The sequence below is a fragment of the Lycorma delicatula genome, chromosome 1, assembly GCF_047948215.1.
Source record: "Lycorma delicatula isolate Av1 chromosome 1, ASM4794821v1, whole genome shotgun sequence".
NCBI classification, from domain to species: domain Eukaryota; kingdom Metazoa; phylum Arthropoda; class Insecta; order Hemiptera; family Fulgoridae; genus Lycorma; species Lycorma delicatula.
The window spans coordinates 371,204,069-371,440,607 of NC_134455.1; the positions used below are offsets into that span (position 1 = coordinate 371,204,069).

General features: G+C 34.7%; 1 protein-coding gene and 2 non-coding genes across 6 annotated transcripts; 1 reads left to right on the forward strand and 2 right to left on the reverse strand.

The window, feature by feature from the left end:
* Positions 1-5,418: 5,418 nt before the first annotated feature.
* Positions 5,419-5,580, reverse strand: LOC142318676 (U1 spliceosomal RNA). Its single transcript, XR_012755035.1, has one exon. It is a non-coding gene; the product is annotated as a U1 spliceosomal RNA (small nuclear RNA).
* An 18,394-nt stretch (positions 5,581-23,974) lies between these two features.
* On the reverse strand, positions 23,975-24,137 carry LOC142318561 (U1 spliceosomal RNA). Its single transcript, XR_012754957.1, has one exon. It is a non-coding gene; the product is annotated as a U1 spliceosomal RNA (small nuclear RNA).
* A 59,436-nt stretch (positions 24,138-83,573) lies between these two features.
* LOC142317270 (uncharacterized) lies at positions 83,574-218,053 on the forward strand. 4 transcript variants are annotated; one of them, XM_075353679.1, is made up of 17 exons: positions 83,574-83,730; positions 87,486-87,542; positions 90,576-90,623; positions 94,890-94,937; positions 102,522-102,542; positions 130,604-130,699; positions 133,731-133,754; positions 137,810-137,851; positions 153,404-153,454; positions 153,881-153,919; positions 158,309-158,347; positions 169,850-169,885; positions 181,504-181,539; positions 192,917-192,961; positions 202,213-202,348; positions 209,691-209,846; positions 217,828-218,053. In XM_075353679.1, exons 1-17 carry the CDS (start codon positions 83,669-83,671, stop codon positions 217,843-217,845), a joined length of 954 nt encoding a protein of 317 aa, XP_075209794.1. In that variant the 5' UTR covers positions 83,574-83,668; the 3' UTR covers positions 217,846-218,053. The 4 variants fall into 4 exon arrangements, with proteins under 4 accessions (XP_075209794.1, XP_075209795.1, XP_075209797.1 ...); XM_075353680.1 differs by lacking the exon at positions 217,828-218,053 and adding an exon at positions 216,697-216,726; XM_075353682.1 differs by lacking the exon at positions 130,604-130,699.
* Positions 218,054-236,539: the final 18,486 nt, after the last annotated feature.

A 236,539-nucleotide genomic window follows, 5' to 3' on the forward strand; every position in this document is an offset into this window, starting at 1 on the left:
ATCATCCCAACCCAGTAGGGCGAAGATACCCTCATTGTGACGTTACTAGTAATCACACCACCCCCTCCGTTCCAAGCCCTAAGGCGCTTTGCCGGAGGTCGTTTTTAGACTTCCGGTAATTGATTACATCTGACAGCCATCAGCCAGGCCTCGGTCGGGATGCCACCGATGTAATGTAACCTAATTCCGGTCAGGAGCCGGGGACAAACCCCGCACCCCCACCAGGTCCCATCATGGTGTCTCGCGTGGCATTACTAAGCCATGATCAGGACCGCCACCGGCGGAGGGAAGCCGCGCCCCCGGTCTCACGGCCTACCATACCCCGGCAGCGCAGCCAATCCCACCAGCGAGAGCCCCAAATCGAATCACAAGCAATACCAATATAACCAATCCAATGCCTAAGCCAGTACCCTAGCCACCCGAGATCCTACCACGATCGAATACCTCGATCAAACTTGATCAGTTTTTTTATCAAATTCGATCAAACTTTTCTTTAATCAGTTTTCATTATTCAAAACAAAACATTTTTACATAACCGGTAATCAATTTTGGACACCTAATAATACGATTCTGAGACGCCGCCTGCCAGGTCAACCCGCCCAATGGGTCTAGTGCTATACTGAATATATGTTATCGTAACATTATGATTATCAATTGTGATGCTGAAGTCGTTAGTAAAAACAAATAGGTTTTCATCGAATTTTTATATGAAATATTTGGTTTTATGTAAAACAATCAATACAGTATAACCATTTTTACAAAACCAGTTTTCTGAAATTTTATGGTTTGTTAATTTTAATAGGAATGTCTTTGACTGTAGACTGAATGTCTTAAAATTTCAATTCCATTTACTAATGTACATATTTTAGAGACTGATTGAAATAAATTTATAATCGTTTTCATCAATAAATATGAATTGTGAAATTCTATCATAAGTGTTAATGGATGAATGTCGATATCATCAGCATATTATTAAAATTCCAATTGGCTGACAGGGGAAATTGTAGTAATTACGAGGGAAAAGAATGGAAATGCCTTATAATTAACTGAAGCATACTGAAGAATGTTTATAGTATTATATTACATCTCTGAGTATTTCTTATAGTAATGGTTATATTTATATTTACAGTTATACGTGAGTGAATTATTAAATTTAAAACTCAGGATAAGGAATATAGGATGGGTTATTTTTAATGTGGGAAAATGAAAAGGTGACAATATTGACTCCTGAACTTTCCACTCAAACATTTGAAATATGATAACTATTTTGGCAGGAGTATTTATGATTTTCATTTTAATTAAAAATTATTTACATAATTTTGGGAAACTTACCTTCATGTATGCCTTATTATACAATTAACAGGTGAATTACTTTCTTGTATGATGTATTATTGTAGTTGTAAATAATATTTTTTTCATTATGAATCTCTAATGTTTATTTATCGTAAACAGGTATATAAATTTATAAAAATTTCATTTTTCTCTGTAATGATGGTTTTAATATCATTTTATTACTATATAACATAAAAGATAGTGATTTTCTTACAATTTGTTGCTGAATAATTTAGATATTAATGATACTAAGTATTATTTCTTATACTTTGTACATTTTGTTACATTTGTACATTTTGAAAATTTTAAATAAATAGTTTAGAATTCCAAGTAATATTTTCTGTTTATTTACGTGTCCTCAGCTGTGTACCTCAAATAATGTGCCTACCAATACTGGTCATTTACAATTTTTTAAAAAGTGTTACCATGGTTTCCCTTTGGTTTTGCCAGTCATTGAATCTATTGTCCTCAGTACTGAAATCTGTTATGCGGTTTCAGTCTGTACAATACATTTTCAGCCATATGATTAATATGAATTATACAGAGATTGTTTTTATCACTGAGGAGGTTTATGGCGGCTTGTTCAGCTGGTTAAAATATTCATTTAGGAGCACAAGCATGAGTTTATCGTGACTGACAAATGCCAGATAATGTCATAAAAAGAAGTCAGTGGCTGCAGATTCAGTGATAAATATGCCTATGTCGTTGCTACAAGTTTCATGGTGGCTGCAGATTTAGTGATAAATAGTGCCTGTGATGGGTGCTCCTGATTCATGGATGTTATAGATTGAGGGTGAAACATACAGAAAAATTGTTTCTTACTAGATGTAAGATTGAATAATGGTCACGCAAAAGAGGCTTTAACATCCATAGATGTTTCATCCTATACCTTACTAGACATTAAATCATTTAATAGAAAAAGTAAATACCTGTTTAGTCCCATTCTTTTTTTGTAGTCTTAGTACCCGAGTTCTTTTGGCAGCACGATGTCACACGTTGAATTATTGGTATTAATGATTTCAGAAGTATTCCACTCATCATTAGAATAGGTCTCTACCAATCCGAGTTCTTAAATTTTCTTGAACTCTTATTGGCGTAATAAGTTATGAATGTTTTTCTTTCATTTTACTAAAATTAAAATCAATTTAAATGAACTTATTAATATAAAACAAGGTGACATTACAAACATTAATACACCATATAAATACATATTTCATTAGAAACAACTGCAGTATAAATAATAATTATAATTATTTAACCAACAAGCACATGATATTTTATTAGGATTCTCAAACATTGAAATATTAATACCCATTCAAAAATAAAGATTAATTTTAAAAAAACCTTTAATAACAAGTTTAGCAAAAAACGTGTAATTAAACTCAAGGATTAATTGATTTTTTGTTATCTGAATTCAATTCCTGACGCTACATTCAAAGTTTTTCTAGAATTTTAATGAAAATTAAACACTAATTATTAAAATCATAATCTTAAATAGATTTGCAAAGTGTAGAACAAAATGCAATAAAATTATCAAATTTCTTATGATGAAATAAATTTCTGAAAATTATTACATTGTAGCTCCTAAACAGAATAAAATATTATTAAAAATAGATTTATTGCAACAGTAACAAAATTAATCGCCAGTGAAATGTATGACTTATCTAATGAACAGGTTATGAATTTAGGAAATTTATAGTTACTAGAATCACTAAGTTAATTTAATTAAATATTACTTTTTACCTATTTTAATAGTTGCTTGAAGTAATATATAATCATTAACATTAACCCATTTTATACAAAAATAATAAGTAAATAACTAGGAAATACACAGAGATTACAGAATTTAATCCATAATTACCTAATTATAATTTCTTATGTGAAATTAACCTTATGAATTTTAAAGATATTTTAGAATTTTTCACAAAGATAATGACTAGTGTTAAAACCACTGCTGTAAAAACCCCTTGAGAAGTACTATATTTTGAACATGTATAACATTTTTTACGTAAAACATTGATCCTATATTAGTAATCGTTAATGCAAAGAAAAAAATGAACTATACAAAGTATTTGCTGAGAATGCATAACATAATAATTAAAAAAAATCCCTTTCGGCACGCCGGAAGGCGGAGGTAGATTTCACTGGTGCCAAGTAGAGGATAAAAAATATTTCCACGTTAAAGTTAATAAAAATTTCAAATTTACTCAATCCATCTTCTTAAAATTCCAGCAAAATTTTGGTCATATAAAAAATTGTTTAGACAAAAGTTTTAGGTAATGTTTAGAGGACTAACGGCCACTTTAAACCGACTCGATACTGTGCCTATTAAGGGAGGTATGATTTTTTTTTTGTCTTCGAAACCCCATTTTTTCCACCCCCCCTGGGCAATGGTTGGTGATATCCAAAAACTTTACTTAGATAGGTTTTAGGCACTTGTCTAAATAATAGTAGGAATTTAAACCAATTTTATACTTTAATTAATAAGAAAGTTAAGCGACATTTTTTTCGAAAAAGTCCCCTCATGATCCGATTTTGTCCATTAACAAACTTGAATGAAATTTTGGGTCGTTATATTTTATGTATCAATTTGAAATGATTGGCGCATAATTACGGCAGCCTGTCGCCAAGAAAGTGAATATATATATATATATATATATATTCACTTAATAATAATATATATATATATAATATAAATATATAATTAACTTTTGAACTGATGGTATTTTGGGGTCTGGGAAATGTGAAACGCGAAGATATGTCGAAATTTTTCGGAAGTAGAATCATGGTACCCATTACCATGGTAGCTTTCTTATGAAATCTCTCTAAAAGGATAGTAACCTATTTCTTCAGCGTCGGTCAGTAATCCTTTTAGAAAGAAATACTTGGGCTGGTATAATGATTTAGAAAATATGTATGTTACTGAACCTCAACCCGCTAGGATCGAACAAAAGGTTAAAGAACGCATTAGTCTTGCCTGAATTTAAAGGCCACCAAACATTTGATAAGTTGCCTAGAAGAAAAGGGCTGTGCCTTGTTTTTCGAATGGAGTCAATTACATCGCCTATCAATCTGTCAAAATTAACTAGTGTTAGCTTACGGTCTTGTTCTTCGGCATCCATCTTCGCTAATAAAAATTGTTTACTTTAAAAGATCCCTCTTTCTGTTCACGAAGCATGTTTTTATCAAACTCCAACATCGAACGAACAGTTTACAATTTTTTTTTAATAACTTTTTCTACACAGTTAACGTTACCGTACTTGATTTTACTTAGTTCTTTCAGCATAGAAACTCCCTTTACTACTTCCCCCTTTCCATCTTTAAGAATATATGTTATATATAGGTTTTGTCATTTTTAATCTTACAAGCAGTAAAAACTTCATTCGTCAAATATGCACACCGTCAGACACGAGGCACCTTTTAAAAGTAGTTAGTTGCGCGCGCAATTTTTTTGTAACCTTAATTTTTTTTTATTTTGGTGGTCGTGTTACTACAGTTGAGGAATAACGTCAGAGGGGGAGAGGTAGACGTCAAAAAGCTCAAGATTTCCCTAGCAGCAGCCCCAGAAAATTTAGAGCTAATAATTATATATATTTGTTCTAGTAAAGAATATAAACATACGTATAGGATGGATGATTTCAAGTTGCCAATAAAATCAAACACTTAAACCAATAAAAGTCTTCCAAGATGGTATGAAACTTAAAAAAACAGATCACACACACACATGTGAACATTTCAATATTAGTAAAAATAATACTACCGATAAAAAAAAATTATTTAGCAAATTCGCATTTGATCTAGCCAAAAGAAATTTACGTAATTTTTTATTGATACAAATATCAACTTTTAATTTTACATGTCACCTGAATTCAGTACCATTTTGCGATGCTCAGATACGTTAATAAAAATTCCTATACTACCCGTTGCTTTAAGAACAATTGAATGAAGCCTTTTTTTTAGTTCTGCGGGAGAATAATATAAACCCTCGAGCTGCGAGATGCGATTAGTCTGACAACAGTCAATTCTAACTAACTACTTGTGCAACCCAGTTGCAGATAAATTTAGACTACCTTAATTTAAATTATTATGGGACAGCGCGAACGCAGTCCCAACTCTCAAAAATTACGCGCCCGAGATATCCACATTTGGGATATTCGCAGAGGTCAGCCAGTCCGATGTACAATGGACAAGCCTCACCCTGGAGAAACCGCCTTTATGATCACGGTAACCTCCACGCCAGGTAAGTATGATTGCAACAGTTTGAAAAGTTTGGCCGACACAAAATGAAACTATCCGGCCATCGAGAAGTTACAGCATTAACGTGTAAAAATTCCAGTTTATACCAACTAAAACGTTCAATTAGAATTAATTCTATATAAGAAGTTAATAATAAAGAATTCATGCTTATTTTTGTTAATATCCAAACAAGCAATAATAAATATTTTGCTGTCAAATCTGATAAAATATATCGGCTGGTAGTATTTAGTTTTATTACTCACCGCTAGGGTGAATGTACGCACTAACAACAGAAAGATTATTTTTAAATGCTGCAATACGTCTGAAATATGTATTACAATTTTAATAATAGATTTCTTGATTAAATGAATAAGTAAATGTGTATCACATTTTATAGAAACTAAAAATGTAATAAAAAAACTATGTCGATATTTTTTGAATAACTATTGGATGTTTATATGATAAAAAGTTTTTTAAATAGATTAAAAATGGTGGAGGACTTTTAGATCTTAACTGTGATTATTCAACAAAACAACCAAATACGCTCCTTTATTCTAGTTTTTTTTTTTATTAGTTTTCTCTGCATACTATGATCATTGGCTTTACAAACCAACCTGTAAATGCCCTATCATTCAACAGATATTGATTTTTTTTAAATAGTTTGTTATTTGCCACAATCTGAATCAATACGCAGTCCAATCTTTTTGCTTATTATTCTGAACCAAAATAATTTATTACTTTATTTGCAAATGGGTTTACTTCCTTTCTTTATGTTGCCCGTGTTATGAGTCGGATGTCATTTTGAGCATACGCAAGAACCCGAACCTTTCTTATCTCTAACCATTCTTATATAGTTTTATCACTCATGATAAATGATATATTAGTGAGCTATCTTGTGGGACTCTCTGTTTTAATAATACTAGTTTACTTGCCATTGTTTCTTGCACAATTTGTTTCTGTCAATTTATTAAAATGTTGAATAATTGCAATGTCATAAATCAGTATTGTCACGTAACAAATTAATGCAATGACTGTAAACAGTGTTGCACCTTACTTGTGTCAACATGACTAAGGAGGAATTGCAATAAATTTCAACTGAAATCAAATCTGGTTCTGCCTGCCTGGCACTACATCTAGATGATAGATTATGCAAGGTACTAAAGATGCATAGGAAGGAATACAATATATCTTAGGTTATATTTGTGCTAAAAGAAGATAGATGACAAATGGAGAAAGAAATGAACATGTCCTTTGAATAATTGCAGGATGTAGTAAATGATCAAAAGAAACTTTTGGGCGACAAAGCTCAGCAGATAAAATGTTTTACAATGCTGATTGAAAATCTTAAGGAGGAAAATCTTAAAAATAAAATCAAAATATTTGAGGCTAAAATCCAATGAAAACTATCAATATTCAATATCCAACACCATTAGGATTTACGGATTGCCTAAAACAGTCATGGAAGATGTGTAGAAGATGATAACAGACATTGCTGCTGCTTTGTGCATGGAAATCACAAGAAATTCAATCTATGTTTGTCACAGACTGAAAAGGGCCAATTCCAACTTTCCAGCAAGGATTATTGGTGATACTTTTGAGACAAGAGGACAAACAACACATTTTGGACAAGCAAAGAGAGATACGTAAATTTAACACAAACTTGTGTATGACGCAGGCAGCAGTTTCAACCTACGTGAACGAGTCTCTATCCATGAAGAAGGAAATTATATGAGGTAGCTTGGCAGGCTAAGAAAAAATATACCTACCTGTGTATTTGATATGAAAAAACTCTGATACGAAAGGAACCCTAAGCTTCTCTGAAGGTAATTACTACAATGGATATTTTGTAAATTATAAGCTTATTGTTAGTCTGTCAAGGAGACTGATAATAAATAGGCCATGATTAAACTTATTTTTATTAGTACATATTTCTTTACTATATTCTGAATGGCAGTAAATTTTAATAATTCATTTTCATTTGCTACTGGTTTTTGTGTTGACAACAATAAATTTGTATGAATGTTCTAAAATATAAATAGTTCAAGAGAAAACTTTTCCATTTATGATTTATATCAATTCATTAAATAAGTTGCCTGATGCTATAATACTATAGAAATATGGATAAAAGAATATGAATTTAATAGATTAAATTAAAAAGGTACTCTCTCAATTGGCTAAAACCAATGAAAATTATTGATCCAGTGGAATATTAGTTTTTGTGTCTAAAATCTTCTGTAGCAGAGCTGGTTGTTATGAATACAAGAGAGGCAATCAAGGAGATGCAATATCTCCTTATCTCAAATCCTCTTTCTCTGTTATCGTTATCTATGGATTATATTCCTTGGCGCTGACTACTTTCCTTCCAGAATTAAGTAATGTATTTTTATGATCACATGAGAATAATTTACTAGTTTTATGCAATTTAAATATTTGCTTTTTAAAAATTCATCTCAGGCTTTAGAATATCAAACTATTATGGCTAGCTTTGGATTGAATGAATTAATAATTATTCCAACCCAAGTATTTGGAAATAGTTCAAGCTGTTTGGACCACAAGTACTTTAGTACAAAAGGAAGTAGCTTTTGTTCCTAACTGTGTTTTATTTCTTAAGGACATAGTGAACGTGACACAATTATTGGAAATTTAGAAATATGACATTCATTTACTCTAGGTCAAATGATACTAGATACGCACTAAAGAGAATAGATTATGAGTTGTTAAAGATGAACTTAAGCATACTTGATTGGAATTATATTTATAGTTCAGACTATATAGATTTTCCTTTTCAGTTTTTTGGTAATATTCTTAAAATATCATTAGAAGAGGGTACAAAAATTAATCACTTTGTTAAAAAACAAAACATGTTGAAACCAACTGACAGACAACTTGTGTATGCAGGCAACAATGCAGAAATAAAATGTACAAGATAGTTAAAAAAAGGTTTAAACATTAAAAACAGTATACAAAGTTATTTTAAAACTTATAGTGAATGTCTATAACTTATTCAAAAAACAAAAATCATGTAAAGAAATAATAGTAAACAATTAATAAATTTGAAAAGGAAAAAATATATTAAAATTTGGTAGGGCAAGTTTAGTTGATTGCTTAGTGATTATAGAGGAATCAAACATGATTGCAGAAGAATTCAATAACTTCATAAATATTACAAATGATTTTAATACTGGATGAAAATATGTATAAACTACTTTTCCAAAAAATCATACACGTAATTAACTATATTTTTCTCCTATATGTGCAGAAGAAGTAGCTTTGGTTAGAAAAGGGTTGAAGTTAATTAAAGCCCCGGGGATCATTGGTATTTCTGCATTTACTATATAAAATAAGTTATGGATATTTTATCTCCAATTTTGACCTTTTTAATCAACCTGAGTTTTGAAAAAGAAAAATTTCTACTAGTCATAAAATCTGCAGTAGTCGTTCATTTGTTCAAAAAGGTGAATTCTTTAGATTTAAGCAATTATAGACAGATATCCTAGCTTTCAGTTTTCTCAAAGATAGTTAAGAAAACACTGAAAAGTATGTTTAAGTTTCTTAATAATAATAATAAAGTTTTTTCACTAAATCAATTTGGCTTTATTGAAGGCAGATCAATAGATGTTGTGTTAATTAAAAGTCTGGCGTATATAAAGATTAAATGAGAAACATTCTCTATGTCATATATTTGGAGGTATCATGAAAGCATCTGATGCTGCAGACATTACCATTTTACTGTCTTATTTGTCAAAAACAAGTTTTAGAGGAATAACTTGGAGATTATTTAGAAATTACTTCACTGAAGGAGTTTAATGTGTAAAAATCAAAGATCAGTACAGTGGTTTTAGATCAGTAACTTGTAGATTCTCCTAGAATCTGCCCCTGGACCTGTTCTATTTCTTGTATTTATTAATTATTTCAAGCTTCTAGTACATAATTCTTTCTAATTTATTTTAATTTCTAGTTTCATCTTGTATTCATTAATAATTTATGCTCCTGTTGTTTCAAGGGTTTTCTAACTTGTTTTCCTGATGATGTGGTACTGTCCTATAACTCTACAAGTTGTGAATAATTAAAACAAGACATGGAACATGATCTTAACTCATTAAAAATATGGTTTACAATAAATTAATTCTGACCTTGAAACTTAATACATTAATTTTTCTTTAAAAGATTGATCTTTATATGTTTAGGAATTGTATTTTAAGTATATCAATTGTCCCCATTAGTAAATGTTATATGTAGTAAATGTATAGTTATTGAGCGCACTGATAATGCTTAGGTTTGTACACTGATAAAAATTGTTGCTGGAAATTATATATAAAAATCTGAACAATTGCATGATTTCAGTTTTAAGGAATTTCTATTATTTGAAAAGAACTATTTCTATCATTTGTGTTAAGAACGTTATACTTTTCAATTGTTCACTCAAAACTTCAGTATGGAATTTGCTGCTGGGAAGCAACTTATTACTTCAATGTCAAATAATTACCATTGCTAAAAAATGGTAGTGCAGTTAATAGTTGGTGATGAAAATTTGAACAAATATTCCAATTTTTTACAATTTAATGTTGTTTCTTTCATGCATTTATAGGTGTATAAATTACTGAGAACATTTTATATCATGAGTGGGCATTTTTGGGTAATTTAAATGTACATTATACTGGATTAAGGTTACAAAACTGTGTCACTCAAATTCAAGCTAATAATGAAGCATTCAGACGTTTTTAAATGTTTTGTGTACCAAAAATGCTCAATCAATCACTATCTTATTAAAAAGTGATAAGATTTTTTAAAAGTAATAAGCTCTTAAAGACTGGTTGCTTCCATTTGAAAGTATTGAGTTTCTTTTGATTAATTTAAAATAATTTCTTTAGAATATTTTAAATTAAGAATAGGCTAATTTTAAAAACATTTTAACAATGCTCTAATGGCTACGAATTGTATTAAATTGATATGTTGTAATGTGTGTAATTTAGTTTAAATCATTAAGCCTAAGCACTGGCACAATGTCTGTTCCGTTATTTTTTGTGACAGTATCTCAATCCAATGATTCATGAGAATGTAATAATTATCTCATAAAGAGATATAACCTAACCACCATTTATTGAATAAAATTTTCATTTCTCTTATTTTACATTTATTTAATATTTTTACTATTTGTTATTGTAACATAGTATGTCAAATTTGTATTTTACTATTGTAATTATATTGAACATATATACTTTACTATTGTATACTTAAATATTTAACTCTTATTTTACATTTGTTTACTTCACTTATATATTACAACATTTGTACTATTTCTTATTACACCATTGTACTTCTAATTTTTACTTTACTACTATAATTATATTGTGACATTTGTAATTTCTATGTGGAACAGAGGAAAAAATTGAATTAAATTGTTTTCTGGTTGGTTTATTATTTAGATAATTAAATGATTTAATGCAGAAATAGGTTACTGTTAGTAAAATTTTGATAGAAACATTAGTACAAAATACATAATAAACCAACGTTATTAATCATTGAAAATTTACATAACTTTAAATGTAAGAGCACATCTTCGAACATAATATGGATGCACTTCCTTTACTGGAATTGAATGAAGGCCTCAGCTTATCAGTAGAATGAGTTTCTCCTAGAATATTTAACTCTCCCTTTATTCTTGTAATTGATCTCTTCAATTGTAACCCTCTTAAACTTAAATTTTGATAAAGCTATTGCATTTTGCATCTCAGGTAGACATAAATTTGAACTGCCTTAATGAAACACGTATATTGTGGTTTCAAAACCAAAAGTGGCCTGCCAGATCACTGTTCAATTTTCTATCTTCATTTGCAAAAACATTATTATTATGTAAAAAAAACTTTTAAATACGTTTTTAAAAAACTTAAATTTTCTGCAATTATTCAAGATGTCAACTCATAAATGAAAGCTGAAATATTTTTCATTACAACCTTCTGAACTGTGATTATTCTGTAGTTTAATATTTACTAACTACACTAAATAATTTTAAAAGGTTGTTATGGTTTGTCATTCTGTATAAAAAAGTAAAATTACTACTTTTTTATTTTCATCTTATAAAAGTTTATGAACATGATAGTTCATTACAAAGAAAGAAACTGAGTGAAAAAAGATGCTTTAATTTTAAAAATAGCATAGCTAATGATTAAAACTGTGCTACTCAGATAAATTCAAACAACTGGCAATTCAAACAGGTCTGCCAACTTAGCATTCTAAAAAGAAAAAGAAAATACATACATGCAAACTTGATAATTTTGAAAAATTATTCAAAAATGAAAAATTAACATCAATTGTTTTATTATTATTTAATATTAAATTTTATTACGATAAAATTATTACTTAGTTTGATACTAATTTACAATACTAGAATTAATAATAAATAAGAACAATTAATATTTAATCGAATTGAACGTAAAGTGGAGGACAAAAAAACAAACAAAAAATTACAACATCGATTTTTTGCCATAACTCGGCTATTTGTTAAACGTTTTTAAAAAATACAATTTCATTTTGTTTAAAATAAAATGCTTAATATTTTAGCAACATTAATTTTGATAAAACTAATGTTAACGGAGATATAAAGTAGTAAAAAATAAACATGGCCGCCATTTTGTAATTTGCGAAGGTATTCAATTCCTGATTTCTTACTAATTTCAAAACTTTATTATCAAGCGCTTACAAAATATTAATGTGATTCCTCTATCCATACTTGAGCGATTACTCCATATAAATTTTTATATAAAAATAACAAAATGGCGGACAGTGGAAGAACGAAGGAGAAATTGCCATTTTTCCAAAGAATACCTTATGTTTAATTTTACAAGTAAAATCCGAAAAAAGATAGCCAACCCACCATTTAAAAACAATCTGCATATGTTATAACAAAATTATGATTGTCAATTTGTATTATTTAGTGAAAACAAATAAATTTTCATCCATTATGTACAACAATCAGTACAGTATAATCAATTTTACAAACCAATTTTCTGAAATTTTATTGTTTGTTAATTTTAATGTCTTTGTTTGACTGTAGATGAATGTTTCAAATCTTCAATTTAAATTTATTAATTTACATATTTTAGAGACTGATTGCAATAAATTTGTAACTGTTTTCATCAATTAATATAAACTATGGAATTCTACTACAAGTTTTAGTGAATGAATGAATGTCAATACCATCAGCCTATTGGTAAAATTCCAGTTGGCTGACAGAGGAAATTGTAATAATTACAGTGAAGAAGATTGGAAATGCCTCATAATTAACTGCAACGCATTGAAGAATGTTTATAATATTACATTATATCTCTGTGTATTGTTATAGTAATGGTTATATTTTATTTTTACAGGATGTGAATTATTAAATTTAAAACTCAGTATAGAGTATATATTTAATGCAGGAAAATGCAAAGGTGACAGTATTAACTCCTGAAGTTTCCACTCAGAAAGGTGAAATATTACATTTGCAGGAGTATTTATGATTTTAATTTTAATTAAAAATTATACTTACGTAATTTTTGAGAAACTTACCTTTGTGCATACCTTATCATACATTTAACAGGTGAATTACTTTCTTATATGTTATACTATTGTTATTGTAAATAATATTTTTTCATTAAGAATCACTAATGTTTATATGATTGTAAACATAATTTTCTAAAAATTTCATTTTTCTCTGTAATGATGATTTTAATATCATTTTATTATTGTATAACATTAAAAAATAATAATTTGCTTATAATTTAGATATTAATGATATTATTTCTTGATTACATGTAATATTCATTAGTACATTTTGAAAATAAATTATTTAGAATTCCCAGTAATATTTTCTGGAAAAATATTTTCTGTTTATTTATTTGTCTTCAGCTGTATACCTCAAATAAGGCATTCCAATATTGATCTTTTACCATTTTTTCAAAGGTTTCCCATGTTTCAAGGTTACCATGCTCCCTTTGGTTTTGCCTGTCATTGAATCTATTTTTCCCAATACTGATATCTGTTAAGTGGTTTCAGTATGTCCAGTGTAGTTTTAGCCACATCATGTAATATGGATGACATAAAGCTTCTTTTTATCACTGAGAAGGTTTAGGGTGGCTTGTTAGGCTGGTTGAACAATTCATTGTGGACATAAGCATGGGTTTATCGTACTTGACAAATGCCAGGTAATGTTATGAAGAGATATCTGTGGCTGCAGATTGAGAGATAAATGGTGCCTATGATGGGTGCTCCTGGTTTCATGGCAGTTATGGATCTAGGTAAAACAAACAGTTAGCTTGGTTTCTTGCAGAATATGGGATTTAATAATGGTCATGCGAGAGAGGCTTTAACATCCATAGACGTTACATTCTATACCTTACTAGATCTATCTGTCTTACTAGATAATCTCACTAAATCATTTACATCGCAAATGAGACTGTTTGGTTTATGGGCAAATGGTCCAATTGTGTCACAGTTTTAGTATACAAGACCTTCTTTTGGCATCTACTCCAATCTTAATATTGTTATCCTCAATCATGTCATATGAGTACGTTGAATTATTGGCATTAATAATTTCAGAAGTATTCCACTCATCATTAGAATAGGTATCCATCAATCTGAGTTCTGTTTAATTCTGATTAGAGTAATGTGCTATAAATGTTTTTCTTCCATTTTGCAAAAATTATAATCAAGCATTTAAATGAACTTATTAATGTCATGCAAAATGGAATCACAATTAAAGAGTAATGTACATAAGTTTATTGCATAATCATAAATATTAATACACTTTAATAAATATATATTTCATTAGTAATGATTATAATATTGATAAATCATTTAATCCACAAGCATATATTTTATTTGGATTCTCAGTCATTGAAATATTAATGTCCATTCAAAAATAAAAATTACTAATTTAAAAAAAAAAAAAAAACATTAATAACAAATTTACCAAATAACATGTAATTAAACACAAGGATTAATTGATTATTTGTTACCTGAATCTATCTCTTAACTCTATTTAGAATTTTATTTAAAATTAAACACTTATTATTAAAATCATAAACTTAAGTAAACTTCTAAAGTGCAGAACAAAATGCAATAAAATTATCAAATTCCTTAAGTTATAATGTATTTCTGAGAATTACAACAATAAAGATTCTAAACAGAATAAAATATTACTTAAAAATAGATCTATTACAAAAAGATTTAACCAATGAGCAAGCTAATATTTTGAATCATACATAAAAATTTTTCTATGAAATACTGATCTTTCATTAGTAATCCTTAATGGCAGAATGGAAGACAGTGGCAGTGGTCATGGTTGGCAGAAAAAGGCTTCACTCCATCGTTTTTTGAGTCAGTGAAACTGATATTGCGACCTCCACAAAGGCTAAGTACCTTGGTGTTAAGTTGGACAGGCTTTTCTTGAGTACATACAGGAGGTGGTTAGAAAGATTAGGAGGACAGTTAGTGCCCTCAAGCTAATGAGGAATCGTGGCAGCCCATCTACCAGCAAGAGGAGACTTCTTGCCTCTGTGGCATGGTCAGTCTGTATAGGGCTCCGGTATGGATTAGAGCCCTTACCATCAGGTGAGCCAGGGAGCTCCTAGATGGGTTGCAGAAAATGCTTGCCCTGCAAATTGCTTATGTGTACAGGACTGTATCCAGTGAGGTGGTGTTTGTCATTGCCGAAGTGCCACCCTTGAGTCTCATGGCGGAGGAGCGGGCTATGAGACAGCGGGTACAGTGACCAGTGACATGCATACATGGCTATCAACCAGTGACTGGAGAGAGTTGAGGAGGAGTGAATGGAACAGATTCCTCATCCCAGAAATGGATGAGGAGTCTGGATGAGGAGGAAGTTCAGAAACCTGTCTTATGCACTGACACAGTTTTTGAGTGGTCATGACTGCTTTGGGGCATATCTTCATAGGATTGGGAAGAGGGCTTCTCCCCTATGCCAGTATAGTGAAGTTGTTGACTCCACAGAACATGTTGTGGGCAGTGGCATGATGTAAGCTTCCCAGTAGTGGATGAGTTTGGGGAGTTAAGGGTCAGGAATGTAGTCCCTAAGATGCTTGGCTCAGAAGCAGCGTGGTAGAATATAACTGCCATGGTTGAAGCTATTGTGAGTAAAAGAGAGGCAGAGGATGGCAGTAGGAGTACCTCACTCAGGTCGTAGTAGATGTGCTCTTTTTCAGTCGGGGTTTGTGTTTTATTGTTGTGTAGTTCATTATTATTCATCATATTGTATATATGTAGATTAATTCATGTATGTATTAAGTGTATTGATTTTTATGTATATAGGTGATATTGCATCATTGGTATTTATCATGTATTATGTAGGAGAATATTTGGGTCAGGGCTTATGTTGTGAATTTTATTGTTTTATTGTTGCATATTATGCATTTTTCATAGTAGTTTTCAGTAATGTTATGTACAATTCCCTAAAAGGGTATTACTAGTCTTTATATGTAAGAAATTACTTTTGGGAGTAAGTTAAGTAGTTAACCCATGCAAGGGAAAAAAGTGTGAAGTATAACATTGTTCAGTACATGAAAATCGTACTAAACAATTATTTTCAACTGTGTGGCCAAAGATTATTCGGGGTGGCCATTTTTGAAGAGGTGGTGAGCTCTTGCAGGGTGGGTACTGAGTTAAGTTTAAAAAGTGGGCCCAGTCTCCACCTGGTAAAATTGCAAAAAAAAAAAAAATAATACTTAATGCAAAAAAAAATTAACTAATACAACCTTAATTTTTCTTTGATGCATAACATATAATTGAAATAATTTTGTGTTGGTTTATGTACATAAAATAAGAATATACCTTTCAGTTCTTGCTTGATAAATTTTATGATTGACTTTCTGCCATTTCAGAAAAAAAAAAGTATAATCAACCACTTTATTGAGCATGAAAATATAGCACAAAATGGAACCAAATTTAGCATTTAAATCCCATACTTTAATCGTTATTATTACATTACTAAGACTAAAAAACCTACAGTAAAGAATGAAACAAGGAAATAGACTACTAAATTAAACAAATTGTTTTTTAATAATTATTTACCTTTATTGAACACCCACAAGTTGCGTTTATTAGACGACTGATTTATTTCAATTTTACTGAAAAGATATTTAAATCTATCATGTAAATGACCCTGAAAAAATATACTATAGAATGAAATAAACGTTTTAGAGTTTTGCTGTAAAAAATTTGAAAGATTAAATTTAAAGTACAAAATGTATAAAGTATAAATATAATGAATAAATAGATTTTTATTCAAATAAATATTATCTAGATTATGATAGTCCCATCAGCCAATAAATTATTTAATAAACAACTTTACTAAGCATTATTTGTCGTTTATATTTCTTGAACTTTTACAAATAGTAACGATTAAAATGTATTTTAATCACAAAAGAACTAATGTGTGTAATTCTTACAACAAAATTGTAAAAATTAAAAAAAGTAATAATAACTTATTGAATTCTAATAATTTTATGAAATTAAATTTCTCTCAAATAAATTATCCAGGCAAAAAGTACATGAAGCAAATTAAACAGAAAATATTTCTTGGAATAATTCAAAACAAGCAATTATCAAAATACATTAACTAGTACTTAATATCATAAATGTCTAAATTATTCAGAGAAAGTTGTAAGGAGATTAATAAATTACAACAGATTATTATCATGGAAATAGATCACTAAATTAAAAATATAGTTAAAACTCATTTAAAACTATTAATACTCATTTATACTATTAACTTAAATAAATTTTGACATGGCGTATCTGACAAATTCTTTAATTTCATATAGTAATAATGTCATATTAAACCATCATTACAGAATAAAATGAAATTTAGAATTTTATATACCTGATTACGATCATATAAATATGAACAATTGATAATGAATTGTAATTCCCTGTTGTAGCTTATTTACACAGCTTATTTGTTTGTGGCCCTTTTTAGCTTACTATCCTGTTATAGCTTATTTGTTGCAAGTACGTTGTTTACATTTTATAGTATTCTTTTTCAAAACAATGTTTGTAATTCTAATTTTAACTTTTAATAATGGAAAAACATATGGGTTCGAGTAATATTCGTGAAATTTCACAATTAAATAGTGAAAGTGAACATGAGATTTCTGATACTGAAAGTGATATTTCAGTTTTAGATTTTCTCGACAATGTTTTATTAGATGTACTTTCAGTGGAAAATGATAGTGATTTTGAAAGTGATAATTCAGATAAAGAAAATAATCGGCCACATGTCCAATCTAAATGGATTCACATGTATCACCAGAGCCTATTCTTGAAATATCTCAAAAATTTACTATGAGTAACCCATGGGTTCAGAATTGCCCATCCAGAAACAGTTAGCCAATTAATTATTTTTATTTATTTTTTACTAATTTATTATGGAATTTATTGGTAAAAAAAAAGTAATTCTTATGCCCACAAAATAATTGAAAATAAAAGTGTCTGGTAATTTGAAAAAATTTTCTCATCAGAATTGAATTGACTGTTCTGTCCAAGAAATGAAAAAAATTATGTTTAATTATTAATAAGTCAAATGTAGATTTGACTTTTTAGTGAGTGTTGTAGAAGATTTAGTGGAAGTAACTGAGCCTGAATTGATTCAAACTCTGATCCCACAATGTAGCAAAGAGGAGCATGTATCTGGTCTGAAGGAACATCTTTGTAAAGTTTGTGTAAGTGATGGTAGTAAAAAGGAAAAGCAGTTATTACTGGTACCAAGACTGTAATTGTAGAGGTCATCCCACATACTATTATAAACCTAATTCTAACTGTGATTCTGAATAAAAGGTGAAAATGTTTACTACTAGTATATAAGAAGAATTTTTTTAAAATATTTTGTTTTTTGTAAATAAGTTGTAAGGTGTTTATTATATTTATGTTCAGAATGTATTCGTGTATCTCAGTTTTTTATTTAATTTTTTTTTCTTTAGTTTTTTTACTGATAAATTATTAAAATAATATTGAAAATCCAAAAAATAGACTTTTATCAGGAGGTAATGATTTAAGAGTAAAGGTAAGCAATTTTCATATATTTTTATAAACTACACAATTTTCTGAATAAAACAATATATAATGATTATTTATTAAAACAAATTTAAAGAAATTTTTTTTTTATTTAAAGGTTGCAAACTGTACAAATAGTATCCAGCATTGAAGAAAATTATAATGCAGTTCTAGGGTTAAAATGTATGATAAAGCAAATACAAATGTATCAAATAAAGTTTATTATTTGAATAATTTAGATATTAATGATATTAAGTGTTATTGGTTGATTACATGTAGTATTCATAAGTGCATTTTGAAAATAAATTGCTTAGAATTTCCAAGTAATATGTTCTGTTTATTTCCTTGTCTTTAGCTGTGTACCTCAAATAAAGCTCCTATCAATATTGGTGATGTATACATTCGCCTACCAATTTTTCAAGGCAATATCTTTGCTTCCCTTTAGTCTGCTGTCATTGCATCTATTATCCCTAGTATTGAAATCAGTTAAGTGTTTTGGTTTTCAGATGGTCTAATATAGTTTCAGCAGATACCATGTATTATGGATTATAATAGAGCATTTTTTATCACTGAGGAGGTTTATGGCAGCTTGTTAGGCTGGTTGAACAATTCAATGTGGACATAAGCATGGGTTTATATTGATTGACAAATGCCAGACAATGCCATGTAAAGGTGTCAGAGACTGCAGTTTTAGTGATAAATATTGCCTATAGGAGGTGCTCCTGGTTTCATGGCAGTGATGGATCAAGGTAAAACGTGCAGAAACCTTAGTTTGTTACAAGACGTAGGATTGAATGGTGGTCATGCTAGAGAGGCTTAACAACCATTGATGTTTCATCCTATACCTTACTAGACACTAAATCATTTAATAGAAAATGTAAATACCTGTTTAGTCCCATTCTTGTGTAGCAATCTCAGTACACAAGTTCTTCTTTTGGCAGCACGATGTCATACATTGAATTATTGGTGTTGATGATTTCAGAAGTATTCCATTCATCATTAGGATAAGTCTCTAACAATCCAAGTTCTTAAATTTTCTTGAAATCTTATTGGAGTAATAAGTTATGAATGTTTTTCTTTCATTTTACTAAAACTAAAATCAATTTAAATGAACTTATTATTATAAAATAAAGTGACATTACAAACATTAATACACTATGTAAATATATATTCGATTAGAAACAGCTACAATACTAATAATTAAATTATTTAACCCACAAGCACATGATATTTTCTTAGGATTCTCAAACATTGAAATATTAATACCCATTCAAAAATAAAGATTATTAATTTAAAAATATAAATAACAAGTTCAGTAAATAACTTGTAATTAAACTCAAGGATTAATTGATTTTTTGTTACTTGAATCCAATTCCTGATGCTACATTCAACGTTTTTCCAGAATTTTATTAAAAAATAAACGCTTATTATTAGAATCATAATCTTAAATAAACTTCCAAGGTATAGAACAAAATACAATAAAATTATCAAGTTCCTTAAGTTGAAATAAATTTCTGAAAATTATTACAAGATCCTAAACAGAATAAAATATTATTAAAAATAGATTTACACTGTAACAAAACTGAACGCCAATGAATTATATGATTTAGCCAATGAGCAAGTTATGGTGTTAGGAAATTTATAGTTATTAGAATCATTAAACTCTCATTACTTTTTAACTATTTTAATAGTTGCTTGATGAAACGTATAATTATATATATATTAATCCATTTTATACAAAAGTAATAAGTACATAACTAGGAAATATATAAAGATTACAGAATTTAATCCATAATTACCTAATTATTATTCGTTATATGAAATTAACCTTATGAATTATAAAAACATTTTAGAATTTTACACAAAGATAATGAACAGTATTAAAACCATTGCTGTAAAAAAAAACCTTGAGAAGTACCATATTTTGAACCATGTATAACATTTTTTACATAAAACATTGATCCTTTATTAGTAATCATTAATGCAGAAAAAAATTAACTAATACAACTTATGTACCTAGAATGCATAACATAATAATTAAAAAAAGGAGAGTATATGTTGGTTTTTTACAAACACTAAGAATATACCTTAAGCTCTTGCTTGATAAATTATATGATTAATTTCCTGTCATTTCAGAAAAAAAAAATCATTGTATAATTTACTACCTTATTGAACATGCAAATATAGCACAAAATGGGATCAAATTTAGCATTTAAATCCCATTACTTTAAATGTAATACGAGTATACCTAATTGTTATATAAGTGATTACTATCATATAAATATTAGAGATTCTTAATGAAAAATTATTGTATACAATAACAATAATACAACATTTAAGAAAGTGAAATTGGCTTTAAAATGTATAATAAAGCAAATACAAAGGTAACAAAGAAGTTACATTGACTGGTATCAAAGCCTATGAAGCTTTATAATTAACAATAAAGGTAAAATAACATATAAGGCATTTGCCTAAAGTGTAAAAATAACATATAAGGTATTTGCCTATAAGTAGGAATTTTCAGTTGTTTTAAACAATAAAAATATAATTTACCTTAATATTCATAATCTGAATTCAACTACAGCTTAATGCATTGTACAATGAAAATAACAAAAATATTAATTAAAATTGTCACTTCAATGTAATCACTACAAGTATTTAATATAGATTCATTATATAACTGTTTAAGCTTTCAAGGAACTTGATGAAAATACACAATAGTTACATTATTATTTTACTATTTTATTTTAAGTTTTTTATTTATAATTTTTTCTTTACTTTATAAACTAAAATAAGGAGCCATATTTAATATTTAAAAAAAAACTAATTAAAATCAAATCATTTCTTATTTCTTAGGATAATCCTGTAGCAATAACACCAAACCAAGGCAAAAAAACATATGATTTAGCAAATAAAAATTGCATAATTACTACATATAACACATAGTTTAACAAATTATTTGTTTCATGAAGTGAACTACTTTATCTATTTGAATTTCAATGACTGGTTTTGTTAGATTTCATACAAAAATAAGACACAAATGATTGAAAACAATCTCAGTGTAGCCCCCCAAAAAAATCAGATTGGTAATTTGCATTGGTGGATATTATACAAAAAATAATTAATTTAAGAAGTATACACATGCAAATTAAACAAACAATGTCAGTACTGAGAAATTTGCAATTACAATCAATGGAAACTTATTTTTGCAACTATTTTATACAGTTCAATTTTGTCATATATATATATATATGTTATTATATATTATTTTCTCATATTATGTATAAAAACTTTTGATCAATATTCTTATGTGGTATGGCACAATATGTTTTTGGTGTGCAAGACTGGTGAAATGGTGATGCAAATAATTTTTATTTCTTGATGATGCTGATGTATTGATGGGGTGAAAAATATATTCGTATGACGAAGATACGATAATAATTATACCAAAAAGATATGAAAAAGGGAACATACAAAAGGGTATGACAAAAAGGTTAAACAAAGGTATGATGATAGTAATCAAAAGTAATGAAATGTAGTAGAAATAACAAAGATGGACCACTGAATGTGAAAATAGGAGGAGAAAAAATTATGGAGGTAGAAGAATTTTGTTATTTGGGAAGTAGAATTACTAAAGATGGACGAAGCAGGAGCGATATAAAATGCAGAATAGCATAAGCTAAACGAGCCTTCAGTAAGAAATATAATTTGTTTACATCAAAAATTAATTTAAACGTCAGGAAAAGATTTTTGAAAGTGTATGTTTGGAGTGTCGCTTTATATGGAAGTTAAACTTGGACGATCGGAGTATCTGAAAAGAAAAGATTAGAAGCTTTTGAAATGTGGTGCTATAGGAGAATGTTAAAAATCTGATGGGTGGATAAAGTGACAAATGAAGAGGTATTGCGGCAAATAGATGAAGAAAGAAGCATTTGGAAAAATTTAGTTAAAAGAGAGACAGACTTATAGGCCACATACTAAGGCATCCTGGAATAATCGCTTTAATATTGGAAGGACAGGTAGAAGGGAAAAATTGTGTAGGCAGGCCACGTTTGGAGTACGTAAAACAAATTGTTGGGGATGTAGGATGTAGAGGGTATACTGAAATGAAACGACTAGCACTAGATAGGGAATCTTGGAGAGCTGCATCAAACCAGTCAAATGACTGAAGACAAAAAAAAAATGATGATAGTAATTGTATATTTGTTTTTAGTAAAAAATAAAAAAAATATAAGATGATTAGTACCCTTCCAAGTTACCAATAAAATAATAAAACCAAACAAACCATAAAAATCTTTCAAGATGGTATGAAACTTAAACAGATCATACACTGTGAACATTAATATTAAAAACAATTATACTGGCAATAAAATAAATTATTTAGCAAATTGCATTTGATTTAGTCAAAAGAATTTTATGTAATTTGTTATTGACACAGATAGCACCTTTTAATTTACCTGTTACATGTCACCTGAATTCAGTACATCCTTGTTTGATTTTGCAATAATTGTATGTTATACAAAAATTCCTAGCTCATCATAGTCTTTAACAGTTTTTTTGTACTTTGGGTGACTGGGATAACCTCAAGCTGTGTGTGACATTCTGAGTGTGGTTTTGTAATGGGGGTCATGAATTGTATAACATCACCAATTCTATTTTTATGCATGCAACCCACCCAACTTTAACGTAAAAATTGTTTTCAGAAAAATAAACGTTAGATTCATGAAATTATTAGTATATTTATTTCCTAAAATATCTAATGTGAAGCCACATAAGTTCCTTGTACGCCTATTAAATTACACATTCACATATGAGAAGTACTTAAATTTTAACCAATTTTATTTAACCAATGAAAAAAATAAGTATCACTTCTTTAATTGAAAAGCTCCAATGATGGGATGGCAGTTGAGAAAAAATTCCAAAATCAAAATTTTCTTGGATTTTGTAAATTTTTGTTCCACACTCAATTGTAAGCAAAAGGAAGGGGTGATGATGTTTACAAGAATCCTAAATCCAAAAATTCAACATCCGACGGGCTGACCGTTTTTGAGTTATGCGAGAGATCTCGTCACGCCTAACTAATGAATGAAAAGGATTCAGGGATAGTCAAGAAGGATATTATTTTCGCGATTACAATACTTAAGCAGAAAATCAATATTTCCCGATCCTAGATAATAATCAAAGTTTCAGATACTAGAGAAAAACAGTAAGTGTAGTATGATGAAATATTTCACTATCATCATTTCCGGGAAAAAATTATCACAGTAGACCAAGTTACTATGTCCACTTACAGGTAGTTTTGTTAATGTAATGATGTATTCCATCTTTGGCAAGATACTCATGTTTGCTTATGAATTATACGGGACAGCGCGAACGCAGTCCCGACAAACAAAAATTACGCGCCCGAGATATCCACATTTGAGATATTCGCAGAGGTCAACCCAGTCCGATGTGCAATAGACAAGCCTCACCCTGGAGGAACCGCCTTCATGATCACGGTAATCTCCACGCCAGGTAAGTATGATGGTATAAGTTTATTATAAGCAGCCCACATAAAATTCAACTACCCCAGTATTGAGAAGTTACAGCATTAACGTGTAAAAATTGTAATTTATACGAACTAAAAGGTTAAATTGGAATTAATTCTATATAAAAAAAATATTAGTAAATAATTATTAGTTATTTTTCCAATATCTAATAATTAATAATAATTATTTGGTTGTCAAATCTGATCAAATATGTCAACTAGGGTAATTTAATTCTACTACTCACCGCTAGGGTGAATGTACGTACTAAAACCAGAAAGATATATTTTTTTTAATACTGTAATACGTCTGAAATGTGGATTGCATTTTTATTAATAGACTTCTTGATTAAATGTATAAGTAAATGTGTATTATGTTTTATAGAAATTAAAAAAAGAAAAAAACCTGTTTAATATTTTATGAATAACTATTTCATGTTTGTATGATAAAAAAGTTTTTAAAATATATTGAAAATAGTAGATGACTTTCAGATGTTAGTAATTGTCATTATTTAATAACACAACCAAATATGTTCTTTTTTTCTAGTTTTATTTCATTTATTTTCCCTGTGTACTCAAGTTATGATTATTGGCTTTACAAACCAACCTATAAATGCTCTATCATTCAATAGATTCTGTTTTTTTTAAAAAATAATTTGTAATTTGCCACATAATGACAGTAATACACATTCTTCTTCTTCTTAATTATTCTGAAGCATAGTTTATTACTTTATTTTCAAATGGGGTTAATTACTTTATATTGCCAGTGTTATGAGTCAGATGTCGTTTTGAGAGTACGCAAGTACCTGAACCATTCTTATTTATCACTTCACGATAAATTATATATTAGTGAGCTATCTTGTGGGACTCTCTCTTTTAATAATTCCAGTTTATTTGCCATTGTTTTTTGCACAATTTATTTCTATTAATTTATTAAGATGTCTAATAATTGCAATGTAATAAATCGGTATTGACATGCGATAGATTCATGCAATAACTATAAACAGTCTTGCACTTCACTTGTGTCAACATGACTAAGGAGGAGTTGGATTATATTTCTACTGAGAATCTAATCTGTTGCTGTCCACCTTGCACTACATCTAGACAACAGATTATGCAACCTACTAGTGAACCTGAGAAAGGGAAAGCCAATCACTCTTAGGTTATTTTCATGCTAAAAGAAGGTAAAGAAGTTAGACAATGAATGGAGAATGAAATGAACATGTCCTTTGAATACTCGCAGGATGTGTTAATGATCAAAAGAAACTTTTGTACAACGAAGCTCAGCAGATAAAATTTTTTACAATGCTTATTGAAAAACTCAAGCAGGAAAATGTGCATCTAAAAAATAAAATCAAAGTATTGGGGGTTAAAGTTGATGAAAACAATCAATATTCAAGATCCAACACCATTGGGATTCACGGGTTGTCTAAAATAGGCATGGAAGATGTTTACGAAGTATTAACAGACATTGCTGTTGCTTTGGGCGGAAATCACAAGAAATTCAATTGACATTTATAGTAGGCTGGGGAAGAGGGCCAATTCCAAATCTCCAACAGGGATCATTGCGAAAATTATGAAATTGTGAGATACAAGCGCAAACAAAGATTTTGGACAAACGAAGAGATACATAAATTAAACACAAATAACTTGTAAATGACACAAGCAACAGTTCCAATCTACTTGAACATTAACAATGTTAATGTTCAAGCTTGAAAATTAACAATTCATTTTTCTTTGAAAGATTGATCTTTACTTGTTTAGGAATTGTATTTTAAGTGTGTCAGTTGGCTCCCATTAGTAAATGCTATGTGTAGTAAATGTATAGTTACTGAGGGCACTGATAATACTTAGGTTTGTACATTGATAAAAATTGCTCCTGGAAATTAAATATAAAAAATCTGAACAATTGCATGATTTCAGCTTTAAGGAATTTACACTATTTGAAAAATATCTGTCCTCCTTCTGTGTTAAGAACTTTGTACCTTTCAATTGTTCACTCAGAACTTCAGTATGGGATTTGCTGCTGGGAAACGACTTATTACTTCAATGTCAAATCAATTACTATTACTAAACAAAGGTAGTAATAGTTGGTGTTGGAAATCTGAACTAGTATTTGAATTCTTTTTACAATTTAATGTTCTTCCTTTTAGGCATTTAAATGTCTATAAGGTACTAAGAACTTTTTATACCAAGAGTGGGTAATTTAAATGTACATTATAATTAAGGTTACAAAACTGTGTCACTCAAATTCAAGCCAATAATGAAGCATTCAGGTGTTTTTATAGAGGTTATGTACCCAAAATCCTTAATCAATCACCTGCCCATGTTACAACATCCTATTAAAAAGTAATAAAATTTTTGAAAGGTCTTGAAGGTTCGTTTTCTCATTTGAAAGTATTGAGTTTCTTTTAAAAAAATTTAACAAAGCTTTAAAAATGATGGCTTCAAATTGTATTAAATTGATATATTGTAATATAATCTATGTAATTTAGTTCAAATCATTAAGCCTAAGCACTGGCACAATGTCTGTTCCTTTATTTTTTGTGACAGTATCTCAATGCGATGATTTAAATTCTTTATGAGATGTAACCTAACCACCATATATTAAATAAAATGTTCATTTCTATTATTTTACATTTATTTACTATATATATTATACTTGTACTTTACATTTAATATTTTTACTATTTGTTATTGTAACATAGTAAGTCAAATTTGTAATTTACTATTGTAATTATATTGAACATTTATACTTTACTATTGTATATTAAATATTTAACTCTTATTTTACATTTGTTTACTTCACTTATATATTACAACATTTGTACTATTTCTTATTACACTACTGTACTTCTAATTTTTTCTTTACTACTGTAATTATATTGTAACATTTGTAATTTATTATTGTATACTTAAACATTTGTAATTTCTATGTCGAACAGTGGAAAAATTCAATTGTATTGTTTTTTGGTTGTTTTATTATTTTGATAACACTGATAAACATATTTTTTGTTTCCTAACATGCAGTAAATGATTTTAATCTGTTTTTGATGCTAAAAACAAATATGAATTCAGAATCTTTCTATCATCTATCATTTCTGACAAATTTTAAAATTTTAATTAAAGGATTTTTTCATTTTTCAATGAATAGTTAGCATTTTAAGCTCCTGTATTGTATTTTGTTAGCTCATTTTTTATTTCTTAACTTTGTTAACATAATTTATAAGCTGTAAATAAGCAATACTAGACAAATAATTAAACTGTATCATAGCACATATTATGACATCATATCTAATACTGAAGAGTGAGCCTTCATGGACAATATTAATCATGTCTGCGCAGGTCAAAACATGTTGCTGAAAGTGCAGCTGTGTTGTTTTTATTAAGCACTGGATTTTGGAATGAATTAATTTTGTCTAGTTTTATTGCTGTCTTAAGTTTGTTAACAGTGCAGTCTTATAATGCCTCGAAATTGTGTAAATGATGTGGATGGCTTTTGTTATGTATGCGGTGAGTTTACTGTAAAATCAAATAGAAAAAACATTACACATTTAATTAAAAAGGCATATCATTTGTAGTTTCAGTGTAAAATTGGTGATCAGGATGAGACATGGGCTCCTCTTATAGTATGCACTAATTGTTCTGTAAATTTAAGAGGATGGCTTAAAGGTACACGGAAGGCTTTGCCATTTGGTGTACCTATGGTTTGGCATTAACAAAATCATCATGTAACTAAGTTTTAGTTTGTTTAACAAGAGTGTCTGGAATTTCTAAAAAGTCTAAACATACTGTAAAATATCCTTCATTGCAATCTGCAATCATGCCTGTATCTCACAGTGAAATTATTCCAGTTCCTGAACCACCTGTGAATGTATGTTTTGAAAGCAGCAATGAAGAATCAGGTAGTATTGAAAAAGACAACAATGATTTTGATTTTGAATTATCTTCCAATAAGCCTCATCTTATATCACAAGGTGAATTAAATGACTAGGGATTTAAATTTATCAAAAAATCAAGCTGAACTGTTAGGATCAAGAGTGCAATGTAGCAATTTACTTAAAAAAAAATACAAAATTTCGAGCTTTTGAAGCTGACAAAGAGAACTTTCTCAGTACTTTATAGATGAAAATAATTTGGTTTATTACACAAATATTAATGAGGTTATGTTACACTTAGAACAAGTTCATAAACCTGAGAACTTGCACCTTTTCATATATTCATCCAAGTATAGTTAAAAGTGGTTCTACTACACAATGGTAACAAATATCCTTCAGTACCAATCGCTTATGGTATTAATTTGAAAGAGACATACGATGTGATGAAAGACATTCTTTTAAAAAAAAAATTATAAAAAACATAGCTGGAATATATGCAGTGATTTGAAAGTTCTATTTTGTTAGGCATGCAGTTAGTCTATACTAAGTACATGTGTTTTCTTTGCGAATGTGATAACTGAACTAGGAATAAACATTATGTTACCAAAGAGTGGAAGAAACGAGACAACTTAACTACAAATGGGAAAAATAGTATTCATGAGCCCTTAGTTGAACCCAAAAAAATATTTTTACTCCCTCTCCATACCAAACTAGGACTAACGAAAAATTTTGTAAAAACAATGAAGAAGGATAGTCCCAGATTTTTGAACATGAGGCAGACATTTCCGAAGGAAAAATTAAAGAAGGAATCTTTGTTGGTCTTCAAATAAGAGAGTTGGTAAAAGATGATGGATGAGTTTAACTCAATGGTAAATAATGTAGAAAGTGCAGCTTAGGCTTCATTTAAAGATGTTTGCAAAACTTTTCTCAGCAAAAAAAAAAATTACCACAATATTGTCAATCAACTTCTTACTTCATACAGAGCTGTGGGATGTAATATGTCGCTGAAAATACATTTCCTTCACTCACGTCTAGATTTTTTCCTGGACAATCTTGAAGATGAAAGTGACGAAAATGGTGAATGTTTCCACCAAGACATTTCAGTGATGGAAAGCCAGTGTAAAGGAAAATGGAATACTAACATGCTAGCCGATTACTGTTGGTTATTAATTCAGGATGTGCCTGAGGCTATTTATAAAAGAAAAGCATCAGCAAAATCATTCTAACACAGATATGTCCATGCAAAATTATAAATTTTACAGATTTTAACTATATTTTCCCTTAATTTTTTTTGGTGCATAATTTATTTAAAAGTAGGGTGATAAAAAAATTGTATTTACAGATCTGTAATGAACGCAAAAAAGCAATTCAAGAAATGGTATCACATTTAGAGAAACATTAAAAATTTATTTTTTGTCAATCAGTGTAATTAAATGTCTTGATTTAATGCAAAAATAGCTTACTGGTAGGAAAATTTTGATAGAAACATTAGTACAAAATACATAATAAACCAATGCTATTTATCATTGAAAATTTACATAACTTTAAGTGTAAGAGCACATCTTCGAATATAATATGGATGGACTTCATTTACAGGAATTGAATGAGGAACTCAGCTTATCAGTACACTGGGTTTCTCCAGGAATATTTAACTCTCCTTTATTCTTGGAGTGGATCTCTGTGATTGTAACCCTCTTAACTTTTTATCTGGATAAAGCTGTTGCATTGTGTGTCTTTAGGTAGATATAGCTTTGAAGTGCCTTAATAAAACATGTATATTTTGGTTTTCAAAAACAAAAGTGAGCTATCAGTTCAATATCGCCTTCTGAACTGTGATTATTTTGTAGTTTAATTTTTACTAAGTATGCTAAATAATTTTAAAGGGTTGTTATGGTTTGTCATTCTGTTCAAAAAAGTAATATTATTATCTTTGCATTTTCATCCTGACCCCATAGGGGAAGACACCCTCTGCCACCCCCTCCGTTCCAAACCCTTATGGGCTTTAATGGAAGTCATCTTTTCAAAACCTTGGCGTTTGACATATTCCAGTCCGCTTCAGCAAGGATGCCACCGATGCGAATGGCATGAGTGACATTCCCGTCAGTGTACTACTAATTAATGAACTCAAAACAATCTCACACAGCTCACCAAGTCTTAAACAAGACTAAAAATACCTAACTAACACACAGAATAATAACAACACAGTATCACTGAAACAAAACAAAACAAGGACAAGAACAACAAAAACATAATTTATAAAACAAAAAATCAACAAAAATAGAATAAAAGAGAAATCCAAGCAGAGCTCTAGATCCCTTCAGCAATCCTTTCCTTTGGTAAGTACACTACAAAACTCTCCACTATTGCCCATTTGGCCTGGCTCTTCCAGTTTACACGGAGATCCAACGCCGAACTGACAAGATCAAGCCGATGGATAGTCTCCATATGCATTAACTCGTATTTCGAGCACTCATAAAGAACATGGTAGGTGTCATCCAATTGTCCTCACTAAGAACACACTCCAGAATCTACCAGGCTGAATTTCTGCAGTTTGTCCCTAAAATACCATGCATTTTCAGCTTATAAAGGTTTAAGAATATGATAGTTCATTATAAGGAAAGAATTGAGTGAAAAAAAATTCTTTAATTTTAAAAGTAATGTAGCCAATGAATAAAACTGCGCTACTCAGATAAATTCAAACAAATGGTAATTTGAAAAATTCTGCCACCTTAGCGTTGTGCAAAGTGAATGAAAATATATACGTGCAGACCATTGTGAATTAAGATACAATTTAAACCATTGTAAATTAATTTAGCCAATGATTAAATGCTCTACTCAAATAAATTCAATCAGTTCTGCCAGCCTTAGCATTCTAAAAAGTGAAAGAAAATACAAATTTTGAACCATTCTAAATTAGGATATTTTAGTAGTTTAGGATTCATAACTGTGCTAATTAAAAATTGTTCTATGTGTTTCCAACTCATTCTGTAATGTAAATTAAATGAATTAATAATATTATTTTCATTTATTTTTTTTTGTGAATCACAATAACAGGAATTATCAACTAATTCGGTCATCAGTAGTTTAATTCAGGCAAAAAATAATATGGTAATGCATGAACTTAAACTGTAAATTCAATGTTACATGTATTTATATATAAGTATTATGCTACTGTATCTACTGATTATCTTAATTATTATTGATAGAAGTATTATAGATACTTGTTCCAAATTAACATTCATGGTTGCACAAATAATCTAATTCTATTAATCTGATTGTTTTTTGTGTTTATATTCTCATTTATGTCTAGTTAATATATATTATTAAATCAAAGAAAGTTATCCATCAAACTAACACACTATGCATGTGGGAAATTAACTAACAAATATTGATTGTGATAAGTGTACAGTGCTGCCAACTATTATATTGGTAATGAACCAATTAAAAAATGAATTACCTAGCTTAACAACAGTGACAGTAGTGATGTTGACAGTTATTAGTTGCTGTTGTCAATAATTGTCATTGTTAATATAAATAAAGCTATTATCTGAATAAAAGAAATTAGTACAGAGCATCATTGTAAAAAATTATCTCTGTGTTTGCTCTGACATTTGAAGATGTAATTTTCAAGTTGTAGTTTGATAATACACACATGATATGATGACTATCTCATTGCTACAAAAACAAGGATGATGGGTAGCTGTCATTAAACATACTAAGAATAATAAGTACACTTGGATGTGAATAAAAATTTAACTCTATGTATAATTAATTACAGAGTGATGATGCAATAAGCCTAAATTTCACAATTGAAGGTGTAAATACAATAAGGTGTTTTTATAAAATTTAAATTTCCTCTCTCTCCTCCGGCAGTAGGCATGGCAAACTGGAAAAGTTCTCTGGAAAAGAATCTCTGAGAAATTTTTGTAGCATTAATTAAAATTATCAAAATAAAAAGTAATTCTGAATTTTAATAATCAGAATTTCATGTTTTATCATTTCTCATCATTGTGTATACTGCTTGCCAATATTTGACTGATCAGTCAAAATGAAGAAAAAACTAATTTAATGTGAGCAAAAAAATAATTTTATCTTTTCAATTTCTTAATAAAAATGATAAAAAGCATTATCATCACAATTGAAAATGAATAATTTTTTATATTTATTAATTTATTATAGGTATTCCCAGCTTTCATGCATAACATTATGATTGAAGCATAATATTATGTTTCAGACAGCCAAACAGCACATGATGTAGCAAATAAAACAGAAAATATTACTTGGCATTCTAAACAAGCAATTATTAAGATACTTTACCTAGTAAAACTAGGTAATGTATTTTTTCATTTTTAAATTATCATTCATTATTAAAATCAGCTTCAAAATGCATTCTGATTCAAGATGGTGCTCTAAAGCAAATGCAGTCAAGGCAGTTTTTGACCAATTTGAGGATGTTGTTTCAGTCTTGAGAAATATGAAAGATGACAATTCTTTTACTGACTCGCATTTGCTTGCCTAATCGCTGTTAATAAGGATCAAGTTTAGATTTTATTAATTTTTGTTCTTCAGTAAAATAATTGAATTTCTTTTCCAACTAAATTGAACCATACTGTGATATTAATTGAATTACTTTCATTCACATATTATTATTATTTTTTTTTTTTTACTGTTTTATTCTTATTTGAGACATATTATTTTAATCCATAGAATGACCTAATTATTGTACATTAAATGAAGCTCTATCTTTTACTTTCTAAACCTTCTTTTTTCATGTGTACTTTATTTTTTATGTTCCAAGTGAGAAGGCTGACTTTACATTAATTTATTTTACTATTAACATTAATGCTTGATAACAATAAAATCAAAAGCAGCTTCAGAAACTCTTTTTAGGGGGTTGATTCATTGAATGTTGTTTGGAGAGAAAGAGGTCAGCTCAAGCCCTTAAAAGAAAAAAGTAAATAATATTTAATTATAGAAGATGTGTATTATTAAAAACGAAATGAAATAAAAATTGGTAACCTTAAAATTTTTATTGGAAACATTTTTTAGTTTCCAGTTCTAATGATGACCCAACAAATTTTCAATTTAAAGAAATGAAAATTAGATTTTCTTTAAGGCTGAAAATATTTATATCGAGAAATTTGAATAATTTTAAAACCTACTTATCTCCATATTTAAAAATTTTGTTAGAAAAGATAGAGTGAGTAAAAATATTTCCTCACTTTTATTATATTACCTTAATATTTCTTCATTTTAGTGATATAGTGTCATAAAGAGAATAGGAGTGATTTACTGTTGACTATAAATTTAGGCTCATGGCTCACTTAAGTGATTATTTACATCTCTTACATTACACATCAAATTATCAGTTAAGAGAAAAAATGTCCTTGCAGCACAGACTGGGAGATTTAGCTTAATCATTATTCATAACCAACCAGCTGTCTTTGTAATAACACATCGAGTAGATTCTATTATGAAACTTTATTATTAACAAGAAAAAAGCATAGAAGACATTTCTGAATAAAAATTTATTGACATAATTATAAGTATTTAGGCTAATAACAACTCATAATTATTTTCTGATTTTTTCTCAGGTAGTAAATCATGTTTATCTTGTAACTTTATAATTGAGATGAAATTAAATAACAAAATATTTAAATTTTAGTCTCTACAATTATGTTTTGTTATGTTTAATAATAAAGTGGCAGTAACAATTATTAATTTGAAGATATTTAATAAAACTTTGAAGAGCATGCTTGTGCACATACATACAATAATCAACATGCTAAGGATCCACCTTCAGTAATCACCTAATAAAAACTAAACTTTCACATCATAAATTATGTGACACTAATAGCATTATGAATGTATAACAAATGATAAGAACATAAAATTCATCAACTCAATTTACCAGATATAAAATATATTAAAACATATAAATAACATAATCAACATATTTAATGGACAAAAAATATGTATTACATTTGGTCTCAGACGCATGTTTAAGAGTATTTCTAAATCTGCAGAATTTCTTAAAAAAAATCTATTCTATAAATTTTAAAACAATTTAAGTACTAGTAGTTTTTAAGTGGTAACTCTATATTGATCACTAGCTCACTGATGCGAGGTCCGTAAATAAAGTAATGGGACTAGCTATTTTGGCAGCCAAATTGGCAATACTGTAAAATTACTAGAAAACATATGGTTATATGAACAGCTGAATTTTATTAGGTATTAATATTTTTAGTCTATTGTCACGTGAGACATAAACAAACTTTTTGTGAAATGATTTTTTGTTGTGTGTTACAAAAATGAGTGATACTAATTATGAGCAATGTTGTACAATCAAGTTTTGTGTTAAACTTGGTCAGAATGCTACTGAAACTTTTTCAAAATTGAAAAGGGCGTATGGAAATGATGCTTTATCATGAGTCCAAGTTTTTACGTGGTTTAAAGCATTTCCAGATGGGCGGGAATCAATTGTGAATGATCCACGCTCTGGAAGACCATTAATGTCAAAAGGTGATGACAATGTTGAGCAAATAAAAGACTTGATGCGATATGACTGGAAATTAACTATTAGAATGATTTCAGAGCAAATAAATTTGAACCATACCACAGTCAATCAAATTTTGACATACAAATTAGACATGAAAAACATTTGTGTAAAATTGGTCTCAAAGTACCTCGCTGTTGTCAGAAAAACAACAGGGTGGAAGTGTGTCATGATCTTCTAGGGCAAATTGAAACTGATCTGGATTTTCTAAAAAAAATGTTATTACTAGTGATGAATCTTGGATATTTGAGTGCGACCCAGAAACAAAACACCAGAGCAAGAAGTGGCACACTTCAAACTCACCATGTCCCAAAAACGCAAAAATGAGCAAATGAAAACCATACTAATTTGTTTCTTCGATAGTAACGGCATTGTCCATAAGTAGTTTTTGCCTACAGGACAGACTGTAAATCAATACGTTTACCGAGAAATTCTTGAAAGTCTGTGGAAAAGAGTTGCTCGCTTGAGACCAGCCATGAAAGACAACTAAATGCTGCAACATGACAATGCATAATGTCACACTGCACACTCAATTAACGAGTTTTTGGCTAACAAAAACATTCCTGTAGTTGCTCAACTACCTTACTCACCTGACTTGCGTTCCTGCGATTTTTTCCTGTTCCCGACTTTAAAAAACACCTCAAAGAGTACCATTTTGGATCAGTAGAAAACATTAAAAAAAAAATGTAACTGCCATCTGAAGGATATTCCAGTTTCTGAATTTCAGCACTGCTCAATTTTCCCAGTTTGAAGCATTGCATGGCTTCCCAAGGGAACTACTTCAAAGGTGGTAGAATTCATGTATAATTAGATTGTAAATAAAAAGGTTTTCTAAACCAGTCTCATTACTTTATTTACTGACCTCATACACAATTGGCATTACAGACTAGTACTTTGAGATCCTAAGTCCAATTCAAAGTATAAAGTGAAATTTAAATAAATCTGTTATATATGAACTACCAACAAGTGATGAAATCTACATAGAATGTTAGTAACTATTGTGTGTCGTACAAAAGAAAATATCAGAGTTTGGGAAATTATTTGTTTGTAATAGACTGTTTTTTATGTAGTTATACATATACAGAATATGTAGGTTTTAGTATTGTACAAAATACAAAATTAAAGTCTGTTCTGTTCTACATTAGTTATTTTAGATAAGAAATATGTAATGTTTTTGATCATAATCATCAATAGTGAAAATTAAGGAAAAGTACAAATTTTTTTATTAGAAAAAAAAACAAAAAACAAATTATATTAAACTAAATCTATCTTAACACAATACTTTTAAAACTTATTCACAATAATACCAGCCATTTCTTTGTCTACCTTTGGCATCTGGTACATCAACTTGTGATCAGAGAAAGTACATCTATAACAACATAAGTCAACATTTGCCAACGTCTCCATAGAAAAGCTTTACCTGCATTTAAATCAACCTTGACATTCAAGACATACATTAAAAAGGAGTTCTGTTAATAACACACTAAGATATTTATTATTTTGTCTCTTATCTATAACTGTAGCAATGAAACACAGCAAGATGAAATGATATCAAAAGATACTAGAGAATAATTTCAAAGTTTAGAAAAATACATGAAAACGGTCAATTTAACAAAACATGCTTACAACTGTGTGCACAAAAGTACTTATTAAAAACACATTCCATGAAACGCAATTAGTTAAGAAAAAAAGTGAAATCATACACATCAACAAATTATTAAATAATTAGCTGACAAAAATCACTTTTATTCATGAACTACACCTTGAATTTACAAGGTGCCAAATTATACCAAATTATTATATATTCTAAAACAAGTATTTCACATAACCTGATGAGTTCCATTTCTATGTGCTCCATTATTTGCAGCAGCCCAACAAAAATATTTCTGTTGCACGTAGAACAAACACATATACTCACATAAACAGATAAACACATAAACAGTGAACATGTTTATAAAATAACATCCAAGCACCATCTTATACTAGGCAACACAAGTTACATACTTGTACTAGACAATTTGAACAACTGTATACACAGATAATCAAAATAAACAAAAATAATACTTTGCAGCTGAATACAAACATACAAATAAATCATTTTTATTGATCCTAACATTATAAAAAAGCAACTGACAAAAACACACTTCTAAAATGCACAGAAAACCACAATGATAGATAATCTTATTCACAGCATCTCAAACCACCAACTTTATTCAGATAATATGAAACTACCTTTTTTCAGAACTATGATACATAGGATATTCAGTACATCCATGTCACCAGAAGATTGTGTTGAACATAGTACAATAAAATATGAGTAGATTAGCATGTTTAACCCACCGGGTTGGTCTAGTGGTGAACCCATCTTCCCAAATCAGCTGATTTGGAGGTCGAGAATTCCAGCATTCAAGTCCTAATAAAGGCAGTTACTTTTATACAGATTTGAATACTAGATTGTGGATACTGGTGTTCTTTGGTGGTTGGGTTTCAATTAACCACACATCTCAGGAATGGTCGAACTGAGACTGTACTAGACTACGTTTCATTTACACTCATACATATCATCCTCAGTCCTCCTCTGAAGTAATACCTGAATGGTAATTCTCAGAGGCTAAACAAGAAAAGAAAGAAAGAAAAATTAACACATACTTCATCCCTGAAGTAAAACCTTATGGTGGTTCCGGAGGCTAAACAGAAAAAAAAAGAAAAGATTAGCATGTAGAGACTGTTATAAAAGCAAACTCATTAACACATTTATAAACAAAATAAAAAGAAAGATAAAAAAAAAAAAAAGAAAATATATAATTATATTATTTAAAAATATTTTTAAAAATTGGTAGAAGATATAAAAAGCCATGGTACAAAATGGCATCCAGAACGATAATAATTGAAATAAAATAAATCTTCAAACACAAAACACAATTCCCATGGATTATATAAATTAAATTGTTCTTATATAATGTTCTACATTGATTAAACAAGATGCAGCTTCAAAGATACAATGATATTTTAAAAGCTCTGTAGCAACATAGAGTCAACATTTGCCAACCATCTCATAAATACAAACAACAGTCAAACTTGACATTCCACATAAGTTAAATTTGTGTCATGTTAAATCTAATTCGTAATGCTTAGATTAAAACTACTGAGTAACCGATCATATCAGAATTATTTAACAGTAATTTCTTCATTTTGAATAACTACAACTCTATGTACTTCGTTATTAGATAGCTAATTATACTTAAGGAAATATATTATTCTTCATGGTTTCGGTAGGTTAATCCTACTTTTCGAAAGGATCATGTGTGATTTTTTTAACTTAGAAAAGTTTTTTTTAGACAATTCCAGTTTATACATAATTCGCAAAATAAATTATTTATTGTAAAAATATTTAAAATAGTTTTGCCTATAATGAAAACAGAATCGACAAAATTGCTTAAACTAAATAATAAAATTCCGATCTTAAATGAACTTATAAAATAATTGTTATGTAGTAGTATAAAAGACATGCCTACACTAAGACTACCGAATTTGATTTCAATCATTAACGGATTTAACGCAGCTCTCCAAGATTCCCTATCTAGTGCCAGTTGTTTCATTTCGGTGTACTTCCTACAACCCTAACAATTTGTTTTGCATATTCCAGACGTCTCCTACCTGCACAAAATTTTCCCTTTTCCTATCCCTCCAGTATCAAAGCAACTATTCCAGGATGTCTTAACATTGTGGCCTATAATTTGTTTCTTCTTTTAACTATGTTTTCCAAATGCTTCTTTCCTCAACAAACTGCCGCAACAACTCTTCATTTGTCACTTTATCCACCATCTGATTTTTAACATTCTCCTATAGCACCGCATTTCTAAAGCTTCTAATCTTTTCTTCTCAGGTATTTCGATCGTCCAATGTTCACTTCCATATAAGCTGCGCTCAAGACATATACTTTAAAAAGTGTTTTCCTGACGTTTAAATTAATTTTTGATGTAAGCAAATTATATTTCTGTCTGAAAGCTCATTTCGCCTGTGCTATTCGGCATTTTATATCGCTCCAGCTTCGTCCATCTTTAGTAATTCTACTTTCCAAACAAAAGAAGTCTTCTACCTCAATAATCTTTTCCCTTTCTATTTTTATATTCAATGTCCATGTACATTATTTTTATTACATTTCATTACTTTCGTTTTGTCTCTTTTTTTTTATGTGGTCGTTCTTGTGTAGGACTTCATTCATACCACTCATTATTTCTTCAAAATCTTTTTTACTCTCGGCTAGAATTACTAGCAAATCTTTTTTACTATTACTAGCAAATCGTAGCATCTTTTTCTTTTCAACTTGCACTGTTACTCTGGATCTAAATTGTTCTTTTACATCATTAACTACTAGTTGTACATAAAGATTAAAAAGTGATGGGGATAGGGAACATCCTTAACGAACTCCTTTTTTATTACTGCTTCTTTCTTATGCTCTTCCGTATTACTGTTGCAGTTTAATTCCTGTAAATGATAGCAATTGTTCTTTCTCTATACTTGAACCCTACATTTTTTTAAATGCTGTACAATTTATTACAGTCTACGTTATCAAGTGCCTTTTCTAAATTTATAAATGGTAAGTATGTCGGTTTGTTTTTCATTAATCTTTCTTCTACTATAAATCTGAGCACTTAATTTGCTGGCCTTATCCCTAAACTTTTCCTGAAACCAAACTGGTGTTCTCCTACCACTTCTTTCACCTCCTCTCAACTATTCTGTACAGAATTCTAGTTAAGAGTATCGATACACGAATAGTTAAGCTAACTGTTGTGTATTCACATATATCTGCTCCTGCTTTCTTTGGTATCATGACAATACAAAGCACTCTTTTTGAAATCTGACAGAACTTCCCTTTTTCGTAAATCTTACACACCAGTTTATATAATCTATCTATTGCTTCCTCACCTGAACTGTGCAGTAATTCTGCAGATATCCCGTCTATCCTACGACACTTTCTGCCATTCAAATCTTTTAATTCTTTATGAAATTCAGAGTATTTACCTCCCTTTTCATCTTTTTCGACTCCATAACACCTGGATCTAATTCATTTCCTCCGTGTAACTCTTCAATATATTCCACCCAGGTGGGTGGAATATGACCTTTTCTTTCGTATTAAAAATCGATGTACCATCATTATTTAAAACATATTTAGATTTTAATTTATGTACCACCAAATTCTCCTTAACTTTCATGTATGCTCCGTCTATTTTATCAATGATCATCTTTCTTTCCAGTTTTGAGCATTTTACATTATCCACTCCTCTTTCGCTAATTTCCACTTACTGTTTATAGTATTTCTTTATTTTTGATAGTTCCTTTTACTTTCTTCATCGCTAGCTTGTTATACTTTCTATGTTCATCCATCAGCTGCAATATATCCTCTGATATTCAAGATTTTATACCAGTTCTCTTTGTTCCGGCTAATTTCGATTCTGCTGATTTAAGAATTTCCTTTTTAATATCCTACCATTTTTCTTCTTTTTTTCTAACTTACATTTTTTATTCAGAACTTTTGCGATTCCTCCTCCAAAACCTTCTTTACCTCCTCTTTCTCAAGCTTAATTCCACCAATTCATCGGACACCTTTTCTTCAGGAATTTAAACCCCAATTACACTAAATTATTCATCACCAAATTATTATCGCTATCAATGTCTGCTCCAGTCTATGATTTGCAGTCGAGGCGTTGATTTCTAAATCTTTGTTTAACCACGATATAATCTATCTGATATCTTGCAGTATCACGAAATTAATTCCATGTGTATATTCTTCTATTATGAAAATTATTTTTAAACTGGGTGTTGGCAATTACTAAATTATACTTCGTGCAAAACTCAATACGTCGGTCTCCTCTTTCATTCCTTTTGCCGAGCTCGTATTCACCCACAATATTTCCTTCCTTGCTTTTTCCATTCCAATCTTCAATTAGTATTACATTTTCATCCCCTTTTATGTGTTTAATTGCTTAGTCTATTTCTTCGTTTGCAAACTCTACCTCATCATCATCATGGGCACTTATAGACATATAGTCATTCAATTGTTGTCGACTTACGTTTTGATTTTATCCTTATTACAATAATTCTATCTCTAAGCTTTTTGAAATACTCTACTCTCTTCCGTATTTTCTTGTTAATTACGAAACCTACTTCCTGCCTGTCCTTTATTTGACGCTGAGTTAATTATTTTACATTACTTGACCAAAAGTCGTTTTCCTCTTCCCACCGAACCTCGCTAATTCCTATTACATCACAATTAACCTATCCATTTTCTCTTTTTCTCTATACCCTTGCATTGGATGAGGAATTAAGCATGGCTCAATGCAGGGGTGTCTCCTTGAAACTCAAACGGAAATTCAAACAGGCAGGGCCGCTGGCTGGTCTTTTGTGTTTTATTGCCCACTCAAACAAGGGATACCATTACTGGCCCCCCTACCCGCGTTTTTTCAGAGCCCTATCTAACAGGGGTTACCATTTATGGCCCCCTGGCGGTACAGGTCTTTTTATTTTTATACAAGGTGTTATTTTCTGCGAAGTTTTAGGATGCAAGAAGAATCAGAATCCCGTCACTTACTCGCCACCGCCCATCTAAGCAAGCTCAGACGGATGACGACTCCATAAGAAGCTATCCCTCACCCCCTCGCCACCACACCATTTCTCTGAAGTACCTCGACATGTATTTGGCTATTGCTTGGAACTCTTTTTCAACGGTCAACATCCAATCCACAATATTGTCTGCATCTATTTTCCTCTTCCAGTTTTTCTCTTTAAATTTTCTAACCTACCAACACTTTTAGACTTCTAACTTTCAACATTCCGATTAAATGTTATTTTTTAATTTTCTGGTGACCCCTTTGTTAGAAGTCCCCATATGTACGAGGGACTAGTTTACCTCCGGACTATTTTACCAAGGAACGAGTCTCCATCTTTGTTGAAAATGCAGAGAGCTACATATTTTGGGAAAAAAATCGTTGTTTTTCATTGCATTCAGCTGCACATTACTCAGAAGATTGAGTAATGATATGAACGTTTAAGTTTAAGTTCTCCTTACCTACGCACTTAATAACTACTGGAAGAATTGATCCCCTCTCTTTCAGGAATCATTTCTTAGTCTTGCTCTCAACAGATACCTCTCCGATATGGTTGTACCTTTGGTCCAGCTACTCTGTATCACTGAACACTTAAGTCCCCTCTCCATCGGCAAGGTCTCATGATTCATAGTGGGTATATTATTCTATAGAAATAATAATTAAGCTTAATTCGATGTTATAGTATGTTCAAATTTCCTTAATTGCTAAATCTATACTCGGCCAAAGATTATAAAAATTCTTATTACTTTTGTTTAACGCGATTGATACTTATCACCAAAATTTTTTTTTATCATGCAAAATATTTCTAAATGTTAAAGAAATCTGTAATTGTTGAATGTGCAGTGCTTTTTTTCTATTTCTTAGTATTGTTACCTTTTTATTTTTTTTACTTATGAATCACAACATGACGAACGTTAACACCTGCAGTTCTTTTTTTCATATTTAAAAGGAGGTGAAGCAGACAAGTTTTTACCACCAAATAAATATGAAATGAAATTATACTACAGGGCAGATTTAATAAGAAAATATTTGATTTTGCAGGAGACATGGAAAACGAAATGGAAGTTGTAGAAAATCCGGTTAACGTTTGCATAAATAACGAAAAAAACCCATATAGAAGGCAGTAAAGAATAACGCGCTTCAATAGAAACAACAAAAAATGGTTGTAAAAAATTCGAAAATTTAATTAACAGTAACGTTGTATATACATAGTTTGTATGTTTTTTCTTTAAGCGCTTAATCCATTCAAACATTTATTCAATTTTGGTACATATTACAAAAATTAATTCCACCAAATTTGTTATAAATAGACATTTTTTTGTTTAAATTTTTGTCATAATATAATATAATCAAGAAAATACTCGTATGACAGATTGCCACATTTTTTCAGATCTTTATTATTTTTTTATAGAAGGCCGACTGAATGTATCACTAAATGACTGGATTCTCATTAATTAAATTGGTTTCCTATTATGCACAAATTTCAAATAATAGCTTGTTCACAATAGCAATGTGATTCTTTTTTTTTTATTAAATTCTTAATCGGCTAGGAATTCAGCGGAAATTGAAACATGTACAACAATTTTAAAGAAACGTTTTTGCTTATTTTTTAATCGTGCTTAATCAGATATACATTTTTTTTTTGTAATATTGAAACAATAATTTTACATTTGAAGTAAATTTAAGATGGATTAGGTTTGATATTTATAGTTGATGGGATAGACTGAATGTATAAACTTTCTGACTGTCAACTGCGGACAAAAAATTAAACCGCTTTGATAAAACTAGGAATATTTTTCCTTTTTCTGATAAAGAACTTTGAAATTATTTACTGAAATATCACTGACAACGATATCGTTATCATGATGAGCGATAAAGTTTTCACGGAAATAAAATGTGAGATCAGAAATCATCATGATGAAAATTAAACTAATATCATTAATAGGGAAAATCGAGACCAAGCTTAGAATTATGATTTATTTAAAGGGAATAACAATTATGCTAACTTGGTTGACAAGCAGTATTATAAGCGTCTGCTTAACTTAACAAAATTCAGAAGTATAATGACGAGTCGAATAAGATCTTAAATGAGAGGGATGAAGTGTAATAGCCGATCATATTATATTACATCACATTATTACTATGTTAATGACAGTAATCATTGTCATTGAGAAAGTATATTATACACACCTATTAGTATAATTCTATAAAGTTAAGTAGTATTCCCGTTGCAGGATTTGCAGTTATAATAAATTATTTATGTAAACCGATTTTTCTTCTTTTCCACCCACTTCTATTCTGTATATTTAAAACTTCTGTATATATAATCGAACTTCTGTAAGTCGAACTTGAAGTTTCCCGGAAAAATATCGATATATAGAATTTTCGATATGCAGAAATACAAACTACAAATTTTTCATCGTTTTCTTATTACAACAATTAAGTATAGTTATTTTTTTCGATTTGGAGAAGAACAAACTGTTAATTATCAAAGAAATCTTTTTTAAATATGTACATAATTTGTAAATTTGCTTAAAATGCAGTTCGTACACAAAAAACGAAACGAAATTTCTATTTATTTACGGGTTCTAATTTAGCAACGTATTAGGTAGGATAATAACGAGCTTAATGTTAGTCAATTTTCGTTCAAATGAAATATTATGAGCCGGGCAATAGTAACAAAAAGAAGGACTTTTCTTGTTTGTTTGATCATCCGTTTATTAAAGTTTATGACCTGCTTTTCCAGGATTTCTCCTGTCATCCATGATTTTTTTTTTAAACTCAAGCCAACTTAGGTTTGAAATAACTTAAAGTTTTTTCACGCCTGTGAAAAAAAACGTGGCTGTTTACTTTTTCTTAAAACAAGAAATTTAATGCTTCTACCAGTCATGCTCGCAGAAAACGACGGTGATTAAGTCCTGACTATGGTTTGCTCCAAAACATTTATCGTATTTAAAAGTAAGTTTTATTGGACTAACGCTTGAAAAAAAATTACCATTCTCATCCAGATTTAATACTTTCTCGGGGTCATATTCTTTTAAAATGGTTTTCAAAAATGTGTCTTCCCACTGAAAATATTGCGCGGCCGAAACACAAGTTCTTTCACCGGATATTATCTTTTCTTGAGTTCCATTCTATATTTGAAATTAACCAGCCATCTAGAGCTGACTCGGAAATTGGACATTTCCAAATTTTCAGGACATTCAGTGGTTTAATTCTTAATAATCGACCCAGTCAGGCATGTTTTTGACTCGTATCATTTTTAACCATTACAATACTGCTTCATCGATCTTTTCAAATTTTAAGAATTTAAATAGTTTGTGTCTTTCTCCTACACTTTCAAAAAATTTAAAAACCGAATCACGATTTTTAAACATTGTTGATGCAGTACCGGTCAAAATTTCAGACGTTTTTATCACGTCTTTATTTTTCTTTCCGCTTTCTATCTTTTATTAAGCTGAATTTGTGTTCCTTCTTATAGATTTCCGTTTAGGGATCATTTTGACCTTTTTGTTATCGATGTAAAACGTGGTGGGAACTTATCATTAAACAAACTTAAATGTCTGATATTTATTTATACAACGTGAAAAATATATTTAAACAAATTAAGTACTGAAATATTACGTATTGTTGTTGTCTGATAGTTGATTGATCAACTATCAAACAACAACAGATACTGACTTATCGTTCAGTAAATAAATTCTGCATAACGATTTTTAGTTCTTTATTTTCATACTTTTTTCTCTTTTTAGTTCAATTTCTTTTTATAATTTTGCATTCTTGTTTGATTTTCAGTCATTCCAGAGTTTGAGAAAAACATAGTATTTAATTTTTTGAGTAATGAAGGGTGAATAAAATAAACTGTATACATGTTAATAGCAATGACAAAGAAAAATCTTCTTTTTTTTCATGTTTATGAATATTAAAATGTAACTCTGGTGTTAAAGAAAACATTTTTTTTCATATTACGTGCTTAACAATATGTAATGATTATAATATAAGAATATGTAAAATATTTTTTTCTTTTTCTTTAAACACGTGTAAAGTAAAATTTGAATATACGTTTCAACAATTTTGTTTTTTATTATCGATACCTTTTTTCATTTACTATTTACATTATTTCTTTAAAAAGTTGAAAAAGTATAAAAAAATTGTGATTATGTTTAATATATCCGAATTTATTATATCCGTACTTAGCACTCACGTATTTGCACTTGCTTTGAAATTTTTTTTTAATGTTGTTATATTGTCAGTTACCCAAACTGAGTAATCTGCAATCATATTAGCCGCAAATTTCTATTCAATGAAAGAACTTAGTATAAACTACTTCAATTCAGTTAATGCAATCTTTAAATTTGTATTTTTCTAACGTTTCATATAACCTTGTTTGCAAATTCTTTTTTCACCATTGTATATTTTTTGTCTCGTGAATAGATGAAATTTTCACATACAAACAATCTCACATACATAATAAAAGGTAAACTTACTATCTATGTCTAAAAGTTAATTACTATACATACATACATATATATATATATATATATATATATATATATATATATATATATATATATATATATGTAGAGGGAGAGAAAGAGAGAGTTTGAGAGAGAGATGAATCAATTAATCACTGGTAAAACGGAATTTTATTATTTTCATTGAAAAAATTCTTAGCTGTGTCCTACAATGAATCTCAAACATTTCTACTGCACTACTTTCTATTTACAGCACCCTCCAAAATTTGCTTTGGAAAATCTCCAAAGTAGCATATTTTCCATAATTCCATAAAAAATAGTTAAGGCAAATTAGTTAAAATTAAAACTTAGCAGAACCGTACTACATGTGCACTATTATAAATTTATTTAATTTTTAATAATACAAATTATATTTTGGAGATTGACTGCACGTCATTTCAATGTATTTACCATATTAACCTGTTCATTAAAAAGTCACACTAGTAAATCTATATTCAAATGTATTTTTGTTTTGTATAAACATTTTTATTGTTTATTCAGTTTCATTTCACGCCATTAGCTATAATCATAATTGATAAGTTTTAGCCTTTTCAAAAAATGTAGTTCTCTATTCTGTATGAAAAAGTTAAGTTTCTATCTCCAATTATTATAACCAAATTCATATTTAACTGGTTCCCTTACTTATTGTAAAGAATCTAACGTTTACTTTACTGAAATAATAAAATACAATAACAATCTGGTAATAAATGGATAGTTGTTATAGCTGTGAATCAAAATTCACAACAATGAGATCATTCGATAAATTTTTCCACTGTTATTTTACGAATTGATGTAAGTTTTCATCCCTAAGGTTTTTTTTTAAGGTGGCCAATCGGAAAAATTATCAGATTAATACCTATGCAGGAAACTAAGTTAACTTCTTCAGCAAAGTACTAATCTTTATGTTGTTTTAAAAACAAATAATATATGTTTTTCTTTGAAATAACTTCAACCTTGCAATCTTTATCTCAGAAGTTCAATTTGATTTTCTTTTTAAAAGCTTAATAACTTATAATGACTTAATCATTTATCCTACTTTATGATAATTGATTCCTCTCCTTTAATTTGAGTTTAATTTGAAACCAGAAGTCGTTATCATCTATTTTCTTTTGAAAATCTTTGGAGTTGCTTCTTCATCAATATTTAGAATACACAATATTTCAGCAATCCTGCAAACTGTAAGATTTTCAAGTGGTCAGTGGAGAAGCTCAGATTTCGTGGAGGAAAATAACTCGAGAGAATGACAGAGTAGCTTAGTTACTCATTATGCACTAATAAAAGAAATATATTAAATAAAAACACGTCATAAAATGTGTTGTGACTGGAAAAATATTCAAGTATTCCTTTAATGTGTGTTCAAGCATACCTTCAAAAAATTTAGAATTCGGCTTTTATTTTATCTTAAAATAGTATAGGAAATATATATAATTTTTCCAGCAAAGGAAAATTTAATTGAATAAAATTTCAATTATTCTCCATTTGAATGAATTTTAATAAGTGATTTGTAGCTCTATTCACAAAACACGGCCTTTTTATGTTTATGCGCCGTATTGGTTAAACAAAATCTTTAAACAGAAAACCTTCTAAAAGAATACAAATTACATGGATATAAAGATTGGATGAATTCGAAAGTAAGTTGGAAGAAGGTAAAGTCAGCAAACTGTCCACATTCTTTAAAAATAGACTTATTGTGAAATGCAAAACAAGGAAGTAAAATTAATAAGATTGAGAAAAATTTGATAATTGGAAAGGTAGGCAAAGACATAGCGAGTAGAATAATCAAAGGAAAGTAGTAAGAAAACTACCACTTGGTGAAAAGACAGCATTACCAGGTAGAGGAATATATAGGTAACATAGAGGTACTACTCAATGCCCAAAATTATCAGGTGACATCCTAAAGGAGGAAAGGAATCGGTGTTAATCTCGTAAGATAGTATATTTTGGAATTAGAATTTGCTACAGATTTAACGAATTTAAACAGAAGTAAAACGAATTTAAACAGTAGTATGTGGATGACATGCTGTCAAAATTATTATCAAAAGTATTTATTTATTTTTAAACGTTCATGAATCATTTTTTACAAAACATTTATTTTCTTTTAAAAGGAAGTGTTACATTACATATTTATTTCCACTGATACAATATTCGAGGAGACTAAAAATTCTGTGAGAAAAGTGGTCCTACATTTTTTAAACTAGTGAAGAGATATATGGTTCAATTGAACTAATTATAAGACAAAGTTTCGGTTAAGGTTCAATTTATTACAAATTTATTTTTTACCGCAAGAAATCGAGTTTCACAAAGATATGTGGTAGAAAATAGAATTAAAAATAACAATGCTTTTATGGACAGCAGTGGATATTCATTTTAATCTTTAACTAAAATTCATCTAAATCTAATTTAGTAAATTCCATTTCAAAATTTTCATCACAAGATAGTTCTATTAACGATTCTGTTTCGTAGTTAGGGTTTAAAAAAGAAAGTTTCCATTGTGAAAGTGTTTTGTATCTATAGGAATTCCGAATTGTCTTCTTTAAAACATTCTTCATAAGTTTTACAATTAGGCGATGGCATTTTATATTATTGATGATAATATCTTTCATTTCATTTTCTGTATTATCAAAAATGTTGGAAATTTGTAAAATACTGAAGTTTTCATTTGAAACGCTATTATTTATCATTAGACATTTTTTTGTAAATGTCTATTTTGTCGTCAATTGAAAATCGATTTGTTGTTTCACCTACCAAACTTAATTTAATTCATTGAGGCGTTTAAAAACATTTGATATGTAATGTAGTGCTGTAATTGACAGGTCATCTGTCAATCGATCACGCAGTTCAAAATCAGTATTCATTAGGAACTAAAGCGCATCTGAATGTAGCTCAAATAACCTGCTTAAAATTTTTCTTAATGAAATCCATTTCACCTCCGTGTAACTGAATGGGGTCATTGTCCATTTCAGAACAAAGTTTAGAAAATAAATAGAGTTCAGATTTCGAGATTTCATAAAGTTGATCACTTTGGTGGCCTCCTGGGAACATGTTTTTTTATACAAGTATCCACATACCCTGTCATCACTGCAGTTAATGAGAATATAATTTTCTGTAACGATTTTACTTTGGTGTGAACACCTCTATATTTTCCTGTCATAGGTCGACCACAATCAGAACAGAAGCTAATCCACTGCTTTTTCTATTTTATGCATAGAAGACATCCAGCTTCTGAAAATTTAATTATAGGTAGTTCGCATTGAATAAATATTCAACAGGAAAAAATTGTATTTTTACTTAAGATATTCAGATCTGTTTAACGTTTGCCATCTGCAATTCTGCGGTTCATGGTATCATTTGATTATGGTATTCTATTTAGCTGTTTAACTGATAATTCACTCAACATATGTCACCATGTTTATGTCAATGCAAATTCTGATTCTACAGTAGAACTTAATGGTTCAGGGTTTTTAAGTGGCGATGTTATCCATCGTTGCTCTGTTAAACAATTTATCCACGTCCACTAATATTTCATGTCGTCTAAACTGACTAAAGTAAACGAAATTAATTAACAATTAAATTAACTAATTCATGCAACATACGTATGGAAGAATGTACAAAAGTAAAAGTCCCTATAAAAGAATCGATACGTATGCCCACACAATCATTCATTTTTTTTTTAACCTTCGGGACCACCGTTAGGTACTGCTATATAGGATGAGGTGAATAACAATTTTTATAGCGTGTGTAAATGCCATACCTGACCGGGATTCGCACCCGGGACCTCCGTATGAAAGGCCGAAACGGTACCATTCGCGCCACGGTGGGCTGCAGCAATTCAATTTTGTTAAACGATAAAGTAAAACAATAACATTTTCGAAACAATCGCAAAATATGTAGATCACCGAATCCGTTGAACTGTAGAATAACCATTACGTTTAACTACTGGAGAAAAGTTGGCAATCCTTTTTTGGACCATTAAAAAATTGATGTGATGCGATTCATGCATGAATCAGACAAGTCTCTACATGTACGTTAAGGCATAAGAACCCGTCGGAGATGAATGTTCAGTTTTTCTAGGTAAATAACTGGTATTCTTATTGTTGCTGTACACAAATAATTTCCTCAAATTAAGAGAAAATTAAATGCACGATAAAATACTTGTATTATATCAAAAAATTTGAGAACCGCTCTATTATTAATAATAATAGACTTTATACAAATAATTCTGTGGTTCACTAATTACAAAACAAAATTGTTTTACTTTTTATTCTGCAGCAGTTTTTAAGTAAATGCATGATAAAATATTTTGTACTGTATTTTATCAGTAGGTTTGAGAGCCCGTGACTGATATTTTAATAAAAGTAAAAATAGCTATTTTGCTAATAATTTTGTATTATAATTGTAATACAAAATTGCAAGAGAGTTTTTGTATTGTGCAGTCGGTCTGCGTTACACAAGTGGTACGCGCAGTTGTTTAAAACCCGCTAAATTAGAGTAATATTTATTTACGACATAGCCAGTTCCTGAAAGGAATACACGATCTTTACATCGGCATATTTTTTTTCATAAACAAAAAATGCCACGACAAAGCGTCTTTCAAAAAATTCTAGAAATGCCATACCAATGTCGTCTGTGCGAAATATAGTAGTCATTTTGAAAGCACGGGATCGGCACTTGTTTCTACGTCCTGGTATCTCTCAGTTTTCGAATATGAACTCTTTCCATTCTCTGGTGTCTGAGGGTAATATATAGGTTAGTATCCCGGTTGACTCAGATTATGCCTGGGCAGTTTAATTGCACGGAGGTAAGCGTCCTTTGCATTGTGCTCCGGTTAGAGTAGTTCAAGTATCAATGTAGGTAGTGCCGGGAGTGTGATTTTCATTATCCCGGGTACTGTTTACTGACTTAGCCCGTAAATAAATATCTGGGGATTACGGTGGGTTATAGAATGAGATGAACTGACTACGAACGACAAACTACTTATTTAACAAATTGTTAAATGATGTCTGTCTTTCGTAAACCAAAAATCGAGAAACGTGATAAATAAGAATTTGGGATGAAATATTTATCGCAATATTGGCCAATTCTTCTAGAAAATATTATTATCTGGTGGATGAATCTGATTCGGGATTAGTGCGTAAAACATATCGCAGAATATTTTTAGAAACAAAATATAAGTCATTAATATTCAACAGAATTGTTCTATATGCTGTTTAATTCAGTATGCCTCATAGAAGTTATTATTAGGGAAATGTCGGACATATATGTAGAAGGTATTTAATAAACCGATTTCATATAGCGCACGCTATACGAGTATTCTGGTTTTGTAAATTCATTATTTTCATATGATTTTACAATCATTCAGTTTTCCAACACCGATACCGTAGCAATGAAATATTAAAAATAGAGGTTTTCAATAAAAAAGTAAATGAATCATATAAGAGGTAGATGGAAAATTAACACTAACAGTCCATAACATTTTATTTTTTATTTTTTTGTTTTACTTTATCTTTTTTTTTATTTTGTAATGTATTTTAAAAAAATATTCCTCAACTCGTACATTAATCAAGTAGCTAACTATTTAGATAAAGAAAGGAAGTGATATTTAATCTAAATCGAATTAATAATTTAAAATTCCGTGTCCGGGTTAAAAACTTTGTCCCGCCATATTTATTTAATATGTAGTTGGCAAATGTTTACTATTTGTCCGAACCCTTACTTGGAATAGGAGACGTCAGTGTTCAGCGATTTAGATTAAAAATTTTTGCGTGTGTGATTCAAAGGATATTTAATTTTAGTGCGGCATTTTATGTGTATAATGTTTAAGATGACGAATCTTGCACAGCTGAACAGTGAGTACATTAGTTCCGGAGATACAGAATGTCCTTCTTTCGAAAACACGATCAAAGTTCTTGGATGCTGCAATTGTTATTGAAATATTAGAACCGGTACGGAATACGGTAAGGTAAAATATATGATTAATTGAAGGATAAAACTAGCTTGCAGAAAAATTTAAACTTGGAAAAATTTGTGGTAGTATCAGCGCTTTCAATGAGAATCTGTTACTAGGTTGAGCTGTAGGAACACGCAGACTACAGGAATATATACGAGTAAATATTATACAAAGAGAAAGAAAATTATCGGATAAAGTGGTGATGATTTCAATTTGACACTACGTTACGGTATGAATCTGAAGATTTATGAAAATTGTATTTTAATTTTAGATAAAGTAGAAAAAATTTATATTTGATATTAAATCTAGTGAAATTAAAATGTATACACTGTTCTGCTTTTCGTTTTACTCAGTCTATTTGTTCTTATCTTAAAATTTTGTTTAGGAGTAGTCTGTTATTTTTACTTCCTTGTAAGAAGTAAAGAAAGTATTGTGATCGCGAAAAATTTCGGTTTCTAGATTTCAACGGAAGTATCCATTTTGACCATCCCTGAATCCATTTTGACTTGTTTCGGCGTGACGTCTGTACGTGGATTTTTGACTTTTTTTTAAATGCAATAATTAGCCTTAATTGAGAGCTTTTCAACCATATATCATGTTGTACTTATTTTTATCGGTTCCAGAGTTATAGCCAAATAAAATTTTAATTAATGAAACGTTTGGATCTTACAAGGGAATGACACATCGGTTCGAATGAGATTTCATTCACTTTTTTTACCTTTTTTTTTATTTAAATATATCGATTTATTAATAATTATCAACCTCTGATTGTAAAAAAAACTTCTACAATAAATAATACTGGTCAACATGATTTTTGTCTCACGAGTACCAATAAATGTACTTAATGCAGTTTTTTATCTCGTTTTCAAATGTGTATTTGGAATTTCTCCATCGCCCACAGTTTTTTTTTGGTATTTTAATTTTTTTAAATATTTTAAAATGTTTTTTCGTTCCTTTCGTCCATTTTCAAGAAAAAGCTCCTAGAGCATTGTGAATTTGATGGAACCAAATGAGTTAATTCAAAGGAGATAGCGCTGCTACTGATGTGCAGGTTGAGACGTGCATAAACATGGACACACATGATCTCGTGTAGCACACAGTCATCAGAACGATGCCAGTTGTGAGGATTGTAGCGAACCAGTAAACACGTCATTGTGAGTGCTTTGTGTGTCAGAATTATCGTGTATTAAATATTTACAAATTTATTTCTTTTAATTAGTCGTTAGTTACCAAATGCCTAGTTTGTTTAAATCATCCTAACAATTTTTGTTATGTATGTGGTGAACTGACGCTGAAATTCCAAAGGCAAAACCTTATTCCGTTAGTAAAAAAGTGTTATGATCTTTATTTTGGGTGTATCGTCGGGGACGAAAGACGGGCATGGGCCCAACGTATCTGTTGTTTTGTCGTGTAATAGACTTCTCATTGCATGGGAAAATGGCACACGCCAAATACCATTTGCTATTCCTATGATTTGCAGGGAACCCAAAGATCACTCTTTTGACTATTATTTCTGCTTAACAAACATTAAGTGTATTACTTCAAAATCAAAACATACGTGGTCTACTCTATTTTGCAATCTGCAATGAGAGCAGTTACACACTGCTAAGAATTGACCATACCAAAGCCTCCAGAATAGGTGACATTAGATGAAGAGAGCTCAGAGTCTGATGGAAGTAAGGAAGAAAAAGAAACAGATTCTGGTGATACATCTTTTGAATAAAAAATTTCATCTGAGACTCATTTATTGATTCAAAAATATTTTAACAATCTTATAGGAGATTTAAAGTTATCTAAAAAACAGTCTGAAATGCTTGCTTTCCGGCAAAAAGGATGGAATCTTCTTCAAAGGAATACAAAGAAACGTAGCACTTATCGTAATCATTCTGAATTTAAAGACTATTTTTCTATGAAAATGGCTTAGTGTTTTGTAATGACATTACTTCTCTTATGGAGACATTTTGTAATGAACATAACCCAACAGAATGGCGCTTGTTCATTGATTCCTCTAAAGTTAATTTAAAAGCTTTGCTTCTGCATAATGACAATAAATTTCCATCAGTAGCTGTGGCTTACGCTGCTAGTATAAAAGAAACATATGAAAACTCTAAATTTATATTAGAAAAGCTTCAAAATGCAGCATATGAATGGAATATTTGTTGTGATGTGAACGTAGTTGCACTTATGCTTGGACTGCAGCTTGGTTACAAAATGTACTATTATTTTTTGTGTGAGTGGTATAGTAGGCAGAAAAAACCCACCCATTTCATTAGAGAAGAATGGCGAATCACTCATTCCTGAACAGAAAAATATGAAACATGACCCATTGCGTACTCGTAAATATATGTATCTACCTCCATTTCATATCAATTTAGAATTAATGAAGAATTTTGTTACGGCCATAAACAATACTCCCGGTTTCGTACTTTAAAAAAATTAAAATTAAAGAAAGGATATTTGTGGGTCCACAAATACATTACTAACAATAATATGATGAAAAGTTTGAGGAACTATTGAATCCACTGGAGAAAGCAGCTTGGGAAGCATTCAAAGATGTTCCTCAGAGATTTTTGGGAAATCGAAAGGTGGAAAATTACCGTTATATTGTGAAAAATCTTATATCTTATAAAAATTTGGTTATAATATTTCCTTAAAAGTACAATTTCTGCATTCGCACATAGATTTCTTCCCAGAAAATCTTGGCCCAGTGGGCAATGAACATGGGGAACACTTTCACCAGGAGATTTCAACTATGGAAAAGAGATATCATGGGAAATGAAATCCTAAATGTTTGAAATTACAATTGCCTGTCTTTGAGAAATCTTCCGTGGTGGGGAAAAACCGATATAATATTTGAATTCAGTAGAAAAAATCCTATTAGAATCTCGTATTTTTCTTCCTGAGACGAAAAAAAAACATTTTTCCCCAGAGTAATAATTCAATAAAAATAAAAAAAAAGGTGAAAAAAGTCATAAGTTATTAGTGAAATAAAATTTTATTTACTTTAAAAACGTGTGTACAAGGAAGTCTTGTGGTGTTCACATCAAATTATTTCCTTTTTGAAACACGTTAGTTTCTTTATTTCACGATACACCACACACGATTTTATACGACATACGATTTTGAGTGGCGGCGGCGGGGAAAATTTCCCTCATAAATTAGATTTTTTAATGAAGTTTCTTTAATGCCCTAGAGCAGTAAGGAAATAGGGGTACAGGCGCCAAATCCAAGATGGTGGTGGTCGGCCATACTGAATAGTGACGTCATTGGCGCCCGTAGCCCGTCACGGCCATCTTAGAGTTTTTCCTTTTTTTCCTGTGGAATCTCAAATATCCCGCTAAGAGAAAAGGGAAATTCCCACAATATGTGGATACCAACTTGAGTAATATATTCGCTTTGAATATTATTTATAATAATTAATTCAAAGGTTGGTACCGCTGTTGAACACAGCTGTTGTATAGCGATCGGTTTGAATTAAATAATATCTGAAGTTTAAAAAAAATTAGTCGGCTAAGACTCCAACCCCGTCATGACGGGACGCGACTGACTGACGCCTTAAACCAATCGCCTGCAACGTGTGAAAAGTTTCCTTCATAAGCTGTGAATTTTAACGTCACATCAGTCTGTACACTAACACGCACACACCTACACCCATCCCCTTTAAATTTTAATTTAAATTTAATCGTTTACCAAGTATAACGTAAAAATAAAATAGAAATAGACGTATATTAGTAATACACTAAAATAACATATGCACTTATTAAGTAATATATTTGCAGGAAATTCTACTTATTAAAACACCTACAACATAGTAAAATAATATTTAATAATTAGATTTTTATTACGCTTCCCTATTCTTTTTAACTGCATAGGTTTTGAAGAAAGCTTTTAATACTCTTTGAGATTTAAATTCCTAATTTAAAATAATGACTTGTAGTTAGGTATTACAAGAGCCATATACCAAAAACGTTTCGTTATAATTAATATCCGATTACTTTTATTTAATTAAAAAATAATACGAAATTAATTTATTCAGTGAATAATTTCGATTATTCAAATGATTATTCAAGTGATTATTCGATTATTTTAAAATATGATGGCGTGAAATAAAATTATAAAACTAAAGGAAAATAAAAGAATAAATTAAAAATATTTGTTTGAAATTTTATCACGTTTTCAATAATACTTAAGTTATTCCACGTTAAGGCAGTGACATAAATTCTGTAAAATAATTTATTCAAGAAACATTTTATGGTAATTTCAGAAAAAAAGAACAGATAACAAATCGACAATTTTACATATCGTGTAAAATAAAATGAAGGAACGTTTTTTGTAAATGTAACACATTATGTTTAAATTTGATTTAAAAAAACGAATAAAGGTTAAAAGGTTACATATGTAAGGGGTGTATGTGTGTGTTTTCTTCCCATATACAAAAATGTTGATGTATGATAGAAATAACTCCTTGAAGCGGTATAGCTATTCTTAAGACAACGAAAATCCCATTCCAGGATAACTAATGAAATGGTTACTAGGAAAATAGTTTCCCTGTTATTTTCTCACAAAGCTAAACATACAGCTGCCCACCATAATAAAGGAGATGTTCAACTGCAAAAGTACTCTTTTACTCATTCATCATAGGCTGTAAAATGAACACCGATAATCTCAAAAAAAATATAGAAAGAAAGAATTTTGGGCAATTCTGTTTGTAGTTTAGGTGTTTTACATGTACCGCAGTTTAGAAAAACTGGAAAACAACAATCAGTGTACCCTTTTTGTCAAAAAATAAATAATGTACATTGCCTCTATTCAATAGGAAATTTAAAAATATTATCTTCTTTTTTATCTCAGATATGATCTGAACAAATAGTAAATAAAAAGCAAAGAATTTAAAACATGATACTACCTTTATCAAGTTCCATTTTTCTTTATATTTACATATTATAGCTTGAAATTTGGAATTCGTATAACGATGGGAAAACTGTAATACACTTAATATTTTACATAAGCGTGTTGTAAACACAGGTTTCTAAAATACAATTATCAGTTTTTTTGTACAACATCCTTCAATTTATTTATTCTATGCAGATAAATTCATTTAAGAAAGATTTATAACTGATATATTAATGTTTAAATACAATCGGAAATTAACGACGGTTTATATGTATCGTATAAAATCCGCCTTGGTGCTAAATGTTGGTTAGGTGTATTTATTCTGTGTATTATTCTTGCTGGTTCATATTTCGTGATAAATAAAACACATTGTTCAGTTATGTTTAAAGAGTATATTTACGTAAGTTACAATGATCGTTATAAAACAACATATTTCAGATTTAATTTAATGTATGTATTACGTTGTTGAAGAATATGTGTAATTTACACGTTAACTGTATTTTTCTTATGCTTTATGAATAGCCTAAAGTGTGAGGTGCAAACCCGCAGGAAAAAACATCAAATTTTTAATTTGAAGCTATGATTTTCACATAATCTTACATAACAGCACCAAAGCTTATTGAGAAATCCATTCTGAGATACCGTCCTAAAAGTATTGTGTACAGTTTAGTGCGTTTAATTTAAGAGAGGTGTATTTTACAATTTTTTTTACATTTTTTTATGTATTTCTGCGATTTTTTTCTTCATAAAATAATGAACTATAACCGTATAAGTGGGTATCGGAATGTAGAAATCAGTAGCGAAAACTCCCGATTCGTTAATATCAATTTCTAGAGAAAAATTTCTAATCTAACTTTCGTATTATCAATTTTCATTATTTCAAAAAAATATACTTTTGTAAAAGAGGTAATCAATTTTGAATACCTGAAAATACCGTTTCGAGATATCGCCCGTCAGGGCAACCCGCCCGGAGGGTGTAGCTGTGAATGCGTACCGTAGGTTCACCCTGCAGTTAGTTATAAAATACAGAAATAAATAATACATAGATCACACATTTTATAAAAGAAAAAAAAAATTACGAATATATATATAAATCTGATGTGACACTACATGACTTCCTTGTGCACATGTTAAATTACATATACACATTTTTATTTACATGAAAAGTACATAAAATTTTATTTCATTAATATTTCCTGATATTGTTTCATATTTTATTTTTTTATTGATATTGAATTATTATTTATCATAATTTTTTTTTTACAATCAGAGATTAATAATCATTAATAAATAAATATATTTAAATAAAAAAAAAAAAAAAAAAATGAAGTAGAGTCTCATTCGACGGATGTGCCTTCCTCTTGTAAGATCCAGATTTCATTAATTAAAATTTTATTTGGCTATTATTCTGGAACCAATGAAAATAAGTACATTATATTGATGAAAAGCTCTCAATTAAGGCTTATTACTGCAGTTAAGAAAAAGTCCAAAATCCAGGGTTTATTGGATTTTGTTTTTTTTTCGACACTTACGGTTAAGTCGGTTGCAACAAACAGGGGAGGTACATAACTAGATGTTGCAACAGTCCTAAATCCAAAATTTCAACATCCTACGGCTAATCGTTTTTGAGTTATAAGAGATATATACGTCCGTACATACGTACGTACAGACGTCACGCCGAAACTAATCAAAATGGATTCCGAGATGGTCAAAATAGATATTTCTGTTGAAATCTGAAAACCGAAATTTTTTGCGATTCACAATACTTCCTTTATTTCGTACAAGGAAGTAAAACACCAAAAAAAAATATTCCTTTCGGCACGTCAGAAGTCGGAGGTAGATTTCACAGGTGCTAAATAAAGGATAAAAAATATTTCCACCTTAAAGTTAAGAAAAACTTCAAGTATACTCAAGACGACAATGGTTGCATGTGAAAAAAGTTCAGGATGAATGTAAGTATAACGTGAGTAAACAAAACTAAAGGAACGGTCTCTTACATGAAAGTAGAATATCTGATAAATATTTTTATTATTTTTACAAAAAGAAAAAATGAGAACTGTTAAATTTTAATTTGTACATCTCAACAAAAAGTAGAACCTCTTTTTTACTGGGACCATAAGGAAATGACGTTATCTGCGCACGGACACAATATTATTATAATAAACAATATAAGCTAACTCTACTAAAATTAAATATTAGGAAGCCGCAATATAAAAGAAATAAAATCAACAATTAAAACAGGAAATAATAAAACGAAAAATATTTCTCATACAGATCAGAATAAATGAAAAGTGTCTACGGTGAATGCTAAAGGTGAAATAAAACCACGATGAAATGCAACATTAAAAATCTAACTTAAAACATCAGATTATCAACTGGTATATGCCGAATGGCATAAATAGATGAAACATATTATAGCAAGAATAAAATATTTGAATACAGAAGCACGGCCTTAAGAAATAGTAGACATTCCATAACATCGTCTAATTGTTCCCTAGGATATTTCGGATGTTAGCTCTTATTTAAATTTTAAAAAACAATGCCGCATAACAAACACAGTACACAAGGATGAATTTACTTTAGAGATAAGAAAACGTGACTATTTATGATGGCTAGCGAAGCAATAGGTCTTGATATGGACTAAGATGTTTGCAAAACACCGCGTCAAAGGTAGATAGATGATCTGGTTGTTTAATGCAAACTACACAGCAGATGATCATTTGGATTCGTTTGTACCAAAAAATTGGCTCATCACTGACCCCTAGGAGTGTACTACGGGTTTTGAACAAAACGCACCAGTAGTAAGATAATTAAATGAATGATGGACTACATCGTGCGGATGAAGAAGCCAAGCAACCGTAGTCCAAGCGGGAACGGACCACAGATCGAAAGAACGACAGGTGAATACTCCATTAGCTCTCAAACGAAAAATAGATAGAACTCTCAGCAGGTGTAATATTTTTAAACACTTAACCTTAAACTCCTTTAAATGTGTTACCCAAGTCAGTCGTTGGTCAAACCACAACCCTAAAAATCTAACTAGGGTACATGGTTCCACTGGTTCACCATATAAAAACAGTTGAGGATTAACATATTCCCTCAACCAGGAAAAGGACATTCAGTTTGCTTTCTACGGGAAAAAGACGAATCCAGTTTTTCTCCGAGGAGAAGGAGAAACCACTTGTTTTACATCACGATTCTAAAGAGGTTATTGTGATTTGAGCAGCATCTGAGTAGTAGCTAAAGTTCTACATAAAATCTAAATTAAAATCTAAATAAATCTAAATACAATTAGTCAACACATGAATGGTTTTGCTCGATGATTGTTATAGTTTTATTGCTACAGAAAATAAAGTAACACATAGAACACTTCCCTGCGGTATTCTGTTTTTTTAAGTAAGATATTTTCGGATACCGTCGTTCCAACTCGAATTTGAAGGGACCGAATCTTGAAGAAATATTTGATAAATAACAGGAGAATCCCTTTTATACCCATTCATTAAGTATGTTTAGGGGGTTCTTTCCTCCAAGCCATGTCGTCCGCCTTTCTTTATCGACAACTGCAAGCACGCATAGGCGAAAAAGGACGGTATTGTGAATAACAGATTCCAGGGCAACTACATAATCGAAATACGATCTACCTTAGCGGAAACCGCATTGTTGAGGAACAATTAGGTTATTTCTTTCAAGATAAGACACTAGATGATAGTTTAGCTTTTGTTACATCAAACTTGGACGGGAAACTGGTCAAGGAGATAGGACGATAAATTGAAGAAAATAATTCAGTGTGGGAATTATTAATGCTTCTGACCAAGAAACTGGAAAAACGTGGTCAGAAATTGTTTTATTGTAAAAACTAAAAGTATCGTAATGCAATATCAAGGAGGTGAGATATATACTGAAAATGATATTATCAGTTCAGGGGATGTAACACGAGAATTATTTAAGACATATCGTAACTCAAAAGAAAATGAAACACTTAATTAATTTTGCAAGTCCAAATAAAAAATGGGATATTTTTTCCTGCAACTTACACTTCATTAATGCAGGAAAATATGACGATGTATGGGAAAATGACACAAATTTATTTCATAACGTGTTCGCCAGATCAATTGGTGTAGTGTGAAGGATGCCGTTGTTTTCCAGTTAAATTGGCTTCGGAGATTATACTGATCCACTTATGACGCAAAATTTCCCGCAAACTCACAATGATGAAGACATCCGAGAAATGCTATCGACAAAATTCAATCACGATTTTGAAACACACCACGTCTTTATCCCACTGAAACACACGATGGCATACAGCTTGCAGATTCCGGTCTGTATATCTAGATTAACTTCCTACAGCAGCTCAGTAGGAGTATTTTACCCTTAGATAGACTATCGATGTTGGTTGAACAAAGCAACCGCATCGAGGAACTCCCACACGGTCCGACAATGCAGTTCTGAGTGGCCAGTTTTTCCCTTGACCTCTAGGTTCCAGTCTGGCCCCCTGAAAAGCAGGCCAGTCAAATATCATATGCTCATTTGACTGGACCTCCCCACAGACGCACACCTCATCAGCCGCCAGGCGGAAACGAAACAGATATTGGTTCAAATTGATATGGTTGGTGAGCACTTGGGCACCCGTTGCCCTTTATATCCGGTGCATTGTGATCACCGTTTCGCTCCGGTACTGGCCCGGCTCGAAACCGCAACCCAATTCCCTCGGCCTCTCGACCACTTCGCAATTTCCACATAGCTGCCCGAACTTTTAACACTAATTCGATTGGGACAGCCTTTCCCAATACGGTGGTAGCCTCGTTGGTAGCCTTGTTTTAAAAACACCAGTGCATACAATTAATGCTCTGCGCTGGGCACTTCTTAAATTTTGAATAAGTGCTCGATTTCTTGCCAACCTATGGGCCCAAACGGGCGCCGCGTAAGAGGTCATGCTTTCAAAGACACCTCGGTATACCTTGAACATTTGATGGCCTGACAACTTATAGTCTTTCCGAGCAATCCTCCTAAGTTTGTGCATAACTGAGACGGCATCCCAGGCTACTTGCTTAATGTGGTTGCTAAACAGCAACTGCAACTTCTCATCATACAAAACACCTAGGTACTTATGAACCCTAACTCGGCTGATCAGACAGCCTTTAATACTTAATGTGCTGCTTCGTCCGCACCCACCTCCGCTGCATAACTGACCAGAAGGTCCTGGGCCAGCACTGCTTGATTCAGGTACACCTGCAGTATCCTCATTGACGTGTTGAAGCGTGTCCAGTCTTCCCCTGGTTTCTACTAGGTCTTTCCGTATCAGCCTCTCCACACTCCTCTTAGCCACACCTGACGCACTTTGCAGGATTCCTGCACTTCCGCAGCACGGTGCCCCTCACCACCGCAAACAACGGAAATTTTAAGACGATACTTACAATTTACATTTGTGAAAATTTCCATTTGAGAAACAGCATTATTTTAATTTGTATGACAAAAATAATACCTTGTCTAGAAACGTGATAAGAATTTCATCAATGTAATTAGGATGATTTCTAAAAACTTTCGGGAAATTTAAACGACTTATAATTGTATTAAAAACGATTTATCCTATAAAACCCTACATTGCGAGTATATATATATATACATATATATATATATATATATATATATATATATATATATATATATACATATATATAGAAGATGTATTATATTCTATAAGCAACGTGTGTTCCCTATCGCTTGTTTCCAGGTAAACCCACAGTGTGAAAAAATGTAATGCAGCTGCAACTATTGTTTCTTTATTTTAATTGTAATAATAATTAGTTCTACTTAGACTCTCATGGGGTAAAGAAGTTTTTTACACTACTCAAGGGGTAAAATCTTGTATTGGTAGACACAATCGATATTACATCGCTCTATTATATTAAAGCCATTACCATGGACGCGAAATGACACTAACAATTAACACTAAACAATTACACGTATAATAATTGTAATGACTCTAATTGTAAAACTAAAGTTCATGTTTTTGAAAACGGAACTCTGTGAGTTTTAAACTTAACTGGCGCAGTCGGTAGGAAACCTTGAGGACGATTAGCGTATATAATCGACCTTCAGTTTTCAAACTATTAACATGGTGTACTAAATAAACGTCATCTAGACAAGTTAATAAATATAATATCTTCGATCATCCAGTCGTTTAAAAGGTGCAACGGACGACTAGAATAACAGCATTATTCAATGGAGTCCACATCAAAGGCAGCAATCGACAGTATTTAGGGGTGCTACCAGATCGATTCAATCTTCGAACTGCAGCGACGTGGAAGAGAGGACATCTCTACATAGCTGTTCCGGTCAGTAGAATTAACGAACACAAACCTGTTCGATAACCCGCTCATCGAAGGCACGATCAATCGACGACTGCAACAAACTACGAAGGCAACTCTCTATCGGACACCCAATCAACGAAGGCAACTCAATCATTGAAGGCAACCCTATCACCATGTATATGATGTTAAAAGTAATACTGTAAGAAAAACATTTAAATAGTATGTAAAACGTTTTCATAATTTTGAGTTTTATTTATATATATATATCAAAATTATATTCTTAAAATCCCAAACTTCCAAAGAGCACCTATTAAAAGACGACCTTGTAACCACAAACAGCCTTGTTATTATGAAAAAACTCCGTTCCAAAATCCTGTTCTACTTATACTATTTAAACGAACACAAGAAACGCCAATGAGTATAAATAAAATAAATTCAATAGAATCTCCGAATAAACCTTCGAAACTATATTAACTGGCGAGTAATAAGTCCAGAAACGAGAAATTAAAAGAATCTTAAAATAATATTACTAGACGTATGGTAAAATTAATTTAGGAAATAACATTAAAAATTATAGTAAAAATAAAAAATTTAACAGACGACTAAAATTAAATCAGATGACGGGAGAAAAAAAAGGAACAAAAAATCCTTAACCCTAGGAGAAATATTTTTGAAAAGTAAGTAAAATTAGCCCTGTTGTTGAAGATGAAGATAATGAAACAGAAAATTTTATTTCACCAAATGAAACCATTTTATGTTTTGATATTAGTATTTTTTTTCCAAAATTGAGAAGATGAAAATAATCAGTTAGGTATAGGCGATGAAGGTATAGGGTTTCACATTCCGTTTATTTAACAGCTAATATTTATTTCTCACGTGAATTTAATTTATAAGACGAAAATAATAAGTTAAATTGTGAATTTTTGACCGATCCTTTTTTATGGGAAATGAACCTCGGAACAGATCAATAAAAATATTTTCCCGTAATAAAACTGGAAAAGACCTTACTTAAAAATTATTAAAATTAGTACATGATACTAAACCAATAAATGATTATAATAACTAGCCAATGTATAATAATAATGATAATTATTATTATTGTTATTATTATCATTACTGCAGAAAGCAGTGATTTTAGCCACGTGCGCATTGATGAGGAAGTATATAACCTCCGAACGTGGTGGATAATGAGCCTGGAGCTCTGATGTGTGCCAAGTTGAGGTTGCCACAGAAGAACCTGTATGATTTATTGATTAGTTACGCAATAGTTGAATCATCAACAAACTCGCACCTACCTTGGCTGGCTTAATTGAGAGGATAATTGAAAACAAAATGAAGCCTCTCAGCACTAAAGAACCTGTTAAGCCAAGAATAATTGTACAGCCTCCTGAAGACATATCTCCAAAACAGAAAGACGCTCCAGTACAGAAGAAAACGGACACTAAACCTGAAATCCAAGTCCGTCTTAGTGAGATTTTAGTTGAAGATAAGAAAGTGACAGCTACAGAGTCTGTTATGGAGGATCCCAAGCCTCCTGTAACTGAAGTGGTCTCTAAGCCTCAGAGGCCACAAAAAATGTTACAGGGGGACGAGAGTCCCCCCTTCCCCAGGCAGTGACCGGTGCGACTCCCGTGTCGGGGAGCGGCCAGGTTGCCGCCTCTCAATCGGCGCCTGAAACCAGCGCCGATCCATGCCCGTCGTCGTCGGCGGCTTCGGTGGTCTCCAATTCGGAGGCCGGAAGCTACACCGGCGACGACGTTCTCCGCGAACTTGATGCCGTTCGCATAATGGAGAAGAAGAGAAAAAAAGGATGGCCGAAAGGCAAACCCAGACAATAATTTAATTAAAAATTAGCGAGTCGATTGTACAATGGAACATCAATGGATGTTTTTCAAACATCCATGAGCTCCAACGCTTGGTACATGATGTAGACCCGATTTGTATATGTCTGCAAGAAACGCATTTCCGCCGAAATGAAAATTTTAAATTAAAAGGATTCGATATATTTCGCCAAATGTAAGAGTTAGAGGTGGAGTAGCTATATTAACATCGACTAGAACTACCACCGAAGCGGTTGTTCTAAACACAAACCTACAAGCGGTCGCCGTTAGAATGAAGCGTCCGCTTCAGATCACTGTTTACAGCATATACTTGCCGTACTTTGATTGGAATAAGGATGACATAGCAAGACTAATTTCCGAGCTTCCCCCACCTGTTTTACTGGTGGGTGACTTTAACGCTCATAATTCTCTTTGGGGCTCGGATCGAGTAGATCCCCGTGGAAGAGAACTGGAAGGGTTCCTGATGAATTCAGAACTTATTATTTTAAACGACGGATCAGGAACCTTTTTCAATTCCAGAGATGGATCGACGTCCTGTATAGATCTTGCACTTATAAGCGGATCGATAGCACCGAGGTACAGCTTCCATGTCATAGACGATTTGCATGGAAGCGATCATTTCCCGGTGCAAATTGTAACTGATGTTAGAAGAACAATATATCCCTAAAAGATGGTTATTTAAAAAGGCAGACTGGACAAGCTTCACAGCTAGAACGATACTCCCAGAAACAACTGGAGTTATCAGAGACGATGTCGACCCCATAACAAATGCAATAATTGAGTCGGCATCGAGATATATTCCCAAAACATCTGGGAAATTTACAAAAAAACCCGTTCCATGGTGGAACGATGAAATAAGTGAAGCTATAAAAAGAAAGAAAAGGGCGTATAACGCCTTTAAGAAGCATCCTAGTATAGAAAATCTTGTTGCCTTTAAGAAATACAGGGCGTATGCAAAACGTCTTATGATAGACTCGAAAAAACGATCCTGGCAGCAATACGTGTCATCCATTGACAAAACTACTACTGCATCAGATGTTTGGAGGAAAGTGAAGGCGATTTGTGGGGGTAATGATTTTGCTCCCATAACTAGCCTTCAAGATAAAGATGAAATAAAAGACACTCCATATGAAATTGCAGAGCTGTTATCCAATCATTTCGAAAAGGCCAGCACAACGGCCAACTACGAAGAAGATTTTCGTACTAAAACAGAACAACTTGAAGGTCTACTAAACTTCAGAACTGAGTATAATTACTCATATAATGTACCTTTTAAAATGGAAGAATTCGCGAAAGCGTTGGAAAAATCAGGTAACAACGCTGCTGGTCCGGATGAAATCCATTATAATATGATCAGGCAGCTGAATACCACTGCAAAGCGTAGATTATTAGAACTTTATAATAAAATATGGCGGGATGGAACGTACCCGCAGCAGTGGAAAAAAGCTCATGTTGTTCCAGTACCAAAGAAAAATAAAAATTTAACAGACCCCAATAGCTATCGTCCTATTTCTTTGACGTGTGCTATGGGAAAAATACTGGAAAAAATGATTAATATACGACTCGTTTGGGTTTTAGAAAAAGAAAACCTGATATCACCGTATCAAGCAGGTTTTCCGCAATACCATTCTACCACTGATCAAATGATCAGCTTAGAGGACGTTATATATAACAGCTTCATTAAAAGGAAACATTGTGTCGGAGTCTTCTTTGATCTTCAGAAGGCTTTCGATATGACCTGGCGTCATGGTATAATGCTCCAGATACATGAATGGGGCATTTGTGGCAATCTGCCTATACTGCTCAGCAACTATATGAATGACCGTACTTTCCAAGTACGAGTCAGTAGCGAATATTCATCTGTAAGAAATTTGGAAAATGGCATACTACAAGGTTCGCCGTTGAGCGGTACCTTGTTTTACCATTGCCATTAATAAATTGATATTAGCCATTCCAGCAGAAATCAGCAAAAGCGTCTATGTTGATGATCTGGCAATTGTGTATGCCAGCAACAAGACTGCTATGGTGAGGTACAAATTGCAACGAGCGATCAATGCTCTAAATGAAGTTGCAAAGAATAACGGATTCCAATTCTCACCAGAAAAAAACGTGCTGTGTACACTTTTGCAGGAAGAGAATTTCTCATCAAAGTCCTGCGTTGACAATTGATTATAATCCAATACAATATAAAGACAATGTAAGATATTTAGGATTAGTATTGGATAAATCCCTTACATGGGGATTACATATACAGGACTTGAGTGATAGATGCAAAAGAGCCCTAAACATTATAAAATGTTTATCGAACTTAAATTGGGGCTCAGACAAAGAGACATTATTGAGATTGTATAAAGCATTGGTTCAGTCTAAACTAGACTACGGATGTATCGTATATTCATCCGCTAGAAAGTCGCATTTAAAAAAGTTAGACGTAGTTCATAATAGCGGAATAAGATACGCAACAGGCGCTTTCCGCACAAGTCCGGCGGTTAGTCTGAAGTCTGAAGCCGGAATAATGCCACTACATTATAAAAGAGAGATCCTCTTGTTAAGATATGCAGCAAATATATGCGCTTATCCTGCCCATATAAATAATAAACTTTTTAAACCATCCTATGGCTGCATTATACGAACGTCGTACTACCTATTCCAGACCAGCCGGAATTAGGTACCACGAATTAAGAAGTAAATATGAAATTGCCATTCCAGATACATTGGCAATTTCTACTAGAGAAATACCGTCATGGCTCTTGCTAGCGGTAAATACAAATTTGGATCTGTCTCAAGGAGAAATAAAAAAGAAACCAGCGGTGATCATCCAACAGGAATTTTTGGCAACCGTCAGTAGTTAAGAAGAACATATTAGAATTTATACTGACGGTTCTAAAACCGAACATGTTGTTGGATGCTCAATATATGTAAATGAAGAAGCCCACTTTTGGAAACTGCCAGATGTGGCCAGTGTCTACACGGCAGAACTCACTGCAATTCAGCAAGCTCTTCGCTACACTGAACACTATTGCGAAGAGAGAGTGCTAATATGTTCCGATTCATTAAGTGCACTTGTCGCAATTCGGAACAAGAACATTAAGGATGTCCTAATTGCAAACATCCTGTCCATTTTATACGTTCTAAAACAACGAGGACAGCAATGCGTATTTGTGTGGACTCCGGGGCATGCTGGTATTACAGGTATTGAAATCGCAGACGAAGCTGCCAGAAAGGCAACAGTCTGCGATGATTTGGATGCATTTCCTGTAAGAGTGGCAGATGTTAAAAACCGTCTAACAAACATAGTAAGAAATAAGTGGAACGCTGAATGGAACAGTTTAAATACAAAATTAAACTCGGTAAAACCTTCTCCTTATAAATGGAAAAGCGACTTTAAGTTGACTCGCCGTGAACAAGTAGCTGTGACCAGACTTAGAATCGGTCACACCTGATTAACAAATTTATATATGTTAACCGGCGAAGTGAGACCAATGTGCGCGGTGTTTGTAATAAAACACTGACAATCAAGCATCTAATAGAAAAGTGTACCATATATGAGGACCTCAGAAAGAGGTTCCGTCTTACAAATAATATTAGAGCTGATCTGGATAATGGAAATGAAGAAAATATAGTTGCATTTTTACACGCCAGCGGACTTCTTAAAAGTCTATAAAATAAATGTTTAAAGCTGTGACAAAAGAATCTCTAAGCGGCAGTTTTATATATACATATAAGGGAGTCTCGAAGCGTGGCACGTATAGTGACGGGAGGTAGCCCTCTTGCCTAGGCCATTTTGGCACACCTGCATTCAAGAGCAGTGAGTCGGGGTGTATCCGATGATGGCATGGGGGACCCTCAAGGGTGGAACCTGAGGGCGCGAGGCTATGGGTGTACGCCGTGCATGCCTATAGCCTGTTTATAAGAAGGATTCAACTGCCACGGCACCATGGCGCGACTGATATACTGCTCAACGGCGGTTCTGGTCGCCCCGAGGGTGCTTAAACAAACTATAAATGAGACTCGTAGAAGAAAGAAAGAAAGATATGGTATTGATAAGCTGAAATTTTAATTTTATGGTCCTTTGAGAACCTATCTCAAATTTTAATATTGGCGCCCTTTACATCCCATAAGTGTTTGTGATTGTCCTTGTCTTTTATGTCTTAATGTTTATTGTGAAGTTTGTGTTTTTAAATAAAATGTAAGGGCCCTTTACACCCTTACATATGACGATCCTGATGGAGATAATAATTTCTTTTAAAGAATGTGACGAGGGCTAATGACCTTAGCAGTCGATGCCCGTAAAAATTCATTTAAAAAAAAAAAAAAAAAAAAAAATAAGAATAAGACAAATATTAATTAAAATGAAATAAAGCGTAAAAGGAAAAATAGGACCGGTAGGGCCCTGAGGTAGGTAATCCCCACGTCCGGAATACAACATTTACGTTCCACGTCCAGGGCGGTAACAGCTGTACTTATGTACAATAGATATAGCTGGCTAACGGGGCTCCGAGTAAATTCCTCGGATATGCTTTTCTTTTAACCTGTTTCCACCTACAGGTCCTTACATGGTTTGGATTTCTCGGCTACCTGCAGGATATGGAATAATAAACGATTTTGGAAATGGACTAATACCACTTTTAGAGCTGGCGATGTGACGGCCAGGGTCAATGTTATTGCAGGTGTAACGGAGACCCTTCCGTTGTCCACATGCCCCCTGCGATGGCAAGCATGTAGCAATGGTGCCCATGTGTGTCGGTCCATGGGAAACTGAAAGCTTCGGTGAGTAGGAGCCTGGAGTCAGTGCAGAGATTGCGCATCCGCTCTCTGTCAGGACATACTTCCACCGGAGTATCGGATCGGACCTCCAAGGTTAGTAGCCCTGGAGTGGGGGTGTACCCCGGCGGCTAGCCTTGCTACAGAAGGGATAAACGTTCATGAATATTGAACAAACAAACGTGGCAGAAGGTGCACGTAAACACCCTCGTTTAGAAATCTCCGATTCGCCACAAGCGAAGAGGAAAAAGAGTAAGGAGTCAGACAAAATTAAGAGAGATGCTGACAAAATCAGCAAGGAATTGAGAAAGTCTTTGTTTGGAAACATTGCTCCCAAACCATGATTTTTAATTATTACCAAGGAGAATGGAAACTTCCAAAAAGTTAGTCTATTCTTGATCGCAAGAGAGATAACTAATTGTGCTGGTGGTCCTGTTAGGGAAATTCGCAAAACCTTTAACGGATTACACGTTGAAACTATCAACGCCATTCAAAGTCAAAAAATCCAGGCATTGAAGAAGATTGGTGAATTTGCGGTATCAGTGCAACCGCATAGCATCCTCAATACATCCAGAGGAGTAGTTTGCCGTGATCTTCTAAACTGTACAGAAGAGGAAATAGTACAGGAAATGTCGACTCAAGGAGTCATTCAGTGTCGCAGACTAACAATGAGAAGAAATGGCGAAATTCTTCCTTCGGCCTCTCATGTATTAACATTTAACAGGCCTACCCTTCCTGAAAAGGTGCGTGCTGGTATACATCGGCTTGATGTACGTGCGTTTATTCGGCAGCCTATGCGATGTTTCAAGTGTCAACGTTTCGGGCACACCTCAGCTACATGTGAAGCGCAGGAAATCTGCATATGTGGAATGAAGATACATGAGGGTGAACCATGTAAAGACCCTCCAATCCGTATTAATTGTAAAGGGCACCATAACTGCCGATCCAGGAATTGCCCAGTTTATAAATCTGAAACGGCTATTCAGGAAGTTAAAACGCTTCAGAAGGTTAGTTATCCTGAAGCAAAGAAAATTGTTAGTCAACGAACACCTCGACAATCGACCACTTATGCTGAAGTAGCTGCTACCCCTTCTTCATCCAAAATTAATGTGGAGCAGTTGCTTAATACAATGGCACCAAGCCTTGCAACAATGATAGAAAAAATCATTAATGCTAAGATAGAGTCGACCCAGCGTACCAGCGTACCAAACGTACCAGCGCAGCATAAAAAACTAGCTAAACCTGGGATCATAACACCATCACCTGAAGTAGAAAATGAAAATCTTGATTTGTCTAGAAAAGAGGAAAAGATCACTCCGTCGTGTAGTTACAAAACTAAGGAAATAGTCACTAGAAAATCCGAGTCTACCGAAATGGAGGTGCAAGTCGTTATTGAGAAAGGACCAGAGGTAGACGATATACAAACTGTAACAATGGGGCTCCAAAAGATCAAAGAACAGCTTCAGCGAGACCATCTATTTCAGCTGGACCCAGCACTGCTGTAGAGATAGAATCCAGCTCATCAGCCGCGGAAAGTGCATCGCTTGCTAGACTAGATTCAATAGCAACGATGTTAACAGCACCAATGAAGCTTTCATCACCTGATGTAAGCCGGCGAACGTCATCGGCATCAGAAAGAGAAGACGATGCCATGTCCGAGGCCTCAGACACACTGTCATCGGAAGTTGAGGCCGTTCGCAGAATGGAAAAACGGTGCAAGAAAGTATGGCCGAAAGGAAAGCCTAGAAAATAATTTGTTGGATCAGAAGTTATAAGAAAATGTAAAATTTTGATCATTTTTTGACACATGAAAATGTGAAAAATTGAACCCTTTTTTATTTTTTGAAGTGGGATGGGGCTAATGACTAAGGTAGTCGATGCCCCTAAAAACCTCAAAAAAAAAAAAAAAAAAGGACCGGTAGGAAAAAGACATATAATCTATGTAATAACATTGAAGAAAATAAAGAACAAGATAATACAAGTAGTAGTTATAAAAATAATTAGCATAAGGAAATACAGTAATAATGTTGTTAATAATAAATATGATGAGAAATGTGATATTAAATTTGTCAGATATATTAAGCGAAATAAACAGATGTTAAAATTAAGTTGCCAAAAATTAATAACAAAAATGATGTTATATATAAAGGAAAAAATATAAGAAAAATTAAGAAGAAAAACGTAAATAGCTGTATATTGCCAAATTTTTATAACAATAATGTAGTAATGAATCTTAGAAATAGGGTGCCAATTATTATAGACAATAAAAATAAATATATTGAAAAGAGAAAGCGTGAAATTAATAAATATAGTGAAGAAAATATTGAGAGAAATGAGTCGCCAATTACAAGTAATAATTATGATATTAATATTAATTAGCATAAAATTATAATAACAAGAAGAAGAAAGGTAGGAAAAGTAATAACAACAATAAACGTAAAATGTGGCCAAATGTTAATAATAATAACAATTGTATATTGTCGAATATTACTGACGAAGATAATAATGAATTTAATAATTATGGTAAAAGGAAATATAGAAATAGGAAAGGAAATAAAATAAATAAGTTTGAAATGTTGTCAAATGCTAATGACAGGAGTAAAATTCTCAAATATAATAAAAATAAGTGCCGAAGAATAACATTAAAGGTGTTATTGAAGTTAATAAAATAATAATAATAAGTGATTATGCTATTAATGATAATGGTTATGATAATAAGTATAATAAAGTTAATGAATGTGAAGTAATTATTGACAATGAAAGTAATGATGTTAATGAAGAAGATATTAAATATAATAAGAAGAATATTACGGATAAATCGTCGAAAATTAACAAGAAATGCAAGAATAAAATTAGTGTATGTCGTCAAATATTATTGATGAAAAAGAAAATAATAAACTGATAATTACAATAAAAGCAATTTTTGTAATAAGAAAAGAAATAGAGTTAATGATAATAAAATTTTGCCAAATAATGCGATCTTAGGAAATATAAAAGTAATAATATTATGAATAAATATAAGTGACAAAAACTATGAAAATTAAAAAAAATACCAATGATAGAAATAAAAATAATAACCATATTATGAATAAAGGTAAAGAAAGTGTTAGTAGTAGTTCTAATATGAATAATTGTATGAAGAATTTGAATACGTTAGATATTAGGACCAATCATTTATGAAAAAATTCAATTCAAGTATATGGAAAAGCATACATTAACAAAAGGGATAAAATTTTAAAAGAAATGGAAGAAGAAATAATTAAAATAAATAAACCTCGGATATTGGACTAGTAAAGAAATAAAATAATTTGGTTAACGGATTAAAGAAAATTAGAATATAAAATAATTACGAAGAACAATTATTAGTGATTAATGAATTTTTAAATAAATTTAATTGTATTGATACATTATGAAGAAAAAAATATTAATTTGAACTAATGATAATTACTTATTTCGAGTAAAAGTTGTATACATATTAAGAGGAAGTATTATGGTTACTGGATTTTTATAAATATTTAAAGGAATTAGAGATTACTAAAAGGACGAATTTTATGAATATTGAAATAAATTAATTATTTGAATAATATAAAAATAAATGTGAAAGAATTAACTTATGCATTTTATTTATTATGTTATAGTTAAAAATTAATACAATGTTAAAAAGATGATTAAAAACATGTAAGAAAGAGATACATACATTCACATCTGTATGATAAAGATTAATAGTCACGTACTGTAGTTAACAATACCAAGGCTATATTACAAAGAAAAATTATTTACAACGTATAATAAAATATAATATGTTGGAAAATAATTTTAATGCATGAATAAAAAGAAAAATATTTTATCTATTGAACCAATCCTCCTATATACAGATTTATTGAAATAATTTAACCGGCGTGTTTAATTTAGAAAAGGATAATATAACTGGCATTTAAAACCAATAGATATAACTAAGAAATAGCGTATAAAAAAGGAGAAAGAAGAATAAATTATTTCAATATCAGAATATCCAATTGATTGTAGAAAAATCAAGTAATATTAAAATTAGTTAAAAATAATTCAATAAAATTAAAAATACAAAAAGGCAAGAATAAATGTAGAAATAGTGAAAATAATTTTGTTATTAATATAATTATTTTTGTTATAGAATATTTGATAGCAATTGTAAAATATAATTTGAACTTAGAAAATGATTTTTAAGAAAAATTACAACTGCTATAGTCGAATATTTTAAGACTAGGCAACTACAATTGATTAAATGTAATTGTAAAATGTTAGATGTTAGAAATAATGAATTACGAGATTCCTAAATGATAAATTACGATATGATAAATTTATACATGATAATCGTTTGTTATTATTTAGGAAAAAAATCATCGTTGAATACAAGAAACGTTAAATGGCGTAACGTATCAACAAATAAAAACAATTACTATACCCACAGTTTAAAGCTGCACGTACAGAATTATATTAATAAATGCAAAGTGAGGGGCTGGCCGGAAGACGTTTTCCAATCCTGAACGTGGATACAGGACATTACTGACTTGGCGAAGGGTGTGGGGTCAGTTTAGATTATAGGTAGCTGGTGTCGGCCATTCGACACGTGTAAAGCTTTTTCGCAAGACCCCGCGAATCCGGGAATTAGCTCGCACGGATAAGCTGAAGGTAGGCGAAGTCCTGGTTGTACAGTCTTCTGCCCATGATTTATCAGGGAAAGATAGCGGTAGTACGATTGATCTTATCCACACGGATTAGCCTTTAGTGATTGACATGGCGGTTGGCGACCATGGGGTAGCTTTGGCTTTATGCAGATTTGTCACACGTATGTTGAAGAATGGGCTAGATCATCCGGTCTGTTTCTATGAGTCTTCGGGGTGAACCAAGCAGAGCTTAAGGCGCTCTGAAGAGAATGTGTCCAGGCAGATGGAGACGAAGCACTTAGTTTATTTATTCAGTCTGCCGTCAGCGCTGCAACAAAAGGGCAAGAAGAAACCGCCGGGTTCATCGACCACCACAGTTGTAGTTAAAGCAGAGGGGAGGACCTATGCAGATCTCCTATATTCTGTAAAAAGTGCGGTGTTGCCAAGGAAGAGCGGAGTCCTCTCCGCAAGGCAGGGTCAGGAAGAGGACTTGCATCTCCGGGTGCATACTGATGGTGTTGTTGCAGAACAACTCACATAGGCATTAAGGAGAAGGTGGAAGGTACTACAACGACACTGGCTGGAAAGGGTGGTAGGAAAGCTCATGTCATCGTTAAGGACGTAGACGTGCTGACTACGAAGGATGAGTACCTGATGGAACTCTGTAAGATAATCGAGAGACAGTGTCCTTAGAAGTTCTATCTATGCGGCCGGCCTAAGGGTTAATGCAGGTAATCGTCACCTTGGCAAAGCCACCTCTTCTTGTGGAGAAGTTACTATCAAACGGGCGTATCCGCATTGGCTGGATGGCCTGAAAGGTCGATGTACCTTTGATGGCCTTTGCTTTCGGTGTTGGATACAGCACACAGGGCCAAGTTTTGTCGTCACCCAGACCGGAGTAGTCATTGTTTTACCTGCGGTATGGCCGGCTACATAGAGAAGAGCTGCAGACAGGAACCTAGCGAGGTTCCATCCTGCAGTCCTTCGCATGGACACTTGCATTCGGGGATCGAGGATGTAAGGCGGCCACACCTGCACTAGCGCTATGAATGTATGCACAGAAACGCTGTATTATCTGCATGGGAAAGCTTCATCCGGAGGGGTGAGAGGGTCCGGCTTCTCACCGTCGATGATCGGTGGGGACTCCATTGCAGTGTCGTTGGGGGGAGAGGGAAAGTAAGACCGTAGTCCAGGAGGGGGATCCCTTTTTATTCCTCACTACAGGCGAGGCGTTAAGACTGGAGTCCCGGTGAAGGGATCCCTTCGGAGTACCCTCATTAGAGGCATGGCAAGCCAAAAGACCGGGTCCCCACTGTCTGGACGGGGCGTTGTGTCCTTCCGAGGTAGTTTGAGGCTTTGGCACCCCTCGAAGCCGAGTTTATGCTTAGTTGCGGGTCCGGCTCCGAGAGGTGGGAAATCAAAGAAGGAACACAAAAAAAGAACACACAAAGAAATAGTAAATTATATGAACATGTAAGGGAAATAAACGAAAAAAGAATACAAGAAAAAGTGAATATTAATAGGGAAAATTACTAATAATTCCACAAGAAAAGTATGTTAAGTCGGCCCAGAAGCAAAGTAAAACAAAGAATAAATTTAATAAAGTAAAATTAAGTCTATTACCGAAGAAAGAAAACAGCGGAAATTGAAGGAAGACATTATAATACAAAAAAATTCATCATATATAAAACGTCCTAGAAAAGTTAAGAAAAGTCGACGACAAAACCGATCTTCCAATGTAGAAACTAATCCCTACTTAAATCTTGTTCCAAATAGATCGTCATGTTCTTAAATTAGATAGATCCTAGTTTCCCATTGGCAGAAGCACCAGAAATAAATTCAGGAATTGTATCAGTTAATTTAGATATAGCTAAGTTGGAAAATATGTATCATAATTTTGAGCATTATTATGATTTAAATAAGTCATTCAATAATACAGAAAGCTTGAATCAAATTTATACAAATGAGTTACATATCATTAATAATGAAGAATTGTTAGGTAGTAGAATATATTTTGTTACAGAAAATAGTAATTACATAAGATTTATTAACCATACTAATATTGCAATACAAGAAAAGTTGGAAATAATATTATTAAGTAACTATAATTATAATATTATTATTATTATTATTAGATAGAATGATTATTATTACAAGTAGAGTAATAACACAACTATATACTGTATTGTTATGATAAGAAATTCTGTGGAACCTCCAAATAAACATCCTAATTAAACCAGGTGTCAGGAAATGAGAAAATAACGGAACCGTATGGAAGTCTTTCATCTTTTTCAGAAAATAGATAAAAAGAGTTAATAAAATAATAACACAATTGAAGAATTCGAAGCCGATCATTTTTTAGAATAAACGATCATAGAAATCATTTTCAATTATGATTTTATATTCAGAAATAAACGAATGTCATACAATTATCGTAATTAAAATTAAGAGTTTTATTTGACCAACACCAGTCTCATCCTGATTTAATACTTTCTCGGGCTTATATTCTTATAAAATAGTTTTCAAAAATGTGTATTCCCGTTAAATATATTGCGTGGCCGAAACACAAGTACTTTCACCGGATATTATCTTTTATTGAATTCGATTCTACATTTGAAATTAACCAGCCGTGAAAAGTTGGCTTCGAAGTTGGAAATTTCCAAATTTTCAGTATATTCAGTCGTTTAATTCTTAACGAGTGCGCCAGTCATGGATGTTCTTCACTCGTATCATTTTTACCCATTTCAATACTGCTTCATAGATCTCCTGAAATTTTAAGAATTTAAATCGTTATGCCAGAAACGATTTAAATTCCTACTACACTTTCAAAAAATCTAAAAACTGAATCACGATTTTTAAAAAAATTGTTGATAACGTACGTGTCAAAATTTCATACGTTTACACCACGTCATTATTTTTCATCCCGCTTTCTATCTTTTATTAAGCTGAACTTGTATTCCCTCTTATAGATTTCCGTTTAGGGATCATTTTGACTTTTTTTTTATCGATGTAAAACCTGGTGATCATTAAACAATCTTAAATGTCTGCTCTTTCTACAACATGAGAAATATATTTAAACAAATTAAATATTGAAATATTACATATTGTTGTTGTCTGATAATTGATTGGTCAACCATTATTTTATTTTGTCTAACCATATTTAGTCTTTTTTTATAGTTTATTTCTTTTTTTAATTCATTTATTGTAGCTTTTTTACTTCAATTTATTTTTTATATTTTTGCATCCTCGTTTGATTTTTAGTTTGAGAAAAAGTTTGAGAAAAATAAAGTACTTAATTTTATGTTTAGACAGGGGAATAAAATAAACTTTTCTTTATGATGTATAAAACTAAACAGGGTTTAGAATACCGTGAAATAATAGCACTGAAGAAACACCATCCCATTTTATGTGAAATGTAATTATTCTCCATAGAAAATTTTCATGTAGAAACTACCAGACTTCCAAAAAAAATTTGATAAATACTTATTAGAGATATATTAGAAATTTTAATACATATATAATTTACAAATTAATAAAATCCTATTTTCAAACAATTTATTTGAGGGCAAATATTGCACATTTTGGATGTTTATATGGAGGACACCACATTTTTAACACGTGTGATGCAACTGCAATTGCAATTTTATACTTTTTAAAATTAAATAATGTGTAATTAATTTCTTGTAAATCAGTATTATTTCGCTGAGATAGTGTTGCATATAAGTAAATATTTTGAGTTACAAATTTGTTTGCTTTATAGTCTACATGTTACTACAGTAATTAATTTAATAAGATTTTTCAAAACCAATTTATTTCTCATAGTACTTAAATAATATAGCGAATTTGATGAAAGAACTCAAAATTTTACCAATATTACTTCAAAACAAGAGATCTATATTAGTACAAAAACAATAATTCTTTATTGTTTATCCTTTACGCTTATTCGCAGACAATTAATTGACTTCATTTGCCAGCGTAAAAATCTTCCGTTACGAAATAAGTGCCAAGTTTTCTCTTCAGTCTTCTTCTATCAGTTTAGAATAAAATTTATGAAACTTGTAAGTTAAGGTCAGAGATTACAAGTTCCTTTACTTTATCAATAATTTATAAAAAAGAAAATTGGAGTGAAGTTAGAAATTATAAGCGTATTTCTTTGGAAATACAGTGGGAAAAATATTATCAAATCTCTTACTGAAAACTGAAAATGTTAAAATAAATGTTGGACTGCAGAATAGAGCATAATTAGAGGATATCAAGCAGTGTTCTGCAAGAAATATTGCAACTTTGATAATGTAGTTAAATTATTGAGTATGATTAATACTAAACTGAGAGTAAAGAGAAGAAAGGTTATGCTGTTTTTACTGGCTGTACGGATGTATTTTACACTATTGATAGACATACTTTGTTTTATAAAATATTAAAATCTTTGATGATGATAATCAACGGTGATATATAGTTCCTAGTTATATAAGAAAATGTAGTTAGATAACAGACTTGTTTTTAAAGTATAATCTGCAAAATTTAGGTTTTCAAATAATTTAGTTAATCTGTAAAACACGTGTTCAATCTATAACTCGCCACGTGGTCAAAGGTATTGTTTAGTTTCCGCTTTGCGCTAATCCTTTTTGAAGCCAGCTTCTCACCAAAGAGGTTGGACTTGTATATACACTAGTAACTTTTTTTGGGTAGTTCATACTACCATCCTAGATTTTTTCTTTCCAGGTACTATAAGAAATTTGAAGTCCACGGAGGATTTCTTAGGGAATTTGTAAACGGTTATAACTCGTTACACGTGTATCCAGATCCAAACCGGGTTGGGTTCTACGCGAATCAGGGGTACTACTTCATCTGACCCATTAAACCTCCCAAAAAACCTTTGACCCCAAACGTTTTATTTTTTTTTGGAATCTTCCATTTTAATTAATCCCACTCCTCTTTTTTCATCCCAAACTTACTCCAAATCTTTTCCTGTGCCCTTGACCCCATCGTATGGGGTCAAGGGCACAGGAAAGGGTCAAGGTCACATAGTTTTTGCCTCATTTCGATGTCAATGAAGAGAGCGTGACGAGCAGAGGCACAGATTCCGGGGAGCCGCATGCCTCCCACCAAGATCTGATAGATTTGCAAGGCGAAATGGACAAGCTGTTGTATCTAATAAAAGAAAATAATACCACGAAACGTGAAATTAAGGAGTCTGTGTGGCTCCTGGACAAGAAAGTAGATGCTGTTATTTAATTGGTTGAGAATCTGGCTTCATGTGGTTCGGAGGAGACAGCTACTAAAACTGAAAGGTTCGATAGATCCACAGCGTCTATGGAGGAGATATTAAGGAGGTTGGAAAATGGTATCGACCGGAGGAGATTTTGTGGCTAATATCCACAAGGTGGGACGAAGGTCTCTTCAAAACCATGGAGGAAAAGACGGGACTACCGGAATTAGCCCTGGTTATGAGGCGGAGATGGTTATGTATTTAAAATGGGACAATAAGATTCAATTCTCCAGGCGGGTTTGTGATGTGGCGCTGCGAATATGCCGCTAGTTGAATGAAGGGAAAATCGTCCCTGACATTGTATTTCAAGATACCCTGAGGGCCTCCACAAGAAAGACCTCCTTCTTGGGGCGGAGCAGAAGGTTGAGGACACAAGTGGAACCTTCGTTCTGGTCATAGACTCGGGAATGGAATGTAAAAATTAAATATTTACTTCATAACTTGCATATAGTTATATTTAAAATTCACAAACATATTAAACATGGTATTTGTCTAAAAATCAGTGAAGAAATAATATATTTACAGTCATATGTGCATTTACTTTTTCATAGTGTTGGCGGATTACAATGCGGTGTCTTAGGAGAACGTGAATTTTTATGTTACACCCTTTCTGGCTACGTTGAATGCAAATTAAAGATTACAACATAACGCTCTTCTGGTTAAAAGGTTTCTCGAATTTGAAATGTAGATCACACACCAATATTTTTTCAGAATATCTAACTCCAGTCTAAGTAGCATATCTAACTAGCAAATCAAAATTTGCTAGTTTCAGCAATATTTAAAAAGGATATATAGACAATAGACAACAAATAACAGACTAAAATAATAAGTGTTTGCTCTGTAAATAAATAATAAATTTCTGTTCGTTGTACAAGACGGTTTTAAAGATAAAAAAAAGGCAATTCTATTTATTTCTCGATTCGAGAAGTCTGTTCTTTCTTGTTTTAGATGTGGATTTCCATGATTTTAGAGTCACTTCTATATGTTTGTTGAAAGTTTTAACAGGCAGTTTTGGAGTGAAGGAGAATGTTTCATTGAAAAGCGGTGAGTAATTTTTAGATGCAAACCAAAAAGAAACATTAAGAATTTTGTTTCTCTTTATTACTTATCACTTTTAGAAGACACGATGGGTAGAAGGCTTAACACTAAAATCTTAAAAGTTCTAAACATATAATCCTTCTTATACTTTGAATTATGTGGGATTAAGGTTTTTGAAAAGGATTTTTAGATAACAGAATTTCATATATTATCAACTCAGTTTTTATTTAAAAAATTAAAATTAAAAATCTACAAAAAAGGGAAATTTTAATATACCATTGATATAAAATTTCTACAATAACATTTGGAAAACCAACAAACTAAGTTATTATACAACTTATTATATCATAATAAATTAATTTATTAATAAATAAACTTAATGTATTTTTATAAATTTAATATTTTAGAAAATAATTAAATATAAATCAATTATAACAAATCACATAAAATAGCGTCATTTTGCAATAGAATTTTAACAATAAAATGATTTTTAATGCAGCCTTTAAAAATATGTTTTAAATAGAAGTTCTATATATTAAAAATAATAATTTATAGTTTAGGAAATTCAGATTTTGTCAAGGAAAAAGGCTTTTAAAAGTATTTATCATATTATTGTTTAAGAAAAATTTGATGTAAAAGAAAATTGTATCAAATTTAGACCTTAAGGCTACTATAATTATGACACCGTTGTAGTTAGAAATAAAGATAATTCTTATTTTTACATTATTATCTATCTTTAATGTATTATTTAAATAATTTTATATACATTCCGGTTATAGATAATGAAATAGTTATATAATCTTAGCAAGAAGCGTATCTGAATTAAAATGTGATCTCAGTTATGTAAAAACCAAATAAAATTTTGATGCTTGAAAAAAAAAATTAAAAATATATCGATTGTGTTTTAAGAAAATGAATCTTTATTTATTTAAGCAAAATACGATGAAGTGGAATCAGTTTTTATGAATATATTAATTAATCGGGATCAAGATTTAATTCCCTAAGCTAAAGTCGGAAACTTCACCACTATAATGCACGTATTCTTTATGGAATCATAAGTTCCCATCAGTAGTGATGGTATAATAATTTGTGTTTAGATGTGAAAACACGTTCTGATTTGTAGAAAGTTACTGACGGCGTACTTTCAGTTTAGATGGCTGCTTAAATTCATACTGTATAACTTTATAATAATTAAAAAAACTCGGATTATATAAACATGAAAGTCAATATTAGATTTTTTGCTTTTAAATAGATAATACGGTATGAATTAAAGTAGCCATCTAATCTGAAACAATACATTAAGATTCATTTTCCAGAGATTAAAATCTTCATTCAACTACTTTAAACCAGTCAGTCTAACATAAATCAACATTTAAACAATAATATGTTTATTTGCTATGTTTATCTAATAACCATTTTGAAATCACTGGAGTTATAAATCCTGAAAAAATATTCGCTGGTACTTTACATTTCAAATTCGAGAAAACTTTTAATCGGAAGAGCGTTACGTTGTAATCTTTAATTTGCATTCAGCGTAACCAGAAAGGATGTAACAAGAAAATCCACGTTCTCCTAAGACACCGTATGGTAAACCGCCAAAACTATGAAAAAGTAAATACATATATGACTGTAAATATATTTTTTCATCTACAATTTTTAGACAAATACAATGTTTAACATATTTGTATATTTTAAATTTAGTTACATACTAGTTATGAAGTAAATATTTCATTTTTACATTACAGGAAACCTTCCCAAAACAAATAGTTCTCGAGTGCAATAGCTCATAACGTAAAATATTAATATATAATTTTAAAATCGAAATTTAGTTGTTTTTGAAGTTTAGTTTTGTTATTTAACTTACGGAATATCATACAATTTTTAACAAACATAATTCCTGGTTACCTGTTTCTTTTTTCTTATGAGATAGATCTCTGCTTTATTTCTAGGTTAGGTTGGAAGAGTCGGGATATTTCGTATTAAGTACCCAACAATTTAGAGTTGTGCTCTGTTTTAATGTATTTTTAATTTCCTAATAACATTTTCCCAATTTATTCAAATCGTATCTAAAATGTTATTACATTTTAATTTATGAATACAATTCCTTAAAAATGCTTTAAAAAATGGAAATGAAAAAATTCCCTCATATTCTGGTAAATCGCTATTTGTATGCTAATAATTTTTGGCAGGAGAAAATGTAAAATAAGAAAGCTAGTATAAAATAAACAATTGATTCCTTTGCAAAGGTTTATGAAAATTCAGCTGGTTAATATTTTAAGTTTGTTAGGGTTTATTTTTTTTTTAGAAGAGAATGTAACGGGAAAAAGTAAACGAAAGAAAAAAATGATAAATGAAAATGTTTGATGTAGGCAGTATGTTAGAACCAATAGGTATCTACCGAACTGAATGCAACAGTGCATCAAACCGGTCAAATGAGTAATAATGAAACAAAGCTTCATTGTGTTACTACAAAATTTGTATAAATCTATTATGATCCCATAATTTTGATTTAAATAAGCAGACCCATAATTTTTTTATATATCATTGAATCTTGAATTTCTGATCAAATAATATTCTGTATGAAATGATTTTGGTAATTAAAACTTAGTAAAATATTTCAAATCTATTTTCGATTTTTGAAATTACGGAAATAAATTTTAGTGTTACTACCTTTTTCTGGAAACAATTTTTCAAATTTAAAATGTCTGTTAAAACGAATTTTTTTAAATAAAGTGATATTCACTGTTGCTGATTGTGATGATGGATTATTATAGCCGAGCAAATATATATGCATTTATCTGTATTGTTTATATTTATCAGGAAGTATGCTGTGTAATTCATAAATACTAGTTTCGATTATTATTATTAAATGCAAGATCAGGATTTCAGAATGAGATAAAAATTATTTAAACACAGATTTCATTTCTCGGTTGGACCGCTCTTGCATAATGGAAAAAAAAACAAATCTTAGAATAGTGTGGGAATAACTTGTTTTATATGATGCAAAAAAAATCAACACTTTGAGTCTTTCTTTATTGGTGACAATTCAATTATTAATGTTTTTACTGAAACAACGCTTACTGACGTTTAATCTTAGTACTTACAGCGCATGACTGCTGAGCCTCTTTCCTTTGCTATTTATAATGCCGCATTATAAAACTTCACTTTATAACTGAACATCTATTCACGCAGTACAAGTACTTATAATCGAGAAAAAGACTTAAATTTTCTTAATATAGTAAACTATAAGAGAAGAAACAATTTAAAATGATGCGTGCTAAAATTTTTATTTTAAACCTAATGATCTTTAATCCGATTAATGCATTACTGTAAGTATTTATAATACATTTGTAATAAAATATTTAATCCATCTTATTTCATAGATAAATGAAAATATATCGTGGTTGATAAATCAGTTATTCAGAAAACCAATAGGGTCATACGATTTAGTCTTTAATAGGGTATGTTTTAAAATTTAATCTATAATTAATTGATATAACTTCATTATTGGTAAAAAGTAAGGTTTAACCATACAGAGTGTTGAATTTAGTGTCATTTTTTTTTGTGACGTAATATTTTGTAACAATGATTACATCACATTCTCTAAGAAGATACTAAATGATTTCCTGAAGTAAAATTTAAAAAATTAATTAAATCTTATTTTGGTATTTCATTTATCAAAATCTGGTTAACTTTTCTAAAAAATATTCGCATGTAATGAACCAGTTTCTATTATTTCATAATTTTTTCAGGTGATAAGTAATTAGTCATATAAGTAATTAGTCCAGGTTACGCGTAGAAAAATAAAATGCAAATTTTGCACAAAAATGCTAAATCCGGGATTAAATCTTAGCCACGCTTGGCATAAAATTTTCGTCTCGTTTTTCCGCGCACTAATCTTTGGCTTTTTGAATATAACCCTACTAGAAGTTGAGTTTTTTTAATGAGGAAAATTGTTAACGTGTTATGTTAGACAAAATTCATTTAATTACCTTAATAAATGATTAGCCGTTATTTATTTTATTAACTGTTAAAACAGTGAGTTCTGAATGAAACGCTTGTTACACATAAGCATCATTTTCTTATGGTTTGATATTTTAAGTCTCCTATTAAATTGCGTTCTTTTAAATAGCTGAGTTATTTCAGGGGGTAAAATTTAGAACCAGCAGTTTACATGTAAAAGAACGAGCACAATGTTTCATATTTAACCCTAAATCTACAATTAATAAACAAACAAAAAACAAACAACAATTTTTATGATTACTCTGTAAGAATGTATTTTTGTAAAAATAATTCCAAAGCTAAAAATGAAACAACAGAGAAGTCGAAACGGGTTTATGAAGAAAAATGTCTGAAATTCCAAAATATGTTCCCCCCAACTTATGAAACCTTTTTTGTGATTTAATCACTGCAAATTTATTGATATCTTTCTATATTGATTGATGTCCCCTGTCTATTACGTGTAAAATGTATATCACTGGCGTAGTGATCCGTGATCCAATCAAAATTAAATAAAACTATAATGTGTAATATATATATATATTATAAACCTTAATATTGAATTGTCTGCTCGAAGGAAAACCAGGCATTTCAAATTTCATTCTAATGTAATTTCATAAGAAATTTAATTTTATTTTATTTCATTCTAATTATTTAATTATTTACTGTATCTGTTAAAACAGGGAGTTCTGAATCAAATGTTTATTATATATAAGCATCATTTTCTTATGGTTTTAAACTGAAAAAAAATATCCATTTTGCTTCAAAAAAAATAGATATCTCTCTTCATTTTTAGTAAGGTTGAAATTTGGTAAAGAGATTATTTTATGATATATTTACGAATAGGAAAATACACGCAAAATTCTGTTCTTTAAATTACACTTTATAGACTTTCAAAAAATATTTACAGAAAGCTACTTTTATACTTGAAAAAATGAGTAAGTTTAAATAAAGCTGAAATACAAATAATATAGGCTATATCTAAGTATTCTCTAAAAACGGTTATTCTCACTTTTTAATCAATTTTTACTGTAGACTGTGGTATAGAAATGTTGTTACTGGGACAATAATTACTTTGATCCCAGGTATAATTTTGACCTGACATTGAATTTTATCCCAGGCAAACAAATAAAAAATCATTAAAAAAAATCACTTGATTCGCAAAGAGTAATCCCATGATACTAAAAATAATTATTTATTCAAAAAGCCTCAAAAAAGCCTCAAAAAAGCTTAAAAAATAATAACGTGATCCAAAAAATGCTAGTAATCAAAAAATAAAAATTTTGTATCAATTATTCTCGACCAAGTGTGGGGTTAGCGCCTTGAGACAAAGTTCATTGTGTTTAGGAGTACGTATTCTAACTATTTTAAGAAGTGTGGTAAGAGGGTTTTGGTTCGGGGCGCGCGTTTGTGACTCTGCGGCTGCAAGTAACGGGATTTCTATAAAATAGTCTTTGTTGGCAATTTTAAATTTTACTGCTACAGAATGAGTGTTATCGAAAATAAAATTTGCGCAGATCATTTTTTTAATTAACATGTATGTAGGCAAACACTTTCCTCACCGTTTGTAATGATTTTTTTTCAACGGACATTACACTACAGGTGTTAAAGCCTTTTCATCCAGCAATGAGAATAATAATAACCAATCGTAGATATACTTACATTAAAATTTGGTGGTCTAAAATGTTTTTGCTTTGTGTAATATATAGTTGTGTTGTATCTGTTTAAATGTTGTCGGTAGTCCTGAAAAGGGCAGACTGTTCGAATCACACCCGGATGGATCTGATTCAAAAAGAGAGCGACAGAAGAAACTTATTTCCAGCCTCCTATCCCTAATCTTGTTGTTTTTGACGATCTTGTCTCTTTTCTAGAAAACGTGATTCGTGATGAGTGGCAAAATTAATGGAATGATACCATCAACAGTAAACTCCTTTCAGTTAATAATACATATAATCGTGTATAACCGTGATGCTCCTCATGCAGGAATAACCGTCTAGTGGAGTTATAATTTTTCTCTTGGGTAAAGGGCTCATAAGGCTCACTATCCATGAGTGAGCCTTGTGAGCCCTTTGAATCTCATGATTCAGACTGTTGCTAACATTTTAATTCGCATCGACTGCCAACTAGATGTACACCACATCCTTGTGGACTGTGTTTGTTATGCAGCATCGGCAAACTATAATATATATATATATATATATATATATATATATATATATTACAGTGATTGTAATGCGTATGTTTATTGTTTAAAGTTATATATATATATATATATATATATATATACATATTTATTATGTTCGTGGTAATATTTATATATTGTTTTATATATATGTTTTATTGGTATTTTACAAAGTTAATTATTTAAGAGATATATCCACCACAGAGATTGCTAGTTTAAATGGGAAATATTTATTAAAAAATACTTACTCTAATAAAATAAAATTAACTACTGTGAGTCAAAAAATTATTAGTGATTCAGTATTGATGAAAATCCAACATAGATAATTAAAAATATGACCGTTGATTAAAAGCTTGAACATATTTTGTTCTTTTGGAAGAGACAATTTAAATTGAAATTTTGACATTAAACTGAAACCGCCTAATGATTTGATTCTTTTGCAATTATAAATAGAAAACGTTGCTCTATTTTACTGTACATATACAGTTAACGATGTGAAATTGCACAAAGTAACCTAAAATACAATAAAATCGTGTTAAAATACCAATATTTATATCTTGGATTCAGGTGTAAAATTCCGCCAGATAAAAATAATATAACGAAGAAAATAAAGGCGTTCTGACCACTGAGGATGTTGTCAATAGTATGGGTTTTATTTTAATGCAATTTTATTATTGGTACAATACATAAAATATTAATAGATGTACGTATATCTTTAAAAGGCATTTTCCAACTTTTGGATTTAGAAGTTGCTACATCACTTCTGAAGTTTATATCTTACAGCAGCCGGTTTCACTAATTCGTACATTTTGTAGGGGTTCCTATTTTATCACTTTTACTGTTCAAATCTATACTAATAAATTTTTCAGCAAATAATTCAGTATAATCTTGTTTAAATTTCAGGAAATTAAATCCTAGTGAATATACTGAATGTACAAAAGATACAACACTTTCATGTAGGTACGTAAGTCAGTTTATTTATTCATTTATTACTATCTGTTTTAATAAAGGTTACATTAAATGATTTTTGAAAAACATAAAAAAAAAAAATTAATCATAAAATTCTATTTCTATGAAACGAAGTAAAAAATACGAATCATAAAACTCGTTTCTTTAGTAAAAGTTCCGTAATTTGTAAGCAGTACGAGCTAAATTCTTACATTCATTTAATGCTTTACAAATATTGGGAATTGGGCTGGAAAGGTAAATACATACTGAGTTGCCTGTAACACTGTTGAATTTTGTTACAAAAGTATTCATCTCTTACGCAGGGAGCCTTTTGGAAATCTGGAAATGTTATACATCTGTAGCGATTTTTCAAAATATTGCAACTGTTCAAAGAATAGCTTATTAATTCTAGTGTGCAACTTCGTAACAAAGATTTTTGTACTGATGACTTACATAAATAGTTCTAAAATTTATTACGTTATGAAATTTTGAAACGGTGAAATAGTTTTTGATTTGTGTAAGCTCAGTTTTCTTAACCTTTATTTTCACCATTAAAAATATATCAGTTCTTGAATTTTACTCTACGTGATTTCACTCATGCTGTCTTTAATGCGTCATTAATGGATGGCAAATATTCATAGAAATGATACCTGAAAAAACAAAAACGTAGTTCACGCATATGTACTTTATATTTCTTCTAATGTTTTATCGTGTCCTCTATAAATATGAAGGTCGCAATATTCCTGTAGCTCTGCAAGCCGTGGTACGTGACGATTTGTCTAACTGTACAGAACTGTTTAACGATGCGCACCTAGTTGTGGAAAAATCCGTTACCAGGGGAATCCCGCAGGGTTCCGTTCTCGTTACCCTACTGTGGAACCTGGTAATCAACGAATTTCTGAGATTGACATTTCCAGAAGGGATCACGGACCAGGCTTTCACCGTTGTCTGCCTCCTTTTAGTTCGTGGTAATTCACGACCACAGCTAGAAGACCGGGCGCAGGCGGCTTTGTCAACCGGAGAGGACTGGATGTGCACTAAAAATTTAAAAATTTCTGCGAGAAAGACGAAGTTTATGCTTCTCAAGAGTACAGACAAATTATCGTACATTCGTAACCCCCATATTAAGTATAAAGGCTGTGTAATCAGCCGAGTTAGAGTTCATAATTTTTTTTTGATGAAAAGTTGTTGTTTAGCAACTTCATTAGGCAAGTAGCGGCGGACGCCGTCTCTGAGATGCACAAACATAGGAGGTCTGCTCGGAAGCAATCCTTGAGCACTTGTTCAAAATTTAAGGAATGCCCAGCGAAGAGCCTTAATTGTATGCGCTGGTGTTTTTAAAACAAACTCCTACAAGGCTACCACCTTATTGGGAAAGGCTCTTTCGATCAATTTAGAGGTGAAAATTCGGGCAGCCATGAGGAGATTGCGAAGAGGTCGGGATGCCGTGGTATTTGGAATACGGTTTCGAGCCGGGCCACACCCAGAGCGGAACGGTGATGACAATGCACAGGAAATTTCGTTAAGTTGCACATTTCTCGCCTGCTGAAGAGCCTCGCGATAGAAGCACGGCAGCTGGAATTAAAAACCACGACTAAGGGAAGATCGTTATAATTTTATGCAGGATCTGGGGTGATGGCATGCCTCGAGCTCTTTTTTATGAGCAATGAATGCCCGGGTGCTCACCAACCACACTAATTGAGCCCCAATATCTCTTTTGGTTCCGCCTGGCAGCTGATGAGCTTTGCGTCTGCGGGGAGGTTCAGTCAAATGAACACCCTATATTTGACTGCCCTACTCTTAGGGGGGCCAGAGACCTGGCTAACGTGAAACTTAGTGGTGAAGAGGAAAATTGGCTACTCTCAAGCGGCGAATGAATATGGGGAGAGCCGCATTGTCGTACCGTGTGGGAGTTCCTTGATGCGGTTGCTATGTTCAACCGACATCAGTAGTTTACCTAAGGGAAAAGACTCCTACCGCACTGCTGTGTGAAGCTAACCAAGAGATATATATGGCTGACCAACAGCCAATTAAGGCTCCAAGCGCTTTAATATGGTAGACAGGTACTTTCTGGTATTCAGTGACCTATTCGTGGCAGCGAATTGTTGTTTAGACAAGTAAATTTTAATTTATGGATAGCATATATATTTTTAGTAGTTGACGGGGTGCGTCTACCTATTTTAGTAAATATATGACAAGACAACGTTTGGAACACGTAAGCCGGTAGTGTATGGCACCGCGCTTAGTCGGCTCACGCTGTTAGGTAAGCTCTCGGAGCTTAACAGCGTGGACAGTTTAGCTTACCTTACAGCTTAGCCCAGCTTAGCTCCGAGAGCTTACCTTACAGCTTAGGACAGTGATCGGTAAACTGTTTGGAGGCTCAGTAGCCTTTTGTGGCACAGACATTTGGTCTTACGCTTTAGGGCGTCAGATTGGGGTGGCAGCGGGAGAAATGCCAAGCAAAGTAATCTAATGTTTTATTAAAATATAAACTATGTAATGGAATCAAGAAAAAAATTATTACAAATGAATTCATATTGTTTTTATCATATAGATTGTGATCTAAATTATGTGTTTTCTTTTTTCCTGCCATTCATTACAAGATTTATTATTGCACAGAGATTAAAGAGAATAAATCTTAACATGTGTTTTAGCTTCATTCAGTGACAAGTTACTAACGATTCATCTATTGAGCCATTGATAATTATTAAATAGTAACAATTATAAAATAAGGTACTTTAAAAAAATATTTTTTTACATAAACCGATTTTTATTTTATAACAAAAAAATTTTAAAAGAGTTCATTAAATCGGTTTTTAATGACTGGTTCAACTGTAATATTTGATAAACAATCAGGTCATACCACCATTTTCAAAGGACGGCAAATACTTAACACGATAATTTACAAAATTCTAGAGGAATACAGAAAATATAATACAAAATAAAATGTTGGTAATTTCTGAATTATCAGCACAATAATGTTTAGGTTAATTTTAGTAGTTATTGATTAGTATCCATATTGTAAATATTAATTTTTTATTACAGTTGTCTATCGATGGACGATTGTGCGATAGAGGAAACACAACCCACAATGTAAGTATTCTGTTAAAAATAGTTATTTTACCTAAAGAAGGACAGGTAAGACTTCCGCCTAAATTAAAAAAAAAACAACCAGTTGCTATTCTCTTCTACTAAAATGTAAATTAAACTTTAAACGAAAATCAGTATAAAAAAGATTTTGGATGCGGCATACAGCTGTCAATGCAAAAGAAAAAACGATGGGAAATGTGTTCATGTTTTCTTTTTATTAGGCAGTAGAAGTTGGAGATAATAAATATTGGTACGAAAATCCCATGAAAATAATCGTTCCTTGTTCAATGGGATATACCCCGTACTAGTAATTTGTGTTAAAGATAGAAAATATCATTCCCAAAACTAAGTCATGAAGAGAACGTTGGCACGATTCTTAATGAGAAATCGACTATCTCATAAAGCCACGATTAATTTCTATTTCTGTTATCAGCAACAAAACAGATAGATAGATAGATAGAAAATACTCTCTTAGTGTTAGAGATTCTTCGTTGGTACCATTTTGGACTATTCAGATTGCTCAGTAGAAAGGAAAAATTTAAAACTCCCTTGTGCTATTTACAAAAAAAATTTTCTTTTTTATTATTTAGAATTACAAAAGACTTTCTTATGTTAATAACCTATGGAAAAGTCGGAAAAAATTATGTTGTGTTTTCAGATCAACTGAAGGATGTACGGACTCGATTAGAAGTTCGATAATTGCTTTGGATAAAACCGTTATCTGTATCGATGGCGTAACGTGCTATCAATTATCAACTCATGCACTCAATTTTACGATTAGGATTGAAATTTCATCACCATAGTTAGAATAAATCTTTTTAAATAACAGACTTATATCAAGAATATTAAGATTCTCCGTATAAATATTCACGCCTAAGAAATAAACCGAATAACTTGAAATATATTTTTTAACGATTCACCGGGTTTTTCATGGTTTTTTTCTGAACACTGGCTGACCAACATAGAAGCCATTTCTGAGCAACGTAATATTAAGCTTCCTGTATCATTTTGTAGAATTGCATATAAAATCGGGGAATTTCAATTTCTGTTAAAGACGACCTTCTCAAAAAAGTTGAAAAATCCATATTTTCATGGAAGAAATAGAACTTGAATGCTACCCAATTCAATGTTCTAATCTAAAATCAATTTTATTGATCATGCATAGATTTCCTTCTGGTACTTTTAAAACCCTAATACATACACTATTGGTAATCTTTGAAATTGTCAATAAATTGAATACCATAGTGTGTCGTGATTTTAATGTGAATTATCGAGCTCTGTGACGAAGGAGTAATAATTTTAATAAGCAGGACTGAATATTTAGATCTCCCAGCCAGCTATAACAACATGTACCTCTACGACCTGCGCTGATTCTCGCCCTCCCACTATATTTAACGGCGAGGTTGTGCTTAATAACTCGATTTTTAATAATTCTAAAAACCTTACAGGTAGTTTTATTTCACAACCCATTATCTTTTTATTATTTCAAGTCGTTTGATTACATTTAACATAAAAATCCAAATCAGTCGCTATCGACTAGAATGAACCTAAATAAATGCAATGTAGTATATAATGATACGAGGTCTGTTCAAAAAATACGTAGACTAACGTCATAAAACAAAATGTACTTTATTTAGAAGTTACTTGTCTGGGCCTCCTTCAAAGTACTCTCCTCCTCTACGCACGCACTTATCCCAACGGTGTTTTCACTTTTGGAAACAGTCCTGGAACGCTTCTTTTGTGATTTTCTTCAGTTCCATCGTCGCGTTTGCCTCAATCTCGGGAATCGTCTCAAATCTTCTTCCTTTCAAAGGCCTTTTGAGTTTTGGGAACAAGAAGAAGGCGCAAGGGGCGAGGTCAAGTGAGTAGGGAGGGTGAGGAAAAACAGTAATCGAGTGTTCGGCCAAAAACACATGAGTTCTGAGGACTAAATGGGCTGGAGCTGTTGTCATGATAAAAAAATCAGTCACTACTCTTCCACATTTCTGGCTTTTTCCGCCGGTTAGCGTTCCGCAGCCGGTTGATGGTCAGCCGTCAGTTTGGGTGTTGATTTTTTCTATGTGTGAATCGTGAGTTGACCTGGAAGGACATCCAGGATGCTCATCGTCTTCATTCACTGACGACCATCTTTAAAACGTCCATGCCACTTAAAACATGTCACACGCTTCATAGCAACATCGCCGTGAGCCATCTTGGGCATATCAAAAGTTTCACTTGCAGATTTTCCGAGTTTAACACAAGATTTCACAGCAACTCTTCGCTCGTTCAAGTCATTCATTCTAAAATCCGTTAAACGAAAAAACACACTTCACAAATAATTGCGTCGCTAAGCAACCAATAATGATATTTGCAATCAAAAAACTGCGTTGTAATCAGCTGATCTGTAGGAACTTGTCGACGCCAAGCGGATTTGACTGGAACCAACTGGATTCGCGCAATTTAAACAGTCTACGTATTTTTTGAACAGACCTCGTAAATTGTTTTATAAGGCACATTAGAATTATTATAGTTTACTAAATAGAGATGTACAACACATATTTTTAATAACCAACGATTGTCTTGATTGTTGCGATATAATACATTTTGTAATACGGAAATGAAATATATATATTTTTATCACCCCGATGAAATATACATCATATGATTCAAAGCAATGGAATGAAAGGTCACTGTTAATAATTGTCAGTTTAAGAAGAGTAGAAGGAAGAGAGTTAAGACAATGATGTAACCCCATCTGTATGCACTTATATGACATAAAATGAACAAATAACACACAGTTTTTTTTTTACATAACAAGTATAGTTTTAAGTTTTTTTAGCACTCAATTCACTGTAAATTTTGAAGCAGAATTAATATTTGAAAGTGTAAAATATTTAACGGCTCAGTATTATTTTGTAGATTAACATCTCTTTTCGAAAGTGTTTTGCACGGAAAAAATATTATCGTGAATCTTTTATCCTAATTTTATAGCAGTTCTAATTTATCTGTTTATAATTATTTTTTTTAACTGTTTACAGTTTTTTCTAAACCGTTATGTTATGTTGCTTCTTAAAACTGTTATTGTGAATGAAATTCACATCGAAGTGTACGACTTATAACAGGAAAAAAATAAACAATCTCCCGAGTAACGGCAAACATCATGTTATACTAAAAAAAATACTTAAAAGAAATAGTCCGGTGAGGAATGTAATTTTTGATACCAGCTAGTGCGCAATTATTACAAGATATTGCAGACCTGCAACTTACTCCTTCAGTTGAAGACCCACGTAAAAAATAGCTTTCAATCACAAAAAAAAAATCCATTTTGTATCATAATATTTCTATTGTACCCTCAATTGTATTTTCTTACTTTTACCTGAATATTTTATGATTAATTAAATAAGTATAGTAATGTTTTACTTGAACCTATTGTTCATAATATGAAAAGTCGGGAAAAGAATTGTACATCATTTTTAAAGTCAACTAACTATCTACACGTTAAATAAATTAAAAAGTCACGAGAGTCCAATTCCTATTATTATTTGTTACCGTAAAACAACATAATACGCTTACTTTCATATCTAGATAGTATTAAATATTCGAAACAATTCTTTAGGGGTATTATATCCACGAGTAGGACTGCAGCATTTTTTTTTTCTTTATTTTATTAATTATCCAATACTTGATTATTGTTTGACAGTATTAGCTGAATTATGATTTTGTGTTTTGCATTTTCCGCGATTATATAATATTGCTCTAACGAATAGTTGAAATATATTTTCAGTGACGAGTTCATATGATCCTAAAACTTTAGTTGATGATCCGATATTTTTTTCGATGATGCTTTTAATCGTACAAAATATATATTAAATCTAGATTAGATATTTCTAATACCTCATCTTATTACTCATATTTGTTTCATTTATGCTTTGTGGATATATACATTTAATGAAATTTACCTTCATGTCGGTTAAATTCTTCCTTAATATTTCAATTAAATAAATAAGAAAATTATCCTTTTTTAAAAATAAACAATTAATAAGAGTTCAAACAAGAATAAATATGTGTTTTCTTCTTGGAAAATATGAGTGAGGAAAACTGGAAACACTAGAAAAGTACTGCAGCATTCTTTAGGACAGTATTCTAGTGAACAGGATTATAATGATGAGGATGAGCTAAGAAAGTGGAAAATTTAAGCTTTATTTTTGTATTTTACACAGAATTTTTTTTCAAATTTTGGCCAGTGAATAAATGAGTAAATTTTTTATAGCCTAAATTACTTTATTACAGGTATTTAAAAGAATCGTTCTTCGGTCTAAAAATTTTCAACTTAAAAACGTGAGTAAATATAGTTACCAATTTATTCATAATCTAATTATACAATATTTACTTTAAAAATCCTCCTCTATGAATCAGGAGACCTTGCCGTTGGTGAGGGGGGCTTGAGTACTCAGTGATACAGAGTAGCTGGACCGAAAGTGCAACCATATCGGAGAGGTATCTGTTGAGACCCAGACTAAGGAATGATTCCTGAAAGAGAGCAGCAGCTATTTCAGTAGTAGTTACGGGCGTGAGTCAGGACGACTTAAACGGCCATATCAACATCACTCAGTGCTCTGAGTACTGCGCAGCTGAAAGCAATGGAAAACTACAGCTGCTTTTTTTCCAAGAAAATGTGGCTCTCTGCATTTTCATATAGCAATGATGGAGGCGCCTTCCTTAGTAAAATATTCCGGAGGTAAACTAGTCTCCCGTTCGGATCTCCGGGTGGGGACTACTAAGGAGGGGGTCATCAGAAAATTAAAAAATAACATTCTACGAGTCGGAGCGTGGAATGTTAGAAGTTTAAAAATGGTTGGTAGGCTGGAAAATTTATAAAGAGAAATGGATAAGATAAATGTGGATGTAGTAGGAATTAGTGAGGTTCGGTGGGGAGAGGAAGGCGACTTTTGGTCAGGTGATTTTAGAATAATAAACTTAGCTTCAAATAATGGGCAGGCAGGAGTAGGGTTCATAATGAACAAGAAGATAGGGAAGAGAGTAGAATATTTCAAAACGCATAACGATAGAATCATTGTAATAAGGATAAAATCAGAACCTAAACCGACAACGATTGTTAACGTATGCCTACAAGCGCCCATGATGATGATGAGGTAGAGTGTGTATACGAAGAGATTGATGAAGCAATTAAAGACGTAAAAGGAGATGAAAATTTAATAATAGTTGGAGATTGGAATGCAAGCATTGGAAAGGGCAAGGAAGGAGATATAGTAGGTGAATACGGGCTGGGCAAAAGGAATGAAAGAGGGGACAGACTTATAGAGTTTTGCACAAAGTATAATTTAGTAATTGCCAACACCCAATTTAAAAATCATAATAGAAGAATATACACTTGGAAAAAGCCAGGCGATACTGCAAGGTATCAGATAGATTATATCATGGTTAAGCAAAGATTTAGAAATCAACTCATTGATTGCAAAACTTACACTGGAGCAGACATTGATAGCGACCATAATTTTCTGATAATGAAATATAAATTGGGGTTTAAAAACCTGAAGAAAAGGTGTCAGATGAATCGGTGGAATTTAGAGAAGCTTGATGAAGAGGAGGTAAAGAAGATTTTTGAGGAGGACATTGCAAGAGGTCTGAGTAAAAAAGATAAGGTAGAAAATGTAGAAGAAGAATGGGAGAATGTTAAAAAGGAAATTATTAAATCAGCAGAAGCGAACTTAGGCGGAACAAAGAGAACTGGTAGAAAACCTTGGGTTTCAGATGATATATTGCAGCTGGTTGATGAACGTAGAAAATATAAGAATGTTAGTGATGAAGAAAGTAACTACCAACAATTAAGAAATGCTATAAACAGGAAGTGCAAATTAGCAAAAGAAGAGTGAATTAAAGAAAAGTGTTCAGAAGTGGAAAGAGAAATGAACACTGGTAAAATAGACGAAGCATACAGGAAAGTTAAGGAAAATTTTGGGGTTCATAAATTAAAATCTGATAATGTGTTAAACAAAGATGGTACACCAATATGTAATACGAAAGGTAAAGTCGATAGATGGGTTAGAATATATTGAAGAGTTATACGGAGGAAATGAATTAGAAAATGGTGTTATAGAGGAAGAAGAGGAAGTTGAGGAGGATGAAATGGGAGAAACAATACTGAGATCTGAATTTAAGAGAGCATTAAAAGATTTAAATGGCAGAAAGGCTCTTGGAATAGACGGAATACCTGTAGAATTACTGCGCAGTGCAGGTGAGGAAGCGATTGATAGATTATACAAGCTGGTGTGTAATATTTATGAAAAAGTGGAAGTTCCGTCAGACTTCAAAAAATGTGTTATAGTCATGATACCAATGAAAGCAGGGGCAGATATATGTGAAGAATACAGAACAATTAGTTTAACTAGTCATGCATCAAAAATCTTAACTAGAATTCTATACAGAAGAATTGAGATGAGAGTGGAAGAAGTGCTAGGAGAAGACCAATTTGGTTTCAGGAAAAGTATAGGGACAAGGGAAGCAATTGTAGGCCTCAGATTAATAGTAGAAGAAAGATTAAAGAAAAACAAACCAACATACTTGGCATTTATAGACCTAGAAAAAAGCATTCGATAACGTAGACTGGAATAAAATATTCAGCATTTTATAAAAATTAGGGTTCAAATACAGAGATAGAAGAACAATTGCTAATACGTACAGGAACCAAACAGCAACAGTAATAATCGAAGAACATAAGAAAGAAGCCGTAATAAGAAAGGGAGTCCGACAAGGATGTTCCCTATCCCCGTTACTTTTTAATCTTTACATGGAACTAGCAGTTAATGATGTTAAAGAACAATTTAGATTCGGAGTAACAGTACAAGGTGAAAAGATAAAGATGCTACGATTTGCTGATGATATAGTAATTCTAGCCGAGAGTAAAAAGGATTTAGAAGAAACAATGAATGGCATAAATGAAGTCCTACGCAAGAACTATCGCATGAAAATAAACCAATACAAAACAAAAGTAATGAATTGTATTAGAAATAACAAAGATGGACCAATGAATGTGAAAATAGGAGGAGAAAAGATTATGGAGGTAGAATTTTGTTATTTGGGAAGTAGAATTACTAAAGATGGACGAAGCAGGAGCGATATAAAATGCCGAATAGTACAAGCAAAACGAGCCTTCAGTCAGGAATATAATTTGTTTACATCAAAAATTAATTTAAATGTTAGGAAAAAATTTTTGAAAGTATATGTTTGGAGTGTCGCTTTATATGGAAGTGAAGCTTGGACAATCGGAGTATCTGAGAAGGAAAGATTAGAAGCTCTTGAAATGTGGTGCTATAGGAGAATGTTAAAAATCAGATGGGTGGATAAAGTGACAAATGAAGAGGTATTACAGAAAATAGATGAAGAAAGAAGCATTTGGAAAAATATAGTTAAAAGAAGAGACAGACTTATAGGCCACATACTAAGGCATCCTGGAATAGTCGCTTTAATATTGGAAGGACAGATAGAAGGAAAAAATTGTGTAGGCAGGCCACGTTTGGAATATGTAAAACAAATTGTTAGGGATGTAGAATGTAGGGGGTATACCGAAATGAAACGACTAGCACTAGATAGGGAATCTTGGAGAGTTGCATCAAACCAGTCAAATGACTGAAGACAACAAAAAAAAAAACTTTAAATATATTTAAAGAAGAATTTTTTAATTTTATTTGTTTAAATATTAAGTGGTTTGCTAACAACTATATTACTACGTAACAAGGATTACGTAGCCCAATCTTACTAGGAAAATAACTGAGTCCCATATTGAAAATTTTTGCACCAGCACTGGAGACCAGGATTCTTTCTTAGGTTTTACGTCTTAGATGTTAAGTGTTATTGGTAAAAGACAATGTAGTAGTGGATCTTATGATATCAGAAATTGGTGAAAAAAAATTATTAGTTTGAAGTATTTCTTTTAACTTGACTTTTTATATGTTTAAGTGTGGATTTAAATATTCCAGAATTCTAAACACTAAATTAATAATAACCCTTAAATTGTATTTACATTTAACATGGTTTTTATATACAGTTTGTAGTTTACATATGTAAAATAAAAGGTGTAAATTGATAATAAATTTAACATGTGGTATTCTATTAAGTAAATAGTCACCAACATAATTCCCAGAAATATAAATTTTATCAAATTTCATACTTTTTACTTTATTTATCAATCCGAATAATTTACATGTAATAAAAACAAACCAATTTTAAATATTTTTTACGATAGACAAATATGCAAAAATTCCTGATAAAAATCTTGGAAGCCTCAAAAATAAAGAAAAACCCTTGAATAAAAAAGAAAATAAATCTAATATTTAATAGTAGAAAACTAAATAGAAAAAATCTAGTAATTGTTGCAACCAAAATTTTGTACTAAAAAAGATTAAAAATTATTAAAACCTCCTATTTAAATGATAGTACGTATCAACTGGTTTATGTGCACACAAAGATGTGCTTCCTGGTAAACATCATGGCTGATGACATTCGCGAATGTTTGCTTAAAGCCTCTTGTCAGAATTCATACTTTTGAAAAATAAGTTTAAATGGAGTACAGATTCGGTAGCTTAATTTACCTAAAACACTGGCTGGAGGCCAGTGTGAGTGATCATAGGCTTATAACCTACGAGATTGCTTACAGTGGCGGTCCAACAGCTCCAGATTCGGATCGCAATAACCTATGGGGCCTGGATCAGGACAGGCTGCGGCGCGAGTGTGCGGCTGCGTTACAGGGTTTGGAATGGCGCACGGAGCACAGGGAAGTATGTTCAACAGCTAGGCTTATATGTGTTTCGAAAGACAGGAGATCAGGTTAGGGTCCTGTCCTCCCCTCCGCAGATCGCTAATGCCCAACAAACTACGGCCACAGGGATCGAGAGGTCCACTTCGGCAGCTGGTGAAAGCCACACGATTGTATTGAAAGCGGCCGGGAAGACCTACGCCGACTTGTTGCGAAGGATAAGGAGACTGCATCGCAAGAGGAGGCCTATGAGTGTTTGTCAATAAGAAAAGGAGTTAACGGGGAGCTGTGTATCAGTGTCAGAGGGGTGTAGAAGGCAGAGGAGGAGGAATTGAAGAGCACTATGCAGAATAAAGTGGCCGGCCTCCAAGTTGATTATTAATCAAAAAGGAAGTAGGAGGGCAGTTGTTCACGTACAGGATATCAAGTTCAAGATCTCCGAACAAGAAAATCATCTACAACGGCGAAAGTAGTAGGAGAGGCAGAGGGTTTTAAGATCACGTCGGTGCGCCCGGCGTATGACCAAACTCAAAATGCCACGGTTATCAGAAGCCAACATGCGGCAAAGAGGTTGATGGACGATCAAATTTAGATAGTGTGGGTCCACTGATATTGACCGTGAGTCCACGGTGTATGATATTGACCGTAACCTTACCGATGAGGAGGTCTTTTCCACCATTTGAGAACATAACACTGATTTGGATGAAGCCGCCATCCGGAGGGACTGGAGGCGTCTCTTTAAGACGTGTTTGCGTGATACCCAGAAATATTCCGGAGTTTTTTAATTGGATTCTGGTCACTTTAAAAATTTACGTCTGCAGGCAGACTGTTTACCGATTTTTCGTCCTGCTGAGGAAAAGAGTACGTGGATGTTCAAAGATGATTCAAGTGTTGCAGATGTGATCACGGGGATAAATTTTCCAAGTTTGCCTTGCTGTGTGCGCATTGTGGTGATGAGAGCCACAAGCGTGATGACTGTTTGCATAGGTCCGAGGCTCCGGCCTATGCTAAATGATAGCACAAAAATTATGAGCAACCAATTGTTAGTGAAAAGTGTGGCTGTTACATAAAAGCCGTTGAGCTGTCCTTCGATTCCTTAATGGTTAGGTTCGGTCAACTTAATGCCCAGGGTCCTTATGTAGTTCAGGTTTAGTTAAGTGAAGTTGTAGAGACACGGAGCCATATTGAATATGGGTGCTTCTGCAGCACCCATATGTAATTAGGGGTGATCTGCTAGGCTTTCACAGCTGGAAAACGTTTTGTGTAGGGCATACCCCTGCTATTCTGTGCAGGAAGTCGCTTGATAGTGTCTTTATACGGAAGGTTTCTGACGCGCATCATATTGTGGTCAGACTTGCGATTCGCGGACAGAACCTTACAGTTGTTAGTTCATATTTCCAATACATGGATTTTACTGAGGAACATTTAGCGAGATGGGATAGAATCATTCGTATCATTTGTAGGGAAATCGCTGGCAGGATCCTTCATTAGTCTGTGGTCGGTGACTATTCTAGTGATCTTCAATTGATAATTTTTGAAATAGCGGATGAGCTACGCGATGGCCATAACGGATACTTTACTGCATAGAATGGTGGACTAGCCAAAATTCTCCTCTTTGTTAGAGTACAGACAGGAGATTTGTTCTCAAGTCCTTCACAGCCTGCCATTGGATGTCCTGGCAGAAAATTTCACTCTGCGGTAGTTACAGCAGCTGAAGCTGCCATTACAACGAGAGGGTGATCACAAGAGGGTAACATTGCAACGAGAGGGTGATCACGATTGGCGTGCGGCCCTTACCGCAGAAGGAGGGCTAGGTACTTTCATAGTATTAGATCCTGCAAGCGTAATTCCTTGCGTTCCTTCGTTCAGGAATAAGGGAGTAGAGATCCTTGGAGCATTGTGTATAGTGTCTTTAGTCATAAGCGCAGGAAAGATGTTCTCTTGCCAGCTTTGTCGACCCACGAAGGAGTGATAATTAATCAGGACCGTATCCTTAATACTTTGCTGAATGATTTGTTCCCGGATGACACTATGGTGGGTGAGATTTCATAACTTTGGCAGGTCAGAAGGGAAGTTGCGAGGCAGAGATGCGTCAGGTGATCTACAGTATGGCATTGCACATGGCCCCGAATAAGATTGTATCGCAGTGGAGCTTTTCGTTCGAGCGTTACCAGTAGTTCTTGGAACTTTAACTAGAATTTATGATAGTTTACTCTTCGCCCGCCACTTTCCCGCGTGTTGGAAGCGTGGAGACATGTTATTGTTGTTATAAGTTGGCGACAAAGATCTTACTTTTAGTTATTTTATAGACGCTTTTATAGCCGCTTTTATAGAAGCTGTTATAGACGGTTATAGAACAGTTTCGCGGGAGGCAGTCTGTGTTATAGTCGGTGTTAAACCAAGAGATATCTTGGCTAATGAGCATAAGAAACGCTACATTTCCAAAGTACATAACCTATTGACGTCAGAACGAAGAAGGAGTTTGAAGATCGGGGCTTTGCATATTGGATGGTTAGGTGGGATGAATCCCTCACAGGTCGCTACACGCATGGTATATTTCCTACAGCGCCTGACTTAGGTGTGATTAGAAGGGTTTCCCCTATCGATACAACACACAGTTTCTCAGGGCATGCTGTCTTTCGGGCATGTTTGGCTTCGTATAGTTTGATGGATTTGCCATCCATCAAAAAAAAAATGCTAGCCATGAAAAATGCTATAAATAGGTGTTTCACATAATGAGGCAATATGCGAAGATTATTTCATTTTTATAAAATAATTAATAAAAAAATATAAACTACACTGAAACTAAATCGAAATGATCTGTTATAATCTAAACCGGTTTTCTTAGAAGCCTACTTGCTTATTATTACATTTATACATAGTATTATTATATAGTTACTTTAAAATAATAACTATTTGTAATTACTAATATCAAATTTACTAAAGAGATAATTGAATATTGACCAAATGTAAGTTTCGAGGAACGTAATAGTTTCCCCTCAATAATGACAAAGTATTTCTAATGAAAGTGGTGATTAACGGTAGAAATTACTATGTGTCATATATTTTTAACTTATAAAAATCTTGATTGTATTTATTTTACTTTAACAATGTTCATGTGGATTAACATATTTCTGTTTGTTTTACAGGAATGATTTTGAACCTCATTCGTAAGTACAGAAAAGAAAGGGTGTTATTGCTATTATTATTATTATTATTAATTTTTTTTCCTGAATTTTTACGGGCATCGACTACTAAGGTCATTAGCCCTCGTCACAATCTTTAAAAGATGTTAGTATCACCACCTGGATCGTCATATGTAAGGGTGTATAGGGCCCTTACATTTTATTTAAAAATACAAACTTCATAAAAACACTAAGACACAAAACGACAAAGACAGACGCAACACATAAGGGATGTAAAGGGCCCCAACATTAAAATTTGAGTTAAAAACTCAAAGAACGTATAGTTAAAAATTGTAAATCATGCCATACCATTTCCTTCTTCTTCTACCTGTCTCGTTTATAATTTGTTTAAGCACCCTCGAGGCGACCAGAAACCGCTGTTGAGCAGTATATCAGTCGCGCCAGGGTGCCGTGGCAGTTGAATCTTCTTATAAACAGGCTACAGCCATGCATCACGCCCACCCATAGCCTGGCGCCCTCAGTCCACCCTTGAGGGTCCTCCATGCCATCATCGGAAACACCCGGACTCACTGCTCTTGAATGCAGACAAGCCCGAGTGGCCTAAGCAAGAGGGCTACCTCCCGTCACTACACGTGCCACGCTTCGAGACTCCCATACAAAGAAAATTTCCATCTTAGAGATTCTTTAACACATGGCTCTCCCTCATGCAACTCATCGCCGCACACGCATATTTGTGGTCTCTCACATCTGAGAGCGATGTGACCAAACCGTTGGCATTTGAAGTATCTCATTGGCTGTGGGACAAATGCCCGCACATCCAACAGATGTATTCCCGCTCTTACTTTTTCCGGCAAAGTAGGCCGGTTAAATGTGAGAACATGAGATGCTGAGGGAAGGACTTCGCCATTCCTTCTCATGTTCAGTCGGCGACACTCTATTACTCCTTGAGCTGCCAGTTCTTCTACAATCTCTTGCTCCGAACAATTTAAAAGATCCCGACAGACCACAACACCCCTTGAGGTGTTGAGTGTGCCATGTGGATCAACACGTACAGCCAAATCTCCTATTTTTTTCAGCCCTAGGATCTTCTGAGAATGTAGTATATCATTTACAGTCTCTACATGAAGTCCCGTGAAAGTTTTCCTAATTTCCTTAACAGGGCCTCCAGTACATTTATTTATTTCTCGAGCGATGAGGAAAGGACTCACCTTCGAGAAATTACCTTCTTCCTTAGTGATGACTAAATACTTCGGCTTTGGAATGTTACTCTTGAAAAAAGCTTTTTGCAAGCTTTTTCTAGCCTCAACTTCTATTCTTCGTGATTCTGCACTCTTTCGGCGTTTCGCCTCAGGCGAAACGGCCGATTCTAGTCGAGGGAGTTTAGGTGAACTCTCTGCTACGTCTGATTGTTCAATATTCTTGAACGGTTAATCCCTTCTATAGCAAGGCTAGCCGCCGGGGTACACCCCCACTCCAGGGCTACTAACCTTGGAGGTCCGATCCGGTACTCCGGTGGAACCGGCATATGTCCTGGCAGGATGCGCAATCTCTGCACTGACTCCAGGCTCCTACTCACCGAACCTTTCAGAGCTCCCATTCACCGACATACATGGGAACCATTGCTACATGCTTGCTATCGCAGGGGGCATGTGGACAACGGAAGGTTTTCCGTTACACCTGCAATAACATTGACCCTGGCCGCCACAGTTTGGTATGTGTCCACTTCCTAATCAATTAATTGTTCATATCCTGCAGGTAGCCGAAAAATCCAAACCATGTGTGGACCTGAAGTTGGAATCAAGTCAAAAGAAAAGAATATCCGAGGAATTTACTCGGAGCCCCGTTAGCCAGCTATATGTATTGTACTTAAGTACAGCTGTTTCCGCCCTGGACGTGGAACGTAGCTGTTGTGTTCCGGACTTGGGGATTACCTACCTCAGGGCATTATTATTATTATCTTTTTACAGCTCAAGAAAATGAAGGAAAGAAAGAAAGACCCCAGCCAGCTTAAACTAGGCATGAGATCTGGACTTTTCTTTGCTGTGGATAAGTAAATACAGGTTATTAATCAAATATTACATGACCAAAGTGACAGACGCCTTGAGAATCCTAATATGCAAATTAATCAGCAGCTCAGGACAGAAGTTATGTACTTCTCGCGTATGCGCATGTGTTCAAAATAACGTCTGCGTGAGTGTTGTCTCGGGTTCGCATGAAAAAACTAGATATACATTAATGAAGGAACTTTAACCTTTCATCCTTACTTTCAGATAAAGTCCAAGGGAGACCATATTTTTTAAACCCCTCTTTCGCCATGTATTTTTTCGGTAAATTCACTTTTTACTATATAAATTTTCCCAATAAACACATGGAAAATGCGTTTGGTTTTGCATCATAAATCGTAGTTTGTTATTTAATTTATTTTTTCAAGTTTATTCTTTAATGTAAAAAAAAATAAAACTAATTTTACGCAAAATAAAAAAAAAAATCTTTAATATATATAAACAAAATGTAATCAACTATTCTTTTTTTATTATTTTTCCGGCTAATGGTAAATTAGCGACTATAGTATTATATTAATAAGGATTATGCTGTTGCACTGGGCTTGAAAATTTTGTTCATTTATGAAATTTATTATTGCTTTTATATTTTTCACATTACAAAAATCAAATTTTAACATGTCTAACAACTTTGTCTTTTCTATTTGAAAACCTACCATAACATAATGGAATTTATCTAACTGCGATGATATTTTTACATTCCATGGTATCGAATTTGTTTGAGGAACTGTTGGATATTCCTGTAGTTCCCAATTTCTAAAATTCATAAGCAATCGTTATTTTTATCTCGCAATTTAACAATTTGGAACTGAATTTCAGATTTGCTTTTAAATATGGTACATTCAAGGGGATTTCAATTATTTCTAATTTAGACTTGTGATCTTAAATTGCAGCCAGTATCGCGTATACATCATTATTACTACGTTTCAACACTAATTGTTGTCTATAGTTTACATCGATTTTTTTAATAATATTCAGCAAAAACCCATCAACTTATAATCTTGAGCAAAATCCATTAACACTTATAATGCTATACACAAAGTAAAATTACCACCATTATCTACATAAATTTTATTATTTTCACCATAAATCCGCCTAGCACTTTCAGCTGATGAAATTAAAGAGTTTATCATTGAAAGAACATTGTTCGTGATAGTTGTTACACTAAAGATTTTCAGCACTGGCTATTTCTTATTTGTTTATAAGAAATTTAATCTCATCAAATAGAAATGCACCTGCAAAATTGACCAAATCTGACGTTGCTGATTTTTACCATTTTCGCCTACAAGGTTTCCTCTAATAAACAAAACAACTATCGCCGGTTGAGTATATATATAGTCTCACCTTGTTTTACAGCGATTCTAATTTCTGCACGATTACCGAATTCATTAAAAAACGGATAATGTTTATGGTATTGCTTATACGTCAATGAAATATCTTGACGTTTATATTTTTCAAGGCTTAAATAATTTATTATGTAATCTATATTAGAAAAAAATAATTTTTAATTTCAATTCTTTATTGCTTAATTCACTTTACAGATTTTAATTTTGAATTTACAATTTCAAGATCTAAAGATTTCAGTTTTAATCAACTCGTAATCAAATAAAGCGCGTTTCGGTATTAAATTTATTAATTTTTTTCTTTTTACTAAATTTATTCTTAATACTACCACCTTTCTTTCATTTTAATCCCACACCCTTCTTTAGTTTTAATGTGCTGCCATATAATGATTAAGTTTCATTTCGTTCGTTGCAGCGAAAGCTGCTGCTCTTCCAATTAATCTGACATCCGATGCGATTACACGTTTCCAAGCCTGTTCAACTCAACCCGCCGGGTTGGTCTAGTGACCAGTGGTCTAGGGTTGGTCTAGTCTCTGAAGTATTATCTGAACGGTAATTACCAGAGGCTAAACAGGAAACAGAAATAAAGCCTGTTTTACTCAAACTTTATCGACTGCCAATATTGTTTTCGTGTCTGAATTTTTCGAATAAATTACATCACGTAATTTGCAAGCATCATCCAATTTATTAATTCCTTTATCACCGCATTTTAATTTTTTATTTATTGTTGTACCCGGTCAGCAATAATTTTAACTCGACATATGTGCTTCAACATGTAATAAATCTACAGCTTAATTGATTACTGAACCAATAATTCCACCACATTATTTATATTTTTTTCTACATATCTATACATAAAAACAAAAACAATTTATTCAAATATATTATCGGTATAAAATTGCAAATAAGAATTAGGCCCCTTAGATTTGAAGGTGAAAATATTTCATATAAAGCAACATAATACGATAAATTTATTGATGAAATAGATCTGGCCAACCCTTGAAGATCCTTACCGGCTGGCCAGCCAATCAAATAAATGGACTTATATTACTAATTAAACTTTTTTCGAATCTCTTCAACTTTTTCCACATTATTTCGTGTTCTTTGATCGATTGTGATATCAACAATTTGACATCCTCCATTAAATTTTTTTAATCTTTTATTGAATGCTACCATTTTAGTTTCTACGTAATAAACCATGTCTGTTATATCTTTTCTATATTCTTTTTTAACATGACTTTTATTTTAACTCAATCTTTTGTGACCGTCAAAGTGTTCACTGAGACTAGATGTAATGTATTGTATTTGTTAAACATATTTTTAACCCGCTCAAAATTGACAGCGTCGCCATCTTCAGTTAGATTCGAATGATTACACAATGTACGATTTTTATATCATAATTTCCATCATAAGTGATCGATAAACCAACCCCAGAATGGCCTCTAATAATTTTCTTTTATTGTTTCTAGCGCCTAATTTTAAACAGACCTTTCTATCTATAAAAAATAAAAATTAAATCAATTACTCTATTCACATTCAACTTCTTTCAATTCGTTAATTATAATTTAATTTGATGTGTTTCCAGCATTATATTCACCCATTAAAGTGAACAATCTATCGACCAATTTCTTTGAATCATAATAATATTGGTGGATTAGATAACAATTTATTAGCGCAGGTACAAACCACTACTACTAAATGATGTCGATCGTGTTTTTTATGGTGAAATTGATTAAAATGTTTTCCGGTCGACAAAGCCGCCTGCTATTGGTCTTCTAGCTGCGGTAGTGAATTACCACGAACTAACAGGAGACAGTCATCGGCAAAATCGTCGGCCGTGACCCCTTCTGGGAATGTTAGTCCGTGAATGTCAGAAATACGTCAAATACCAGGTTCCACAGCAACGACAACGGAAGCCTGGGTAACAGACATTTCCACAGTCATGTACGTATCTCTAAACAGAGCCGTACGGTTAGACAAATAGATATGCACTGCGGCCTGCAGGGCTAAAGGAACATTGCGACGTTCAACTTATAGAGGACAGAACTCAAACACAAGGAAGGAAATACTACTGCCTCTATATCTGTAAAAATTGCCAAAACATATATACAATTGGGGGCTTTCAACTCGGCAAGAGCATTTAAGATGCAATCCTCGATGCTAACCCACTTTCATGAATCCATACTGGCCTCGATTTAGAAAACAGTTCCGGAAAAAGATCCGGCACGCTCCTCCGGGCAGGCATTTTGCCTACCTCTTTCAATTCGACCATGGTCGGAGAATTCCTGACTTAACATTATACGAACAGAAATTATCGCTATATTCCTTCTATCCAAATAGTGTTGGGCACACCCCTCCCTACCTTTGTGATAAGCAGTTCGCGCGATCCGGGCCTGTAAATTATTTTGACCTATGGCCGGGCTTCCAGCATCTAAAGCAGTAGGAGTGCGGTTTCCTTACTTTAATTCAACAGGAATTCCACCCAACCAATACTCGTCTTAAAGCCGAGAGATGACTGGCAACTTTGCCTGGTAGGATAACTGTCGCGTTCTAGCAGCTTCCGTATGCAAAACACACAGACGTTATTTTCCTTTCCACGTCTCACTTCAACATTTTCTTTATAAACTCCGCGACCTTTTTTTTTTAATATCAATGTCTAGGTCTTTAACATGCAAAATTAACCTTTTTAATCCAGGTCCCTTGTCTATTGCAGTAATGTCTGTGGCTGCGGCTAATTTTTTCTTTTAGGTTTTCATAGGCCTCCTTTTCTGTCAAATTAACCGCAAGTTCTTCGCCTCTACCCTTTTTTACGGACTTGATGACCGTAGTCTAGTAGGTACCTGCTGCTTCTTTCTCTTTTTTCAGAAGGTTCAAATACGAGATCCCCTCCTTCTTGACTACCTCCTTCTTCGTTGGGAGGGACTGGTTTATCGCATTTCTCTCCCTCCGCTGATAGGAACAAAGGAATTTGCGATCCTCGTTGCCTTGCCCAGAATTCAAGTATTTTTCTTGTTAGCGCTCTCAGCCGACCATCGGTAGTTGCAACGACTATAAGTATGGCGTCTAAAATTTCTGCCGTTTCTTTTTTCTGTATTCCTTTTATAATTTGATCAACTGTTTCCTTGGTATTACCTTAGACAAAGAGAACGTAGTAATCTCCTCCGTTTTTCAGTCACCCAATTTTTTAACGGCAACGATCATTACTTTACCTGGCAAGAGCGTGCTCGCGTTGAGGTGACTTTTCGCTTATGCAGCGGACTTACAGACATGATTCATAAATGTTGTTTTTTTTGTCACCTTTTGTATCCAAGATATTTACTTTAGCCTGTACTTCTCCTTCCCGCGAGAATCCTTTTTCTTCCATGTTTTTTCAAAAATGATATTCTGCCTTTTATCAATAACTTCGTAGAGTTCATCAACGGAACGAGAATTCATGATCTCCTGAAGAAAAAGTGTCCGCTCAGGCTGTCTGAATTTGTTTGTCTTCTTTAGGTCATACTCTGGTGACTTCGAGAACCCAAAGAGACAGAACCTTAGCATAACATTAATCCTTAGATCACAGATCCTTAGATCCATAGATCCTTAGCATAAGTCGAATCACTCAATGCGTGATCGTTTTCTGTGTAGAGGTAGTCTTGCACATGTCCAACAAAGCTTCGAACTCATTCAATAAACTTTCTAACTCTGTAGTATCTGAATCCGATCTATCCTCCCTAGTCAATTTTCTTGGAGGCAGTTTTTGTGGGGTGGGTGGTGGTTAGGTAAAATGTATCCACCAAAAAAATCTAAAAGAAAAATGAAGGGGTAAAGATTTGGGATTTTCCCAGATCAGTTTAGGACCGGAGAAGTTTGGGGTTAGGATGGAAAATAAGGGAGAAAAAGGAAACCAATGATTCCCCTTTTTAACGAATGAGGACTTTGAAAAATAAGGGTTTTGATTGTAAAATACTGCCGCCTAAACTAACTTACAAACTGCCGGGCGGGAAAACAGTCAGCTGGATTTAAATTCCTTCCTAATCTGGCGGAACATGTTAACCTCTACTAACTTCACTTAGAAAGTACGAATGAAGAAATACTGTTATTAAAAAATTTTCTAACGGAAATTTTCCAAACTCACCCGATTTTTCTCAAACACTTGGTTTACAAAAAACAAAACAATAAGATTCACAATAACACTAGACACCAGTAAATTAATGGCTTAACTTAACCTGACTTAAAATAGCAAACTTTTGGAAAAGCTTGAAAAAGCCTGAAAAATGTTCAGGCTAGCGGCACACAGGCTTTTCCAAAAGTGCAAGGTTAAGTTAGGTTATATCAGGTTTGGATAGGTTAGTCGAGTGCTGGACTTGAAGGTGGAAGGTAGCCATTTTGGAGCTCTCGGTTAACAGTATTATTGTGTGGTTTTTTTGGATGTTTGTGTGTTGTTATATATATATTATAAAAATATAGAGTAAGTTGTGTATATGTGTAAAAAATTTTTCAGATCGGTTCGAAAATAGTGTAAATATAAAACATTTAGTGCTAAATACGGTGGCCGCGTGGCGGCAAACAGCTGAGTTTTTTAATTTCTTTTTTCTTTTTAAAAAACAGTGTTTGAAGACATTTGGGTGTTTTTTGTTATTTGTTTTTGTTGTTTTAAGTTTAAAAACTCATTTTTGGCGGTTTTGGACCGTGTATTTTTTATTTTTTACTTATTTTTGTTAGTTTTGAGTTTGCCTAGGTTGCCTAGGCAACCGTAGTTTGTTTATCTTATATTAGTTGTATATACTTCTTCTTTTTTGACACTATCGATTAGTTCGACTCTACCCAGAGTACGGGAGATAGTGTCGGTAGCGCTCCCAGCGGCGTGAGGTGACGTTAGCTGGGTAATTAGTTAGTAATTTGTTTTTTTGTTGTTTTTCTGTTCTCTTACTAATTCTAATGACGAGGAAGCGGGTACGGAGTGGAAGCAGCGACGACTCCGCGGAGGAAGGAGCGCGGGTGCCCCACCCGGACCTGTTGGACCTTCGGAATGAGGTCAACAAGTTGCTGGCCCTGGTTAGGGATAACCCTAACACGAAAAGGGAGATTAAGGAGGTGGCGTGGATCCTGGACAAGCAGGTGGATGCAGTGATGGACAGGGTCGACGGCCTGCTTGCCCCGGACACCCGGGAGTTTGGTGTCCAGACGGAGGTGGAACCAGCGGCGATGGAGGTAGCTGAGGCCAACTCCGAGGAGGTGCGTAAGCAGCTCGAGGACGGAGTTACGCAGGAGCAGTTGCCGGGCCTTATCTCCCGGAAATGGCCGGCGAACTGCTTCCAGTTCACAGAGGTGAAGGACGGCGAGCCAGATGAGGATACTGGTCGCAGGATGGCGGTCATCTTGGACCTGAAGGGGAACAAGAGGGGCGACTTCGCGCGCAAGGTGTGCGATAGGGCGCCCAGGATCTGCAGGATGCTTAATGAAGGGAAGGTGGCATCAGGGAGTGTGCTCCGTGACTCCGTCGGGGCGGACGTGTTGCTTGGGGAGGCTGAAGCCCTGAGTGAGACGTTCGTTCTGGCGGTGGACTCGGAGTCCCCGAAAGAAGAGCTGGCCCGGCAGATCGTGGAGGGCCTTCAGAAGATCGAAGGTGTCGCAGGCGCGGTGATCCCCGTATGGGCACTGGCGGGGAGCACCATGAACATCGCACGGCGCCTGCAGGAGTACCTGGCCAGGAGAGACGGTTCCCGGAGGGCCATCTTTGCGACCAGGGAAGAGGGTCACAGAAGGCGGCAGGAGGCCAAGCCGACGACGCCGACCAAGACGGTCGTTGTAAGGAAGGAGGGCCTGACTTTCGCCCAGCTGCTCCGCGAGGTAAAGGCGGGGACTGGCGACGAGCTTGCGGGGGCAGTGGTCTCCGCAAGAAAAGGACGCGGGGAGGGCCTGGAAATAAAGATTTCCGACGCGACCGGAGAAGCCAAGGCCCTTTCCGAGGCTATCCAAGGTCGCCTCCAGGGGGTGACGGTTACCCCGGGAGGCAGAGGAGAGTGGCCCGTACCAGTGACGGTCAAGGGCCTTGACTGCGAGGTGACAAAGGAGGAGTTGTTGCAGGCAGTCAAGGACGCGTTGCCCGGAGAAGACCACTGGGCAACTAAGGTGACGTCGTTGAGACCAGCGTACGGGCAGTCTCAGAATGCGGTGGTGGTCCTCGCCAGGCGGGCGGCTGGGGCTCTAGTGGCCAAGGAGAAAGTGCGCATCGGGTGGCAGTCGTGCCGTGTGTTCCGGTGGGAAGCTGATCCCAGATGCTATCGCTGCTGGGAGCACGGACACAGGGCGGCTGAATGCAAGGGGCCGGACAGGTCGAAGGCCTGTTTTAATTGCGGAGGAGCGGGCCATCTGAGACGGGACTGCAGGGAGAAGCCGAACTGCGTCAAGTGCGGGCAGTCGGGACACGGCTTCGGTGATCGGAAGTGTAGAGGGGCAAACACCACGCGATGAAGCTCCTCTACATCAACGCAAATAGGAGCGGTCTCGTCCACGACCTCCTGTGGGAAGCTGCCTCCAATGACGGAGCGGACTTCGCCCTTGTGGCGGAGCCGAACGGCCGCGTGATCAGGGACAAAGGCTGGCTGATCGACCGTAGGGAAGATGCTGCATTGAAGGACCTCACGGGGAAATATGCGGTCTCCCACCAACATCGGGGAAACGGGTTTGTTAGGGCTAGGGTGGGGGAGATCTACGTGTACTGCTGTTATATCTCCCCCAACTCCACGTGGGCGAGCTAAGTGGAGTTCCTTAGCAACCTAGGAGACGATCTGAGGAGGGCTGGGGTTCCCGCCCTCGTTGTGGGGGACTTCAATGCGAAGATCGCTGAAGTAGGAGGAGGAGTCACCGACGAGCGAGGAGAGGAGTTAGCGGAGCTAACCGCCTCGCTCGGGTTAGTCAGCCTTAACGATGACACTCCCACCTTCTGGAGGGGTGTCAGAGGATCGGTCCTTGATCACGTGTACGCTACGGAAGCTGTGGCCAGAAGAGTCGAGAGGTGCGAGGTTCTGGGAGACGAACTTGGCAGTGACCACAGGGGGATACGGATCCAACTTGGTGGCCCGCGACCGACGGAGAGGCCGGCGGCATGGTTTTTCGACGAGCGTCACATACCGGGGCTCCGGAGGCGGCTTGCGGATCGCTTCTTAGCAGAATACCCGACGGAGCCAGAAGGGCTTGCGGAAGCGGTCCAGCAGGCCTGCAATGAAGAACTGGCAGCTAGAAGGAGCCCGCGGAGGAGGGTGTATTGGTGGACCGCGACGATAGGAGAGATACGGGCGAACGTGCAGCGTCTTCGGCGTCGCCTTAACAGGAGAAGAGCAAGGGAGAGGGACGACGTCGAGGAGCTGGCGCGCGGCCTGAAGGCAGAAAGGAACCGCCTGAAAAGGGAGATCCGGAAGGAGAAGGGCGAGTCGTGGAAGAGGCTTGTTGACCAGCTACAGGAGGACCCTTGGGGGCAAGCCTACAAACTTGTCACCAAGCGGTTGGGAAGACGACTGCCGATCATCGCCGGAGACATGATCGACGGTATAGTCGACTCGCTCTTCCCCAGTTTACCGGAGGTGGAGTGGAGAGTGGCGCTGATGGACGACATAAGAAGGATCTCCCTTCCAGAACTCCAGGGAGCCGCTGCGAGGGTGAACATCAAGAAGAGCCCGGGCCCAGACGGGGTGCCGGGGGCAGTGGCTCGGATGGTTGTGGAGGCGTTCCCGTGGTTGGTGCTGAACAGTGCCTTCGTGCGGGGCGTTTTTCCGGCGTGCTGGAGAGTCGCGCGTCTGGTTCTGTTGCCGAAGCCGGGCCGAGCCCTGGGCGGTCCTGGAGCGTTCAGACCGGTGTGCCTGCTTAGCACACTGGGTAAGATCTATGAAAGGATCGTCGAGGGTAGGTTGACGGCGGAAGTAGAAGCCGGGGGGGTCTATCCCCTGGCCAATACGGATTCCGGAGAGGAAGATCTACGGTCCACGCAGTACGGGAGGTGATGCGCTTCGTGGATGATGCCGCCGGTGGGACCTGGAGAACCAGGAGAATTCCGGCCCTGGTGCTACTCGATGTGCGCAACGCGTTCAATAGCCTGCCCTGGGAGATCATAGGGCAGGCTTTAGCGGAGCGAGGGATCTCCGGTCAGCTCCAACACATAATAAAGGAGTACCTGAGCGACCGGAGAGTTCTCGCTGATACTGATGCTGGACAGCGGGTGTTCCACATGCAAGCGGGAGTCCCACAAGGATCAGTTCTGGGGCCGCTGCTGTGGAACATAACGTACGACGGAGTGCTGCGGCAGCAGTATCCCGAGGGGGTGGAGGTCATAGGATTCGCGGATGACCTGGCCCTGCTGATTCAAGGAGCGACGGAGCGGGAGGTCGAGCAGAAAGGAAATGAGGCGCTGAGAGGCGTTCATAACTGGATGACCGAGCACGGGCTGTCGATAGCCCCAGAGAAATCAGAGGCGGTCGTGTTCTCAGGGAGGCGGCCTCTGAGGGAGATACATCTGGCTATCGACGGCGAGGAGATACGACGGGTGCGGACAGCGAAGTACCTTGGGGTCTGGGTGGACAAGAACCGTTCATTCGGGCCCCACGTCGAAGAGGCAGTGCTGAAGGGTGAACGCCTCTTAGCAGCGATCTCTCGCCTCATGGCAAATACAGCAGGGCCAACAGAGAAGAGGAGGAAGGTCATCGCGACGACGGTGACCTCCGTATTGCTCTACGCGGCCCCTGCATGGAGCAGGGCAGTCAGCGTGGGAAAATATCGTCGAAAGCTGGAGTCGATCCATAGGAGGCTGCTCCTGCGCACATCTTGTGCGTATCGAACAGTCTCCTACGACGCGATCTGTGTCGTCGCGGGGTCCCCACCGATTGACTTATTGGTGGAAGAGCGTTGTTTGCGATTCGGTGGGGTCTCCAAGGAAGAGGCGAGGGCGCAGATCCTGGATCGATGGCAGGAGAGATGGTCAGCGAGCCAGGTGGGCCAATGGACCAGACGCCTGATACCGGACGTGAGAGCATGGGTGGGGCGGCGACATGGCGAAGTGAACTACTTCCTCACCCAGCTGCTCACGGGCCACGGCGATTTCGGCAGTTACCTGCACAGGTTCAAATGCAGAAGATCGGCAATGTGCAGGTACTGCGACGAAGTGGACACGGTCGAACACACTTGGTTCGACTGTGTCCGGTGGGACGTCGAGAGGAGGCGTGTGACGGCGTTCTCACCCGACGATGTCATCGGGCGGATGGTCAGGTCCAGGGAGCATTGGCAGGAGATGGTAGGCCTGGCTCACGCCATCTTGGAATCAAAGGCCAACGAGGAACCCCCTCGGCTGCGAGCGCGTCTCTGAGGGAGATTGGTCGGCGTCGATTCAAAATTGTTTGTTGTTTATTGATTATTGTAATTGATTATTATTTTTGCTGTTTGTTTAGTGTGATTGGGGCATATGGGTTTTACTCCACACGCGCGCCCTTGTGGACCACAGGGCGGCGTGAGGAGTATGCTGCGGATGTATGGTGTGTTAATATTGTGTTTTGTTGTTAAATTTTTATATACTGTGTAGCGGACAGTGCTTAGGGAGCACGTGGGCCACGTGTGGTAACATCTTGTGTATCTTTTTAATTTTAATTTTGTGTATGTAATATATGTATGTATTGTATGTAATATAGTGCTGGGGAAGCACTAGGAAAAAAAAAAAAAAAAAGTAGCCTCAAAAAATCTGGAGGCTGGGGATGAATCGTGGCGACGATTAGGGACCAGGGAGGTAGCCTTATTGCCTAGGGTGTTCTGGCCCCATATAATGGAGTCGGAGCTCCCCGATGATGGCACTAAGGACCCTCAGGTATGAGAGGAACGCGTGGGGGTAGCGGTACGCGGAAGGCGTGCCGGCTACAGGTAGGATAGGGACGGGGAGGGTAGCCCCATTGAGGAGGGGGGAGTTAGCTGCCCGAACGAGGTGGTTGGCTCACCCCGAAGAGGCTTTGGGGACCCCGGCGGGAGATCCTCCGGCAGGAGGCAGATAGGGGGGGCAGAGACTGCTGCCACGACACTGCAAGGTGACCATGCTATGTCCCAACGGGCGGAGGCTGGTTGCCTTGGGGTGTTTAATAAGAATGGAAAAAAAAAAAAAAAAAAAAGGTTTGGATAGGTTATTTTTTATACGGTTTTCAATACTAGATCGTGGATGCTTGTGTTCTTTGGTGGTTAGGTTTAAATTAACTACACATCTCAGCAATAGACGAACTGATACTGTGTAAGACTACACTTCATTTACACTCACACATATCATCCTCTGAAAAAGTACCTGAACGATAATTCCCGGAAACTAAACAGTAAAAGAAAGAAAAAGAAGGTTAGATAACCATGCCTATACAGAATAAATTAGGATTACCTACCGAATTCGCCAACTACGTTTGATAAACTATATGGGAACGGCGATTGAGAGGATGCTGGCGCCCGCATAGTGGAGAAGTTGATTTGGCATTCACGCCAACCAATTTGGATTTTGGTGTAGACGGTCGGCCGTTCAAGCCATTGCTAAGGTAGTAGACTGGGCAGCAGAAGTACGGCAGGGCACATGGTGAACAAGATCTATGCTAATGTTCATAGTATTGGATATCAAGAACGCATTCGGGACGCTAGCATGGGAATCAATAAAGACAGTCGTCATGTTTAAGAGAATAACTGACTACTTACGCAGACATATTGGGAAATAATTGAAGGACCGTTGGATAACGGAAGACGCACAAGATCAGAAGCTGCAGTTTCAGATATAAGGCGTGATACTACAAGAATTTTTTGGACCCGCTGCTCTGACTCAGTTTATGATGAAGTGCTCAGGCTGTCCCTGCCAGACAGAGTTGAAATATTCGCCTCTGCCGACGATCTGGCTGTGTTTGTCAGCGGCAAGTCGGAGGATGATTTGGAGATGCGGGACAATGCATCATTAGCTGGTGTAAGCACGTAGCTGAATGAACATGGATTAGAATTGTCACCGAAGAAATGTGAGTAAACCACGTTGACTAGCAGAAAAAAGGTAGGCAGCATTGATTTGAGCGTAGATCAACCGCTTCAGTACAAGGGAAGCGTAAAATACCTAGGTGTAAAGATCGATAAGGTATGCAAATTTGGCCAGAAGGTGATTGAATGCTACGACAAGGCGGTGAGGACAACAAAGGCCCTGAAAATACTGATGACGATGAAGACGGCTCCCCGCGCTTCCAACCGAAGTCTATTATGTCTGCAGTAACGACTGCAATGCTATATGCCTCTCTGGTTTGGGGGTCTGCCATGAGAGTGAAACGCAACGTAAGCAAAGAGTAGAATGTTCACAAACGCAAGTTGTTGAGCATAATAGCAGGTTACAGGACAGTCTCTTACGAGTCAGCTTGCGTATTGACCGCGGTTCCCCTGATAGATTTAGAGATTGAGGAGGCACGGATAGACAGGATGCGGAATGTAGAACGCTCAAAATTTGGAGTGAATGATGGGTGACAGCTGACAGGTCGCAGTGTACGAAATATCTCAAATCAGACCTAAAGGCTTGAATCAAACGTTGCCATGGGGAGTTTAAATACCACATAACACAGATTTTTACCGGCCATAGTGCTTTCGAGTACTAATTACATAGAGTGAGCAGGTGCCATCCTTCCTGTTGCATGTTCTGCAGCAGGGATGATACAGTGGAACGCAAAATATTTGAGTGTAGTGACTGGGATGAGATGTGAATACAGGCGGACATAGAGTGCCTTATATCATTTGAACGAGTGCCGCATATCTTTATGTTGGGAAATAATTCAAGGATTTTCGATAAATTTGGGACGGTTGTGCTAGGCGTAAAGGATGGAGAAGTTCGCAGACGTGGTTTTTAGTTTATGATAAGGGCAGGGCGAATAGCCCCAATCACGAGGACCAGCGTGCTGGTTCAAATGAACGGATGGGGACTCCGGATAAAGATTAGGCCAGGGAAAAAAATTAAGACAAAGACCCGGCCGCCGTGTGGGGCCCGGGAACGTTATAGTTTGACCTGGTCACCTCGTGGGGATGTTAGAGGTAGGCAAATTAAATACCGAGACCCGGTCTCTGGGTGGGGTCCAGGGAACGACACAATCGGTCTCGGTTACATTCTGCTAAAGATTTGAGGCAGTCAAGTTAAAAGATCCAACCGAAATTGTGGCTGACCTACCATGCGTGACTTACTGCCGTTTAGTGGGGAGTCCTCCTTAGAGTTAAAGAATAATTCCCTGTGCTGAGCTTTTCCTAACTGCATGTCCGGCCCAGGGGAATAAGGGTAAAAATTAAGTTATATGAACCCAACAAGCACATAGTACAGAGGGGTCCCTGGTTAGTAGACCATGATGATGACGCCGAAAGAAGATCACTAACAGGAAATTATGCTGTGGTGCGATTTGTATTGAGGAAGGGCTTCGCTGCGATAGAGCTCTCCGACTACTTGTTGGTGAGTGCTTACATCTTCCCTAACTGTAGTCCAGAGGGGTTTCAGGAATTTTTTACTCATCTGGGGGCGGTAATAAGAAATACACGGAAACTTATTATCCTAGATGGGGACTTCAATGCAGAGTGCACTGAGGTGAGCGGAACATGGTCCACCATTCGTATTTATGAGATGGTGACGCTAGTTTCGGCATTACAGGTAACCAACACGCTCGTAGTCCCTGCATTTGTGGAGAGAGGCGATGGGTCAGTCTTGGATATAACAGCCGTTGGTTACGAAGGAACTGGCCCCGTTGGTTGAGAGATGGGAAATTTACAGCGATATATTTGGAAGCGACAATATGGCTATTGCTTTTGTGGTTGGTCGGCGGATGTTTCGTCTCTTAGACGGGCATCCGGAAGAGACGGCTCTGAACAAGAACTAGATGTCGAAGAAACACTCCACTTGGGCAGTTGGATTCCTTACAAGAAAATTACAAGGAAGCCCACAATCAACTTAACGCAATAAGGCTAGCCAAACAGAAAGCTTGGCGAAAGCTGGTAAATGAAATGGACGAGAACTCATGGGGAAAACCATACAAATTCGTAATAAAAAAATTTGGTTAACGCCTCTCCAGGCTGTCTCGCGGCTAGACCCTGTGGTCTAGTCGCTGTTCATAGTAACGAAGGGAGAAGAAGCGAAGATGAATCTGCGTCATGCACAGCGCTTTTTCTAGACGAGGTTAAGTGGGCGGCGTCAAAAGCCCGGGACGCCAAGAAAAGCCCGGGATCTGATGTGGTACCCGTTGCGTTGCTTAAGTGCCTGGTTTGGCAGACTCTGGGGTGGTACTGGACTCGATGAATTCCGCACTGGAGCGTAATGACTTCCACCACAGTTGGATGGAAACCAGATTAGTACTCCTACTCAAGCCGGAAAGCCAGCCTGGAGGGGAAATGAAGTAAAGGCCCATATGATTGCTTAACACGGTTAACTTCATGAGAGCCTAATAGCAGTAAGAATTAAGAGTGAACTAGAAGTTTTTTTTTAGGGTGGGGGGGAGGGGCTTTCCCAAAACCATATGGTTTCATACAGGTAAAGTCTATAATGGATGCTATACAGCATGTCTTGTTTTGTCCAGGGAATGTGCTGCGAGCACTTGGCGGCGAAGGAGAATTCCGTTAGTGGTGCTACTAGACATACAAATCGCATGCAACAGCGTCCACTGGGATGTCATACTACAAGAGCTAAGACAAAGAAGAATTAATTATAATAAAATGTCTGTGATAAACAACGTTTTCCATGACAGGAAAATATATTTGGACACGGATGATGGTACCAAAGACTGACATGCATGGGGGAATACCGCAGAGCTCAGTGTTAGGACCGCTCCTAAGGATTGTGGCGTACGACGACTTCCTGCGACTGCCACTACTATGAGATGCGCGGGTAGAAGCATTCACTGACGACGTGGACCTGCTGGTCGCCGAGCGTACAGAGGTTCTAGTTGAGGAAATCACCAACGAAATCACTCTTCTTAACGAAGTTAAGAAGAGTGAGTGTATGGTTCATGGAGAAAGACCTGCAATTGGCTCCACACAAGACGGCCATGGTGGCTCTAGTAGGTTGCAGAAGGATGACAATAAGAATCGAAGGCAATGTAGTACAAGAAGACAACAGTGTGAAGTACTTAGGCTTTCGGCTGCATTGGTCTGGCCGCTTTACCCATCACATCCAGGAAGTCTTGCAGATGGCGGAGCAGGTCCTGGCAGATTAAGAAAGGTTTCTGTCTCTGAAGGGAGGGCCGCGGGCAAGCAAAAGGAGAGTGCTTTTATCCGTGGTAACCTAGGTTCTACTGTACGCAGTGCCAGTTTGATTTGGGGGTCAAGAGAAATGTAGGAAAATTTACCTTTCCCCAGCATTGAGCAAACACAGGAATTATAGCTGCTTATAAAACCATCTCGGGAGCAGCAGCGGAATAGATAGCTGGAGTTCCACATATTCTTCTTCGTGCACTGAACTGAATAGAGCGCATGAAATCACCCCAAATGCAGATCCTCGGAGAAGTCGTAGTATGGAATGGCAGGCTGAATGGAATACGTCTTAGAAAGATAGATGGACGAAGAGGCTTATACGGTTGGAGCCGCTGGTTAGGATTGGGTTTAGTGAGGTGTACTACTTACCCTCCAGACACGGAGAATTTGGCTGATATCTATTCATGTTCGTCAGAAGAGAGACTCCAAATTGTATATATTGTGATGGAAAGGACACACCGGAACTTGTGTTATTACGGTGTAGAAAATGGGAGTGGATCAAAATGATACTAGGCCTTTACTGGATAACCACGGACACAATAGTTGATTACATGCTCCGGGGTAGACATCTGGGAAATGAGAACACGATGATGGCCTCACGGATCTTGGAGGCCAAAGAGAGGGAAGCAGCACTCTGGATCGCAGGGTAGAAGATAGAAAGAGGATATTGAAGAACTGGATGAGTAGAAATTCCAAGTCTGCCAGAGCAGAAGGGTTCCCGATATCATTTTGTGGTAATATTTATGAACTGATTTGTGAATGGATGATCTTTAATTTCATGATGATCGGTCGGGGGAGACACTCCTATTTCGTACATATATAAATTAAACGACTTTACTTAAGTGAATTTTGTAAATAATATTTTACATTATATGTATCATGCTTGTATTTATATTTTGGTCATGTATATATTGGTTTGAGTTTTTGCATATTCTGATGGTAAATTTTGAAATGATTGTATATCTAATTATAGTGAATAGTTTTGAATTGAGATCATCATTGTTATGTCTAATGAGGCAGGAATTAAATGATATCATCTTGTAAATAATAATTAATGATTAATATACTTTGGTTGTTGTTCATAGTTTGATCATGTGCTGTAATGGCTGTCATAATTGATTGATATGTTTAATGTGATAGGAGTTAACTGAGTGGCTTTTTTTGTAAATTTTTGGTTTCTTGTATCTTGATCGTATATTGCTATTTCTAATAAGGTAGGAATGAAATAATATGATAAACGTTAATTCATTTTATATATTGACTGTGTGACTAGATGGTAAATTGTGTATGATTGTCATATATGATTATGGTGAATAATATTGATCACCACTTGGCGTGCATGTGCAGAAGGAGAGAAAAGCCATTGGTTTGCTTGGCATTTCTCCCGCCACAACCCTATTCAGTCGCACTAAAGCATAAGACCGAATGTCTGTGCCACAAACATATTAGATATTGGTTCAAATTAGTGAGGTTGTTAAGCACCCGTACACGAGTTGCCCATACAAACGAGCTCGAGGCATACCATCCCCCCAAAACCTGTATAAATTTATACAATAATCTTCTCCTAGTCGTGTTGTCCCATTCCAGCTGCCATGCTTCCATCACGAGGCTCTGCAGCCAATTCTGCAGGCAGGAGATGGGCAACTGAAAGAAATTTAAATCTGATACATTGTGATCACCATTTCGATTTATTACTGGCTAGGGCGAAACCGCATCCAAAATATCTCGGCCTCCCGGCCTCTTCACTATCCAAAATTTCAACATTAAAGCGATTAGGGGAACCTTTCCCAATACGTTGGTAGCCTCATAGGAGGTTGCTTTATAAAACCCCAGTGCATACAATTAAGGCTCTGCGCTTGGCACTCCTTAGATTTTGAATGCTCTATTCATATCCAACCTATGCCCCAAACGGGCGTCGTGTCAGATATCATGATTTTGAAGACACGTCGGTACATCATGAACATTTCAAGGCCAGAGAGCCCATAGTCTTTCCGAGCAATCCTTCTTAATTTGTGCATCACTGAGGCGACGTCCGTCGCTACTTGCCTAATGTGGTTGCTAAACAGAAATTTCTCATCAAACGTAACACCTAGGTACTTTTCAACTCTAACTCGGTTGAATACAGAGCATTTATACTTAATACGGGGGTTACAACTACAGGATAATTTGATTGCTTCTTGCCGTCAGGCTCCTTGTGTTTACTACTACCGGTGGAAATATGTTGCTTCCACAAGTACAGTGTTGCTACGTTCACATCGTCCGTGCTGACAAGGATTAGTGGCTTTCAGTCAACCATCATTGCTCTTTGGTTTAGGCAACATAGTTGCGTAGTGTGTTGCAAAAGTGCCCATGTCGGCTAAACAAAGAGTTTTCTTATTTATTTCACGCGAGGTTGCGTGAGAATAGGCGGCCTTGATTAGATTAAATAAGTGGAACGCTCACCGGTCTTATGTTAAGTGTTAGGGTTCATTCAAACTGCAGCTGTAGTCGCTGGCAGTGTAAGTGTTGTATAGTATTAATAGGCTACGATGGAGCAATCTGGGGGAGATTGTCTCGAGGTCTTGGTTAGTTTATCCAAGGACTTGTTTCCAGGTGACCATTTCCTGTCGAGAAGGTCACTAGGCAGGTCCCTGTCGAGGCCACGCTTCTCTTTTAAGGAATTCACAAAGGTATCCATGACAGGGGAGGCTCTACCCTCTTGTGCACGGCCGATTGCACGAAAAATCCGGCCCGAACCTCTGCGTCGAGCTGTGCGGTAAATGCTTTCGTCGGAACGTTCAGCGAGAGCAAGGCAGTGGAGGGCGAGCCAAAGCTGGAGGCAGCTCCTTGAAAAGTCGAGGATGGCGGAGTACAGAGGTGCGGTGGTCTGGTCTATCCCGTTGGATTCCGGGGCGAAGCCTCACTTGAACGTGTCTAGCTCAGGATCAGAAGGGATAACACTGGTCGAGGCTATGCGGTCCGCATGGGCCAAAATATCCTCAAAAAAGAAGTCAAGGATTTTGGTCGAGTTTAGACAGCTGGACGACTCGTACCTTGATGAATATTCCTTGATGGTTGCTGAACTAGCGTTGAAAAATGTAAACCTTCAGGGCGAAAACCGAGCCCTTGATTCAGTTGTTTCTCGACTGTTGAGCAAGGTGAATCAGGTGGAGGAAGGATTTAGGGACTTCAAACCGGCATCGGGGATGGTCCTTGGTGAGATCCATACTTCTCTGAAATGGATAGAGGAGAAGGTAAAAATGCCTGCTCTCCTTCGCTGCGTTAAAAGCCGCTCCGAGACCTAAGCCGGATAGATCCCCGCCGCGAGTCCAGAGGAAGGGTATCAAAATTATGTGGACCACCGTCAAGGTCCCTGTGACGCCTATCAGAGGGCTTCGTCTGCGATGACGGAGCTGATCCTGAAGAAGATCCTAGACCCGTGGAAGTAACGGTTAAATTACCGGATCACAAAAACAATTGACTATGGAGTCGTCTTGGAGGTTGTTAATGAGGAGCACGCGGCAGCTGGAGGCCGACGTTCTTAGGAAGAAGAGGCAGAAGACTTAGTTGCTTGCCAAGCGGAGGCCGCTAATATTGGTCTACGATTTGCCAAGAGCAACGAGGGCAGAGGAGCTGGAAATCCTCAAGGCTACACACAGCCAAAATCCTGCGTTGGATATGGTTGTCGAGAACTTCCTCAGAGGGAACAGGGTGGTCCGGCAGTTGGGTCGGAAATGACCCCAAAGAGCCACTGGATAATTGATACCTTGCCAAAGATCCGTCAAATCTTGGTTTCCGGTGGTCGGCTGTTCCTTGGGTGAACTTCTTGCAAAGTTTTCGACCATATAGTACTTTGATGCTTCAAATGTCAAGGCTTTGGTCACACCTCTCTCCCATGTAGAGCACTCCCATGTAGAGATAGGTGGTCATTGCGCCCTTGCTGGGCACAGGGCAGTTAAATGCCATAATAATACCGTTACTAAAAGTGTTCTTCCTGTCCCTTGGTGAATCTGTGATGCCGAACGCAGGATCGGAAGCAAGTAATGCATGATACATTGCGTATCCCGGGCTAAGATCAAGAAGAATACTACGTATGGCGATGCCATTTATCATTTTATCTAAGAGGTTGCCGATATACGATGTTACAGATATTACTCTGTAACTCTTGATGTCTAAACATTTTTTCCTTGTTTCAAAACCGGCACGATCACTGCTTCTTTCCATATTAATGGATATGAGGCCGAGATCCATATTCTAATAAGTAAGTGTTATATCCACGTTTTATTACCGTTGTTAAAATTTTTGACGAACGCATATGGAACATCATCATATTCAGGTTAAGTATCACTGGAGTTTCGTAGAACGTGATTGAATTCGACGAATGTAAACGGTACATTATAAAAACCATCGTTTTCCGTTACAAAATTTAGTAATGCCTGGTTTCTTAACATGAGAATAAAATCGATGTGATAATCTTCATTGCTACATACAGTTTCAAACTGATCGGCCAACAATTCAGCTATAGCTTGTTGATCAACTACGACATCACTCAGTGATTTGTTACAAGCCAAGGCCATTGCACGTGTTGTCCAGCGTCCGGTGAGGATTAGGTGGTCGTGACCACACTTTAACATCTGTGGCGACTTACCGGGCGCTGGATACTCTGTTTCTAGATGCTCCGGAGGGTGAAGTTGACATTCCCAGAAGGGGTCACGGCCCAGGCTTACGGCGATGACTGTCTCCTTTTAGTTCGTGGTAATTCACGACCGCAGCTAGAAAGTAGAGCGCAGGCGGCTTTGTCAACCGCCGAGGGCTGGATGGACATGCAAAATTTAAATATTTCTGTGCCCAAGACGAAGTATGCATTGGTGTTTTTAAAACAACCTCCTACGAGGCTACCACCGTATTGGGAAAGGCTCTCCCAATCGATTTAGTGATGAAAGTTCGAGCAGCTATGTAGAAGTTGCTAAGAGGTCGGGAAACCGAGGTATTTGGATTGCGGTTTCGAGCCGGGCTAGAACCGGAGCGGAACGACTATCACAATGCACCGGGTCCCAAATTTCGTTCAGGTGCCCATTTCCCGCCTGCGGAAGAGGCTATGGAGCCTCGCGATGGATGCATGGCAGCATGAATGGCACACCACGAATAAGGGAAGATTCCTGTATAGATTTATACAGGATCTGGGGGGATGGTATGCCTCGAATTTATTTTTAAGGGCGTCGGGTGCCCAAGTGCTCACCAACCATGTGAATTTGATGCAATATCTGTTTAGGTTTCGCCTAGCGGCTGATGAGTTGTGTGTCTGCGGGGAGGTCCAGTCGAACGAACATCTTATGTTCGACTGCCCTGCTCGTGGGGGGGGGGGGGAGGGGCAGAGACCGGGCCACCCTGGAACTTAGAGGTCAGGGGGAAAACTGGCTGCTCGTAAACGGCGAGTCGATGTGGCGAGAGCCGCATTGTCTGACCGTGTGGGGGTTCCTCGATGAGGTTGCGATGTTCAACCGCAATCGTTAGATTTTAAATTTAAATGGGATTTATTGATTTCTATAGCGGAGCTGTGGGAAGTCCTTATCCGAAATAATGGCTGGCCACCAGCCAGTAAAAGCTCCAAGCGCTCTAAATGGTGGACAGGCACTAGCTGGCTGACAGCGACAGAGGCGTGGCGGCTTAAATTGCCGTCTTTTTACTTGTAACTTTTTTAGTTTTAATTTGTAACAAGGGGTGCGCCTCCCCGATCTAATTTTAATGTGACAAGTGAGCGGTAGGGACACGTAAGCTTAACAGCTCACGCAAGATAGGAGCTCACTAGGAGCATTAGGAATAACGAGGTCGCAAATCTGTTTTGAGGCACAGTAGCCGTTTTTTGGCACGGAACATTTGGTTTATGCTCTAGGGCGACCGAATGGGGTGGTGGCGGGAGAGATGCCAGCTAACCAAACAATACTTCGACATCACTCAGATAGATTACGGACTGTTGGGCCGTCATTTGTACAAGCTGTACCGAGGTGTCTTCGAACCTATGGCTTCTTATACTGCGTCAATTTGGGCTCAAAGGTTGGACAGCAATCAAGCACTTATTCACAATTTAAGGAGTGCAACAGCACAGACCATTAATAGTATGCACTGTTGTTTTTAAAACAACCTCCTACGAGGCTACCACGGTATTGGGAAAGGCTCTCCCATTCGATTTAGTGAAAGTTCGGACAGCCATGTGGATGTTGCGAAGAAGTCGGGAGGCCCAGGTATTTGGGATGCAGTTTCGAACTGGGCGAAACATTGATCGCGATGTAGCAGTTCTAAATTTCGTTCATTTGCCGATCTCCCGCTTGAGGAGGAGCCTTTACAGCTTTGCGATAGATGCGTGGCAGCAAGAATGGCACACCATGACTAAGGGAAGGACGTTGTATAGTTTTATACAGGACTTGGAAAGATGGTATGCCTCTCCTACGTATTTAAGGGTAACGGTTCCCAGGTTCTCTCGAACCACGCGAACATGAACCAATATTTGTTTCGGTTCCGCCCGGCAGCTGATGAGCTGCGTGTCTGCGGGGAGGCCAGTCAAACGTACAAATGATGTTCTACTGCTTAGGTCTTTGTGGGTCAGAATTCATGCCACCCTGGAACTTGGAGATCAAGGAGAAAATTGTCACTCATAAAGGGTGTTTCAGTTTGGCGTGAGCCGTATTGTCAGATCGTGTGGGTGTTTCTTGATACCGTTGCTTTGTTCAACCGGTGCCTGTACTTTATTTAAGGGAAAGACTACTACCTCGCTGCTGTGGGAAGCTACCCAAGAGGTATGGCTGGTCATAAGCCAATTAAATCTCTAAGCGCTTTAATATTAGTGGACAGGTACTCGCTGGCATTCCGCCACCTAAGCGTGGCAGCGAATGCCTGTCTTTACAAGATAAATCTATTTTATTGAATGTCAGATATATTTTATTAGTTAATGGGGTGCGCCTATCTATTTCAGAATATATGAGAAGTGTAAGCTAGGACACGAAGTAAGTTGTATGTGGCACCATGCTTAGTTCGCTCACGCAATTAGGTGCTATAGGAGCTATTTAGCCACTGATCGCTAAAGTGATTCGAGATTCCGTAGCCGATTGTGGCACAGACATTTGGTATTATCCTTTAGGGCGACCTAATGGTGGTGTGGCGGGAGAAATTCCTAGCAAATCAATCAATAATACGACGTCACCGTCTTGTTTATCCGCGTTTCTTCAACGGCTATCAAACTGGCCCGCTATAGCCTAAACTTTCTTTCGTACTTGCATAGCAGGTATTTTATTGCCGATGGAGGATATATATGCCTTTCAGGATGCATTTTTTGTTGATAATATGATGCGTCTGGCGTAGACACGTGGTTTTTTAAAAGATATTTAATTTTCCGGGGTAGGACGTTTCTTGAATAAATTGAAGGTTTTATTTTTCTCACTAATTACTATATTTATTTCGACGCTCCACCACTGTACCATGGGTTTCTTAAATATACGGTTGCTTTAGGAATGTTATCCTTCGCTGAATTTTAAATTTCCCGCGTTGGTACGTTTATGTCCTCATTGATTTTTTCAGTATAACCCAGCATAACGTCGTTGTTTGTGTAGCCAGTCCAATCGGCACGTTTAAGGCACCATCGCCGAGTAAAATTTGATGCTCTTTGCCGTACATTTGTTTTGATTATATTTGGAAAGTGTTCGATTCCATGAAGGTGTTCGTCAACGTTCCAGTACAAGGAAAACGACAATGCTGGACTGAAAATGACAAATCTATCGCCGAGGTTTCGCCGTTTGTATGTTGAAAAACGTTCTTGTATCTTTGTTTAAAAGGATTAGCTTGGTATTCGATATAAATTCTTCGACGTTGTGCCCTCTGCATTCTAATCGTTGTGAACCCCAAAGTGGGTTATACGCATTGAATTCCCCTACTAGAATTATCGGTTCAGGGAGTAGGTCATATAAGTTTTGTAGATCATCGATGTTCCATTTGCTGTCAGAAAGATATATGTTACACACGGAGACTTTAACCGGAGATAGTAGTCGTACAGCGACAGCTTTTAACCCATTTTTTTAGCTGTATTCGTCGAAAAGGCAGATGTGAACGTACAAAAGTAGTAACACCACACCACTTACTCGCCGATCAGGTTCAACTTCTGTACTTATAACAACTTATCCACGTAGATTGAAGTCATGTGCAGGTTTAAAGTAAGTTTCTTGAAGACACACGCATGTAGAGTTGTCGTATACAAGTAGTTTAAGCTCAGTCAGGTGTGAGAATATTAACGGTTAAAAAACCGTTAATATTCCATCTTATTATATTCTCTATTTCTTTTATAAGCTTTGGACTGCTTCTTATCGTTACGCTGAATCTCCTCAGCAATTCCTTGTGTATTCGACGTCGATCGTTTGTTTGAATTGACGTTGACTGCTGACTCAATCAGCAGTCAAATATCCTCATCGTCTGGTCGGCGGCATTGGTTTAACTGTAGCAAATTTCCTTTCTATATATTTGTCCAAAACTATAGTTAGAGCTGGAGTCAATTGCTTTATTAGGCTCTCAATCACTTGTGGCTAAGTTGTGTATGTGCTAGTCGCAGCTGTCCGCGCAAAGGATTCCTTACCCGGCGTTTGTGCATTAACTAATTTCTTCGCTTGTGATAACTAAATTTTCTGAGAACTTTAGTCTCTTGTATCGCGATTTCTTTTTTGAAAGCAGGTCAATTTCTAGATCTTGCTGAATGTTATCCGCAATTCACACATATAGAGATTTCTTTACACGGTTCACCTTCACGAAATTTTACGCCATATGCACAAATCACTTCACAATTACATCTGTCGGAGATATGACCAAAACTTTGGTATTTGACACATCTCATCGGCGGTGGGATGTAAGCGCGCACATCCAACCGATGGATTCCGGCTCTATTTTTTCAGGCAACGACGGCTTGTTAAAAGTAAGGACTTGTGAAGAAGAGACACCTATCCATTCATCCTCACGTTTAATTGCCTACATGCGATGACGCCTTGTGATGGCATTTCACGAGAGACTGCTACTTCTTTGGAATAGTTGAGTGTGCCGTGAGCTTTGACAGTAATATCAATGTTCGCCAAATGTTTTATCTGCAATATCGTTTAGCGCTTCAGTGAATAATCCATCTTTTGTCTTTTTAGCTTCTTTAACTGGTCCACCAGTTTTCGTCGCGAGTTTCTTTGCTATGAAGAAGGGACTGATTTTTTGAAAAATCGGTTTCCTTTCCATCGTTTCTTTTATTTACAAGGTATTTTGGACGAGAAGTTCTTTTGCTTGAACTATCAACGCATGTCGTAAATCTACACGTTTCTTCTTCTTCGACGATGAAGTCGAAGGAGGAGAGACTTCAGAACGAGGGCGTTAGCCCTCAATGTTGTCCGGCGTTACTGAAGGAGGATTTGAGGTTTTAGGATCCGTAAGATGTTTTAGAAAATTTCGTCTGACTAGCTCCCCACCCACCACAGAGACACACATTTGGGACGCCCATCCGGACGCCAGGGCTATCAGAGAGATATAGATACTAATCCACCCCAAACAGGAACCTAGTCCTGTCAAGGTTTCTCGGGCTCTCACCTGTCTACCCGTCCCGTCGGCAAGCGTAAGATTCAGTCGTAAACCAAGCCGATTGACCGGCAGTAGTTAGCAAACCGGCATCCTGTTATCCAATGAGCTGTGTTGCTACATCCAACTCTTTACATTAATTATATGCAATTTGTTTAATTTACCATCAATTTTTAGTAAACTTTTTTATTACATTTATGCTATCAACATTTTTGATGATAGAAGTTATGTTAATCAGGCAGTAACATATACCTAGTAATTAGTCTATATGTTTCACAATAATACAAAAATAAATTTTTATAAAGAGGATTTGTAGGAAACTTTTAAAGGTGAAAGTTTTTGTTGTAATTTAAAAAAATAATTTTTATACTCCACATATTAAGATTATTTCAGATGGTTTTAGAAGTAATAACACGTATCTTTATACTTATGTTTGTTGGACTGAAATTTAGAAAATATACTATCCCAAACGGTTTTTCGAACCTACCGAGCGAAGGCGTGGACGGATTTTAATTTTCTTTTCACCAAAATTCATTACTTTTTTCCGGTTGTCAAGTAATCTAATTAAATATTATCATTACCATTTAAGATTTCTGATTTGGAGTAGGTGTAGCTGGGAGAAGCTGGGTTCCACTCCTTTGAAAATAATTTTTAAAAAGTTCCCCCAAGAATGGTATGCATGCTTGCAAACAGAAGTACGATGGGTTGTTTCCTTAGCAAGCAGCTGATAGCTGTTGACTATAATAAATATGATAACTTTTCAAATGATCACCCCGTATATAATTTATATCTGCAGCAATATTTATAACGCCATATAGAAAAAAATATCTTATTGATTCACAAATGTTTTTAATAAAACTTATATCAGCTTATTTTTTTGCAGTTTTAAAATACATTTTTTTGAAGATACATCTAAAAATCATAATGACATTATACCAGTTCTACGTGAGCTTTTAAAGAAGATTCCGAAAAAAATTATGTAAGAATTCCATACAATCTTTAAACTACTCTGTGCTAAGTATTAAAAATAAATATATTTTTAAGATTCAAATTGAGTATTTCTGAGCTGGCTATGAAGTTTCTTCAGTAAATTTTGTAGAGTTTTCACATTCATTGTATCTATGATTGCTTATAAAAAGAAAAACCTAAGTTTTAATATCTGTTTAGAGAAAATTATTTCATTTATGCGCAATATTTCATAAAACTTAAATTGCAGTTAAAGATCATAAAGCTTAAATAGTCTCTAAAGATCGTAAAAATATGTGCATCCCTAATTGATTAATTACGTGTGGGGAAAAATAAGAAGGAAGCAATACAAGATAATTACTCGGATTAACAATGGAAAACCAGAACCATAAAAATAGAAAATTAAAATAATTAATTTATAAAGGAATAGGAAGCTCTAGGTTTCAAACGTCTCATTGTTTCCTAAAATATTTCGGAAGTTAGCCCGTAGTTTAGACTTCCTAAGCAACGCCGCATAACAGACGCAATTCACAAGGATGTGGTGTACAGGTAGTTTTCAGTCACAGATAATACAAATGGGTGCATCGATCTAATCATGAGATATCCATGAGTCAGTGAGCCAAATACGTAAACGGCAAATAATAATCTCGACTGTTAATCATCTATGAGGAGCTTCAGGGTGATACAGTGATCTTAATAGAACAAAGTTTAGGGTTGATGGTAACGTTCCATTCACTTTGTCACTCATCACGGACCACCTCCTTCAGAAAAAAGTCAAGTCATCAGAAACAACACGGTTGGTGAAATAAGCCTATTTTGCCGCACTATCAGCGTGCTCGTTGCCTGAAATTCCAATAACGCTGGGGATCAAGCAGAAGCTCACAGTTGTGAGCTTCATTTCAGATATAGACAGTATGTCACAGACGACAGTGTGTCCGGAGGACATGTCACTAATTGCCAGTAAGGCACTCATGAAATCTGAACAGAAAAATACGTGTCGAAATGTTTGGTTAAATATATTTAAGGCCGTATTAATAGCATACAGATCCGCAACGAAAACACTTATGACGCTGGGAAGGCCAAACGTCTATATTCTACTGCCAGTCACAAAAGAAATGCCAGCAGAATTAGCGTTTTTAGAACCGTTCGTATGAACGTCTCGTATAGAATCAGGATTCACGCTATTTGTAATATTATAAAATATTTCTTAATCGGATTTTGGGTCTTCTTATGATACTTTCAAAATCTACAGCAGTAACGATAGAAGGCCGCCAAGGAAAGTAACAACACAGAATAACAATAAGAACAGGAGGTAATTGTCTATTTTACGATTGTTTCTAAATTATTAATTTTTACAATATCAAGAGCCTTCCGTTTATATTCAGATAATTCAGTTTTCTGTATTAGATTTCAGCTCTTTATGCTCTTTGGCGTATGGCAGATGGTAAATTTAATGTTTTAATTTAGATTATTAATATAATGCTTTATAGTTATTTTATTTTAAATTAATCACGGGAGTTTTACAATTACGCTGGGTTTTTGTATTATTAAGTTTTTTTTTAATTAATTTTTTTTAGTTAATTTTTAATATAAATTTGTTTATTTTATATCGCTTCCGGTGTTTGATGACTACATTTAATTTTCTGCGCAGGAAAAAAAAAGGTATTCGGTCATTCTTATATCAAAACGTAGAGATAGAAAATATATTTTTTTGTTACACTTCATAATAAAAAGTGTTTATAACAAAAAGAACAAACTGTCAATAATAATTCATTGGTATGATTGCTCTGTTTTAACAAACTAAGGGTTTTCACATTTTTGAATAACATACTTATCAGTGTAGTAATCAAGCTGAAATCATTTCCTTTTTTTTAAATTGCTTTTTAACTGAACCACCTTACATAGTTTGATTAATAAGTTATTTTAATATAATCAAACATGCATATTGAGTAAATATTTATTTTCTTCATGAATTTTATTAATTCTATTGTAAATAGATATGAAAATTAACTGAATATTAACTACAATGTTTTTTTTCAATTAAATGTTTATCATATGTAAATATTGGAGTAAAATTTATTTGCATTTTTTAATAACTATCTCTTTATTCCTAATTTTCATAATTTTTGTTTATAAGTAACAATACAACATATATAAATGTGTATTATTACTGTAGTTATGCATTTTATTTAAAAAAAACAAAGGAAAGTGATTTATAAATGAAAATAAAAGTCAAAACACCATTTTCCTATTAAGTATAAAAAAAACTTTCTAGAATATTTTCACTCGGTATTTCGGGGGGATGTAGGGAAAAAATAATCAAAATTTATTTTACGATAATAAAAAGCCATTTTAGAAACTAATCTGTGCATATCGAAATATCTAATTATGCATTCTGTGGACTGGTCCTGCGTTTCATTCTGGTGGTTTCTACATGCCATTGTAATGTAATAGTTCATTTTTGTAATCCCTACAACAAAACTCACCTCAAGAGTACGCTTAACTTGATTTCGTTTAAATCAAGTTAAGCGAATATTATGCTAATATTTAAAAATCGCAATCAAGAATAACTGTAAGCTGACAGAAGCGCCAAACTACTTCCAGGAAAATTATCACTCGTATTAATAAGAAGAGAACTCGTTCAAATATATTAGTTATGAAGTTGTCATACTTTTAAAATTATGAAACAAATTTTTTTCTTTGAAGAATAGAAAATTAAAGAGATGTAGCCGCTTGAGTATAATTAAGCGTGATTGAGTGAATATTGTGGTAGTACAATTATTACTCTATAATGAATAAATTAAAGCAATGTTTAATTAAACTGATTTTATTTCACTTTTCGTCCCAGAAAAAAAAAGTAGATTCGGCAGCTGTAGGTTTAATATTGCGATTAAATAAAGCTACTCTCAATAATGATTCAGTAGTAAACGGAATTAACAGAATAAAATCTATTTTAGGAAATCAATTTCTTAAGTTATGTAAAATAATATAATATATAGCGAATAATTAAAAAGATGTTTAATCTTAATTCTTTATTATTTTAGGATCAAAGGAGGAATAATTCACACGTAAGCAAAAAAAAAACATAACCTATAAAGACTATTCAGTTAACGATTAGAATTTTACTAAGAATATTACCTTGATATTTCAAGCTCTTCATTTTTTACAAATCAATTTAAAACATCGTTATTCTCAACTCACAGGAAATATTTTCAGAATTTTCTTTTAATATTGCATTTTAAAATTTCTATTTTTTTTTTTTTTTTTTTTGGTCTTTTTGCGTATCTATTATCTGTGGTTTACAATGATAGTCACGACACACACACACATATATTAAATCGAACATATTATATATTAAAATCACATAATATATATTAAAATAAAACATGATTCAGGATCATTTATGATTTTGAATAATGTTTGATTTTATTATTGATATTTAATTATTTGCTAAATTCTTAAGAACCATTCACGCATATTTTCCGTAGGGTACCACAAAAATATATCAATTGTAAATATTACGTATTGTTCCATTACTGATTTACCATTCACATTAATAGTAAATAAAATTTCGACTAAAAATTAACATATCATTTAAAAAGTTAAAAATTATAATTTTGAAAGTATTTTATAAAGAAAGACTGCAAATTAGTATGATGCACTTTATTTTTATCACTCAAAGCTGTAAAAAAAAATGTCCAACTTAATTATTTTACGATAATAAAAATCCATTTTAGAAACTAATCTGTGCATACTCAAATACATACTACTCAGGATCAGTGCACTGATCCTGCGTTTATTTCTGGTGGTTTCTACATGCCATTATAATGTAATAGTTCAGTTTTGTAATCCCAGTAGTTGAGTATTTTTTTGAAGCAATAATTAATCTTCTTCAAAGGTTTTAAAAATGCTCTTCATTTCTCAGAAAGATTTTCAAATAAAAAATAAGTTATCAAAACACCACAGCAGTTGATTGACCTGCTGTGTACAATAAAATTTGGATATAGCAGTGATCACCATATTGTGAATAAGATATAATAAAAGTTGAAAATGTATTTCGCTTTTATTTCAATCACATGGCAACACACAAGGATCTTTCATCCATACGCGAAGTTAGAAATATGTTATATAGAAAAAAAAAAAGAGCTTTTGGCTGATGAAATATTTATTGTGTTCTTAATGTAACTTTTATGCAGAATTCCAAAATGGTGTCAACATTTCTCAATCACGCACAATTTTTGGGTGATAAAGTTTTAGAAGTATTGCTTGTGCGCAATACTAAGCGTGTTTTTTATTGTATTTATTTTTCATAACCTATGAAAACAAAAAAAAAATTCTAACAGAAGGTGGAATAAAAAACATAAAATTATGTTTGTAGAGGAAATGCATGAATCATCATGCATGATGATTTGTTTACGTTCAGGCCTGTTAGCAGAAGAAATCTTCTGTGTCATAAAATTAACAAAGCAGTTCTGTTCAAATGTTTGTTGAGCATGCCCGTACTGTGGTTTTGTGATGTATTATTGTCGTATCCGTTGTGTTGCATTAATGAATAGATACGAATAGAAAGTGCGTATATGATCCGTTTAGATTCTGTTACTTGTGAGGGGATTTGACGTTTGAAGAACAACGACGAAGCTTAACTTTACTAATAAACAAATTTTATGAACTATATTTTGGCTCTAACGTTAGGGATCAAGATAAGAAACTGGGCCCATCACATCTGCTTCTCGACCTGAGCGTGTCTGTGAGAGACTGGGCTAGGGACAATCGGTGCATGAGGTTAGTCATACCAATGTTGTGACGTGAAATATAAGACCATTCCTCGGACTTTATTATTATTTCGGCATGACAACGATAAAAAGAATAAATAGTAAAGCCAAACGCAATGGACTACCCGAATTCACCGTCTGCTATAAGGCGTGTCTCATGGCGAGGACACCTGTACAACTTCTTCCAACACATCTAACATTAGAAGATGAAACGGAATGTGAGATAACCACTTCGTTCCTCATGTGGAACAAGATGATCCTACTTTTGAAGCAGTCTTTTTTTCTTTAATCTCATATAATAACTAAAGGTGAATCAAAAGACCTTGTTTGAGACTTGAACCTGTCGAAGAAAAAAGCCGAGCTTTTTTATATATAGATACCTAGGTATCTAGGCTGAAAAGCTTGAATTTTTTCCAAATGCTTGAAAAAGTTATACATCCGCTATTAGTTAACTCGGAAATGATTCTTCTACCTCCACTTCGTATAAAATATAGGGAATTTTAAGGTGATGGAATAAAATGGTGCTGGGTTTCACGATTAAAATAAATATATTTTTGTGTTAGTAACGCTAAAATCAAGAAAGGAATTTTTGTGGATTCCAAAATTATAACTTTGATTAGTGATGGACAATTCGAAGAAATTTTAAGTCAAATCGTAAAGCCAACGTGGAGGTCATTTGAAAGTGTTTTGTAAAGCTCTTTTGAAAATCATAATCCTTTCATTACCATGACATTACGAGTGAATTGTTACAATCACACAAATATATGAGTGTAAAACGTCACTAAAGATTGATTTATTAGATTTACACCGGCATTTTTTCCACGAAAATCTCGGTGCTGTCAGTGATGAGCACAAGGAACGCTTCTACTAGCAAATCTCAGTATCGGGAAATACGTACCTTCGACAGCGGATTTCAAAAATGTTCACAGATTATAATGATTAACACAATTTTTGTGTTTAAAACTATGAAACACGAAAAGAGTAAAAAAATCAAGCAAAAATTTACGCTCAATGTTTACTTTGAAAAAAAAAAACTTTAAATATCCAATCTGACAGAAGGATTTTCCCAATATTTTACTGAAGAAAATTACTTAGGTTACAACGCAAATACTAAACGGCTTATGTTTCAATTAGGGTAAGTTCATGAATGTGAGGTGTAGGGCCTTTTCATTCATACCTCCAATATAGCTGAAAAGCACTTCTGTTCAACAGTTTTAATAAACATCATTCTCTACCAATGTGTTATGGAATTAATAATTCCCTTATCAAACCGAGATTACGTAAAGTAATTCTGTAAAAACTATGAAGAAGGAGAATTAAGGATTCCTGTACATAAGCTGAAATTCTCAAAAGTAACTGAAGCAAAAATTAAAGAAGGAATCTTTGTTTGCCTACAAATGAGGAACCGTTCATAAGTGAAAGGTGTAACTCAGTGTAATTTGATGTAGTACACATTGCGTTGATGTGGAACTATCAAAGGTGAAAGCGGATTAAGATATTAAAATATCGTAAGGTTAGTTCACCTATGTTTGTTTCATTTCAAACAAAGCCATTCACATTAAAGGGTTTTGTAGATGAATCAGTACTTTTATTTCATATTGGTATCCATATAGTTAAAACTTATACCGTAAAGGTTAGTGTTCAATCTTTTTAATAAAAATCAAGTAAGTATTTTAAAAGAAATGTAAGATGATATTATTTTCCTTCTTATAAATTTTATTAAAGGATCGTTCCACCGTGGAATATTTTCCAGCTAGGATTAGAAATGTTATATTAAAATACAGAGAGGTTATTCTTTCTAGAATACTCCGTCTAGTTGGGTTAGCTCAAAGAGCTATCAGATCACTTTGTCACTTAATCTACCTTAATTCTAAGCGGCGGTGAGTCATAACAGCCCATAGGGCCTTGTTTAATAAACTTGAAATGTTGCAGCAAAAACTCATTAAAGGAAATGTAAATAAATGATTCTTGATATTTTTTAAAATATCTCTAGTTGATCGCCTGCATTGTCATAGAAGGAAACGGAAATGCCTTTTTTCAAGAAGTATTTTTACATTATGAAAACGATGTTTTCTGTTATTTAATGGCCAACATTGCCTGTAACTACCTTACGTATGGAAAAAATTGATGTTAGTTTTGTATAACAAGAAATATTTTAACCTTATCATTTAAAAAATTATAGAATATCTTAATAGACTATAACAAGCCTTATAATTTGTGAAGTGCAGTTAAATAAAAAAGAATCTGCTACTGTAGACATTGAAGAACATTTTTTAGAAATTTCTGGTAATAATCTAATCTTCTATGTTTAAAATTATAGTTTCATAAAATAATGAAATCATTTTTTTCAGCAAGAAAAAGTCATTAATATCTGGAATCAACGTTAAAAACTTGTAAGTAATTGTTCTTTTATGAGTATATATTCCTTACGATGGTGCAATAATGTACTTATTATATATATTTATATATATATATGCTATGCATATACTATGCACAAATTATACATAAGTCCATTTTTCACATTTAAAAATTATTGCTATATTTAGTAATTAGTTTTCTAGTTTATCAGAATATTGTTCAATATATTGATACTTTATATTATCATTCAATAAGAAGTATTATTTACAAAAATAAATATGACAATTTTATGATATTTTCTATAGTTACATGTTATAAATACAATGTATCTGTTGATATGTGCGTACATATAACTTTAAATATATTAACCGAGTACTAATTCTGAATCGTATCTAACTATATGCGGTTCTCTTTCTGCATGCCTAAAGCCTTACTTTTAAAAAACCAAGAAAGAAATAGAGCAGTTTTCAAACTTTAAGGTGAGTATTTGGTCGACAAAACAGACTAAGCATAATTTTATTTTATTATGAGAACACAGAACCAAAGGGAATACTTCATTTAAGTAGTTCACATATCCCTTTTAAATAATGTCAAAATAAATAATTTCAAAGTAAATATTTCCAAAGTCTCAATTATCCTTGTTGGAACTCTGTGGGGATATTTAAATTGTGGCATGCAAATTAATAGATTCCATGATCAGAGAACAGGGCGAGTATTTTGTTAAGATATATGCACAATCATAATTTCGTGAAATATTAAAACAATTTTTCTATTAGAATAAATTCACTCCACTATTAAAGAAATGATCGGGATGAATACAGGTATAACCTGAGTGAACATAACCAAAGGAATGAACGATTTCTTATATTTAGGTAGAAAAAATGATAAAAATATTTCTATTATTTTAACAAAAATATTGAGGGCAGTTAAGTTTTAAATAATCCATCTTAAAAAATATTCAAAAGCTAGACTTTTTTTCTGAGCGCACAACAAAGTAAGATAATTAGCTCCGGGACAAAATATTACTACAGTAAACAGTCTAAGCTAACACTATCAAAATTAGTGAAAATTTGTCTATAAAACTACGGGGGTCAAAAGTACAAGTCATTAAGTCCACCGGGCTGGTCTAGTGGTTAACTCGTCATCGCAAATCAGCTAATTTCAAAGTCAAGAGTTCTAAGGTTCAAATCCTAGTAAAGATTGTTATTTTAATACAGATTTGAATACTAAATCGTGGGTACAGATGTTCTTTTTTGATTGAATTTCAATTAACCATACATCTCAGGAATGGTCAACTTGAGACTGAACAAGACTACAGTTCATTTACATTCATCCATATCATCCTCATTCATCCTCTGAAGTAATACTTTACTACTATAATTCCGGAGACTAAATAGAAAAAACGTGAGTGCATGTCACTAACCCACCTGGTTGGTCTTGTGGTGAACTCGTCATCGCAAATCAGCTGATTTCTAAGTAGAATGCTTTATGATTCTAATCCTAATAAAGGCAGTTACTTTTATACGGATTTGAATACCACATCATGGATACCGTTTTTATTTGGTAGTTGGGTTCCAATTAATCACACGATTCAGGAATGGTCGACCTGAGACTGTTTAAGACTACACTTTATACATATAATCCTCTGAAGTAATACCGTAAGGGGGTTCCGGAGTTTAAACTGAAAAAGAAAAAAATTTAATCTCACTAATCGCCTGCAAGGCGCTCATGGAAACTGAACAGACAAGTGTCAAAATATTGGGTTAATAATATTTAAGGCCTTATTAATAGTATTCAACTCCGCAATGAAAACACTGACAATGGTGGGAAGGCAATACATATAGTTCTATTGCCAACTTGGTTTTTTTTATCTCTCCTCCCTTGGTGTACATTTTCTACCAAGCTTAGCACCCACCAGGAGAGTTTCACTGGAACTCTAACGTGCCTCCCCACCCGCCGTCTGTACGTCCGGCACAGAAGGTCGGCTCGCCGGTTGGATCTTCTGACATCTGTCGCAAAAAACGCCCACAGAATAGTCGAGGGGAGTCCGGGCCCGGCTATGCCGTTTGTGGGCCCGGACTACCCAGGTCGTTTCATTACCTGTCCACCAAGCTCCACCTGTTGACTAGCCATCACTCAAACCCATCATCATCAAATCACTTTTGCGGAGGCCCTTTGGTCGGACTCCTTCGTCTTAAGAATAACTGTCATAAAGTCCTCCACCCGTTGTCATTCGGGTGACCCTTAAAATATGAGTGATACTAAAAAAACCGGGGTGATCCTCACAAGCCCTGCGTGGCACCTTCGTTCAGACCGTTTATCACAATCGAAAAAGTTGTGTTGGGATGTGTGAAGACAACCACAGTAATACCATTGGCAAACTCCCGCCGTCAAAATCGATGTAGGTAAACGTCAAACTCTCCGTATCCAGAAAGGAATTGAAACATATAGTAACCCAATTCTCGTGCCTCCTCTCTAACCAAGGTGGTAGGCTGGGGATCATACTCCTTGTTCACACGCCCGGCGGGAATGCCTTCAACTATTCTTGCTACACCTGGTACAATAAGGCGGAAGTATCTTTCTTCATCAAGTTTTCATATATGTACTTCCTCCTGCGGGCGTGCAGTTGCACCAGAAGGATTTCAGCTAGGACTCCAGCAGCCACAACAGAAACAGTCCTGAAGGATGATGTTATCTGCAGACTCATTCTTCGCTCCAAGGAGCTTATTTCTGTTCCCCTGGATATTAAAAGCCCGAAACAATGTTGGCGCCGCATACAAGTGGATGGACGTTGCGGCCGACAAGACCAGCCTCTCCTTCGAGCCTTGAGGCCCCACTGACGTCCTATTAGTCGACCGAAGACGCAGTAATTTTCTTTTCCGCCTTGGCCGTAATTTCTTCTACGTGCCTAATGAACGTCCCAGAACGGTGGAATCAGACACCCAGATACTTGACACATGGAGCCTTCGTAACATCATAAATGTCAACAGTGACTCGGATCGGGTGGACTCTGCGCCTGCTGACTACTACAAGCGATTGTGTTTTCCGTGGTGCAAAGTACATAATCCTGGCCGAAGCCATTCACTCATCTGACCGACAGCCCGGTCCGCCTTCTGGTCAACCTCCTCTTCTGTCAAACCCGTCACCAGAAAGATAATCTGCATAGGCAATCAAGGAATCCCTATACGGATATCCCAGTTTCAGATTGTTATTAAAAGAAAGGTTCCAGAAGTGGAGGCTCAAAATGGGCTCCTGAGGCACACCCTCCAGCATTTGGAACCGTATCCCATCATTCTCCGTGGCGGCTACCCGGTCACGTGACCGGGTAGCAGCGTCCACGTAGAAAGTCACAGATCACAGCTTGGATGTAGGTGCTAATTCTTCTCTCAGTCAGTGCTACGGATATAATAGCCCAAGACAGACTTTTGAAAGCATTCTGTACATCCAGGAGAACCCGAAATTAAATATTCCTGCTCCTCCAGATTCCAGCCAACCAACCACTCGATCCAAGCAACCACTCTGCTCAGAGCAACCACCGTTGACCTCTCATTTCACGAAGCTGTAATGCACAGGTGACAGTTCCCATGAAATAAGCACCTCGTTCCAGAATCTTTCTGCAAGCATACTCTCGTAAAGCTTAGCAATAGTCGGATAGAGACAAATAGGACGGTAAGTAGGAACTTGGTTTGCTACCTTTCGTGGAGACAAGCAGCACCCTCCCAAGCTTCCAAGAAATGGGGAAATTGCTCCGTCCCATTGCCTCGTTCAGGACCTGCAACTCAATTCCACCGCGAGGGTGAAGAATACCTGCCTTGTAACATTGCAGGTTGCCGAGCCTGAACAGGATCTCATCTCTTCCCTATCATTTGCAGCAAGCAGTGGTTCCGTATTTTGTTTTTTATTATCGGAAAAAAATCTGTTTCATCACAAGCTCTTAATCCATCAGTTGCAATACGAGAGGTGATGGTTAATCTCCTTTACTTTGCGATAAATGCGTTAACAGTGACAACATTATTTATTAGGACAAGTCGTAGTTGATCTATTTAACGTAATCGAATCCAACGCTATATTCAATGAAAGATTAATCTAAAGGCATTTACACGTTTATCATTCTCGCCTTGGAAACTAGAAAATGAGATTTCTATAATGCCAATGAGACCAGTAGAATTGTTCCCACATTCAAAGTCAAAATAAATTATTAATTTTTCATCGGATCAAAGATAATCTTTATAATTACATTATCACCGTCTTTATTAAATACATGAACACTATGATCAACAATGTATACATAACTATAATTTAAATTGAAACACATTTCTGACAAATTTTGTTTACTAACCGTAACATCTACTTGCTTAGTTAGCTCCATAATACACACAATAACAACGACGACGACGATCATGTAAACACTTCAAAGTTTACACTTGTAATGAGACAACTTGTTTAAGATTTTCTAACCGTTGTCAGTTATGGACGATCTTCAAAATGTTTGAACAAATAATTCTAAGAAACCCCTGCACACATATTTTACAAATGTTTAAATCTTCAATAATACCATCATCTTTCATACCGTAATAAGTTAGCTTCATTGGATAATGCGTACAACTTTCATTTCGTCTTCAGTAAATCTGTCTGTATAACTTCTTAGTAGATATAGCTTAAAACAATACGATTCGTTGTCCGAAGTATCAGAATCGTATAAGATGACACAAATGCAACCCTTGTCGTACTTTGTAAATACCTTTCTCATATCCAACAATATTTAGCCTATACCGATATGAAGATCGTCCAACATCTTGAACAGTAGTTTCTTGAGAAACAATCTTCAACGTTGAAAACGTTAATAAATAAAATAACGTCCATCATCATATTCGTAGAGCTGACACTCGAATGATTGACAAAAGTATCGGTGTAGATATTTATTTCATCTTCTACCCCGCCTCAAATCCTCTTGGCAATTTTACAAAATAACCGGTAGAGTTCATCGTCATTGATAACTATACAAGTGAACGGAGGACTATCCCATAGTAATTCAAGTTTGTTTTCCCACAAGAGCTCCCGAAAGGATGCACTGTTCCTTGCAGGGGCTACTAACTGATACCTTTTACTCGATGGCCGTACAATAAATTAACCTAGGTTAGCAGTGTTACCCCCACCTATTTAAACAATCCACATCAATATTTGTACTTAAAGTGGGCTGAAACGTTGGTTTAAAATTTTTATTAGATGTCACATTGTTCTTACACGACGATGCGGGTAAAATCTAACTGACCAAACCGATACGGCTATATCAACTTCCATCGTTTAACTGTGACTTCATTCAATCATTAGACACCTTTTTATGGTTGCGTTTCCAGACCATCCTGGAGATAAAAACCTCAGGGAGCTGAGATTTTTTGGCATGAGTGAAATCTCTCCCCGAGTGAGGCCTACTGTAAATCATCTTTGTTATTTTTGATCATTTTTGTCTAACATGTTTGTTTCTTTATGTTTATTTTGTCCACCGATTGCAATACTCTAACCTTATCAAATTCATATTCTTAATCGTTGTTTTGCCGATTATCTGTCCATGTTTATCTAGTACATATATATCTGTCCCGTAGGTTTAACTGCAACATGGTTTGGATGTTGGGTATACCAGACAATAACGTTTTTTCCCTTTAAATCCAATCTTTGTTATTGACAGTGTACATTGATACACCTTATTAGTTTTAATATTCACTTTTTTATAAACAATATTTTGATTTTAAATACGACTGTTTTTTCAGCTACGTGCAAAGGATATATTTTTTTAAATACCAATATTAGTATGGTGTCAAGGTTGTTTCCATTTTCTCGCACGCTACGGTCAACCTTTCACTACGTCAATGATGACATGCGGTGACCAGTGTCTATGAAACCACAATATAAAAAACGAATTTATTTAATTTACCTGTAGCAATACCCCGCTGACATTCGATTAGATTAAACATGATGCCACCTCATAGTAAATCAATCACAAATAAATTAATATATAGCTTCTGTATACAGAGCCAAATATTTTTTGTACTTCTGCAAGATTAACGGGAAAAAATATTCAAAAAATCAATTGAAAACTTATTAAAAAAAATAACTTGTTACAGAAAAGATCAGCCGTTCTCTAAGATAGTGGTGTGTTTCTTGATTCTAACCAAAAGTAATATTTGAATTACGGTTCATTATTATGTTATTTCTGCAGTTGCGTTTTGAAATTAATTCTCATTAGGAATTAAGGTTTTGTATATTTTTAGTTGAAGTATTACAATTTTTTTTTTGTTACTGCTCCAATGTTAAGGAGTGTTTTTTGTTTGTTTGCCTTTTTATGTTTACTTGTTTCTTATATTTATATTTAGTTCTTACTCGGTATGGATCAGCTACCTTCAGCATATATGACAGACGAAGAGCAATCTGATTTTGGAGGTTGTCAGATAACAATCAGAAAACGTGGTCGGCTGCCGTCGTTGAATAGAGACCCCTAGGAGGGTTGCGCCTAGAAATATTATTAGAGACGAGATAGCAAAAAATATATCGGAAAATTCGAGTGATAACAAGACCGTAACTATAGAATCCCAACCTACTTGTCAGTGGGGGACCATAGCTATGCCGAGGAAACCAACTGTGATTCCTAGTCCTAGCAATGGCGAATTACCTGTATCGAATTAATTTAGTGACCTCCCATTAAACAATTCGGATGTTGTTACCCGAACGGAACTAGTCAAGCCTCGTCTTTTTGTGCTTTACGGGATGTGCTGAGGCTGTACGAGCTGCTGTAAACGGTCGTGTGCAAGGGGGTTACAACATTTGACTGTTCGGAGGTAAACAACTAAGAATAATTTTTAGGGACATCAAAGCGGAAAAAATCTTAAATGTAGTTCGGGACATGGTTAAATAGATTATACCTTCACTAGAAACGATCAACGAGCTTTTTGTGTCGTGATTAAAAACCTGCACCACTCAATTCAACTGAAGATGATCAAGGAAGAAATCGAAGGCCACGAGCATCGGGTGAAGGACTTTGGCCTCCGATAATTACCTTTCACAAAATACTTCAGAGGATGAATGAGGATGATATGTAATAGTGTAAATGAAATGTAATCTTGTACAGTCTCAGTTCGACCATTCCTGAGATGTGTGGTTAATTGAAAAACCCAACCACCAATGAACACCGGTATCCACGATCTAGAATTCAAATCCGTGTAAAAATAACTGACTTTACTATGACTTAAACGCTAGAACTCTTGACTTCCAAATCAGTTGACTTGGGAAGACGCGTCAACCGCTAAACCAACCCGGTGGATTGGGTGAAGGACTTTCCGGATGGACTCTACTCACCCGGGTAACTAACACTAAGTAAACCCGCAATCGCCAGTGCAACATGGGAGGAGAAATAAGCCAGCCAAATAAAATTGATAAATATAACAGCAGAAACTGTCGAGAAAGTGTTCTCTGCTAGGTCTCATATATCTACTCAAACAGCATCTCAGTCGAGTCCGAAGCAATTCAGCCTAAGGAAATTTTATCAACCCATCCCTGATGCAAAAGCATCTCTGCAGACAGGTACGGAAACGCGCAGAAAATGCCGAGAGTTCATCACCGAACTCGTGCCAAAGAAGCGATTTGGCAATCGCAATAGACCTAAACCAAAAGCCTATTGCATCGAGGAATAGGAAAATCGCCACACATGTGAAGAGACCATAAAAACAGCATGACCTGGTAGATTGCCCTGCTTGTAAAGGGCGCTGCATAAATCAACCATGAGACCCAAAACAACCGTAAAACTAACACTTTAGACAGATATTAAGCATCAAAGGTAAGTTCTAACTTTCCAGATAATTGAAGTACAATTTTACTGCTCGTAAATAACAACCACAGTCCTTACTCTTGACCTAATGTCTGCACTCTTTGCGCATCCTTTTACAGTTGACGCAGGATGGAGCGTCGGAAAACCTCGGGCTGCGGCGATGCTTTTCTATTCTCTCGTTTGCCCAGCACAACTTCGGCGTAACGCCTCGGCTGAGTAGGAGCAGAAACTTTGGGTGCCTGACCACTTTGCCCTCTTTGGGCCAGGAAGCCAACTTCTCGAAATATATCATTGTTCCAACTCAAACTCGAAAGGACTGACCTTTGAAGAAACCTCTGATAAGGAAGATTCTTTTCTCTGTTTAGGATTCCTTTCTTACTAGCCGTGTCGTACGCCTTTTGCATATGAAAAATACAGAAATGAGGCACAGACAATGTAGGGAGGCGTTTTGAATAACATGTTCCTGGTCAAGTACATGATCAATATACGATATACCTTGGCGGAAACCGTATTATCCGGAAGCAATTAGGGCATTTCTCGCAAGATAACACACTAGACGACGGTTTTTATTCCTTCCATCAACTTACATAGGGCACTGGTCACGGAAATAGGAGGATAACCTGAAATACACGATTTTCCTTACCAGGTTTCAGTATGAGAATCATTAATGCTTCTGACCAAGAAACGAGAGAACCTTGTTAAGTAAATATTTTATTGTATAAAGTGAAAAGATTTCGTTATGCAATATCCGAAAGATGAGATACACACTGAGGCTGATATTATCATTTCTGTGGGAAGTATCACGGGAATTATTTAAGGCATACCGTAGCTCATCAAAAGGAAAGGGAAAATTTAATATATTTTGCGAGTTCCCACTAAAAAATAGGATACTTTCTACCTGTAACTTCAATGTCATAAATGCAGACAATATGATGATGTAAGGGAAATTTACATAAACATTGCAAAACGTGTTCGCCACATCAATTGGCGTGGTGTGCAGGAACTCGTTTTCCACTCCAATACACTACAAAAATTTTCCTTTTCCAGTTATGTCGTGAATTTTTCTCTCCACAATTGATGATGGAGTTGCCCGAGAATTGTTATCCATCTAATTCAGCCATGATTTTGAAATACACCACAATTTTCTCCTAACGGAACACTCAATGACATAAAACTCTAGCATTCCAGAAGTTACAGAGCAATTCTACATAGATTTTTGGTTGAAATTACCTAAAATCCCTTTTTGACTATCTCATAGTGCACTGTTCTACACTTCGTCCTATCAAGGAACTACTGAACGCCTTGGATTTTCATATGTTAGAAACATAAATTCTCTTGCACTCGTGAGTATCAGGTGTGGACAAATGCCAAGATGAGGGATCGCGATATCACTCTCTTCGTTTTGGCCAAAAAAAATTATTTTATCCGATCACGACGGTTTTTATTCCTTCCATCAGCTTACATAGGGTACTGGTCACGGAAATAGGAGGATAACCTGAAGGAACGATTTTCCTTACCAGGTTTCAGTATGAGAATCATTAATGCTTCTGACCAAGAAACGAGACAACCTTGTTTAGTAAATATTTTATTGGATAAAAAGATTTCGTTATGCAATATCCGGAATTACTGCAATATGCCAAATTAGTTACAACATGGAATAGTAGTTACGACATAGTAGTGTTACGACATGGAAGTAGGGTTGCTGAACAACGAAGACAGGTCGATGCACGAAAATTTACCTGATGCAGATGACATAAAACTTTACGACCCATCATGATTCAAGTTCTGCCTAAGTCAATCAATTATAGTACACTTCGATAAAAAATGTGTAAATTGTGGAATGAGTTTAGCCTACACAATTCCATAATTTACAAAACACATAACAATTGAGAAACTATTACAATACGGACGTAATCACTTAGACTTAAAACCTTTGGCGAATTTTAACAAAATGAAGATTAATTGTTATATATATATATAATTTAATTATGTAAGTTTATAGTTTTATGTATGTTAGTTTTGATTATTATCTTGAAGATGGCAGAATAGCCAAAACGCTCAAGGAAATCAAATTGAAATTTGGCGAGTTGAATTAAAATTACAGATATTAGTTACTACACCAATCGGTGCCATGTTCGAAAAGCTAAAGTTATAAATTGCAGATTTCATGAAAATTCATGAACCTCCAATTGGAACTGTTTAATGGATTACAATTGTTTACCGTAACACTTTACACAGTAAAACAATAACAAATTACATTCATATAATACATCCCTTTAAATATAATAAAATATCATGTCAAAATTATCCTAGTAGATATAGGGTAAAAACCACAACATAGGTAGAAGAATTGATATCAGTCTTCCCAGATGTACTTTTAAATATGTTAGAGATAAGAAGCAGTTAGAGACTCAGAAAATATTTAGTAAGACTGGTATAGTGGACCTGAGAAACGGATTTCTACCAATTAAGAAGAAATTAGTATAAAATATAAAAATGGGAGAATCCAGAAAGTAGGAAAAAGGAACCTTTATAGTAAAGGTAACAGATCCGTTTAACAATTGTCTTTTGTAATACTACCCACTGACACACAATAAACAGATGTTCTTCCCTGACTAGATGACCAGAACCAGGTTTCAAATGCATGGGAACGAAAGGGTTCGGTCGATCATTCTCGCGCTTCGAGTTGGGGCCGGTCCGGCAGGTAAAGAGAATAGGAGAATAAATACTCCTGGGAAGATCAGTTAAAAATCAGTTCCGCGACAGGAGTATAAGCGACACGTTAAGATGTCAGTCAGTGAGATTGTTCGGCAAGAGGTTAGTGAAGTAGCCAATTTCTAGTTTAGGTCCGACGCAATTATGTTTACGTTACAAGTAAATCCAATACAAGAAAACTATAAATGGTTCGATGGTAATACTATCAATGAAAGAGGTAATATACTAAATATCATTCATAAATTGTTAGGGTAGTTTTATTTGTGAACAGTAAAGGTATTTGCAGTGAAATAACTATATACTTCTCTTATCTATTGTACTATTGTTGTTAATACAAGACTAGTGGTTAAAAGTGTTAAGACTAGCGATCATTCTTATGTCTTTTGTCAATGAGACTGAATTCTGGTTTTCATTGTTTGTCAACCTGTGAATAAATCCTGATGATTATTTTAAATTCTGTTTTGAATGTAATCTCTGTTTATTATTATTATTGACAATTAATATTATTATAGTTTACTGTTGCCATTATCGTAATTACTATTGTGAGATGATTTTTATTGTCTGTTATTATTATTATTATTGTTGTTGTTGTTGTTGTTGTTATTCTGATTATTAGTGTGGATGTGATTACTATAATTTTTCATTATTTGTTAGTTGTTACTATTATTAATAACACTGTCATTTTTATTATAATTAATGATTTTCCTTGTTTTACTAATAAATTGTATTTCTATAAACATTTTCAATTGTCAATCTCTCAATAGCTTTCAATTCAATATTCATCAATATCTTATTTCTCTCAATATTCTTTCAATTGTCAATTTCTCAATAGTGATCGAGCCACTAACACGTGACACTATATTATATAGAATTTCCTAAGGTTGGTTGATGGAGAAATTCTCTGAGGTAATTGTGCACTTTTAGATAAGCTGACAAATTTATGACTCAGTTTACCATCTAGTCTCAAGTAATATATAAGGTGCTCTATGAGTAGTTCTTCATAATTTTAAATAACTTGTAAGATAACATTACTAGTAAAACAATTATTTTGAATATGGAAAAGTTTGATCTTTTTCTGTTTCTAACAATTTGCATTTGGCTTGTAAATTTATTAATTACAAATAATTGTTTAATAAATTCAAAGGTTATGTTAAAAATTATGTTAAAACCATAACAGTCGAGAAAAGTGTTGGCACATAAGCATTAGTTATCGAAAGCCTAGAAAACATAAAGTTTATATATCCTACATTGATTTTTACAAATGCAAGTGTTTAACAATAGATTTTATTAAATGTACTAATCCTAAATTATATGTTTTGCATATGATTTTCAATTAATTAGTTCATGTTATAGAAATTTTTAAATAATTTATTTTATACAATAAATTATAAATTTGACTTGCTGGTAATAAATGCAATAATTGTAATAAAAGGATTTATTTATTCATTTGGATGTATTGCAGCAAAATTTCCAGGTGGTAGAGCTGCTTTGGAAAATGAATTTTTGTTATACATTAGCAGCTTTGTACCTCTTTTAGATATTGTTCCTTGAATCAGATGAATGCTATTGGGGATAACGTATTAGACATTTTTTATGCTGTTAATGCATATAAATCTGGTTATTTTATGAAGGAATTTTACAACGTTATTTCCCTTACATCAAATGAATTAAATAAAAAAATTATTATCACCTTGTATAGAACTTGGATTCTATGGTAGGGGAGAGAAATGTGTTGATACTATTGGGTTCGTTTTTTGGAAGAGTAATGTCAGAGGAGATAGGAGATGTAATCGATATATTTGCAAAAGCAGAAAGACTAACTAATTATACAATTTACCATTACTATAAAAATGGTTAACATCTGAAAAGAGTGATACATCTGCTTACACACTTAGAAATCAAATAGACTATATTATATAGATGACAATTTATCCAAAATAACACATTCCATAATACTTTCACTGTAGAAAAAAAAACATTATCATTTTAAAAATCCTTAATTAGTTGGTGGTTCTGTGAAAGTAAAACAGAAGGATTTGATAGAAAAACAACATGGATAACAAGTACAACTAATAACAAAAATTAAAGTATTAACAAGTAATTAGTAACAACAAGTATAATTAAAAATTGAAATTTAAGGAAGTAAATTGAACTACTATAAGTTCTATAAAAATATGATTGTATGAATTGTTTAGAAAAAATACTCTTTCACTTGAAATAATAGCAACAGAAAAAAATTTAAACTAGTCTAAAGCATTATTATGAAAAGTAAGAAATTCATTTCTTAAATTCTATTTATGAAAAGATAGTAAACGAACAAAAAAACAAATACATGTGAAGATGAAATCATTCACTCAAGAATGGTCAATGGGAAATCAGGCAGTTTAAAATGCGTGGTCACGTAATACTTACACAAGTGTAGAGTTGGAAAAGAGGCATGACTAAACCTAGATTTAAGAGTCATCAAAATACAACTAAGGGAAGTATAAAATCAAGGTTAATACTAATGATAAAGTAGGAAACTTGGTAAGGTGATAATGCGATAGATAAGGTGTGTGATAAGGTGATAGATTTCCTAAAACTAATGAGAAGATACAGCAGAGTTCTACACCTAATTTGGATATTGAAATGCCCTTAGATCTAATGAAGCATTATTATCTTTTCAGATATTGTGTCAACAATTTAATTTGGTGGATCAGGTATATCTGCTGGTTTTACTGGTCAATCGATTTCACTAAAAAGGGCTTTTTCTCGCAAAATAAATACACTTTCTTTTTGCTTAATATTGAATCTACAGAAAAATATAGCTATTAATGTTTGTTACGGAATATAATTTATTTTATATTTTGTACTGCAGGATCTGTATCCTCAAAGACTGTCAACAAAAGAAAGTAAACAAAGAACTAAGAAAAAATTTGTAGTCACTCTTACAAGGTATCATATGCACCTGTATTATAACTTACCTATCCTACTTAAAAGGAATACGTTTTCTTTTTCACTTTTAATGTTACCACTAGGTTCATTATTTTTCAAACACTGTTAGATTCTTAATATTATTAAATAAAATTAAGGTTTGCTACACCTGTTTCATAATTAAATATTAAATATTTTTAATAATAATAATTATGAAAAATTAAAACAGGTCTGTTATATTAAATAAATAATTTTTTGATTATTTCATTGCAGTAACCATTTTTTCATTACACCTCATTACTATTATCAAATCTATATTTAGTTTCTTCTATGTGAATCTCTAGACGAAGATTGATTTCCGTTACTTTAAAATATCAAAGAGGAAACAAAGTACTTCCACTTTTCAACACCAACTGCTATCACCAAATAACTTTCAAGCTGTTGTATCATACACAAATTTTTATGCAATTGTCTGATTCTTCCAAAATAACATTTTTTACAGACTTCTTATTTAATTAAAATAATGTAAAAGCTTATAATATCCTATAATAGTATAGTTGGTGTAAGTTCATTTTACTATCAACACATATATTTAAAATATGACATTGTATTGAAAATATTCGGCAACAAGATTTTTTTATCTTTTCCTACTATCAGCTTATCATCAGATAAAGAAAAAGTGATATCTCTTGTCAAGGAAGCATACTGACCACCAGGCTCAGTCAGAGAAGAAAAAGAAGGGTAGAAAAAGCCCAGACAAATTTCTAAATGATGAAACATTTTTTAGGATCTGAGAATAGTACAATCAAACTAAATCTTATCCAATGCTATATGTTTACCATGCTTTTATAAATGGCAGCTTGGTCACTGGGTGAGATGTTAATAAATGGTTACAAAATGAATTATTTCTGATAGAGATTATGGTACTCATAAAGTGGCATTGTTTTACCATTCATTTTTTCTCTACACTTCAGAGAACGCTAATGTCATAAAACCGTTAAGGTGACTGAAATTGTAATTAGGTCGTGTACTTTGCATTATTAATAAACATTAGGAAACAATGGAATATTGAACTTGTTTGCCTCATAGAAGGTGTTTTGAATTAGTAGACTAGATAGACCTCAAATATTTTAGTTAAATTATTTCAAAACCTAGTTTGAATTGGCCACTACAGAGCTGTTTTGAACTCTTATTAATAACACCAAAATCACGCAGCTTTTGAACAGAGAGCTGTCGTAATAAAAAGACATATTTACTACTATATAATGGTCAAATGTTGTTATAAATATAACATTTACTATTATTACGTAAATCACTTTATTAAAATTGAATTAAAAAAAAAAGTTGTTTGCAAATAAAAATATATTGTATAGTTTTTAAAAATTTTTAGTAATTCTTTTCAATTTATTTCTATCGACTTTTTTCATATCTTTACAGTCATATTCCACCCAAGCATCAAATATTAAATGTACAAAAAAGGGTATAATATTTTTAAACATAATTATTCTCAAGATCTACTATTACCAAGTACGAAGCATTTTATTTCTTCAACCTTGCTTCTAGAAATTTTTGATAGGTGTAACCATTTCTCTTGTGCTTATGCTGCAACTTAAACTGAATTGCTGATCTTAAATGTTTTATATTTGTAAGTGAAAATACATTTATCAGTATTTTCTACTCATAAATAATCAGATTAGTAACAAATTAGGTTTTACCCTTACTTATCTCTAATTCCTTTACAAAATTAATGATAACTTTTTCATACATATCAACTGATAAAAATACTTCCCTGATTAATGAATAAACTGGTTTTTCTATCATTATAATTTATCATATTCTGTAAAAGTATTGGTACTTTATCCATCTTCAGTGAATGAGGGTTACAGGTAAATTGTCTTGTAAACTAGCACATGATTCAGGCAAATTCAGTGTTTTTTTAGCGAGAATTAATTTAAGAAGTTTCCTTATCTTAAAATTGACTTACATGCATAAAACTATTGCTTTATTCTATTATGATATAAACTAACTTTTGAAATCATCAGACTTCAATTATTAATTAAATTCTATTAAATGTTATTAATTTATTTAATTAGTATGTTATATATATGTAACTAAATAAATCAATATATTTAAATTTCAGATCGACTTATAACAAAAATTCTATCACACCTCCAAACTCAGTTTCTAAAATGTAAGTAGGATTTAACTTTATTTATAGTCCACATTTCAGTGTGTATATAAATATGTGTGTGTGTGTGTGTGTGTGTGTGTGTGTGTGTGTGTGTGTGTGTGTGTGTGTGTGAGCGCGCACGTAGCTACAAATTTTAAGTTTACTTCAAAATATAAACGAACAAATCTACAGTATTTCAAACACACAGATTATGTACTGCTAAAGAAAATATAAAAATAAATCAGGAGAATTCTCATCATTATAGAACAAGTACTATAGTAATAAGTAACAATACATAAGTAATTTAAAAATCGTGAAATTCGTTTTTCAAATGGTAATTCCCCTACATATCGTAGGATCTCAATCAGGAAAAAAAATTTGTGTTTTTTGATTTGCTACATCTTAAATAAAAATATTGTGTAATTTCATATGATTTTTAATTTTCAGAAACCCTTTAACGATAGCTCCACAATGCTTCCCCCAAAGGTAAGTAATAACTGTCAACTAATTTTTCTTTCTCTAAAAATAAGTCAGGTGGATTTCCAATTTCTTCTCAATCCAGTTTTTTCATCTCAATTTATCAATTAACGAAATATTAGAGCTTAGGGTTTTGGTTTGCTTGGCATTTGTCCCGCCACCACCCTAGTCAGACGCCCAAAACCATAAGACCGGATGTCTGTGCTACAAACGCAACTGGGCACACAGCGTGTACGCCAGGGGATAGCATAGCAACCGCCACAACATAGACCTCTGCTTACCCTCCGGAGCACCTAGAAACAGAATATCCAGGAACGCCTGATAAATCACCACTATGTTACAGTGTGTTCCCGACCACCAATCCCGCATCAAAAGCTAGACAGTACGTGCAATGGCTTTGGCCGTAACATGAATTTATGAGCTGAAAGGGGTTGCGTTGAAACTTGCGCATGGAGTCTTCCACAAATTTAGTCTGGCTTCCTTGATAGCATACCAATTACGGGTGCGTGAGTAGACCTGCAGACCCTCAGAGTGCACGTCATCAACGATATTCCCCGTCAGGTGGCGAATATGGTACCTTCTCCTAGCAGATCTTATTCTTGCGTGCAACACGCAAAAACCACAGGACGACCACTTTTTTCTGGTTATCCACCTGTATTTAACAGACGGGTCATGACGGTTACAGCCACTTTCCGATCCGCGAACTGGCCACTACCTAATGGTCCGTCCATTGCCGGAGGCCTCCGTAGGATCCTATCGCAGCCAGTCTAGATGGCCCGGCCGAAAAGTTCAACTATCAATAAGCTATATATATATAGAACCTACCTCTGTAACTTGGAGTTTCAATTGTATGGGATGCGTTTCGCCACCACCCCATTCGGTCCCCCTAAAGCATAAGACAGAATGTCTGTGCCACAAACAGCTACTGAGACTCGAAAGAAATTAGCGACTAGTGTCCTAACTAACTACAAGAGCAAACATATAACCGTGAACGGAATAAGCGTGGTACCATAGACCACTCGCTTGGGTGTACCACCGCCCAAAACACTAAAATATGGTAGGCACATTTCATATATCACTAAAATTGGTAGGCACATCCCGTCAAATATTAAAACATATATGACTATCAATAATTAAATTTATCTCGTCAAAGAAAGGAATTCGCTGCCACGCCTAGGCCGCTGAATGCCAGCAAGTACCTGTTCACAATTAAAGAGCTAGGAGCTTTAATCTGGCTGGTAGGCAGCCATGTTTCTCAGTTAGTTTCTCCTAAAGGCAGCGCGGTAGAGTCTTTTCCCTAAAGTATACTACTGAAGACGGTTGAATAAAGCAAATGTGGCTCCCACAACATTGAGTCGACGCTTGTGAGTGGCCCATTTCCCCCTTGACCACTAAGTTCCAGGGTAGCCTGAGTTCTGGTACTCCAAACAACAAGGTAGTCGAGCATCATGTGTTCGTCCTGCTGTATCTCCCCGTAGACGAAATGCTCATCATTTACCAGGCGGAACCGAAACAAACATCGGTTTAAATTTATATGGTTGGAGAGCACTTGGGCACCCGTTGCCCTTAAAACGATAGAGAGGCATAACATCCCCCCCAGATCCTGTATAATTCTATACAAGAACATTCCCTTAGTCGTGGCGTGCCATCCTTACTACCATGCTTCCATCGCGAGGCGGAAAAGATTTGTCCGCAGGAGGGTGCATTGAAATCACCGTTCAGATCCGGTACAGGCCCGGCTCGATACCGCATCCAAATACGTCGGCTTACCTGACTTTGCAATTTCAACATGGCCGCCCTAACTTTCACCACTAAATCGATTCGGAGATCCTTTCCCAATACAGTGGTAGCCTCGTCGGGGGTTGTTTTTAAACACCAGTGCATACAATTTAGACTCTGCGCTGGGCACTTCTTAAATGTTTAAAAACTGCTTCACCTTTCTTTCAAACATATGTACCCAAACGGATGCCGCGTAAGAGGTCGTACTTTCGAAGAAACCTCGGTACACCATGTTCAAATGACGGCCGGCAGCCCGTAATGCTTTCGAGCAGTCCTTGTAAGCTTGTGCATCAGACAGCGTCCGCCGCTACTTGCTTAATGTTGTTGCTAAACAGCAACTTCTTATCAAACTAAACTCTTAGGTACTTATGAACTTAACCTCGGCTGATTACACAGCCTTTATACTTAATACGGGGGTACCGATTGTATGATAATTTGCGTGCACCCTTGAGAAGCATAAACCTCGTCTTGGCACAGAAATCTTTAATTTTTGCTTGTCCACCCAGCACTCTGCGGTTGATAAAGCCGCCTGCACTCAATCTTCTATCCCGGTCATGAGTTACCAAGAACTAACAAGAAGTCATCGGCAAAAGCCTGGGCCGTGACTCCTTCTTTTTGGGAATGTCAGTCCCAAAAATCCGTCGAATACCAGGTTCCACAGCAAGTGACCGATAATGGAGCCCTGTGGGCTTTCCCTGGTGACGGGCGTTTCCACAACTACGTGCGCATCCTTAAACAGAGCCGTGCGATTAGACAAGTTGCCACGTACTACGGCCTGCAGGGCTACGGGAACATACCTTAGGGTATGAAATTTTGTTCGCGCACTTTTTGTCTATCTACTTTTGACTTAACACAAACGTTTACAAATATAGATAAATTGATTTAAATGTGCATAGCATCAGTTACTTATCTATTAGAAAAAGAAAAGAAATATTTGCTTAAAATCTATTATTTATCTCCTAGAAAATTATTTTTGAAACTTAAATATTAATTTTTTTTTAAATTATATTTGTGAAGTGAACTTTTTGAAAATAATAAAAAATATGTATTTATCTACATCAGTCTAAGTCGTATCATACTGGTGTTACCATCTTGATAGCCGCTGGTCGAAATCCGTCTAGAACGATAAGGGAATTTTGCAGGTGGAGCTTCTTCGGATGCTTTCGATCTTCCTTGCTACTTCCTGTCTTTGGTGATCACAGCTGTCTCTAACCAACTGTCTCGAATCAGGAGTGAGATCCTGAGGAAGATGTTGTTCCTAGCAACCTCCAAAGTGTATAATCTCGTGGTCATGTTGCCATGTAAAATGTTTTCAAAACAATTTAATAATAACTTTATAACGCGGAACCGTCCGAAACAATTTTAACCATTACCATTTCCTAATAATTGTATTCCTCCATATTTTTACTTTAATTTCTTAATTAATTAATGTTAATTGTGTCAGGATTACCATTAATTACTACAAAAATGGCATTGATAAAATTTCATTTAAGATTACTTAGTGCGGCTTTTCACCTTAAAAGCTTTTCACCTTAAATTAGTAAAGATTTGATATTTTTTTACTTTTTATAGTAATAATTAATAAAAAATAGAAAGTAAAAAATTTAATTTAGTGTCATTATCCGTATACTAGATATATGTTTTTGGAATATTAAGTGGAAAAATTATTAAAATATACCTTAATAAAACAAATAAAATTTTTTGTAAATTTGATAAATTTTATTTATCAAATAAATAAATAATTTATTAAAAATTTGTTTTGTTTTTTGGTATAAGTAAATGGTAAAATACGATTAGTGAGCTTATGAAGGAGATAATTATGATATTACAATTAAAATTAATAAAAATAAAAAAAATAATAAAATAGAAAACTTAGGGCTCTCTGCGGAAGTCAGAATACTATATAATATATATAAATGTATAATTTTGTGTAATAAAACTATTTAGTTTTCACAAAGTAGTATAAAGTGGAGGCTCAACATATTCTTTTTGTTGTCTTTGGTTTATTTAAAAAGGAAGAAAACATTACATGTAAAAAGTTAGACTATATTTTTAACATTAAAAAAAACTGCCAGCAAGAAACTAACATGATATTGATCGGAATTTAGATACATACTTCCCAGCCCTGAGCAATAAATTTTCTGAGGTAGCTGTGAAACTTTAAGATAGTTACGCTTTTGACTGAAGAAAAACAAAACATGCCACCATAATGAGGGTAACCAAATATTTTAAGATATAAGTAAAATCTAAGATAAGAAAAGTCTAAATTAAGATCCTGTTGTAAACATGTTATTTTGGTACATTACAGGTCAATTTAAATTTTACGTCTCGCAGCAAGAAATTGTTAAATAATTATAGTGTTATCTTAAAATACAAAACTCAGTGTGCATATTATTATGTGATTTCTTGTAAGGTGGTAAAATCACATTAAGCCAATTGATTTAGAGTACTTTTATACTTTACCAGGCATCCTGCACTATGTACTGTTAAAGTAAATGGCATCTCACTATTTAGAGAGGAGTATTGGGTAAATAATAGTCTCTATGTACTATAAATATTTTTTTTTTGAAATACACATGAAAGAGCATTAATATTATTACAATGAAAATTTTGTTTTAGGGAGCCGTATAATACGATACCAAGTCGTGTTTATATAACGTAAGTACAGTAATTTATTTATATGTATATATATATATATATATATATATATATATATATATATATGCAAAGATCTATTACGTAAAAAAAAAACAAAAAAAAACGGTATTGCCAAAATAGCATTACTGCATCACTAGTACTTCTTGTCACCGCTAAGAGCGCTACTGTCGCAGCCACCGTCATAGAATTTCCCTTTTTTTCTTCTGGTAGATTCCCTTTTCCATCGTCCAGTTGGAACGGGATATTTGAAATCGCAAATGGTTGCCAACCTAATTATATTTTTCCTATGAATATTAATTATTTTTGAATATTTCAAAAGTTGATGTACAGCTTGCAGTCGCCTGCTATGTCGTGTGACGTCACAGGTGAGCGTGAGAATTAAAGCGGGAGAAATAATATTTAAAGCAAAAAAAAATTAACAATTCTGGTTAGGTTTCAAATTGGTTGACTCCGGGACACAGCTTACTGACGCCTTAAAGTGATCGGATACAACGGCTGTCGGACATGTTTAGGAAGTATGTTCTACACAATTAATGCGCCCGAGAGAAATTACTTTTAGTACTAAACGCCTCTTCTAACGTCACAATCCCCCTATTTCTTTCATTCAATTTAGTGTACAAAAAATGTTCTGCTTTCCGACATTTACGTAAAATAAATTTTCACCCGTCTTTCTATCGAAAAATTAATCAGTTTTCTAAGATTTAAATACTATACCAATTTCTTTATTTTTTTTTTTTTTGTCTTGAGTCATTTGACTGGTTTGATGCAGCTCTCCAAGATTCCCTATCTAGTGCTAGTCGTTTCATTTCAGTATACCCTCTACATCCTACATCCCTAACAATTTGTTTTACATATTCCAAACGTGGCCTGCCTACACAATTTTTCCCTTCTACCTGTCCTTCCAAAATTAAAGCGACTATTCCAGGATGCCTTAGTATGTGGCCTATAAGTCTGTCTCTTCTTTTAACTATATTTTTCCAAATGCTTCTTTCTTCATCTATTTGCCGCAATACCTCCTCATTTCTCACTTTATCCACCCATCTGATTTTTAACATTCTCCTATAGCACCACATTTCAAAAGCTTCTAACCTTTTCTTCTCAGATACTCCGATTGTCCAAGTTTCACTTCCATATAAAGCGACACTCCAAACATACACTTTCAAAAATCTTTTCCTGACATTTAAATTAATTTTTGATGTAAACAACTTATATTTCTTACTGAAGGCTCGTTTAGCTTGTGCTATTCGGCATTTTATATCGCTCCTGCTTCGTCCATCTTTAGTAATTCTACTTCCCAAATAACAAAATTCTTCTACCGCCATAATCTTTTCTCCTCCTATTTTCACATTCAGTGGTCCATCTTTGTTATTTCTACTACATTTCATTACTTTTGTTTTGTTCTTGTTTATTTTCATGTGATAGTTCTTGCGTAGGACTTCATCTATGCCGTTCATTGTTTCTTCTAAATCCTTTTTATTCTCGGCTAGAATTACTATATCATCAGCAAATCGTAGCATCTTTATCTTTTCACCTTGTACTGTTACTCCGAATCTAAATTGTTCTTTAACATCATTAACTGCTAGTTCCATGTAAAGATTAAAAAGTAACGGAGATAGAGAACATCCTTGTCGGACTCCCTTTCTTATTATGGCTTCTTTCTTATGTTCTTCAATTGCTATTGTTGCTGTTTGGTTCCTGTACATGTTAGCAATTGTTCTTCTATCTCTGTATTTGAACCCTAATTTTTTTAAAATGCTGAACATTTTATTCCAGTCTACGTTATCGAATGCCTTTTCTAGGTCTATAAACGCCAAGTATGTTGGTTTGTTTTTCTTTAATCTTCCTTCTACTATTAATCTGAGGCCTAAAATTGCTTCCCTTGTCCCTATACGTTTCCTGAAACCAAATTGGTCTTCTCCTAACACTTCCTCCACTCTCCTCTCAATTCTTCTGTATAGAATTCTAGTTAAGATTTTTGATGCATGACTAGTTAAACTAATTGTTCTGTATTCTTCACATTTATCTGCCCCTGATTTCTTTGGTATCATTACTATAACACTTTTTTTGAAGTCTGACGGAAATTCCCCTTTTTCATAAATATTACACACCAGTTTGTATAATCTATCAATCGCCTCCTCCCCTGCACTGCGCAGTAATTCTACAGGTATTCCGTCTATTCCAGGAGCCTTTCTGCAATTTAAATCTTTTAATGCTCTCTTAAATTCAGATCTCAGTATTGTTTCTCCCATTTCATCCTCCTCAACTTCCTCTTCTTCCTCTATAAAACCATTTTCTAATTCATTTCCTCCGTATAACTCTTCAATATATTCCACCCATCTATCGACTTTACCTTTCGTATTATATATAGGTGTACCATCTTTGTTTAACACATTATTAGATTTTAATTTATGTACCCCAAAATTTTCCTTAACTTTCCTGTATGCTCCGTCTATTTTACCAATGTTCATTTCTCTTTCCACTTCTGAACACTTTTCTTTAATCCACTTTTCTTTCGCCAGTTTGCACTTCCTGTTTATAGCATTTCTTAATTGCCGATAGTTCCTTTTACTTTCTTCATCACTAGTATTCTTATATTTTCTACGTTCATCCATCAGCTGCAATATATCGTCTGAAACCCAAGGTTTTCTACCAGTTCTCTTTATTCCGCCTAAGTTCGCTTCTGCTGATTTAAGAATTTCCTTTTTAACATTCTGCCATTCTTCTTCTACATTTTCTATCTTATCTTTTTTACTCAGACCTCTAGCGATGTCCTCCTCAAAAATCTTCTTTACCTCCTCTTCCTCAAGCTTCTCTAAATTCCACCGATTCATCTGACACCTTTTCTTCAGGTTTTTAAACCCCAATCTACATTTCATTATCACCAAATTATGGTCGCTATCAATGTCTGCTCCAGGGTAAGTTTTGCAGTCCACGAGTTGATTTCTAAATCTTTGCTTAACCATGATATAATCTATCTGATACCTTGCAGTATCGCCTGGCTTTTTCCAAGTGTATATTCTTCTATTATGATTTTCAAAATTGGGTGTTGGCAATTACTAAATTATACTTCGTGCAAAACTCTATAAGTCGGTCCCCTCTTTCATTCCTTTTGCCCAGCCCGTATTCACCCACTATATTTCCTTCCTTGCCTTTTCCAATGCTTGCATTCCAATCTCCAACTATTATTAAATTTTCATCTCCTTTTACGTGTTTAATTGCTTCATCAATCTCTTCGTATACACATTCTACCTCATCATCATCATGGGCGCTTGTAGGCATATAGACGTTAACAATCGTTGTCGGTTTAGGTTTTGAATTTATCCTTATTACAATGACTCTATTGCTATGCGTCTTGAAATACTCCACTCTCCTCCCTATTTTCTTGTTCATCACGAAACCTACTCCTGCCTGCCCATTATTTGACGCTGAGTTAATTACTCTAAAGTCACCCGACCAAAAGTCGCCTTCCTCTTCCCACCGAACCTCACTAATTCCTACTATATCCACGTTTACCCTATCCATTTCCCTTTTTAAATTCTCTAGCCTACCAACCTTTTTTAAGCTTCTAACATTCCACGCTCCGACTCGTAGAATGTTATTTTTTACTTTTCTGGTGACCCCTTCCTTAGTAGTCCCCACCCGGAGATCCGAACGGGGGACTATTTTACCTCCGGAATATTTTACCAAGGAAGGCGCCTCCATTATTGCTTTTGAAAATGCAGAGCCACATTTTCTTGGAAAAAAAAACAGCTGTAGTTTTCCATTGCTTTCAGCTGCGCAGTACTCAGAGGACTGAGTGATGTTGATACGGCCGTTTAAGTCGTCCTGACTCACGCCCCTAACAACTACTGAAAGAGCTGCTGCCCTCTTTCAGGAATCATTCCTTAGTCTGGCTCTCAACAGATACCTCTCCGATATGGTTGCACCTTCGGTCCAGCTACTCTGTATCCCTGAGCACTCAAGCCCCCTCACCAACGGCAAGGTCTCATGATTCATAGAGGAGGATTTCTTTATTAGAAAAAATAAAATAAAAAATATTCGTAAATTTTTACAAAACCTACTACCTACGCATGCGCATCTTCCAGTCGGTTACAGCTATAAATTTTCAAATTGCCACACCCTAGTTATTAAGAAAAATACATCTACATACATCCTATAGTCATCCCATGCACCTTTTTTATTGAAAAATATTTAAGTAAAAGAGGTAGTAATAGTAATAAATGAATCTCTTAAGAATAGTACCCTAAGAGAAACATATTTGTATTAAACACTCTTTTCAAAATTTGTAACATAATCGGACAGTGAATAAATCCAATGTCAGATCATATCATGAGCCTTGGAACCACTAGTGAATAATGCTAATAACTACAATTTAAAATAAATTAAAACAATAGTCGTACATTATTGTACAGGTGTTTAAAGTGTTTTGTGTATTTATTTGGGTGTTATTTGTTTTGTATGTTTTAATGGGTTGTAGTCCTGAAAAGATTTTTTCCATTATTTTATAAACGATAGTTTATTAAAACAATACATCGTAGGGGTAGTCAGAGTATTGTCGTAATATTTTTCCAATATTACCCTTGAATACCGAGTTTAATTCCATCTCTACTACAGCCTTCATCTTTTCTACGGTCATCACTTTAGCAAACCTCTTTGGTAAAACGATGTTACATGTCCCATCATCACATTGGAGGGTATATACAACTGCCTTCCCATATTTTGTGTCCAATAGGTCCATCAGCTACGTGCAATGAGAATTTTTAAAAGATAATCTACCGATGTTAGTAAAGTTGAAAGATTGTTCCATCCTCCTGCATGCTGCGGTCAGCCTTTCACTACGTCAATGATATCATGCGGTGACCAGTATCAATGAAACCACAGTGTAAAAAACGAATTTATTTAATTTACCTGTAGCAATATTCCGCTGACATTCGAGTAGAATAAACATGATGTCAAGTCAAAGGTAAATCTATCACGAATAAATTAATATACAGCTTCTGTATACAGAGCCAAACATTTTTTGTACTTCTGTATGATTAAACGGGAATAAAATATTCAAAAAATCAATTGAAAACTTATTAAAGAAAATAACTTGTTATAGAAAAGATCAGCCGTTCTCTATGATAGAGGTGGGTTTCTTGATTCTAACAAAACGTTATATTTGAGTTATATTTCATTATATTATGTTATGTCTTCAGTTGCTTTTTGAAATTAATTGTCATTAGGTATTAAGGTTTTCTTATATTTTTAGTTGAATTATTAGAGATATTTTCGAGCTACAGCTCCAATGTTAAGGAATTTTTTTTGTTTCTTTACTTGTTTCGTATATTTAAAATTAATTCTTACTCGGTATGGATCAGCTACCTTCAGCATATATGATAGACGAAGAGAAATCTGATCCTGGATGTTGTCAGATAACATGCAAAAAACGTAGTCGGTTTTTGAATAGAAACCCGAGGAGAATTGTACGTAGAAAAATTATTAAAGACGACATAGCAAACAATTTATCGGGAAATTCGAGTGATAACGTGAGTGTAACTATGGAATCCCAACCTGCTACTAAGTGGAGTACCGTAGATTAGCTTTTGTGTCGCGATGGAGAACTACTCGATTCAACTGGTGATGATCAAGAAAAAAATCGAAGGCCACGGGCATCGGGTGAAGGACTAGAAAAATACACGCTACAAGATATCTAAAGAGCCCACTTCAGCTTTTTTCGTTTACCTGAAGCCGCAAGAAAACAAGACCATATCTGAATTGAAGTACATTGCGAATTGCAGCGTGTCATTCGTCACATCGCGGAAACCGACAGGCCTCTTGCCAATCGGTTAAAGTCGATGCCTGCTGACATGAGGTGTCAACAGTACGGGCAAAGCAAAAATAATTGTATGAGAACTTTCCGCTGTGTAAAGAGTAAGGAAAGCAAGTGGGGAGTTCAAAATCTACGTCTGGAAATTGTTTCGGGATTCCAAGCAACATACTGGACTACAGAACTGCATCTCGGATAAACTTGACGTTTTTATTACTTCAGGTATGTTATCTGGATAACAGTAGTGGTAGAAAACATCTATGATTCAACGTCCGACCGCTTCCCCGTCTTACTTATATTGAGTACGATGGTACTGAGGAGGAAAAGAAGACCTATTTTGCATACGAAACAAAACTATTTGGGTTTTTATCAGAGCTGGATCGAGGAGAAATTGACTGATTCATTTCCGCTTGACACCGCAGAGGTTATTGATTACGCGACATACCTTCTAACGCCAGTCATGCAAGAATATGGATGGCGGTCAACGCCTGAAGATGTTCATTCGGCCAGAGATAATAGCTATCCGTTGAAAGTGACAGATCTAATTGTCTCAAAGCGGTGTCTCAGCGGAATTGGCAGCGATTCAGGAGGCCAGAATATAGGATTCCGCATAATATAACGGTGTGGAGGCTGAGGATTTTGTTGAAGACTATCAGAGACGAGACACTCAAGGAGTACATCGGTAATCTTTCTCAATTGAATGGAGACGGATGTACTTTTTGGAAGGTTACGAAGGGACTACAATGTTCCCCAGGAACGCTCCCTTCCGTAGAGAGGCATACTTGATCATAGGCGAGGAATGACAGAGTGAATGCAAATCTATTTACTTCTTACCTAGAAGTAACCTTCCAAACCCACGTTGACGAGGGTCCAAATGATGTAAATTTTAAAGATTTCCTGAGAGCCCAATGCCAATCAGCTTCCTGATTGATTTTGATTTCTACAAGGATGATTCTAAAATTATTCAACTAAGGAAATCCCCAGGCTTTCACTTAGTGACGCACAAGATGCTGGTCATTCTACCCTTTAAAGGCACCGTGTATATTAAGGATCTGTTGAACGATGTGCAGAACATCTTTTAAGACGTCCGCAGAGGACGTCTTACTTCCCAGCGGAATGGAAGATATCACAGATGGTAATGGTTTTAAATCCTGGAAAACCTGCGCAGGAGATTTCTTCTTACAGACCAGTTACGCGGGTGATACACCATCCTTTAGTCTGCAGACTGTGGATCCCAGATATAGACCGAGTGGTTTCCAAATGCAATGAAGAAGGCACCGCGCATTGACTAGCTTGACCAGGATATGTTTTACCATCTGCTGCCTGTCAGGAGAATCGCTTGGCAGATTGTTCTCGGGGTACCTAAGCTTGGGCTGCTTTCCGGGTTGCTGGAAGGTGGCTTTGATGAGGGTGCTTTTAAAATCTGGAAAGTATCTTGGTAACGTCAGTAGTTATCGACCCATCAGACTCTTGCCGGTCATCGGTAAGTTGGTTGTGCCATCGAAAGGCTGGTTGTGGAACGACTCTGGGAAAGCACTGATTTAAACGTTTTTGTAAATCGAGGCCAATATGACTTCAAGAAAGAGGTTGGCACCGAGGATTGCATCTTAAATGCTCTTACTGAGGTGGAAAGCGCTGACTGCAAATATGTTTTGGCAATTTTTACTGACATAGAGGCAGCATTTCTTTCCTTGTGTTGGGGTTCTGTGCTCTATGAGTTGGAACGCCTCAATGTTCCCGTAGCCCTGCAGGCTATAGTAAGAGACTATTTGCTATTTGTCTAATCGCTCGGCTCTGTTTAACGATGCGCATCTAATTGTGAAAAAGGCCGTCACCAGGCGTAGCCCGCAGGGTTCCATACCCTAGGTTCTATGCTGTGGAATTTGATTTTTGATGGATTTCTGGGATTGACATTCGCAGAAGGGATCACGGTCCAGGCTTTCGCCGATGACTGTATCCTGATAGTTCGTGGTAATTCACGACCACAGCTGGAAAGTAGAGATCAGGTAGCTTTGTCGACCACGGATGGCTGGATGGAGATGGAAAATTTAAACATATTTGTGCCCAAGACGATGTATATGCTTCTTAAGGTTGCAGACATATTATCCTGCAGTCGTATTCCCCATAGTAAATAAAAACTCTGTGTAATCAGCCGAGTGAGGGTTCATAAGTACCTAGGAGTTTTGCTTGATGAAACGTTGTTGTTTAGTAAACACATTAGGCAAGTAGTGGCGGATGCCGGCTCAGTAATTCAGAGGCGTAGAAGGATTACTTAAAAGATTATTGGTTGTCGGGCCGTCAATTGTACATGGAGTACCGAGGTGTCTTTGAGAGCATCACCTTATACGCGGCGCCCGTTTGGGCGCGTAGGTTGGATATGAATAGAACACTGCTTCAAAATTTAAGGAGTGCCCAGCGCAGAGCCTTGAAAGTACGCACTGGTGTTTTTAAAACAACCTCCTGTGAGGCTACTACCGTATTGGGAAAGGCTCTTCCAATCGCTTGAGTGGTGAAAGTTCGGACAGTTATGTGGAAGTTGCGAAAAGGTCGGGAGGCCAAGGCGTTTCGGATACGGTTTCGGGCCGGGCCAGTACTGGAGCGGAACGGTGATCTCAATGCACCGGATATAAATTTATATTATATATTTATTTATATTATACCGGATATAAATTCGTTCAGTTGCCCATCTCCGTCTGCGGAAGAGGCTATGGAGCCTTGCGATGAATGAATGGCAACTGAAATGGCACGCTACGAATAAGGGAAAAGCCTTGTATAGGTTTATACAGGATTTGGGAGGATTGTATGCCTCAAGTTCGTTTTTAAGGGCAACGGGTGCATAGGTGCTCACCAACCATGTGAATTTAAATCAATATCTGTTTCCGTTCCGTCTGGCGGAAGATGATTTTTGCGTCTGCGGGGAGGTCCAGTCAAATGAGCATATGATATTGACTGCTATGCTCTTGAGAAAGGCTCTGCTCTACGTTAACCCTCAACTGGTCGCGTTGGGTCTCTATGACCCGAGACCGGAGACACTATTTTATATTTAAAGTTTAATATTTGCCTCAATGATATTAGGTTGGCAATCCTTTTCTTTCTTTTTCCTGTTTAGCCTCCGGTGACTACCGATTAGGTAATACTTCAGAGGATGAATGAGGATGATATGTATGAGTGTAAATCTTGTATAGTAAGTGTAGTCTTGTACATTCTCAGTTCGACCAATTCTGAAATGTGTGGGTAATTGAAAACCAACCACCAAAGAACACCGATATCCACGTACTAGTATTCAAATCCGTGTAGAAATAACTGGCTTTACTAGGACTTGAACGCTGGAACTCTCGACTTCCAAATCAGCTGATTTGGGAAGACGCATTCACCACTACACCAACTCGGTGGGTTAGGTTGGCAAGCCTGCTAATCTCCTATCGCAATCCGTTCTATCAGTCAGTATCCAAATTACCTAGGTTTGTGTAATATAAGTAACAAAAATAAGCTATTTGACCCAACGCGACCAGATGTGTTACACTATTGCCATTTACTTAAATATTTAGACCATATTTTAGTAAAAAATTTACTTGTTAAAAGGTATCTCACTTCGGGAAACCTAAAAAAACTTGAACAAAGTAAAAATACATTTTGAAGATCAAGACATTATTGTAATTTATGCTCAACAACCAGAAGAGCAAGATTTGCAAGTTAGAAGGAAACGTAAACCCTGTCACCTTTGCTCGAGCACCAAGGACAATAAATATAACATTTTGTGTAAGAAAAGTGGGCACAATATTTTTAAAATTCACACTTCTTTTATTTGTAAAGATTAATGTTAATTAAATTAATTTGAAAGTGATTAATGTTAGTGTTGGGAATAAAGAATTTCTAACTCTGAAATAAAAATACACAAATGTATTGTTCAGGACATCAAATTGACACCAGGCAAATTGTGCATTGTTTACTTGTAGATGTTCGACTCAGTTCAAATATTTTTATTTGAAAACATATTTACAGATGAATTATAAGTTTGTCTTCAATCAATCGAGAAGAATTATATTTTTACGACAACAAAGTTCAATAAAAATGAAAATCTTTCTTTATTTTTTACAAGGTTTTGAAATTAACGTTTTTCTTTGATTATTTTGTTTTAAACAAGGAGATATTTATTTTTATTTGATTAAAAAAATTACTTTTTCGAATATAAGCGTTCATTTCTTTTTAATTTGAATAATGTAATATTTATTTACGAATGTTCAGGTCATACTGACCCGACGCAACTAGTAATATTATAAAAAGGGCGTGACCTGTTAAGGGTAAAATTAGGATGATGAAAGAGCAAAATCTGATTTTGTATTAATCGTTGTTGTTTGCGGTGTTCGACTGCTAGCAATTTCCCTCGTTTCAGGATAACATAGTTTATGCAAGATTCTAACCTCCTGGATAATCATTTCCATTGTGTAAACCGGACGGTTCCTTGAACGGCAGTTGATGCAAACTGGGGAATCTTTGCATGGATGACCTTCATGATATTCAATTCCAGGAATACAGATTTCTTACCTTTCATATATAAGTGCAGTGTGTTGGAAACTCTAGCATTAAATTATTGCATAGGTTGCGGTATGCATGAACACAAATCAAAAGAACGTTACCATTTCTCTCATGTTCAACCTTCGCCTTTGTGTCACACATTGACTTGAGAATTCCTTTAATGTTTCTTCTTCAGTGTAATAAGTAAGTTCGGGACAAACAACTCCTTTCAATGAGTTAACAGTGTAATGAGATTCGAACCCAAGAAACTCACCGATCTACATTAAAGCTTGAACATTTTGGGTTTGAGAGTCATTTTCAGTTTCGACGTACAGACGGTCAAGAGTCTTACATATATCATTAATATTATAGTTAAGTTAATTTGTAATAAATAAAAGAATAGATATATTCATAAATAATTATAACAGAAAGAAATATGAGCCAACGTGTACATAATAAATAAAGAACAAACAAATGCGGTATGTATAAAGGGAAGAGAAAAAATGACGTTGAAAATAATAAAATTAATTTTTTTTTAAAATTATATTGACCACTTTTGCAGAGAATTGAAGAAACCAGTATAAGATAGAATGACCTTCTAAACACACAAATAAGAAGCAGTAAGAAACATGAGAATACAAAATATGTTGAATTGTTAAAACAGCAAAATAATTGTAACTCCTAAACTTACAGGAACTTTTCCTCCTATCCCTATTTTTTTAAATTAAAAAAAAATATATATATCTTTTAGGACCTTGATTCGGATGGGATATCATGATGAAGTTATTTAGGTTCACCGTTCAAAACAGAATTTATAAGTAAGGAATAACCTCTCGTACAAACAATGAGAGTGTAATAGTCAGGCAGAAAAAAAAGAAAACATGAAATAAGATTCTTTGTCATGATACAGATAGTATAAGTCTATTTCGAGAAATAAATTTATCATTTGTAAAGTATGAAACCTGACTAGAGTTTGAACCCAGAATATTTTGATTGATAACACATTTGCATATGGTATAAAATAAATTTAAAAACTTCTGAAACAATTATTTTATTTATAATCCGCATTTTATTTATTTATACACTTACTTAATTTAATTGTTATATATTTTATTAAATTTGTTCCACTGGATCCCTTTCAATGGTGTAATGTAATATTTAATTATTCATTGTTTCAGAATGGACTGTACATATGTTTTTGCTCGTTATCAATGGTAAAAAATTTATAACATGTGTGTTTTAATTATACTTAAAAAAATATAAATCCTTAATATTAGTTAATTAATGTGGTAATTTTTTTTTTTAAATCTAATTTGTTTAGAAAAAACTATGCAATCATTAAGAAATGTAATTTTTTCTTCATATTTTTTTTTAAAAATTAAAAGCTATTAATTAAGAAAAATTACTTTAACATTTCAGCAGCAGTTAAAACGAGCTGATTCTGAAATACTTGAAGGTCATGGTTTGTCGCGATCGAGCCGGACGTCTGGGGTATATGTCATCGGGTGGTGTGGTGGGGGACCTCGATCCGGTGTATCTGCCTAAATCAAAATCCTGCATCTTATGTAGTTCTGAGTAGATTTCTGTGATCTCTGAGATGTAGATCTCTGTGTATCAATTGTATTCAATCTCTTGGCTATAGCCGCTCATAAATGTACCCTGGAATTATTTCAATACAAAAAACTTTCCGATAATCAAGCAAAAGATATCGCATTCCACATCTACATTGGGGAAGATATAGACAGTCTGCTTAAAAATTCAATTAATAAACAGGTTCGATTACCAACATCTTTGTTCTGGAATACCAAGGTTTAGGACAGAAAACGAAGGTACTTTGAAATAAAGATGATACAGAAATCTGCATCGTGTAATGTTCGAGTAAATTAAATAGGTGAAATAGAAGGGGGATCGAAAAAGCATTTCTTATTGCTACCAAAACGGATAACAGTCGACATCTGATTAGCGTCGACAACTTGTTGCTTCGTGTAAAGATAAACTGTAAAAAGCTGCGGTTACCGGATAATAAATACAAAGTAAGATCAATCCTTGACAACGGTCCACCTCAGGAATCAAAAACAAAAAGTTCTAAGTTAGAACTGTATAAACCGTCATTATTCAACATAATCGAATGCGTATTCAATGACGACCTGGTTACATACTACCATATTAATAAAAGGATTAGCGAAGAAGATATACACAGATTCCTATTCAGCCTTAAACAGAATGTTGTAAATCTTCTTACTGAGTCGCTTAAAGAATGTAAAAAACTATAAAATTCAGTCTATTCCTAGAATGTACACGTGAAAGATGAAGAAAAATGGTAGACAGTACCGAAGAACACAAAACAAAAGATGCAAACATTGAAACAGAATTGAAACTAGTAATCAACAAAGCCGACATTGACAAAGCACTAGATAAAGCCATTAAATAAAATAATAAACAAGAGAAGGAATTTATAATTAAAGAAAGCGGGTGTTCTTTGCTGAGCATAGACCGTCTCGTAGTCCGCATAAACAGATACTTCCTCTTAAGGAATTCAACATAGGTATACCACCCTAAAGAAATCAAAGAAAAGAAAGCTGTGATAAACATCAAAATGAAGTACTGCTTCAAAACTGTGTTGTCTAAACAAATAACCGGACCGAATCCTCAGTGGTTAATTGAACAATACTACGTTTTGGAAGATAAATACGACTTCCATAGCTAAATATCCAACTGAAATAATAGACATATACAGGTTCGAGAAAGCTAATAAGTTTTCAATAAACGAATTTATACTAAAGGAAAACAATGAAATAAAACCTATAAAAGTGTGCGATGAGGAAGAATCTATTCATTATGATTTTCTATACATTAACATAGAAAAGAACAGTCCCTATAGCTACATACCAAATCTATTACATGTAGTTCGTTCACAGCTAACGAAAATTGATCATAAAATAGATGTAATTTAAATGATGTTTCACTTTGTCCGAAAAGACGTCGATTATGACAGGAAAATGCAGGTTCACCTCTGATGCTGTTTGATGAAGAAACCGGCTACAGTTAAAATGTACAACATAGGAATGTTGGCACACCGTCTACCCGTTCATGTCGTCAACAAGATGGGAGACCATTGCAAGTTTACCGGCAGGTACAGAGTAGTACTGTGAAACAGTTGCAACCAGCGCAGAACTAAGTAAACCAGCACCACTGCCTTCATCCAAAAATATTAGGCTCTAATTCTCACTTCATCATAAAAGAACTGAAATATGACATCAAAATGATGTACTTGATACCGAAAACGACTAAAAAATTCATTATGTTTACTAAGATCATCTGCGAAAATACATCGGTAAAGAATATAAACAAATTCCAGTTTATGATAAACTGCAACTTTGACAAACTGGCATCCAACGTATCGGAATATGCATTCCAGCATATCTGGAAGTATTTCAGGGAAAAAGAATTGCCACTAGCTACAAGAAAATGTGTATATCCTTACGACTACACTGACTCCAGTTCGAAGCTTGTAGAAATGACCTTCTAAAGAACATTTCCACATTGGAAAGATGAAGACGATTACAAACATGCACAAAATGTATGGAATTACTTCGGCTGAAACACGTTTGGTAAATAAAATATGATGGCTATTTGAGACGTGACGTCCTCTTACTGATAGACATATTTGAAAACTTTGAATGGCTATGCTTAAACACATACAATCTAGATGCAGTCCATTACGTATTGCCTCCAGGACTGGCTTTAGACGCTATACTGTGTATAACGCAAGTTCAGTTAGAGCTGTTCACCTACACGAAAATGTACATGTTAATCGAGTCAGACATATGAGGTGGTATAACGACTTGTGTAAAGAAAAATGATGAGGCTGATAATACATACCACAAAAACAGCTAAGATAGCCTATGTTGATAGCAATAATTTCTACGGCTAAAGTAATCTCGTCACATCCTCATTCACAATTCGAATAGACAAACTAGTATCCAACTTACCAAAATACGCATTCCAGCATATTCGAAAGTACTTCACAGAACAACACATACCAATAGTTATAAGAAAAGTTGTATATCTTTACGACTATACCGATTCCTGGTCGAAGCTCGAAGCAATGACCTTACCTTCTAAAGATCAGTTCTGCAGCGCATTAACCAACTTGAACGTAGATGAAGACGATTGCAAACATGCACAAAATGTATGGAATCACTTCGGCAGCTACACGTTCGGTGAATACTGTAATGGATACTGTTACTGATGGACACATTCGAACAAATTGGATCGCTATGCTCATACACATACAATCTAGATGCAGCCCATTACGTATTGGCTCTAAGCTGGATTTAAACACCATAATATATAAAACGCAAGTTCAATTAGAGGTGTTCACAGATCCAAACATGAACATGTTCATCGAGTCAGATATAAGAGGCGACATAATAACACGTGTAAAGAAACACGCTGAGGAAAACAATTCATATAACAAAAACAGCTGTAATGGCCTATGCTGATGCCAATAATTTGTACGGCTGGAGTATATCTCGTCACCTCATTCACAGTTCGAATAAGTAGGCGAACGACAGCACCATCACGATTTCGACAATCTAATGACGCATGCAGATGACGATGTGATCGATTACATTGTACACATTGACGTTGAATATTCTTCTCATCTCACAACTTGGATGGACATTGTGCTGGCTTTTTTGCAGACAAACAAAAGCCGCCCAGTTTTGTGAGGCCTTCGCATTGATGGCATCCTGACTGAGCCAAGATAGAATATGTTTTGTGGCATTTAAAGATGACTTCTGGTAAAACCTCTCAGAGCTAGATACAGATGGGACGGTGTGGCGTTAAATTCGTCACATGGCAGGTGTCTTCGCCTTCGGGGTTAGGACGTATAATGTACTGACAACACTATTTCTGAAAAATGCATACTTTTGCTATTAGGTTGTTCAAGGCGATCAGAAATGGCTTGCTCAGGACAAAGATACGTAAAAATTTTAAAGGTTTGCCAAAGTCCTTGGCGAAAAGGCAAGTTATTTTTTTTTTAGAGATTGTGAATGACGTAAACGTGAAATAGCCGAAAGGTTATGTCGAATGGCTTAACGTAATTAGCCGACTCGTACTGTAGAACTGAAGGTCCTCAACGACTTCTATGAAGCCACATTGAAATTAATGATTCCTTATTCTAAAAGAAACAAAGGGTGATATATTATGACTATGACATATTGCTTTTCTAAATTGAATTCGCCGTTCCGTTAAAAAGGACTACCACTGATAATGTAGTAAAGTCTTTGAGTGCCATACTAAAAACTTATAAATGAAACACTTTTAGACAGATGACGGTAAACAGTGGTAAAATCGAAAGGTCAAAGCCATTCTAAAGAAATACGTTGTCAACAACTAGTACATTCACTGAGGTAAAAGCTTCTATAGTAGAGCGATTCATTCGGACAATGAAAACTAAAATGTGGATAAAACTCAAAGAACATGGGTCGTATAAATGGCTAGACTTTCTGCCAAAACTAGTACATGAATATAACAACACGGTTCATCACGCTATAGGGATAAAGGTGAAAGATATTAATAATGGCAATGAAAAGCTGGTACTGCAAAGGATTAACTTTAGTAGGGTAAGACCCATTAACAAAAAATTTCCTAATTTCAAAGTAGATGATCGTGTACGCATAAGCATGTTCAAATGACTCCCTCCTAAATAAGCGCCTATTAGAGTAAGAGCGACGAAATCATATGTGAATCCTTTTGTTCAAATCATCACCACCCCAGAAAGCTGCTAGTGTGACACCTACACTAACTGAAAATACAGCAATGAACTGATTCAGTGAGATCACTCTTTAAAAACTTTCAACACTATTTCTAATGTAATTGTAGCGAAACAGTCCCGTCTCAGTAGTTGCTCTCATGCTCAACATAGTCGTAGTGTCTTATCAAGATTTAAACAACATTGCAAAAGGGGTCCGATACAGCAAAGTGAAAGTGATCTGTCAACATCCTTTTCCTATTGTCTTCCCATCTAGTGAAGGATATATTTCCCGTTAGCGAAATAAGAACCTGGGCCGCCATCAATTCACTCCCGTTGGAGAGCGCAGAGAAAGTAGATTGCGTACACTTAATACAGCTGGAAGACAGTTGCCTCCCCCTGTACTGTGGTTAGAAACGATACCATTATCTCTAGTCCTTCTAAGCAAACACAAGAGTCTGATGTCGACAGTGATGCATCCACTGCAGTTCAGTTTAGACAAAAGATCTCGTATCCCTGAAGGTGAGGTAGGTCGTTAGAAGCATTAATAAGTCCGTAAAAGCGGTCAAAGGCTGACGATATACGGATAATTTATACAATGAATAAAAATTCTCATGAACAAAACGATCATATTCTAACCTAGAAATTCTCAAAAACTATTATTTCATGATTATGATACAGGACCAAGTGAATCTGGACTGCTAAGACTCCATTCCAATCTGCGACATGAAATCATTTACTGGGATGATCCAAATAGATTGTTCAATCGACATCGAGATCTGTATGGTGAATATAACGCTGGTAATACGGCCGTGAACAACGAAATAGTTGACGCAGTGGAGGATGTGAAAAATCAAGGTATCGTTAAAGTGACTACACCATCACTGGCTGTCACAATAGTATATTGATTTTGGTTTTTATTTTAATTTATGTAGAATATGCTGAAATTAAAGATTGGTAGTGAGTTTGGTAATCATAGGCGATAAGGGTTCTCGCGGCTAACCAGTTCTAGGCTCTGGTTTGACTCCGATCATTGATTACCAAATGAAAGGGCTTAGTTTATGCAAGGCCGGTTATACAAAAAAAAACAGGAGGCTGCTGCAATTAACCAAACGTGGATATTATGTTTACTGAAGAATAACCGCTTTATCAAACAGTTCGGGGAAATAATCAGTGCGAAGTTAGACGGCTACAACACGTAACGAAAAAAACATTTTACCGAAGAATACATACACAAACTACCCATATTATCTGATGATATAAACCAAACTATTAATGGTTTAAGTGATATACAGTTAGAATTAAACATGAGGTTACACAAAGTGGAAAATATCAATCGTTTAAGCAAAAATATCTTTACGGAAGATTTCTTGCAAGCTGCTCTCACAACATACATGGAAAATAAAATGAATGAGAATACAGGTATACATGAATGAAATAAGTTATACGTATCGGAAGCCATCAGAACACATGTTATCAATAAGGAAAAAGCAAAATCGATTAGGGAGAAAATTAACAAGGAGAACGACATTGGGAAGAAAACGACTGGGAAGATCTTACTTGTAGGTTTTGAAATCAGACCCAATGTTTGTGATAGTTTCCAATATGGTTAATGAACAAGGCTTCACATCTTGTAATTACAAGTAGCTATGGCTAATAAATCCGTGAATAAGAAGTGAAAAACTACGACTAGGAAAACTGTTGGTGAAGTCGTGTCACCATGGTGCTGTACTTGCGAATACTAAAATACTAAAGCTTATTCTGTGTTGGTCTACGATACAGTCGTGAAGTACGCACCTTTGACCGGTAAAGTGCATCCTATAAAATAGGATCGTGCTGGTACTGGTCTAGTTAACATACGCGTGTGAACTAAACAGTCCCTATCCATAAGTGCTATTAGATATTATATTTGTGATGATGGTCGGATCAATATAGTGGATGGGATACATGCAGCCATCAATACACATGTTTTTCATAGATGTTAGTGCTAGATGCGAGTCGTCGGCAGTAGGGTGTGAATTCAAAGTTGGCATAGTGTTTAAACTGCCACCCCTCGTTAAACGCACTGACATTAACGAACTCGAAGGTGTACTTTGTATAGGCGACTATCTTATAGCCACACCACTACTGGACAACGTAGTATCGCTGGAGTTCCTATTCTATTCAGACTTTCGGTTGTCGAATATGTCGAGCCTTTTACAATATTCACCATGCATCTGCCTATAGTCAGCGCTTGACGCTATGTATCTACGGTCGTACCAACTGCTAAGCTTCAACTACACAAATATCGTGTCCGAGTTCAGCAAATATATACCGTTGACAGCCATGGTGTCTTAGGGCAAAGAATTAGATGTTTCGGGGAAACAATCAGTGCAAAGTTAGATGACTATGACACGTACATTTAAAAGAACTTAAAACAACCGAAGAATATATGAACAAACTACCCATGTTATTTGATGATATAAATCAAACGATTAATTGTTTAAGAGAGATACAGAATTAAATCAAAGATAATACGGAGGCTTTGGAGGATTACACAGAGGCTGGAGGCTTTGGCATTACCTACGGTTAGTATGACACCAATACTCCAAACGTGGGATACAGATATTATGAAAATGTTATAAATAGTGAAGCATGAACGTTTGACTTGTGAGGTTCAGCCTATGAAATAGGCCCCGCGCTGTTATGGCCTTATATGGTATTCAATTCAACAAAAAAACTTCACATAATTTATTGACTCGCTAACAATTCGATATCATATACTTCATCAATCCTCTTTTATACAGTAGTTTTACTTTTAAATCGGATATTTTATACAGCTGGGAATCAGTAAATCAAGTCGCAAAATGGTTCGCCGTAATGGTTCGGCAAAACCCTGTCGAATTCTATTTAGTTATTCTCCGCCACCGCCAGTCTGTATCTGTGTTAAATTTTCGTAATTTAACACAATATATGCCTTATTTAATTCAAGTTTGCTTAGCTTTAATGTCTGTCTATAGGATTGTTTGGCAGATTTTCTTTGCGTTTGCTACCGTTATTATGTCCAACTACCGTCGTTCTACACTTGCTAGTTGATGATACCGGCACCTAAACAGAATTGCTTTTTATAAGAGTGCAGATATGCCTTACCAACCAGCACGTAGCTGATACGGCTTGGCGACCGCTAATGCTGCACCACTCGACCAGATATTGAGAAGTAGGTCCCCTATCACAAGCAATACCTCATACCGCTTTTGATTGGTAATGTTTAAGAAGAATTACTCATCACACCTGAACAATACGATCATTTTTCGTTTAAATTTATATAACGTGAATATATGTATGGGTGGTCTGGTAGTAAATATTGGTGCTTGTTTGAAGACTCAGTAAACATAGATATTATACCAAACCGTTCCTTAAGCAACAGGTCCTTTTCTATCCTTGCACCAAATACCTGTACAATATCATGTATTAATTCACCAAACGACAGGAGCGAACTTATCTGTGCTTATGAGAAGGCTACTATGACACTGGCACGCAAGCTGATTGTATTTTCTACGTTTTAATGTACTAGGTCCTTTGAAAGCCATATTTTTCTCAGAACAATTCCATGCCATCGTTACAGACCGGTTGTAATTACCGTCGTTGTCTGGCAAATTTGAATCTATATCCTCAACACGGTATCCCATCGTTATTCATTTACATCGTTTAAATCATATCGTTTATGTATCTATAATATTTAAAACAATATTACAATTTATATATTGTATATATACCAGTGTATTAGATACCTGATCTCAAGCCCGGGCTGCTGGCGACAACTACTTTCACTTCTTATGGTCTTGAATTGCGCTTCCGTTTATGATAATACGATACTAAGATTCAGATCAGCTGCAGTCTACAGTTAGATTGAATCTAGTACAATGGATAACTTAAGATTGGCTAAGGTAGATGAAACCATCAGAACATGTAACAAAATGAGTGACGTCTCTAAACGCTTTTTCCTTTACAAGCATTGATAATATATATCGATTAAAATTCCTTCCCAACATATCTTCAGCAAGATGAAGGAATAATAAAAGAGGAAAGATGTTACGAGCATTACAACTAGCGAACTACAAATTAGACGGACATGATTGGGACGGGCCGAATCCGAATGAAAGATTTTTAACTGTGTATATCGAAAGATAATTAGCGGCAACTGCTCTGACGTCGTTTATTTACTAATTCATATTTCGCGGTGGTACTGCTTCGGTTATCAACTTTAGTTCCGTTCTAACCAACAAGCGCTAGCGTCTCAACTAGTTCGTATCTCAACCGCCGGCGCTAGTGTCTACTTAATCCCGCTCTAACCTTCGCAGCATTTCCTTTTTCATCTAGTTCACATATCAACCGCCAACCCTAATGTCTCGAGCCCCAAACCAAACCTAATAAAATATGAGATTTAGATCAGTAAATTTTACGCCGTCATCGAACCTGCACAAGATACGATACTTAGAACTCACACAACTTTGACATCACATGACCGTGAGATGTGCTATCATCGGACCTACATAAGACATACGATTTAGAACGGCTGCAGGCAACGACAACTGTTCTGACGTCACATGGCCATCAACTGTGCTAATATCAGATCTACATAAGAGATATGATTTCGATCTAGGCAGAAAGGCCGTCCAGTCATCCCGCCTGTGACGTCACATGGCCTTCAACTGTGCTCACATCAGAACCACATAAGATAAAATATTTTGATCTACGCAGATACACCGGCTCAATGTTCCCATCACACCAATCGATGATGTCACACCCGTCACGTGACCTTGAAGTGTTTAAGAATTGGCTCGAATTATCTACCTTGAAAGCTATTTAGAGTATGAAGATGAAGTCTCTTCATTAACAATTAAAATTTCAATTTAAATACGTTTTTCCATTATCTATAATGATATCTTGCTCGAATTTTAAATTTGATTATTTATGATTTGAAATATTTTTTGTAAATGCTAAAACGTGGAAGAACGTGGGGAATTAAAGTACTTACTAAATTTCAAATGACTAAGAGAATATATTTGCCGGAAGGCTTGAAAAAGACGTGTTTAAAATGATTCCAAACATAATTTGTATACAATTTAGCAGTTACCTCACATCACTATCTGTAACATTAAAACTTTTGTTTCAATCGACTTGAGATTTTCTACAACTGCTAATGGTACAATATATTAATTTTCTTAGTTTGCTGTTATAAATTGCTTTATCAGGTGAGTTAAATCAGTAATTAAACTAGTCAAGATTTATTTCATATTAACAGTCATTCGTGATCAACAGGCATCTTAAGAATACTATTACATTCATACCGTCCAATTCTTATTTCTATAATACGGGAGAGAGGCAATTATTATCCGCAATTTAATTATAAATTTTTTTCCTAAAAGGAAACGTACATGTACATAATTTTTTAACATAGTCCCCGTGAATTTCAACACACTTGGTCCATCGTTGAACAATCTTCCTGATGTTCTCATAAAAGAAGGTTATCGGTTGAGCTGTGAGCCAAGAATGCACGGCTTCTTTCACTATTTCGTCCGACGTAAATCGACGGCCCCTTAATGCCTCTTTGAGTGAACCAACCAAGTGGTAGTCAGAACGAGCAAGATCAGGATTACACTTAGGACGAGCCAGTATTCCAAAGTTGAGTTTCTGGAGCGTTTCAGCAGTGCGGATAGCAGTATGTAGATGGGCATTGTCGTGCAACAACACAACACATTTTGACAGCAGTCCTCGGCGTTTGCTTCGAATTGCAGGCTTCAGCTTGGCAGTAAGCATCTCACTGTAACTCCCACTGTTTATTGTCATGCTCCTTTTCTCATAATGTTCCAGTACTGAGCCTAGTGAGTCCCAAAAAACCGTATGCGTCAGTTTTCCTGCGGATGTTTGGGTCTTGAACGTTATTTGGCAGGACGAATTTGGATGTTTCCATTCCATACTCTGCCGTTTACTCTCCGGCTCGTAATGATGGATCGGTGTTTCGTCACCGGTGATGAATCTGTCAAAGGAGATGTCCCGTTCGTTACCATAGCGATCCAAATGTTTTTGGCAGATGTCTAAGAGCGTTTTTTTTATGCAACTGTGAGAGTTGTTTTGAGATCCATCTTGCACGTACTTTATGAAACTCAAGTTTGTTTTGGATGATTTCGTAGGCAGAACCGTGACTAATTTGCAGACGATGTGCCACTTCATCGATAGTTACTCTTCTGTCTAACAAAACCATGTCACGTGCACGCTCAATGTTTTCCTCATTTGTGGCGGTAAACGGTCGTCCGGCTCCTTCGTCTTGCGTAATACTTGTGTGATCATTTTTGAATTTTTCAATCCATTCGTAGACACTCTGTTGAGGCAAAACACTGCCCCGTACTCTACCGAAAGTCTTCGATGAATTTCCGTCCCTGATACACCTTCCAACCACCAAAAACGGATTACTGAACGTTGCTCTTCTTTGGTGCAATCAGAAAGCGGAACAACCATGGTTAACGGCAGGGCAGCGATAATGGAACTAACCTAGCAGCATCGGACCTGCACAGACATAACAATTAAACCACGCATGCGTCACCTACGCAAGACGACAATACTACCAACATAAAGAAGGATATAACTAAATTGCGGATTATAATTCACTTACCCTCGTTCTTTCCACATGTTATTAAAAAAACGATGTATTCTACTAAATTTATATTTTGTTCATTCAAGAAACGAATGTGACGAACTATTTTGAATCAAATCAATCCGTTCAAGTAATTTATCCTCATTATATTTGAGAAATGGCTGCTGTAACTTAAGCAGCTGTAAAAAGTAATAAATATTTAATCGAAATTTTTCACAAAATAATGTCAGAAAACATAATTTTTAAGTAGTAAAGTGACCAATAAAATTTAAACCAAGTTAAAAAAGTAAAGGAAGAAACAAAATATATTTTAATTTATCCTCTTTTAATGACTACTTACTTTCCAATAAAAGTGCAACTCTTTTACAAGTAGTTTACTGATAGAGGTAAAATAAATCTAACATTACCTGTATTTTAAGTTTTTTCTTTATAATTTCCAGTGATGGCGATATTTATCAAGATTACTTCTTTGTTTCGTAAGTAATTATATTAACAATACTATATTACTTAATAACATTTACTTCTCTGGTGTGTTATAGTTTTGCAGAATATAAAATATACTCATGGACATCATTTAATGTCCCGTGAGAAAATTGGCGTAAATCGTGCGTGCTAAACGGTTAAATGAAAGTGTATAAATAAATATTCTGAAAGTCTGTTTTGGGTTAGAGTGCTGAAAATCATTTTGACTATCTTTTCCAAATATAATTTAGTAAATTACTATTCCTGAGAATGTTAATTACTGTCTAAGTTTTAAAAGAATCTCAAAATTTTACCTCAATTATTATTCCACAAATTCTTTAGTCTCAATATACCTTTATCGACTCTTCATATCACATTTAACAAAATATTCAAATAAATACAAGTTCAAGAAATAACAATTTTTAAGACCTTGTGGGAATTACATGAGCACAAACTATGTTACTGATGGAATAACAGTTATGTAAAAGAAAATTTATCAGTCTCACATTATACATGGATGGGGGAATATATTTTACAAGGATCAGTTGTCTCTTAAATGTAGCAGCGGAATCATAAAAAGGCGCTTTCTCATCCGCAAAAATATTTCTCTGATTTTCGCAAAAGTAGTTCTCAAATTTCGCTTAAGGGATATAAATTTTATTTGTAATACTACTAAAAGCCTTAAGCTTTCTTTCTTATTGTAAAAAGCTTTTCAGACTCTACAGAGATAAGTAGCGTTAAACGTAATCAAATTTTTCACTGAAAATTATAAGAAAAATTGAAATTAAATTTTTTTATGTGTTATTTAATTATTTTGTAAACTGCAGAATAACTGAGCGAGTCGACAACATTTTCTTCAAATGTCTTTAAGAAATTAAAAAGTCACTTGGCATAATTTAAAAAAAATTAAATAAAAAATATATATAACACATTTAACATATCATTTTAAAAATTAAGAACAAAACTCTTCTGACCGAGAAAATTTCAACGTAAGTCTGAAAGCGATACTTACAAATTATCTTGTGAAATCCTATAATTTAGAAAGACACATTAATTTAATTTGTAAGACAAAAATAATACCTTCTCTAGAAACGCGATAGGAATTTCATCAACATAATAATTACAAGAATGATTTATAAAAATTCTCTCAAAATTCAAATGGCTTTATAAAATTCTATTAAAAAAGTTTTTAATAAATTTAAAAAAAAAATTTAATTGTACATTTTAGAGTAATATAAAATCACCAAAGCATTTGATACTCAATAGTTACCTCATTTTGGATTAAATTTTAAAATTTCATAAAAATACTGGATATTACGATACACAGCATAATCAAGCCTGATAGCTGAACGCGGATAAAATGTAAATAAATCTTGTTTACCCACCGTTTCATAAAGTTTTCAGAATTTATGAAATCATAATAACTTCCAATTGATTTATAACCTGTTTATAATGGATGTTTTTTTAGATTGATAATAATTTGAATTGAAATAAAACTCATAAAAAGGTAAGTTTGAATCCAATTTTTCAATAGATAATCACTGATCATTGATCTGTAACGAACACCATTGACAGCAACATGCGCTGCGGCCTCATTTTTAAAGAAATAATGACCGACAATGCCTCCAGCATGTAACACATACAGTGAATTTTTCAGGATGAATGGAGACTGTTAGATTTCCGAAGATAGGTCATACTCCATATACGTTAATTGTGCTTGTTGACATAACCATTTAAACAGAAATGAGCTTCGTCGCTAAACAAAATTTTTCAACAAAAAATTGGGTCAGATTCCAATTGATTTAGGCGCCATACTCCAAAAAAAAGTTATTATTGTATTGCGGCTTCAGTTCTTGTACCAATGCATATTGCATCTTGTATGGGTGTCGATAAAGATCTTTACGTAATATTTTTCATGTAATTAATGGACAAAGTACATGATGTTGACAACAACGACGAATAGACACATTCGGATCTTCTTCAAACTATCACTAACCGCCCCGATATTTTCGTCTGTACGAACGGATCTTATTGATACAAATCTTATCTTATTGATGGTTTTCATTGACTAGATTGGTTTGCTTGGCATTTTTCATTGGAACCAACACATTCGGTCCTCCTAAAGCATAAGACCGAATGCCTGTGCCACAAACGACTACTACGCCTCGAAACGGTTTAGAGATCAGTGTCCTAACGAGCTAACCTAAAAGCGTAAGTGAAATAAGCGTGATAGCATACACCACTCGCCTGCGTGTCCCACCATCCACTTTTCATATATCTCTGAAATGGGTAGGCGCATCCCTTCAACTACTAAAACATATATAATTATCAATAATTAAATTTATCCTGTCAAAGGCAGCAATTCGCTGCCACGCCTAGGCCGCTTAATTCCAGCAAGTACCTATGCGCCATTACAGCGCTTGGAGCCTTAATCTGGCTGGTAGCAAGCCATATCTCCCGTTCAGCTTCCTACAGCAGCGTGGTAGTGTCTTCTCCCTTAGGCAAACTACTTCTATTCATACTCTTTTTCAATTGAACAAAACAACAGCATCAAGAAACTCCCACACGTCCGACAATGCGGCTCTCGCCACATTGACTCACCGTTTGTGAGTGGCCAATTTTCCCTTTGACCTCTAAGTTCCAGGGTGGTCTGAGTTCTGGCCACCCCAAGAGCTGGGCAGTCGAACATCACGTTTCGTTTGACTGGACCTCCCAGCAGACGTACTACTCATCAGCTGTCAGGCAGAACCGAAACAAATATTGGTTTAAATTTACATGGTTGGAAAGCACTCGTGTTCCCGTAGCTCTTAAAAACAATGGACAGGCATAACATCCCCCCCAGATCCTGTAAAAATATATATACAAAAACCTTCCCTTAGTCGTGGCGTAGCATTCTTGCTGCCATGATTCCATCGCGAGGCTGTAAAGCCTCCTCCGCAGGCGAGAGATGGTCAACTGTTCGAAATTTAGAACCGGGGCATTGCTATCACCGTTCCGCTCCGGTACCGGCTTGAAACCACATCCCAAATACCTCGGCCTCCCTGCCTCTTCACAATTTTCACATGGCTGCCCGAACTTTCACCACTAAATCGATTGGGAGATCCTTTCTCAATACAGTGGTAGCCTCGTAGAAAGCTGTTGTAAAAAATAATAGTGCATATAATTAAGCCTTTGCGCTAGGCACTCCTTTAATTTTGAATAAGTGCTCGATTTCTTTCATTTTATGCGTCCAAACGGACGCCGTGTGAAGACACCTTGACACACCGTTTACAAATGACGGCCCGACGGCCTGTAATCCTTTCGAGCAATCCTACTAAACTTGTGCATCACAGAGATGGCGTCCGCCGCTACTTGCTTAACGTGGTTGCTAAAGAGAAACTTCTTATGAAACAAATCACGTAGGTACTTCATTGAGTAGAGTAAAAGTTTTTCGAAATTTATCAATAGTTGGACGAGTAAGTTGCTGTGATGGACGATTATGTGCACCATAAAAATTTACTAAGTGCTCTATACGTCTGGCGAATAGAACATTGATTTTGGAAATATATTTCCACAATTTTTAAAACTGACGCCTGTTGCGGCGTCAGTTTTTCCATGATCATTTGTCATTGCTTACTGATCTGAAATGACAAAAAAAAATGTCATGAAAACAAAACAAATGACAGGTATCTTTATCAAAAGTTCTATCATTGTAAACAAAAACACCCGTTAAAGACATCTAATCCTGTATTACCTCCACCTGGCCAGTAAAATTGTGGCTCGGTCTCCTTTTTCTTCAGGTACAAAAATATATGGTCCGATTATATCTCTCCGACAATGTTTCTTTTGCATCATTAGAAAACAAAATATAAGTTTCTTCTAAATATATAATGACATGGTTCTCAATGTGTAGCTATTAATAGCTACAGAAATAAACCATCCAAAAAAAATAATTAACTAATCATGAATAAATTGCCCTTCTTTCCGTTATTAATTCTTTTATCAGGAAATTATTGTTATTTCTGGCCACTGACCATTCGAAATCCTACAAATTTCAAAATTTTTCTGATGCTACATTCACAACACTGAAAATGAATTTCCGCTTCTAAATTTTATCACAAATACACTTAGCGGTTAAAATTACTTCATCTCGTTAATAAAATTCACAAACCTAACTACATATTTATTGAATCCGTCTAAATTAATAATCCTAAATTCCCAATTATATTTTTGTGGAATTTGAATGAAAGATTTTTTAACCGTTTGAAACCTACCTTTCCATGATCTGCATAACCTTTCATGCAACTTCCCTAGCTTTAGTAAGAAGGGCTTTCTTGCTTAAATTTTGTCTTAAAACCTTCCATAAATATTAGATTACGCTAAGTTTATCTGATAAAATAATGAAATAAATAAATGAAATAGATAAACTTAATAACAATAGATTAGGTGAAATAACAATTGAACATGCATTCAAGCCATGTATGAACAAGGCAAGCTTTTTTTATACAAATAACAACACATTTTGACAGCAGTCCTCGGCGTTTACTTCGAATTGCAGGCTTCAGCTTGGCAGTAACCATCTTACTGTAACTCGCACTGTTTATTGTCGTGCCCCTTTTCTCATAATGTTCCAGTACTGAGCCTAGTGGGCCCCAAAAAACCGTATAAGTCAATTTTCCTGCGGATGTTTGGGTCTTGAACGTTACTTTGCAGGACAAATTTAGATGTTTCCATTCCATACTCTGCCGTTTACTCTCCGGCTCGTAATGATGGATCCGTGTTTCGTCACCGGTGATGAATCTGTAAAGGAGATGTCCCGTTCGTTACCATAGCGATCCAAATGTTTTTGGCAGACGTCTAAGCGCGTTTTTTTATGCAACTGTGCGAGTTGTTTTGAGACCCATCTTGCACAGACTTTATGAAACTCAAGTTTGTTTTGGATGATTTCGCAGGCATAACCGTGACTAATTTGCCACTTCATCGATAGTTACTCGTCTGTCTAAGAAAACGCTGTAACGTGCACGTTCATTTATGGCGGTAAACGGTCGTCCGGCCATACTTGTCGTGCGTAATACTTGTGCGATCATTTTTGAATTTTCCAATCCATTTGTAGACATTCTGTTGCAGCAACACGCTGCCCCGTAATGTACCGAAATTCTGCGATGAATTTCGGTCCCTGATATATCTTCGAACCACAAAAAACCGATCACTGAACATTGCCTTTTTTGGTACAAACAGAAAGTGGAGCAACCATGGTTAACGGCAGGGCAGCAATAACGGAAGTAACCTAGAAGCATCAGACCTGTACAGACATAACAACAATTAAACAAGGCATCCGTCATCTATGCAACACGACAGTACTACCAACATAAACAAAAATATAACTAAATTGCTGATAATAATTGACTTACTCTCGTATGATCGTCAGGTATATAAAGTTGAAAATAAAAATTGTGTGTGATAGAACAAGAACTTATGAAGAACGAGAAATCTGAATATCAGCTACGACAGTATAATACAATTTTTCTGAAGGTATGCTTTCTCTTCTAAACCAATTGTTAGTTTAATTATCAAGATCAACTAAATTCTTTCAAGTCATTTTTAAAAATCAAAGTACTTTTAATATACATATAATTCATAAATACATATATACGAGTATATAGCATCGATTGTCAGGGGGAAACTCCTATTTGTAGTGCTACTTTACTGGTACTAAACGAGTAGTACAAAACTCAATAATGTATTTAATTTAATAATCTGTCATGGGCAGAGCAGAAAGTTATGTAATTCTTGACGAGATGGTTATTAATGAAAAACAGAACCATATTTTATTATTATAGTATTATTTGAACCAAATTTTATTTGTTCAAATTAACATGACATTGCTTACAGTCCTATTTTAGCCATCATCAGTGATTGGTTCAATCACTTATAGGATACGGTTGAAAAATGAATTTTAATTCAATTATTCCAGAATTTCGTAGTTCTATATAGTATTACTTAACAAAGTTTATAAAAGCTCTATTGACATTAAAGGTAGGAATGACTTGCTGGACCAGGTGATTCCTTTTGTTTTACAGCGTATACGACGTCTTTCTCTACACATTTCATATGCGTTTTTATGATCAGTGCCAACTTCCGACACATCACGTAAAATTTGCGCATTTAGTTTATGATTTTTAAACTTTGACGAGTAATATATTTCGTAAATTTCAAATGCGTTAAAGCATCGTCTTTTCTTGATACGAATAGAATACCAGCTTGTAGATACACTATGCAGTTTCTTCTTATTTTTTTAAATGTTGATTTTCATTCTGGTTTAGCTCTAACAAGCTCTGTGGAAACTGAGCATTCTTTGCAATCTATGAATATGTAAATTTTTTATTCTGACACAAGCATAATTTAGATCGCATCAGGAATGAGTAGATATGCTGTTCAACAAAAAAATAAAAAAACAATTAAGAATCCAACATGTAACAGTTTTAATGAATTTTAAATTTATGAAAAACTTTTTTCTGAAAATTTTCAATCATAGCATTTAACTTTTATCTCCTCCCTTTACTTTTGTACATGAGTGGAGTTAACTTTATGAGTGATTAAGGCCTTTATCGGTCTTTTAAATAAATACTAACTAGTAATACCTTTCCAACCTTAATTAGGGCTTGAATTAGAACGAGTTTTTAATCTCAGTTGAAAATTTCACTGGTTTAGATGTTTTTAATCTAAATATGCGCTTTGTATCAGAATTGGCTAGAAAAAGAATGTTATTTATAATTTTTTGGTCTCATTCTATAAATACTGATCAAAAAATTGTTAACTGATCAATTAATATTTATTATTATTTTTGTGTTCCTTTTTCATTTGTCTATTTCGACTTATTTATTTACTTGTTTTCTTTTAAAATCTATGCGAAATTCAAACCTCTAAATTAATTTAATTATTCCCATTAATTAAGTTATGTGTTACGAAAGTGTCGGATCTGAGTTATGTTTTTATGGTTTCTTGGCGTTTCTTCACCCACCACCCCATTCGGTCGCCCAAAAGTATAAGACCGAACGTCTGTGCCACAAACGGCTACTGAGGCTCGAAACAGTTTAGCGACCAGGGTCTTAAATAGCTCCTAGAGCTTACCTAACAGCGTGAGCAGACTAAGCGCGGTATCATATACCACCGGCTTACGTGTCCAAACAGCTCACTTGTCATATATTTACGAAAATGGGTAGACGCACCCCGATAACAAATAAAAATATGTATGACAACAATAAATTAAAATTTACGTCATCTAGACAGTAATTCGCTGACACACCTAGCTCACTGAATGCCAGCAAGTAACTGTCCAACATATTAAAGCGCTTGGAGCCTTAATTGGCTGTTGGTCAGCCATATATATCTCTAGGTTAGCTTCCTACAGCAGTGCGGTAGGAGTCGTTCCCTTAAGCAAATTACTGATGTCGGTTTAACAAACCAACCGCATCAAGGAACTCCAACACGGTCTGATAATGCGGCTCTCGCCATATTGACTTGCCGCTTGTGAATGGCCAATTTCCCCCATGACCTCCAAAGTTCCAAGGTGGCACGGTCTCTGCCCCTGCCAAGAGCAGGGCAGTCAAACATCAGGTGTTGATTTAACTGGACCTCACCGTCGCCGCATAGCTCATCAGCGGCCAAGCGGAACTGAAACAGATATTGGTTCAAATTAATATGGTTGGTGAGCACTTGGGAATTGTGATTACCTGCATTATGATTACCGTTCCGTTTCGGTACTGGCCCGGCCCGAGTCCGCATTCCAAAACCTCGGCTTCCCGGCCTCTTAGCAATTTCCACATGGTTGCCTGACCTATCATCACTAAATCGATTGGGAGGGCCTAACCCAATGCCGTGGTAGTTTCGTAGGAGTTTTTTTAAAAAATACCACTGCATAAAATTAAGGCTCTACGCTCGGTACTCCTTAAATTTTAACAAGTGCTCTAGTCATATCAGAACTATGCGCCCAAACCTGCGCGCATAAGAGATCATGCTTAAGAAGACACCTCGATACACGATTTACATTTCACGGCCAGACAACCCGTAGTCCTATCGACGAATCCTCCTACGTTTATGCATTACTGAGATGACATCCGCCGCTACTTGACTAATGTGGTTGCTAAAGAGCAACTTCTTGTCAAAAAACAAAACACAACACATTTGTCTGCGCCCTTCCGAAGCAAAACCTTTGTCTTGGGCACAGCAATATTTAAATTTTGAATGTCCATCCAGCCCTCTGCGGTTGACAAGGCCGCCTGCACCGGTCTTCTAGCTGTGATCGTGAATTACAAAGAACTAAAAGTAGACAGTCATCGGCGGAAGCCAGCGACTTGACCCATTTCGGAAATATCCCAGAAATTCGTTGAATACCAGGTTCAACAGCAGGGGATCGAGAACGGAACCCAGCGGTCTTCTTCTGGTAACGGATTTTTCCACAGCTTGGTGCGCATCTTTAATTAGAGCTGTACGGTTAGGCAAATAGTCTGCAGGGCTACGGAACACTTCGGCGTTTCAAATTACAGAGGTCTGAACTCCAACATAAGAGGATGGAAACAAATTCGGCGATTTCCACCTTGGCAAGAGCGTTTAAGATGCAATCATCAATGCCAACCACTTTGTGAAGCTATACTTGCCTCGATATAGAAAAGAGTTCACCTCAATGCTTTGCCAGAGCCGTTCCACCACTAGCCTTTAAAGCAACTTTCCAATTACCGGCAAGAAGCTGATTGATCGATAACTGTCGATCTCACTAGGATCTTTTCCTGGTTTAAAGAGAACCCTCATCAAAGTCACTTTCCAACAAGTCGGGAAGCAGCCCCAGATTAGACACTCCGAGAACAGCATGCCAAGCGGCTCTCTTATGATAAGCAACAGATGGAATAATATATCCGGTTCAAGTTGGTCAATTCCCGATGCTTTTTTTCAGTGCCTTCGAGAAACCACTCGGTGTATATCAAGAAGATTTACAGCCCGTCCGCCAGGAAAGGGCATAGCACCCGTCCTAACGCCGACCACTGCTTCACCCTCCGGAGCATCTTGAAACAGTGTTTTCAGGAACGCCTGGTAAGTCGCCACAGATGATACCGTGTGGTCACAACTATTAAATACGCAACGAACACTGGACAGCACGTGCAATGGCGTTGGCTGATAACATGATTTTGCGAGCTGCCAGGGGTTTCGCTGCATCTCGCACATGGAGTCTTGCCATAACTTGCGTCTGGCTTCCTTGATGGCATGATCATATTCATTAAGAGCGCGCCGTTCGATTCGCAGACCCTGAGCGCACACGTCATCAACGATAATGACCGTTAGGGGGTGACGCTGGTATCTTCTCCTAGCCGAAATAACTCTTGCGCGCAGAACGCTAAGTTCAGAGGACCACCACTTTTCCCGCCTCCGTTAAACAGATGGCTGAATCGGAAGCAGCGGTTATAACGGCTCAAGGCACTCCCCGATCACCGCACTGACCGCTACTTAAGGGTCTGTCCATTGGCCGAAGCCGCCGTAGGACCCTACCGTAACCAGTCTTGATGGCCCGGCCGAATTGTTCAACTAACATTTCTACCTCTTCCCTGTGCTCCATGCGTGTAGACCTCGTGATTCGCCCGATGGTGAGTTGCTTACCAGACGATTGAGGCATCCAGATGACACCCAACGAATCTGATACAACCGTCCTCCTCAAAGGATCCGTCCTCAAAGGCTTCCTCTAATTCAGGCGTCGCCATAAGCTGTATTCTTTACAGCTCTCGCCCCTGCAATCTCATACGCTCTACACTTCCTACCCCCGACATGATGTCCAGCAACGCTGCCTTTCACCAAATTATAGACGGCGTACTTGGAAGGCGTAGACTTGGCTGGGTAATTGGCTACTCTGTGTCCCGGAAGAGCACAGGGTCCACACATCTCCAACTGCGCTTTGCAGAGGGGAGGGGTGTGACCAAATCCTTGATATTTGAAGCACCGGGCGTCTTCTATATGGTCGAAAAACCTACATGAGGTCCATCCGAACACCGGGCCAATGACGTCCACCGGCCACCAAGCCCTGCCGAATCTTAGGCTAGGTCTAAAACTCAATGACTCTTAAAGCTTTCTTCTTCCCCAGCTGCCAAACCAATTTGTTTTCTCTAATGAATTCGGGCTTCTAAGGAATTCTGAGGATTTCGGGCTCCTCTACTATTATGGCTCTTGGCATATCATATACCAATATCTGCGGCCTCCGCTCGGCCAGCAATTGAGCCTTTAACCCGGCCTCCAGCAGCTGCTTCGCCTGCCACTCACTAACAACTTCCAAGATGATGGAATGATCCGCTACGAGCTGTGCGATATTTCCGCACAGCTTGTAGCGGTGACTTCGGCAGGATTTTTAGTGCAGTCCGCTGGTACACTTGGGGGCAGTACTGCCTTCATGGAGAACTCTGAGACCTCCTTATCGGAGGACCGTGGTCTTAGCGGAGACCTACCGAGCGACCTTCTCGACTGGAAGGGGTCGCCAGCAACCAGGTCCTTGGCTATGAAAACAATACAAGGTCCTCTAAGCAATCTCCCCCGGACTTCGCCATAGCGTCTGAAAAACAAAAACAACGACTATACTGCCAGGCAATACAATAACAGTCTGAACGTACATATCACCTAACACAAGGTAAGGTGAGCGTCTAGCAGTGAACTATCCAGAGCAAGGTCCCATAAGAACGGCGACATGATGCAACACAAAGGAAACGTCCTTACTTAGCCGACAGTGGGACTCCTGCAACACACTACGCAGCTGTGTAACCTAAACTCCATAACAACGCAAGTTTACCGACCGCCACTGATCGTTGTCAGCCTCGACGACGTGAACGCAAAACCACTGCACTTATAGAAGCAAATCGCTATCGGTAGCAGTAAACACAAGTTATACACCACGGCACCAGAGGTCGAGAAGTGAAAGTTAAAGAATGTTCTTTTGTGGGTTTAAATAATTTTGTTATCATTTCCTATCTAACGTTTACATTTATAGAATATATCTTAATTACCTCTCCTTCGCATTATAATAATCGATAAAGAACTTTATCAGATCATGAATTTCTTAGAATATTAATAGTTAAATATAAATTACTAATTGGATAGATTTCATTCTACCGTCTTATTTAAGATTTTCTCTTAGAATAGATTAATATCCTTTTAGTCTGTCCTGTAATAGTTTGTATTTTTTACTTGTATTTTTTTCTATTAAATACATCTATTGGTTCTTGCTTTTAACAATTGGTTTTCATTTTTTTTTTCAATTTTCGTTTTAAATTGCTATTACGTAAAACAAACAGTACGTCAGAAAGGTGTGTCAGTACCATAATAAGTCGAATAGTAAAATTAGATAAATATTTACTCATCAATTTTTTGTGTGTGTTTCAGAGATAAATACAATCTAGAGAATACTGTTGAAAAGAATGATATGAGGTAAGTATTAATTTACTCGGTAACTGAGTTTGATGTGCTTATAGCATAATTTTTTAGATAATATCCATTAATATTCTGTTTACAGTTACATGATTATTTTTATTGTTTTCATTGGCTAAGAGAAACACGAAATGGCTTAAACAAAATAAAGATTTGTTTGTACCATAATACGCTAGGTGAAAGACAATTAGTTCTGGTGAATGTTTGTTTGTTCCTCTGGCACTCTCGAAAAAGAGTACATGTTTTCGACTGATTTAAATCAAACAATTTCCCTAAACTTTGTAAGGAGTAAAAAATTGATGAAACAAAGTGATGATCGGTGAATGAATTTTCCCTGATTCTAAATATCAACTATTTTTTATGCCAACAAATGTAATGAATAATAAAATTGATTTAGGAAGGGATGTTAGGTGTTGCCACGATAGACAGCTTCTGTTCGAATTTTTACTTCTTTTATTGACTTTAAGTATTTAATTTACAGATGTTGCAGATACTTCAAATCCCTTTCTTGCTATCTACAAATACACATTATAACAAATTACTTTTATTGCTGCTTGCAAAAACTATTTGAACTTTCAAATTGAAACCCTCGTTTTTTTAAATTTTACCCTAGTATTTATTGCATTAATATCTGTGACTCAGATTATTAAAAAAACGATCATTGGTGCTATACTTACAAAAAGTAGTAAACCTATATTTTACTCTTGTACGAAAATAAAGATTTACGAAGTAATGGTATTCGATGAATTAAAACTGAAGAGTTGAACTCGCATTTTAATATTTTGAATTTTTCAAAAAGAGTAAGATAGTATATTTACCTATGAAGGTATAGATACTTCATTAGAGACATTATTCAAACTTTGCTACGAGAAAAACCATGTAATAAAAAAAAAATTATTCCAGATATGGAAAAAACCGTGTCTATTTCATTAACCACACTGAAATATAGAAATACTGGAATGTGCACTTGCGTTAGAAATCCATGCCAACAAAGATAGCTGATTTATAGGTATACCTCTCTTTGTCTACAGTCCGCTCAAAAAGTTTTTTTTTACGATCTCTCTCATCACAAATCGCAAGTTATCTTTCATAATTCAAGTTATTGTAGAAAGTTTTTATAAAAAGATTTATATGATAAAATGATTAACTCAACATTTATTTAATATTCATAAGCATTGAAATTTATCTATTAATTAAATAGAATTATGAGATTTTATCACTTAATATTAACTACAATTAGGTTTTTAAGGAATTACTTTCTGAAGGGACGGTACGTTAGGTACAATGCGCATGCACTGCACTGTGCGACAATGACAACTACACCTCTAAATCTATCTGTCTCACGTTCGTTTTCCGCTCACGTTGGACATAGGCAGTCCCCATTCCAGTATTTCTATATTTCAGTGATTAACCAGATTCGTTAGGAAAACCTATCTTGTTGGTCTAGTGGTGAACGCGTCTTCCCAAATCGGCTTATTTGGCAGTCGAGAGTTCCAGCGTTCAAGTCCTAGTAAAGGCAGTTACTTTTATACGGATTTGAATACTAAATCTTGGATAACGGTGTTCTTTAGCGGTTGGGTTTCAGTTAACCACACATCTCAGATATGATCGAACTGAGACTGTGCAAGACTACACTTCATTTACACTCAAGTATATCATCCTCTGAAATAATACCTAAACGGTGATTCCCGGGGACTATACAAGAATAAGAAAAAGAAAGATTCGTTAAGAAAATTCCATTGACATGGTTACACAAAAATTAATTATGAAAGGTGGCAAAACGAATTTCTTAATTATAATGTTTCCTTGGTATTTTTGAAAAGGATTAGTTGACTTCTCACCTTAATGAAGTTAATGAATCTGGTTATGTTTCATGCTTCATTTTGTTTCATGTTTTTCGATGATTGTATAAAGGTTTTCTTATTTGCAAATGTTGTGTGTTGTTCTTTAATTTTGGTTTAATATATCCAACAAAGACTAATCATTAAATATGATTGTTTTGAGAATTTCATACAATACAAAATTATAAATGAAAGGAAAAGTACTTTCTTATGTAAAGTAACAAAAAATAGCTCTAAATTTTTACATATTTTGTTAAATATACAGTAATTACAATGTTTTAAATTTGATGAATTTTAATAGGTAGGCCTATATTTTTTTTGTCTTCAGTCATTTGAGTGGTTTGATGCAGTTGTCCGAGATCCACTATCTAGTGCTAGTCGTATTATTTCAGTAACCGCTACATCCTACATCCTACATTCCTAAAAATTTGTTTTACATATTCCAAACGTTGTCTGCTTGCACGATTTATTCCTTCTGCCTGTCCCTCCAATATTAAAGCTACTATTCCAGGATGCTTTAATATGTGGCCTATAAGTCTGTCTCTTCTTTTAACTATATTTTTTCAAATGTTTCTTTCTTCATCAATTTGCCGCAGCACCTCTTCATTTGTCATTTTACCCACCCATCTTATTTTTAAAATTCTTCTGTTGCGCCATATTTCTAAAGCTTCTAATACTTTCTTCTCAGGTACTCCGATCGTCCAAGTTTCATTTCCATATAAAGATACACTCCAAATATATACTTTGAAAAATCTTTTTCTGAACTTTAAATTAATTTTTGATGTAAATAAATTATATTTCTGACTGAACGCCCGTTTCACCTGTGCTATTCGGCATTTTATATCCCTCCTGCTTCGTTCATCTTTAGTATTTTTATTTCCCAAATATCAAAATTCTTCTACCTCCATAAACTTTTCTCTTCCTATTTTTACATTCAGTGGTCCATCTTTGTTATTTCTACTAAATTTCATTACTTTCGTTTTGTTTCATTCGGTAGTTCATGTCCAGAAATTCATCCATGCCATTCATTGTTTCTTCTAAATCTTTTTTACTCACAGCTAGAATTACTATATCATAGGCAAATCGTAGCTTCTTTTTCTTTTCACCTTGTACGTTTACTCCGAATCTAAATTGTTCTTTAACATTATTAACTGCTAATTCTACGTATAGATTAAAAGTAATGGGAAGAGGAAATATGCTTGTTGGACTCCCTTTTTTATTAGTGCTTCTTTCTTATGTTCTTCAATTATTACTGCTACTGTTTCGTTCCTGTAAATTTTAGCAATTAGTCTTGTATCTCTAAACATGAACCCAATTTCATTAAAATGTTGAACATTTTTTCCAGTCCACGATGTCGCATGCCTTTTCTAGGTTTATAAATGCCAAGAATGTTGGTTTGCTTTTCTTTAATTTTCCTTGTACTATTAATATGAGCGCTAAAATTTCTTCCCTTGTCCCTATACTTTTCCTGAAATCAGATTGGTCTTTCATAACACTTCTTCCACTCTCCTCTCAATTATTCTGTACAGAATTATAGTTAAGATTTTTGTTTAAGCTAATTGTTATGTATCTTTCACATTTATCTGCTCCTGCTTTCTTTGATATCATGGCAATTACACTCTTTTTGAAGTCTGACGGAACTTCCCCTTCTTCGTAATTATTACACACCAGTTTGTATAATCTATCTACTGCTTCCTCACCTGCACTGCGAAGTAATTCTGGAGATATTCCGTTTATTGCAGGACCCTTTCTGCCATTCAAATCTTTTAATGAACTGTTTTATTCAGATCTCTGTATTGCTTCTCCCCTTTCAATCCTCTCGACTTCCTCTTCTTTCTCTATAACACCAGTTTCTAATTCATTTCCTCCGTAATACTCTTCAATATATTCCACCCACCTATCGGCTTTTCCCTTTGTATTATAAACCGGTGTACCACTTTGTTTAACAAGTTATTAGATTTTAATTTATGTACCCCAAAATTTTTTTTGTCTTTCCTGTATGCTCCGTCTATTTTACCAATGTTTATTTATCTTTCCACTTCTGAACACTTTTCTTTAATCTATTCTTCTTTCGCTAGTTTGCACTTCCTGTTTATAGTATTTCTTATTGTCAATACTTCCTTTACAATCTCCATTACTAGCATTCTTATATTTTCTATGTTCATCCATGAGCTGCATTATATCCTCTGAAATGTCTGCTCCAGGGTAAGCTTTGCAGTCGACGAGTTGATTTTTAAGTCTTTGCTTAAACGTGATATAATCTATCTCATACCTTGAAGTATCACCTAGATTTTTCAATGTGTATATTCTTCAATTATGATTTGCAAACTGGGTAATGGGCAATTACTAAATTATACTTCGTGTAAAGTTCAATGAAGTGGTCCGCTCTTTTATTCCTTTTGCCCAGCCCGTATTCACCCACTATATTTCCTTCCGTGCCTTTTCCAGTGCTTGAATTTCAATCTTCAACTATTATTAAATTTTCGTCCCCTTTTATGTGTTTAATTGCTTCGTCTATTTCCTCGTATTCACACTCTACCTCATCATCATGGGCGCTTGTACGCACATAGTCGTTAACAATAGTTGTCGGTTTAGGTTTTGATTTTATCCTTGTTACAATAATTCTATCCTTATGCATTTTGAAGTGCTCTACTCTCTGCCCTATCTTCTTGCCTTTTATTCATAGAAAATCTATTCCTGCCTGCTTTGTATTTGAGGCTGAGTTAATTATTTGAAAATCCTCTGACCTAAAGTCGTTTTCTTCTTCGCACCGAACCTTGCTAATTCCTAGTACATCTACATTTATCCTATCCATTTCCATCATTATTTTTGTAATCTACCAACCTTTTTTAGACTTCTAAAATTCCACTTTCCGACTCGTAGAATGTTATTTTTTAATTTTCTGGTGATCCCTTCCTTAGTAGTCCCCACCCGGAGATCCAAACGGGTGACTAGTTTACCTGTGGAATATTTTACCAAGGAAGACGCCTCCATGTTTGTTATATGAAAATGCAGAAAGCTACATTTTCTTGAAAAAAAACCAGTTGCAGTTTTCTATTCCTTTCAGCTCGCAGTACTCAGAAGACTGAGTGATGTTGATATGGCCGTTTAAATCGTCCTGAACTACTCCGTTAACAACTACCGAAGAGCTGGCCTCTCTGGTCTCTTTCAGAGGCCAGTCCGCCAGGGAGGGGGACTGACCGAAATTCTCCTCTTTGTTGGAGTCCAGACTGGAGATTTTTTCTCGTGACCTTGACCGACATTAGATGTCCTGGTAGAAAATTTCACTTCTACGATGGTGGCAGCGGCTGAAGCCGCCATTCCTAGAGTCACTGTCTTGGAACATATATCTGGTTGTTGGTCTCGGTATTTGACAGCAATGAAGCAGTCTGTGAACCGACTCAGAAAGGCTGCGTAACGAGAGGATGAACCCGATCGGCGTGCAGCCCTAACAGTAGGTATAATTTATGTACCCAAAAATATTTCTTAATTTTCTTGTATGCTCCGTCTATTTTACCAATGTTTATTTATCTTTCCACTTCTGAAGACTTTTGTTTAATCTATTCTTCTTTCGCTAGTTTGCAATTCCTGTTTATAGTATTTCTTAATTGCTGATAGTTCCTTTACGATCTCTATTACTAGCATTCTTATATTTTCAACGTTCATCATGAGCTGCAATATATCCATGATATAATCATCATGATTATATAATGGTTGCCGTGTCATCGCTCAGAGCGAGGGCTAGGTACTTTCATAGCATTATTTCCTCCAAGCGTAACTCCTAGCGCTCCTCCCTTCAAGAGCAAGGGAATGGAGTTTCTTGGGGCGTTGTATATAGAGCCCTTGGATATACGCGCAGGAAAGATGTCCTCCTGTCAGCTTTGTCAACCCGAGAGGGTGTGGTAATTGATAAGGAGCGTGTCCTTAATATTTTTCCGAATGATTTGCTCCCGGAAAAAAGTACGGTGGATGAGGTTTCCTACTACTGGCGTGTCAGGCGGGTGTTCGCGATTTTCGAAACCGACATACAATCTTCTGAGATCACTGAGGCGGAAGTGCGCCAGGTGATCTGTTGCATAGCACGGCACAAGATCCCCAGATATGATTGTATAACTGTGCAGCTTCTCATCCGAGCACTTCCAGTTGTCCTTAGTCCTCTACCATAATAGATTGCTCTTCGCAGGCCACTTTCTGGCGTGTTGGAAGCATGGTGTTGTGGTTCAAAGTTGGCGACAAAGATCTTACTGTTAGGTCTTCTGGCCGTCCACTAACGCTCTTACCCGCAATTGGCAAGGTTTTTGAGAAGGTCCAATATTTGAGTATTAATGTTAAATTGGCCACTGATCATTTGTTAATAGCCAATATCAACAGCCAATATCGTTTCCAACTGGGCAAGAGCACTGAGGACGCCGTACTAAAGGTGATGGATATAGCTTCCTCTAGTCCATGCAAATATGTATTACGGATTTTTTTTGGACATATCCCGAGCATTTAACAACTTATGGTAGCCCTCTTCTCTGTTTAACTTGCAGAAACGTAAGTGTACACGAAATGAACTAGAAGTGCTCTAAAGTTATTTCAACCATCAACCGTTGCTCTGCGTGATGGTGATGGCGGCTTGAAGGTTCTTAAGACCTTAACTAAAGCATGCCCTCAGGGCAGTGTTCGTAGTCCCCTTCATTGGATTATAGAATTTGATTCGATGATGCGTTTAAGGATGCCATGTGGTTGTCGTGTCATCGCTTGTGCTGACGACTCGCTGTTACTGATTGAAGGGGATTCGCTAACGAGGTAGAATTCCGAGCTGCTCGTGCTTGTGAGCCACTCCGACTGTGGGATCTCCAACATAAGATGATTTTCAGCCCAGAGAAAAACACAAAAATGTTGCTTAAGGGCCGATTGGCTGTGCTTCGCGGCGAATCCGGGTTCGGATGGATGGTCTCCCCATTCGGTACGTTATACTAAAAAGGGTGCTGATACTTTTTATGGAATCCGTAGAGTCATACATCCGCATTGGAGGTTGAATTATTGTACTAAGCGTATCCTTTACAAAGGTGTCAGCGAAGCTATTATGCTATATGCTGCGCCAGTTTGGGCTCACCCTGTGGTTTTTAGGTATTGCGCGAACATTTTGCCACGGGCCCAACGACTCCTTTTGCTGGCTGTTATAGCCGGTTACAGAACAGTCTCGCAGGTGGCAGTTTGTGTTATAGCCGGAGTCAAACCAGTACATAACTTGGCTAATGTGTGTAAGGAACGCTACATTTCCAAGGTAAATAAACCTATTGACGTCAGAACGAAAACAGGAGATTGAAGACCGGGTCCTTACGTCTTGCAGGTCAGGTGGGCTAATCCTCCACAGGTTCCTGGTATAATTCCTATAGTGTATAATTTAGGTGCGATTAGATGGGTCTCCTCCAATCGGTATATCACACAGATTCTCTCCGAACATAGTGCCTTTCGGGCGAGTTTGGCTAGGTTTCGTTTGGTGGATTCGAGTCAATGGCCGGATTGCGGGACTGATGATACAGTGGACCATGTCCTGTACGTCTATCCCTGATACGAGGTTGAACGTTCACGAGCTGTTAGGGAACTTAATAGATTACTTTCTGGATGTCGGTATCAACTGGTTGATCTGCGAAGAATGGGCTATAGTGGCTGTTTTCTTCGCGCCCTTGCGATTTATAGGTCTGCAGAGGGAGTTTGATCGAGGTACTCGGTCGTGGTAGGATCCTGGGTGGCTAGAATTTCGGCTTAGGCATTGGATTGGTTGGAGGTATGCACGTTGGCATCGTGCCATGGTTATATTGGTTCTGTTTGTGATTCGATTTGGGGTTCCCGCTGGTGGGGGTGGCTAGCTGCCTGGGTGTGGTAGCCCGTGCGACCGGGACCGCGACTTTCCTCCGCCGGTATGGTCTTGATCGTGACTTGATAATGCCTCGTGAGACACCATGATGAGACCAGACGGGGGTGCGGAGTGTTTCCCCGCCACCTACGCGGACCGGAATGAGGTTGCATCCCCTTGTTAGGTAACCTAAACTGGTTGACTTATTTGGGTATAGGTATGAATTTCTATGTTGCGTAAAAAAATTTTAATTTTTATGATTGTAGCACTGATTTAACTTGAAACTCGTTCGTTTTCTGAAGCATTTACAGTCACGATCGGTGTTGTCAAATCTGTACTGGGTGATGGGTTCGCGTTTTCCAACCTAACATGGTTGGATGTGAAGATGTCCGTTTCAGGTCTACGTGAAGGCGAAATTTGATATATATTTACTGATGCAAATTTCTGCCGTGTCATTTACATCGGTGGCCTCCAGACCGAGACCTGGCTGATGACTGTGAGATACAATCAGTTATTGGGTCTAAAGACGACCTCCGGTAAAGTGGAAAGTGAGGGGATTGTGTGGCGTCCGGTAACGTCACAAGGATGTGTCTTCTCCCCACGGGGTTGGGATGGCCTCTTTCAAGAATTATTCCTTAGTCTGGCTCTCAACAGATACCTCTCTGATTTGGTTGCACCTTCGGTCCAGATACTGTGTATCACTGAGAACACAAGCCCCCTCACCATCGGCAAAGTCTTATGATTCATTGAGGGAGTAGCCTATATTTTATAAACAATAAAGATATTTCATGTTTTTTATTAGGTTTTGAGAAGTTTCATACAGCGGAAGATAATAAAATAAAATAAAACTGTAGCTCAAAGTATACTAAATTTTTATTAAATACACATTAATCACAATAGTTTTAAATTTTATAAATTGTAATAAAATATTTGTTCAATAATAACTTTTGGTATTTTTTATTTTATTTTAAGCTCCTTCAAAGGTAATGTTTGTACTCTCCTTAAAATTATATAGGAAATTAAAAATAACAGGGAATTAATTTAAAACTATGACCAGGTTTTCCCGAAAACAACTGTATCCTAGCTGAACCGGTAAGACAAGTTGGCTGTAGATCGACGCAAACAAAACATAGTTGGCATTGTCCGACAAGACCTGAAAGACAGGTGACGTACGTATGAAAAAAAATGAGTAGAAGGGGATTATAGTGACTAGTGTGACTACCCTAAAGATCGCAAAGGATTAATTAATTTTGTGTCTGTTAATTAAGTTTTCTTTAATCTTAAAATGTTACTTCCAATTTGCTTTACTTTTTCTAAACTTGACTTCCATATCAAAAAAAATATTAAATGATTTGAACAGTTAAATTTATAATGAATTTTTTTTCTCTTTATACAATACTAACATTGTAGCTGGGAGAAATTAAATTTTTTTTTATTTTTTAAAAATATTACAAATTATAGTATTCAATTTGTATGAAGCCAAAATTGAATTTAAAATAATTTTGTAAAAAATTCTAATTCACATTAATATTTTAACTCATCTTCATTATTTTTTTATTTTTTAGTTGCTTCCTACAATCAAATACACCTAATAAAACGGATAACTTTAATTACACACATAAGATGACGGGAAAAGAAGAAATATTTAGCGGATTACATTTTGAACTATATTTTTCCTACATCTGTAAATTATTTGTTGGAGTAAGTAGATGTGTTTGTGTGTGTGCGCGCGCGCTCGAGTTACCAGTGTGTGTCTATAATACACCACTTACACACGCTAAAGCGCGCGCGCAGAGGGAGAGAGAATAATTTTTCTGACTTTTATTCTTTTAAATAAGTGAATGATATTAGCATAATGAAATGTTTTTTTTAATATTAACTCTAATTTTGGATTACAGTTTTAACATGGATACATTTAAACTATTTTTTATTTTATAATTTTTTTTCTATAAAATATTTCTTTAAGACCAAAATTGATCGAGGTTTAAAACCTTTCTTAACTGAGTACACATTTTCAGTATGTTTGTTCTTATATTTCACATGATTTAATTGTAATAAAATATCACCTACAAAGTTTAATATTTATTAAAATTTTAACGTTTAATATTTTTTTTTTTTTATTTACTTTTTAAATTGCGATATAAATCATGATTACTTTAATGAATTTGATGGAACGTATGGGTTAACTAGAATCAATTTTCCGGCTTTCAACTGCAATCAATTTTTTTCTACTTATCTATTTTTATTTATTTTACGTTTCATTGCAAAATACTACATGTTTTCGCTGTTTTTCAGTTATTTTAATTGTAGATAATATTTCTATCAAAACGTAACATCATTTACTTGTAATTAATTTTCCTTAAATTTTGAATGAATTAGCAAATAAATTACGCTAATGTTAATGTTTCTGATATCAGACCGAGATACTGATCTTGATTTCTAGTGTATGTCATAAAGGAGGCTATCCTTTATGTAGTTTTAATTTTATATATATATATATATTCAATATTACGATTATATTTTTAGTGCTCAACCATAATTTACCTATTCTCTTCATGTAACAAGACCGAGAAAGAAAATTGTTATCACTTAACGTGTCAGGCTACTGATTTTATCAATTTAGTCAATCTAACTTGATTTTATTTAAAACACGATTGGTTGTGATAATTTTCATTGGTTGGCAAACCGATGTACGATTTGCAAAATTTTCATGTGACTCATGCATCATTCTGTTTTTATTTTGACTCGAGGGAGGAAACCTTTGTTAGCAATGGTTTCATTGCAATAAACAGAAAGAGGAAAGCAGGGAAAGACAGCTTGTAAAGGCTTTTTGGTTGATGATAGTCATGACACGGCCTATTACATTTGTAATAGGCTGTATAATAGGTCTAGCAATACGTATTAGAGTAGTTCAAGTTTCAATGGGGGTCGTGCTCGGGAGTGTGGTTGGTTTTCATTTTCCAAGGTATGAATTTTTTTTTTTGGAGTTTGTGGAAGTTTTTGTTGCGGTCGGACGTATTGTTGTGCGCTCTGTCTTATACTGGTCTTTTTCAGATCAACGGTTTTGATATCTGTTTTTCGAATTGGGAATCGTCGGTGGAAAATTTTCGGGATGGTTTTAATATAATTTGGTGATTTTTGGTTGCGGACTGACTTTTTTTTATTGAATTTTTTATTTGAATGGCCTTATTGCTATTGGCAATAAGGTTCATAGTTTGACTGCTGGTCGCAGTGCTTAGTGTGAGTTAGTAGTGGTTATCTTGAGTTGTTTTCAATTCGGGTTCAAACCGGGCTGCATGTATTTTCGGATAGAAGATAGTACCGAACACACCTTTTTTGAGTGTGAAAATGGAGAACACTCAGGGCCACCTCAGGAATTGATGGGAAAAGCCCCATAGAAGTATTTAGATATATGATGGTCAACGAGAATAATTGAAGGAAGGTGGCGGACTTCGCGAGGGGGGTTATATCACAGAAGGATGCGGATGAGAGGACACTAGGTTTTTAGGGATAGTGATAGGGAAGGACGGACAGCCCCAGTAGTGAGTGTCGGCATGCTGAGGTATGCCGGCTTCAATGATCCACTCGGGACTCCATGGGAAATTAGGTTAGGGGAATAATTGCAAAATTAAATTAAATAAAAGAGAAAAGACCCGATACTACGTCAAGACAAATCATGGTATGGCGTATTGTCAGAAAAGAGGGCAAAAATAATTACTCAAAAGATCTGACCGGCGAGCCTACCTGTCATGCCGGACATACAGCCGGTAGGCGGGAAGGCTCGTTAGAGTATAGCAGACACTCCCCTGGGAGGCGTAATACCAACCTGTCCGACCGGCCCAGGAGAGTAGAGCGTCAAAAAAAAAAAAAAAAGGCTTAGTTTATCAATCTATCATTTATATATATATATATATATATATATATTTTTTTTTTTTTTTTTGGCCCCTACACCGTTGGACTTGGGTCGGTCACTGAGTCCGGGAATACATGATGCGTAGAAGAGGGTCTCTTCCACTAGAGGGTACATCATCACAAAGTACCAGATCTCAGAAGATGGCAGGTAAAAGACTGAGGCAAAAGGTAAGAAGAGGGCCCAGCAGGGGTCCTCTGAAAAAGAAGACGTCTCACCAGTCACTCTGGGGAGTCTTATTTACCACCTTGGTATAGCTATGCTCTCCTTAAAACAACATATGGGGCCAGGTTTGGCCAAGTATATAGGAACTCATGAGCAAGAGTTGAAAAAGATCTATGAGGGGATAAATGCTCTTACTGAGCTGTCATCCCCTCTTGAAAAATTCACACAGGCTACACAGACAGACATAGTGGTCGTGGAGAGTGATTTAGAGCAAATACTGGCCAAAGAGTTAGAAGAGCACGAATTATTAGAGTTGTTACCAAGAAAATGGCCTAACTTCTTGAGAGAAAAACTGAAATCTGTTACAGAGTTGCCCTCAGAGGTGGGTGACACATGTAGTATTAGCTATATAAATAAAATGAATACAGGAGAAAATACTGAAACACGGAGGCCAAGATATAAAGCTGGCGAAATTCTTCGTGATGAATTAACAATTATTGGTGACAATTCGTCCGATGTAAGGAAATGTAAATATATAATTTTTTACGATTCATCAGACTCACAATGGGTGTTGTTTTAAGAGCCATAAAGGAGATTATGGCACAATCAAACAATGTGTCATTTATATTGTCTAATAATAATATAGGCAATTATGCTAAAAAGATAATTTCTTACTTAGCAAGGGACAGACAAGAACCGGTTAAAGTACTGACTATGCACACGGTTAGCAGGGAGGCACAAACTAGGCTCGGCCAAAGTCAAATTAAAAGGGCTACTCCTCCGGCGGAAGACAGCCGAACAATTGTGGTTAAGGCTGCTGGAAAGTCTTATGCAGAATTATTAAGAACTATGAATTCTGCTGCAGACATTGATGAGGCGAAGGACGTCATATCATTAAGAAAAGGTAGAAACGAAGAACTATTTGTGAGGATTCAGGGCGCACAAAAGGTAGTAGACTTCACTAATATTCTTCGTGACAAGGCGGCGGATCTGCAGGTTGATATCAGGACACGTGCATGCAGACGCAATGTGGTTCACATTAGAGACACAGAACATGACACGTCTGAAGATGAGATATTGGGTGCGGTTATGGCCAGAGTTGAAGATAAAGATCAGACGAGGATCTCATCTGTTAGGTCAGGTTATGCGGAAACGCAAAATGTTACAGTTGTGACAACGCATAGGTCTGCCTGCAAACTAGTTGAACAAAGAATACGTATTGGCTGGGTCAACTGCAGAGCCTTTATTAGGGAAGAAGAAGATAACTTTTACGATGCTGGGGTTCAGGCAATTGCAGGCAAGACTGTAAGGGCCCTGATAATATGGATCACGGTTTTAACTGGTGGGGGGGGGGGAGGGGTCACAAAATAGTGGACTTTCGGGAACCCAAAAACTGCCTGAACTGTGGCAGTCAAGACCAGAGAACGGGAGCCTGGTCATGCACTAGTAACAGTAATGCTTAAAGTACTTCTAGCAAACACAAACAGGAACTCGTTGTCCCTTGACTTGATAAATGAACTGGCTATAGAACAAAATATAGATATAATAATAATTCGGAATTACAAAAAGCTAGAAGGAAAAAACAAAGGCTTAGAATTAGAGGTGGTCAGGAATATGACATGGCAGTCCACTCATATGTTCAAACGAGAAGAGTGCTAAACAGTTCAATCAAAAAGTCGAAGAGGGATCATTGGATGAGATTGTTGGAGGACTTGGACAAGGATACCTGGGGCCAAGCCTACAAAATAGTAACGAAGAAATTCGGCAGGCGTCTACCAACACTCAGTAAACGTCAAGCAGAGGTTCAGTTTAAAGAACTTTTTCCATGTGAAGAAGAAATTGGAGTTATTTTGCCAGAGTTTGAACCTAGACGATTTACGCCTGCCGAGTTGGCTTGTGCAATTGGATAGCTAGGTAATAAGAAGAGCCCTGGCATAAATGGCATACCAGCAGCCATACTGAAAGGCTTAATAAAGAAGTTGCCTTAGGAAATGACGGACTTGGCCAGTTATGGGCTTGAAAGGGATTCTTTTCCCAGATGTTGGTGGGAGGCCAGAGTGGTCTTCCTCCCAAAAAGTAATGATGAACAAGGTCAAGTGAAGTATAGACCACTTAGTCTATTGAACAATCTGGGAAAGGCGATTGAAAAAATGTAGGCCGCCAGAATTATTAGAGAAGTTGAAGAAGGTGAAGGGATTAGACCAAATCAATTTGGTTTTTGGAGGGGACGCTCCACCGTATTAGCTGCCAACAAGGTAATAAATTGGTACATGAAGTAAAAAGTGGTACATGAAGAACTAGAAGAATTCCGATTCTTGTCTCCTTAGATGTTAGAAATGCTTTCGGCACAGTAAAGTGGAGTCAGATTCATAGGGCATTACAGGCAAAAAACATCAGCTCGTACTTGAGGAGCCAGGTGGCGAAATACCTTTCAGAAAGGACGTACAGTGAATTCACAAGAAGGAGAATTGATATTCAATATATACGGTAGAGTTCCCCAAGGTTCGGTTTTGGGTCCTAAGATGATGTTCTACAATTGGACTATCCGCATGGTGTGGAAACAATAGCCTATGCGGATAATTTGGCAGTCCTTGTACAGGGCAATACGGGATTGGTGGTGCAGGAAAAGGCCAATATGGCGCTTGCAAAGATACATGAATGGTTGCAATAAAAGCGACTTACGTTATCAATTAATAAATGTAAGTTCATCACGTTTACTGGTAGCAGAGTTATAGAACGTCTGAAGATTGTGGTGAATGGACAGGAAATAATGGAGACAAGCTGCCTGAAATATCTGAGAATTCCCTTTCAGAGAAATTGCGCCTTTTCTGAACATATTTATATTATATGCAATAAAGCGGATAATATGATAAAAGGGTTAAATATGATCATATCAACAAAGAAGGCTCCTAGAGCGTCCAAAAGAAAGGTGACAGCATCGGCAGTTGTATCATCATTATTGTATGCAGTGCCTGTATGGTGGACATCATAACGAATCAAGAAAAACAAAAATATACTTGTGAGAACGCATAGGATGCTGTTGCTGGGAGTGGTTTCCGCTTACAGAACAGTCTCCTGTGAGGCACTTTGCGTCTTGGCAGCAGTACCTCCAATCGACCTAATGGCCCATTACAAGGTACAGATATCGCAAGGACTGGAAACTCAGGAGGCTAAGCATAGGCTGATAACTAGGTGGAAAGAAAGTGGAGAGCGGTAGGACCTGCTAGCAGGACAAAACAGCTAATCCCTGACCTTGAGAGTTGGATCAATAGGAAACACGGGAAGGTGGACTTCTTTTTGCCGCAGTACTATGCGGGCCACGGTAATTTTAATTATTACCTTCACAGAGTTGGGAGAAGACAAACGCTGGCCTGTATGTGCTGCAGCATTGAGGACGATGCAGACCATACCTTCAAGGAATGCATCAGATGGATACAAAATAGACGGGACACAAATTTATCACCGATGAGACCTGAGGAGATTACGAGTAACATGCTACATAGTGAGGACAATTGGATTAGAATTGAAGGAACTATCAGGAATATCTTAACAGTAAAAAACGAAGACGAGAGGAAACTGGGCTTCTGAGTGAATAGATTAGGGTAGGGTGGATAGCCCCAGTGGTGAGGGCTGGCATGCTTAGGTGTGTCAGTTCCAAGGATCCATTGGGGACTCGGAGGGAGAATAGGTCTACACAAGTGTAAAAGACCCATCGATGCGTCACGACTTTCCAATATATGGCGTAGCGATACAGAAGGGCAAATGAGACTCAAAAGACCTGACCGGTGGGCCGACCTGCCTTGCCGGACATACAGCCGGTAGGTGGGGAGGCCCATTAGAGTATAACAGGCACTTCCCTGGGTGGCGTAATACCAACCATTCGGACCGGCCCAGGGGAGCAGTCAGTAATAAAAAAAAATGTATGAATTTACTGACTTAGCATGGCGCTTTGTTGAATTGGAATGCACAATATGAAGCAAATAAGTAAATGTTGGCTGCGATCAACCTAGCTGCAAATAGAAGGTCCTTATAGTTGGAGCTAAAAAGCAAGACTGGAGGTTATATTCAGCTCCCGAACAGACTAGACCTGAGGTTCTCTGCGACATTTTTCCTCACTGGGAGCACTCCAATCACTAAATTAATATGTTGTCGTGGCATGAATTTTAACTGAATTATTAATATGCGATTGTAGCCTGAAATTTATTGAAATGGTTTTTATAATGGGTACATACGGTTTAGATGATGATAGAATATGTAGATTTAGGCGCGGGGTCTTTGATCTTCCGTGGGTTTAGCAGTTCTTGAGGGCTACGTGGTAGAGTTAGGTGTCTGATGTCTTCTTCGAAGGCAAAACTTTACCAGGGCGGAATTTACCGATGTGGATGACACTCGAGACTACTGCATCGGTGGCATCTCATGTGGCCAGACTGATGACTATAGAATATAATCAGTTTGAAGCAAGAAGACGTCCTCCGATTAAGCCACTCATGGATAGGAACGGAGGGGGTGATGTGGCAATCAGACAGGTGATGGCCGGAGATGAATATCCGGATGACAAGAGAACAACAGGTGGGTGTTCTTCTCCCTAGGGTGGGAATTGAAAGTTCACTGCTAGTTCGTATACACTGGATTCCTGACGAAGCAGCAGCTCCAGCAAAATTATTTAATAAAGTTCATCGTCATTATTGTGGTCATCCAGTTTTCATTCTTCAGTCGTCAGTCTGAGTTAATTAATTGTAACGTACGCGAGATCTATATATATATATATATATATATATATATATATATACTAGAGAGATATAGTGGGAGTGAGAGAGAGAGTGAGTGAGTGGTGAGAGAGTATATTAATTACAAACTTTTTAAATTTTAATTTTTTTATTAATATTTGCACAAATATTCCTTAATTAAATTAATTTGTTATTATCCTTTAATTACTTATTTTTAATATAAAAATTTGTTCATTTCCAGGTACCCAGATATGACAGTAGCTTAAGTGATGTCAGAAGTATACCTCTCTATCAATCATACAAGTTCACTGTCAGTGGTTATCATTTAAAAAACCAACAGAATAATCACATTACTGGTTTGAGGTATTTAGTGACTCAGAAACCAGTTAATAATAAGGTAAATAATTTTTTTTCTGATAGATTGTACTTTATTCGCTTTTTTTTAATTTTTATAATTATTTATATTCTTAAAGATTTAGTTATTTAATACTCATTAAATCTCAAAAAACTCCACCAATTCGTAAATTATTATGTGTAATAAATTAGCGTATATTTCTGGATTACACAACCAAATCAAAGTTTAATTTCTTTGAAGAATATGCATTATTTCCACCGGTTTTTCATTAATATTTAATGGGTCTTCTAATTTATTCGGTTATGAAGGTTATCAATAAATACATTATATTTAACAAATGCAGCCATTTCATTGATAATTACTATGTAGAGATTATTTTTTTAGGATAAGTCAATGAAAATGTTTTAAAATTTTGAGATAAGAAATTTCTTAAGGCTCACCAGTTGATTTTTACGTTTTAAAAATTATCATTTACAATTTTTAAGAACTTGTAAATAAATAGATTTTGGAATAAGTGTTGCTATCCTTCTCCAATGTCTTTCACATAGGCAACAACAAAGACGATAAAAGTTAGCCAAAAATCCTATTCGCCCAATATCTCTATGAAATACTTACAGAAATAATTTTTACATGAAATTTTAACAAATAAAATTATTTAATTTCTGATTTCATACAATCGATTTATATAATTTTATTTTTATATCGTGCTTTTCTCTTGGTACGAATATTTACCTATTTTTGTAATAATTTTACGCAGTACTGTGTAAACTGTTACATTAATCTTTAGATAAATTAATTTCTTTTTCTGATCTTCAATCATTTGGCTGGTTTGATGCAACTCTCCAAGATTCCCTATCTAGTGCCAGTCATTTCATTTCGATATACGCCTTGTATCCTACATCCCTATCAATTTGTTTTACATATTCCAAACGTTGCGTACCTGCACAATTTTTTCCATTTACATGTCCCTCCAATATTAAGGCCAAGATGCCCTATATTACTGCCCAAGATGCCTTAGTATGGGGCTATAAGTTTATCTATTCATTTACTTACATTTTTCCAAACGCTTCCCTCTTCATCAATTTGCTGCAACACCTCTTCATTTGTCACTATGTCCACTATCTGTTTTTTAACATTCTTCAACAGCTCCACATTTCAAAAGCTTCTAATATTTTTTTTCTCAGGTACGCCAATCCTCCAAGTTTCACTTCCATATAAAGCTACAATCCAAACATATACCTTCAAAAATATTTTTCTGACGTTTAAATTAATTTTTGAGGAAACAGAATTATATTTTTCTGTGAAAGCTCGTTTTTCTTGTGCTATGCGGCATTTTATATCGCTCCTGCTGCTTCGTCCGTCTTTAGTAATTTTACTTCCCGAATAACAATATTCTTCTACTTCAGTAATCTTTTCTTCTCCTATTATTATGTTCAATGATCTATCTGTATTATTTCTACTACATATCATTACTTTCGTTTTGTTCTTGTTTATTTTCAAGCGGTAGTTCATGCGTAGGTCTTCATTCATGCCATTTACTCTTTCTTCTAAATCTTTTTTAATCTCGGCCAGAATTACCATATCATTAGTAAATCGTAAAATATTTATCTTTTCAACTTTTACTGTTACTCCGGATCTAAATTGTTCTTTAACTTCATTAACAGCTAGTTCTATATAAAAATTAAAAAGGAACGAGATTAGGGTACATCCTTGTCGGACTCCCTTTTTCATTTCAGCTTCTTTCTTATGTTCTTCGTCTATTACAGTTTGGTTTTTACATTATTGCAGTTTGGTTCCTGTAAATGTTAGCAATTGTTCTTCTATCTCTTTATTTGAAACCTAATTTTTTTAAAATTATGAACATTTTATTCAAGTCTACGTTATGAAATGCCTTTTCTAAATCTGTAAATGCCAAGTATGTTGGCTGGTCTTTCTTTAATTTTTCATTCTACCATTAATCTGAATGATAAAATTGCTTCCCTTGTTACTATATTTTTCCTAAATTCAAATTAAGATTTTTTACGCATGAAAAGTTTAGCTAATAGTTCTGTATTCTTTACACTTATCTGCTACTGCTTTCTTTGGTATCATGAAAATAGCACTCTTTTTGAAGGCTACCGGTACTTCCCTTTTCCCGTAAATATAACACACCAGTTTGTATAATCTATCTATCCCTTCCTCACCTGCACTGCACATTAATCTGCAGATATCGCGTCCCGTCTATTCCAAGTCCTTTTCTGCCATTCAAATCTGTTAATGCTCTCTTAAATTCAAATCTCATTGTTGTATTTCCCTTCTCATAAACTTCGATCTCCTCTTCTTCCTCTTTAACTCCAGTTTCTAATTCATTTCCTCCGGCTAACTCTTCAATATATTCCACCCACCTATCGACTTTTCTTTTCGTACTAAATTGGTGTATTATTTTTTTAAACTAGTTATTAGATTTTAATTTATGTATACCCAAATTTTCCTGGACTTTCCTATATGCTCTGTTTATTTTGCAAATGCTCATTTATCTTTCCACTTCTGAACAGTTTTCTTTAATCCACTCTTCTTTCGCTAGTTTGCAATTCTTGTTTACAGTATTTCTTAATTGTCGATAGTTCTTTTACGTTCTTGATTACCAGCATTCTTATATTTTCTACGTCATGAGCTGCAATATATCCTCTGAAATCCAAAGTTTGCCACCAGTTCTTCTTGTTCTGCCTAAGGTAGCTTCTGCTGATTTAAGAATTTCCTTTTTAACATTCTCTCATTCTTTTTCTACATTTCTACCTTATCTTTTTTATTCAGACCTCTTGCGATATCCTCCTATAAAATCTTCTTTACTTCTTCATCCTGAAGCTTCTCTAATTTTCACTGATTCATCTAATATCTTTTCTTTAGGATTTTAAACCCCAATCTACATTTCATTATCAATTAATTATGGTCGCTGTCAATGTCTGCTCCAGGGTAAACTTTGCAGTCGACAAGTTGATTTCTAAATCTTTGCTTAACCATAATATAATCTATCTCATACCTTGAAGTATCACCTAGATTTTTCCATGTGTATATTCTTCTATTATGATTTGCAAACTGGATGATGGGAATTACTAAATTATACTTCTTGTAAAGCTCAATGAATCGGTCCCCTCTTTCATTCCTTTTTCCCAGCCCTTATTCACCCACAATATTTCCTTCCTTGTCTTTCCCAATGTTTGTATTCCAATCTACAAATATTATTAAATTTTCATCCCCTTTTATATGTTTAATTGCTTCGTCTATTTCTTCGTATACACATTCTATATCATCATCATCATGGGTAGTTGTAGGCATATAGACGTTAACAATTGTTTTCGGTTTAGGTCTTAGTTTTATCCTTATTATAATGATTCTATCGCTGGCATTTTGAAATACTCAACTCTCTTCCCTATTTTCTTGTTCATTACAAAACCTACTCATGCCTGCCCTTTATTTGAAGCTGAGTTAACTATTCTAAAATCTCCTGAGCAAAAGTCGTTTTCCTTTTCCCACCAAACCTCGCTAATTCCTACTACATATAAATTTAACTTATCCATTTCCTCTTTAAATTTCCCAACCCACAAACACTTTTCAGACTTCTAACATTCTACGCTCCGACGCGTAGAGTGTTATTTTTATTTTCTGGTGACCCCTTCCATAGTAGTCCCCACCCAGAGATCCGAACGGGGGCTAGTTTACCTGCCCACTGGAATATTTAGCCAAGGAAGGTGCCTCCATCTTTGTTACATGAAAATTCAGAGGGTTATATTTTCTTGGGGAAACAACTATAGTTTTCCATTTCTTCAGCTGCGCAGTACTCAGAATATTGAGTAATGTCCATATGGGCGTTTATGTCTTCCTTACCTACGCATAAAGTTTGGTCAAGGTTCAATTTATTATAAATCTATTTCTTAATGTCACAGCAGCAAGAAATTTAGTTTTACAAAGATACATGGTAAAAAGTAGAATTAAAAATATCCTATATCTAATTTAGTAAATTCCATTTCCAAATTCTCATCGCAAGATAGTTCAACCAAAGATTCTGTTTCGTATTTAGGGTTTCAGGAAGGAATGTTTCCAGTGTGAATGTGGTTTGTATCATAGAAATTTGGAATTGTTTTCTTTAAATTATTCTTCAATTTTTTTTTTAATTAGGCGAAGGCATTTTATATTATTTATGATATTATCTTTCATTTCAATTTTCTGTAGTGACAAAAATGTTTGAAATTTGTAAAAGACTGAAAATTTTCATTCGAAACACTATTATTTATTATTAAAATATTTTTTGTAAATGTCTATTTTGCCGTCAATTGAAAATCGATTTGTTGTTGTTTCACCTAACAAACTTAATTTAATTCATTAATGCGTTTAAAAGTATTTGATGAGTAGGCTAGTGTTGTAATTGACAGGTCATCTATCAATCGATTACATAGTTCATGATCAGTTTCCATTAGGAACTACAGCGCATCTGAATGTAGCTCAAATACCCTGCTTAAAATGTTTCCTAATTAAAGCCATTTCACCTCCGTGTATATCAATAACTGAATGTGGTCATTGCCCATTACATAACAAAGTTTCAAAAATAAACAGAGTTCAAACTCCGAAATTTCATAAGTTGACCACTTTGACGGCCTCCTGAGAACAGTTTTAATTATTCAGGTATCCGTATACTGTGTGGACGTTGCAATTAATGAGAATATAATTTTTCGGAACGACTTTACTTTGGTGCGAATATCACCATATTTTCCTGTCATTGGTCGAACACCCTCAAAGCAGAAGATAACGCACTGCTTTTAGTGCAGTCTATTTTCTGCACAGATGACATTCAGATTTTGATTATTTAAGCAGATGTAATTTGCATTGAATAAATATTCAACATAAAAATTTTGTGGTTTTACTTAAGGTATTAACATCTCTTTAACGTTAGATGCCATGCCTTCAATTCTGCGGGTCATTTGATAAAGAAGGTATTGTATCGAGTTGATTAGCTGACAATTGACTCAACAGATAAGTCACCAAATTTAAAGCAGCTGTGCAGTTGTAATTGTTCCGTGATTGTATGAGCTTATGAGCTCTTCCAAATTGTACCATTCTAAAATTCACTAAGAAAGACGACACAGCTGCTTTTTGTGTAATATCCCTTGTGTATTTTATGTTTGACCATTTTCGAAAAAATGATTGTTAGGTTTGTTTTCTAACGTTCAATGCTAAGTACTAAGATACAGTTTTAATAATGATGGTTGCATTCTTTGGTTTGAAAACATTTCAAAACAGATTACGCATCGAGATTATAGCTCATCCATGGACAGTAAAATCAATAAAATTGAATTCAGATTCATATCTTCTTACGACTTTTTTTTTTTTAGTAGGAAAAAGATCTTGACTCATTGCAAATTCTGATTCCAAAATAGACTTGATGGTACAGGGTTTTTAAGTGGCGATGTTACATCCATCGTTGCTCTGTTAAACCATTTATCCATCCACGTATCACAATATAAGTCGACATGGATGTCGACCATTAATCTACCATTAATCTGAATGCTAAAATTGCTTCCCTTGTTTCTATATTTTTCCTAAATTAGTATGCCCACATAATCATACAATTTTTTGTTTTTTAATCTCCATGCTGAATGACAATTTTTATAGCGTTTAAAATTGCCATGCTTGCCCGGAATTCACACCTGGGACCTCCAAATGAAATGCCGAGACGCTACCACTCGCGCCACAGACACCGGCAGCAATTTAATTTTATCAAACTACAAAGTAAAACAACAACATTTTCGAAACAATCGCAAATATGTAAATCACCTTATCCGTTTATCTGTAGAATTACCACGACGCTTAACTCCTGGAGAAAAGTTGGCAATCCTTTTATCGAGGCCATGAAAATACTTGTTCGTATATATGTGATGCGATTCATGAATGAATCAGACAACAACGCCAAGGCATGTAGGAAGCCGTCGGAGCTGAGTGTTCAGTTTTGCTAGCCGAATAACTGGTATTCATATTGTTGCAATAGACAAATAATTTCTTCAAAATTAAGGCACTATAAAATAATTTGTGTTATAATACATTAAAAAATTTGAGAACCGTTCTCTTAATAATAATCAAGAGATTTTATACTAACAATTCTGCGGAACATTATGTATAATACAAAATTGTTGTACATTTTTTCTGCAATGGTTTTTAAGGGAAAAGTAAATGCATGATAAAATACTTTGTATTATACTTTATCAAAACATTCATGATACATGAATCATGATACATGATCTGATGACTAATAAACGTAATAAAATCTATTGTGCCAATAATTTTGTATTATATAATACAAAATTGTATTTTCCTTTATTGCAAGAGTGCTTTTGTATTGTGCAGTTGGTCTGCGTTACAGAAATGGTACGCGTAGTAGTTTCAAAACCGCTGTATTAGAGTAATATTTATTCACGACAGAGTCAGTTCTTGAAATGAATACAGTGAAAAAGACACTTGTAGTATAGAATATGTTTTATTAATCGATTTTATATCAGGATATATTTTTACAAACAAAAAATGCCACGGCAAAAAGTCTTTTTACAAATTCTAGAAAAGCCACAGCAATGACATCTATGCAAAATATAGTAGTGATTTTTAAATTACGGGATCGGCATTTGTTTCTACGTCCTAGTATCTCTCGGTTTTGAAATATGAAGTCTTTTCCGTTTTTTAAAATCACCTGTGTATATGTTGCTTTTATTTCTGTCACTAAAAGTTTTTCTTGGTCTGTAAAAATTGCATTTATTTTGGGAAATGATGTAATGATAATCAAGAATGTATGTGATTTCATCTTTTTCATTTCTCTTCAATCTTTTTCTTTGTATAATTACATTTCTTTGTGGTTTTTGTGTCATTTCAGAATCTTAGAATATGAAGAGAGCTGTTTCGTTTAACTGCAAGTTGTTAGTGTAATAATAAGTAATCACTGAAATAGGATATATATATATATATATATATATATATATATATATATATATATATAATAAAATACTATAAGAAAATTATTATGTTACAGGGAAAAAATAACTATATTGCAATATATATATATATATATATATTATATATATATATATATATATAATATATATATATAATATATATATTATAATATACCTCTTTTTCTTCTTTTTGGTAGTATAATAATTAATCAATTCTATGATATAACATAAATATCTTATTAAAAACAAAATTGTTTTTTTTTGTAAGGGAATATATATTTAATAGTTTGTTTATCCCTTTATATCACAGAAAAATTAGAGCATTGACTTCATAATCTTTTTTAAGCCATCTGGTTACCTAATTTAAAAATCGCAGTCAAAAATCCGATATTTAACAGCATATTTTTATACTACACAGTGGATAACAGATGTACGTAAATGGTTGGAGTTCAATTAACGACACATTTCAGGAATGATCTTCCTGAGTCCACACGAGATTTTGTTTTATTTACAAGCAATACATATCATACTCATCTCACAGGGCCATGTAGTTGCTTACTACTTTTAAATTGTAAAATCTTTTTAACTGTTCACAGTTAAAAAAATTGTAACGTGCACATTAGGCATATAAAACAAAATACTGAGCTACTTTTTATTAAATTTCTTAGTGGGAAAAACCTCAATCGAGATATTTATGGAAACCAGTTGTTTGAATAATTTAGTTATAAGATATCAGAAAATGATTATAGACAATCTTCTCCTACATAAGAACTTTTATTAGCCATCTTTTTCTTAAGCTGTAAATTTAAGAAAATACTGTAATTGATCTTATTCATTACTATAAAAACCGACAGTTTGGCCATTACTAAACAAGATACCTTCTAAGCAATTCCGTTACAATATGAATTCAGAGATTCCTGCTTTTTAGTTTTCTCAATAATGCAGATAACTTATTCCTTTGTTCATTTAAAAAAGAGTAATATTAATGTTTTAAACATTTAATGCAGAAGAATCTATTTCTGTCCATTTTATATAATATTTCTTTATTTCAGTTTTTCCCAGAAGAATAATTATAAAAGGTAAAAATGGATAAACGAGAGAAACATACAGCAGACCGCATTGATATTTGATTATTAGCGTTTTATATGAAAAAAAAAAAAATTGTAATTGATGTATGTTTATCTGGATTGTAAATTATGAATATATATAAATTAATTTATTATAAATCAGAATTTGAATTTTAACTTTAAAAGTAATAATATAAAAAATGTTTTTTTTGAATTTATAGATTTTTTATTTATTTCCTATCAACAAATGTCTTTCAGTTGAAAAATTATCTATATACCTTGCGAATATCAAAATCAATTTAATGGATTTATGATGATAATTCAAGACTCTGCAGTAAATGCGTAATCGGTCGTTCAATAAATGAAACTTGAATATTATGGTGGAGCCAGTACAAGTAAATTTTTTTTACTTTTAATGTAAATCGTTCAGCACTGACGTCTCCTATTCCAGTTAGGGGTTCGGACAAATATTAAAAATTTGCCTACTACATATTATATAAATATTTATATATGGTTTATAATATTTATTTATTTATTTAGGGTATGGCACCAAAATATAACACCAATTACGGTCAAAATTACAAAGATTTAACAAACTAATATATGCTACTGGTTCTGGAGTCGCCATCAGGAAATCTTCTGGATTCCCTTCATAAACTGTCCTAGAGCAAACTTCTGTGATGTCTCTGACAGTTTGATTTTCACCACACTCACAAAGCGGCGTCGGTGTTTTGTCCCATTTATACAGGAAATAGGCCCATTTACCATGCTGAGTCCGTATTCTGTTTAGCGTTGACCATGTCTCATGTCTTACGTGGAAAGTCAAAACCCGGCGTCCTTTGAGTAATACATGGGATTTGGTTATCCTACTTTGTGGTCCATTCTCGACGCCAGGCGTCAATTAGGTTAAATCCGTCCTCTGTAGCAGCAATTGTTGTTTTTATAGGTGGCTCCCTAGATCGAAGGCGATCACGATTAGCATCCTCAATGTCCTCATGTATTGGCAGGTTTCGATCGTCCATAATCTTCTTGTACTCTCTTACAAGAGCGTTCATACGGCGTAGGTTCGGGGGTGGCATGTGGCTCAATACCGGGAGGCATTCCACGGGAATAAACCTGATAACCCCGGCAATTATTCTCATAGTGTTATTAAGATGAACATCAAATCTATGAACATAAGGGCTGTTAAGTCACACTGGCGAACAATATTCAGCAGCAGAGAATACCAGGTTCAGAGCCGATGTGCGCATAGTGGAAGTCGAGGCTCCCCACGTCGTTCCACAGAGCTTATGTATGATGCTGTTTCTCACTCTCAATTTCCCTGCAGTTTTCATTAGGTGCTCCTTAAATGAAAGCGTTCTATCAAGTGTCACGCCTAACTATTTCGGTATCTTATTGTGAAAGAGCCATGTATCCTCGAATAGAATTTTAAGCTCCCTATTAGCAAACTTGTTACTCAGATGGAAGCATGACACCTCTGTTTTACTAGCATTTGGTTGGAGGCGTCATCTCCAGAAGTACCTTCCCAGTTTCTCCAGGTCATCCATCAGGACCTCCTCCGACTCTTCAAGTAATCTACATTTTACTGTTAGCACCCAGTTATCGGCTTAGCCATGCTTTTTACATCTTGTCTCTGGCATGTCCGCAACATTGAGGCTGAAAAAGAGAGGCGCAAGTACTGACCCTTGTGGCAGGTCCTTCTTGAGTTTCCTCGGTGTGCTTATATCGGATCCCATGATAACTTAGAACATTCTGTTGTTCAACATGTTATTAAGGAGGCGAGCTGTTAGTTTGCATGAGATTACACGGAGGACCTTACACATCATGCCTTCTCTCCAGACAGTGTCGTAAGCGGCTGATAACTCAACGAATGCAGCAGAGGTTTTAAGATTTCTTTGGAACCCCGCTTCAATGTACGTTGTGAGCAAGAGAACCTGGTCGGTACAACTTCGTTTTGGCCTAAAGCCTGCTTGTTCAATCGGTATAACATCATATATCCTCTGACAGATTTTGTTGAAGCTAAGCCTTTCTAGTAATTTATATGTCACTGATAGCAATGCTATAAGCCTGTAGCTCTTAGGTAAGTTTGCTGGTTTCCCTGATTTTAAAATGGCTACTACTTTCGATCGCTTGAACCCTCTACGCACGCTACCGGTCTGCATTATGTCAGTGAAGAATCTGACCATCCATAGTTTTGCGTATTTTCCGAAGTTTAATAAAAATTCCGGATTGACACCATCGAACCCTGCTGCTTTGCCTGGAGCAACATCTTTGAGCGCCGACTCAATCTCTTCAAGTGTAAAAGGGTGAGCGTATTCAGTCTCTTCTGCCTTCCTCCTTAAGTTTCTTAGTTCGCGTTTTATCTCAATTTTGTGCGCCCTGTCTCTTGGTGCTCTGGACGTAGCCACTATGTGGGACGCTACGGTGTTTGGGAAGATAATTGTTTTTTGTCTCTGAATAGAAGCTCTGCTTTCTAATTTTCTTAGCAGAGTCCATAGATGACGACTCGAAGTCTGAATTTTCAGGCTTCTCACCGTTTCTGACCTTTTCTGTTGTCTTGCAGATCGAGAGTATTGAGAAGCTCGTCTGCCACTTTTTGATCGCCCGTCTCAAGGAAGCTTCGGTTGAGAACTTTGCTGTTTTGGGACCATCCTGGGATATATTCTCTGCGAAACCCTCTATGGATGCACTTCTTAGCGGTACTTGTTACTGCGCCAATAAATCTGCTATAGTTGTTGCTCATTGGTTGTATCCAACCTAGGAATTTATCTAGATCTCTAAAAAAATTTTTCCAATTAGACTTTTTGAAGTTCCATCTAGGGCGGGGTACAGAGGTCACGAGTAAAATTTTGCTACCTACCTGTATAATAAGTGGACGGTGGGGCTGTGGGGAAAGTCGTAGAGAACTTTGGGTAATTAGCAGCGGCCGACGTTTGCAGTCAGTTGAGGTGAAACATAGATTCGGGTTATACTCCCGCCTGCAAGCCGCTGATTTAAAGATAAATCGGTCTTTAACATCAAAGACAAGAACATGCAGATTCCGCTGCTAAAGATGCATGTAATCAACCTCCTTTCCACACTCGTGTTTCTACTTCTAAGTTTATTAGTTTTACAAAACTTCTCTTCGAACCAAGTGGTAAAGTGACTGGACGGCTACCGTTGATGAAAAACTCCGGCACATTAAAGATTCTGTGTTGCCATGGGACTCCTCATGCAAAAATACTCGTCGCGAGGAAGTGGTCCTCTGTCGACTGCGGATAGAACATACGAGAGTCACACACGAATACCTGATGTCAGCAGGACACGCACCCCTATGCGTACGATGAAACGGCCGCATGAGTGTGCGTCACATACTTGTAGATTGCATATGTTATGCGGCGTTGCGTCGTAATTTAAATTTCCCAGAAACATCCGTGCCGTCTTGGGCAATATGAAGTTTTAGACCGGATGTTTCTATTTTTGCGTAGTGCTGATTTTATACAAAAAAAATTAATAGTGTTGCGTATATGTTTGGTATAGGAGGAGTTTTCAATGAGTTTTTTTTTTTGTTTTAAATCTTTGTTGTCCTGTGCTAGTTTTTGATTCTGTTATCCGAGAAGAGAGCCTTTTACACTCCCTGTTGAACTTTGTTAAATTTTACATAGTGTTTATTATTATTATTTTTACTTTTATATTTCATTTAAATAAGTTTATTGTATTTTTAAAACTCCGACTATGATATTACTTGTAAGGTTTTGGTGATACTAGTTGGAAGTCTTTAGTGATATTAGTTTTAAGTTTTATTTCATTTTTATTATTTTAGCTGTTAACCTAGTTTTAAGTTAGTTTTTACGTTAGTGTTTTTAGTCTTTCTGTTATCCGAGAATGGGCCCTTTACACCCATCTCGGACTTTGTTAAATTCTATTACTTTTAGTTTTATTTAAATTTTAGCTGTGATATTACTTATAAGTTTTTTTTAATTTAGTCTTCTTTTCCTTTCTTTTTTTACAAAAAAAAAAAAAAATTCCAGGCGATGATAACCCGTAGACGTTTTCCGCCCTCCAAAAAAGAAAAAAAAGAAGATAACTAAATATACAAAAAAAAAAAAATAAACAAAAACTTACAACAAATAAAAAACAAAAATATCACAGAAAAACTTATAATTAAAATCAGTCAAAATAATAATAAGATAAATAAACTTAAAACGAAAAAAAAATACCAACATAAAAAAATATTAAATAAACAAATAATATTCAATAAAATCCGAGAAGAGTGTAAAGGACCCCTTCTCGGATAACAGAAACACTGAAGAAAACAAACTTAAAAAATTCGTTAAAAGTGTTATATTTTATGTAATAAACTGATCTGTCGGAGAAATAACAAGACCCGGTTTAAAATCTCCTTGTCATTGCCAAGGATTTCCCAAATGTTTCCGGGCAATCTACAACATAAGACCACATAAGACGCAATCCACAAGGATGTGGTGCACATTTAAGCAGTCGCGTCTTACGCATAGTGGTGCATTGTCTGCTGACATCAGGTACCCGTGAGTAATTCTCGTATGTTTTATCCGCAATCGGTAGAAAATCACTTCCTCTCGAAAAATTTTCCTGAAGGAGGAATCCCATGGCTACACAGTATCTATTATATGTTGAAGTATGTTGTCTACTGTAGCGATCCAGTCTTCTTGCCACTTTGTGTGAAATGTGAGTTTTACACAGTCATATGTAGTAACACGAGCAGTGAAAGAGGGTTGAATACACGCGTCTTTAGCAGCGGAATCTGCACGTTAATTACCCTGAATCCTTACGTGACTAGGGACCCAGCAGAAACTTAATTGTGCGTTGTGATTATTCATCTTGGCGATTGCGTTGTAGATTTCAATGACGGTAGGATGTTTTGATGTACAAAATTTTAAGCACGGCGCTGAAATAGGCGAAACAACGATAACCTAAACGGGAACAAACTAAGAAATAATAAAAACATATCACACATGACCGATCGGCTTTCCAATTGGTGTTCTAAGGACTTGCAGTACATCTAAAAGTTTGGAACATTTTGTTTTTAATTCTTTGATGCGTTTTACCCACATAAGGTGGCTATCAAAAAATAAACCTAGAAACCTGATAACAGGAGAGATAGCAATTATCTCACCGTTGAGGAAAACTTCCGGAATGGAAAGGCCCTACCGAGAAAGGCCAGCCGAGAAAAGACTACGCATTTTGTTTTCTCGGGTGAAAAGGGGAAACCGGCATCCTTGGACCAGTCTTCAAGGTGAGATATAGTGTTCTGTAGTAGTCTCACTGTTGTGGCTGTTGAATGAGACATAATATATATAGCAAAATCAATAAATAACGAACATTAAATAGGTGGCTGGCTGCACACATATAGTAATACTGTTGATGATTATGGAAAATAAGGTGGCACTTAATATACTTTCTTGAAATATTGCATTCTCCAAGATGACGCTACCAGATAAAGATTCTCCAACACGAATATACGGAAAGTTCGGTCATTTAAGAAACCCCTAATAAAAGCAAATATATTGCTCTGGACTCCCCATTCTTTGAGGGTATTTTGGATGCCATGTCGCCCGGCCGTGTTGCATGCCTTTTTGATATCAAAGAAGATATTGATGAGGTGCTGGCAGAGAAAGAAAGCATTTTGAATAGCTGTGTCCAATGACAATAAATGATCGCTGAAAAATCGCCCTGTTGGAAACCACACTGTTCTGGAAATAAAAGGCCATGTCTCTCCAAATACCATGTATGTTTGCGATTCACCACTCTCTACATTACTTTACATAAAACATTTGTCAAGGAGATACGGTGGTATCTTGAGGGGCTTGTTTTGTCCGGTAGCTTTGTCGGACCGGGGTTGCTTTGTCCGGGTTTAAGTACCGGTATGACAATGGTTTCTGACCAGACAGGTGGGAAGACTTGTGCGGAGAATAAACCATTATAAATGTTCTGTAGATATTATAGTGCTATAATATAAGGCATGCAGAAGCGAATGTTGTCAGGTTTAGGGGAGGTGGAGAATTTAATTAATGGACTGAATCACCAATGTTTAACGGTAATACTTCTATCTGTGTCTTGTACCTCTAAAATTCGTTACTATATGATGAAGAGATACCGAGTGGAAAGAATCTGCGGAAGGTGATGAAAGGAGTTCTCTTTCATGAATAAGCCTGAGAATAAATTGTTTTGATGATCCATAAATTGCACAGCTCTTTTTCTATACAGTAGACTGGGAGCAGTGTGTGAGATAGTGTTCAGGTATTTCGTCCATGACTTCCTCTTAGCCTCCAAGAACACTTAGTGAGATAATGCTGTAACCCTATAGTATAAATTTAGTTGAACAGTTATAGGTCTAAAATTAAATTTGCATAGTGCCTGCCACTGATTGCTAATAGTGTTTTTGGCAATCAACATTCCACCAAGGAATGGAAGGATGTTTTGCTCCAATTAAATTGGGCCATCGTGCAGTAAATTAGAGAAAATAATGAGGAAAGTATACAACTGAATAACTGTATGAAACGGTTTTCAGCACTTTCAGTGTAAGTGGGCTTTCTACATCAAATATGAAATTAGAAATACACATGGTAAAAAAACTTAAAAAAATGATTTAGGCCTAGAAAATGTAGAAAAAGTGGGGAAAATATAGTAACAATGAGATGAAAAGAAACATATTTAAAGCTTCTGCAAAGGAATACACTAATTATAAGGAACAAATTATTCATGTAAAGAAAAGAGGCCATTTGAACTGTGAAGATGATTTCATTTGAAATGCTCGGATATATTCCTGTAACATGAAAAATATTAATTTTTAATTGTTTTTAAAAGAAAGGAGATGATAACTATCAAAACACGCAAAGGCAGAATATCACTTGCCTTATAGAACATATTGCCTGAAGAAAGTGCATTAATAGAAACAGTTGCAAGAAAAGAACCTTATACACAAAATCTCAACAAAAACTGTGAAAAATCTATTTTTGGCATAACTGAGAAATTTTGTGCATGTCATGTTAAAAAAGTAACAGGCCTGTATCTGTTGACCAATGAGTTAAGTAACTGTAAGCAGTCAGTGAAATAAGAGAAAAAGATGCCAGATCCTCTATTCAATCTTTTCTGACCTTTGAATCACATTTTACTTACTTATATCAAATACACACACATATTTACTCAATTTAAACAAAAAAAATTTACTGTATATACATTTAAACACGAGTGAAATACAGAAGTGCTGATTTGCATAGTTATTTAGGTTACAAAGTAGAAAACATTTTCTACATCAAAATTATTTTTACTGAAGAAGGAAGTTATAAATAACTGATATGTATCACTCATGTTCAAATAAAACAAATCAGTTTCGTATGTGCGTTCTTATAACTGGATTTTTCGTGTTTAATTAAATTAATAAAGATTAATAGCAAACATTCTCTTCTGTTTAAATATTCTAGTCGGTTACAATCAGTAACATTATTACGTAATTTAAGAATAAATTTTAGACCAATGGAATTAGTCATTGATTCAAGAGACGGAATACAGAAAGGATTAGATAGTTGCGGTCAATAAAAGGGTCTTGCAAATTTTCATTTGTATGACTATTATTCTAAAAACATTATGTTGAATAGTCTCTATACTATTCAAAAAGGCTCTCCTTTTAATATGGGTTTGAGTGAGCAGAGACCAAGTTACTTATCAAAACAACAGTATAGAACTTATCGAAATTAACATATTTTATAGACGTATGAGTTTAAAATGAAATATAAGTATGATTATAATTAATTATCAGTTAAACTAAGTTACAAAAGAACTATTTATAGAATGAACTAAACACATCCTCTGAAAGTAATACAAAAGAAACAACCCGTAGATTAATAATTTTAACCCTGTTGATTTTTTGCGGTGACAAAATTACTAAAATTACAGGAATTTTGATTTCTTTCAAAAAAATTAATTTAAAATAATAATTAAATTCACACTTCAGTAGTATAGAAACCTCGGGTTCTGCTGTAATAACCTCCACCACTTTACAGCAGAAACTGAGATTTCTTTTCACAAGCGCTGATTGGTCGATTCTCCGCCCACCACTTTACAGTAGAAACTCACTAACTTTTATAATACATTAAAGAAGATTCCCCCCAACACCACCTCATTTACTGCTGTAATCTCCCCCCCTTCACTTTACAGCAGAAACTGAGTAACTTATACAATACATTAAAGAAGATACTGCCGAATTTTAAAAATAGGCCGTATCACGAAAACGGGGCGTCCTAGCCCAATTCTAACGCGATTTTGAAGGGCTTAACCCTGAACGGTACTTTTCGATTTTTGAATCGGACTAAATGATTCTATCAATTCTAAAATATAATTTGCAAAAATTACTAATATTTTCTATAAATTTAAAAGTTTAAACTATTGTAATAATATTCCATTATTTTCTTCTACAAACCAGAAATAATGGATTTGTACCCTTTGGATTCAAAATCGTTATATAGGATATTTTGTTAGACCAAATTCGGCCCGAATAATTGAAAAGTTTAAATCTAACCAGAAATTACAAAATCTAATTGATTTTTATTAACTACATATATAGTGTTTGGCCCATCGGAATACCGAGGAGCCAGAGTTTCTGCATAAATAGTGTTTGCCCCATCGATTAATTTCATATTCTTTATTTTGAATCCAATTTTTAAATCGTTTCCAATATAGGCGATTCTTCATATACGAGGAATCACTTTATTACTGTAAAATTCAACAATAAAATGTTGAATTATTTTGGTCACTCGAATCTGCGGACCAAAATACTCTAACAACTTTGTAGATTCTTTACTACGAAATAAATACTAGAAATTACTAAATCTAGTGGATTTGTACCCTTTGAAATGATTTTATATGAGTTATTTTGGTAGTGAAGCTCTTCACCACCAAATGAATTTAAAAAAAAGAAAAGAAACTAGTTTAAATGTATTGTGTACTTGCATCAATAAACATATCTACCGGTAATAATTCTAGTTATTTCATGTTTATTATCACCTCATAAAAAAAAAACCCCTCGTATATAAGGGGCGGCTTTATATTATAGAACGCAATCAATTCTTTTGAATCTTTATTATGAACCAATTATCAAAACATTTCCCTCCATCCTGACATAATTTTGTTGCATTAAAACAACCCGTATTTGTGTCGATAATTAGCTTAAAATCGTCAAATATAGCATATGAAAAATTGTCTAAATAATTTTTAAAATATTGGACTATTTTATTTTAACCTTTTTTACAATTCCAGGCATCAATGCCACATGTAAATTCTAAATCATGGTAATTATGACCATTGGCCGTTCTTCTCATACCCTTGTATATTATATAAACGTCTTTAGAATTGTTAATTTCATTTAAATCTGACACTGTAACATCATTGAACCTTTGCGGTAAAAATATTTTTCCAAATCCTTCAATTGTGGCAATAATTGAATCACCATTTTTTGTTTTTATAAGCTCTACTTTTTGAATTCGATAACGCCTATTTTGCATCATTTTATTAATTTTTTTAATATTTTTGCAACAATTCAAACTATTCAGTTTGTCGAAAATATTAGACATTTTTACTTGGTCTATATAAAAAGTAAAATTATTATTTTATTGATGATATAAATTTTTTTTTTCTATTCACAACATCTGTAATTGAGTAATAATGTCAATAAAAAGTAGAATACCAATAGTGAAAGAATCGACATTTTATATATATATATTAATGAAAAAAAATGAATTGAATAAAACATTACAAAAATACATCGCTCAAATCGATCCAAGAATTGTACGTTTTATCAAAACCCAACCATTTTACATGGGCTTTGATGCCTTTTCGTCGTAAAATTTTCTCAATTTGGAATACATCTTTATGTTTGGTATTTGTAGTTCGTGATGGTAAAAACACCCTTTTATGAGTTCGTTTCGGGAATCAATTAGTTCATAGGTAACATGATTCGATTCAGTATGTGTGTGTATTTTAAATATTTTATTTGACCAATTTGGTAGATAGCCCTTTTCAAATACTTTTTATGTTTACTTATACGAACACTGTCGCCTAAATTAAATTTAATTTTTACAACTTTATTTCTATCGTATTTTGCATTTAAATTTGCCAAAACATGCGCTTCGTTCGTCTTGTTTACATCTTTGGGTTTAAATAATGTAGCCGAACGTACAGAATTATTATATTCGTCTAAAAATGTTTGCTAAATATCTATCCATTTATAGTTGCCATATTTTGTAAATTTAGTCCACATTTTTGTTTTCAACATTCTATTGAAATGTTGAATAATGTTGGCCTTTTTATCTGAATGAGTGGAATAATGATTTATATTGAATTTTTTGAACAAGGCCTTCACATATCGATTGTAAAGTTCCTTTTCCTGGTCTGTTTGGAAATGTTTCATTTTATGTCTTTTTAATATCGGTTCCAAAGCAAACGAAACGTCTTTACCCGTCTTGTTCTTTAACGGTACACCGTATGCAAATTTAGTAAAACAATCAATAATAGTCAATAAATATTTATAATCTTTATTTTATCGCGAATATGGAATCATTTCAACTATATCCGCTTGCACTAGGTCGTCTAGACCCTTTAATTCCGTCTTTCTGTAGGATAATTACGTCTAGCTGGCCTGTGCAACTCAATTGTCAAATCAGATTTAGACATCCTAAACAAAGAAAAAAAATAAATGGAAACAATGATTTACTCGTCTTGTACTTTTGGAATATTCAACGTATCGAATGCTTTTTCATTCAAGAATTTCATCTTTTCTATAATTTCATCAATTTCCATATTTATATTAAAATTATTACGTTTGCTTTCAAATTTCAATTCTTTAAAAGCAAGGTTAAAGAATCGTATACCATTTGGATCTTTTAATTTTTGATCAAAAACAATTGATCAAAAGACAATTTTTAAATTAGGATATATTATCTAATTTTATTCAACGCTTCTTCTAGATTTCTATATTGAACACGAACAGCATAATATTTATACTCTTAGTTATCATTATTTTTATCTAAAATTACAAGACAATTGTCACTTTCATCGCGCGGATAAAGTGATGATAAATATGGAGTGGTTATTGTTTTAATTTTCTTTACGTTATCATTCATTCAATTCGTCAATTTGCAACTGGCGTTTTAAATTTACATGTACAAGTTTATTATTTTCATTTTATATATATATTCCAATTTTGAATGCAACTGAGCAATATCATCTTTATACGACTTGAAATCTTTAATAAAATACTTTTTTATATTTTTAAAGAATTTATTGTAAAAATGTTTTGATATCCAACTCGCTAAATTCAAAATTAATTCTTCCCTTAAATAAGTACCAGTAAGTAATAAATCTAATGGATTTGTACCCTTTGGAGTCACTTTATATAGGATTTTTGTTAGGCCAAATTTGGCCCGACTAATTTTTGTGAATAGTAATTAATTAATTCTTTCGAATCTTTATTACAAACCCATTTTTAAAATTCTTTCCCACCATCTTTACATAATTTTGTTGCATTAAAACAACCTGTATTTGTGTCGATAATTAGCTTAAAATCGCCAAATATAGCATATGAAAAACTGTCTTTTATTTGTTCGTAACAAACATCAATAAAACTAGTCATTTCATTCTATATAAAAATAAGATCTTTTCATCAACAATAAAATATTATTTTTTAAATTTTCAACTTTTTACAAAATTGTAAAAATGTCTAATATTTTCAACAAACTGAAAAAGTTTAAACAACCAGAAATTACTAAATATAATGAATTTTGTAATGGATTTGTACCCTTTAAACGACTTTATATGAATTATTTTAAATTATTCTAAATTTAATAGATTTTAAAAAATTATTTAAAATTTCAAAAATGTTAAAAAACAGTCTTGGCATTTTCAATAGATTTAATTTTTTAGAGCTACTATTACCAGTTTAACTGAATTTAAAAAAAAAATTGTTATATAGATACCAAAATGAAGCTGCGTAAAAATAGAAGTATTTCACCAAAACAAACACCTAGGTTTAAATAGTCAATCTATCTAGATATTGATGATAGTATTCGATAGGAACTAGAATATGAAATTGATTCTGTAATTGATTGTTATTCCATTATAGAAGAGGATTGTAAAACATTACATTTAAGATTAAAATATTGTGAAGATTGTGAGACTATTTTTGGAAAATATTGTGAATTTGATGATCTAGAGTCGTTAAAAATTGAACATCCCATTGATTTGTCAAAAGTTTGTTTTTACAGATATAATTTTTCAGAATAATTTTAAAATCGTATTAATTTTTAATTTTAATTTTTCTCTAGAGATATGAAGGAAATTCAACAAAAACAAAATTCCCCATTGTAAATTTATTGGGTGGATGTACATTTAAAAACAAAAGTAAACATGGTTCTCTATTCCCAAACACCATTAGATGTATTGTGTGCGGTCCATTTAATTGTGGTAAAACAAATGTAGTTTTTAATCTTTTAGTTCAAGAAAACGGCGTTCGTTTTCAAAATTTGTACATTTTCTCAAAATTGCTTCATCAACCTCTATAGAATGTTGTCAAATTTATTGATTTTGTATCCTGAAATGCGCTATTATGAATATACCAAAAATGATCAAGTCCCTCAACAAGAGGCCATTGAACCACATTCAATAATGTTTTTTGACGATGTAATAAAAGAGATACAAAATCATATCGGTGCTTATTTTTCTCGGGGCCGTCATAATAAAATCGACTGTTTTTACCTAGCACAAACATATACCAAAATACTAAAACAACTCGTACGTGACAATTGCAATTTTTTAATTTTATTCAAACAAGACAATTTAAATTTAAAACACATATACGATGATCATCTTAACGTCGACATGTCTTTTGATGACTTTAAATCAATGTGCGATCAAGTTTGGAATAAAAACCAATATAATTTTCTAGTCATCAACAAAGAAAAGGATAAAAATAAAGGTCGATATAGAAACAATATCGATAAATTCATCATTATTGAATGTAACGTATAACGTTAATAAAATATTGTTTTCAAGTTTATTTTTTTTTCTTTTAGTGCAATGAAAAAGGAGAAACAAATGATTGAAATTGACAAGCTTAATAAAAATTTTAAACGTAAACATGCCGCGTTTATGATGGGTTTGGCCGAAGAAGCTTTTATTTGCTAAACGTTTCAAACCAATAATAGATCCTATAAATGAAATTAAAGAAAAAGTAAATAGACGCAAAACACCTCCAACCGATGAAGAAATTGATATAGAGAGAGAGAGTAGGCCGTAACTTTTGTGATAGATTGATACCTCATTAAGAAAGACATCAAGATAGGTGTGAACAAAGTTTATTGGAACAAGATTCAGAAGAAGAAGAAAATATAGCCTCTTCTACATTACTATCCCAACAAACAACATTACCACCATATTCTGAACAATCTCAAGAAGAACAACCTCTAATATATACAAAATATACGCCTATATTAGAAGACACTTAGTCTTCCGATATTAAACCACACTTGGAAATGTTAAAACTGGTCCAAAAGTATCTCTAGACCATGTATATGGTGTAAAGTATGATAGAAATACAGATATTTGTACTTTAGGTGACATTAAAATTAAATTTAAAGACGATAAAATTCATTTGGGGAATAACATTTATCAAGCTACAAATCTTTTAGAATTGTTGATCAGGAAAAGGAACTTTACAATCGATATGTGAAGGCCGTGTTCAAAAAATTCAATATAAATCATTATTCCACTCATTCAGATAAAAAGGCCAACATTATTGAACATTTCAATAGAATGTTGAAAACAAAAATGTGATCTAAATTTACAAAATATGGCAACTATAAATGGATAGATATTTTGCAAACATTTTTAGACGAATATAATAATTCTGTACATTCGGCTACATTATTTAAACCCAAAGATGTAAACAAGACGAACGAAGCGCATGTTTTGGCAAATTTAAATGCAAAATACGATAGAAATAAAGTTGTAACAATTAAATTTAATTTAGGCGACAGTGTTCGTATAAGTAAACATAAAAAGTATTTGAAAAGGGCTATCTACCAAATTGGTCAAATAAAATATTTAAAATACACACACATACTGAATCCAATCATGTTACCTATGAACTAATTGATTCCCCAAACGAACTCATAAAAGGGTGTTTTTACCATCATGAACTACAAAAACCAAACATAAAGATGTATTCCAAATTGAGAAAATTTTAAGACGAAAAGACATCAAAGCCCATGTAAAATGGTTGGGTTTTGATAAAACGTACAATTCTTGGATCGATTTGAGCGATATATTTTTGTAATGTTTTAATCAATTCATTTTTTTTCATTAATATATATATAAAATGTCGATTCTTTCACTATTGGTATTCTACTTTTTATTGACATTATTACTCAATAACAGACGTTGTGAATAGAAAAAAAAATTTATATCATCAATAAAATAATAATTTTACTTTTTATATAGACCAAGTAAAAATGTCTAATATTTTCCACAAACTGAATAGTTTGAATTGTTGCAAAAATATTAAAAAAATTAATAAAATGATGCAAAATAGGCGTTATCGAATTCAAAAAGTAGAGCTTATAAAAACAAAAAGTGGTGATTCAATTATTGCCACAATTGAAGGATTTGGAAAAATATTTTTACCGCAAAGGTTCAATGATGTTACAGTGTCAGATTTAAATGAAATTAACAATTCTAAAGACGTTTATATAATATACAAGGGTATGAGAAGAACGGCCAATGGTCATAATTACCATGATTTAGAATTTACATGTGGCATTGATGCTTGGAATTGTAAAAAAGGTTAAAATAAAATAGTCCAATATTTTAAAAATTATTTAGACAATTTTTCATATGCTATATTTGACGATTTTAAGCTAATTATCGACACAAATACGGGTTGTTTTAATGCAACAAAATTATGTCAGGTTGGAGGGAAATGTTTTTATAATTGGTTTCATAATAAAGATTCAAAAGAATTGATTGCGTTCTATAATATAAAGCCGCCCCTTATATAGGAGGGGTTTTTTTATGAGGTGATAACAAACATGAAATAACTAGAATTATTACCGGTAGATATGTTTATTGATGCAAGTACACAATACATTTAAACTAGTTTCTTTTCTTTTTTTTAAATTCATTTGGTGGTGAAGATGTTCACTACCAAAATAACTCATATAAAATCGTTTCAAAGGGTACAAATCTACTTGATTTAGTAATCTCAGGTATTTATTTCGTAATAAAGAATCTACAAAATTGTTACAGTATTTTGGTCTCGCAGATTCGAGTGACAAAATTAATTCAACATTTTATTGTTGAATTTTACAATAATAAAGTGATTCCTCGCATATGAAGAATCGCCTATATGGGAAACGATTTAAAAATTGGATTCAAAATAAAGAATATGAAATTAATCGATGGGGCAAACACTATTTATGCAGAAACTTTGGCTCCTCGGAATTCCGATGGGCCAAACATTATATATGTAGTTAATAAAAATCAATTAGATTTTGTAATTTCTGGTTAGATTTAAATTTTTCAATTAGTCGGGCTGATTTGGTCTAACAAAATATCCTATATAACGATTGTGAATCCAAAGTGAATCTATATAACGAAAGTTAATCTAAAGGGTACAAATCCATTATTTCTGGTTTGTAGATGAAAACATTGGAATATTATTACAATAATTTAAACTTTTCAATTTATAGAAGATATTAGACATTTTTGCAAATTATATTTTAGAATTGATAGAATAATTTGTTCCCGCAAATTTAGTCTCCCAAAATAATTAATATACAATCGTTTCAAAAGGTACAAATCCACTAGTACTTAAATAATCTAAAACATTAATAGTTACTTTGGTCCCGCAGATTGGAGGTAGCAAAATAATTCATAAAAACTTGTATAAAAGGTTACAAAATCCATTAGATTTAGTAATTTCTGGTTTGTATATGAATAATTTAAACTTCACAATTTGACATTTTTAAAGATTTGAAGACGGTCCAAGACATGGTGGTTAAAGACTGTTTGCTCAAATCACTATAATGAAATAAAATGAAAATGTGTTTTTACTAACTCGGTTAACAGTTTTAATTACTTTTAAATTAATTTTTTAAAACACTGGCATCATTACTTTCAGCAAAAGCGGGATGATGAGTAATGAAGGTTGTATAATGTTTATTGATAAGATGGATAATGACACCATAATTGTGTAAATCTTAATATGATGTTTTGTCATCACTACTTTCAGAGAAATCTAGAGTTTAAACAATTGTATTATAAATTGACCGATTCGCCATATACGTTTCAGATTATAAAAACAAATATCCCTTGTACGTGATTGATTGTTCGCGACAGGGTGAATCGATAAAAATGGGGGTTATTGATTTGAAAATTAATATTGAAGTTGAAAAGAATTTTAAACCATATACAATCGCACATTGTTTGATAATACATAAAAATGTAGTGGCTTACTCGCCGTTAACAGGCAAAGTAATTAAACAACCTTAATAAGTAGAAATTTTAATTAATTTATTTTACTTTCGCTGAAAGTAATGATTTCATATTTTTTTAAATTAATTTAAAAGTGATTAAAACTGTTAACAGTGCAATTTTCAATTCACTTAGGTACCAATTTCATAAATTGCTGTGAAAAGGGCGTATCTTGAGAACAGCCGAACTTAGACGGATGAAACTACTGGCAATCAAATCAAAACAAAATCTGGTAGTACCCGTAGGGTCAAGCCTTTCAAAATTGCGTTAAAAATCGTCTAGGACGCATCGTTCTAGATTACGGTCTATTTTTAAAATTCGGTAGAATCTTTTGATTAATTTACACGTATACGGGTGTAATCTTGTCTAATGTATTTGAATAAGTTACATACATACTGGAACAATTTATTGAAGTAGATCATTGAAGAAAACATTCTGATTTCGCTGAATGTAATGATGTCCAATTTTGTTTTATTTGAACATGAGTGATACATATCAGTTATATATAACTTTATTCGAAAGTAAAAATAATTTTGATGTGTAAAATGTTTTCTACTTTGTAACCTAAATAACTATGCAAATCAGCACTTCTGTATTTCTCTCATGTTTAAATGTATATATAGTAATTTTTTTTGTTTAAATTGAGTAAATATGTGTGTGTATTTGATATAAGTAAATAAATTGTGATTCAAAGGTCAGAAAAGATTGAATAGAGGATCTAGCATCTTTTTCTCTTATTTCACTTACTGGTTACAGTTACTTAACTCATTGGTCAACAGATACAGGCCTGTTACTCTTCTAACATGACATGCACAAAATTTCACAGTTATGCCAAAAATTGATAAAAATAGATTTTTCACAGTTTTTGTTGAGATAGTGTATAAGGTTCTTTTCTTGCAACTGTTTCTATTAATGCACTTTCTTCAGGCAATATGTTCTATAAGACAAGTGATATTCTGCGTTTGCGTGTTTTGATGGTTAACATCTCTTTTCTTTTAAAAACAATTAAAAATTAATTTTTTCATGTTACAGGAGTAACAAGTTTGCTAACAGGGAGCTTAAAATTCTACTCGAGGATTCATGGCTCTTTCACAATAAGACACCGAAATACCTAGGCGTGACACTTGACAGAACGCTTTCATTTAAGGAGCACTTAATGAAAACTGCAGGGAAATATTTCTCGCTCACTAGAGCAAAAAACAACTTCATACATAAGCTCTGTGGAACGACGTGGGGAGCCTCGACTTCCACTATGCGCACATCGGCTCTGAACCTGGTATTCTCTGCTGCTGAATATTGTTCGCCAGTGTGACTTAACAGCCCTTATGTTCATAGATTTGATGTTCATCTTAATAACACTATGAGAATAATTGCCGGGGTTATCAGGCCTATTCCCGTGGAATGCCTCCCGGTATTGAGCCACATGCCACCCACGAACCTGCGCCGTATGAACGCTCTTGTAAGAGAGTACAAGAAGATTATGGACGATCGAAACCTGCCAATACATGAGGACATTGAGGATGCCAATCGAGATCGCCTTCGATCTAGGGAGCCACCTATCAAAACAACAATTGCTGCCACAGAGGACGGATTTAACCTAACTGACGCCTGGCGTCGAGAATGGACCACAAAGCAGGATAAACAAATCCCATGTATTACTCAAAGGACGCCGGGTTTTGATTATCCACGTAAGACATGGTCAACGCTAAATAGAATACGGACTCAGCATGGTAAATGAGCCTATTTCCTGTGTAAATGGGGTAAAACACCGACGCCCCTTTGTGAGTGTGGTGAAAATGAAAACTGTCAGACACATCACAGAAGTTTGCTCTAGGACAGTTTATGAAGGGAATCCTGAAGATTTCCTGATGGCGACTCCAGAATCAGTAGCTTATATTAGTTTGTTAAATCTTTGTTTGTAATTTTGACAGTAATTGGTGTTATGTTTTGATACCATACGTTAAATAAATAAATATTATAAACAAAAGATAAATCATTAAAATTTAACAGATTTGTTCTGCATGATATTTAATACAGTATTCCTTATAGAAGTTATAATTAGGGAAATGCCAGACATATATACAGAAGGTATGTAATAAGCCGATTTCATACAGCGCACGATATACGAATATGCTGGTTTTGAAAATTCATTATTTTT

Coding starts and splice junctions, on each gene's coding strand:
- LOC142317270 (XM_075353679.1), top strand. CDS start 83,669: ATGATGCGTGCTAAAATTTTTATTTTAAACCTAATGATCTTTAATCCG. Junction 94,938..102,521: donor AAAATTTTCAACTTAAAAAC/GTGAGTAAATAT, acceptor TTTGTTTTACAG/GAATGATTTTGAACCTCATT. Junction 137,852..153,403: donor GGAATCAACGTTAAAAACTT/GTAAGTAATTGT, acceptor TTTAAATTTCAG/ATCGACTTATAACAAAAATT.